At 42.6% G+C, this 283,051-nt stretch overlaps 1 protein-coding gene across 5 annotated transcripts; it reads right to left on the bottom strand.

The window, feature by feature from the left end:
- Positions 1 to 47,243: 47,243 nt before the first annotated feature.
- On the bottom strand, positions 47,244 to 272,671 carry STOX2 (storkhead box 2). Of its 5 annotated transcripts, none has more exons than XM_074951241.1 (5): positions 272,526 to 272,671; positions 271,790 to 272,198; positions 86,596 to 86,748; positions 64,340 to 66,605; positions 47,244 to 53,331 (listed from the first exon to the last, which is right to left on the bottom strand). In XM_074951241.1, exons 2-5 carry the CDS (start codon positions 272,166 to 272,168, stop codon positions 53,136 to 53,138), a joined length of 2,994 nt encoding a protein of 997 aa, XP_074807342.1. In that variant the 5' UTR covers positions 272,169 to 272,198; positions 272,526 to 272,671; the 3' UTR covers positions 47,244 to 53,135. The 5 variants fall into 5 exon arrangements, with proteins under 5 accessions (XP_074807342.1, XP_074807340.1, XP_074807343.1 ...); XM_074951240.1 differs by lacking the exons at positions 47,244 to 53,331; positions 271,790 to 272,198; positions 272,526 to 272,671 and adding exons at positions 61,520 to 62,247; positions 129,361 to 129,524; positions 155,580 to 155,704; XM_074951239.1 differs by lacking the exons at positions 271,790 to 272,198; positions 272,526 to 272,671 and adding an exon at positions 155,580 to 156,900.
- Positions 272,672 to 283,051: the final 10,380 nt, after the last annotated feature.

Raw genomic sequence — 283,051 nt, 5'->3', positions numbered from 1 at the left:
CAAGGAGAAAACTCATTTCCATATGCCAAAATTCTACCAGGTTTCTGTCTATCATAGAAATGTAAGGGTGGAAGGGACCCCAAGAGGTCAGCTAGGCCATCCCTCCCATGCTGAGGCACTCAAAATCTGAAATGATTTTAATGGCAATTAGCTCTGATGACGTGTCACTGTCAGAAGTCTAGAATCTTATTCTGCACCCAGCAGTGGGGCATCTGAATACCTGTATGACTAACAGGAAGGCCTGGTCCTTCTAACTCCATGGAATGGCATTTGTACTGCTCAATCACATGCACTCAACAAAGAAGGCGAAAGAGAAAGATAGAAACACAATAAATTCAAAGTGCACAAGTGAAGAAATGAGGTGTAACCATGCCGCAGAGGGCCTTAGCCATAACTCAAAATATGCCAGTGACAAGTATAATAAAACAGTTTGGAACACAACTGGCCTCTTCTCTGTGCCTTTCCAGATGAAGTAGCGAAACATAACACCACATGCTCTCGGTGGTCCAATACATCAGCTGAACTCTTGAGAGTTTTCAGCATCTATTGCTTTTCTATCAGCAGCATCAGGGAAGAGCATGGTTTTAAGTGATTCCAGTTCAAGCAATGGAGCGTGCAATACACGTGGCTCTTTTCCCTTCAGAAGGTGATTTCTGCAGCAGGGAGACATGTTTATACTGGTGGACTTTCAAAAGACTTTTTATCCTTTAAACAGTGCTATAGTAGTGAGAGGAGGAGGAGCTCACAGGAGATATCCAGGTTTGACATTCAAAGCCATTTCTCACAGAAGGATGACAGGATGAGGACCAAAAATTATACTGAATGAATATTTCATCACAGGGACCTCAAACCCAGTCCTAAATTGTATTGGTAAAGTTAGATAGGGATAGACTCTTGCGGTTTCTTATCTACACTGGAGCTGAAAGGTGTAATTTCCAGTTTGGAAATGCTCGATATAGCATGCCAAAAATAGTCGTGGCTACATGGGAAGTGGGATGGGCTAGCTGAGTGCATACTTAGGGTCTCAGATAGGATTGAATTCAGAACAGATAGCCCATCCTCCTGCCCCTGTAGTCGCAGTATGCGACTAGTTTTAGCACTCTAGGTTGATCAGAGCCAGCAGGGTGTGACAACCCCAGAGGGAAATTACACCTTCAGCTAGAGTGCAGACATACCCTGGATGGTAATCCATCTCGGAGGTTAAAGTCCCAAGATTAAGGTAAACCAGAACAAAAACAGGGAGGCAGAAATAGCAAATCCCAACTAAGAACCTGATTATGCCAATTTTACATTGAAACTATATCCCTAGATTGAGGTTCTAGTCAACATAAAATGGTAGAATCTGGCCCTCAACCAATAGCTATTTTATTTATTTCAGAAGATTAATTTTGCTTAGTTGTTAAAACATTTTGCTGCTATACTGCTTGATGTTAAATATGGGGTATCTACATGCATTTTAAAATGTTAGTAATAAGAGATTTACACATCTTTACATAATTTTATTTTTTAAATGTTTTCACTGTAAAAAAAACCCACCATATCTAGAAAAGAGACATTTAGGGTTTGGTCCTGCAAGGACCCCAAGAACCCTTAACTCCTCGCAATGCTGATGGGAGTAGAGGGCACTCAGCTTTACCTCAAAGGAGGGGCTCAGCACATTCTCAGTATGAACTCCTGTGGAAAGATTAGGGTCCTTCCTGGATAAAATAAACCTCTAAAAATTAATGAGCATACAAACCCAGAGTAAAGCACATTTTGGGTTGGTTTGGTACAGTTAATTTAAGGATAAATGATTACAGCATGAAAAAAATCAAATTAAACTTGACAAAAGACTTCTGTAATAGCGGTAAAGATTTATGTAATGTCTTTTTAAAGGTCAAGTGAACCATCAAATCAATTGGGGGGAAAAAAAAGAAAATCAGCCTTTGTTATCAGGCTGTTGAGTATAAAAGGCAATTTAGGGCTTTCTAAGCATTTGCAGTGGCTGTGAAACAAGCATCTATTGTTCAAAGTTCCCCGTTGCTCTTTAATGGACCAGGCTCAATGAATTCATTGGAGCACATTTTTTTAAAAGTGAGAGAATTATCAGTATAAAAGATAACCAAATGACTAAATTACACAGTTTTGTTTGAAAACCAACAGGATATATAAAACACACACTAATCCCTTGACATTCTGGAGTCTTAAATCCTATAATAAAAAGGTTTCAGTATTCTCTTACAGAGAAAAAAAGAGCTCAAAGGCAGCACAGGGCCAGATTCTGATTTCAATTACACTGGTGTAAATCAGGAATAACTGTTCAATTGAGTTATTCCACATTTAGATCAGTAAATGAGATAAACATTGACCCACTACTGCATGTGGGGAACAGTTAGAAAAGTAAGTGTCCATATTCAAAAATTCTGAATGTTTGCAAATATTGCAAAGTACATTTTCAAAATGTATGAGAATCTCATGGGGTTTAATGAAAACATCCTATGATAAAGCACTTCAAAATGTGTTCAATCTGTGAAAGGGAAATTCTGTAATAGATTAACATCAAGTTGGTCATCTCCAAGAGAACTGAGAATCGGCTATGTTTTAGAAGTGCATCTTGCATTTTTGGTATTTTTGTACCACTATATTGATTCATGCTCTGGTTCAAAAATCAGAGCATTTTGCCTGTAGCGTCCTTATCTGTGTAACAAATAACTGAGGTGAATGTATTTTTAAAACCATGGTTCTAAGTGATGCTTTCCAACAATGATTGATCGTGAATGGGTGAATAATTATAAGAACACTGCATGATTTCTGTTAAAAATGGTATACATTTTTGTAAATAATGTAAGATTTAAAAAAAAATCCTAGAACACCTTGTCTTTCCTGGTTGATTGTTATATCAAAGTGTAGTCACGTTGGTCCACTTCTCACTTACAAAAATAGAGATACTGCAGTGTAAACAGTGTTTGAAGCTTATACTGACTAATCACCAGTGGGATGAATGATAACATTGTTTAAAAATGGTAAAGTCCTCAAAATATGCGTGTAAATTAGATATTAAATAAATTGCACAAGATAATGTGGCTTGCATGTTGGATAATTTTTCCAGGGGTATTATAATAAAGTTAACCTTTTGAATCTGTTTGGTTTTTTTCCCTTCTAACTGCATGTATAAACATAGCAATATTAAACAACAGCACTGTCCATTGGTATCTCTACATCAACTAGGGACATATCTGTAAACATTTCTAATTCAATTTGTAAATTCCCTGTGGGGCAGGAATGTCTTTTTGTTTTGTATCTGTACAGCACCTAGCACAATGAGGTGCAACAGATTTTGCTACTCACCACTGGTATGCCTCCTTGTGGCTCATCTGGGGATTAGCTCGCCACTGGTTGGATCCCCCTTCCTGTGGTCATTCAACCCGTCATCTCAATCTCACCTTCCAGAACTCTGAGTAATCTTCTTTGTGACTTGGCCCTCTGGCCAATCACTATAGTCCTCCCCTTTTAGAGTCTCTCAAAGTCTCTCTGGACAAGGTACACCTCTGCTGTTCCAGGAAGTCCTCCATTGTCTGTCCAGGGCTGTGCCACTTCCCCAGTGGCTGGTAGGAGAACCCGGGCCCAGCCTCTACTCCGGGGTTCCAGCCCAAGGACCCTATGTGCCGCAACTATGGGCTACTTACTCCCAGACCTGTTTGCTACTTCTCTGGGCTCTGTTCTACTCCCTCCTTCTATCCTCTGGGTTTACCAACTATCCAAGCTTCCTCCACTTCCCAGAGCTACTTCCCCCTATGGCTTCTCGCCAGACCCGGTAATCTCCAACACACCTCCCTCCTGTAAGGGAGTGATTGCAGACGACTTCCCCCTGCAATCCCCTTCTGGTCTCAGCTTCTTAGCCTTATAGAAACCCTGCCTGTTCCTGTCCAGGTTAGCATCATCCTTAATTAAGAGTTATTGATCCCTGGCTCCCTTCCAGATGCAGCCTCTCTCGTTAATTGGCCCATCTAGACTACCTTAACACCTTCAGGGCTAGTGTGAGGTAAACACCCATCATATGGGGCCCTGGTCCTTGACTGGGGCACCTAGCTCCTACAGTGAGACAAATAATAAATAATAATAATAATGGATGTAGTGCTGACTATCATGAGTAGTCCCACTAACTACCTTGCAAACAATTCTGCTGCAGGCTGAAAGTTGACATGGAGTAATTCTGTCAGCCCAGATGAAAGCATCTGTAGTAGAGACCAGAATTCATTACCACTCTTATGCGGCCCATATAAAGTAAGATGTTAGGGTTCATTTACCAGTGGACGGGTGCACACATCACATACACCATCATAACTGGCACTGTATTTATTAGCACCCTTTAGAAAAGGCAGAATGACCCTTTCAACCGTAGAAATGGTCAGAGCAGAGCAAAATTGAGGCCTAATGGAGAAAGTAGGGCAGTTTGCACTGTTGCCTCTGATCTGTAGATAAATACAGAGCTGCCACCTCTAGGGATACTAGCCTGGTGCCTCTCATGAGCAGTAAATTCACACAAAGATTGTTAAAATAAATAAAGTGATTTTTAAACCCCACAGAAACAGAAGGAAATGAAATGCTACCGCTCTCACTCCAGTCAGAGCTCCTCTACCTGTCCAAGAACTGCAGCACAGAATGCTCCTAGCACCACGTGCTCTTTCCAGGGTGACAGGAGTAACTGGGGAAAGAGGGTGCGGTCCTCTTTTCACACATTGCTTTTCAAGGCACTGAAGCAGTGAACATAGAAACTAAAAGTCAGCAAATTAATGACTGAGATGCAGGGTTATACTGTGCCTGTAAACAGAAAAGGAGTACTTGTGGCACCTTAGAGACTAACAACTTTATTTGAACATAAGCTTTCATGAGCTACAGCTCACTTCATCGGATGTATTCAGTGGAAAATACAGCGGGGAGATTTATCTACATAGAGAACATGAAACAATGGGTGTTACCATACACACTGTAACGAGAGTGATCAGGTAAGGTGAGTTATTACCAGCAGGAGAGCGGGGGGGGGGGGGGGCGGGGAAACCTTTTGTAGTGATAATCAAGGTGGGCCATTTCCAGCAGTTGACAAGAACCTCTGAGGAACAGTGGTGGGCAGGAATAAACATGAGGAAATAGTTTTACTTTGTGTAATGACCCATCCACTCCCAGTCTTTATTCAAGCCTAAGTTAATTGTATCCAGTTTGCAAATTAATTCCAATTCAGCAGTCTCTCGTTGGAGTCTGTTTCTGAAGTTTTTTTTTTTGAAGAATTGCCACTTTTAGATCTGTAATCAAGTGACCAAAGAGATTGAAGTGTTCTCCGACTGGTTTTTGAACGTTATAATTCTTGACATCTGATTTGTGTCCATTTATTCTTTTACGTAGGGACTGTCCGGTTTGGCCAATGTACATGGCAGAGGGGCATTGCTGGCACATGATGGCAGATATCACATTGGTAGATGTGCAGGTGAATGAGTAGAAACCACTGCCAAGCTTGGGGGAGGCAGAGAGGTACTGTACCAAAGACAACAACAGGTGGCATTCTGTCAGTAGAGAAACTATGTGCTCCAGCTACCTCCAGAGCTGCTGGGGAGTACGCCCAGAAGTAGCAATTACTGCAACACAGAGTCTCCCTCAGCGCAGTGCTGGACCCAGATAAGCAGGCAGTAAGGAAGTGGGAAAGGACCAAGGTGCAGCACCAACCACGCACACTTTTGGGTGGCAGTCAAGGATCATGAGTCATTAATCATTACTGAGAACAGTAGTGTGATATAAATGTTATACAGAGCTTAGTCATTAAACACATCAGTCACCTGTGCCCCTAAGCTCTACAATCTCCCACTTTGTCTTTGGTCCTTTCCCACGTTTTGGTCTGACATCAGCCAGAGCACCACCATTACCTTATGGTACAAGCTCTGCTGGTCTGAGCCTTAGGCTGCAAACTCCCACTTCAGACCTCAACACTCATTTTGCCTGTCTTCAGAGGTCAAAGCCTCCTCTCAGGTGGCTCTCAGCAATCACCACAAACAGCCAATAACACCATTCTAGCTTAAATAAACCAAAGTTTACTTTCATGGAAAAGAGAGACAGGATCAATGGAAATAAATCACAACATTTCATACCAAAGTTAAAGGCTACCACAAACCTCACTAGGCAGGCAGAAAAGGCTCCCCTGAGTTACAAGTAAAGATTAAGGAGGAAAAGTCATGACCCTGCCTTTCCTTCTAGTTAACGTTCCTCTGGTCTCAACTTCCCGTTCACATGCCTCTCCCCAGTCCTGTTCCCCCGAGAGCCCCTTTTCTATCAATCTATTCTGCCTCTGGCCTGCATGGATGTTGATTCCAAACTCCCACACATGCAGGTGACTCATCCATCAAACCTGCTTGGCCAGTGGGATTGATTTACTAACTTTCCTACCTCCCACTGTGGCCAATAAGCCCTTCTCTTCTCCAGCTCCCTTCACTATTTATCACTGGATGATTTTTCCAATCATACTTTCAGGCTATTCTGTAGTTCACTTTGGGAACACCAGCACACATTGCTAACAGCCCCTTGTCTGGCCAGACTGGCTATTTAGTCTGATACATCACCTAGTACCAGGAAGCTGCACATACACTATATACAAAAGTTTGAAACAGCATAGCATAGACATAAAAACAGATAATAATGACATAAAAATTGTTTATCCCTCTTAAATAGGATGGTTGGTGGATAGCATTTCAGATGGCTGCAACTTCATTTATCAGATTTAGTTTTTGATTGGTAGTTTCAAGTATTCATCTACCACTTGTGAGCAGTGCGTTACCACTTACTCTTGAAGAGTAATTTAAAAAATACAGCTCAAAGTCCATTGATCTGTTCTAGGCAAGTGGGGGCAGGAGAGAGCCTGGATTGGAGAGGTTAGGGACAGAAAGGCCTGTGTTGGGTAGGAGCCAGCTGGGGCAGGCCAGAAAGATGCAAGTTGTTCCTCCTCCAAACCAGACCCCATGGATTTTCCAAATGGAAAGGTAATACACTCCAGGCAGCGTTCTCTTTTACATGCAGTCTCTACACACTGTGGAACTCCTTTAAATGAAGGCACCAAGAGCAGCATGACCAGGAGCCATAGTACCATAGAACTGGGATGAGGATCTTGGAGAAGTAGACGTGGAAGCACAAGGCAGGCACAGAAGCATAGTGCCTTTATCAAGATCTAGGAGGGTAGGGCACAGATACTCAGCTTATTCCATTGGGAAACAAGCCCCACTCACCTGACAGAATAACTGAGGAAAACTGGGAGAACCACCCTGTGAAGCTTTCCTCCTCCTCAACCTTCTCCTGAAGGTTTCATCATGGGTGTTAGTGATCTACTCTTGGTTATTAAAGCAAAGTCTCAAATTCACTACAAACCATAGACTGGAATAGCCAGGAGCTTCAGTCATTCAAGATAACTGTATACACTATACCTACCTCCCCCAAATCTGGCTTTGGCTAGTGCAATTAGACCCTTACTTTCATGAACACTAAATGTACAAGCAATTTTTAAAAATCTATAGATTCCCCCAGTGGTTTAAACACAGAGCTGAGGGCAAGAACTGTGATTTCAACGCTCAGCATTGTTTACACTATTGGAGTGACACAGTAACTATTGAATGATATAGATAACATAACATCATGTGACTATTATTCAAGCCATCTGAATTGCATGTTGCAATCCAAGTATTTCATATATAGACATATCCAGACATTTTTTTGTCCAGTTCATTATCATCTAGAATGCTCTAAGCAAAGAATAACAATACTTTGCACTTACCTAACACCTTCCATCTCAGGTTCTCAAAGCGCTTTACAAAACCCAGTTAAGCTTTACAATAGCCCTTTCAGATTTGGCACAATTGGGCTGACTGATTCACTTGTTGATTGAAAAATAGATAGAGATAGACAGGTGACAAAGGGGGCGGGAGGGACGAATAACACAGTGATGTTCTCCTTACTTTTCATCCAGAATCCCAAAGTAGCTGTGTGTTTCTGATATCAATTTCACTTTTTATAGTTTTAAGATTTTTTATATTTAAATGGTTACATCAAAGTTTCCTGTTTAACACTCCACTAATATGAACTGGCCAATTCACATCGCTCAGAGCTACTGTTTCTGTCTCTGTTCCTCTCTTCAACCTTTATCATATAGTACAGCATTGAGGTTTTTACTGCAAACATAAGGAAATGTGTTATGCTAGAAATGTATATTTAAAAAACAGATGGTCACACTTTGCCGAAATTGATAAAACCAATAGAGAAGTGCTGGTCCAGCATATGAGTTCAGATAAGTCCTTCAGTGTAGATTTTCTTTTATTTCACCAAATCTCCATCTCTATATTCATAACCCTCCATTTTTAAACAAAACATTTATATTTTATAAAAGATAAAACACATGGTTTAGTTTGAGAACTAGCAGAGGATCTATTGACTTTCTTTTCTGTTAATGGAATTTCTCTTGTTTTTCTGAGATGCAATTAACTGAACATCCAGGGACCAAAGCGTAGGAAACCAGCATAGAAAAGAAGGGACTACATTAAATGAAAAATAAAGAAGACTGTGCCTACCATCCGGTCCACAAATGAGACTCCTAAATCAATCGCCAGAAATATTTAGAGTGAATGTTCTACAATACTGTCCATTGTGTGATATCCCTTCTAACCTGGTAACATGTCACAAACTCCTCCCACTGGAGATTCAGGACCATGTCCCTAATCCACATAAATCAGGCTGATGGTGAGAAGCCCCATCTACACTAGGATATTGATGAGTGGCTGACTGTGGAATCAAGTCTCAGTCATATTTTCTGGAAGCATGTTGAAGATGATGTGATGGGTTCAGTCACAGAGACCCCCTTGGGACTGTCACATGATGTGCTGAGATTACCTCTGAGCCCATTTTCTCTGCCAGTTTGGGCCTCCAGAACCCTGCCTTGTTGAGCCAGACATGCAAGCCTGCTGCAACACAGACCCAGGGGCTGAACCATGCCCCAAAGCTGCAGACTTAACTGAAAACAGCTTAAGAAGTTCTCCTGTCTCCAGGACCCAGACTTCCAGCTCCCAATGGGATCCAAACCCCAAATAAATCTGTTTTACTCAGAATAAAGCTTATACAGGGTAAAAACTCATAAATTGTCTGCCCTCTATAACACTGATAGAGAGATATGCACAGCTGTTTGCTCCCCCAGGTATTAATCACTTACTCTGGGTTAATTAATAAACAGAAGTGATTTTATTAAGTATAAAAAGTAGGATTTAAGTGGTTTCAAGTAATAATGGCTTCCACTTAACATGTTTACCTTAGTAATACAAGTTTATATCTTATTCTCCTGTCTCCAGACATAGAAATAATACATGCAAACAAATGGGATGAACACACACAGTAGATCATAAGCTTTTGTAATGATACCTTACAAGAGACCTTTTGCATAAAGCATATTCCAGTTACATTATTTTTACACTCATAAGCATATTTCCATAAACATATGGAGTGCAACATCACAGATGGTTTTATCCCATCTACGCTAGCAAACAAAGTTTTCAGCGTTGGTTCAGTTGCCAAATGTTGCCAACAATAGATTAATTTCCTGCCTGGTCTGAACTCCTTATCTTGTCTTGGAATGGGACAAGCATTTGACATCATGGACTGACCACAGCACAAAGTAGAATATTTCCTAGTATGCTCAACTAAAGGGAACAGAAATAGCCACCTACACGGTAGCAGATTCATCCCAGCCTGTGATCTGTGGACAACAATGATGGAGCACCTTTTAGTGGTCATGGAGAGCTGGCTGGTCATATAGGGCTAACTCTCCACCATGTTTCTCACTGCTAAATTACATTAAAGAGTTAAAAATACATACTTTCCTAATATTACTTTTCCCTGTAAACAACTGCTGTAGTGGCAACAGAGGTGTGACATGACTACAAATGAGAAGGGTGGTGAATGAATATGGGTCCACAGTGTGAAAAAGTGTGAAAAACCATGTTTTATGACAACATTCCTTTAATAGCTGCACTGAAAGACTACTCCACTGAAACAGAATTACATGAAAAAAAATACATTTAAAGAATGTTATTAAGATGGCAAAGTCAAGCACTCAAAAGATGGGAAGTTCCATAATAAAAGTTCTCTGTGCAACCTTAATTCTTCCCCATTGTAGCTATGGGTTATGACATAGCAATTAATTACATGATTCCACAAATATTTTTCCTGTGGAAAAAAGGCAAGCTCTTTTAATCTCTTTACTCATCTATTGGTCAGTCAATCCATCTCACTATTCTTCCTCCTGAGTATTTTTGTTTATCTTTTTCGATCTCTTCCCAATTTGTCAATAACTATATTTTAATTGGGCAGCGGGGGGGGGGGGGGAGTGGGCTGGAAATGAACACAACATTCCAGACATGGTCACAAAAGAGCCATAAAGAGAAGAACTGTTGTGCTCTGAAATGTGCCCACCTATGCAGGCCAAAATTGCATTAGACTTTTGCTAATTTGCAAACTCTTGACTAATTCACTGCACACTGCCACACTGAGGTCTCTTTCAGCATTATAGCCTCCCAAATTTATCCTCCCTATCAGTTAGCTGGGGTTTGCATTATTTTGACTCAGATGTATTTTACACCCTGTGACGGGATGTGTATATCCTGCACTGGATGAGAGAGGGTTAACCCCACACTTTGGGCAGCAGAAGTCCCACCCTCTCAGACCGTGCTGGGCATGCTCCAACTACTGTCTCAGTATAAAAGGGAGCAGCCTGGCTCATTCTGGGCTGACCACTGGAGGGGAAACACCTTGGGTGGAGGCTCCAGCTGAAGAGCCATCACAGCCTTTGCCTGTCGGAACTGGAGACCCTGAGAGCCAGACTGGAGGGTTGCAGCTGACAGAGCTGCAGGGAAACATCCACGTTAAGGAGCCTGGAAACCCTGATGCTCGATAGACTACAGCATCTGGAAGCATGGTAGGAAGTGATCCAGGGAGGGTGCACGAGTGGTACCTCCCACCCAAATGAGGTCAGCATGTTTCGGTGGGAGTCCCCGCTGACCCAGAGACGGACTGCTCTGCCACTGCCAGGGCCCTGGCTCAAGGCCCGGTGGAGTCAGATGGACCTGGGCCTCCTGACCCAGGCTGTCATCCCCCTGGTGGTGGCCCCTTCCTTCTCCCTAGGTAATGGTCATTGGGCCACACTGCTCTGCATCTAGGGACTGTGATATTTACTCTGGCCATTAGGCTGATGTACCCTGTACCAGAGGGCTGTTAGACGGACCCTAGCCATTAGGCCATGTTGTATTGACTCTAGCCGCTAGACTACTAGCTACTAAGTCAGGCTGCCCTGAGAGCAAGGCCATCTGTAATTGACTATAGCCACTAGGCTGTGCTGCCCTGAATACAAGGGCCGCTGGAATTGACTCTGGCCATTAGGCTGAGCTGCCCTGACCCCAAGGGCCACTATACTGTCTCCAGCCTCTGGGCCACGCAGCTTCTGTCCTAAAGACTGTCAGGAAGACTGTGATGGCGGTGGTATCACAACCCTTCCCCACCCCAAAAGGGGGATAGGGTGTGTATATCCCACAACACACCTCTTCCCTATTACACAGTGATGTCATGAGGCTTAGCTAATATATGTGTAGTACTTTGTAATTCTGAGACGATAGCCACTACAGAAATGTGAAATATTAATATATTCTCATACAGAGGCAGTTAAACCAAAACTGGCAAATGTATTAGATATGTCATGGTTTCCTACTGTCCACATAATTCCATCAGAGACTTAGCACAGGCCATAAACAGAACATTTCAAACTCTTGGTAGTAATGTCTAGAATGCTGGTTAGTCATGCCTTGAGTATAGCGGTGAATGCCCCAAAGGCATACAAATACAACAGCTTTTAATAATATTTTTATGGATTTCCTGACAGGACAGGATATTTTGTTGGTAATTACTAGCATACAGATAAAGTCCCCTGCTTAAAGCCTCATAAAACAGAGAAGCAAATCAAAACCAGTACACAAAGAATTATTTTTTTCCATTAGTTCTGAATTCTTCTGTTGGATCAAAAAAAAAAAAAAGTAATCTGAACAAACAGTGCTGCAAGGGTGTAAAGAATCTGGAAGTAGGAACCTCTCAGTACCTTTGTGGCATCACTTTCCTTTTTGTATATTAATAGCTAGGAATATCAAGCAGCTACAAAGAGTACAACTTCGTAAATTACAGAGCCACAGCTGAGAAAACACAGTAGGAAAGGTATTTACCAACTGTAAATCAATCACCAGTAAATCTTCAAGAAAACTGAATGGTCTGTTTTAAAGACAAAATATAATCAACCACTGAAGTTCTAGCAGTATGTTATATTAAACCAGTGTCTTCTATGAGACGAAGAAAATGAAGTAAACGATATAAAATAATACAATGAATAAACATTGGCATGTCAAATAAAAGTGTAGTCGGCCTGGCAGAAATAGTAGAGCTTCCTTTCTGCCTAATGGGTTTGTGAAGCTTTCATAGGTTTTTATTTGAAATACAAGCCGTGACTTTGTCTTACTCCTCTCTCCCCCATTAAGTGGTCCATTTCCACTTGGAATTTATGTAAAAAGTCTAAATATAAAAAAGTCTTCCATGTTTTCGTGAATTCTATAGATCTAACATATCTCCTTGTCTGTTCTTTCTCTCTCTTTTTTGAGCTCATATTGTGCTAGTGAAGGATGTCAGCTTGACAGCCCTGGAAATTGAAGTCCTCGAATGACAGCTGCAGAAGCACTGACACTGTAAGCTTCCCCACATTGCTCTGACAGTGTGTCTCAAACCAGGGCTGGAGGGAGTGAGAGGGTAGCTCTGTTTCCATTTTCATCCCACCATTGCCCTCTGGCTGAGTGTGACAAAGCCAAATAGTGGCAATTTTGTCACGTGCTATTGGTGATGGGGTCACCTGACCTCCGCAAACTAGACTGAGACCACCAGCTTATTTCTCATACTCCGCTGAACTGCCATCAGCTGGTAACAGCTACTGCTGCCCAAGAGTAGATTTGAACTGGTGATCTAGTAGCAAAAGGTGTTGTAACGCTTTACCAACCCCATTCCCTCACCCCTTATATTATTTCTTTTTTGTGCTGAGCAGGGTTTTGGTTTGATTTTAATTTTCACCTTATAAGATGAAGAATAATGAGGAAGCTCATATGCAGATTTAAAAAAAAAATATTGTGGAGGGGTCACACTGTATTGGCAGAGGACAAAGACAAAGGGGAGAGACTTCTGTATTTAATGATACATCGCTACATCCCCGTTATTACCTGACTCAGAGCTCCCTCTTCTGGCTTCACATAGGGTTGCCCTTCTACTTCAATATAAACCCAGCAGCACATTAAGAGATTGCTAGGAAATAGAAAAGAAACATTTAGCACCTTTGCTGAAGATTAAAGGGAACAGAAATCATGGCAGAGTGCAACAGTCTGACACCTACCCAAGTAGACAAAGCTGGAGGTATTTATAAATTGCCTTCCAAAATGTGCTGGTGATTTGTAGGAGAATGGGGAGAAAGAGATAAAAAAGAAAAGTTGGCTGGTGTCTGTTATAGTGCACGAAACTGAAAGTATGAAATGATCCAAGAAAGCACACTCTGTAACATACTGTACTATCATTCAGAGCATTAATGCAGCGGTAATGACAAAGTGGGCTGAGGCGGGGGAAGGTGCTTTGATGTACACTCTACAAATTTTGGAATACATTTCTGAATATTCTAGGAAGATAGACCCACACCATAAAATTCTGATATAGATCCAGACTTGAAACCCTTCAGAGCTCAAGGGTGTTCACTGTGATGTCCAAAGGCTGTTCCCCACACGTTCCTAACCAGGAAATTGGAACCACCAGAGATTACCTCCATTTTAGATTTTGCCCAGACCAGGAACGGCATAAAACATTAGGATTTTTGGGGTGTGATCTAAAACCCACTGAAGTCCATGGAAAGACTATTCAGTTTCAATATAGAATCATAGAAGATTAGGGTTGGAAGAGACCTCAAGAGGTCATCAAGTCCAACCCCCTGCTCAAAGCAGGACCAACACCAACTAAATCATCCCAGCAGGGCTTTGTCAAGCCGGGCCTTAAAAACCTCTAAGGAAGGAGATTCCACCACCTCTGTAGGTAACCCATTCCAGTGCTTCACCACCCTCCTAGCAAAATAGTTTTTCCTAATATTCCAACTAGACCTCCTCCACTGCAACTTGAGACCATTGCTCCTTGTTCTGTCATCTGCCATCACTTGCAACCCTCCTTCAGGTAGTTGAAGGCTGCTATTAAATCCCCCCACACTCTTCTCTTCTGCGGACTAAATAAGCCCAGTTCCCTCAGCCTCTCCTCTCATAAGTCATGTGTCCTAACCCCCTAATCATTTTTGTTGGCCTCCACTGGACTCTCTCCAGTTTTTCCACATCCTTTCTGTAGTGGGGGGCCCAAAACTGGATGCAGTACTCCAGATGTGGCCTCACCAGTGCCGAATAGAATCACTTCCCTCGTTCTACTGATAATGCTCCTACTAATGCAGCTCAATATGCCATTAGCCTTCTTGGCAACAAGAGTACACTGTTGACTCATATCCAGCTTCTCGTCCACTGTAATCCCCAGGTCCTTTTCTGCAGAACTGCTGCTTAGCCAGTCGGTCCCCAGCCTGGAGCAGTGCATGGGATTCTTCTGTCCTAAGTGCAGGACTTTGCACTTGTCCTTGTTGAACTTCATCAGATTTCTTTTATCCCAATCCTCCAATTTGTATCAGTCACTCTGGACCCTATCCCTAACTTCCAGCATATCTACATCTCCCAACAGTTTAGCATCAGCCGCGAACTTGCTGAGGGTGCAATCCATCCCATCATCCAGATCATTAAATAAATATGTTGAACAATACCAGCCCAGGACAGACCCCTGGGGCAGTCCACTTGATACCAGCTGCCAACTAGATATCGAGCTGTCGATCATTATCCATTGAGACCGATGATCTAGCCTGCTTTCTATCCATCTTATAATTCATTCATCCAATCCATACTTTTTTAACTTGCTGGCAAGAATACTGTGGGAGACCGTATCAAAAGCTCTGCTAAAATCAAGGTATATCATGTCCACCACTTTTCCCATATCCACAGAGCGAGTTATCTCATCATAGAAGGCAATCAGGTTGGTCATGATTTGCCCTTGGTGAGTCCATGTTGACTAATCCTGATCACCTTCCTCTCCTCCAAGTGCTTCCAAATGGATTCCTTGAGGACCTGCTCCATGATTTCTCTACGGACTGACTTGTTTTAAGGAGCTGGTAACAAAGGACACAACTTTCAGATCCAGGATTTTGTTTTAGAGAACTTGTTTTAGAGAAAGCACAAGAGAGTGAAATTTCAATCTGATCTGAATCACTTTCAGATCCACCCCCTCCGCTCCCAAAACTCAGGGTGTTTTGGTTCAGGTTTATCTCTAATAATTTAGAACCTTCAAAAATACAAAAGATTGGAACATCCAGTACATGATGATAACGAGACTAGACATTAGGAATACACTTTGAGGTATAGTTGAAAAGATGCTCCTGGTTGTCTAGGAAGCAGTTCCATAACTGTGTATCACCCCCTCCCATCTAATTACAAGTGAGGGAGAAGAGATGATTTACTGAATCTCAATTAGAACGGAAGCAGCATACATAATGAATCATAAAATCCAAATGCTACTGAAATCAGAGAGGAAAATGACAATTTTTCAAGAGATGATTTTTGTTGCTTTTATGTTCACCACAATTTATTTAGTTAGTTCAAAGTGTAAAGCAACTGTTCAGTGTGTCATATGGACTTTTCCTTCCCAATAGGGAAGTCCTCTCAGATGCTCACATAACCCCATGGGTCACATATTTTCCCAATTTATTCGGCCCTTGTTGTGGCAAAGCTCTTTCTGGGGGAGGGTCAGAGGTTCCAGCTGTAGATGTAATTTAATTGTTTTTAAAGGGCTGTGGGATGTATAGAGGGTCCAGGCAATATAGATGGAGAGTGAGAGCAGGAGACATCAGAAGTCAAAGAAGAGAACAATAAAAAAAGAAATAAAAAAAAGGATCAAAGGAAATATCCCACTCCTCAGTGTGCCTTCTTTCCTCTTCTCTGAGCTGAGGAAACTATCAGCAGTGAACAATTTATCATATTTAGTGCTTATTAAATTTGTAAAGTGTAAAAAGATCGCTAATTTGACAAATGCATTTGCTGTTGTTCACATTAATTCCATTAATATTTCAGGTGCAAACATACCGCAGCCCATGTCTCACTTGCAAACTGTTCACTGCAAGTATTCCTCCGCTTGTTGAAATCATGATTTGCGATTGGTGTTATTTTTTCACAGATTGGCTATAAGAGAAATAGTTCGCAAAATACTTTGGAATAAAAGTTGCTATACGTTCTGTGAAAATGGTAATGACTTACACAGTCACAATCTGCTTATACTGAGCAAGGAACTTTATTTGAGTAAATATTATGATGTTCTGTAGCTTCATCTGTCAACAGCAGCTGATAACCTTCCCCCTTGCGAAAATTTACACAGAACCAGAGGTGAAAGTAAGCTGTACACAGCTGACCCTACTGGCAGGGCTGCTGATGGGGGGGGGGGGAGGGAGAGGGGGGAGCAGGGGAGGCAGGCGGGGAAATGACAGCTGCCCCAGGCCCGGCGATTTAAAAGGGTCAGGGGCTCCTGGCAGCGGCTGGAGCCCCTGGCCCTTTAAATCACTGCTGGAACCCCGGGGCTCCCGGCCACCGATGCTACCCTGGACTCCGGTGACAATTTAAAGGGCCCGGAGCTCCCAGCCTCCGCTCCCGCTACCATACCAGTGACCAAAGCCCCAGGCCCTTTAAATCACTGCCGGAGCCCCGGGCGGTGCGGGCCGGGCAGCGCTGGGGGGGGGCCTGGCCCCAACCCCGCCCCTTCCAAGGCCTCAGAGCTGCCCCCCCTTGCCCAGGACCTGGGCCACCCTGCGTACTCTTAAGTCCCTTAAGTTACTTTCATTCCTGCACAGAACAATATTAAAGTGTTCACTGAATGAGCAGCGGCTTCCAGCTCCCCTCCCCTGCCATGGGCAGGGTTCATATTGATGTAGCGAATAAAAACCAACTCTCCTGCCAGTGATTTAAAGGCAGGAAGTGGGTGTGACAGAACGTGATGGTATGAGCAGTTAGTCCCTGTTCTGCTCCCTCGGGGTGAGAATGGGGGCGGGAAAGGAGAAGATACCTCCTCCCTCCAGCCCCTCATCCTTCAGTTTTATCAGAAAGAAAGCATATGGGCTGGGGAGAAAAAGTGGGAGTGTTTGGATGGGGAGGCGAGTGGATTTGGGTAGAAGAAGTGAAGACACTTCCGTGGCAGAACTGAAGGAGGTAAGGAAGGAATCGGAGATTTCCTTTCTTCTCCTTTGCCGCTTCACAGTACAATCAATTCTGCACCCCACAATTGATTCTGCTTCTCCACCCCCACAGGCACACCCCTACCTTCCTGCAGGTTCCTGAGCTGAGGCTGCAATCTCTTCCCCAGCTGCCTCCGGCTACTGTGCCTCCTCACTACTCTCTTAGGCCTGGGCCGGGGGCGTGCGGGAGGAGATAGTAAAAGAAGAGCTTCCTCCCAACCTCAAGCCTGCTGGAGCCTCCCTCCCACCAGGCCTGAGGGGACCATGGGCAGGAGGAGCCAGTGAAGGAGCTGTGGAGGACATTGGGAGTACCTGCTCCCATGCTGGCTCTGAACTCTAAGGGCTCCATTCACACTGGGGCAAGACTAAGGAGGGGGAGAGCTTGGCTTTCTACACTTCGCTGTCCTTCACGTATGCAGTAGCTCTGATTGGCTGCCCATCCCCAGGAGGAAGGGAAATGGAAGAGTCGGACAATCAGAATGGGAAATGCAAACAGTTTGACAGTAGTTTTCCCTGTGGACCTCTAAGAGGATCTGAAAGAGAATAGTATATGGAGAAACCCCTTAGAGATGGTAGGTCTGAAAGTGGTAGTCTCTCTCTGCTCCACTGCCTAGCCTCTAGGTAAACTTTTCTAAAGGCTCCTAAGTCACTTAGGAGCTTTTTGAAAAAAATTCCTTTATTTAGAGCTTTCCCCAAGCTCCCTCCTATCTGGCTGGCTGCTACAGCTCTGAAGAGATCATGCACACATCCTCACATGACATAGATTTAAAATGTTACCCAGGGAAGCTCATGGGCTTGTACTGGACTGGCTTTAAAAATAGACACAATTCCGTTAAGCTCAGGCAAGTGAAGGCTTTGCAGGGTAGGCAGCACTTTACTTACCCCATTTTGAGTCAGATCATAGAAGCATAGAAGATGAAGGTTGGAAGAGACCTCAGGAGGCCATCTAGTCCAACCCCTTGCTCAAAGCAGGAGCAACACCAACTAAATCATCCCAGCCAGGGCTTTGTCTTAAAAACCTCTAAGGATGGACATTCCACCACCTTCCTAGGTAACCCATTCCAGTGCTTCACCACCCTCCTAGTGAAATAGTGTTTCCTAATATCGAACCTAGAGCTCCCCCACAGCAACTTGAGACTATTACTCCTTGTTCTGTCATCTGCCACCACTGAGAACAGCTGAACTCCATCCTCTTTGGAACCCCCCTTCAGGTAGCTGAAGCCTGCTATCAAATCCCCCCTCGCTCTTCTCTTCTGCAGACTAAACAAGCCCAATTCCCTCAGCCTCTCTTTGTAAGTCATGTGCCCCAGCCCCCTAATAATTTTTGTTGGCCTCCGCTGGACTCTCTCCAATTTGTCCACATCCTTTCTGTAGTGGGAGGCCCAAAACTGGATGCAGTACTCCAGATGTGGCCTCACCAGTGTCGAATAGAGGGGAATAATCACTTCTCTCAATCTGCTGGCAATGCTCCTACTAATGCAGCTCAATATGCCGTTAGCCTTCTTGGCAACAAGGGCACACTGTTGACTCATATCCAGCTTCTCATTCACTGTAATCCGCAGGTCCTTTTCTGCAGAACTGCTGCTTAGCCAGTCGGTCCCATGCACTGCTCCAGTGCATGGGATTCTTCCATCCTAAGTGCAGGACTCTGCACTTGTCCTTGTTGAACCTCATCAGATTTCTTTTATCCCAATCCTCCAATTCGTATAGGTCACTCTGGACCCTATCCCTACCCTCCAGCATGTCTACCTCTTCCCCGCCGTTTAGCATCAGCCGCGAACTTGCTGAGGGTGCAATCCATCCCATCATCCAGATCATTAATGAATATGTTGAAGAATACCAGCCCAGAACAGACCCCCAGGGCACTCTGCTTGATACCGTCTGCTAACTAGACGTCAAGCCGTTGATCACTACCCGTTGAGCCCGACAATCTAGCCAGCTTTCTATCCACCTTATAGTCCATTCATCCAATCTATACTTTTTAACTTGCAGGCAAGGATGCTGTGGGAGACCATATCGAAAGCTTTGCTAAAGTCAAGATATGTCACGTCCACTGCTTTCCCCATATCCACAGAGCCAGTTATCTCATCATAGAAGGCAATCACGTTGGTCAGCCGTGACTTGCCCTTGGTGAATCCATGTTGACTGTTCCTGATCACCTTCCTCTCCTCCAAATACTTCAAAATGGATTCCTTCAGAACCTGCTCCATGATTTTTCTAGGGACTGAGGTGAGGCTGACCGGTTTGTAGTTCCCCAGGTTCTCCTTCCCTTTTTTATGTACTGTGTACATAAAAAAATGTACTTTTTAATATACCGTTGTGCTGCTGTTAGCTGGCTCTGATCATACATTTGTGTGTCAGTTTTGCCTACTAGCTTTTAAATGTCACCAGCGTCCACTGGGATTAGGTGGGTGTATCCCACATGACCAATTTTCTGAGATTGCAGGAGTGGGCACTGATGGCTCTTGAGAGGCCTTCTGTTGCTCTTAAGAAAATAATATATTGTTCAGCACATACATACGTATATCACTTTGTGAATATTAATTTGTCCTCACAATGAGCTTGTGAGGTAAATGTTTCTTTCCATTGTACAGATAACAGGGGGAAGAGAGGCTCAGTGGCTTAGCCAAGACCACATACTTAGGCCACAGAGCCAGAGCAAGACTTAAAACTCAGCAGTCTCTGGTTCCCAGTTTAGCGCTCAGAGCAAGCTCTCTCCCCACCTCCAGTTCACTGCATGGGCTTTTTGCGGTTATGTCATCTGCTAGATTTAAGTGCACTAATGCTAATGGAAGTCATCTACAAGAAATCAGCAAGAACAAATGTCTCAGAATATTCTATTCTAGAATAACCATTCCAAAGAAGAACTGAAACCAAATTGAATGCATCCGATGAAGTGGGCTGTAGCTCACGAAAGCTTATGCTCAAATATATTTGTTAGTCTCTAAGGTGCCATAAGTACTCCTTTTCTTTTTGTGAAACCAAACTAGTTTGTTTTGTATATTAATGGCAAACAGCATTACTGCCCATACACACACATGCGTGCACACACACGAAAAGAGAATGGATAGCAAACTGAAGCTTGATGAGATGTAGGATAGACTGTTTTCAAATTTATATCTGGAAGCAGGCTGAGATCATGCAATGTGCCAATTTGCAACCACACAGAACATATTATAAATCCCTTCAGACACTTCTTCCAGGAAGTCTATTAGCCTTAGTGTCCCCTTAAATAAGTGTTACAGAGATAGGGGATAGATAATATTAATTCTGTACAAAGCCACGCAAAAACTGTGGAATGCTACTCACTCACTATAGATAGATGCAAACTTCACTGCTCACTCACTCCATTTTCTGTTGCCTTGCATCCAATTCCCTACCCTTTATCCGAATGCTGTCTCTTTGAATTATAATTTGTGGGGGGCAGGAACCTTGTCTTCTTATTAACTGTAGGATGCCCAGACACACTGTGATATTATGGACAACTCAATAATAAGTAAAAATAAATAAATAATCCCTCAAAATCTGAATGTACAACTATGTGGCAACTGACTCCTGACCACAGTGACACCATGGGTGCTGTATGGTTGGAGCCGGTGTTCCAAGGGAAGCACCCAATTGGCAGTTTTATCACTTTTTGTTTAAATACATCTTCCAGAATCAAAGTAGTCCATTTTGTTCCAGCTCATGTGAACACAGGGAGCTCTGAACATCCAATGAAGATAAACCTAAGCTTGTTCCTGGCTGCAAGTTTATTTGATGTGTGAATTTACAGTGCCTTCCAGGACACTGAATACCCCTGGTGAAATGCTGACCCCCTGAAAGACAATGGTGAAACTTCCATGGGGCCAGGATTTCACCCCAGATTTTCATTGACATTGTGCCAGGTATGTACCAGGTACACTATCCCTTTTGCTGAGAAGAGCACATATCAGACCATCAATTGTTTTCATTAAGTTTTGTTAATTAAGGGCAGATCAGGGGTGCATGGGGACACTCAGCACCTCAGAGGACTGGGCCCTACAGATGTGGTAAATCATTCTGCAGAAGTGCGAATATTGAACACTGGGAGTGGGTTGCTGACTCAGCAGATAAAGGTTGCTTACCTTTACCTTGTTGCTGATTTCAATTTCTTATTTTGTTTAAATGCTTCACGCATTGGGCAATAATGACATTTCTCATAATCGCCTCCCTTTTGCCTCTCAATAATAATTCCATAATTTTTATTTTGAATTTCTGTAATTTAACCACACTTCTGTACTTTTCAATTATCACAGTATTTTATGCTGCAATGGGAGCACATCTAGTTTCATAGACTTTCCCTGAGCATGTGGGGAAAATCTTAATGGTAGAGGATGAGGATGTCTGAGGGAAGGTAAGTCAGTCACAACCCTAGTTTGGATGGATTGGCTATGTCTTCCTCTATGTTTGTGTATTATGTTACACACTGAGGTGCAATCCTGATTGGGCTCCTGGATGCATACGCAGTAGAAATAATAAACAATAATAGTTGGGGATGTATCTTTCTGGATGCTGATCTAATAATAAAAAATCTACACAGCACCAAGATCTTCAAACAGAATTACATAGAAATAAATGAAAAGAAAACCATAGAAAGCGCTAAGTTCACCCTAAAATGTTATGGTTGATGGGCCAGATTCTCTACTGCTGTAAATCAGCAGTGCATTGATTCACACCAGCTCAGGATCTAAGCCAGTATTTCTTTCTACAACAGTAACTGCTTCAGACTATATGAAAACAATTTGGCCTGTCATAAGATAGCAATAATTACTACTTTGGCATCCAACACTGCAAAAGTGCCCAGCACATTGAAGATGTCAGACTCTCTTCTGGTGCTCTCACATTTGCATTAGAAGTACATTAGTACGCCAAGACTGTTACAGGTACGTAACTGAGATCACCTAGATGCAAGTCCAGACAAAAGCAAACTTATTGTTCAAAGCTGGCTGAGGAAAAGTGCCATTTTATACACTTCCCCATCGAATTGTGAAAGTGCCACAGACACAAAAACTAACTGTTTCCACAATTAAAACAGAACACAAGGAAGTTCAGGAGAAGTTTGCTTTGTATTCCAACTACTCTCCATGCCCCTCTCTTTCCTTTCCTCACTTCATTCGTTACTCCCTAACCTCCTTAACTCTGTCCCCTTCACACCTGTGTATTGTCAGTATGGAGCATTATGGGACAGCTCCTGAAAGCCAGTAACTTTTGGTACAAGCATCACAGTGTCTACATGGACACTGCGTCAAACTAATTACATCGACTGTGACTTTTTACCACTTGGGAAGGTGGTGTTACTAAATCAGTGTAGAGCAAAACACACATTGGTGGGAGCCAAATTTAAGTGAAGACACTTCCACAGGTAGGTCGACGCACAGCAGCTTACGTCAACCTGTGTAGTGTAGACCAGGCCTTAGACTGTAAGCTCTTCAGTGTAGAGACCATCTTTTATTCTATGTTTAACTAACACAATGGGATGGAGGGTTGGGGCCCCTAGGGTACTGCAACAGAAATGCACCATTCATAATAAGTAACTGTACAAAATACCTTGAGAGGCCAACCACCGCCCACCCAAAAAAACAACCCCCGCCCAGTCTTCATGAAACACTGATGACACTGTTTTAAGAGAAAAATTATTTGTATGTTATAGGAAATGAACGTAAATATATTAGCAGAGTTCTGTTAAAGGACAAAGAATTATTTTCTCTGTAAACAAGATAAAATTCAGGGATCAATTATGCTTTATGTCTGATTTTCATGCAGTCTCCTTTTGTAGATGAAATGCCAGAATGCAAACTGGATAAACAAATACCAGTCTTATTAAAGAGGACATATTTAGTACCCATTATCTGGAGAATACTGGAGGAAGGGAGGTTGAGAAAGAAGAACAAGAATCTATTCTAAGTGATAACTGCTGAGCACAAATTGAAAAGGGCCAGAGATTAATCACACTTTAAGAAATAAAATACAGTCAATCATAGAGGCTGAATTTTAAATGCCAATTGCTCTTGTTTGGACAGTGACAGTAAGGCCTATTATACTGATAGATGTGGCTCATGACTAAGTTTTTTGGGGGGATCCTAATAATAAACCACTTGGTAAGTGTTCATACATGATAGCTAGAGAAACTTAAACAATAATAAGGAGGAGGAAGATGGAAGACAAAGCCATAGGAAAGGAAATGAATTAACCAGACCCTGTCTTTTTTGAGAGATTGGAGGAACAACATACTGGATAAAGGGCTCAGCCTGCAAAGGGCTGAACTGCCTCAACTCCCACTGTAGGAACTGACAGAGCTCAACAACCCCAAGAGTTGCTGTGCATGTTGCATTGTAGAGGCCAAAATGAAGATTGAATTGAAAACAACTCCCTTTTACAGTTTCTTTTTCACAGTACTCAGGTCTTTCTGGATGCACCATCAGAGAGGTTGAGTAGCGTTTCTTTGCAGAAGCTGAAATGGGGATGAAATCAATGGCACTATTAGACACCCCACTTCCAAAAATAACTCCTGTTCAAAAAGGCTACGGGTCGGTATAAATGCCGAGCTCCCTAGGATGAGCTCTGAGGATCAGTTCAAAATCAAAGAACAATTTCCCATGAAGTTTCACATGACAGTTTTTGCTGTTTCTGGTGATCTCACAGTCTTCAAATTTCTCTAGTCTACAACGTTCAAGGAAATGGTGATTTGTCCATTGAAAGTATGTGCAAAAGTTCAAATTTCAAATTCTGAAGGGTTTTTATAATTATTTATTTAGGAACTTTTAACAGGTATACAAACCACTGGCTTATAAACATCAATCATTAGAACACTGAACTTATCATTCTGGTTAGAGAAACATCAAGTGTAACAATCATTAAATCTCCCCTTTCACCACCATTTATCCCCATTCAACCAACCTATATTTTTTTGTAACCTGACTGGTATGAGGCAACATTGAAACAGTATCTTGAAGATATTTTCTTTTATTGTGCTACATACCAAAGTTGCTGGTCCTCTTTTATAGATCACAGACGATTCAGCTTGGGTAACTTGTCTAACCAGATCCTTCTCTCACCATGTCATTTTTTGTTAGGAAAGTTCTCTGCAAAAATTGATATCAATTAGTTATAATGTTTTTGTTTGTTTCCTTATTGACCAGGATCCATTGCTTCTATTGAAGTTAGCTTTCATTATAGAACTTTCCTAGATAGTTGAGAAACATGGCAACTAACTTAAAGATACAGCTGCCACGGGGCTTGTCTTCGCTACTGGGGTAAATCAACCTAAGTTACGGTACTCCAGCTGTGTGAATAATGTAGCTGGAGTCGACGTAGCTTCGGTCGATGTACCCTGGTGTCTTCACTGCACTGCGTTGATGAGAGATGCTCTCTGGTCAACTTACCTTACTCTTCTCAGTGAGATGGAGTATCGGGGTTGACCGGGAGAGCTCTCTGCTATCGATTTAGTGAGCCTTCACTAGACCCAATAAATGGACATCTGCTGCATCAATTTCAGTCTCATTGATCTCCCTGGTAGTGAAGATAAGCCCTTAAAGATACAGCTGCCATGGGACAGTGTCCCAGTTAAAGTTATTTAGAAATCAAAAGTAAGTTAGAAAAGTTTTCTGGTGAGCAGCTGGCCAGCTGTATATATTCCATGGCACTCCCAACCAAACTATAAGTTTTAAAGCCACCTGTCTCTTAGAATGAACCTTCTCCTCCTCCCCATAGAAGGGATAGAAAAGGTTCACTTTTATGGGACAGTTTCATCAACTTTTAGGCAACGTGTAAGCTTGAATTTCATGCAAATTAGACAAATTCATGTACCACACTTTCCAATTTAAGTTGCACAAACTACATGGAGCGAATTAAGTGCCCAGTTGATGAAAATAGATTGTTTTATTCCTATTTCAGTAGCGCCTATGGGCTCTAGCCATGATCAAAGCCATACAAACATGTAGTAAGAGATGGTCCCTGCTCTGAAGAGTTTAGCGTCTAGGGCCCTGAAACAGGATGATCTGGCCCTTTTAGAAGGTTGTATCAGGTGTAACCTGCCTCCCCAGGGAAGGCAGTAAGTCCAGGGATCACATGATGGGAACATATGATTCAAAACCAGGCCTGTTTGCAGACCTAGAGTGCAAGCCTGCAGGAAGCAGGAGCCAGCTAGGAGGCTGGAATGTTGGGACTGAGCCTGCTGGAGGAAAACCTCAGCAAGGGCAGGATGAAGAACCCAAGGGTGTGAGCCAGCTAGGATGGCTGGAAGATGGTTGTTTTGAACTTTACACTCCCAAAAGCAAAGACTAACTGAGACTACATTCAGAGGGGGAAGTGAGATTAACTAGGGAAGAAGGCATGGGCGACACAAGCCTCCAGCCCTGCCCCTTCCGCCTGAGGCCCCATCCCTTCTGCAGCCCCTGCCGGAGGCCAGAGCCCCCTCTTCCCGCAACCAGCTAGCTTCCCCAGCCCTGGGCCACCAGGAGAGAGGGGATCATGGCCGTAGCTCCCCCCCAGACTCAGATTACCAAGAGCGTGGGCAGCATGGCCACAGCCCTCCCAGGCCCGGAGCAAAGGGAGAGCAGGTGGCATGGCCCCAGCCTCCCCCGCCCTGGGAAGGCAGGTGGCGTGGCGGCAAGAGCCAAGGTTACTCCACAGGAAGACTGGAGCCACGCCGAGTGGGAAGCAGGGGGCAGGTAGGCTGGGGGGTGGGTAGGCGGGGTCACGCCTGGCTGTTTGTGGAGGTACAGCCTCCCCCAGCCTATGATTCTCGCCACCCATGGAAGAAGGGGAAACAGGCAGTGATAGGGCCTGCTGCTGGACCAGGTAAAAGTCTTCAGTGCGGGGAAAGGGGTCAGATCCTAGGACATTCTGCTGTCACACAGGGGTGGTCCACGAAGGGACATGGGCATTGCAAAATTGAGCCTGATGGTGCCTAACTTTTAAGGATCTAGAAAACCATAGGAACAACACTGCAATCCACAAAACTGAGTTAGATACCTTGACTCCCTATACAATGACTAGGGAGAGAGAGAGGAGCCCTAGAATGTGATCCTAATAGCCAGCATACTAGGCAAGGAGCTGCCTAAGCTAGTCAATTGGCGATGCCAACCAGAGGAGTGTGTGCTAAGCCATACCCCTCTTATAGAGTCAGGCACCTAAGTCTGGGCTGCAGGGAGGGGCCTATCTTTGCTTACCGATCCACAAATGGGAACCAGCCAGCCACTTGGAGTCAGGTGGCTAAGGCATTCTTTGCATGGATGAGTTAGACGCCTGCCTCACTTTACGCTGTGTTTTGGCCAAAGGAGGAGGAGCAGCTGCTGCCACTGCCCACATTATAAGTGGCACCCGAGTGGGTAGAGCACTTCCCTGGAATGTGGGAGACTGAGGTTCAGTTCTGCCATCAAGCAGAGTGGGGAGTTAAGATTTGAAGAGGGCGTGACACTCTCTCAGGACGTCCAAGACTGAGAGTCACATTGTTATGCCCTGCATGTCAGCAAGTGGGAATCTTTCTTGTGATAGCTGGGTGTTAGCACCAGCCAGCCCTTGGGCCACACAAGCACTCTCCTCTGGGCTCTGCCAGCCTGTACTTTGCCTTGCAGGTAAACACTTGGTTTATGCCAGTCCCCAAACTGCTCAGAAGCGTCTCCCTGTAGTGTCCAGCCCATCACTGGTCACTCACAGTAGTTACTAAGTTTGCTTCTCCCCAGGAAATAGTATACACACACCAACATGTCTGATTCAACTGAGTATCAGCGCCAGTGTAACGATGCAGCACTGGACCCTATTTACAGTGAAAACAAATATAAGTTTAACAACAAAGTTAAAGACTTAAGAGATAGTGAGCAAGGCACTGTAAGAACAGGTTACAAATTAAACAGAACTATAACACGGTTCTACGAGACTAAGAATTACCTTTAACAGGCTATCCTTGTCTAAAGCAATTTCTCACCCTAAGCCCTCTCTTGCAGCTTTTCAACCGAGTTTGGTTCAGATCTAATTTTCATGGATAAAACTACTGCCTAGTTACCCCTGCACGTGCAGAATAAACGAAGGGTCTTTGTGCCTTTCCTCCGATATTTTGCAGTCCAGTGTTTTTGTCCCTGGAGTCAGGATGACTCCCTGTGGTTTCCTGCCTGGGGTTCTGACTCCAAGGTGTCTTCCCATACTCCTGTTTGTTTCACATCCCCCTGTCGACCTGCTACTTTCACAGTTACATGGGGCTTACTTCGTGTTGGATTTACAATGCTTAATTTATGTCTGAACCAAGGCAGGCAATTCCACATCCCTCTATCTGGCAAAATCAGCCTGCCTGGGACACAGATTCTAAAACACATTTTCAATACATGCATACAACTTCTTAAATCTCACCCACACATACATCTTGCAGTGATTATGAGGATCACTATGGTAAGACACCTCACATAATTCTTTTTGGCTAAATAGTCTGAAAACAGCATGTTAGATGCAGTGAGTTTGTCAGGCCTGACAGGGCTTGCTGTTACAGAACAGTGAACCATTTGCCAGTTGGCATTGAGGGATTCTTAGGGCCACACAGAGAGTCTCTCATCTCTCAGCAGTGTTTGACCAACTGTGATGTGGGGCTCCCTCAGTCTCTCCTGCGGAAGCTGCTCCACTGTGGATAACAAATGAAAGAGTGACTGGAGCAGGGACCCTGGGTCTCCCACTTCCAGTTGGGTGTTCTAAGCCCCGCACCAGTCATTCTACCGATCCCTCTGGCCCAATGACTGTTCTACTGTGATTAAATATGTAGCAGCTCACTCCTGATAGGTGGCAAGCGCTTATTCAAACCCTTTCTCCTCCTCTGACAGAGAGGGGGCAATTGAACCTGGTCTCCCCTAGATCATGTGCGTGCGCTAACCATTAGGATTCAAGTTAGAAGATGGGCAGAGGCAGTACCTCTTCTGCCTGCTTGATTTTGAATGGGACTCAATCCAGTAGGGTTGCTCAGAGGCTGCCTACCAGATCAGGCCCCACATATGATTTAGGTGCCCCAAACACCTGTGTTGCCCCAGTTCATGAATTGCTCTGGGGCTTAGGTGGCAGATACACATCCAGATGCCTAGAGGCAGGCAGCAGTCTCTCCTGAGGCACCCAGAGGACTTTTATCCTGAAAACATAGGCACCAGGTTCATCAGTTTTGTGGCTCATGGTGGAATCAAAACTGGGATTTAGGTGCCTAAACTCAAGGTTTAGGTATCTAAGTCTGAGGTTTAGGTGCCTAAGTACCTTTGTGGATCTGGGCCTCCTACATTCTGTCTCCCTCCCTTTACTTGCCTCGTATCATATACATTTAATTGTTTCCTAAGCTATAAAATAGCTAAATAATCACCAAATGCTAACAATGGCAATAAATCTGTAGCTATGATAACATGTAATACTCTTCACTCCTCTTAGCTGAAGCTTGTAAATTTCTCCATATCTTAGGACTGTATCACCTGGTGTCTCCCAGTCCTCCTTCCATCCCATCATCTGGTTATCCCAACACACTCCACATTATTTCCAGCTCCTTTAGGTCTCCCTTCCATATCAAGCTTCCCCAACAGACTCCACTGGTCTCATGAATTCCTCTCCATAATTTGAGTCTAAGAACAAAACATATCTGGACACTGAAAGCCTTTTAGAGAGCTCAGCTATCACAAGGGCTTGGGGCCTGCTCCTGCAAATCCTTATTATGTCATGCTAGTAGTTCTTACACAAGTCGTACCACTGAAGTCAAGGGAACTATTCATACGCGAACAGCTTGTAGGATTTGTTTGCATTAGTATTAACTATTTGAAATCCAATTTCTCCCCTATTTTGCCTTATTTTTTTCAATAAGGCCCTTCAGGCCTTCCAAGCCAGGACTTCACTGGCAAAAGCACTGTGTGTGAGAATTCACCAGTTAATGTTTGTAGAGCTTTTGAAAATACAAACTGCGATGTAGTTTCTAAATATTGATACAGTATTCTTCCGGAATCCACTCCTCTTTCTTTGGGGGGGTGGGTGTGAGGAAAGATAGTACAATTCTTTACTCATGAAAGTAGCCTTCTTTTGCAGGAACAGTCCCACTGCCATCAGTGAATGACGGTTGCAGTACTGGACTCGTGCCAAGCACCTTTTCTATTTTAGATCCCATGTACATTTATCAGAGGAAACATCTCTTTCTCTCTCTCTCTATATATAGAGAGAGTATAGGAGTAACACTTCTGATACTAGAGCATTTCTAACTGCCCTGTCCTTGCCCTCCATGTATTGCAGATGAGGTCATAAAAGGTCAGTTTGGAGCTGATTGTAAATATCTGAAGAGGAAAGTGTTTCTGTAAATCTTGTATACCAGCTTGGAAGTTTTCTGTATTCCAGTCTCACCAGGAAACTCATGTGATCCCGAGTTCCCTGTGAAAACCAAAATCTTCCCCAATTGCTGCTGGCTTCTACGACTGATGGTAATGACTGCCACTTAAATGTGAAGCAAAGGTTTCATATATCAACTCAGTAAATAAACTCAACCTCAAAACCTGCTGTACCCTTAAGGAGAAAAGGGGGAGGGGGGGAAGAGCTTGCTTTCTTATCATTTGTCTCCCTGATGTAATCTATTATGTCTGGGGATTGCTGCCATGTGCAGACATCTGGAATTCATCACGTATCTTCTGCTGCAGAAGAGAAGCTTTCTGGATACTAAACTAACATGGGGGCACCCTGCAGATTTTAAAAGGGAACAAATAGCATGTTTTTACATGTACTGTAGGAGTTTAGCAAGTTTTCATTCCTGGATGAAATGAGTGTCCTCAGGGCTTCCAGAAGCTTGATGAATATAAACCCCATGTGTTTGCAGGGAAAAAGAGGTTAGAGGGAACAATTTTCACTTGCAGAAGGGAAGAATGCTGAGAGCTCCAAATTTTTCATTGCTTTTGCAAGCTGGGACTAGTTCCAGGCTACAACGTTCAGAATGACAAAACGTTCCAGATCAAGGTTAACCAAAGACAGAGAGGACCGTCATTCCTTCAAAGTAAAGCATGGCTGGCGATTTTTATTTCTCTTTTTTATAAATGTTATCCCCACAGTCCGACTAATAATCAGCCTGACATTTTGAACTAACAAACTGAAGAGCTCCACTTCATCTTGGGTTTACCCTGCTGCTCAGTTGGTACCTGTAGCTATCAGTCTGATCTCAGAAGGCATGCTTCTCATCTTCAACTTCCCAGGAAACAAATATTTCATACTTAGGAAGACAAACGTGCATTAAAATATATGCAAAGATATATTTATGTCTAGTATGTTTGGGGCTTATTTTGTCAATTTTAACGTTGCAAGCTTTTAAATAAAGTTCTATCTCCAAGTTACAGCTGTTCATCAGAGATCAATTACCAAAAAGAATCTGGTTTTATTGTTGGTTTGACCCACGTGGGGTAGCTGAACGGTTAACGTGTCCCTGCTAAATCAGGACATTCCTTATGTCTAAAATTCAGCAATGGTCTAAGCAGTTTTACCTGATACCCTTTTATTACCATTTCTGGTTCAATGAAAGTACATTTCACTACAGGAGAACACTTTAAAAAACAGAGGAGGAATACTTTTGAAACTATTTATCATTCTACAAGGCTTTAGTTTTCTGTTGGCTCTTACTTCTACCACAGAAAGTAGAGCCTCTCTCCTTTTTATAAAGGCATTTTTGAACAATTTGTGATTTGGTGCAGCTGCTATCTGCTGCATATCACTTGACGTATGAGAACATTTTTTTCCTATATACCAGGTTATTGGTAATAGTAAAACAATTGCAGAAGAAAGAGATGGCAAATATATTAAGCTACATTATGTCTGAGGGTTCTCAGGTTTCTTCATTAAAAATGAATAATAAATCTGAGTCCCCCAGAGCCTAGTTTAAAGGGACACTCAAGCAGTTGAAAGACACTAGTTATTTAAAAAAAAAAAAAAAAAGAGAAGGAAAGTGAATGCTGTGTGTGTTGGGGGAAGGATCTTACAAAACATAGTGGATGTAACTCACTCTGGTGCACAGCCCTCAAGGCTCACTTCCCCAGTTAAGTTCTGCCTTACAGCTGTGTGAGGAGAGCGGCCAATAGGACAACTTTGGGACAAATCTGTGAATATAGGCTGGTGTGGAACACATGGGAAAGAGAACAGAACCCAGTTACACCGGTGGCCCCACCAACAGGTGACAAGAAAGAGGTAATGTCTGTGGGACATGGGCTGAAGGTGGGCTACAGCACAGGACACCAGTTTCAAGTGATGTATGCCTTCCCCCAGACTTCACTTGGAAAAAGCCCAATTACTTTGCCTTTGTGAGAGTGAAGTGAATTTAATTTAGTACAAACATTATTATTAGCATTATGTTAGCACCCAAAGACTGAGGTCAGGACTGGGGCTTGACTGGGCTAGATGTTATACAAGCATAAGCACGCGTGCACACACAGTTTCTCCCCGGAGACTACAGTGTAACGACAAGTAACATATGGAGGGGTGGGAGAGGGATATATTCAAAATGTGTTCCATTTGTATTTTAGGCTGCAGAAGTGGAGCTGTCTATAGTTTTCAATTGCTTATAACTTTGCAAACAAACTATTTGGGCTGAAATTTTCCATGCCAGTTGTCTGCTTGAGGATGAAAAATTTTTTGGCCAAGTTTCAGCTGAAATGGTTCAGCTCTTTCTTAAAATATTAGGGAAAAATACACGGTGTTGCCAATTTAAAAAAAAAAAATCTTTCAACTGTTTTGATGAGAAGCTCCAGCACTTCCATAAGTTGGAGTAGGGACTTGAAATTTGGAGGGGTGGGGGAGTCAGGGAACGGGGAGTAGGGAGGGTGTCCTCAGGGTTTTTTGCCATTCCTGTGAAAATCTAGTCAAGGTAAGAGCACCTGAAAATCTGCACATGCTCAGTAGGGGCTTGTTAGAATTTGGCATTTGAATTCTTAGAAGATTCTGTCTTACATTAAGCATGCTCCAGCCTGAGGTTGCAGGTGCTGAACAGGACTTTCTTGTAATTGCTGCTCCGGTACTGGGCACAGAAAAGGTCAGGGGAAACTGTCTCTTCCAAATGCTCTGAAGCCCAGGCACTGTGAAGGAGGAAGCAGCTCCCTGAATGGAATGCAGAAGGGTGAGGAACAGGGGCGGGGGAAGTGATGCAGGACAGAGGCTTGGGAGAGAAAGTAGTTAGGAATCTGAAGTTAAGAACAGAAGGGGTCAGAAGGCAGAGAGGAGTAAGAGTAAGAACAAGAGAGAGGGGAGAGATAGGCAGGGCCTGGGGGTAGGGGAATTTAAGAGCAGGGAACAGCGGGGAGGGAGCTGGAGACAGAAGCAGGAGCAGAGGAAGGGGACAGGATGCAGGAGCTAGGCAGGGTGGGGACAAGCAGGAGCTGGGGAGGGTGTATCAGAGCAGAAGGAGACATGAAACTGCTAGGGGATGGGGCAGAACCTTATTTTTAGCCTTTGGACAAACCAGATTCATAATCACTAGAGAATACTCCCCCCACCACCCCACTCCCAGAAGCTGGCATTAAACCCACTAGTCCTGAGTCTCAACATACTTTTGCTTTCTGGCAAGCAGCTTTGAAACCCACTGGCAAAGATTGTTTCTCCATCCCTCGCTAGTGCCTGATCCACATAGGAGCAGAAGAGAGTTATCTTCTAACAGTTACTTCACTAACTCAAGTGGAACAGGACTTGCTATGTAGCTGAAGATCCCAACCATGCTGATGACCCATATCAAGAGTCTATATGGTTCCACATGTTGGAAATATTCTTTTTTCAATTTAATTAAATATCCTTTTTTTCAGCCAGGGCCAGCACATTTTTTAATTAGCAGATTACATTGAAAAAACTAGATTAAAAGATCATCATTAAGGATGCAAAGTCAAGCTCTCAAAATGTTAGGGAATGACAGGATTAAAATTGCCCATGCAACCTTAAGTCAGTGACATGATTACAAATCTTTTTTTCCACAGGACCCCTGTCTCGTTCAAGATGGATTTGCTCAGGAGATGCATCAGGGCTGTGTGGTAAAGGAGGCTGTTGTCTGTAGTGCTTCTGCCTTATTTGTTGCAGAAGCTGAAAGGTGTGCAGTGAATGAGGCAGATGATTGTTGGAAGGGAAAGGAGGATCTCATGGTTAAGGTAACTTAATGCCATTCTGGAGAAGTGGATTCTATCCCTGCCTCTGCCACAGAGTTCATGTATGATACTGGGCGTGTCACTTAAACTAACCTTTTTACAGGTGGTCACTAACTGTGTGATCCTCATTTTCTGGATGCCTGATTTGAGATCCTCTGGTCTGATTTGCAGAAGTGCTGAGCACACATAATGGCAACTGAAGCCAAAAGAAGCTATTCTTTAAACATATGAAGTGCTATATATTACTAAGTACTTTGAAAAATTGGGACCTGGGTATCTCAAATTAGGCAGCCAAAATTAGTGGATACTTTTGTCCCTACTCTCTTTGTGCCTCCATTCTCCATCTGTAAAATGGAAGCCTTACAGGATGTTGTGAAAACAAATTGATGTTTGTGAAGTACTCGTACAATATAGTGATGGGCACCATAGAAAAGCTTATGAGGAAATTAATAATTCTATCTTCAGAGCAGAATTTGAGTAGTGTGCAGTAAATAAAGTATCAGAACACAAAATAAACAATAAGCTGAAAACAAAATATTGAACAGCTGCTCATTAAGTGAGCACTGTCTATTGTTTGTGTGGAATGACGTAGGGGTCCTGTGGAAAAAACAGTGTGATCATGTAATTAGAGAGACAAGCTGGGTGAGGTAATATCTTTTATTGGACCAACTTTCTCAAACCTGAAGAGCAGCTCTGTGTAAGCTCAAAAGTTTGTCTCTCTCGCCAACAGTGAAGTCGGCTCAATAAAAGATATTACCTCACGTAGCTTATCTCCCTAATATCCTGGGACAGACAACTACAACTGCATGCCTGTACTGTAATCAAAGACAATTTCATAATGCAAATCCACACAGGGGTTACTTAGGCAACCTTAATTCTGGCTTTTCCAAACTTTTGGGGTCTTGACTTTGCAATTTCAATCATGTTTTTTTAAACATAATGTGTGTGTGTGTGTGTGTGTGTGTAAAATACACGAGAGACATTGTTGCAACCTACAGCCTAGCAATTAATGATCCCAGGTATTCAGGGAGCTGCTTCAGATACAAGATCCTTCTATTCATTGGTAGCTCTGCAGGTTCAGATACACTGGATCATATTTCCCAATAAGCTGGCTAATAGGACCCAGAAGGCACAGAAGGAGCAGGATGCTTAAAAACTAGATTTATGAGTCTCATAAGCTGAGGCGCTGTCTGTGTAGGAGGGAGCCTGAACATAAGTGAGGCTGGGCATCCAGTTCCTTCCAAGAGCAATTCAGCAGGTACCTGGCAGGCACAAAAGGGCACCAGCACACTCATCAAATGTAATCAAGTTTCAGGGATAGCACTCATTTTGTCCCAAGGTTCCCTACATACCACACTAATTTAATGTCCCCTCACATTTATTTAAGAAAATGAAGAAAAAGAATCATGAAACTGAGTTTATAGAGAGTGATTGACACTTAAGGAATGAACCCCACAGCATTTTAAGTTTCTTGCATGACTAATTTGCATGCCCCTTGTTGGATTTTGTCCCACATTTGGGCCTTAGCAGGCTGACTGGCATTGACACCAGGGAGGATGTTAGGGGCCCTGAGAAGTCTTTATGGTGCTGCAACATTGGAGACCCACAGACACAGCAGCTAAAAGTGAAAGTGGTAGCAGGCTATTGAGATGTAGAGACCTCTGCTGTGAAGAGAGACAGAGGCAGAAAAAGGCACAAAAGAAAATTGAGGGAAACCTGACACTGAGGAGAAAGCTAGGGAAGGAAGTAATTAGCCTCGCCCCACCATTGACAGCTGTACAGAAGTTCCTGATAATGAACCCTGAGCCAAGGTAGGAATCTTAGAGAAACCTGCCTCTAAGAAATGGGGCTGGTGAGAGAAGAACCCCACACAGTGACAGGATATGAAAAGAAGCTCCTGTTGAACAAAAAGGCCTGCACTTGCTGCTTTGCAGTGTTTTCCCCAGGAATTGAAATAAGAGGGGGTAGGGGGTGTTCAAAAATACAGAGGTGGGGTGAGGACCGATGAGGGGTGAGACCATTAGGGCAAAGATGGGCTGTATGGCACCATAGTAAAAACTGAAAAATGTTTCACAACCATTTTATTAGATTTAAATCATCACACAAATTTAAGTTGGCTACACAAGCCTATTATGAAGCACTATATCTACATTCTTCTTGGTTTCTTGTAATTTTGCACAACTCCATGAACTTCTCCAATGCAGTGCATTCATTTTTGGTGACTTCTCATGTGTCCAATACTTCCAGCCCTTCATGATATGCTCATGATCACGCAGAAGGTGAGTTCTTTCAGAACACAAAATTCTATTCAATGAGGAAAAAGAACGCTCAACTGTAGCTGTTGTGACTGGGGCCTGAAAGAGATGAATTCCTACTTCTTTCATCCCAGGAAACATAGCACAAAAATTGGGTCGAACCACAAGTGATGATAAAGAAGTTGAAGTCAAATCTTCATTTGTTCATCATATGATATTCCACTCTGTGTTCAAATTCTCTATTCTGTCCTGATCACATGGCAGCCCCATTGGTGGTAGTGCCTCACTCCACTCAGCTATCGGTGTTTTATAAGACAGGCATCTGTAAAACTTCCATAGAGGTTGACAGAATCTGGAAGTTGGTGTTGTAGAGATGTAAGAATCAAGTCTGTGTACATTACTTTTTCAGCTGGCTTAACAAAACCTTTTTGTCCTCTTCATTTAAGGAGTCAATATAAGTGCCCTAATTAGTCAACTTCTGAACTGAAGTCTTTGCGTTTTCCAGTATGTTTTCAATGGATATCTCTCTGATTGATCTAAGTGTAGCTTCCATTGCTAGACAGAGATCTACTACTGTTGTAGCAGATGCCCGGATGGCATTGTTTAATGACCCAAGTGGTTTCAACAGTAGACTTACAAGAGAGAATGGTGATTGTCTTCTCTGAACTTAGTAGCAAAAGTAGTCCACCAGCCTCACTACTTAGATCCATCCCATCTCAGTAGATACTTTCCAAGGCCCATAATAATGGTTGCAGTAATTTTAAGACAATAGCCAAGGATCACTTATGAGAAAGCCAGTGGGTTTTCCCAGGTTGGACTAATTTGAACTTCAGTCCCAGTGTATCTTCTTTTGTTTTCCAAGATGTTCTGTCCTTTTGGACTCTTATTGAAAAAAGAGTATAATGAAGACATTAAATTTACGGCTTTTTAAATGGCCTCTGAAGATTCTGCAGCTCGTACTAGCGCTAGTTGGAATAGATGGCATCTGCAGTGTGTATAGGAGAAATTAGTTACACTTTTCTCTGAGTAAAGCTTGTACTCCACTATGTCTTCCAGAGAAGTTTGCAGCTTCATCAGATGCACAAGCAGCCATCTATTTGGGGTTCAGTTTACAAGCATTTGACTCTTCTAAGATGCGGGTTGTCAGAGATGCAGTTGATGTGTCTTCTATAACCTGAACATCTAGAAATTCATCTACTGGCCTACCACTGACATCGATAATGTACACAGCGACTTAATACTTGACACCCATTTGTATCAGTTCATTCGTCAGCCATGTATGCACATTTTTCTGAATGTGGTGAGAGAGTTCTTCACTTTTTCACCTGCTGAGACTTTCACTGTTGCACGGCATGCTTCTAACCAGTCAGTTGAGTTTCTTACAGAAAAATAGCGAGCATTTGTTGGTCTTGCTCGGAACTAGTGCTCAACTTCAGGATTAACAAATGACAGTGCAATTCATATTGGCCTCCAGTGTAGTGTGTGTTGCTTAAAGAGAAAGTACGATGTGATAGCCATGTTTGTTGAATAAACTGTGTCTCCAGCATTTTTAACAGCCTCATTAAGTACTTCTAAAATTGGTTTTGACAATGACTGGCTAATAAGGCTTTCTGCATGTCCATGAAGTCCAGAGGATTGGTGTTTTGCAGCTGTTTTGCATAGTTTGTCAACATTGGCTTTGCTGATTGGTCTGGCAAACCAAGCTCCTCCACTTTTATTATATAAATCTACGGTATACTCACATCTCGAATACTGTGTGTAATTCTGGTCACCCCATCTCAAAAAAAGATATATTGGAGTTGGAAAAGGTACAGAGAAGGGCAACTAAAATGATTAGGGGTATGGAACATCTTCCCTTTGCGGAGAGATTAAAAAGACAGACTTTTCAGCTTGGAAAGAGAGGACTAAGAGGGGATATGATACAGGTCTATAAAATCTTGACTGGTATGGAGAAAGTGAATAAGCTCCTTCACATAACACAAGAACTAGGGGTCACCCAGTGAAATTAATAGGCAGCAGGTTTAAAAACAAACAAAAGAAAGTACTTCACACAACAACACAGCCAACCTGTGGAACTTTTTGCCAGGGGGTGTTGTGAAGGCCAAAACTATAACAGGGTTCAAAAAAGAACGAGATAAGTTCATGGAGGATATGTCCATCAATGGCTATTAGCCATGATGGGCAGGGATGCAACACTGTACTCTGAGAGCCTCTGCTTGTCAGAAGCTGGGGGTGGACAACAGGGGATGGATCACTTTATAATTGCCCTGTTCTGTTAATTCCCTTTGAAGCACCTGGCACTGGCCACTGTCAGAAGACAGGGTACTGGGCTAGATGGACCATTGGTCTGACCCAATATGGCTGTTCTTATGTAAAAATAAATGATAATATAATAAAAAAGTTTAGTACAGAAACTCCCCAAGATAACAACCTCGAGATAGCAAAAATGTGAGATAATGACCTTGGCAAATAATGCGTTTAAAAAATAATCTTGGCCTACTAGGAAATGTATATTTATATAAGTTTCTGTATCACAAATCTAGCATTCTGGAGCAAAGTCACTAAAACATAGTCCAACAAACAAATGGTCCTTTAACGTGTCCCTCCCTTCTCCCTCCACCGCACCCCACTCAGTTGTTGTCCTTGGTCAGTGAAGACCCAGAGTTCAGAGGTGCTTTCGCCTGAGTTCACCTCCCACCCTGGGGAGTGCGGGGGAGAAGTCACCTTGCTTGTTCCTCCAGCTGCTTGCCACTCGCTCCGGCCGCTCACTCTGGCTGCTGCTGTTTGTTGTGCCACCGTTCATTCCACCACTCCATTGCTGATGGCCCTGAGCCATCACCTTCTGCTGTCACCTGCCACTGTGACCTCTGTGGGTCGGCTTCTTGAGGTTCCACTCAGGTCTCAGTGATTTCAGCTCGCAGTGGGGGAACCTCACAGCGAGTGCAGGCCGGGCTCTCTCTTCCACAGAAATGCTGTCCTGCAGCAGGTCTAAGCACTTAGACCTGATTATTAGCGATTTCAGCTCTAGTGGTCACTTAACAAAACAAAAGACTCTCTATGGAGCCTAATAAGCTCTATCTTTAAATAGGAGAGAGGGGGCAAGTCAAATAGTGCCTGTGACTCTTAGGCACAGCCCACACCACCAAGCAAAACCCCTGTCCATCCCCCGCCCCCACACTCCTCTCCACTGGGATCTGCCATCCAAACCCCTTGCTTAGCGAGTGCAGTTCAGTTGAGGGTGACCAGTGCTTAATTTGTAATGAAAGAGGTATCGGGACTCAAGCAAGTTTTTTACTTTCATAACTGACGTGGCAAATCCAGATGTCCCGGGGCTATGAACTGCCAAGCCCTGGCAAAAATTTAGCATTGAGGGTGACCCCCTCATTCAGGCAGGCTAAGTACAGTTCCGCTGCCCTTTACTCACACATTAAGGATAGCAACATTGCATGACCCCCCGCATTCAATACTAAAATGATTTGTAAAAACCCAACACCAGCCAAAATTGATCACTTGCACAGCACAGCTCTGTCTGTGGATACCGAGGCAGAGCAGGTATGTTCATGTAAATACAGTCTGGTCCTGAAGCCTTTCCTCCCACCCCCGGCTCATCACAAGGTGTCAGGGGAGAGCTCATTCAGGCCTTGCTTACAAATCATAATTTGAAATTGTAAGGTTGGCCAACATTGCCAAAACGAATGCACCAACATTGCCAGAAAAAACAAGAGCAGTGTGATGACGCTTGTCTTTGTTCATACTTTTCAAACCTATTATACTTTTTCAAGTACAAGTATTTTATCATAGACTATATATGCTTTTAAAGTGTGTATTAATATTTCAATTTCAATTCAAATTTCCAACCAGTGACTAAATTGGCAACACTGCGTAACTACTAGTTGACCACTGGGGGGTATTGGGGAAATTCAGGCAGGGTTTACACCCCCACTGGGTATGTGTGTAGGGAAATCCCTGTTGGTGAGTGAGAGTAACAGAAACAGGGTCCAGCACATGTTTGCAAGAGATAAGGGGAAGACAAGTGTCTGAGCACAGCACTGTAGCCCCTGAAGAACTGAAATCAAATAACATATCCAGCCCCACAGGTGAAAGCTGGCTACAGCCCCAGGTCCAACACGTACATTTTAATCATAGTCCCAACAAAGCCCAGACCAGGGAGTTACGGTCATGGTTATTGGGATAGCACCACAGGCAGATGAGATTGAGCATTGTGTATTTCACTGGGAGCCTGCTGAGGGAGCGAAGAGTATACTCACAGGCCTCTGTGCCAAACGAAGAAAATGCCTATTTTTAAATGTGACGTGGTTTCCTGGTTCAGTTTTGTATTGCTGCCTGTCTGATCGTACAGCATAAATCAAAGGAGGTTGTAAAGGGGTTGTTAAAGAACTGAGCAGGAGAGGTAAAACAATGACATAAGCCAGCCTTTCAAATACACAACTTCAAAGGAGTTAAGATAACAAGGATTGGGGCAAAGAAGTTACCTATCTGGCTCCACCCAGGCTACCATGGGGTACTCTTTCCCAAGACTAAGCCTGGGATCAAAGGGAATTCTAACACCTTAAAGACCCTAGGAAAGAGAGGGGGTTTGGGTGAGCTGGGAGAGGCTACCCGCTACGTCAGTGAAAAAGCTGACAGGCTAGGGAGACTCACTTAGCAACAGAGGGAGCATGCTGCAAAGCAGTGCAGGCTGTTTTTACCAACTCAGAAATGGGGAATAAGATAGACCTGCCTGAGAGATGGCTACAGAGATTAAGTTTAGATAAGGCAACGTGTTTGTAGAACTCGTTTGATACCTCAGCCCTACGTGCTTGGCCAAAGAGGATGGTCTTGCGATAAGTCCTGATGGTGGTCAGACTATGGCTTAGGCTAGGCTCCTCTGGAAGTTAGTTCCACCAATGAACACCCTCAATTCAAGAATGCTTTATCTTTGGATCTAATGCACTTCACCCTGGGCTTTGTAAACTGCTATGTCCCCAAGGAGCACACTTGCCTGGACGGATTACAGATGGAAATGTGATCACTGATGTAGCTGTGTCTTGATCAAGACCAAGGCTATGACCGGGAACCGGTAGACAGCGCACAGGAGTGATGTGCTCATGGAGAAACAACTCATTCAGGAGATGGGTGTGTTGCACAAGTTGGAGCCTCTGCATTGCTTCCACACTCTCCTGCAAAAAAAACCTTTTACACTTCACATAGAGGGCACAGGAGTCATTCTACAACAAATTGCTTGTTACAATCATCACCTCTGAAATCCACCAGGCTATGGTAGATGGGGCTCAACATATCACAGAAATATAGATAGGATTAAACTGGAGAACAGAATGGGATCTGTCTACAGAAGACTAGATTAATACGTCATACCTGCTTAACATTAGAAAATGATATTTATCAAGTATTTTTCAGATTTATCAGATTGTGTTTTTATGCAGCATCTTATTTCTTCTAGCCCATCCCTCTGCCAGGACAAGATTGTTGGCTTCAGTCTTTGTTAACTTTTAAAATGAAAAATTATGAATCTGCTTTAATCTTTTGCTTTTGGTGAATATAAATGTTAAAAACTCAAACATGATATTCTCTTTTGTTTCTAAATAAACTTGTGTTGTGTTGCTGTGCACTGTTAAACAATTACCTTGTTTCACTCACCTGGTATCTTCACCCCAATGTTGGGCAAAGTGATGCATTTATGTATATAGTAGGGTTGTCAAGCGATTAAAAAAATCAATCACGCTTAATCACGCTGTTAAATAACAATAGAATACCATTTATTTTAAATATTTTTGGATGTTTACTACATTTTCAAATATATTAAATTTCAATTACAACACAGAATACAAAGTGTACAATGCTCACTTTTAATTACAAATATTAGCACCGTAAAAAAAAATGTATTTTTCAATTCACCTCATACAAGTACTCTTTGTCATGAAAGTGGAACTTAGAAATGTAGAATTATGTACAAAAAAAACTCATTTAAAAATAAAACAATGTAAAATTTTAGAACCTACAAGTCCACTCAGTCTCACTTCTTGGTCAGCTAGTCACTCAGACAAACAAGGTTGGTTACAATGTGCAGGAGATAATGCTGCCTGATTTTTGTTTACAATGTCACCTGAAAGTGAGAACAGGCGTTCGCATGGCACTGTTATAGTTGGCGTTGCAAGATATTTAGGTGCCAGATGCACTTAAGATTCATGTCATTTCATGCTTCAACCACCATTCCAGAGGACATGCTTCCATGCTGATGATGGGTTCTTCTTGAGAACGATTCAAAGCAGTGTGGACTGACATGTTCATTTTCTTCATCTGAGTCAGATGCCACCAGCAGAAGGTTTTTGGTGGTTTGGGTTCTGTAATTTCTGCATCAGAGTGTTGCTCTTTTAAGACTTCTAAAAGCATGCGCCACACCTCGACCCTCTCAGATTTTGGACGGCACTTCAGATTCTTAAACCTTGGGTTGAGTGCTGTAGCTACTTTTAGAAATCTCACATCGGTACCTTCTGTGCATTTTGTCAAATCTGCTGTGAAAGTGTTCTTAAAACAACCACATGAGCTGGGTCATCATCCAAGATTGCTATAACATGAAATATATGGCAGAATGGGGTAAAACAGAGCAGGAGACGTACAATTCTCCCCCCAAGGAGTACACTCACAGATTTAATTGATGGGTTTTTTTTGTTTTTTTTTAAAAAACGAGCATCATCAGCATGGAAGCATGTCCTCTAGAATGGTGGCCAAAGCATGAAGCATCATACGAATGTTTAGCATATTTGGCATGTAAATACCTTGCAACGCCGGCTACAAAAGTTCCATGCAAACACCTGTTCTCACTTTTAGGTGACGTAAATAAGAAGCAGGCAGCAGTATCTCCCATCAATGTAAACAAACTTGTTTGTCTTAGCGATTGGCAGAATAAGGACTGAGTGGACTTGTAGGCTCTAATGTTTTACACTGTTTTGTTTTTGAGTGCAGTTATGTAACCAAAAAAATCTGCATTTGTAAGTTACACTTTTACGATAAAGAGATTGCACTTCAGTACTTTTATGAGGTGAATTGAAAAATGCTATTTCTTTTGTTTATCATTTTTACAGTGCATATGTTTGTAACAAAAAATAATATAAAGTGAGCACTGTGCACTTTGTATTCTGTGTTGTAATTGAAATCAATATTGAAAATGTAGAAAATCATCAAGAAATATTTAATAAATTTCAATTGGTATTCTAATGTTATAAGTGTGATTAATCGTGATTACTTTTTTCAATCACGATTAATTTTTTTGAGTTAATCGCATGAGTTAACTGCGATTAATTGACATCCCTAATATATAGCCAAACTCTACTCTCAATTACATCTGTGCAGCTCCCTGGAAGACAAGTTGTGTGGTTGTAAATGAAAGCAGGATTTGTCCAATAGACAAGAGACACTACACGTTAGAGTAAGATTGCCATCATTAGCATCACGAGGTCATAATTTTTCTTTGGATAAAAACATGAGGCCGAAGGTAGCTGGAAATAAATGTGACTCTTTCTGGAATTCTTAAAAAAATGCTTTGGAAACTAAAGTAAGTATTGCACTTAGGCATACTTTATCACTGCGATAACCAAGGAAAGTTGTAATTTTCAAATATCAGCAAACAAAAATATAGAATTGAAAGGATATATAGGCAAGAAACGGTCTCTTCAGAACCATATTCAAGTCCCAAAAGAAAATGTATCACTTGAAATAAAGGGGAATCTCACAGTGACCTAAAAAAATTAAGAAACTGGTCATCCCTGGTGATTCCTACTCAGACCAAGCCAGAAAAAACAATATGACCTCCCCCAGGGCATTCTTTCTTTCTGATCTTAATTCTTCAATTAGATCTAACTTTGCTTGTGGTCCTCAGCACGGTACCAATGAGTTTTTCTGACAATCCTAAACAATTAAGGGCCTATATTTAAGAAAAACAAGTGCTTAGGCGAAGTTCCCTGAAATTACTGAGGAGAATGAACTGCCAGGCTTGTATGTAGGTCCAGCAGACTCCATGGAGGAAAGGGTGGTCCCATTGTCAGAAGGAGCAGTTCTGACTACTCTACAGCATAAAGCCAAGAGCACAGTTTTTCTTTTATTTCACCAGAGATTTGGAAGCTATGTAGAAAGGAGTGTGTACAAACCCAAGCTTATTCACCTTGGCATGAAGGTCCTGACCACCAAAGCTCCTGGATCATTGAGATTGCTGTAAGACTTTCTGTACCTTGATGCTATCAGTTGTACCAAGCAAGTAGATCTGAATTGTGAGCTCCCCATATCATAGTTCAGAAAATTTGGTAAGAGACCAGCATCCAGGTAGCAATTTTTGAAATACAACTGGACTTAAACTAAACGACAAAACCCACTTACCTTCCTGCCAGGTGGCTTGCCCTATTGCACAGAGGAAGGCGATGTGGTATAAATATCCCAAAGCTCTTCAGAGACTGGAATTTTAGTCATCGTTACTCAGCTATAAATATACACCGAGAAAAGTTTGGCAGAAGAACGTATTGCAGGAATAAAGGGTAGTGAGGGAAATGAGGGGGAGGATATAAATGACAGTGCTGATGAAAGGCTGGGGGTATTTAGACACCTTCACATTTTTTAAATCTCAAATCCTGAGCGGCATTTCACAAGACGCCTAATAGCAGGAGCTCCTTTCCTGAAGCTATGGTTCAGTTCACCTCAACTGAGCTATTTCAAATTAGCAGGAGGCGTGAAAAAGAGAAAGGGATTGAAGAAAGAGGAAGTTTGTACAAAAAGGATGAGATTTTGAGAGAGGGCAAAGGAGGAAAAAAATCAATTTAAAGGGGGAAGTAGGGAACATCTAGAGTCAAGGAAAAGTAATAAAAGAAAATACTAATGAGGAAAATAAGATGCTAAAGGGAAGCAGAATCAGAAGATAATTTGGAAGAGTGAGGAAAAATGGAAGAGATACATTATAGAAAAATCAGTTTGTAGGAAAACTCAGAAACTGAAAACGGTAAAGAGACTCAGATACAGGGGGACACGTGGAGAGAAGGAAGGGCACACTGTACATTTAAAAAAAGTTACTGGGTTGAAACCACTGTGGCCAGATAAATTGATTCTGAACCAGGTTAACTGAAACCATGTTTAGACAGAGACCAAGTCTCTTGATGAGATGCCAGCCAGAGTCTGCTCTCTTTAGCTGCTGTCCACATTCAAGCTCCTAGGCAGAAGTAATCTCCTGATATGGAGAGCTAGGGAGACACTCCATGCTATTTCTCTATGCTAAGGGCCATCCCAGGTAGGAAATCTATGCTTAAGAATCCAGGGCTCCAATTAAAGAGCAAGAGAACATAGTTGCTCAGCCCACCCATGGCCATAGGCTTGGAGCTATTGTTAAAGTGACATTGGGCTATCTGTGCATAGCCACATGGATGGGCAGTAACCAGGGATCAGTGGCCAGAACCCTCTTTATCCCCACAACACTCCACTTGCCTCACCCTCTGCCCCCTTGCTCCAAACAGGCAGGGGCAGCCAAGCAAGGAACAGCCAAAGCTAGGCACCCAGCTTCAGGCTAACCAGAGCAGCCCCCATCAAATTGCAGGAAGTTGTCAGATGGCCCTTCCAGTCCAGGCCAAGCAGCAGCCAGCAAGACAACTGAACCACATCCCTCCACCCACTCCAGCAGGAGCAGCAGCCAGCGGCAGAGCCTCAAGCGGCCACCGAGTTCTCACAACGCCACTCCAGGGAGATGGCAGAGCATAGCAATCCCTTTGCTTCTAAAGCTCATTCCATGCTGCATCCTTGTCAGGTTTACAGTTCTGCTAATCGGGGCACTGGCCACCATATCTGTAAGGTAAAGCATATTCACATATGCAAATTAAAACATGAAGATATTTGCATGAAGTCTCCAGATTTCTGAACCTTCAGCCTGAACAGGTATGAAGCAAGTTCAAACATGGGTTTCCAAATATAGTTCTAGGATGTGTGTATAAAGGGCCTGGGAACACAATCTAGGTTTCCTCCTAGACAATGGCAGGTGAAATCACAGACTAAGAGGTGAAAAGCTATCCCGTGAAGTCCTCCAACACTACAAAAATCAAACCAAACCAAAGAAAAACCAGGAGAGAGGTACTTCAGAAAAAACAAAACAAAACAAAACAAAACCCCAACAACCCCACAACACACCTGGGCCAAATTACTGCTGCGTAACAGTAATGGGACTACCAGAACTAGACTGTAGGACTGATGATTGGTGGAGCGATTACTGAGGTTGCTTTGCCTACAGGCCATCAGAACATGGCTCGATGTAGGGCATATCTACATACCCTTTTTTGGAGAAAGGATCAGCATTAGATGAGGGTTAATTAAAATGTGTCAGCCAACCCCTGCTGAAATATGACCGCTTTTCCTAGTCTAAAAATATTCTTAGGGATGAGATTATGAAAAGCAATAGGGAACAGATGGATGGGTGAAAGGGTGCAGTTTTTCTGGCACTATAGAAAAGAGTATTTGTAGTATTTATAGTTGTATGCATCACAGAGAATTGACAAGTCAAGGAACTGGGTGCCAGAACCCATTTCAAATAGAAACTCTTACTTGATATCCAAAACATTAATACGTATTGCTTTATACCTGACCTAGGGGCATATATGAACATTACATCAGGCAAATGGTGGTTGTTTTGGTAGTCAAGACAAGATTCCAGAGCCAACCCAAAACATTTGGGGTCAAAATCTCTCCATAACCCTTCCTCCTGCCTTTCCTGGGAGGGCAGGAAAATGGCATATGTAAATCTTGTTTATGATTTGTCAAGTCTGTTTCCATCCACAATGTCATCTGCACTTCACCAAAACAATCACCTTGCTAGTGGTTCTTCCTCTCCACTGTCTGTGTACCATGACCTTCTCTGGCCCACACAGATGGCGAAGGGGAAAAAAAGGAAAACTGAAATTTGTCTCCAGTTGACTTTACAATGCTTTAAAGGATTTTGCATTTCATAGAAGTCTGATCCACCTTAACTATATTCTTGTAAATTCAATTATAAATATGTTCACTCTAGTTGCATTAGCCTGTATGTCCAATTCAAATTGGGAGTTTTAAATCCTATACTTATGTTTAGTTTTCACCCTTGCTTCTCTATTACTAGAAATGATCATAGGGATTTCATTCAGTATCCATGAAAATATCAAGCTACAATTACCTTTGTTTTTTGAGATGGCAAATTTGTTATGCACATTTTACTAAATGAGGGCGAGAAACACGGGATGAAACTTAAGAATACATGTGCCCTCCACATCCCTTGAAGGTGCAAAAAAACCCACTGAAAACATATAACCAAATGTTATTTAATATCTTAAAAAGTAACACAATCCAAAATGGATATTTCACACAACACTACGTAAACAACATGTACACAATATTACCATATGGAGGGACTTTCAAATATATAGACTTACAAAAATCCCTGTCCTTTTCTCCTTTAAATTATTACACTAAGCATGACAAGTAATCATCATTTACAGTATGGTACACTGACACAATAAAAACCATGTTACAAATGTGCTGTTATAAATCAGTAACATTAGGGAAGACATTTTATGAACTGTAATTATTTCATATGAAATACTATACAATATAAACAGAACATCCATCTTGGATGACCTTTACAGCAACCAGAGACCAAGTAATTTTTAAAATTTATTTTCAGTGCAAACACATTTATACAAGGCAGTCTTGGCTGCAAAACTCCCTTCTAACATACAGTAAGTCCCACTTGCATTTATTAACTCATTTAAACCTAAAGCGACGGTCACATTCAGTCACTCACAGAAAGTTACCTGCAGAATTATGATCCCTTTAAACGTAAGTCTCCTCTGTGTATAAAAGTAACATCTGTGCCAATTACTCTAAGAGCCCTGTTCAGACCTTTCATACTTTCACATGGGCATCCTTTGGGTGGCTCTTATCCACTGTACAGCTTGATGAGTGCATTATACTGAACAGAGATTTGCCCTTCCATTGTGCAAAACAGATGGTTGTGCATTAGCATCCAGGCCGGGGGGGGGGAGGGAGAGGGGGCAGGAGGTTTGCTGACTGTGCATTTCACTACAGATTTCATATATAGTCATGGGAGAAACACCTGTTTATTCAACCAAAGTCCTATTTTCAAATCCAAGTGTGAGTGGCCTTCTGCCTCTTCTACATATTTAACCCAGGGAAGGGAAACAAAAACCCTCAGCTCAGAACAAAGCTTCAATGGAGTTAAGGATGGAGTTTGAGCTCAGTTACCTCAGTGTAAATCAGTAAAGTTATTCCAGATATACGCCTGTGTAACTGAAGTAAAAAATTTGAAATGCTGCTACCAAAAAAAAAAAGTAATAATCCCATTCTCCTTTCACACCAGTGGCACTTCAATAATTCCAGCTGGGCATGTTGTATATAAACAGGAAATCCTGATGCCTTAATAAACTACAGACTACATTTAAGTATATATGTTTAAAGGAATTAAGTAAAAAATTGCAGCATTTCTCTTTAATACTGTACTGTCTTCTTCAGAGGAGCAGAGAGGATTGTCAACTATGGTGGGCCACTAGATTAAAAGAAGATTCTTACTCAGTATAGCAATTTGAAGTATCACCTTGGGGAAAGCCCTGTAAAATGTATTTGAAAAACAAGTTTTTGTTAAAATTGACTTTTCTGAAACCACTACTGGCAGCAGCCCTATTGCTGAAATGTGAACATTTTTGGCACTTCCAATATCAAAGTCCAGTGCAGGACTATAAAGTAGTTTCTCTCCTACTTTAATAACTGTAACACCTCCGAAGAATATCTTTATAGTATAAACATTAAGCACTTTGGTTAAATATTAAAACATTAAACCTACTGTCATGACTCAAATGAAATAAAGAAACTGTTTGATAATCACATTGTTGACTCTGTGTGATCTTGGACATGTCACTTAACCTTTCTATGTTTCAATATGTCAGTGAGTAAAATAGGGATAACAAAATTTGCCTACCTCACAAGCTTGTGAGGCTTAATTAATGGTTTGCAAACAGCTTTGAGATCCTCAGGTAAAAGGCATGAAATATAAGTGCAAAATATTATTATAGTTTATTATGGGCTCCAAATACTGTTTATGATCCGACTTTTCCGAAAAATAAACTACCACCACCAGCAATAAGGTCGAGGTTTTCATCAAAAACGTTGTTTTCAAATAGATTTTACTGTTTGAACGGGGGTGAGGATTGCTTTCTACCATGTGAGTGTTTACATTGCTCTGCTGAGTCAAATGGATACTATTCTCATTTTTTAAAAAAAATTAAAATATGTACACAGGAAAATTGGCTCATCTAGCAATATTAATTTACATCCAAGTATTGGGATTCTGTATGCTTGAATAAATTCAGGGTTTGTACATAAATTAGAGCTGCTAAGGTGAAGCTTACACTTATTTTCCTTGGTTTTTGAAATTTTCTAGTTTTAAAAAAGGCAACTTGTAATTGGCTATTACTCTACAGCTAACCCCCTTTTTATTGGAAGTCTGCCCAGGTTCTTTGCAGGATGGGCACCTCTGTATACACCTTACTTAGGGACCCTGATACTAATCTCAATAAAATCAATTAAAGTTTCATCACTAATTTCAATGGAAGCAAGCATCTGAGATACATGGGATTAGAAAATGAAGTGTGCATTCTTTAAATGAGAGCTGGATAGCACACAGGTCCTGCCATTTAAGAGAAGTTCTGATTTGATATGTTGGCATAACTGAAGGCAGAATAGGGCCAAAGCGTTTGAAGGTTGGCAAAAAAAATACCTGGTGTGTCTTCTGTAAAACTCCAAACTGCCAATCATATTTCATATACTGTAGGTGTTAATAATCTGCTAAATTACAACTATCATTTTCAGAAGGGTAGCCGTGTTAGTCTGTATCAGCAAAACAATGAGGAGTCCTTTGTGACACCTTAGAGACTAAGGCCTGGTCTACACTGGGGATGGAGGGGGAATCGATTTAAGTTACGCAACTTCAGCTACACGAACAACATAGCTGAAGTAGACGTACTTAGGTCTACTTACCGCGGTGTCTTCACTGTGGTAAGTCGATGGCTGACGCTCCCCCATCGACTCCGCCTGCACCTCTCACTCCGGTTGAGTACCGGAATCAACGGGGGAGCACTTGGCAGTTGATTTATCGCAACTAGACTAGATGCGATAAATCGACCCCTGCTGGATCGATAGCTGCCCATTGATCCAGCGGGTAATGTAGACAAGCCCTAAGACTCTAAGGTGCCATAAGAACTCCTCGTTGTTTTAACTATCGTTTTGACTTTCTACCAATTAAAAAATTTAGCAATAATGGCAAGACAACGGAAGGTGATTAGGCTTCCGTTCACTATTAACAAAATTATGTGGCCTCATCAAAATCTCAAATTATTAAACTGAAAGCCAAATTTAATACAGTAAAAGGAAATCATGGCAATGAAAACATAATGACTTTGTATGCAAGCACTGACACACAAGAGAACACCATGACCTAATGATACCGAATTTTTTTAACCTTGCTTTTTACAAAACACTTTTTTTATGTTGCTGCATTTCATCAAATTCATGGAGGTAGTTATATATGTAAAAAAAATTACCATAAAAGTAACATGTTGTATTATAATAATACATATAAAAAGTGTGCAAAATGCCAACAGATTTGTGTTGACCCTTTAAAGTTGACACAACACAGAGATTCAACCTAATCTAATTCTGTAAACCTTTAAATTGTAAGAAGAATGATAGATAAGCAACCATGTAATACAAGGCTATGATTTCATTGAAGGAGTAAGGTGACACAAAGCACTCAAGCTCCACTCCCATTGTTTTGTTACCAGAACCTCACAACGGAATTTCTTTATATTTCCCCTGTTGATTTTTTTAAAAAAAATTCAAGGTAAGAATGTTTCTATTTGAAACTTCTGCTTACATTCCATATTCTGAGAGTCACATTAATACCAGTAGTATGCCATGTTTTAACATTAATATGACATTTTATTTTGTCTGCTGGTCTATGAGAACTTTCAGAAATCAGAAACTATACAGTTTTTAAGTAGATACTATGATATTTTTCTGGAAAGATGTCTTCTGTATAGTCAACTACCTGTATAAATTTTAGTAAGTTTATAACAAAGAAAATGTTTTCCCCAAAAAGGTAAAGTTTGTCTTTTCTGTTCACATTTTAATACTGCAATTTATACTTTCAGATAATCAGCTATAAGTTAAGATATTGTTCAAACATTTTTATTTACTGAATTGATACATACTACTAACATCAGAGCATATCTCAGAAACAAAAATCACAGTCAGCCACTGTATCATATATAACGACGCCTCACAAAAAAGACTCAAGTCTGCATGTAATAAGCAATCCTGAAGTTACATATTTAAGCAATAAGATGGGACAGGCAAAGTATTATTGGGTCATGATAGCATGGCTTGGAAGGCATGATAAGGCAGGAGGCTAAGGGCCAAGTGACTTTAACCAACCAAGAAGCACAATGATTTCCCTTATATGCACTGAAAGGTCTTATTGCTCTTATGAAATGGAATGTAGGCATAAAAATAAGGAAAACAGTTAGATGTGTGCATTATAGACATAGGTTCTGTATGATATACCTGACAGAATCAGAAACCAATTGTGTCCAGAGTTATAAAGCCATTTCATAAATATGTAAGCTATATCCAACTGTGTAATATACAGCTATATCTTTACTAAAGAATTCTGATGACAATACAGAACATGAGTGAAGCTCAAATGGTTTATACAAGTTATACATGTCACCAGAAACTGAAGAAAATGTTGGTTTTTAATATGTGCTGTTGGGTGTAATATCTTGGGTATCAATAAAAGGCAATGTAAGTATTTACATTGCTGAACATCCTTCTTAATGTTTTCGTTTTTCTTCCAGTTCTGATAAAATAGCAAATGTGGGCACTTTTGGAGACAGTTTGCTGCAGTAAATGTTTGCATGTGTGACAGAGCCGAACTTGGCCCTTTATACCTAAAAATTACTTGTGGAGTTTGCCTATCTGTAAGAGTTACTCTGGAGTAATCAATTTAGCATAAATTACTTTGGAATAACAATTTAAGGGAGTACAAATAAGATACACCACGCCTGCAGAATTAGGATTTCTCGATCAACCATATGAACACATTTAATTTCAAATCATATATAATTTTAAAAGCTATTCATGTCCATAAAATGCTGAATTGTAAATAACGCCCATTGACTAAAAGGCCTGAAGTTTATAATTCTCTAAATTTCTCCTTTGATAACCACTACAATGCACGCTATTTTCAACAGCCTAATTTAGGCACTCTACTTAAAAGCTATATAAAATAGAATTATGTCCTTCCATTAGAAAGAAATCAGCTCTTCAGGCCATGCTTGTCATTTGTATCACAAAGAACTTCTCTTTTGTTCAAATAAATTTGTTATTCTGATTTTTATATTAACAGCACGTTGGAATATCAGACGTGCCACACCAATGAGATCACCTTCCTTAAACATTTGATTTATACTAAAAAAAAACCTGTTACGCCTTTTCTGTCACTATTTGCTTTGCCTCAACCATAGTTAGACTTCCCCTTCTTTCACCTGGATTCAAAGGCCTTCAACTCTGTTTGCAATTATGGAAGGTTAACATAGTAAGTTTTAGACAAGCATCTCATATACTTTTGAAACAAAAAAATAAAATACAGCAATTCTCCCTTACCCACCCCACATACTTAAAACATGCCCTCTTTTGACTTGCTTTTATAGATTCCTGCAAAATCGTGTCATGAAAACTCACAGTGAAAATGACTGATGTATATAAATAATTCACAGATAGAGCTGAGGTCTTTACTAGTCGTGTTTGGCTTTGTTTTCCCTCAAGGTGACCTAGCTGTTTATTTTTAGTGATGGCTCAATTTTTGAAATAAAATGATCAACTCTGTCCGAGTTTAACCACTCACAGGGGGGCATCACGCATCTGTGGCATTTTTAAATGGAGTTGGCAACTGCATGGACATTGAAAATGCAGATTACACTTACAGTGTCTAGACTTTCATATATGTGCTCAGTTACAATTAAGTGAAGCAAAGGTGTACATATTATTCCTACTGCTATTCTGTTGCTACAGAGCTGCAGATGTGGAAAGCAATACCTTGAAATACAAGATTTCTTTGTTGTCCCTACATAGCAGCACAGTTTAAGTAAACACCAAAACTGTGGATGAGATGCTCGTTTTTTCCAAAGATGTAAACATCAGTCCCAGTGTCGTAAACTTTGCTGTATAGGATGAGACAGAAGAGCCGAGGCAGAAGGACTATCAAACACTAGTAACAGAAGCTTGTAGGCAGTTGGCAGGTTTCTGCAGTTTTTCAGCTTCACTTGTTGGAGGGTCTGCAATTGCTCGGAAGTTGAACATTGGACCTGCGCCACCATGTGCAGGACTCAGGGCTGGGTTCTGACGTCTGTTACTTTCAACAATACTTGAAGTGTTGGAAGCCAAGCTCTCGCGAGTACTATAAAGCAAAATAAATGAAATAAACAAAACAAAACAAAACACCGCCACCCCCCATATATCTACCAAAGAGGAAAACTGACTGGGGTGTTTTAAAATGAGCTTCCACTGTTTGCATGCAGTGTCACATCAATGAAGCATATCAGTTTGATTATTCACATGTTGCTCCAAAAGGGATTGCAAATGTACTCACTGGTTAACAGGTTATTGCACAGGTATAGTACTAAACAGACCTGAAGTTGTTCCACAAAGTTTGTACATCTGAGCCAATATCAAACATCTGGATTTTTCATTCAGGCAAAACTTCCATGTGAAATAGATCACCTTTCTTTCCAGGCTGGTGCACTGAATCACAGAATAGTTTCACTAAATCAGCCATGTGGCTGAACTGAGCTATGAGAATTCTCCTTTGGCCAGTATTTTTATGCCTCCCCATTATTGTATATGTTTGCACACAGAACATTTCTGGTAGTTCTGACCAAACTGAAGACACTACTTTCCGTTAAAGCTGTAATACTTCCAATTATGACACATTTCTTGGAATTTTTTCTAGTTGCTGGCATCAAAGCCTTGAGATTCTGAGTGCCCTCCACTATAAGGACTATCACGATGCAGGATTGGGTCCTTAAACAGCATTAGTGTTGTAATTTCACTTTATCTAATATAGAAAGTTCTTTTAATGCAAGTAAATTGCTCATCTGTGGGAGAGGCTCTGTGCTCAGCCCTTCTGAAAATTAGGCCATTTAATGAGGTATCTAAATAAGGACAGAGAAGCCTAAACTTGAGCCACCAATTTTTGAAAATAGTGGCCATTGTATTTAAAGTGAGTTCTACTCCTTTTATATTATACCTCTTCTTTTATGTTCTACCCATAAGGACCTTTGGATGAAGACAGACGTTATTTTTAATGAATCATTTGCTACTGCTATTTATTCTCCACCTATAGCCATAATCCTTTGTTGTTAACAATTATTTCTGTGGAGATGAGTACAAAACCATGCACAGAGGAATGAATTCAGGTGTGGAATAAACAGAAACAGAACAACTAAGAATCACTGATGCCTTGTGGAAAACTTGTTATAATAGGTACAGTTCTGCTCACCACTGGCCCTCTTCTGCCTTGAGTATTACCCATTTGCTTCAATGGACAATGTACATACCACTCAAGGAGCGTATGACAGGCAGAAACATACCCCCCCCTTCATTTTCTGACTTCTCTTCCTAAACTTTTAGCTGGGGATGGACAGATGACTGAAAAACAGCCTTTGTTTTTACAATTCATGAGTTCCTGCTGTTTATTTCTCACATGAAGTCATATTCAATTTGTAACCATCATTTCCAGATTTTCAATCATTTTCAATTTTGATGTCACAAACCGAGCATGACAACATGTATATCCTGAGATTGCCGTCATCCTGCAATGTGAGCTGTGTTTGCAGATTGATGGCAGGGTTAGGTATGACTCCAGGGGAGGGAAAAGCAGCAGGACTGCATGACCTCTTAAAAAAAAAAAAAAAAAGGTACCTGGAGCCAACTTCAGTAGCCGCATCAGCAAAATGTAACGGGAGTCTGACAGAAATTTTTCCAATATAGATGTGTTCAAGAATTCTACAGATAAAATACCTTCGGTGCCTTTTGACTTTAGAAGGAATTCTTTCATTATCAAGATCCTGTTAAAGTGTGTTTTCTTCCAATTTGGCATCCTTTTAAAATATAATTTTCCTTTTATAGTGCTGAAATGGTAATTTTGGTTACTCAGGTGTACTAAACACTCCTGCTTCCTAGAAAGGAACTCTAAAACAAATTTTTTTATTGTAAAGTGGGAAGGGAATAATGGTATTTTAATTACAATTAAAGGGCCACATTTACTCTTAACTCCATTTACTTTAATGGAGTTACACTGGGTATGAAATTGACCAGAAGTACCCATTTTAGTCATCTCACAATAAAACTCACTCCTTGGGTACATGAAAGCCCTTGAAATATTCAGAGTACATCCTGACTTTAAAAATAGCTTCCTGACCGTTGTATGTTACTCTTGGCTCATTTTAATGGCTCTTGCCAAAAAGAGATGTTAAGAAGTGGGTAATAAAGGCAGACAAAGAGAGGGATTATACAAGAAACCTAATTTTAAAAACTGCCATTTCTATTTCCCATTTGACTTTATATAAAGCTAGTACAGCAGTACAATACACTAAACTTATCTGTTCCATTATCAAGCTAAAAGAAAAGGAGTACTTGTGGCACCTTAGAGACTAACAAATTTATTTGAGCATAAGCTTTTGTGAGCTACAGCTCACTTCATCCAATCCACTTCATTGTTAGTCTCTAAGGTGCCACAAGTACTCCTTTTCCTTTTGTGGATACAGACTAACACGACTGCTACTCTGAAACCTGTCATATCAAGCTAGTTAAACTTTACGATGGACAGAAATAGAGGTTTCAGCTTCAGTGCAAAGAATGAAGGCAGACAGAATATCTCCTTGAACTAACTGAACTGCAAATCTGAGGTAGACAATCACATGCGTGAATCCTGTAAGCTAGCCAAACAGTAGTATAAGAACTGGCTCATATGCAACCAACCCAGAGAAAACAAAAAGCTCTGTATGCCAAATAAGATCAAATTGTTTGGGTGGGAGGTGCAGAGTGCTATATGGGCAACAGTAAGAATAAGCAGAAGTGGACTTCCATTTAAAAAATAAAAGGTTAATTTGTAAGAATACAATACAAGTGGACATACTGCTGTTATAGTGGAAAGATGCTAAGCATCTGCATAACACATGTGATCAATAAAATGGATCAATTCCTAAACCTTCCAAAGTTATATGACCTTGGTTAGCTGCAACAGGTAAAAGAAATGGACACTTACTGTAAACTATGGTTATTTGAGATGTGATGCAGACATGTATTCCACTTAGGTGTGTGTACCTCAGCGTGTCAGAGCTGGAGAATTTTGCCTAACAGGACACACAGAGGGTGGCGCTTGCACCTCATGGCGTAGCTCCTCCCCCTTCAGTTCCTTAGCACCAGACACCCAGAGACCAGACTCTGGTGCAGAGGGGAAGGAGGGTGTGGGCCGTGGAAAACACTTTGGCATCACATCTCAAAGAACCACAGTTTTTCGAAGAAACCACATATCAAATAACCACAGTAGTTTCGTCTTCTTCAAATAGATGCAGCTGTGTATTCCACTTAGGTGACTCACAATCAGTACCCACCCCAGGAGGAGGGGCTCAGAGTCTGCCTATACAAGAATTGCAGGACCACCCTACCAAAACTTGCATCCGCTCTGGAAGATGTGATAATGGCATAATCGTTAGGAAATGTATGTGTGGACAACCATGTAGCAGCCCTGCAAATGTCCAATATTGAGACATCTTTGAGGAAAGCTATAGATATTGCTTGCACTCTTGTAGAATGAGATCGCGCTGCTGAGGAGGTGTCGCCGAAGTTATCTCATATGCAGTCTTGATACAGGATGTTATCCATTTAGAGAGAGTTTGTGAAGAGGAACTACAGGCCAGTCAGCCTCACCTCAGTCCCTGAAAAATCATGCAGCAGGTCCTCAAGGAATCAATTCTGAAGCACTTGGAGGAGAGAAAAGTGATCAGGAACAGTCAGCATGGATTCACCAAGGGCAAGTCATGCCTGACTAACTTAATTGCCTTCTATGACAAGATAACTGGCTCTGTGGATGAGGAGAAAGCAGTAGATGTGTTATTCCTTGACTTTAGCAAAGCTTTTCATACGGTCTCCCACAGTATCCTTGCCAGCAAGTTAAAGAAGTATGGGCTGGATGAATGGAATATAAGGTGGATAGAAAGCTGGCTAGATCGTCGGGCCCAACGGGTAGTGATCAATGGCTCCATGTCTAGTTGGCAGCTAGTATCAAGCGGAGAGCTCCAAGGGTCAGTCCTGGGGCCAGTTTTGTTCAATATCTTCATTAATGATCTGGAGGATTGCATGGACTGCACCCTCAGCAAGTTGGCAGATGACACTAAACTGGGAGGAGTGGTAGATACACTGGAGGGTAGGGCTAGGATACAGTGGGACCTAGACAAATTAGAGGATTGGGCCAAAAGAAATCTGATGAGGTTCAACAAGGACAAGTGCAGAGTCCTGCACTTAGGATGCAACAATCCCATGCACTGCTACAGACTAGGGACCGAATGGCTAGGCAGCAGTTCTGCAGAAAAGGACCTAGGGGTTACAGTGGACGAAAAGCTGGATATGAGTCAACAGTGTGCCCTTGTTGCCAAGAAGGCTAACAGCATTTTGGGCCGTATAAGCAGGGGCATTGCCAGCAGATTGAGGGACACGATCATTCGACATTGGTGAGGCCTCATCTGGAGTACCGTGTCCAGTTTTGGGCCCCACACTACAAGAAGGATGTAGAAAAATTGGAAAGCGTCCAGCGGAGGGCAACAAAAATGATTAGGGGGCTGGAGCACATGACTTATGAGGAGAGGCTGAGGGAACTGGGATTGTTTAGTCTGCAGAAGAGAAGAATGAGGGGGGATTTGATAGCTGCTTTCAACTACCCGAAGGGGTTCCAAAGAGGATGGATCTAGACTGTTCGTGGTACCAGATGACAGAACAAGGAGTAATGGTCTCAAGTTGAACTGCGGGAGGTTTAGGTTGGATGTTAGGAAAAACTTTTTCACTAGGAGGGTGGTGAAGCACTAGAATGGGTTACCTAGGGAGGTGGTGGAATCTCCTTCCTTAGAGGTTTTCAAGGTCAGGCTTGACAAAGCCCTTTCTGGGATGATTTAGTTGGTGATTGGTCCTGCTTTGAGCAGGGGGTTGGACTAGATGGCCTCCTGAGGTCCCTTCGAACCCTGATATTCTATGATAAGAGACTGCTTGACCCTGAAAACTATCTGCATATGACACAAATTAGGTGAAGCATAAAACAGTTTAGTCCTGTCCAGACAGCTGGCTAGATGTACTTGATATCTAATGAATGGAGACTCTGCTTCTCCGGAAATGAATGTGGCTTAGGAAAGAACACAGGTAAATATACTGCATGGTTCAAATGAAACTGAGAAACTACTTTAGACAAAAATTTTGGGCGCGGTAGTAAAGTCACTTTGTCCTTAGAGAACTGTATATAAGGGGGCTCTGCCATCAGAGCCAACATCTCACAGACTCTCCTTGTGGATGTTATTGCTACTCGGAACCAGTGGCTCCGGAACAGGGGAAGGGGGGGCAGAGGGGGGACTCAGCAGGGCCATAGGCCTCCCACTTTTTGAAAGTGGACAGATCTGGCCCGTCCACTTTCCACCAGGGTGCCCTTCCCCCCAAGGCCCCACCTCCTGGCCAGCATGGAGCCTGGCCAGAGAGCCCAGGGGCCCATGATGTGGGGGAACTGAGAGCAGCCCCATCCTGTGTCATTGTCCCCCCCGACCACGGCTCTCCGCCCGGCCCAAGGCAGGTGGACATGGAGCGTTCACGATTCTGCACCAGCTTACCACAGCTGCTCGCGCAGCTCTCCCCGAACCGGCTCCTGCCGTCGTGGGGGGACGGAGGGGGGAAGGAGGGGACCTTGGAGGCCACCCGGCCATGGTAAGAGCCGCACGGGCAGATGTGGGGAGCCGCAGACCCTCCATCTGCCCTGGATGGGGACATGGTTGGGGGTCTACTCTCAACAGGCCCCCGACACCATGGACAGATGGAGGGTCTGCTGCAGCTGCCCGTGTGGCTCTCATCATGGATGGGTTGTGGCTCCGAGGCCCTGCACCTGAGGCCCTGTGGCTCCGAGGCCCTGCACCCTGGCCAGAGCCACACAGGCAGCTGTGGGGAGCCTGGATCCCTGCACCTCCCCTTGATGGAAGAGGCAGGGATGCAGGCAGGGGGCTGCTTTTGCCCCCCTCCCCCGGGTAAGGGTGGGGCCTTGGGAGGGCAGGGGCCTCTGCGCTCCCCCCCCCCCCCCCGCCTTTTGCTAGGAACACAGTTTCATGACACAAAAGTGGAAAGGGACAAGATGTGAGGGGTTCAAGTGGAGGTCCCACTAAAGCCACTAGGACTGTATTAAGGTCCCACAGAGGAACCAGCTCTCAGACTGGAGGATGGAGGCAAAGAAGCCATTTTAAGAATCTTGCTACCACGGCACTGGAGAAGATTGATCTTCTCTGAAGGGGGCAGGGATGAAATGCCGATATCTCTGCCAAATCCACTTCCAATGAAGTGAGCATAAGTCCAACGACTGAAGGTGCAGCAAGTTCACCAAGATGTCCTGGATAGAGGCCAGCATTGGTTTTATTCTGCAGGCCCATGACCACATCAAAAACCGTTTTCATTTCATCGCATAGGCTATTCTGGTAGAGGGCTTTCCACTGTTGAGTAGGATCTGTTCTACAGCCACCAAACACTGCTATTCCTCCTCATTTAGCCACAAAGCAACCAGTCCGTGAGATGCAGGGAACTGAGCATGGGATCCAATGCGTGACCATGATTCTAAGAGAGTTGGTCAGGATGGAGAGGAAGGGGTATGGGAGGCTGAACTGACAGCGTGAGAAGGTTGGAAAACCAGCAGTGTCTCAGATGGGCTGCGACAGTGAGAATGAGCTTGGCTCAATCCACTTTCAGATTGAGGCTGACCTGTGGGATGATCTGGGGAAAAGCATACAGGACAGCCAACTGCTAGCTGAGAAGGAAAGTGTCAGACAGGGAGCCCAGATTGAAACTCCCTCGAGAGCAGAACAGGTGACATTTCCTGTTGTCTCTTGTAGCAAATAGGGAGATCGTCAGAATGCCCCAAGTTGCAAAGGTGACCTGGAGGATGTCTGTCTTCAGAGACCACTTGTGACACAGGGAAAAATTCCTGCAGAGATGGTTTGCGAGATGATTTTGGACTCCAGGCGCGTAGTCAGCTATCTGAGTAAAGCTTTCCTCAACGCAGAACTGCCACAACCTGATTGCCTCTTGTCAAAGCATCCTGAAGTGTGTTCCTCTTTGCTTAGTCACATAATACATTGTGGTGGTATTGTCGGTAAATATGTGAACCACTGAGCACCTGATATGGTCCAGAAAAGTGTGACATGCATCATAGATGGCTCGAAGCTCCAGCATGTTGATATACAATGCGGACTCCTGCTCTGACCATAGACCTCAAACTTTCAGCAACCCTAGATGTACTCCCAAACCCATCAGGGAGGCATCGGAGACCACAGACCTGGTTGGCAAAGGCTGGATGAAGGGAATGCCCTGGCAAACGTTCTCTGGAGACGTCCACCACTGCAAGGAGTCCAGGACCAGGTGAAGACGACAGACCAATCTGTCCAGTGGGTGAAGAGTAGCAAGCCATTCATTTTGAAACAACACGGGAGGATAGCTGACAAGAGTGATCATTTGGAACCTCATGTATCTGATATATTGATTGAGACTGCAAAGGTCGAGATTGAATCTTACCCTGTAAGTGTATTGAAGCCATTGTGCTCCAGAAGACCTTAGCAGGCCCAAGTAGCTCATTGTTAATGGGGAAGGCAACTCTCCGAGGGGCAGATGACTGTGGGATATCCACTAACTTGTGGGTGTTCTCCTGCAGGAACTCCACATGGATATCTAGGGAAGTGGCTACGTGCCACAAAAGGTCCTGGTACACCTTGAAATCCTCTAGTACCGAAGGGGAGAAAGGGACAGGCACTGTGGAATTGTCCAGGGACAAAGATGGAGTGGTTAACTGGGCCAGAGCTGGATCCTGCTCCAGAACTGACGGGCCTGGGTGGAATGACTCTGGAGGCCTCCACAAGGGGAAGGCTCACTGGTACCTGGGCCTGTGGAGAATGGACAGTCCCCATCACAGACCTTGTCGGCGAGATGAGGGGTGGGACCTATGTGACCGAGGAGTATCCCACGGATTCCATGGAAACCCACGGGTATGGATAGGGCACTGGTGACAGTAGGCACTGGGCCAGAGGCACCCGTCCCAACTGCAAAACAAATGCCAATCTTGGTACCCAGAGAGCTCCATGAATAGCCACCGATGTGGGTCGGATGGTGGGACAGTCAGAGGATGAAGATCCTGACTCAGATTCCAAAAAGTCCCAGACTTCAGGGGATAAAGGAGGAACCAGCCCTGAGGGTGTGAGCAACCGGTCCAACTCACCCATAGCCTAGAATGACGAGGAAGCTGGCGCCGACGGTTGAAACAGTACAAGTTGTTTCTGGGGATGGAGGCGGTGTCGACCCTGAAGTCGGCTGCAATACCAAAGTAACTGACGGTGCTGAAATGGAGGGCAGTGAGTGCCAGTCACAATTCACAGGGCTGGAGAGGTCCATTGCGCAGAGTCTGGTACTGATCCCAATTCTTCTGACCATGAAAGGGAAACCTCAGAGTATAGTGCCAACAGACTCCCAGGTTCAGTGGGCCGCTCAGCCTACGGGGCTATAAAAGATGCAGCATTAGCTAAGTCCTGGACCAAGGGTGAGCTCAGGACAGAAAGGCAGAAGAGGTCCTGATACGCTCCTAGCATGGGAAGAGTCTGTGCTGGCATCACCCTCATTGGTGTCGGACTCAGTGGATGCCCCAGGGCCCCAGAGTCAATGGTATGGGTCGCTGACCTCCTTGCATGGTACTGGGAAGTGGCTGATGGCCTTGCTCCATCCCACACATCGGCATTCACCCTGTGCCAATACACACTCCTTCTGGAAGAGGGAGATGAGTCCCACTGGGACCTGGAGCAGGCTCGGTCAGTCTTATGATATCGTTTCCTCAGCACACTTGATGGGAAAACAACTCCTCCATCTCTTCAGAGAGGCGCCAGTTTCAGGATGTGACGTGGCAGCACTCTCAGAACCAGAGGGTAACTTCTGATCTGACGAGGGCCTCGGTGCCAAAGCAGGCCTCCTGGCCTGCTTGAGCAGGCGTTGCTTCAGACGAAGATCCCTTGCCACGTTAGTCCGTTTGGTGAACGATCTGCAAATAGAACACCGTTCCCTGATGTGACTTTGCCTAGGCACAGCAAGCACTGCATGTGGGGATCGTCGTTTGGGATCGCTCCCCCACACAGTGGACAATGTTTAAATCCCGGTGAGGGCATCACCAGGGAAATACTTAAACTACTGCTAACTAACACTAAGTACTAAGGGTACTAATTAACTATACACTACTAGAAATGTCAGTAAAAATAAAAGGTTTGTGATAGGAAAACTACACAGAACTCTGCCTACAGCAACAGGTGGTAAGACAGAACCAAGTGGGGAACAGGGCAGTGCTGACTCATATAGCAAGGGGAGAAGCTATGGCCACAAGGGGTGAGCGCTGCCGCCTACAGGTTCTACTTGGGAAAATACTCTGGCTCCAGAGTGCAGGACCGCACACATCCAAGTGGAATACATGGCTGCATCTACTTGCAGAAGAACCTTAATTACTCTTTCTTCCTTTAAAATTATATTTTTAAATTTACTGCTAGAAATAATTATCCCCATTAATGTGTCTTTTAAAAAAATAAATTACCCCAGTGATTCGGTGGATAGTGCAGCATGTAGCTAATTGGAGGCAAAGCAGTAGCTCTAAAAAATCCTTGAACCAAGGAGGGATAAAAGTGCCACAGAAGAGTTACCCTCAGCCATGGAGCAGCAGGGGAGATGTGAAACAAAACTGCATTTCATTCCCACAGTAAGGCAGCTTTCCCTGACAGGCCTGCGCTGTGAAACACTTGCTGCTGTTTAGTAAGAGGAGGGACAAAGATATGATGAGGGATCAAGAGGCAGCACAGCACAAAGGGCTAGGGAGAAGCCTAAAAGTCAACCTACATGACTCTCATTCTGAGCCACTGGGCCAAACTCTGCTCTCAATTACACCATCATCATTCTGGTTTAACTACCAAAAACAAGGGAGTTTTCTTTAGACTGACACCGTTTTAACTGAGAGGAGAATCTGGCCATGAGTGCAGAGATCAGGACTCCTTTGCATACGTTCTGAGGCCCCGCATGACCAACATTTAATTTTTTAATTTTTTTTTTGTAAATTAACAATTTTGAGAAACTAAATCAATTTTAAAACAGAAACAAATATAATTTCCTTTTACCTAACAAGATTCAGATCTTATCTGTTGTAAAATTGAAGGTGATAAATAACTTAGGTCTACAATAGGATACTGCAAAAGAACTACCACCTGTACACTGTTACTTTGTCTTAAGACTCATTGGTCTGGATTAATTGGTTGGTTTCTAGGATAAACAGTGAGACTCAAGACCCAGTCTACCAGGGCCATGGCTTCCTCTGGGATCAGAGAGGAGAAGCCTCAGTGAAGGATTATTAAACTGGAGATGACACTGTAAAATCTTCAGGGTGGGCATATATCAGCAACTGTCTCTTCCCATATGTTTCTAAAACTTCTAACACCATATAGAATCCTTACACTCTTTTCCTAGACGTTACAGGCTAGACACCTCTGTTGATGCACTGTTTGGACATCTTCAAGGACCAAACATCCTTAATACCTTCAGGGCTGTGGTACCTTCCTGAACCTCTCTCCACTCTTCTTCTAGGTAGAAGAGACTGCTCTTCAAATCCTACCAGTTTGGACTGGTGACAGACACGGCTTCAGAAAGAGGATTTAAAAAATACCAGAGAAAAGTATAAGTGGTATCTCTATGTCCCCTAATCAGCTATCTGTAATGTCTTAGCCAAAGACACTGTCATTACACTGTATCCGTTCTTCCAGTTTATCTTGCTGATGATATTTTTGAGCCCCCCACCCCACCCAATTCTAAATACAACATAAATTAATCTGAAAAAGTGATACAGGAAAGTTTGGGGTGGAGGGACAATGAACCTTTGGCAAAAAGGCAGTGGTAAGATTTGTTGCTGTTGCCTATGTGAGGGAAAGAAACCAAGCCATCGGTCCGGATAGAGGCTTTCTGAGGCTGCCTAAAAATTTTGTCTAAAAGAATGTCTGAAACAGTTTAACACAGTCCCACAATTGTTCACCCATATAAAACACAGTAATAACTGAAAACAGAGCATTCTAGAGTGGTCTTTATAATTAATTTTACAGTCCTACCGTGGAGAATTGAACCCGCTGTCTACAGTAATGCTGCTGCTGTCCATGCTGTCCAGTCGAGCTGAATGGGTGGCTCTCTGGCTGCTGCTGTTTTCAGTTTCCTTGGGGGTGAGAAGAGTGAGATTCTTCTCAAACTTTCTTTGCAGATCCCTTTCTTTTTCCCGCTCCAGCAGCCACTGCATAGTGCCCACATCATCCCTGTTTTTTTCTTCCTCAGCATTTTTATTTGTTCCTTCCTCTGAGTCATCATCATCAGAAACATTGTAATAATCAAAGGTGGCTTCCTGGTTCCCAGCTGGCTCTTGCTGTCTCTGTGAAACGGGTAAAACTTGTGTAACTGAGGTTACTATAGCTTGTTCAAGTTTCTCACATCTGCCTGGCAGTGTGTCAGAGGGTGTCTTTTGATGGGGTTTTAGTAGAGGCGTACTGGACTTGTGATAGTTATTCACAGACAGTGTATTGTGTAGAGGTTTAAAAAGTGTATCTTTGCTAAATATTTCTTTCCTTTTGTCCAGGCTGCTTGATTCAGTGTTATGGTGTTGAACCAGTCGCCCATTTGCGATCACCTCAGGGGTCTGGCCAGCAACAACTGGACCACTACTTGGCCCTTTAGGGGACTCCTCTTTGTGTACCCCAGGTTCTCTGGCTATGTGTTGGGAATGTCTTTCTGAGGGAGAAAGCTTTTTTATTCCTTCTGTTAAAGTCACCGTGTCATGGTCCTCTTTATTTTTCCCCAGTGGTGATGGAGCAGTAAGTACAGTCTCACTCGAAGTGTTGCACTGAAAATAATCATCAATTGCTGATTTTGTTGTGCAGGAGTTGAGCTCACTATAAGATGGTAAATTCTCTGTAGGCTTGATTTGTTCCAATAAGCCACAGGAATTGGGGGTTTCTACATTGCCACTAACTATTTCGGGTACACACACATCTTTATAGTTTGCAGATGAAATCAGAGCCCTTTGATGACTGAGTGACTGTGAAGGCCTTAAGGTACTGTCATCAGTATATGCTTGGCTAGTTGTTGGGTCATCGGGGCTACACCCTTCAGCTACGTCTTCAGGTGTACCTAAAGTAGCAGAACCCAGAGGTCCTTTAGAGTTGTCCATCGACCTAGACCTTTCCTTGGCTTTGTTCGACCTCTCGTTCCTTGACCTTCTATCTTGTGTATGGCTGTGGCTTCGATGGACCTTGGAATGGGAGCTTCCCCTTGAAGGTTCAGGAAAAGGCATCTCAGTTCTTCTTTTGGCCAATTCACCAGATACATCCCATTCTGGTGTCATGGGAAAGTGAGACTCAATCACGCTAGGATTGCTGTGCATGATAAAATTATCTCCTTTGTGTTCTATTATGAAACAGCCTTCCCGTGGGGACCTAGTAAGGGGATCATAGAACTCATACTCTCTTTCACCTGGTATATCCAAATGGGAACCATCTGAAGGGTCTCCTTTGGACACCCGGGTCTTGCTGTGTGACCGAGATTTTCCATGAGGCTTTCTGTGATTCCTACTCTTTTTGCTTCGCCCACTATGGTGAGCTGAAGATCCAGCTTTGCTTCTTTGAGCTTTTTCTTCTTCAAGTTTCTTCATTAGTGCAGTATGCCTCATTACATTTTCCACAGTCAAGTCTGGGTTAATGCGTCTAATAATCTCCATTTCTACCTCCCTGGGTATAGTGGTAGGGGTGTCTTCATCCCTCAAGGGCCATTCCTCAGGAGGAAACTGGGCAGAGAAATTGGCCAGCTGTTTTGCCTTGTCCTTTTTAAAGCTTAGCCGAAACAATTTTAGTCCAAACTTTTTAGACTGCTTTTCTACATCTTTAGGCTTTGAGAGTGTCTCTGCTTTATAAGAAAAATTTACAGTACTTTTACTTTTTTCAGTGGGTGGTACCTGACACAGAGAAGGAGGGCAATATGAGTCTTTACAGTCTTTTGTGGATTTCCTCTGTAGGGTGGACGCATGCATGCTGTGCATGTCTTCTCTGCAACAATGGCAAGAGTCGCAGTGGTTTTTGGGTAAAGTTCGGTCCCTGACGCAGCCTGAGGTGGAGGGAGTTATAGTTCCTTGCTGTGGAGAGGTACACTGAGACCTGTCAGGTATCCTCTCATCCAAATGGTACCATTTACTGTTAGTTCTTATGAGGGATGGGGTTATAAAATAAGTCTGTGGGGTCACGATGAAATAGCCATCTGGAGTTGGATATATTTTCCTCTCTCGTACAAGCATGTTCAAGGTATGCCGAAGAATTTCAGGACTGGGAGTTGGAACGCCTAAAACAACAGTAAATACATATGAGCTACTGTATAATCATGAAAAGTTCTTCGGCTCCCCTCCCACCATCCCATACAGAGTTTTGCCAACACAAAAGTTATAGCATGTTGAGCAAACAATTCAAACTGAGCACATTGATAAGTGGAAATACAGACTAGAGAATGCCTATCTCCTACACTTCAGTCACATGAATTATTAACGAAATAAAAAGAGGACATTAATAGAGTGTAAAAAATAACACTTTAGTTACTTCCATTGTGTAGGTGACTGTAAACTACAAAATGGAAAGAATACAAAGAAAAGAGAATCAAGGGAAAAGATTTCATTTTTATTATTCTAGTCAAATATTTACATCCCAATTTATCAATATGTATGTATTAATTGTGATTTACAGCAATGTATAGATAGGTGCCCATAACATTTTTTTCAGATAAAAATGCAACAGAAACAAAGCACACAGGAGAACCATACCTCCAACACAATTCAACAGGCAGCACTTTCCCACCAAACCATTCCCACATAAACAACTGCCCCCATCAGGCTCTAACCTCTTCAGCCTCTCCAAGAAAAAGACTATTTGAATTACATAGATCTATTTTATTCAAAACAAATGTGTTGACTATGCTGGATGATGTTATTTGTCTTCTAAAAACTTTCCCACAAGAGTTGCCTGGCCTTTAAGTGGGGTCTGATGGACCACATGCTTGAATGCAGCTATCAAATACAGGCAGATACCTTATTATTGACTACATAAAATCCACACAGGTCATTTTGTGGACTGGGCCTTCGGGCCTGATTCTGTACCTATTGAAGTCAACGTAAAAATTTCCATTGACTTCAGTGGTACAGGATCAAGTCCTTAATACTTCAAAGTATTACACCAAATAAGGCACTGACTGATGTGTAGTATAAGCAAATGGCTCGGCTGCTCTCTTCTGTGTCTTCTATTGTATGTTACCAACTCCACACACACATTTCAGAGGTCAGAGTTTGCAGTTACACTTTGCTACTTGAGTTTGAGTACAGCAGGAGGACAACATGGGACCAGCACAGTGAACAATATGCTGTCCAAGAGCTAGCATGCTGTTGTGGCAATTACAAACTGACTTCAAACACTGGCTCTTGGTGTTACCACATAACTGTGAGGGGAAGGGATAACAAAAATGTCCACATTTTGGAGCTTCACGTGCTAAAATGAAGAAAAGTATTTCTGATTCCTAAATGACCAAATTAATCTATAAGGCTAGAGTTTAGGAGGAGGATCAAAAATAAATACAGACGCTCCCCAGGTTATGCAAGACCCGACTTAACACAAATTCGCACTTACGGAATAAGTTCCGTAAGCTAGAAATAGTTTTTTAGTTGGGCTTTTTTTTTTTTTTTTTTTTGCATAACGTTTGGGTATACGTTTCCAACTTATGCAAAATTCAAGTTATACGAGGCTTTCCGGAACGGAACTATTGCGTAAATCAGGGAGCATCTGTAAATGAAATAAATGGCATTGAACCGGCCCCTATTATTCACCACTGCTTTCTTTCAAGACAAAATGGATGCAGCAAACTCTAAAACACACCCCATACATGAAATACAATAGTTGAAACAGATGTTTATACAACCACCAAAGAAGAAGAGAAAAAAATGTTCATGCTCAATATTGAAGGAAACCTGTGTGATGCGCGAATCAGTCTGCTTTTGCTTAATGAATTGGAGACTGCTCAAGAATAGTTCATTGGTGCAAGTTAATCAACTCATTTAGTGCTAACAGAATGAGACCAGATCCTGCAGTAAAAGTTCTGGTTTCACCAGCTTACTCTTCAGGGAGAGTTATAAAAGGGAGTCTTTTTTCCATTGCTGAACAGATTACAGGACAACAAGCACCAAGGTTTAGGACAGTCCTGAAGTTCTTGTTGCATGTACACCTTAGGGAGGGGACAGTTTTCCATCCATTTGTTCCCAGGACTCCAAATAATCTCATCCCTGGTCTCATACATGGGGAGAACAGAACCCTCCTCCTCTCTAACCTTGAAAAGCTTTATTTTATTTTTTTTTAAAGGGTTTTGAAACATTGGCTTCTGCTAACTCACTGCAGAAAAGACCAGTTGGATTAAGTTCCTAACTAGAATTTATCTGGGAAATATGAGGTAGGGGGAAGGGGAAAGGCCCAGTTGAAGTCCATTCCCCTTCTTCTTTGATGAATTCAGTGGGACCCTCACCCATGTCCTGATATGCCCATAACCTCACAGAAGGAGCCATACTGGGGAGATCTCTTGTGTATGACTCTAGAGGAAATCTGCCTGTATCCGCCTTGCTGTGGCTCATGTGGGGGTGGATTCTTCTCTATTTCCTCTGCCGGCATCTTCTAAAAGGCCTTTTTAGTAGGCTGTCTAAGAAAGTGTTAATGCAAGTAGGTTCCAAGCCTTCATTATATGTGTGACTGATTGCTGGTAGTAGGCTTTAACCTTCCAAAGGCCAAAAATCTCCCCCACTCTCCATGTTGGGAAGGTGAACCCAGATGCTGCTCTCTCAACTGGGAGAAGGGTTCATGCATCGGAGACACAGATAGCTCTTGCTGCGGAGAGCATTATGACTATGCTGCAGTCTGGGCAGTATCTCCCTCTCCTTTACTTCCTCAGACAGCAGCCACCATGCTGACCGAAGATGTGGGTGTCTGTCTGGAGACAGAACTTGGACTGCGGAAAATGAGGAGGGATGCTAAGAAGTAAGTGCCAACATTTCTTTATTCCTCATTAGTTTTGTCTGTGTTAAAAGGACGTGTGGAGCAGTCACCACTCCAGAATTGGGAGTCCAGAGCAGAACAGAACCTTCTGGCATTCAACTACTCAAAGTTATTTTAAAAAAAAATTAATATGGAAAGAGATGCAGTGCTTCTTTTTCAAGATTTGACGGCTTAGAAACAAAAAGCAACAAAAAACTCTAGTTCCACCTGCACCATAACAAACATTTTTCTTGTGGCCTTTTCAGTCAACTTTAGCAAAAGGCAATTTTAAAATTTCTTTGTGAACTAAGTTATTATCCCCTTCTTTCTTTACAGTCAAAAGCTTTCTTACATAATACACATGTTCTTAATAGGCGCTTCTAGAGTGCATTTTACAGAAAAGAGGAGTAGAAATTAAAGTGTTTTTCTCTCTTTCATACGTGAAGAACATTTCAACAAGAAAGCTAAGCTATTGCTGTCCAAATTTTATTAGAGTGGATTCTAATGTATGCCCGTGTTTCACTATTTTCGCAATTATAGTTGTATGTGTTTCCACACACACAGCCCTCAAGCCCTCCTGAAGTTTTGACATAAGCCAACAATAGCCAAGATAGAGAGAACTCATGCTAACGAGAGAGAACTCATTATCCCTAACTCACCCCATTAGTGGGTACTGTATTGCAGTATGTATACTGTGACGGGGCAAGGCCACAAAAAGGCTATAAAAAAGCAGTGGGAAATACATAAATTAGCTCCAGGCTAAACAAATCCCTGGTACCAGGATAAGGTAAATGGCAGATGCTCCAGGTCAATTAAGACACCTGGGGCCAATTAAGAACTTTCCAGAAGGCAGGGAGAATGCTAGGTTGATTGAGACACCTGAAGCCAATCAGGGGCTGGCTGAAACTAGTTAAAAGCCTCCCAGTTAGTCAGGTGGGTGTGCATGTCAGGAGCTGTGGGAGGAAGTTGCGCTGTTAGAGAGGCTGAGTAGTACACACCACATCAGGCACAAGGAAGGAGGCCCTGAGGTAAGGGTGAAGTGGAGCTTGAGGAAGTGAGGGCTGCTGGGGGGAAGTAGCCCAGGGAATTGTACATGTTATGTTTCTAAAAGGTCAGCTACCATCGCTGATACTATTAGGGTCCCTGGGCTGGAGCCCGGAGTAGAAGGTGGGCTCGGGCTCCTCCCTTCTCTCCCTCCCCCCCCCCCCCCGATTAATCACTGAGACTGGGAGACAACAGAGACTGTGCAAGGGAAGATAGCTTCTCCTCACCTCCCTCGCTGGCTTATGATGAAAATGGCTCAGTAGACTGTGACCCTTGTCTCTAGAGAGAGAAGGGTTACGTGGAGGGTCACAGTGAGCCTCTGAAGCTAGTGAAATCCACCAGGAAATGCGGGACCCATGGAGACAAGGACAGAGCTTTGTCACAATAGTAACTACTCTCTTATCTGGCTTTGGATGATATTTGTATTTAGAGGTGTTTTTACTCGGTCAATTACCAGGAATATTTGTCAGGAAAGGTTTATAATGGAGCTGTTAAGAAGTTGAATAGGAACAATATGGACACAAAAGTGAGAGCAGCAGCAAAAAAGAAGTGGGAGGAAAGGAGTACTCAGGGCTTGTCTACACGACCGCTTAAGACACTCAGGATTGTGAAAAAACCACCCCCCTGACTAATATAAGTTAGACTGACTTAAAGCGGTGTCTACATCACTCTATGTCGGGGGGAGATGCTCTTCTGCAGACACAGCTTCCACTTCTTGTTGAAGTGGTATATTTATGCTGATAGGAGAGAGCTCTCTCGTCGGCATAGCGCGTCTTCACCAGAGGTGCTACATTGGCACAGCTGCATCGATGCATCTGCGCTGACGTACAGCACATTGTGAAGCACTTGTGAAGACAAGCCTTTAAGGTTCCAATCTTCCTCCCCCACCCTGAATTATGGGTCACATACATTTCATGAAATAATCATCAAGGTAAGGCAAGAGAACTCAGATTTCCCTCCTCTCTCCCTTTCCAGTGGGAGTACCCTCGCTACAGGAGATCATCCTGGAAGTAGTAGCAGAGACACACACAACCCTGAATGGGCAGGGCATGCCAGCAGTAGCAACAAATGGGAATGTCTAAAAAAAATAAATAAATAAGCAACTGTGTACTGGCGGGTGGACAACAAGAGCTTAGCACACACACTGAGAGCTCAGAGCCTTGTGTTATCTCCCTGGGCCAACACAAAATAATAATATGCAACTCCCATTTTCTGGACCTCAAGCATCTACAATTAAAGAACTCGAAAACCATACCCTCAGCTTAAGCAGGCTCTTAGCATAGGGCAGAAGTGCCAAGAATGAATACAGTGCACACAGAGCCCGATATGTATTATCTGTTTATGTTTGGTTCATACTATTCAAGTGCCTGCTTTGCTAATGCTGTCCCTCCGTCCTCTACCCTTAGCTTTGTTGCCGGTGGCAGTGAACCAGAAAGCCAGACTCTCAGCTTTTCTTTGTGTCTGTGTACAAGATGCACTGCACAATTTAGTGTTACTCCCGCTGAAGTGAGAGGGTAGCGGTGCAGAAGTCCCATTTCATGCTCCCCTTCTCATTGTAGGTTTATTTACACCAGGAAGCACTTTACACCAAGTTAACAAGAAGCAGCCATGAGATCATCATTACTACTGTATTGTTTAATTTAATATACAAATGTAAATGATAGAAGGAGAAAATGCAACAAACAAAACTGGCTGTCAAAAGGTAATTTTTTTCCTTTTAAGTTAACACTTTTCTGGTCCTTCTTTCTCATCATTTTCCCTACCTATCCATTTCCTTTCCACACTCTTTTTACTTCCCTCCAGGTCGGCCATGTTCTTTCCCCCAAACCAGTTGCAATACGTTTCTGTTAGCATTTGGTTTCATATCTGAAGTGGGGAGAATGGCTGAGATTCTCCCAGTGTATTATAAACAATATCAACAAAAATATCTCACCCTAACTGAGTGGTTAAAGAGAGCCCTCCATGTACACTTGGACTTTTCATACTGTCTAGCCCTACTGCTAGCACCAGATGAAGTGCTGGTGGACATAGTATTTGACAACAGTAGATAAAAAAAGTGTTTCTGGTCTACACTAATACTTCCAAAGTTCCTAGCAGTGACGGAGTTGAATAGGGCTAGAGAAATAGTGCAAGAAGCTCTGGGGTAGACAAGGCCATCAGGTGGAAATAGGATCCATCTATTTAGGTTACCATAATGTGCTCATCACGGTCGTATTTGAGTACCTTCCAGAGTTAAAAAGATAAATAAAGTGATAAAAACCTGTAAAGTTGGGATGAGAAGGCCTCAGTCCTGCTCCCACTGAATCACTGGCAAAGCTCCCATTGACTTTAATGGGAACAAGAAAGGGCCTGAAGGAGGAAGATAAGTCAAAGCTCTAAAAATCCTCATTTTTTCACGTTCCCCTCCATGAACCATTTGATAGCGCTATTCACTTTGCCTTTTGTAAGTTTTGAAGCTTCTGCTGAAGGGAAGAAGCAGCCAAGTTGGTCTTTTTGCTTCTGCAAACAGCTTGGTTATTCTGAGTGGAGAAGTCCAAGTAGATGGATTTGCATATTCACTGTATGATGATTGAAAAATAATGGTACAGTGATTATACAAATATCTCTGTTCTGATTCTAATAATAGTTGTCCACCAAGCAGAGTACAGATATTTGCACATTAGTTTGAGATTAGCTACAGACTGATGATGCAAATCGGATACCCAGAACCAATCAAGGTGCAGAGCTGTTGGTATTGGAAAAAGGTTACTGTTATGCTTTCATATCTGTATAGCATCCTGCCATTCTGACTGGTGAAAACAGTTCCATTTCAGTAAAACATATAACAATTGCCAAAATTCATTTTTTAAAGTCAACCCCTTTCTGACTTAGATCTATATCCTCACGCCATTTCAGTAATGGGATTTCCAGTTTCTTTGGGTAGTTACATGTATAAATGGATGGGACACCAAAGCACTTTACAAAAATTAATGAACTGAGCCTCATAACTCAAATAACGAAGAGGACAAAATTACTGATTCAGAGCAATAAGGACTGCTTGGTAAGCTGGGCGCAAATGAACAGTATATGTGTTTCAACACAGCTGACTGTTAAGTCATACATCTAGTAGATTCTATACTCCTGAGGGAATTCTGCACACAATATTTTAAAATTCTGCATATTTTATTTGTCAAAATAACGCAATATAATCATGCTGGCTTCAATTATTTTGGTAATTTATTTAAACTACAATACAATGGATGGAGAATTGGAGTGGGGAGCACTGGAGGAAATCCCCAAACCCACTCTGTCTAATACTAATGGAGCTAGTATTGACCCTTTACTTCTAGTTATTAGTCAACAAATATATGTAGCCATATGCTCAGTGTTACATCATAGGTAACTGAACAGCAAGTGAGGGCTGGGGACTCAAACTCACAATTTATATTGGCTGCTGACCATCTCTAGAAAGGTCAGTAGCAAACAGTTCATGGAGCACATTTTGATGGGAAAAAATTTTCAGTCCAAAAATTTAAAACCAGTTCTAATCCCTAAAGCACCATAAGCATTTATGGCCACACTGTCCTTTACAATAAGGCTCTGTTAGCCATTCTGGCAATGTAAAGGGGCCTTAAAATTTTTACAACTCTTTTATATTCCTGGGGGAATTCACTAAGAACAATGGGAACAATTCACTAACCAGGCAGGCTGCTACTTTCTGCTCTGCCTGAGGGGACAGAGCCTTCCCCACACCTACCTTCTCAGAAACACCCCAAAGCCCTACTCCTCCATACCAAGTGGGCTGCAATAGTGAGCGAGAGGGACAGTGTCTCTCTCTCACTCACACAACTGCCTAGCCTCACCCCTTAATGGTGATATGCATCTCTACCGGCTGCTCTGGGTGCCCACATCGACCTGCCTGCACTGCCAGGGAGGAGCGCATGACTGCTCTTGCAGCTTCCCTTTGCTTCCCCATCAGAAGTCATTTTTCTTCATGGAAGAAAAGAAATCTGTGGGGGCCATGAATTCTGCACATGTGCAGTGACACAGAATTCCCCTAGGAGTATAAAATCTAGCAACACACAAAGTAGGCTATACTTACAGAATAGGGGACTCTATCCTAGGAAGCAGTGCCTCTGAAAAAGATTTGGGGGTCTTGCTGGATAATCAGCTGAACATGAACTCCCAGGCAACGCTGTGGCCAACAGGCTAATGTGATCCTTGGATGTATAAAAAAGGGAATCTCAAGTAGGAATAGAGAGGTTAATTTACCTCTGTGCCTGGTGCGATCGCTGCTGAAATACTGTGTCCAGTCCTGGTTTGAGAAGGATGTTGATAAATTGGAGAGGGTTCAGAGAAGAGTCATGAGAATTGTTAAAGGAGTAGAAAACATGCCTTTACAGTGAAAGATTCAAGGAGTTCAATCTACTTATCTTAGCAAAGAGAAGGTTAAGGGGTGACTTGATCACAGTCTAAGTACCTACATGGGGAACACATATATGAAAACAGGCTCTTCAGTCTAGCAGACAAAAATAGAACAAAATCCAATATCTAGAAGTTGAAGCGAGACAAATTCAGCCTGGAACTGGGTGTAATCTTTTTTTAACAGTGATGGTACTAACCATTGGAAGAATTTACCAAGGGTCATGGTGGATTCGCCAACACTGACAATTTCTAAATAAAGACTGGATGTAGTGTTTAAAAAAGATTTGCTCTTGTTCAAATTGAATTATTTTGGGGAAAGTTCTATGGCCTGTTATAGAGGAGGTCGGACTAGATCAGTGGTTCCCAAACTTGTTCCGCCGCTTGTGCAGGGAAAGCCCCCGGCGGGCCGGCCGGTTTGTTTACCTGCCGCGTCTGCAGGTTCGGCCAATCATGGCTCCCCCTGGCCGCAGTTCACTGCTCCAGGCCAATGGGAGCTGCTGGAAGTGGAGGCCAGTACGTCTCTTGGTCCATGCCGCTTCCAGAGGCTCCCATTGGCCTAGAGCAGCGAACCGATTTTAAGGGCTCTTAAAACTGGTTTCTGTACTCCTCCCCAAAGCATGGCAGCGGATGTTCCCGGTGTTTGCTGGCATTCAAGCAACATCCGTTCTTTATCTCTCTGTATTATCCTCAGGAGAGTGATATCATTCATGGTCACCTGGTTGAAATAGGGGAATTTTATTAAGGGGACATTCAGAGGTGGCCGTTCCTGCTGGGCTGTTTGCCTGTGGCTGAACAGAAATCATCCCCACTGTTAGCCACGCGGTGGGGGGAGGGGTGAAGCGATCATCCCAGAGAATTGGCTGTGTGTCTGTGTGGAGGGGAGGTGGTTAGTTGGGTTTGTGCTGCACGTTAACCTGAAAAGTTATGTTCAGTCCCTCCTTTTAAATGGCCAACCCATTTTAAAGGGCCAACCCAATGGGTGCTTGGTATGTGAAATGAGGGCGCTGCTGTTTGAAATCATTCCCACGTGTTAGGAAGGTTAAAGAATCCAAAAGACTGTGGCTTACCATGTCTGCCTGCAAGCCGAATTCTGTTGCCCGCCGGCCCTGCGTGTGTGATCTCTCACACCATACCGGCAGGCCCTCGATATAAGAGGCAAAATGCGACCTTGTAAAGAAAGCACACGTACTATGTCATGTTAACAGCTTGGTTCACCGTGAAAGAGTCTACCCATTGTTCTCTAAAATGTCTCTTTTTAAAGACTAATCTCCCCTTTTCCCCTCCCGCAGCTGCAAACATTTCATCGCTCCACCTATCATCTCCGTCCCAGAGGCTATCAAAGATTAGAAGCAGAAAAAAAGCACTCATGATTAAATGTTCTCTGAACTCATGCAGTCCTCCCACGCTGAAAGAGCCCAGCACAATGCGTGGAGGGAGACAATGTCAGAGTCCAGGAAAGCACAAAATGAATGCAAGGAGAGGAGGGATGAGTGAGAGGAGAGGTGGCGTCAGCGTGATGAGAGGAGGCAGAATGCAATGCTGAGGCTACTGGAGGATCAAAGTGATATGTTCTGGCGTACGGTGGAGCTGCAGGAAAGGCAGCAGGAGCACAGACCACCGCTGCAGTCCCTGTGTAACCAACAGTCCTCCTCCCCAAGTTCTATAGCCTCCTCACCCAGACACCCAAGAATGCGGTGGGGGGGGCCTCCGGGCACCCAACCACTCCACCCCAGAGGACTGCCCAGTCAACAGAAAGCTGGCATTCAATAAGTTTTAGAGTGCAGTGTGGCCTTGCCCTTCCCTCCTTCTCCCCTCCCTCACTCCACCCGGTGTTTCCCTCCTGCCCCACCCCTCACTGGCTACCTTGGCAGTTCTCCCCGCATTTGTGTGACGAATTAATAAAGAATGCATGAATTTGAAACAATGACTTTATTGCCTCTGCAAGTGGTGATCAAAGGGGGGAGGGGAGGGCGGTTGGCTTACAGGGAAGTAGAGTGAACCAAGGGGGCAGGTTTTCATCAAGAAACAAACAGAACTTTCACACTGTAGCCTGGCCACTAACATGAAACTGGTTTTCAAAGCTTCCCTGATGCGCAGCGCGCCCTGCTGTGCTCTTCTAACCGCCCTGGTGTCTGGCCGCGCGTAATCAGCGGCCAGGCAACTTGCCTCAACCTCCCACCCCATCATAAACGTCTCCCCCTTACTCTCTCAGATATTGTGGAGCACACAGCAAGCAGTAATAACGATGGGAATATTGGTTTCGCTGAGGTCTAACCGAGTCTGTAAACTGTGCCAGCGTGCTTTTAAACATCCAAATGCACATTCTACTACCATTCTGCACTTGCTCAGCCTATAGTTGAACAGCTCCTTACTACTGTCCAGGGTGCCTGTGTATGGCTTCATGAGCCATGGCAATAAGGGGTAGGCTGGATCCCCAAGGATAACTATAGGCATTTCAACATCCCCAACAGTTATTTTCCAGTCTGGAAAGTAAGTCCCTTGCTGCAGCTGTTCCCACAGAACACAGTTCCTAAAGATGCGAGCGTCACGTACCTTTCCCGGCCATCCCACCTTGATGTTGGTGAAATGTCTCTTGTGATCCACCAGTGCTTGCAGCACCATTGAAAAGTACCCCTTTCAGTTTATGTACTCCCTGCCTTGGTGGTCTGGTCCCAAGATAGGGATATGCATTCCGTCTATCGCCCCACCACAGTTAGGGAGTCCCATTGCAGAAAAGCCATCCACTATCACCTGCACATTTCCCAGAGTGACTACCCTTGATAGCAGCAGCTCAGTGATCGCGTTGGCTACTTGCATCACAGCAGCCCCCACAGTAGATTTGCCCACTCCAAATTGATTCCTGACTGACTGGTAGCTGTCTGGCGTTGCAAGCTTCCACAGGACAATCACCACTCACTTGTGAACTGTGAGGGCTGCTCTCATCTTGGTATTCTAGCACTTCAGGGCAGGGGAAAGCAAGTCACAATGTTCCAAGAATGTGGCCCTAGCCATACAAAAGTTTTGCAGCCATTGGGAATCTTCCCAGACCCGCAACACTATGCGGTCCCACCAGTCCGTGCTTGTTTCGCGCCCCCAGAATCGGCGTTCCTTGGCATGAGCCTGCCCCATTGCCACCAGGATGGCCTAACTGCCAGGGCCCGTACTTTGAGAGAAGTCTGTGTCCATGTCCTCATCACTCTCCTCACCGCGCTGCTGTCACCTACTCGCCTGCTTTTGCAGGTTCTGGTTCTGCATATACTGCTGGATAATGCGTGTGGTGTTTAGAGCGGTCACAACTGCCACGGTGATCTGAGCGGGCTCCATGCTTGCCGTGGTATGATGTGAGCAGGAGAGCAGAGTGGCAACGGAAGCGGCAGGTGGATGACAATGCTGACAGCAACATGGCGCCCACACAGAAAAAGGTGCGAAACGATTGTCGGCTGTTGCTTTCACGGAGGGAGGGAGAAGCAAGGGGTAGGCTGGCAGCAGACAGTGCTGCTGGCTGGGAGAGCAGCCTGAGGCAGAATGGCCCCCTCAAGGATTGAACTCACAACCCTGGGTTTAGCAGGCCAATGCTCTTACCACTGAGTTATCCCTCTGCCAATATTCCAGGAAGGACTGAATCTCCTTAGACAAAACTTAAAGAAGAGAATGACCTGAGTCACTCCCATTTATGTCCAGGCACCCCTGACAGACCTTACCAAGGTCTGCCAGGAGCACCCACGTCCGCCCAGGCACCCCTGACAGACCTCACCAAGATCTGCCAGGAGCACCCATGTCTACCCAGGTGCCCTAACCGACCTCACCAAGGCCGGCCAAGAGCACCCAGGAGACGATGAGGACGGCTACTAGTCATACTGCACTATCTGCTGCCACCAGCCAATGAGCTGCTGCTGTGTAGCAATGCAGTCCCACGTCTGCCAGCACCCAAGAGATGTACAGTGACGGTGAGCTGAGCGGGCCCCATGCTTGCTGTGGTATGGCATCTGTACGGGTAACCCAGGAAAAAAGGAGCGAAACGATTTTCTGCCATTGCTTTCATGGAAGGGGGGGAGGAGGGGGCTGACTACATGTACCCAGAACCACCCGCGACAATGTTTTTTGCCCCATCAGGCATTCGGATCTCAACCCAGAATTCCAATTGGCGGTGGAGACTGCGGGAACTGTGGGATAGCTACCCACAGTGCAATGCTCTGGAAGTCGATGTTAGCTTCGGTACTGTGGACACACTCCTCCGACTTAATGGTCTTAATGGTTTTAAGTGGGGACACACACAATCGACTGTATAAAATCGCTTTCTAAAAAATCGACTTCTATAAATTCAACCTAATTTTGTAGTGTAGATATACCCTGGGTCTCAAAGCTCGGGCCTGAACATCTACACTGCAATTTTATAGCCCTGCAGCCTGAGACCCACAAGTCCGAGTTAGCAGACCCAGGCCAACCACAGCTACACCGCAGATCTTTTATTGCAGTGTTAGCCATACCTTGTATGTTTGGGACCTGGAAGAAGCGTGAAGGCAAGAGAGCAGCAAGAGGTGTTTGCTGGCTAGCGTCCCCCCCAATCAGAGAGCTAGAGCCAGAGGGCTCAAGGAAGGAGGAACGGCAGAGGGATTTCCTGCTGGATCTAGGCCAAAGAAACCAAGCTAAGGTCCAGAGAGCAGCAGAGGAACTGACCTGCAGAGGCTGGACTCTCCAAGGCTGCAGAGCTGGACCCAGAAGAACCATGAGAGGGCCGGGGGAGTGACGGATGCCCCAGCAGAGAGGTGGTGGGTGTGTGGGGGGTCCTGCTGGGAAGAGCAGGGTTACACTCCAGCTCGGGGGGCTGGCATCGCTGTCCTGGTACAAGGATAGGAGAAGGCTGTGCTGAGCAGGGGCATGGTGAGGGATGCCAAGGCTATGTTGTATATACTCTTTGGACTATAATGGGGAAAATATGGACTATGATTATGGGACTATTATTATGATAAATGTATACAGAACATTTGCAATAACTGAACCCCACCAGGGCTATATTTATACTTGAGAAGACTCTGGAGACTAATTCTGGGGATTCTGAAGGAGAGAAACTGGGGCAGGTGTGCCTGTCATGACGTGGCCTGCCACAGAAGGGTGCTCCTGTTGGGGCTGCCCGGTGACACCCTGACAATGTCCTGTTTATATGTAAACTCCCCCACGATCTCCAGAGGCTGGTCATATTTCTTTCTTGTTCCACTCCCCCACTAAATAGAAGCACCAGTAAAAATATATATATATAAATATATATATTAGAGAATCTGGCATTTAAAATACTGCATGACAGCAGCGGTGTTATTTAAGATTATGTAGTGCTTTAATAATTCAAAAGCAGAAACTGTCTGGACATTGAATCATCAGACATGTACATTTGCTGCATCTCATGAGAGTCTACTGTGCCTTCCACAGAGTTTCCAGACAGAAGATTATGTCTTGTTTGTTGCTCACAAAGAACAGTGACCTAAGGTGAACTCGGTTAATGTAAAATACATCATTTCACTACTGCATATACAGTGGGCATTCGATGTAAAAATGAAGGTACAGGAATTATGTTTCAGAGTAGCAGCCATGTTAGTCTGTAGCCGCAAAAAGAAAAGGAGGACTTGTGGCACCTTAGAGACTAACACATTTATTTGAGCATAAGCTTTGGTGCATGTGATGAATGCATCTGATGAAGTGAGCTGTAGCTCACGAAAGCTTATGCTCAAATAAATGTGTTAGTCTCTAAAGTGCCAGGAATTACGTATTTTTGAGGTGGACTTTACCTCAGTGCAGCAGCCATCCGAATATCACTTTTTTACTTCTCAAGTGACTATTAACACAGGGGCATATATTCTGTTACAGAAATTTTCAACACTGTAAGCTGATTTGGTTAACAACATTACAAAAAAATCTGTAAAAATTATTAAAAACAGCAAAGTCATAATATACCCATAAACTTTACCTATAAGCTTTGTTAAAGCCAGCTTCCTATTCACTAGAGGGTAGGTGCCAAATGCAGGAAAAAGAGGTTAAATTCTTAGCTGTTATCCTGGATTTAATAGATTTACATTTAGCATATGAGATTTTAAATCTGGTCAATAAACATAATGCAGGATTTCATAAACATCTTCTTGCACGATTCTAAGTTAGAATATTACAATATTCACAGCAGTAGCGCTCTCTCTTTAAAAAGAAAAAGACTGACAAAACACAATACACATAAATAAGATGTGTATTATTACTACAAACTTTTTTTTCCCAATACTAGTGTATACATTTATGAAAAATACATTTTAAATAGTGTTTAACTGGTGTTAAATCTTCTAAAATGATTTTCTCTTGAGCTGGCACTATGGCTTAACAAGGGATAAAAGAAACACTCTGATTGGCTCATGAAATACTAGTTTAAGATGTAGAGTGGTTGCTATGTGATGTTATAAATAATTAGCATACCTTATTTCAGATCTAGCTGTGCCCCAGATTTATGTTTGCACATTGGCTCAGCAAACTACAGGGCTAGTACGCAACTGTAAGATCCTGCACTGAGGAAAGAGGTTTATTTTTCCTCAGTCTGAGAATGGCAACTGTGGTTACGACGTTTACTCATGCCATAAAACCCAGAGAAGTACCTGTCTTTACAGCACAAGTGATCTTGTGACAAGTGGCTGCTGTGAAGACACTATGCCAACTGGAAGGGTTCTCCCCTTGGCTTAGGTCAGTGGCTCTCAACCTTTCCACATTACTGTACCCCTTCCAGGAGTCTGATTTGTCTTGCGTACCCCCAAGTTTCATCTCACTTAAAAACTACTTGCTTACAAAATCAGACATAAAAATACAAAAGTGTCACAGCCACACTATTACTGAAATATTGCTTACTTTCTCATTTTTACCATATAATTATGAAATAAATCGACTGGAATATAAATACTGTATTTATATTTCAGTGTATAGCATATAGAACAGTATAAACAAGTAATTGTCTGTATAAAATTTTAGTTTGTACTGACTTTCCTAGTGCTTTTTATGTAGCCTGTTATAAAACTAGGCAAATATCTAGATGAGTTGACGTACCCTCAGGGTACACGTACCCCTGGTTGAGAACCACTGGTGTAGAACCACTCTGAGGAGAAGTAGCTAGGCCTACAGAGGAATTCTGTCGACCTAACGCTGTCTACACTGGGAGTTGGTTGGCTTAGCTATGTCGCTCGGGGGGTAGATTTTTCACACCCATGAGCGATGTAGCTGGGTTGACCTAACTTGTTAGTGTAGGCCCTAGACATGCAAATGTTCCTACATGATAAGAGAAACACAAATTATTTGACAGTATTGAGTTTAGAATTATCTACTGAGTAATGCTCTCCTCTCTCTCAGTTCTTCACAATCCAACTGAGGAAGATAAACTATTAATATGTAAAAGGTTATGAGATACTTTAAAACACCTATTGAGAAAATACTGATACTCAAAAGCTGGGACTCATTAATTTTTATAAGGGGTAGGGAGATAAATGGAAAGATCAGCCAGCACCAAGAGTGGTCCCCTTCACTGGATGATGCGTCTCTCCCTAAGAGAGCTAATACAGTGATAGTCAATATTTTAATTATGTTATGGACTGGAATGGAAAGGAGTTCCTTTTTAACAGCAAAGAAGTAGAACAGTGATGGGGAAAAAACTAGTTTAAGACAATAAAGGCTGGAAGATTTTGTTTTTTTGGTGGGGTGGGAAGGATGGGAAATGCAAGATACTCCTTTTCTTAATCTCAGACTTCAGAAAGACACATGCTCCATGCTGGAAAAAAAGGGAGAGGCAGCAAGAGACTGTGACAACTTGCCTGGGGATACTTGCAAGCACAGACTACAAAATATTCCAGCCTGTTTAATTATTTGTGTGTGTGTTTTTGTCTGATAGGACCAGCGGAAATACCAAACCAACCAATACCCACATGCATAAGAAACTCAAGGGATGTATCTAATAATTTTGAATTTCAAGTACCTAATCAGGTTTTTGATAATGCTATGGATTACAAGATTCCTCCCAATGCTTCACTCTTTGGAACTTTCCCTGTACGTACTAATGTAGTGTTACCGAAGTAAGCCTGACTTGGAGAAAATAACTGAGACAAACTATACTAGAACTAGAAGTGTGAACTTTGATTGCCCTCTCCACCTTATGCCCCACATAACGGATCATTAACTTTTCAGTATGCAGAGATCACTGGAGAAATTTTATAAATAAAACCACAGGCTGAGACAGAAAACTAGTGTTTACAAAATATACTTACCATACTTTCTCCAAACGTATCAAAGGGCAGAACTGAGCTTCCTTAAAAAACCCCAAACACTGTAATTATTTGAATGGCAGACAAAAATCTTTATTTTAGACATAGTTCCAAATCCAGATTTTTTTTTTCTTTTCAAAATCTCAAGACTTACTATCAGTCATAGGGAAAGTCCTACCCACTATAAGGCTGTATGACTCCACATGCTCTGTTATCCTACAGTCTAAAAAAACCCCCAAACCCCAAGAACAAAAACATATAGACATACATATCTAACTATAATAGGACTTCCCAGGAGGAGGAAGATATATATTTTTTTAAATATAGAAATTTCAGTAATTAATCTTTACACCAGCAATGGGAGGTAGGTTAGTAATATCAACTTGTTTAAAGATGGGGAAACTGAGGCACATGGTGGCTAAACAACTTGCCCAAGGTCACCGAGCAAGCGAGCAGTAGAGCTGGGATTAGAACTCAGGAGTTCCTGATGGCCACCACGGCCCCATTCCTTTTATATTACACTGCCTAGAGAAGCCTACATAGGGTGCCTTTTGCATCATTCACCAACCCCAGATATAGGCTGTTGGTATGGAGACGACATGCCCCATAGCATTATTTTTAATATTTTTCCTTTTTTAAGTGTTACTGTGTCTGGGCTATTTCCATGTCACCATTTTATACAGAATTATTAGCATATGTGGACATGAAAGCCTCCTGAATTTAAAAGAAGAAAAATGCATTTTTATGAAATGCATCAACAAGACTGGTTATGACAAAATGGCCAAATCTACAGCAGCCAAAGACTTGTGGGAGAGGAGTCAGTTCCAAGAGCGGGCCTCTCGGCTTTAGAAGGCAGGACCAGCACCAGAAGTCTGAAGGTCCAAGAAAAAACAAAAGCTACTGACCTCCTTTAGATTTAAACATAAGCCCCCTGAGGCAGACACTAATATTCTTTATTATTTGTACCATGGCACAATAGTTTTGGCAGCCTGTCCAAAGTGGCTGGGTGGGCAACTAATTAAGTAGATGGGAATCCTGTTCTTGGAGATGGAATGTTTTTGCACATGTACATGTGGACTCTATCAGAAATGATTGCATGAGGAATGGACAGTTCCTTTTGGTCTGTGATTAAGTACATAAAACTCTAAATGACCTAGTAAAAGCCAACATGGAATCTACCATGTGGAGTAAGTGCACTTAGTTCCTGACCCACACTTTCTATCCCTGCATGCCCCCTTTCCAATTTTAGGGATTAAAAAGGCACAGTGCAATCCAGTGCCACATGTACTTTGCTGATTAGCTTGTTTGTGCACCTTTAAGTGCTATGTAAGCAGGCTATTCAGGGTACATGCAGCGAGTAGCTGTACCTATCTCACTAAATACAACACTGGTCCCTAAGTGCTTTAAACTATGATCCTGCAGAAGTTTCAGATATTTCACGAGAAATATTGGACAAGCATATTCTGAAGTCAATTAAAAAACAGAAAAGGAAAACAATAGGCCAGAATATTATACTGATTTGTAAATGTTCAATACAACCTCTGTAAATTTCTTCAAATCCTTCATTGAGTTAGGAATCAACCCTATAAGGTTTAAATCATGCGAGCAACCCTCTTGAAGTGAACATGATTGTCAGTGAGAGCAAGAATAACTCATGGGTATAAGAGTTACAGAATCAGGTCTTAGGGTTTCTGTAAATTTTGCTTCCAATCTCAGGATTAATTGGAGCTGAATCTATTTCCCTATGTTAAGTATCCTCACACCTTCTTGTCAACAGTCTAAATGGGCCATCTTGATTATCACTACAAAAGTTTTTTTCTCCTGCTGATAGCTCATCTTAATTAGCCTCTTACAGTTTGTATGGCAACTTCCACCTTCTCTGTATGTATATACACCTCTACCCCAATATAACGCGACCTGATAAAACGCGGCTTCGCATACAACACGGTAAAGCTCTGACACACTGCTCTGAGCAGCGTGTTAAGGGTGCTGTGCCGTGCCGGGGCCGAGGGGTTGGATAAGGGGCAGAGGGTCTCGGGGGCGGTCAGGGCTCCCCTACCCCCCCAGGGTCTGGGAGGCAGGAGCTGTGGGGAGGGGGCACTTTTGAGGGCCCCGCAGTCCCAGAGTGGCCCGGGGGATTAGCGGGGTGCTGGGAGCAGCCCGCTGCGCTTCCCTCACCCCGGCCCCAGCCATGTCACTCAGGGGAGGGGGCTTGGGATCCCCCTTGCACTCACCGGCAGTGGTGGAAGCGGAGCAGCCCAGCCCCAGCCTGCTCTTCCAGCTCCCGTGCTCCGCTTCCCGCCGCAGGTGAGTGCGGGACCTTTCCCCAACCCCAACCCCCGCCCCCTTCCCCCCCCAGCCCCAGCCTGCGACACAGCTGGGGCCAGGGAAAGGAAAGCGGAGCGGGCTGGGGCCATGTCGCTCCGCTTCCTGCCACAGGTGAGTGCGGGGGGCGTCCTTTCCCCAACCTCCCCGCACTCACCGGCAGTGGGAAGCGGAGCACCACAGCTGGGAGGTGATGGAGGGGAGTGGGCTGGGGCTGTGTTGCTCCACGTGTATGTATCTTCTTACTATATGTTCCATTCTATGCATCCGATGATGAAGTGGGCTGTAGCCCAAGAAAGCTTATGGTCTACTAAATTTGTTATTCTCTAAGGTGCCACAAGTACTTCTGTTCTTTTTGCAAATGCAGACTAACACGGCTGCTACTCTGAAAACCATCTACAACAGAGACTCTCGACAAGATTTGGGGCTTGTCGTGGATAACTAGCTGAACATGAGCTCTCAAGGTGATGGTGTGGCCAAAAAAAGCAACCTTGGGATGCATAAATGGGAATCTTGAGTAGGAGTAGAGAGGCTATTTTACCTCTGTATTTGGCATTGGTACGCCCACTACTGGAATACTGTGTCCAGTTCAGTTGTCCACAATTCAAGAAGGATGTTGATAAACTGGAGAGGGTTCAAAGAAGAGCCACGAGAATGATTAAAGGATTAGAAAACGTGCCTTATAATGACACACACAGAGTTTGATCTATTTAGAATGACAGAAGGTTAGGGGCTGACTTGATCACAGTCTAAGTACCTACATGAATATATGAAATATGGAATATATGAAAATAGGCTCAAGTCTAGCAGACAACAATATAACAAAATCGAACGTCTGGAAGTTGAAGGTAGACAAATTCAGACTGAAAATAGGGTATAATTTTTTTTTACAAGTGTGAGTGTTAACCACTGGAAGAATTTACCAACGGTCACAGTGGAGTTTCCATCCTGACAATTTTTAAATAAAGATTGGATGTTTTTCTAAAAGATATGTTCTAGGAATCATTTTGGGGAAGTTCTATGGCTTGTATTTTGCAAGAGGTCAGATTAGATAATCACAATGATCCCTTCTGGCTTTTGAATCCATGAATAAGCAAAGCAGGTTATCTACCAAGCTTCCTTTTCTAAAGTAACAAAAATTGTAACCAACCTTTTAGGAGGAATTCTTTGACTGTTACTTAAAAAATCCAGGTTCACATGATTAGTGATACATTAGTGCATGGTTACCTGGGAAGCAGGTTGTTAGGTGTTCCATTAGAGCTTCTTGTGTGACTTGTTTTCGCGCAGAGTTCATTGCCGAGATGGCCAAGCAAAGGATTTCCCCAAGTGGAATAAACTGTGACTGACTGATGGGAGACATATTGATTGGTGATACATCACCTGTAGAAAGACAGTAGACACTCAACGAAGGGTTTCATTTAAACGTTGCTCACTGATCAAGTATACAGAGATGTGTCCACTGCAATGTGCACAATTTTGTATAGTTTATATTGCTCTTGCGATAAAACCTTCAAAACTAGATCAACAACTTATTAGAGAAGTCAAAGACACAATACATTTTTGACATTGAAGGTGTATTAAAATGTTCAGGAAATATTTTTGAAGAACAATCCAAAACTTGAACCCACAAAAATTCATGCACACCCATTGCAGCTGCAGAACCCCAAAGCTGCATGTGCAAAGTGACAACTGTACACACAAGCATGAACTTGTGAATGCAATGGGTTCATACACATTTTTGCAGGCACAGGCACTGCTCTCTCTTTTCAAATCCTGGTTGTATGGGTCATCTAGAGTTTGTACTAGAGAGAATTTCGAATTTTTTAAAAATTGCAACAAAAATTAGAAAAAGAAAATTCTGCAAGTGATAATGAGCCATATTTTTAGCTTGCTGGCCAGCTATATTATACCCTCTGCTCAGTGGCACAAAAACATCAAATACCTAAAGAGTTAAAGAGCTCCTTCCTTGGTCTGCAGATGTAATGACTTTGCATGACTATAGTTTAAAAAGAGGAATTTTGAAGTTTTGTTGAAGAAATATGAACAAGTACAGACAGTTGTGTTATCTGCTTTAGGTGAACTTTATTTTAACTTGCCAGGTTACTTATCCAATTAATTTTTCCCATGAAGTTTTTTAAATATATTTTATTAGCCAATACTTTAAGAGCACTGAACAACTTTTAAACTTAAAAGGTTACAGGATGAGAAACAATTTGATAAGTATATAGTACATACAAATTTAAAGTCTGCTCTTTATCTCCTGTTTCAGTGGTAATAGTTCCCAGATGGTCCCAAAAGTACGGCAGTGCTTCCTACGTAACCAGTGAGAAAGCAGAAGGATTTGAGGTTTCCTTAACCATAACAGAATACTAAATAGTTACAACAGGCTGAAGAGTTGGTGTTAGGATTCTGATCAGCTTTGGACTACAGTTCAGGTCACAGACTGATCAATCACTGGGTTGCAGGTTTAGATTAAATGGCTTTGAAATTTCATGAGCTGTTCTCATGAGATTTCAGTGAATTTGAACAACTAGAATGCAGTTTTGGATCAGGTCAGAAACCACATATATGCAAGTGGGTTCAAATCTATGAATTCAGATCCAACCCACTCCTGAAATTGAAAGGGATTAGATGTTCTGCATGTAGCCCCATTAATTTTAATTGTCTTGTTTTTTACTAAGCAGGTACAGTGTGCTCACACAGGGCTCACAAATGGAAAATCAAATGCATCTCATCTTCAACAATACTCAGAATTGTTGCACTGAGTATTTTGTAAAAAAGTTTTCATAATTGCTTTAGGTTAACCCTATGTGTAATAATTGTTTTTCAAATACGCCAGTTGCATATTCTGTTGCACAGTAGGGACACATGAACAGAGATGCATTAAGGATTTAAAAAAACACACATACAAATATGGAAGTGGATTTAAAATAAGTTTATTTATGCTGTATCTCTCTGGAACACTATTGCCTACCACCTAAATAGGTCTTCATTCTGCAACTGGATATATGTTGGCAGACCTTAGAACCTATAGAGAGCCCCATTACCTTCAGTTGGACTCCTTGTGAGTGCAAAGATCTGCCCCATGCATGTTTGACTTCAGCACTGGGGCCTTGAATTAGAAGCTCATTGGGACATTTTTGTTTTACCTGTCTGCAAAGTCACTGGGACATTACTATACAAAGTAATAACCAACAACAATCTGGAAGATGGTGGACATCTGATTAGGAAGAATAGTCGACAGACTTACAAATGACAGGAGGCAAAAGCAGCTAGGCACAGCATTCCTAATTTTTTAAGAGGGGAAAAAACCTGAAGAGTTAATTATACTATTGTTAAGACAAACAAATATTTTATCTGTCAACAGGTAAAATTATGTATATAAACATATGAAGATAAAATCTTTCTTATATTTATGTCTCATTGATTTTAAAGTCAGTGTTCAAATGTATCTAGATAATACTTAGTCCTGCCATGAGTGCAGGGGACTGGACTAGATGGCCTCTCAAGGTCCCTTCCAGTCCTATGATTCTACCTACAAAAATGAAATTGTATTGGAGAGAAGACGACATTGACCTAATAATTGGTCTCATACCTGAAAAGCATCAGAATTGGTATGTACACACACTCCAAAGGATTACAACTGGAACACGAGATCTTCCTTTTTAAATAGGCCACTTAACCTGAGGAATCATTAGGATTTAATAAATGATCCTTTACAATTTTTAATTAGTCTTCTGAAGGAAGAGATTGGATTCAGAATGTTGTGAATTGTACGTTTCAGTTGGCTGCATACTAGTCATCAAGTAGTAAAGTTATTTTAATTTTAGAAACACTTGGTGCTTCCTTTTTATGTAGAAATATCTGTGTACGCTGTGCATGAGAAACGGTTTTGTAAAGTATGCAAAGTGCAGACAAGGCCCTGTAAGCTCCCATTTTCAAACGGGAAGTCTGCAAATATTGTTCTAAAATTGTGAGCTTAATTTGCACAATTAGTTACCACTAAAGCATCTGGAAATTGGGCTTTTTATGTAAGCAAATCAGATAAAATTTTCAACAGGAATCCATACACATTTTAAATTCAAAAGGTATGGCTGACATATATTAGTTTCGTAAAAGGCTATCATAATTCACTCCTTGCTAATCCCTTTGAGAGTTGGTTAACTTTGACAAGGCAACCCTCATTCATCTTCACTGCTGTCAGAATTAATTCTATAGTTAAACCTACAGATGCCAATAAACTATCTACTGGAGATAATTTGCGATTCTTCAAACAGAGGAACAGAACATCTGTAAAACTTACAATAGACCTAGTAATAGAGAGCCACAGAGACCTGCACTTATGGAGGTACTAATTTGCCAAGTTTTATCTTAAACACCCTTGGGCTCTGGGAAGTTCCAAGTACTCTGTGGTTGAAGTTAAGTGAACAAATTCTTTGATGCACAGCAACAGAAAGTATCTTGTGTTTACAATTTAATTTAATATATTATCACCAATTATATGTGTAAATACCATTTAGCCTTTTGAATACAAGATTTACAACAAATCTTTTTAGGAAAGATCTGTTTTTAAAAAAAAATCAAGTATTCTTTTCCTAAAACTTTTTTTTTTTGGTAGACCTCAACACTTTATAAAGGATTCAGCATATGGCTCCCATTAACTCAGACTGATGCTTATTTCAAGCAGCTTTCCTTTGAAATCAACTTACTAGACTTGACTTTCAAATGTTTATGTTCAAAATTAAAAGGAAAACAGTGAAGCCCAGAGAGCGGCATTCATCAGCTGACTGTATGTTTTGTTAAAATACCATCAGCAGCTAGAAGTACATGGTTTCAATTCCATTTCAGCTTCAATTTCAATTCCATTTCAGTGGAAAGAAACAGTCAAACTTTATTAAAAAAAGAATGATAATAAAATCAAGTTTCCCGGTATTTTCTTATGTACTTCATAAGCATTTTGAAAATGTCTAAGCACCTAGCAAGTAATTAATGGGATCTGGTCTCTCGTTGATGACAATGGGATTTACATAGATAATTACCCTTTTTAATGGGCGCTATTATTTAAAAATTAAGAGTCCAGTTATAAGTAAAATAAACATGCTCTTAAATAGCATTTTTCTTCCATGGATCTCGAAGCACTTTACAGAGATGAATAAACATTATTATTCCTATTTTACAGATGAGACCCCACGGCACAAAGAGGTTAAGTGATTGCCCCAGGTTACACACAATCAGTAACAGAGTTGGAAATAAGAACCCATGCTTCAGTGTCCTATTCACCAGCTCTGCTATACACCATTTAATTCAGTATACCTGCTCCCTGTATGTCTGAATCTCATCTGTTTATTTTACTGACAAAAAATATTTTTTAGTAGAGATCACACTAATGACAAAATGTTATGAAAGACAAACCTAGACTGCATTCTGCTCTATGCATTAGCAACAAAACTGTCAGCTAAGTTCTGACAATAGAATCTTTATTACTGATTAAGTGGTTAGAAAGAACAAAGTTTGACTTCCCGCTCTCTGTCTCAGTTTGCAGGGACAGCAGTTAGAAAAATCATCTTTGATTTATAAATGGAGCCAATTCAATGCATCCATTGAGAGAGAAAAAATATGAAAATACTACAATGTTTTTACAGAGTCACTTTTCAGAGTACAACCACACTTTATTAGAATTTATACACTTATTTCCTCACATATGGGGAAGAAACCCCCTAAGAGCACTTCCGCAGTGCAGTGAAATGTAAGAAGCCCAAATGTAACCAATTCCTCCCCTTCTCCCTGTCACTCAGAGCTCTTTAACCTTTTGTGGTACAGCAGTTTTCTCCAGATAAACTTTAAACATACGATTTTATTAAAAAGGAAATTTCAAGTTATGACATTACAGCCATTTCATGATATCTAACTACCACAGGGAGGGTTTGCATTAGAAATGCTTTAGATAGACTTCCATGCCAACAGACTGATATCTTCAGCACACGATTGTGACTTCACTATGGGATCAAGCAAAAGGAGAAACTTGTTTGTGATAGTGGAAAAAGCTCTTCTTCGTACAAAAGATAGCTAACAGCAGCAGCTGGGGACAGAGAAAATTACAGACAGAAGAACAAACTCCTCATATAAATATTCTCTTTTCGAGCTTACCTAAAATCCCCTTTTGAAGGGACACATTTGCAAAATTACTTTTTGTGAGCCTAACTGGTAAACACTGGTGGATAAACTGAACAAGTTATGCATTTGACAGGGGTTGCATCCTCATTCCTAAATTTCAAGGTGAGTTCAATCATATTATTTCCAGAACAGCCCACATCATAGGCTAGCAAACAAACACTTAAAAACACCAATTCAAAACAACAATGTACAAGTGCATATCAAATTGCCACTTGAGGCTATATGGCACCTTTTAACCAGATTAACCAATCATGAGAACTGGAAGAACATGCAGCTTCTGATAGCATTAAAAATGCTAGAAACATGAGATCTATGATATATTAAAATATAATGAACATATGAGTCAACAGTGTAACACTGTTGCAAAAAAAGCAAACATCATTCTGGGATGTATTAGCAGGAGTATTGTAAGCAAGACACGAGAAGTAATTCTTCCACGCTACTCCGTGCAGAGTAGAGCTCAACTGGAGTATTGTGTCTAGTTCTCAGTGCCACATTTCAGGAAAGACGTGGACAAATTGGAGAAAGTCCAGAGAAGAGCAACAAAAATGATAAAAGGTCTAGAAAACATGACCCCATGAGGGAAGATTGAAAAAATTGGGTTTGTTTAGTCTGGAGAAGAGAAGATAGAGAGGGGACATGATAACAGTTTTCAAGTACATAAAAGGTTGTTACAAGGAGGAGGGAGAAAAATTGTTCTTCTTTACCTCTGAGGATAGGACAAGAAGCAATGGGTTTAAATTGCAGCAAGGGCAGTGTAGGTTGGACATTAGGAAAAACTTCCTGTCAGAGTGGCTAAGCACTGGAATAAATTGCCTAGGGAGGTAATGGAATCTCCATCATTGGGAATTTTTAAGAGCAGGTTGGACAAACACTTATCAGGGATGGTCTAGATCAGGGGTTGGCAACCTTTCAGAACTGGTGTGCCGAATCTTCATTTATTCACTCTAATTTAAGGTTTCACGTGCCAGTAATACATTTTTAGAAGGTCTCTTTCTATAAGTCTATAATATATAACTAACCTATTTTTGTATGTAAAGCAAGTAAGTTTTTTAAAATGTTTAACAAGATTCATTTAAAATTAAATTAAAATGCAGAGCCACCGCCCCCCGTGGCCAGGACCCGGGCAGTGTGAGTGCCACTGAAAATCAGCTTGCGTGCCGCCTTTGGCACGCATGCCATAGGTTGCCTACCCCGATCTAGAGAATACTTAGTCCTGCCATGAGTGCAGGGGACTGGACTAGATGACCTCTCAAGGTCCCTTCCAGTCCTATGATTCTATATTTTACTGACCACGACTGAAATTTAAAAAAAATATGTAGTCTGCCAAGTCCCAACTAAACATACTTATTTATTTTTAATCACTTTTTCAGACTTACTTTATTGATATACACATAACATCAAAATGTAGTATCAAGAGAAGACTGCAACTGGATACAAGAAAATTTTTTTAGAAAACAAACAAGCAATTTACCCTGGTTTAAGAGAAGGCTAAGCCTTATTTATGTACGTTTTAAAAGAGCGCCCCAATAGTTGGTAAGAATTCCACTGACTACAAAATAAAAAGATATCCCTACGCCTCTAATCAGTTTCACAGACAATGATGGTATAAGCCTCTATATGCTAGCAGAATGGGATCCTGGTCCATGACTGGGACTCTTAGGGTCTATGATAATAAAATAATAATCATTATTATTATAACAGAATCTTGCATGCATCTTACCAGCTAGCCACTGAAAAAGTATGCACACCAAAACATACCTTCTTCTTATACACACATGCCACTGTTTCATAATGCAACCCATATTGCAAGAATTCAACTATACGATATGACCATTCAAACTATTTTTGGCCTTGGGAACTACACAGAAATCCCAGTGCTGACCTTTCAGTCTGACAAATATTTGCTTCATGTGTTAACATTCTTAGGGTAGCTTTTGAATGCTGCTAGTGATTAACTCTGATCCAAGCATGTAAAATGACCTATTCCATCCTTTGGACCTGGTTAAAAATGACCCTACAGATGTAACATACCAAATGTCAGTAACTTTGTTAATATGTGCTGAAGTGCCCACAGTTGTCAGACTGGCTCACACACGCGCACACACACTCAACACATTATGATAGAAATATTTCAATGTATTTTGCTTCATTCATTTACCATAGCCAGCTGACTCCTGACTCCCCAGTCTGTGCAATGCTATGATCACAAAGCGTCTATGAAAATCTATGGGACTGTCTCAGAGAACATCAGGAAATTCCTTTTTTATAAAATATATATAGTGAGCTTTTAAAAAAGCTACCCAAACGATTTTTTCAATTTCTTTCGCTGAATTACTATTTTATACTTTCAGCACACAATATGTTAAAAAGGGGATTTACCTGAACCCCTATGCTCCATTACAGTTCTATAGTAGCTGTGATGTCACAACATTGCCAGGGCATTACATCATAGTGGAATCTGCCTGGCTGCAGCAGAGATCAATGCCACAAGACCTGAATAAAAATAAAGCATGCTTTTAAATAATATGTTGAATGCTCATCTCTTACCAAAGCTACTGGGGGCCTCCAGACCATAAATGCTAATGCATTAACTGTGCGGGTCATCTTTAAGGAATTCTATAATACTTGAATCTTCCCATAATTTTGTACGAGAGAGAGAGAGAGAGAGATAAACATAGCTAAGAATTGGGGGGGGGGGGAATCTCTAAAGAGCTCTGCAAATATACCTCCTACTCGGTGTTATGAAAACACATCTTCAAAAACATCTCTTTCACCCTATATTAATGGAACAGTTGGAATCACACCCTACCACCACCCCCTGTTTTGAAGGCACTCACAGTCTTAGTAAAGCAACTCTCCACTGCAATGCCTCAGGATTCTGCAGTGTCACTCCTCTTCTGCCTGGTTCTCTGCAAAGTGAAGTCATAGGAATGGATCAGCCAACCTGCCTTTGCACTACCCTGCCCAGAATCCTTTGTGAACTGAAATGAGTCATCGTTCTGAGAAAAGCTACAGTTCGATGTTCCAAGGTTTCTCCGTATGTCTGTGCATGCTTCTTTGTCTTTGCAATGGAACGTCGCTGCTTTTGTAACAGTGTACCGCTGCACTGTACAAGAGTAACAAACCAGTCTCCTTACCAAGTGGGCAAAAAAGCCACTTACGTGCATTAGCAGAGACGTGTTAAAGCTTTAACTCCTAGACAAGCTACAAAATTTACATCTAGCAGCATATACTCCTGATTTAATGCAGACACATACATACACACAGCATTTATTTCTAAAATCACTTGCAATTTAGCTCACACACTTACCCGTGTTTATTATAATCACAAAAAAGATTTGCCTTCCTTTTCCATGTCTGAAGAAAGCTGCAGACCTATGTGTAATACAGATGGTTCTATTGTACACTGGATCAAAGTTGTGCAGCTGTGAACTGTTCGTCAAAAATACATATTGGGGAACAAGTCCTTTCAAGCTTATGTCTTGTCATCCCATTCACCAGCTAGGTTCACAATAAAGCGAGCCCTGAAATCATGCCAACGAGCCAGCAGAAATCAAACTGCTCCAAGTGCCGAGAGCCAGCGGAGCTGCTGCTGCTTCTGCTGACAAAGAAGGTAACGTTCAGAATGAGGTCACTGTGTCAACATCTCACTCTCAATGTGAGGCTTCTGTTTGCTTGGTAAGTGCAGGCTAACTTAGGCTTTTTGGGGTGGAGAAGGGTACATTTATTAGCCTTGAAGAAATGTTTAAATTGTTTTAATTTGGGGGAAATTTTATATCCAACTGTGACTTGTCAAAGAGACAGAAACAATGCACAGGAAAAAAGGAAAAACAAAACAAAGGCATTTTGATATGGGTTTTTCTTTAAAGGCATATTTTATTCTGCATAGAATAGAGTGCCCTCACTTTAAAAGTACTTAGACTCACAGGTCCATAAAATCCTGTAACACTACTCCTTGATCGTCATCAGACCCCATCTACACTGTAGTAATAACTATGCAAGGTAACAGTACAAGACCAAGGTTAAGGTCTTATCAAGGCTTTATCTCAACTAGGAAAACAGGTGTTTGGATATCATTTGAGTTAGCCACGTAAAGGTAGCTTATCCCACTGTAGATTCAGTTGAACACCTTTAAAATAATACCAGCTGATCGCAGCTCCCACTGGTCGCAGTTCGCTGCTCCAAGCCAATGGGAGCTGCTGGAAGCGGCGGCCAGTACATCCCTCAGCCCGCGCCGCTTCCAGCAGCTCCCATTGGCCTGGAGCAGCGAACCGCGGCCAGTGGGAGCCATGATTGGCCAAACCGGCGGATGCAGCAGGTCAACAAACCGGCCGGCCCACCAGGGGCTTTCCCTGCACAAGCGGCAGAACAAGTTTGGGAACCACTGTGCTAGAGGAAAGCCTAGGGCCTACCCTGACCAACTAACAATTTTAAAGGTGGTAAACTGAATCTGCAGTAGATGCCTACTGGTTTTCCCAATGGAATTAGCTACCTAGAGGTAAATAATTTGATTAAACAACCAACCAAACCAAACATTCTTTTCCTAGTCTTGACAAGGCTCTATACTGCAGATTGTTGTAACCACACTACCAGGTCATGTAACAACAGTGGTGTAAACTGGGTGTCTTGACACAACTGTAATTATAATGAAGTAGGAGCGTCAGAAGGTATTTGAAGCTCTAAGAACTATATTTTTGCCATACTTACACCCAGCCATTTTATACCAAAAAAAAAAAAAAACTCCTATCCTGTGGTACCTAGCCAGGAAAACATCCACTGATTTTTAAGAGCCTTTTGCCTACTCAAGGGCTGCAGAATCAGGCTCAAAGTTTCTAAAAGACAGATTAATCCAACATGGCAAATTGAATTAAACTGTCCCCCAGAATCTTTGTGAAGAAATCTCTGCAGTTAATCCATCAAATCCACATCTATTTTCTGATAAATTTTCTTTATATTTCTAAAAAAAAAAAAAGCTTACTGTGGGCACTTTTACAATGGAATTACAGCAGGACATACTGTAACAAAAACCACCAGAGCTTTTTCCTCTAGTTTTTTTTTTTAAACTCACAAATTACTATTTCAATAGTTGAAAGGGACTGAAGATGAAGAACAAGACAGGACTGCCACCATTATTATTATTACAGCACGAGCTAAGAAAAGGAAAAGTCCACACAAAATAATATCTACTGAAGTCCAAATTAGTGAAGTGGTTCAATTATCATGCTCCTCTGTCTCTGACATACACATAGGACAAAGTGATAAGCATTCGATAATAGCAGCAACAGCTGACAGTATGTATTAAATTGCCATTGTATGGCCATCTGCTATATCAGACGATGACATCATGACCGCTCGTTTTTTCTATTATGGCTGTATAGTCTGATCTGTACGGAGCAAAGGTTGTGAACAGATGTCACGTAGGAATGTGTAGGCTCCCACTGAAGATTTGTCATGACACTTGGCCCTTTTTTCAATCAATCAGTTTTTCTTGTCTATCATTCTCAAAGAGTTTACACCTTTTATTGATAGTTGCTCTCCATTCAGGTCTATCCGTGGTAATGTCTTCAAAGTTTTCATGAGTTCAGATTCTGTTTAAGGGTGTCTTTGCAACATTTACGTTGACCAACCTTCCTGCACATTCTGAATTTCAGCTCACCATAGAGGACTTTTTTGGGGAGTGTATCATCATCCATTCAGGTAACGTGACCTGTCCATCTAAGCTGAGCTTTGATGATCATTGCCTCAATGCTGGTTGGTGTTGTTTTTTCAAGGATGTTAATGTTTGACAAATTGTCTTGCCCGAGGAACTTTAGAATAGAGCGAAGACAGCACACGTGAAATTCTTCAAACTGCTTGATGTGTCTGCAGTAAATTGTTTACATTTCACATCTGCATAAAAAGGGATGCTATCACTGCTGCACTGTATATCATCCATTTTGTTGACTGTCTGATGATATGCTTGTTGAGTATCTTATGGCAAAGTCTTCCAAAAGCCTGGCTTGCCTCTTGTATTCTGTTTGATATTTCCTGATCTCACATGAAACAGTACTGCCACTGTAAAGCAACTGACATTCTTTATTTTTGTAACATCAGTGCTGATATTTGGCTCAGTGGTGGTGATTGATGGGACTGTCTGGAAAAAGACTTCAGGTTTTTTTCCAGGCTGGTGGTGAGTTCAAACAGTTTAGTTGCCTCTGGGACCACGTGAAGAATATATTTTAGGTCACTTTCACTATGACTAGATGGAGCACAATCAGCCCCAAAAAGACCTTCACACACAAGTTCCTCACGGATTTTTGTCTTTGCAGTAAGCTTTCAGAAACTAAAGAGACTTCCATCAGTTCAGTCCCTTACATATGCGCCCTTTTGAAGGTTGTCAATTGCATAATACAGAACGGCTGCAAAGAAGAGTCTAAAGAAGATTGATTCCAGCACACAGCCTTGTTTCACCCCATTGTACATGGGGAATGGGTTAGAGAGGCCACCATCTGAGAGTACTTGACCAGTCCTGTCTTCATGGATTTGGCGTATGATGTTAACAAATCTATTTTGAGTTGTCTCCTCCCTGATGGTAGTCACCTACCCACATAAGATGGAGCCTAAAGAAAAGAGTCCTTTGCTGATCTTTACCTTAACTTGTACAACACATCCTCCCAGGCCAGGGCTCTGAGATTTTATGGCCTTTATCACTGCCCTTCTATCACTACAGGAAACTCAGAGAAGAAAAGGAATATATTGGACTGTGCAAAGAGGAGAAAAATTAAAAGTTAAAAAACATCAGTGAAATATAATGGGAAGGTTACCATTATGGATGAGACAATTCAAAATAGATTTGTATCACTTCTACTGCATTCCTAAATTTTGAATGCTTAACTCAGTTATCACACAGCATTGGAGTGAGGCACTGGAGAAATTGCAGCTCTTTTCTTATAACTTCTTTTTGGTCCCAGAGATTCCCAAATCGACTTCGTCACCTCATCCCCAGAGGGACGCTACCTGCTACATCATAACCCCTACATGCCCCCTCTTCCTCCCAGCATAAACCCCAGTCTCTCCCACCCACAGCCTCCTTATCTCTAGTTTGTTCCTGGACCCTGAGTTTCATTACTAGCTGCTAAGCTCTCCCACTGAAGGCAACTATCAGAAGCTGATATTAATATCTGATACGCTCTGATAGCTACTATTTCATATCCAATAAGTCTGGAAAAACATCCCTACTTATCACATATCTAAAATGTACCACACAAACAAAGGAAAAATAATCACCAATCCTACCTAACCCAAGGCAAAAAAAAACAACCGATGCCTCGCGCACAAACGGTAACAACCTGGAACCATGTGAAGAAATGCTAAAGCACTAAGTTGTTAGTCTTAAATAGCAGAGTCTGACAGAGAAAGGGAACATGTCTAGAAATGATTATTATCTCTCCTATCTTTCCTTGACCTCTAAGGGTATGTGTTCACAGCAAAGAAAAACCTGCGGCTGGCCTAGGATTGCCAACCCTCCAGCATTATTCTGGAGTCTCCAGGAATTAAAGATTAACTTTTAATTAAAGATGGTCATGTGATGAAACCTCCAGGAATACGTCCAACCAAAACTGGCAACCTTAGGCTGGCCTGTGCCAGCTGACTTGGGGTCGTGCCAACTGACTCAGGCTCACAGGGCTCAGGCTGCGGGGCTGTTTCATTGCAGGGTAGACTTCCGAGTTTGGGCTGGAGCCCAGGCTCTAGGACTGGGCAGGATGGGAGGGTCCCAGAGCTCAGGCTCCAGTCCAAGACCAGAAGTCTATGCAGCAATGAAACAGCCTTGGCCGCAGCCCAAGCCCGAATTGGCTGGCATAGGCCAGTTGTGGGTTTTTCTTTGTTGTGTAGACATACCCTAATAGCTACTTCTCCAAACTCTAGATCATTGACAAGAACTAAGGAAGAGCTATTACAAAATACCCAAGGAATCCTCTAACAGTGTCCTCAACTTTGAGGGCAGAGAAAAGCGGTGATCTGCATTGCTCAACAATGACCTCTACGGAGTGCTAAGCAACAGTACTGTTGATCTCCAAAAAGGACTCTGTCCATTTCTTTCAGTTGACAAAAAATGCAAGGGAAGAGGGTTATAGGAATCATCTGAAGTCCGGAGAGGGTGAAGTGGGAGAGAAAGCAACACCAACAGAAAACAACCACTAATCTATACTATGCCAGGCTGATTTGGAACAGAAGTTTTATAAAGTACAACAAAAATATCCTTTTGTGAAAAATGTTGGAAACAAAATTAAACAAAACCATTGCAACAAAATGTATTGGCTGGCTTAGCCACACACTGTTCAGTGTCTAAGGTATTTCCACTTTGGTTTAGCCAGAACAGATTTTCAGTGCAGCTGGGGATGTTGCAACTAACAGAAAAGCAAGCCTGCTAGTGATTAAAATTCCTAAAGGTGAGGGATGCCCTGAATTATCAGGGAGAGGGCCCAAATGAAAAACCATTGCACTTCCATTTCTAATGACAGTGATAAGTATGGGAGAATTTTCAGCCAAAAGATGGGGCTGCAGTAGCTATAGCTTTAAAAACAAATAATGATGACTGATGAATAACTTCAATTCAAAAGGAGAGTCTGCTACACACAGTGAAAAGGATCCCCTTAATGTGCGTCCCATGGCACCACAGCAGCCTTTAACAGCCTAGTCTTTCCTACACATGAGAGAACTGATGAAAAAGCCAGGCATGGAATCAACTAAAATAGAGCCAAAGTGGTTTTAAAAAAGGTTAGACACTCCGAAGTTTTAACAGTCAAGAGTTTATTAGGTCTTTTTTCCCCTCTGGGTGGAAGGAATAATTTTCATTTTGTCTGGAACTGATGCAAGAAGGAAGAGAGGGGAGCACTATAACACTTAGGGAAGCAATTCTGATAAATTATACTAAGTATTAGCTAATCTAGCATATTCTGCATCTATGGTCTACTGTTAGAGGAGGCAAGTCCACTGCTCATGTTGTCTTGTGACACACTAAAATCCCTCCATTTAAGATGCCCAGAGGCTTGAATCAATGACTGGACTGTGAACACAAGAAATGCTGTACTAGAACAGGTAGGTAGCCCACCTACCCCGGCAAGCCTTCTCTGATGGTGGCCAAGCTGTTACAGAGGAAAATGCAAAAAAAGCCAAAATGCACCTGGCCAACTGTGCAATAATGCACCATCGGAGGAAATGCTTTCCTGACCCCAACTGGGGATAAGTTAATTCCCTGAAGATCCTCAAGGATAGGGAGCCCTTGTAATTTTTATCCCAAGTAATTACACAAACATATCAACATTAAAAAAATTAAACTACTTTCCTTGATAATACCTTGATCCAGGGAGCCCACACAAGTTAACTATACATTACATTAAATTAAATGTATTTCCTTTTACCTGTTTTACATATTTTGGTTTTTAATTTTATTGAAATTATTATTATAAATTATAAATTAATATAAACTATAAATTAATATAAAAATTATAATTATTTAAATAATTAAAATCATTTATTATCATCAACTAAAACCTTTGACTGGTTTTCTATCATCATTATTTTATATAACATCATCCCTACTCACTCTTCTCCCTTTCAAACCTAATAGTTCCAGGAATCTGAAAAATTTTGTGTACGGGAAGCACTGAAACGGAAGGTGAGGCTGTGACTCTCCATGTCTGGAGAATAATACAGAAAGTGTCAGGCTGTGTATCTACCCCACTATACAGCATAACAGCCACTTACTTTTTTGCTACCACTGAGTGTGGAACTGACATCTTCATCATTTTGACCATGGTTACCTAGACAATTTTCCTAATTCAGAACCCAATCAATATGAACAAGCTGTTTAAATTCTTTTCAATGTACTTTATATGGCGCTGGCCTACACTGAAATTGTGTCGCCCGGTTGCTTAGCTTTGTTAGATCTTCCTCAAATTTTTAAGGGTCCAGACTAACTTAAATAATTGTGGATTGGCAGCAAGCGTTGTCACTTTACTATATGCTCCGTCTTTCAGATGTTTAATATATTTATTGACAGAACAATCTCAGTACTGATTCCCTCTGTGAACTACATCATCAACTCCTTCCAATGCTGAGCACTGTCCCTTTATTTCTATTTTTTGCTTTCTGTACTTCAACTAGATTTGACAGGACTTTCTCTCTCAGTCTTTCATTGAATAATACTATGCCTACAAAGCACTAGCCTGGAAGGTTATGTCTACACTGTACACTAAATCTTGGCTCTGACACAGGTTTACGCCCAAGTCCCTCTTTCATCCACACATAAATCACTCTGATTCGGTGATCACTCAGTACTTGGGTCCTAGGGCCATGCTAGTGGGACAGGTAAGAGAGACAGTCCCGCTGAGACTCGGGTCCAAAACCTGTCATCTTGCAGTGCAACACAGCTCAAGCTGCAGACCTGAGTCAGAAGGCCTGATTAGTGCATTATGGACGCCTTAGCACACCCAGGTGTACAATGCAGTCTGGACACTCAACACTGAGTCCACAAGCATAGGTCCTGTTGATGCAGGTTTACTGATGCTGATGTAGGTCCTGCTGATGCAGTGTAGACATACCCGAAAAAGTGTCCTCGTGCTCCTGGAGTGCCATTGTGCCTAGCTCCTGTGCAGGAGAAGATGAGTGTGTGGAGGGAAAATTTCTTGTGCTCTTAACCACCTGCTTAGGCTTAGTCACAATCTAGCCCATAGCTTCTTGGGAAGAAAAATACATATATATCTTCTAATAGTCACTATTTTTTTCCTAACTTTCAAAGTGGGTGCTAGCCTTCTGAAAGTCCTGGAACTGGGTCTAGCTAGCCCTGACACTGGGGTGCAAATAGCCTGGTGAAATTTCCTTGTGTCATCTAGCCCCTTACCAGTGCAGTAGCCAGTAATAATCTGGCATGTAGAATTAAACTGGAGTTGCTTTAAAAGAATTTATTTGTAATCCAGAACATACAAATGAAATAAAAGAAAGAAAATGGGGGGGGGGAGAGGGGGAGAGAGAGAGAGATATGGTATGACTAAATGGTAAAGTAGAAGGGCTAATTCGGGCCAAATGAATTCCTTTTAAAAATGGGAAATCCAGAATAAGTCATGCTAATAGAATGGAAGATAGACAGGTAAGAACAACAGTTAAGAAGGCTAAAAGGGAATTTGAAGAATAACCAAATAAAACAACAACATTTTAGTACCTCAGAAGTAGGAAAGCTGTGAAAGGCTGGGAGTCCACTAGATCACTGGGTTTCGGTGAAGCAGAAGGAAGGCAGGTTAGAGTAGCTGAGTGGAGTAAAGGAAAGAGCAGGAACCGAGCTACTTTGTGGGGGCAGGAAGCTCATCTACATGCACTGCCTGTACACGTAGTGGGTGCTTTTGTTTTGTTTTCTTTTTGCCCTTATGCACTAGTCTGACCTTCACCCTCCAAATAGCTTATGGCAGCATCACTGCCATATAAAAGATTCAATAAAAGCCTCAGTTAAAAGCCTGACAGAACAAATGTGCCTTGTACTGCACCCTGAAGCTCAAACGCTAGTGCTAACGAACCGCCAGAGGGAGCATTTTCTATAGGCAAGTCATTCCATGAAAATGCCCAGCTGCTGCTCCTAGCGAGTATTCATTCTTCACTGACTTTCAACAAGTTCTTATATGCTTTGGAGGGGTGTGAGGTAAGGGTGTTTCAAAAGAAAATATCCAAACTGCTCCCCCCAGTGACTTATTCCCAAGCTTTCACAATGCAAGATCAAAACTAGTTCAAGGAGAACTTTCTAGGACAATTAAAGCAACAAACAGCATGCATATTAATAATCACTTATTCAATGCCATTACATTTAGACAGCATGCAAAGGGTTCATCAGTTTGTATAAACATCCAGACAGCAAAGGAACAAACACTCAAGAGGTCTATTGTAAGAAAGACATCACCAAGACTGCCTTTAAAAGTCCACTGATTCATTTGTATTAAAAACTCTTCCACAGAATGAAAGCCATCTGAAAGGGTTGGAGAAACATGGTAAGACGGAAATTGATCTCAGGACTTGTCCACATGAAGACATTTACTGGCATAGTTATATCAGGATAACTCTCTGTGTGGGCACATTTTCTGGATTAAGTGTACCTTTTTTCCAGTTTAGTTCATATCACTTTGGAAGCAGTATAAGCTAAACTGAAAAAATATACTCTTTATTATTCTGGAATAAGTTTCCACACAGGAAGTTATAACAATATAACTACAGTAGTATAATATGTTGGTAAATTTCCCAATGTAGACAAGCCCTCAGAGCGTACATAAAATGGGGAATCTAATGAGACTGAGAATCCAAAACCATAGTTACATGCAACAATATAAATGATACTAAATGTATTAGTGGTGAGAAAATATTTTCACATTGGTATGTTATACCTTCTACTGACGCAACAGAAAGGAAGGAACAAAAAAGTATATGTAACTATTATTTTCCTGTAATTATACTTTCTCCTGGTACATGGCAACTTATCTCTGGAGTACTCAAACTTTCTCTTTTAAAGTTCAAATTAAGTTCCATTTCTCAAAATATTTTCACTAAGGCCAAAAGCAAGATATTAAAAAACAGGAGCCTTAAGTTCGGAACCTGTGTCCATAGGCAAATGTATACATGAGCCTGATTTTCAAAACAACCGATAACAGGCAGCTCCCATTAATTCTAACGAGAGCTACCGGAGGCTCAGCACTTCTGAAAATCAGGTCACTTATTTGGTAGCCTAACTTTAGACACGCAATTCTGAAAATCTTGCCTAAAATGTTCAAGTCTTGAAAGTCAACAGGACTTGTGCTCCTAAGTCACTTAGGCACATCTGAAAAAATTCTACCATGAATGCTTAAAGGGAGGCACCTATGTTCATATTTAGATTTCTAAACATGGATTGGTCCCTAACTTTAGGCATGCAAGTTTGAACATTTGACATAAGTTTCCATCACATTGAAGGGTAGTGGGAGGGGGGAAGGGAGGGTGTTTGACCCTCTAATGTGCTGAGTATCTCTGCAAAGAACCAATGGGAGCTAAGGTTATCAGCTTCTCAAGAGCTCAGGGCTTCAGTTCACACACAGGTGCATTTTAGAAGCTATTAGCCTCTTTCTGAGAAACAACTGCACTCTCAGTCAAGTCAGTGAGAACTGCGGGTGCTTACATCTCTCGGGATCAGATCCACTAAGCAGCATAACCACACCAAAAATGACCTTAAGAGGTCTTTTCACAATTATTTTATTACTGGTGTTAAGCCAAGTATCTCAGTAAAGCAATATCCTCAGGAAAATTAGCTGTAAATCTTTAAAATAACTATTTTAATAATAGACAACTGCACAAACATATAGACTAACTGTTTAAGAATCCATGGTGCTACTTTCTTGTGGGGGCAATGGGAAAGCTTGAGGATCTGAGAATTCTAGTCACAGAGACGATAAAAGGTGCCTATGCATTACCGTCCAAAACAGAAAATGAAGTACTAGTTTCTGGCTATGACACCTGTAACTGAGCACTGAAAATTCACTGGGCTTGTTCTTAACAAGTTAACACAAGGCTTAGAAGTTTCACTGCGTATGTGCTATCGCTACTTTTCATTTAGGCCTCATTACTGAAGGACAAGTGCATGAGAATTTCCCCCGAGATTGTCAACCACTACTAATTGATCAACAGAGTCTTGATTTCAATTTGGCAGGGACTGAACAACATGCATACAATTATTTTACAATGTACATTTCCTAAAATACAAAAAAATCTTCAGAAACCCAGTCAGTTCCCCTAAACCTCAGAGGCTAATATGTTCATAGTAGAACTCTCACTTTTTGGAAACTATATAAGCTGTCAGTCAGCCTTAGCAGCACATTTTGGCTAAGCAACGCCATCCACCAATTTACTAGTTTCATGTGAGGCTATTGGGGATTAAAGCAAAAAACATTAGCATACCTGTCACTGTCGCCTCATGACAATGATCTACCAAAAACATAAGACACTTACATCAATTATAGGAATTGATCCACCCTGAAGCAGTACTTTAGCTTACTGTTGTGACATGTACACAATCAGGCTAGTTGAAACACGTGGTCATTATTTTGGAACTATGTTAGAGGAAAATGTGTCATACTGCTGAAAACTTTTAACTGTAATACATTCCTTAATCTTTCATGCCATATTTTCTAACTATTTGTGATGTGGGATTTAAGAATAATGTCTCCCTCTCTTTTGTTAATAAATAATTTTCTTTATCATTCATTGGATACAGAGGGCTTTAAGCTGGACCAAGTTTGTACTGTACAGAAAGACTGCCCACTCGGGGCATATTTCTGAAGGGTATACTTTATGATCATATTGAATTTGTGTTTGCACAGTCACTGCAAATCTGGAATTTCTGTACCAAGATGCCTGATTTGCACATGCAAATGGACATATTTATGAAAAAAGATGCCTTTAAGAATGCACCTCATGCAGAAATACATATGGAACAACAATTTAAGTTATCATGAAGTAAGTATTTTAATGTCCATGTGCAGTAAAAAATGTAACATTTTAATGAGGTACAAAGGAGTTTTACTCAAGAAGAAGAGGGAGAGAAGGACTGGAAGATGTGATGGATAGGAAGCTGGAGGGAAAAAGGAGAGGAGATGGGAGAGAGATTCCACATCAGAAAAAATCAGTATTTTTAGGCAGATTGATTCTATTATTTGATGTATCTCTTTGCCAAGCATGAGTATGCCTTGCATATATTTCCCAGACATCACATTTGAACTGGCTCTTCTTGGTAGTGTGATCTTTTCTACCCAAGTGAAGGATCAAACTTGCAGTGTGTAATAACTACTCCCTTCGCGCTCTCTCGCATCTATTAGCTATATAAAATGGCATCAACACCCTCATCCACTAAGTAAGCCTTCTTGCCACATAGGAGGAGACTCAAATGGCTCTCTACTGTTCCTTAGGAAGAGTCTGCTGATGGCTGTGTGGCCTATAGCAGATCAGAAATACACAATTCTCCTCCATACAGAGAGCAGCTTGTCTCCCTCAGCCCATTGCTCCAACCTACAGTGAAGTCACAATACTAGCTCTGTGATATCACTCTATTTTCCATAGCAACAGATTCTGAGGTCACAAATAAAGGATTATGACTTTACTGAAGGATTAAGGAAAATGAGAAGCTGGCCTGTGAGGGAGATGGGTCTTATTCAAAATAACGGGAGCTAAGGGAATGCTGAAAATAAATGGCTTAGTAAACTGTCTCTGCTTGAAATGTCCCCCTTTTTCAAGGGCGCTCTAGATATAAAGTGCTGCTTTCTTCTAAGGCTTCCTAGGGTCCCACTGAATTGGCAGCTGTCTCCAGAGCTACAACAGGAGAAACTGATTCTGGAGCAACTGGCAGAATTTTTGCCCCCTCTTCTATTTAGTTTCATAAAGTGTTTCACAGGTGTCAGTCATACTTGCTCTCTTAGATTCCTTTGCTGGCCAGTTTGTGCACAGGCTTCAATGGCAGTTCAGAGTAGGCGCCTAATCTGAGGAAGTGGCCCAAGATTAAAAAAGGAATGGGAAATCTGCAGGAACTCTGCCTCAACACACCTTTATGTCAGGGAGCGGCTTTGTGAGGGGAATTCCAGGTTAGGAGACAGTAATCCCTAAAAAGTACAAATCACAATATTATAAATAATGAGATAGATATTCCACATGGACAAAGGCGATTACATTTCCTGTGGAAACCTGAAGGCTTCCCTGAAATTGCACAGAGTACAGAGGCAGTGAATTCTTGAGCTTTTAAAAGCACCTAGACTACAACTGAGCTTTTGATTCCGAGACTTGGTGAAAAGAAAATGGAGGACAAGGAGACTAGAAAGACTGGTTTATGAGCAGTGACCTACATTGTGATGCATTCTTAGTGGAGTTTTATGGTGTGAAAATGTCTTGCAACTTCCCCAGGATTGGGAGAAAAAGTCTCTCTGTAGCTTATTCCTCCTCAAAGGAGTGATTTTTCACCATTACAAGTGCACACGCTAGTGCCAATTTCCATTCCACAACTGCGAGAGGTTGTGGGACTCTGTAGTGTCTAATCAAGACTTCAATAGGAATTCCGAGTATGAAGGGTTAGTAGACTTGGCACACTAGGTAGTAATGGTTGATCACCAAACCTCTTCTCTTTACTTCATTATTTTTGGCAAATTTATTTCATGGTTCTAAATATGTTCTGCACTTTTGCAACATGTAAAAGGAACATATTTTGTGCTTCGATCGCTGGCTGTGCATCCAAAGATCCAGAGCACTTCTAACAAGAAGTTCCTGAACTGCATCAGACTTGCTTATTTCACCATTGAGACCTAAAACGCTCTACGCCTGCAGACATGCAGACAAAGGGTTAAATTTAGCCCTGCTGTAAAGTGGCAAAGCTCTGTTGTTTTCAGCTGTGGGTATGTTTTCACAGCAAAAGCTGTGCACCAACTACCTTGAATCCAACTAGCACAGGTAACAAAAGCAGTGAAATAGCATATGGCACAGACTCTTGCTATACACTCAGCTTATTAACCTGCTCTGGAGCCAATGCGGCACTATCTTTACTGGTGTTCAGAGTAGCAGCCGTGTTAGTCTGTATCCGCAAAAAGAAGAGGAGGACTTGTGGCACCTTAGAGACTAACCAATTTATTTCAGCATAAGCTTTCCTGAGCTACAGCTTGTTGTTACCCAGGCTAGCGAGACCTAGCTGGCCCATTTGTAGACATACCCTGAGTTGTGGCTGCTTACTCCAGAGCTGAATTTGGCCCAGATCATCTACATTAAACCAGCTTTTTACCAAAGAGACTAATACATTTGTTCAACTAATGGACAACAATTAGGAAACCTAGGGTGCCAGCCTGCACACAAAAGCAACAGGGCTATTTAAACTTCCCAGTAGCAAAGAATACAAAAATTGGCCTGCTCAGTCATGTGTTTGATGCCAGTGCAGCCTCAGAACCTTCATCCTCCTATAGGGTGCTGTGCACCTCTTCAAATCAGCCAACATGCAAGACTTAAATGAGTAAATTGTGTGAATGCAACTCCAAATTCTCCGCCCCTCCCCCATAACAACCACTCAGAGGCCAGCCCTTTATTGTGGGTTAAAAAAGGATTCAGCACCTTAACTTCACTCTCAGTATTGCAAGGTTATGCTAAAAGCAACTCATACAACATCGTATCAGTCATTCTGCCTGCAGATACAAGTTAAAATGCTCACCTCCAATTCCTACCTCCTACCATATAAATAGAGTCTGTATAAAGCCAGTTATTGTTACAAAACTGCTTATATAGGATACAGTGGGTAATTAGTTCAAAAGGGAATGAAAACACTCTACACTACAACCTTTCAGAGATCCAGTTCATAATCCCAAAAGATTCAGAAGCATTACCTCACTGCAGCCTTGAGACAAATTGAGCAATCACTCTGGGTCTTACCCAGCATACCCTAGTCTACACAAAGACAAGAGAGGCGTGACCAATCGCATTGTGGCTAGCAGGCAGGGTTTGAAAGCTCCCTCCCTGCATTGCCCATTGACATGCTAGCTGGCAGCCTACTGAACTTGTTGTCATGGCAACACATCCCCGCTGCTCTCGGCGGAGGCTTGTTACATTCCCTTTTTTTCTTTTCACCACTTGCTCTAGCTAATTAAAAATTTAGACCTGTGTTTTGCATGTTGGATGCAAACAGCAAAAACACGGTCTCCTTGTCTCGGCAGAGCAGAGCTGAAGACGCGCTGCAAAAAAAAAAAAAAAAAAAAAAAAGCTGGGTCCTATGAAGTCTCATTACAACCAATCAACAGACACAGCTGGGTAGACGTGGCCAGATGGAACTTGTCGCTAAAGCTCGTCTGCTAACAAAACAAAAGCATGCATGTAGCAACAGAGACTCCTCCCCGTGTGTAACATACAAACCTACTCATGCAACATGCTATGATATTTATATTCTTTCAGGTCAACCTGTTATTTAAATATTCTTCTCTGATACACTACTGCACTACTGATTTAAAGACACTTCACCCATAATTCCATAACGTAGAACACAATAAAGATGTCAACATTTCTGGGCCAAAACAAAAGCTACCTAATCCCACATCCCTAATACAAAAGTTGAACACAACACATTAGATCTTTGCAATTCACAGCTCCATTGTTAGCGACAATGGGCCAGATCCATCCAGGGTGTAATTTATAAGAAAGTAATTTTCTTTGCTAGCATTAGGGTGGGTTTCTTCATCAGCACTCTACATTCACTGAAACGTGCCATTCTCCCTGCTTGTGGCAAAGGGTTATGCAGATTCTTGACACTTCAAAATGTAATAAAGACATGGAACTCTTCTCCCTGTCTGAGATGGAACATGCTCTGGATATCCAGCTGATGCCAAATAGTTTCAATCATAAATCTAAGTGATTGCAGAAATAAAATCCATCCCCTCTACCCTTTACTTAAACATAAAATATTGTAATTAAAAATACATCTGATTTTTTATTCAAATGACTTCTGAATTATTTGACCTATATTAAAAACATTAAATAAAAAAAGTCACCAAATACTCTTCCTAGTTGCAGTTAAGGTGGGGTCAGTGTTTGCATTAACACTGCCTGATTTTCCCTCTTGTATACACTAATGTTTAAATAGGCAAACAGAAAAATAAATACAAATATTTTTACATAAGAAAGGTTGAAACACAAACCTTTGAAAACCAGGTAGATCAAAAAGTTACGACTAAACTTTATCTTCAACTGACATGACTATTCTTAACACAAGTGGTAAAAATAGTGATAAGTATGCCCACTGTCATCCACTGAAAAGCATGATGGTCTGACAGGACAAACTAGCATGTCAGGACCATCAAAATTCTGGCTGCCAGGTTGGAGTCACTTTCCTGCTCAAGCATGCTTTTACATGAAGCTGAAAACAGCTCTGAAAGCGGACATGAGAATTATCCCACTTGTAAATCCAAAATGTCCACACTGCAAGAGTTGAGGGTTTGGAATTTCACAGCCAACACGATGCAGGTATTGGTAGGTGTCATGGGGCTCTGCACTCTGCTAGGCTGGATCTACACTTAAAATGCTGTAGCAGCACAGCTGCACTACTGTTGCACTTCAGTGTAGACACTCACTACAGTGACAGGTGTGGTTCTCCATCACTGTAGTTAATCCACCTGCCCAAGAGGCAGCAGTTAGGTCAATGGAAGAATGCTTCCATTTACTTAGTACTGTCTACACTGGTTAGTATAGATACTTCTCTCAGGGGGTGTGGATTTTTCACATCTCTGAGAGATGTAACTATGCAGATGTAAATTTTCAGAACAGACCAGCCCTTAGACAGTATCACACTGACTTCATACTCCTCCAGTACCCAGACACAACAAGGGAAATAAAGAATGGATTAGCAATCAATTCATGACAAATTCAGCCTGAACTTGAATACCCTTTCACTTCATGGCTTCACTTACCCTTGGCATGATTAAATGGAAGCTGTGTAAACTTTTTAGGGCCATAATTTGATGCATTAAGTTTGTTGGGAAAGTTTTGAGAATCTATCTTAAAAAAAAAGAAAGATAAATATCTTCCACTTGAGTGAGGAGAAATCAAGATAATGCAACACCACAATGGGGTTTTTATTTGGTTGATTTTTAAAGGCATTCTTTTAATTTCAGAACCATTAAAAACAGTGGTTCTGAAGAAAAAGATGATTGATTGCCAAAGAGAAGCAAAATCAATGGAGGAAGGCCTCCAAAAACATAACATGAAGAGGGCAAGATCCTTGCACCTGCTCCAGCCTCCTTATTCCAAGTAAAAGGTCCTGAGTGGCATAAAGGGGCCCTAAAAGAGGAGGTTATTTACCTGTAACTCGAGGTTCTTCAAGATGTGTGGTCCCTATTTGGATTCCAAACATGGGTGCGCATGCGCACCAGGCACTGGAACAGTTCTGTAGCAGTGTCTGTTGACCTGCATGCGCATCACCCTCGTTTACAGGCCGCTATGCAGTCAAGGAGGGAAAGGCATCAGCAGACAGAGGTGTGCAGGGTGCGGCGTAAGGCAGTAATGATAGAAGAAGGAGTGGCAAATCAGTCTGGCGGGAGGAAAACTCGGGCCGTGATGGAATCCAGGTGCGCACCAATAAAGGTGATCCGGTGGGTAGGGACAAGGAACAACTTTTTCTCATTAATACAAATCCCGAGAGCAGAGAGGATACCATGAAGGGTGCGGATTACTGAGAAGAGGTACCCGCGGGATGGCCCGAGGAGCCAATCGCCCAGGTTGGGCAATACCAAGTGACCAAGATGTCACAGTTGGGGCGCAACAACTGCGAAGATTTTCGTGAAAACTCAGGGAGTGGTTGTGATACTGAAGGGCAGGACACAGAACTGATAATGGGAGTGTCCAACCATAAAACGGAGGAACTTACGTTGAGCTCAGTGAATGTCTATGTGGAAATAGGCATCTTTCATGGCGAGAGCCACAAACCAGATTCCCTGAAAAAGGGAAGGGACAATCAAGGGAAGTGTCACCATCCGGAACGTGAATTGCTTTATAAACCTGTTGAGCACTCAGGAGTCCAGAAGAGGGCAGGGGCCCCCACTGTTCTTCAGAATGAGGAAGTACGGGGAATAGAAGCCACGACCCCTCTAATGGAGGGGAACCGGTTCTATGGTGCCATTTCAGAGAAGGGAGTCTGCTTTCTGTTGGAGGAGATCATGATGGAAGGGACGTGAAACGAGGGGGGAACAAGAGGAATCTGATGGAGTACCCCTAATGGACAATGTCTAGCACCCAACAGTCTGTGATGATCTTGCCCCAATTGCTGGTGAATGGGGCAAGATGGCCTCCCGAAGATGACATGGGGCACCATGGAGGGGAGAGGAGAAGGTTTACGGGTCTCTAGTTGGGAGTCAAAACTGTTGTTTAGACTGGCAGTGGGGGAGGGTTGAAGCAGTGGGGGAAGTAATGGAAGAGTAGCGTTGCTGCTGGGAATGTTGGCGATGTCTGGGTGGCTTCTGCTGGCATTGAAAGTAGGGCAGACGGGGTGCAGGGACGGGGACAGAAGGACAGTCTTTGTTGCTGACAGCTCAGAGCGTAAATGCCAAGCGATCTGAAAGTGGTGCAAGAGTACTTGTGAGAATGAAGGGATTCATCGGTCCTGTCACTGAAGGGTGCCAAAGGAGAGGTCCTCAAGAGTGATCTGGACCTCTTTAGGAAATCATGATGATTGCAGCTGGGAGACCCGGCAGAACATGACGCCGGTTGCCAAGGAGTAGGAAGCAGTATTAGTGGCATCTACAGCTGCCTGAAGGCTCACCTTGGCCATGAACTGGCCCTCATCTACCAGGACCTGAAATTATTGCTGCTTCTCCAGTGGCAGAAATTCTTTAAACTCCGCAAACTGGAAGTAAGTATGAAAATTGCATTTCGCCATAAGTGCCTTGTAGTTGGCAACACGAAACTGGACTCCTGTGAACCTTCCTGCCCAAGAAAGAGGTCCATTTTCTTCACTGCCCATCTAGAGGAGTGGACTGAAGATGATATCTCTGTGTGGACCACCAGCAAGTGAGGGGATGGGGAGCAAACAGTAAGTCTGCTGCCTTTGACAGGATGAAGTATTGTCTCCCTGCCCATTTGGGGGTAGGAACACAGGAGGCTGGCATGTGCCAGACCATCTGCACTGGCTGCAGGATGGCCTCATGGATGGGAAGGACAGTGCAAGAGAGCCCTTGTGGTTGGAGGATGTCCAGAAGCTGGTGGTGTGGCTTCTGGTCATCTAAAGCAGTTTGTGGTATTGCCTCTGGTCATCAGGAGGAGAGAGAGAGGGTGGAATGAGCGCCTCATCCTGCAAGAAGGAGGCGGCACCGGTGGGGACCAGCAGAACTGGCTGTACTATTTCATCATCTCCTTCTTCAGAAACCAAGGAGGGTGCGGATCGAACTGGGGATGGCCTGTAGGATGTCACCGACGGTATGCCATGGTCCTGGTATGGGTCCCATGTGGGCCAGTAGGGCCAAGCATAGGGGTCTCCGGGCAGCAGTGGACCCCATGGGTACTGATAGCATGGGTCATAGGCAGGGTCGTAAGCTGGGGGATGATGTGGTCTGCGCCTGGGATCCAGACTGCAAGCGTGGGCAGGAGAGGAGGAGTCCGGTTCCAAGAAATCCTCAGACTCTGAGAATGGATGCGGGAACAGCAGAGCTGACGAGGCCTGTGGTCCGTGGGGGGTGGAAGGCAGAGCCTCTCTGGGAGGAAGAGTAAAGGTTTATCCACTGGAGAAGGCAGAATCTAAGTGCCAGGGGGACCCAAATGTAGCAGTGAACCTGGGTGTGGCAGCAGCAGCTTTGCAGTGGGCAGCAGCGGTTCCAGGCCTACAGAGGACCGCTTGTGGCAGATCGCAAGGGCTCTGTGGTGTGGATGGCGCCAGCAGCTGACTGAAGTCAGCTGTGGATGTTTTACTGCAGTGCAGACATACCCACTGAAGACAAGGCTGGGATGGATGTGCTTGGACAGTGTGGCGATTCTTTAAAATGTGTATCAATGCATCGTGTCCATGGTACTTGCATTCACTCCAGAAGGACTGCGTGATTTCCAGAGTAACACTGTTTTGGACTGTTTACATTTTTATGAGGTCCCTGAATGCTGGCAATCAACTCTGCCTCTCTAATGTAATTGAATCACACCACTCTCCCAGCCAGGTGCAAAGAATGATGCTTTATTGAGTGCCGTCAGGTTGCATTGCTTGGCACTTTACAAGACTACAAAGAAGATAGTCCCTGCCCCAAGCAGCGTACAGTCTAGTTCAGACACAGCCAAAGGATTTCAGATACAATCTGCAATGGGGTGTCAGTGTGATAGCACTTCTTTCTTGTCAACTACAATTTTACTCACATCAGTTTTTTTAAAATTGCTTTTAAAAAGACTCCGAATGTTGGCTTTGGGTACAACAATCTAATATTTTCCATTATTAAACATTCATGCTTTTTTCCCCCCTGAGATGCATATGGAGGAACCTGGCAAACAACAAGAACACAAAATGATTGACAACAGCTTACAGTTAAACTAACAACTGCTCAACCAAATTGATAAGTCCTTGAAGAAGAGCCACAATGGTTAGTTTAAAGATAATGAGCCTACAGAAGAGTTGGGCAAACTACGGCCCATAGGCCCCTCTTGGCCGGCCCCATAGCTCCTGGCCCAGGAGACTAGCTCCCGGCCCTTCCTCCGCCGTTCCCCCTCCCCCGCAGCCTCAGCTCACTGCGCAGCTGGCGCCATGCTCTGGGCTGGGGGGCTGCAAGCTCCTGGGGCAGCGCAGCTGCAGAGCCCAGCCTGACCTGGTGCTCTGTGCTAGCCGCGCCGCCAGCCACCGGTGCTCCAGGCAGCGCGGTAACAGGGCCGGGGAGTTGGATAGAGGGCAGAGGGGGTGGTCAGGGGCCGGGGGTGTGGACAGTGGTTGGGGCAGTCAGAGGGCAGGAAACAGGGGGGTTGAATGGGGACAGGGGTCCTGGGAGGGCAATCAGGAAGGAGAGGAGGAGTTGGACGGGGTAATGGGGGGCAGGAGTCCCGGGGGGGCTGTCAGGGGGCAAGAAGCAGGGGGGGTCAGATAGGGGTCGGGCCATGCCTGGCTGTTTGGGGAGCTACAGCCTCCCCCAATCAGCCCTCCATACAATTTCGGAAACCCAATGTGGCCCTCAGGCCAAAAAGTTTGCGCGCCCCTGGCCTCCAGTCTGAAAATATGGTTTCTACTTGGCGTCACTTATTGTATTTAAAGAGATTATAAGGAGGGAATTGTTGCACTCATATTTATGCAATATCTGAACACAAGGCGTTTCTTTTTGTCTTTTGACTTTATGGACTAGTGCTTTTAAGGTACTCGTAGCTGGAAACCTGAGACAATCTAACTACTTCTACATAAAGGTCTCGCGCAAAACAACAGTTACTGAAATTTTGGTTCATCTCTGGAGGGCCACACATTTTTTGTTTGTTTCATATTTTCTTCTTTCCCCTGTAAAAAGACAATTACTTTGACATTGGCAACAGTTCAGTCAAGTACTTCATTTATTCTCTCCTCCTACTGGATCCAGGTCCAGAGATCACACGAGATGGCTCTGATTATCAAGCAACGTATCAAGCTGTGGCAAGTAATACAAATGAAGCTTTGCTCCTCCCTGCAATGAACAGCAGTAAAGCCCTCAGAAGAGTTTGCCTGGCAAAGGGGACAATCAAATGGTGTATTTCTATTAAGACACCCTTTCTCTGAGCACAGAGAGTGTGGCTACAGAAAAGCTGTGCACCCAAAAATCCCTAGCTCCCAGAAGGGAACTTTGGGGCAACCGGTGCAAATTAAAGTAATCTTCAGTCTGATCTAATTTGCACCAGGAGAACAGCGTGACACCAAGATCAGGGAGTGGAAAGGTGTCAAAACTACAATCTAGAACTCAGCATACCCTAGTCCAGAGGTGGGCAAACTTTTTGGCCCAAGGGTCACATCTGGGTGGGGAAATTGTATGCAGGGCCATGAACATAGTGCTGGGGCAGGGGTGCAGCAGGGAGTGCAGGGTGTGGTGCGGTGTGCAAGAAGGGGTTCAGGGCAAGGGGTTGGGGTGCAGGAGGAGAGCTCAGGGCAGGGAGATGGGGTGCAGAGGGGTGTGACAGGGGTTCAGTGCAGGGGGTGCGGGGTGCAGGAGGGGGCTCAGGGCAGGGGGTTGGGGTGCAGGAGTGGTTTGCGATGTGGGCTCCGGCCTGGCACCACTTACCTTGAGTGGCTCTGGGGTGGCAGTGGCGCACAATGGGGCTAAGGCAGGCTCCCTGCATGCTCTGGCCCCATGCCACTCCTGGAAGTGGCCGGCATGTCCGGCAGTGGCTCCTGGGGGTGGGGTAAGACAGGTGGCTCCGCTGCACGCTGCCCTCGCCTATGGGTACCACCCCTGAAGCTCCCACTGGCTGCGGTTCCCCGTTCCCGGCCAATGGGGGGCTGTGGGGAGTGGTGCCTGCAGGCCAGGGCAGCACATCGAGCCCTCTGCCCCCCCACCCCGCAGGGGCCGCAGTGCCATCCGCTTCTAGGAGCGGTGCGGGGCCAGGGCAGGCAGGGACCCTGCCTTAGCCCCACTGCACCATGGGACTGGCAAGCCTGCAGGCTTGGATTGAAAGCCCTGACGGGCCGGATCCAGCAGTTTGCCCTCCCCTGCCCTAGTCACACACTTGTTCATTTGGACCATTCATACTTATTCTCAAGAAATTTTGAAATTATAATACTCATCCTATGTAAAATTTTACAGATTAGCCCATACCAAAAAAAAAAAAAAAAAAAAAAGAAAAGAAAAAAAAGAAAAAAAAAAAGTTAAATGATGTGCCATATCCTCCATTTATAATAGGGAGCAGGGATTAAATAGACACTATGTATCTATCAAGATGTTATTATTGTTCTCACAACATGGTACCTAAGAGTCTATAAGCAAATACATACTCATGTGGAGAGAAACACACTAGAAATTATATATTCTATATCTACACCTGAATTTTGTCTACACTAAGGAATTTACCCATTGTCAAGAACACGTCGGGTGCCTATAATGGATGCTGCTGAACCAAGGCTGAAAACTGTTTAACCGCAAGTGTAGACAGGACCAAACCATTTAGCTTCACTTCAGAAAGCATGGCTGTGCCCTGCTCAGGAGACAGTTCAAACCATTCAGCACCAGTTCAGTCACATACATAGCTGATATCCATTGTCAGCAATGGGTAGATTTCTGAGCGCTGACAAGGTTCCAGACACCAAACCGCTCCAGCCTGCCCAACTTTTTGAAACAGAGCCATTTCTAACAATGATTATCAGCAAAAGGCTTTCCCTCAACTAATATTGAAAGTATGTAAAGCACTAGTGTAGACAAGACAAAAGCAATTTTCTATACCATTTCAGAGGGTGTTTAGCATGGTCTATACTCGAAACATTTTGCAAAAATTCCCCTTCATTGCTAACACAGTTTTAGTGCCATTAGTGTTAGCAGCATTGGGAATCCTAATATAGACACGCCACCAGCTGTCACTGACATTTTAAGTCCAGTGTCATCTAATATAGCTGTTCACAGCAAGTTTAATCAACATAATGCTCAATACCCTGAGAGCTCACCTATGCTACAGGTGGGATTTTCAAAGGGCCTAAACGAGTTTAGTTCCTAAATTCCATTGACTTTCAAACTTAACCCCCTTTGAAAAGACCCAGCTGAAATCTTGATCTTGAAATCCTCTGCAAAACAGAATTTCTCATCTCAGCCCTATTCCATACAATCCACTGATTTTTATGAGACATATGTTTCAATACATATCTTAAGAAGATAATCTAACATCACACTATTTCTTGTGTGAGAAGGACGGTCTTACCATTTTAATTCTAAACTTCCATTCTATGTACATAAGATTTGTGGTTTCCCAGTTGTTGCTGTATTTCATATCCTCATCATTTGAAGGTTCCTGTCCCATCAACTTTCTTTGTGAACTGAATATTCTATTCATTTGTATAGGTTTAAAAACAATAATGCAAGTAATAGAATAGCAAGCCTATGATAATGTCAGATCAACCTAAATAGCTTTCTATTGTTTCTCTCCTCATTAATTTCCGAATTCCTAGCTTTATAAGCTTCATTTATTTCTCTACCGATAGCAGAAGTTATTCTAAATATGTTTGACAAATATATTTCTACCATAGCTGCAGCTACAGATCTTTAATAAAAACAGTGGAAATATCTAACAAATATTCTTTTAATTTTTGTAAAGCCATTTACCCTGCATGCGCATTTGTGTGGAAAATGTTTAAATTGCTCCATTAGAAAAACCCTACAGTCCTAAGGGAGCTTTTAGAGTTATATACAAAACAGTTTCAGAGATAGAGGGCATTAAGCATTTCATGCATGCAAGGGAAAAAAAAAAAAAGCTTGAAGAAATGTTCCAAAAAGAAAGCAGGAATATTTTAAGTCTGAGACAAAGATCTCATACAACAGTCACAATGAAAACAAACTGAGAAGAAATTAAAGGAAACACTAGATAAACTATAGAACAGATTATTTCCAAAGCCTTAGTCAATATCTAATATACACGATTGTCATAGGAATTTTTTTTCTAATCTAAAACAAGATTAACCTTAAAAAAGTAACAAACCACACAACTCTTGCAGTTCTCCATTGAACAGGTTTGTCCAACCTTCAGAAAAGTTGATATCATCATTAAACTGGGCATTTCACAAAAGTTGTCCAACACTTGATTTGAAAATACTCTTTCTACAGGCCAGCAAAATATGAAAAGTGTGAAGCTAGTAAAAGTAAATCCATAACAAGCTGAACATTTCTGTCATGAAAGAGAATGGGTTGCCCATTAAAAGTCATTGAGGTAGTCACTCAGGGCAAAACTCTCGGTAGAAAAGAGTGAATGCTGTTCAGATAACCACCATGAATGTCATTAGGGCACTGCGACACAACACTGGGCCTTCAGGTGTAAGTACGTGTCCCAGTGCTCCTGGTATGGCCCTCGGGCCCTTTAAAACTGGGTGCTGTAGTTGTTGGTCACATGCCTGCTCACAGTCGTGTGTATAGGAATTTCCTGCCTCTTAGGCAGGGATGCAGACAGTAGAGATGCAAGGTTACACAGACCAGGGGAACAGGTGAGGTGGGGGGTCTCCACATCTGCCACCTGAAAGGGATGCAATTTCAAGGAGCAGGAGCCAGCTGGGAAAGAAGCCTCAACTGGGGAGAACTGTGAAGTTGTGGAAAAAGGGCTGTGAGAATGGTGAAGCCCAGGAGACAAAGGCTAAGACAAGACTTTTGGGGTCTTGAGGCTGTGGAAGACTGTAGAGCGAACAGGGTTTTCCTGGTTCCAAACGCAGTGGCTGGGGATTGGAAGAGGGCTCTGTGTTAAACACAGTGAGTGAGCAGAAAGAGTCTCTAGGGTCCCTGGAGAGAAGCAAAGGCAAAAAGATAGCTGGTTCTTGGGACAAGGGCTGGCATGCCTTACATGGGATTTCTGCTGAAGAGGGCTGACTGTACACTGTTTGTTCTTGCTGCTGTTCATGGAATCAGGAAGGGCATAAATTTCTGCAAAGAAACAAGTTACACTAAGAAAACATCATAACTGTTTCACTCATTTCTAATCCAAATGAAAAACACCCTGCAAAGACCTGAATTTTGGCTACCCTAGCAATAGATTAATAGATTCCAAAGCCAGAAGGGACGACTGTGATCATCTAGTCTGAACTCCGGTATAAAACAGGCCATAGAATTTCCCCCAAAAATAATTCCTAGAGCATATATTTTAGAAAAACATCCAAACTTGATTTTAAAATGGTCAGTGATGAAACATCCACCAAAACCCTTGGTAAATTGTTCTAATGGTTAATTACTCTCACCATTAAAATTTTACATATTATTTCCAGTCTGAATTTGTCCAGCTTCAACTTCCAACCATTGGATTGTGTTATTCCTTCCTCTACTGCACTGAAGATTCCATTATTAAATATTTGTTCCCCATATAGGTACTTATAGACTGTAATCAAGCCACCCCATAATCTTAATCCATAATCTTCTCTTTGTTAAATTAAATAGATTGAGTCTATCATTTACAAGGCATGTTTTCTAATCCTTTAACTATTCTCACAGTTCTTCTCTGAACCTCTCCAATGCATAAACATCCTTCTTGAATTGTGGACACCAGAACTGGACACAGTATTCCAGGAGAGGCCACACCTCTGCCAAATACACAGATAACCACCTCTCTGTTCCTATTCGAGAGTTCCCGGTTTATGCATCTCAGGATCGCTTTAGCTATTTTGGACGTAGCATCACACTAGGACACACTTGAATCATTTAGCTGGGGATTGGTCCTGCTTTGAGCAGGGGGTTGGACTAGATGACCTCCTGAAGTCCCTTCCAACCCTGATAATTTATGATTCTATGACAGAGGTGAGCAAACTTTTTGGCCCGAGGGCCATATCTGGGTGGGGAAATTGTATGCAGGGCCATGAATGTATGGCTGGGGCAGGGGGTTGGGGTGCAGGAGGGAGTGCGGGATGTGGGAGGGGCTCAGGGTAAGGGGCTGGTGCAGAGGAGGGGTGCGGAGTGTACGAGGGGGCTCAGGGAAGGGGGTTGGTGTGCAGAGTGTGGGAGGGGGCTCAGGGCAGTGGTGCAGCAGGCGGCTCAGGGGAGGGGGTTCGGGTGCAGGAGGGGTGTGACAGGGGATTCAGGGCAGGGAGCTGGGGTGTGGGATGCAGGAGGGGTTCGAGCTCTGGCCCAGCACCGCTTACCAGGAGCGGCTCCGGAGTGGCAGCGGCACGCAGCAGGGTCAGGGCAGACTCCCTGCCTGCCTCCCCTGGCCCCGCGCTGCTCCGGAAAGCGGCCAGCTCCACATCCCTGAGCCCCGGAGGGGGAAAGGGTGGGCAGAGGGCTCCATGCACTGCTCTTGCCTGTGGGTACCTCCCCCGAAGCTCCCATTGGCAGCGGTTCAAAGACATTAACTTAGTTTGACAGAATCTATTTGCCATTAATCCATCTTGATTTGTATTAATTACACTGCCCTCCTTTAATTCTTTTATTAATCAAGCCCTGTATCAGCCACTCCATTATTTTTCCCAGGATCGATGTGAGGCTGATAAGCTTATAATTACCCGGGTTGTCCTATTTACCCTTTTTAGAAAATTTGGCACAACATTAGCTTTCTTCCAGTCTTCTAGAACTTACATAATGCACCTAGACTTATTGAAAAATCAAGCAATTTCCTCATCCAGCTCTTTTAAAACCCTTGGCTGCAAAGTTATCTGGACCTGCTGATTTAAAAATGTCTATTTTTAGTAGCAACTTCCAAATATATAAGTGGAAAAGTCAAGATAATTCTACCATTTTCATCTAGCAATGGCCCAACACCATTGTCAGGATTCTTTATGTTCCTAACTTATTTTTAAAGACTCCTCCTTATTGTCCTGACCTCTACTGGCCATAGATTTCTCCCTGTGTCCCTTGGCTTCCCTTATCAATTATCCTAACTTCTGAGTTATATTCATTACTATCAACTTTCCCTTTTTTCTTTTTAAATTTTTTTTTTCAGCTGACTTAATTTCCCCTCTAAACCAGGTTGATTTCTTAAACAAGCACAGCCTTCCTTCCTCAGTTGTGGGATTGTGAATTTTGGGGCATGTAGTAAAGTGTTCTTAAATTGTCCCAATTATTATTCACACATTCTTCTCATTAAATTCTTCCTCCCAGCTGACTTGGCTCAGAATTGTTTTTAGCTTTGTGAAATGGGCCCTATTAAAGCATCAAGTATATATGGTATTAGGGTGGACTTTATTCCTCTTGCACATTATATATGCAATCAAGTCACGATCACTTGTACCTAAATTACCATTAACTTTTAGTTGTGTGATCAGTTCCTCTTTATCTGCGAGGACAAGGAAGGTCTAATTTAGAATTCCCCTGTGCTGGCTGTAACACTTGTTGAGTTAGGTAATTGTGATCTATAATGTTTAGAATGCTACTTTAAAGATTTGGCATGCCAATTGGAACTGAAAAAATCTATATGGACGTTCAACCCAATTGGATCTTTATGAACTCAAAAAAATGATGTTTTTGGTGTAAATGCATGCATAAAAAGAGTATCTGTTTTAAATAAGCACCAGGAAAGGCAGGAGCTGCTTGGCTGACAAATTCTTGATTTGCAGACATCATATTTGGTGTAAATTTTGGTGCACCTCTCTCACATTTCATCCATCTTTGTCATTTATGACAAAGTTCTTCTGGTCAAGGACTTGGATTACCTTGCACATCTGCCCCCGACATGGCACATTCAGATGCTACTAATGTATAAGAAAAAGAAATTCCGCAGGGCGCTTCCCGCCTCCCATGAGGTGGTGAGTGTACTCCACTCCTGCTGATTTCCCTAGGTGTTAATGGTGAATGACAATTCATAAGGTGTAGTCAACATACTGAAGGATCAGGTCCAAAGGCTGCCTTTGTGCATGTATCTAGTAACAATACAGGTCAAGACTCATGAGGCAACTACACTAAAAACTGCTTGGGTGGCGAACCACAGGGCCTTTTGGCCTGAAGCCTCAATCTATGTGGGATCTAATTAAACCTCACATCATATAATGTGTTGCTGCTTCTCCAGTTACCACAGAACTACAGCAACCCATGAGGCTTCTATGGAGTTAAAAAGACTATACGACGAGACCTTTCCAAATAGCATAGAGTGCCACAAGCAACTGTCCTCAGGAATGCTCTCTCTAGTCTTTGGATCAAATGTTGTGCTCATTTACTTGTACAATTCCACTAAATTTCATAAGACTGCATGGGTACAAGTCAGCACTGAATGTGGCCCTGAGGTTTGCCAAAATAAACGGCCAACTGTTTAGATACACTGACTTCCTCCATTTGCTGATGTTACTAGCCTGGTTCTCTGACAAGAGGCAAAATGTTGACCAAAAACAACAACGTGACTCACACCAGATATAAAAAAACAGTTAAATATGTTTGAACAATGCATCTAAAACCCACATCCCATTTGCTTTCCTATTCAACTAAACTTCGCAAACAAGTTCAAAATGTAAGTAGGTGAAACTTACAAAGGCGGCAAGAGCTTGCCAGTTCTCAGGAGATAATGAATCAAAAAGTTATCATCTTTGCTTTCAAGAGGATTCTGGATTGTTGCTTCAGTGAGTCTGCTTTCAGTCTCACTCTGTCGCAATCCTGGCACATACTGCCACAGAACACACACGGAGATCAGAAAGACTTCACTTAAGATTCAGAAAAGGAGATGAAAAGTAAGGATGATTAGCAGTGTTTTCTATCAAGAAGAAATGGGGGAGGGGGAACAGGCATGAGAAGAGGCCAAGAATACAACACAGGGAAAAAAGAGAATAGATGATATAATGAGAAAGGGAAAATATTGTTCCAAAATGAGATGGGAAGATGGAGAAGAGAGCTCTAAAGGGTTATGGAAAAAAAAGGAAGGCAAAGTGGCAGCTTTTGAAATTCTAAGAGAAAAGCACTTAAGAATATTAAGGAAATAGAAAAGGTAAAAACAGGAAAAAAATTAAGCTACAGGAAGAAAAGGGAAAAGAAGAATTAAAGAAGGAAGTAAGGGATTCATGCATGGTTTTCTTTTAAAAAATACTTAACAGCTGCACAATTGACCCCTATGCTTTTCTTTGTGGTTGAAGGTACAGGCCCTGCAGTAGGAGGAAGTGGAAATGTCTCTCCCACAGGAAGTTGGAACAGCTGGGAAACAGGGGGAACCTAACAAACAAACAAAATAACTGTCCATTTACTTACATGCATCTTCACATTTAGGAAAGTGAAATAATTGTTTTACATCTGCACTTGAATGCAGCCCTGGAACAGTGGCAGGACTGCACTCACCAGAAGCTCCTGTTGGACTTCTCCCAGTGCAGCCTTCCAGGGCTTGCCAGCGTGCAGCAGGACCTGAGCCATGGTCTCACCTGCCTACACCCATCTTACCTGTGGGTATGGAACACTAATACCTGAACTAGCCAGTTCCCATTGTGCTCAGGTGGTGCAAATAGCCAAATTATAGCTGCTCCCTGCCTGGGACCACCTGGAGGAAGGGGGAGAAAGAGAATCTTCTTGTACTTGCAGTGTAACTCCCTGTGCAGAAATACTCCGTGTGCACGCACGCAGGACTTCCTCCCAGCTAGTGCAATCTATGATTGTTCAGCCATTATTTGTCCATATTCTTCTAGGACAGACTCCTGTTTAGCGTGGGTACTGGGTAGATTAATACTAAGCCATTAGAGAGGGGAAAGCTGACCTAATGCTAAAAACATGCAGAGTTTTCTCGCAACGAACAGGACAATACATTCCAGATTTTTTTTTTTTTTTAAACCGTTTCTCCATTTCTCTCTTAGTCAGGACAAAGATTTAATACTGAGACATAAGAATCTTTCCTTGCACATTTTTTCTTTTAATATTTCTTTTTCTCGGAGAACAAAATGGTTTGAATTGTATCTGAGTCTGTGGATATGTCTACACTGCAATTGGAGGTGTGACTGCAGCATATCTGATCTGGCTTTTATCCAACTAGTATGTGAGCATCAAGCGTAGAGAAGCCATTGCAGCACAGACTTGAGCAAGGGCTAGCAGCCCAGCTAGGGTCCCAGGCGGGTTTGTACAGCCCAGGCTGCTATTGTTTCACAGCTATCAATACCCTCACTAGTTAGCTTAAAGCTAGCGCAGGTATGTCTACAGTGCTGCAATGACAGCTCTGACAACAGTGCAGACATAAGGGGGGAGGGCGAGGAATTTTAGTTAACGGCCCAGAGAAGTGTCTCACAAGAAAGGGTTTGTAATGGTAATGGCCCTTTTGCAAACAAGGGAGAGAAGTTTCAAGTCTCAATCCGCCATTCCTGTGCACTCAAAAATTCCAAGTGAAGGTCTCTCATTTAAATGTTATTCAATGTTCTGGGTCTTCCTTCTTCTTTGCTGTATTATTCCACTAACAAAACATATAAGTATTACATATGGAAAACTGACAGGGAGGCCCCAACATCAATACCTACATGCCAACCATAGGAACAAGACTAAAAACAAGTGATTGGTGCACAAACACAGGACTCTTTGTGCCTACCACCGGATTGCAAGTCCAGTTACTCCAGAGTCAGAATAAGGAAATTTTCTTAAAGAAATCAAGGAAAATTTAAAAAATGAGGGGATAAATTAAAAAAAAAAAATACTCCAACTTCACTGAACAGAGAAATCAAATTGCTGTCTACTATAGTGACTAACATGGACCAAAATGTTAATGGAATGGAAGGGTACCTAGGAAACACCAGAGAGATGACAAAGGAAGTAATTTTGTTAAAAGAAACCAGTAAAATAGTCTTCACTGTCCTAAATGGACTAAACCAGGGGTTCTCAAACTGGGGATCGGGACCCTTAGGGGGTCACGAGGTTATTACATGGACATCGCAAGCTGTCAGCCTCCACCCCAAACCCCGCTTTGCCTCCAACATTTATAATGGTGTTAAATATACAAACAAGTGTTTTTAATTTATGGGGGGGTCACACTCAGAGGCTTGCTGTGTGAAAGGGGTCACTAGTACAAAAGTTTGAGAACCACTGGACTAGACACGTTCTAGGCTTCCCCCACTTGGAGCACTAGGACTCATGTATCTCCTCCCCCACCCTCAGCACAACTCTCTGAGCCATGTGGGCTTGGGGAAGAAAGAAATTCCAGGGAGGAGCCAGCCCCAGAGAAACTCTAGCTATCAGAAGCAATAGCAAGGTACCTCCGCAAGGACCATCAGACACTGATAATGTCATAAAACTGCTCTCTACAGTTTTCTCTCAGGACTGTTTGCTCCAACCTTCACCTACGCCGGTCTTATAGCCTCTCCACCTAAACCTCACTCCACCTGCCATTCATGCTCCCCTCCTTATTCTCCCTTCTCCTATTGTCCCTTCCTTTGCCTTTCCAATTAGATAATCCCCTCCTAATAAAACCCACCCAAGGCATTTTTAAAAAGAAATGTCAACCCTCACCCTGTTCGCTCTGCTTGTATGTTGGATCCCTTTCCCCTACCCTTTGTCTATTGAGACTGCAAGCTCTTCAGAGCAGGGATTGTCTATTATTTTGTGTGCCGAGCACAATGGCATGCTGATCTTGGTTGGACACCTAGGCACTACCGAAATACAATCGATCAATCTCTGCTCCACACCAGGCCTGCTAAGCTCAAGTGGAACCCTTCAGCTTATGGAGCCAAGGTTTAAACTCCTGTTCATGGCCAATGAAGGGTCCACGTCTTTGGAACTCACTCCACCAGAGGTCAGGCTGAGTTCACATCTCACCATCTCTAGATAAAATTGCAAGACTGGAGATCTTTGTTTGCAGAGGAGCCGTGGCCGGTGCCAGGTACCCAGAGTGGAGGCTGCTTTGGCCCCTCAAGCAGCGACCAGCTCCAGGATGGGTGAAGGGGCAGCATGGGCCTGAGTTACAGCCTGGGTGGACAGATTCCTGCTGGGAGGAGCAGGGGCCTGTTTGCCTGGTTTGTCCTCTGCCCCAGGTCCATGAACTTCTGCCCCAGGGCCAGAGAGAGGACTGCCCGGGACAGCAGGGAGAAGGGACAGGCGAGTGTCACAGACTCTGCCAAGAAGAGCAGCCTCTGCTGCAGGGTCGGTGTGACTCAGTCAGGGAGAGGCAAGGCTCAGGAAGCTGGAGCCAGGTGCTAGAGCCCAGCTCCACTTCAGAGCTTGGAGTCCAGGCTGAGCCCCAAGAGTGAGTGGATAGCTGCAGCTGGGGCTGGGTGTATCTGGCCGGGTTCAGAGCAGGGGCTCTGGTGTGAGAGGAATAGCTGGAGCTGGGATAATGAGGCTGTTTGTGTTGGGAAGGGGCGCGCAACTGGAACTTTGGAGTGTGTGGGGGGATTCAGAGCTGGGGTTTTGGATGGACATTTGGTTTGGGAGATCCATGTTCAGATCCGGCATCTTGGGTATATTTGGTGTTGGAGCTGGGGAAGTTGAAGGAATGTCTGAAGTTGGTTGTTTGGGATGTGAGTAGGGCTAAGATATGTTTGAATCTGGGGGGCTGGATCTGGGCTGCACCTGTCGCTTCTCCCTGGAGTCCTGTGTTTTCTCTGGACGATCCGGTCCCCCTTTCACCATGTAGCTATATTTGGCACTAGTGCAATCGCTACTGGAATACTGTTCTGGTGCCCACAATTCAGGAAGGATGTTGATACATTGGAGAGAGTTCAGAGAAGAGCCATTAGAACAATTAAAGGATTAAAAATATGCCTTATAGTGAAAGACTCAAGAAGATCATTTAGATTAACAAAGAGAAAGTTTAGGGGTGACATGATTACAGTCTATAAGTGCCCACATGGGGAACAAACATTTAATAATGGGCTCTTCAATCTGGCACAGAAAGGTATAACATGATCCAATGGCTGGACGTTGAAGCTAGACAAATTCAGACTGGAAATAAGACATAAATACTTAACGGTGAGAGTAATTAAATATTGGAGGAGCTTACACCAAGGGTTGCAGTGGATTCTCCATCACTCACTATTTTAAAAACAAGATTGGATGTTTTTCTAAAAGATCTGCTCTACGGATTATTTTGGGGAAATTCTAAGGCCTATGTTATTTGGGAGGTCAGACTAGATGACCACAATGGTTCCTCCTGGCCTTGGAATTTATGAATATATTACTTGAAAAGAAATAATTCATGAAAATAATAAATAAGAGGGATTTTTTTAAATGACAGAATGATAGTTACTAAAGAAATGAGCTGCTTCAGGCCTGTGTCAGCTTGTGTGGGTGCCTGCTGGACCAGAGGACCCAGACCCAATATGTTTCATAGTAAAGTTGCCAACAGAAATACGGCGACTAAATATAGTACCAATACAGTAGTTGCAGTATATTTACGGGAACACCAGAAGGTTTTTTCTATAGGGTGCAATAAGAAGATAGAGATAACCTAGCTTCAAAGAACACAACATACTTATTTTCCTGATTTTGAGCACCCTCACAGAGGTTCAAAACAAAGAAAGGTTTTACCAACCAAAATGTGTAAATCTTATTTACATACCCACCCGAAGTTCAAATTGTTTAGAAAACTAGCTCCTATGTTTTCTGGGACACTGCCTCAGCCAAACACCTACTAAAAAAAAGTGTGAGAAAAAAATGAAGTGGCTGACTCAGTCTTTGAAGAATTCAATACTAGCACTGGGAAAAATAGTGTGAAAGCAATTGCGGGCATTCATGCAAATAAAAATGCAAATTTTCTTTTATAATATTCACATCACACTTTATTAGATTTCTAAGAAAATGAGTGACTAGATTTTGGTCACAAAAATGTTTGCAGAAAGAGAAAATGTAGTGAATGCTTATGCAAATATTCATAGTTGAAGGGCTCACAGGGCCATCATGAAAGGTTTCGTGCATTTGGGAGTAGGGTTGCCAAACCCCCCCGGTTTTGCAGGAAGTCTCCCGGAATCATGCCATATCTTCCAGAGGCTACTGAAGCCAAACCGAGAGATTTTAGGTGCTGAATGGCAAACAGCGCAGTGGGGCTAAGGCAGGCTCCCTGCCTGCCCTGGCTCTGCACCACTCTCAAAAGCGGCTGGCATGTCCCTGAGGCCTCCGGGGGGGGGGGGGGGGGACATTTATGGCACACAGGCAGCCAAACATATCACAAAACGCAAAATAAGAGTTATGAATATTCAAAGCAAGTCATGGAGAAAATTAATGAGCAATTACAGGCTGAAATATGTCTGCAGAAGACATTCATATTTATTTACATTCATATTCATAAAAAGGTGCCTATCCAGGATCCTCTCACATAAAACTGTGAAATCCATGTGAAACCTAACAAGCTAATCTACATCTAGCAGCCTCGCCATACCACAAAGCTCAAAAGAAAGACACCTAACCAACCAAAATGCTAAAATACATGAAATGATTTAGAATAAACAATTCATAAAAGTCACAAGTCTGAGAGTGGTTAATGTACTAACACAAAAAAAGAATTACATTCGTTGAATAAGTGTTGACTGGAGATAGCTCCAGTCAATGTTGACTTTTTCTGTGCGGGACAGAAGGACATCACAGAGATTTTTGATCTGTGCCATTTCTGACAATGGCAAACAATATCTTGCCTGAAGATCATGCTAATTACGTAGCTCCAAGTAGTTTACAGCTTTGAGTGTGATAAAGCTATATGGTGCTAAGCGATGGCATATGTGACAATAATGCTAACATGACAGCTTAGCAATACATTTCACTGTGAGATACATTATAATCAGTATAATCATTATACAGTAGTTACCTTAGTTATGCAATGAAGCGAATTGCCTTGGCTTTTTTATATGAAGGTTACAAGTCCAACATGGTATCTACATTCTTGCCCTTTTTGCTTTAATGTCTAAAGAGTTTCCCATAGGAGCAGTGACATCTGGCATCTTGGGAGATGCTCCTTTTTCTTCTCCCTGCCTGCAAATGGAGAATGGTTAATATTTATACTGGGTGAGATTCTGTGCTGAGCTTTGAAGAGGCGGCACAAAACTCACAACCCGGGAGGAGGTGGGCGAAGGTGGGCTTTATGCCCTTCAGCCACCTTTGCACCCTCCCAACCGCAGGCTGCTCTGCGGCTCCCAACACAATTTAGTTACCCAGCAGCCTTCCCAGGCTGCCTTATGGGCCGCAGCAGTTCTTGGAATCTCGGCAGTGCAGCATACTGAAGACTCACTTCTACACACCCCTTCTGTCCTTGGTACTGTGGCTTATGAATCATTCTTGGAAGGCAGCTTTAGGGCTCTTCTTCATGGTTTCTGCACTGAAGAAATCCTCCCCCAGGCAGATCTGGGGCTTTTAAAGCCCCTTGACACCACTCTGATCCCTTTGCTCAGTGTCAAGGGGCAGAGTGAGGATGAGGACCTCCCCCCTGTATTTAAAGGATAAGTAGGCATGTCTTAAGTATTAGTGGTCTTAACGGCCACACTTTGATATTTTCTATCAATGTAGTTATTTGACTGGAGATTGCTTTAAAGTGTTGACTGTCTGGATTGGTGATCTGTCCAAAAAAGGAAGTAGTATGGACTTCAAGGACAATTTATAAAATAAGAATGGAAACAGCCAAAGGTCCAGAACTTTGGCTGCATTATTAAATGCTCCTATAATAAATAAATTAAGCAACATATTCACTAAAATGGACTATGGCCTTCAGGCCTTGGGGAGGTAAGAACACCCTTGTGTTACATGTAAAAGTTGTTCAGGTGCTACATTTAATTCCCCCACAACCCCATCCCACATTTTTTAATATGCAATCCTTCCTTTAGATGGGGAAATGACCCTATGTAAAGTCTTAGAGGTCCAAATAGGTTTCCAGTCACAGTTTGCATTTATGTAGCAGCCATTTGCAGCAGTGACAGTGTAAGGGATGGTAATACCCAGAGCAAAATATGTGGTGGACTGATTGGTAAAAGCGCAACTGTTTCCCTCCCAACACATCTCTGCAAAGTAAGCAAGAAGGCAGTAAGGCCATGTGCAGTCTCTCTTGTGATTTGAAAACCATCTATTAAAACTTGCTGCAAAGTTGATAGGGAAACACATGTAAGACAGATACCAAAATGAGATAGACATCACATCCCTCCTATAGACACATCCCATTCTGCCAGGGAGTGAACAGACAAGACAATTTTGCTCCTGTCTGGTACGTCAGCCGCCCTTGTTCCATCTCATAGCTGGTGATTAATTACTCTTCAGTAAAGCAACTCATCCAAGACCAGTCTTAGAAACAGAAAAACACTGAAGAAATCTTATACCTCACTGGGAAGTTCTTTGCCCTACCTGTGAAACTGAAAGTAATGCAACAAACAAATCAAGTGGAAACGTAAGGCAACATTTCTGATTACTGAAAGTTTGTGCAGGTATCTAAGGACTTGCAGCAGAGGCAAGAAAAAAACAATTATGCTGGTTATATGAACTATTTAAACAGCACTGAGTACACTTTTTGCACCATGAAAATAATACAATAAAAGTAATTCTGATGGAAATGAAACTTCTTTTGAAATCAAATACACAAACAAACCTGTTTTATGAGCAACATGGTATTCTGTGACACAGTGTTTTGCTATCCACACTTAGTCCTGGCTTTATTTCAATATAATATGAACTGGCCCCTCTACTGTTCTGTTACAGCAGAACCTCAGATCTACGAACCCCTCAGGAATGTAGGTTATTCATAATTCTGAAATGTTTGCAACTCTGAACAAAACATTATGGTTGTCCTCTCAAAAGTTTACAACTGAACATTGACTTAATACAGCTTTGAAACTTTACTATGCAGAAGAAAAATGCTGCTTTTAATCATCGTAATTTAAATGAAACAAGCAAAGAAACATTTTCTTATTCTTGTCAAATTTTTTTTTTAAACTTTCCCTTTATTTTTTTAGTAGTATACATTTCACACAGTACTGTTCTGTAGAGAGTGTGTGTGTGTGTGTGTGTGTGTGTCCCCTGCTGCCTGATTGCACGCTTCCGGTTCCAAATGAGGTGAGTCGTTGACCGGTCAGCGTTCATAACTCTGAGGTTCTACTGCAGTTTGTTAAGTTGACAGAGTCTGTAATTCATTGAATTGCTGCCATCTCTATGTTGTTTTCTTACGTCACACTATTTGTTACAGCTTTGAATAAAAACTAGCCTTGCTGTAATTCTAATTTAGAAGACTAAATTATCCAGATAACGCCATATATGAATGCAATCACCAAACATCCCTCAGAAAGCTAAATTAAATGTACTGTCGTAATAAAATAACGAGAAGCATTCTTTCAGGCATATGCAAAGTCTGGTAATAGTTATGATGTATGGAAAAATTTAGTACTATTTAGTAACAGTTATGGATAAGTTCAGAACTATTTCACCTCTAGATGTAAAAAATAGGATTTGGGAGCTGTTTTTCAAAAAAGCAAAATTTCCTTCTGCTTCCCTTATTCTTGATAATCAAGATATTTCTTTTCTTTGTATATTTTATTAATTGGACATAGAACAGCATACAAATAGGAGTAACAGTATTAAAGAATAAAACAACATCATCATAAGAGCCATTATTAAAATACTGAATGGTTCAGAGGGGCTGCTAATGAGATATTTCTAGATCACTTATTCAAAATCTGGCCAAAGTCAGTAGTGACTAAAAACTGGGTGGGCTCTATGAAGTAAGCTGGCAATTCACACCAATAAGGGGCTTTGCTGACCCCTTACTCATGGCAATACATAATTTGCATGATAGCCTTAATATGCATCAAGATTAATGCAAAAATAAAATAAAACGGAGCATGTGTGTGTACACAACATAAAAAACAACTTCACAAGTCACAATATGTCCCAAAACTAAAGGATTGGTTTGTGTTCACATTTTGACTCCAATATTTGTTAGTAAGCCTGTGAACATAAGCACATGATAGTTTGTGCAAGCTAACTGAGATCAGTGAAGACAGAGCCTGGCATCCAAGTCTGGGAAATTCCGATTGTAAACATATGTTAGTTTTCAATCTAGATCATCAGCCTAAACTTAGAGACATTTCATACAACAAATCAAGTACTGATTTAGGTCATGATCCTGCGAACACTTACATACATGCTTAACTTTACTCATGTGAGGAGTACTATTAACTTCAATGAGTTACTCACAGGAGTCAAATGAAGCACAAGTGTGTGTTGGATCAGGGCTTAAGTGTGGTCAGCTTTGTTTCTTTTTTGAAGAATATACTTAAAATTAAAATATAACAATAAGAAATCTGTTTGGCCATTCACTGTCTTTTCCAATAGATTTTTTAGAGAGGGTTAGGAGGTACCAGATGAGTATACAACACATAGCGTATTGCAAAGTGGAGGATGTGAAGGACTAGCTAGGAGGGGCATGGATGTGTATGGAAAATGTGGAAGATGTATAATTTAAGATGGGTTGGCCTTTAATACCACATGGCAGCATATCATTTTCATGAAGGGAGCTGAACTTTCAAAAATATGGAAAATGCTGCAGCAGACCTGGATTTTACATACTTGACAGAACCCCTTTAACCAGCTGTGTCTGAAAATCAGGAAGATCTGAGTTATGAGTGACTATATGCTTATCCTCTGTCCTAAATCTGTGGCCAATTGACCCTTTTTGCACATTTAGGCCAAGAATAAGTGACCTGATTTTAAAAAGTGTTGCGTTTCCAGCTGTTCCCATTGTATTTAGAAGCCTAAATATGGATTTAGAAGCCTGACTTTATAATCCTATTTTTGAAAATCTTTGAATAGTTTTTTTGCTACAGTAGATAGTGATTTTCTGTTCACTGTATGCTACATATTTTAGTTCAAATATTAAAAGTCTGACCACTCTCCCTAAAAAAACTGAGGAGACTCAGAACTAAAGCAAAACTATGAGCTCTGTTTCTCAAAGTTGGACCTACATTTTGCAGCATAAATGGCACACAACATAAATAAAAAAATCCAGATGAACAAACAGAACATCCAACAAACTTGTATCCTGGCATGGAAGATCAGTTACCAGAAAAAGTTTCAGCCTTAACTGTGAATTGCTTTTTTTCCAGTTGACAATCTGAACAACATTTTTTTTTTTTAAACTCCCTCAGCTCCGTGACTGCCCACTGGAAAAAGTTCCCAGGATCCCTGCCTCCGACTGCCCTGCCAAACTACCTGCCCCTTGCACTCTCTAATTCCAATATCGAGCAGAAGTTAGGAGCTTTGTTATGTATCCTGCTAGTGCATTTGGGGGGCGGGGGGAGAAGAGACTAGGAAATTCTCAGACACACAAAAAGAAAAGAAAAGGAAAAGAAGAACTTTGGTAGGCTGGGGTGTGAAACCTAAGAAACAGAGCTGAGTTTAAACTTAAAAGAAACCAAACACTGGAAAGCATCGTCATTAAAAACTGTATTAAGAGAAGCTGAACATCCATTAAAAATACTTCCCTAATAATACTTTTCCATGTAAACAATTTCTGCAGTTGCCACAGGATGCTGTATGACTATAAACAGGAGAAGAGGTGCCTGCACAATTGTGAAGAGGAGGGGAGGCACCAATGTGACACTCTGACTATTAATATGCAGTCGATACAATGAAAAAATTTAAGAATCTCTGCTCTACTAAGCCATACAGAGGTTGCGCCAACCATGACCTTCTTTATAGCTACATGGAGTCTACAGAAAAAACAAACACCCATACTTTACCGTTGTGTCATGTATTTTGCTTTTCACAAAACAAAAACAATACCAAGAACTCATATGGGCACAGCTGCGTCCAAATAACTGTGGTCATTAATGATAGACAACCATGCCAGGCCTCACTAAATACGTACTGCTACTCTGGTTTCAGGAGGGTTCTACAACTTAGAAAACAGTGAGCAGGAGAGGATTCATAAATTAACGGCCCTACTCCCATATGCTAGATTTATGAAATCCAGATGATGCATTAGCCCAGTCCCAACCACCTTGCCATGGCAGAGCAGAAGACATCACTGAAGATCTGGGCTTTGTGATAAAGGAGGAGCATACCCTCCCTATGCACTTGGTGCCAGAGCCCAGTCACTCTCCTCAGGGCAACAGAACTGCACCAGGACTGCTGCTGTTGGGGTGCTTTGTGGCTCCAGAGGAGGGGGAAGAATTTGCTCTCATAAATAAAATGTACATAAATAATATATGATGTGACTGTATGGTGTAAACCTCCCCCACTCCACCCCTCCCCCCCAAATTCAATATGTGGATGTCCAGATGTTGGAGAGAAAAATATACGTAAACTACAAACGTCAACACTTTGGAAACTAAATCCAACAGGCTTTGGCCTTTTGAAGACACAACACACAAAAATAGATAGTCAAAAAGTAAAAGTAATCAGAACAAAAAAAAATCCCTTTAATTCTAGGAGCTGACTCTGCAGAACCTCTTGCACAGAAAAGCCACACGCTTAATATATTTCACTCCAACTCTAACTTCCTATAATGCAAAGCAATTTAAATGTTTAAGCCTCTTAACTTTAGCTGAAGATATGCGCATGTGATAAAACAGGTATAATTGTTCACGGTAATATCTTAGTGAAATCATTTAATGTAAACATTTGCTAACACTGCACTTTAAATACTCCATTTCAGAGTTGTGTAATTTCTACTGAAAGTTCCAACATTTAGACATTTGCTTTCTTTGTGGTACATTCCTTGAATATTTAAACACTCAGGATTATCACTGGTGCTGAATTAAACAAGTCATCCTAACACCTAAAGTATTGACTAGGCAGTTGACTTCTCCATGGAGATCACTTCCAAGGGGTTGTTATGGGTTATACAAGTTATCCCCTTTCACCACTGAAGAAGTGGGGAAAAAAATCTTAAAGAAATGTTCTCTCACAGTTTTTCTGTTGGGATTAATACAACAAATTTTTTATTTGTAATTCTGAAGCTTTGCTTACTATAGTAGAGTAGTTTTACCACAATCTAATTGTTTAATAAGTTAAATACCCTAAAGTTAAGTCTTTTAGAAACCTACTTGTGACTTTTTCTTAACTTTAATAACTTTATGGGAATAATTATTAGGGAACAAATCCTGCTCAGAACAAACTCCAGCAGAACACTGGATTTAGCCCTTCATTGCCTCCAAAACTATACAGTTACTCTCATTTTACTCATACATTAATTTCTGGTTCAACCTGCCACCGCAAAAAAAAATATCCCTATTGAAATGAACAGGGAGTTTTGTGTACAAAACCAATGGCAGGATATGGCTCATTCATAAGAGGGAAGGGTTATCACTTTATGGTACCATCTACTTATTTAAGGCCAGATTCTGATTAAGTAGTACCCTACCCTGAGGGCAGTACCATTCATTTTAGTGGTACTACTCCTGCAGTATGGTACTGCTCAATGTGAGTAATGATATCAGAATCTGGCCCTTAAAATTAAGATTAAAAATGAGGAATGATTCTACACATATTCCGCATTAAAAGTCTGCTGATTTCAATGTTTGCAGTTGATCTTTGATCTTTCGTGACCTTTTGACCATGATCAAGTGAACTGTGAATTTGCTCTTTGGTACTTTTTCTGGGAGGAAATATCCTGCATATGCAAAGGTGTGGACTCAATGGGCCTGATTCTCCTTTCACACTTGTGTAAACTGGGAGTTACTTCATTGTAATTAATGGCATTAAATTGGTACGCGAGTACATGGAGAATCAGACCCACTGATCCAATAGGTCTTTTTCAACTTTAACCTCTAATCATAGTGCCGTGATAGAAAAGCCAATATATGGAAAGAAAACATTAAAATATTCACCCATGTATTGCCACTTGTAAGGTCAGCTGCTGAATTTATGACTCACTTCACTATCTAAGATTACAGAAACTTTTTAAAAAAATCAGTAAAACATATGTAAGTAAGTTTATGGGTATTTGATATATTCTTAATAAGAACCAGAGAAGCAAACATTAAACTTCCAATATGTATCAGAATGACGCAGGGTATAGAATCAGAATACATCTACGTTGGAGTTATTCTGTGTATTTAATTAAGTACACACTATGAAGACCGAGTTTTAACAGTAGACAGACCAGTAACAGGAACATACAGAAGTCAGCCTCCTGTGATTAATCTAAATTTTATCATGGTGGTTAACAGCATTTCTACAGGTCAAAGAAATAGTGGCTGGTTTTCAGATTTTTTGGGTTTGAATTCTTGTGTTTTCCAGTTAAGCTTATTTTTATATAAAGCGCCTTAATTTGCTGTAATTTTTTTTGTACTTTGTTTTACACCCTGCATATGTCATGCTACTTTCACTATTTTTCCGAACATTTATGTTTTTCTTTTGCTAAGAAAATATTGCCACAACACTGACTGTAATTACTGACATCAATGTCTAAATTAAACACCTGGGCATGTGCACAATCCATACATCAACAGAATATATTCATGTCAATACATAAAGATTTCATTTCCAAAAGCAGTATTTGATACACAGATGCTCAGATACTATGGTGATGGGCACATTATAAAAAACTAGTCAACATAAAGGTGCAAGTTAAAGAGAGGCAGCCTGCACTTTTAACCTTAAAAAGGATAAAATTATAATTATATGAGTATATATAATCTTTACCTCTGTTGTGCACCTGCATTCAATAACACTATTTACTTCACAACACTGTTGTATATTTTATATTTCTGCAACATCATTTATAGTCGGACAGGGAAAGTCTGTTTCCATTTGACGTATGGTTGTGCAACACTAGCAAAATTCAGTCTCCTCCTCCGTTGCCGTCAAACCAAAAATGGCAAGATCAGTTCATGTATCCCATGCAGAGTTTGAGTTTTTAGGTTCATGTTTACCAAGGAGCAGTGCCGGAAAATTCTGGCCTATGGCAATTGAGGTGAATAATTACATCTCTCTAGGGACCCAATCCTGTTAAGTGCTCAGCACCGTCAGCGTGATGAAAATGGTTCCTTTGGGGGAAGAGAGAGACTCCAATCCTGCAGTCTTTCCGCAGGAAATTTCCTAAAATATCAAAGGAAGTTTTGCATGAGGACTGATGAAGAACTGGAGGAGGTGGAACCTAGTAGCATCAGGACACCAAACCCGATGCCCAGTATGAATCAGGAGTTGACATTATACTTAACTAGGAAATATAAGTTTATTCCAAGCCTTCCCTCCAAGATGAGGCCCAGGATTCAGAAGGATTTTTTTTTGGGGGGGGGGGGGAGGGGAAGAGGAGGAGAAAGGTCGGGGGAAGGAAATTGGCTGGAGAAGGGGTAGGTGGGAAACGAAACTGGCGATTGAAATAATAAAAATGAAAATAAAACATTCCTTTGGGAACGTCACAACCTGCTGTGCAAATAGAGAATGCGTGATGATCTTCATGCTATTAATATGTATAATTAGAAGATTCTGGAACGTTATGTGAAGCATTTGGGGGGAGGGCTGATAGCAGGCTATGAGTTTAAAGGGTGTAAAGCCTCTGATCTTCTTCAGCTCTGCGTATTTTCCACATTTGTGATAAATGATCTCCAAAAGAGGCGTGGGCGGCACCCAAAACAAGCAGATTCAACAAAGAGTAACACAGAGTTGCCACTCTGATTTTCACAGGATTGTGACATATTATGTAAGGCTAGCCCTTCCACTCCCTCCTAACGCACACAAGTGCCACAATTTATTTCTGGTAAGAGGAAAAGTCCCTCCTTTAAAGCTATCATCATCATCACCATCACCACCACCACCATGACAGAATTCCCTATCTTGGGGTCTTGTGCTTCCACAAAGAACTCTCCTAGCTCTCAAAAGTATGGCCCTCCAAAGGATTAGTAGGTATGTCCCTCCCCACTCCCATCCATTTAACCTGCCAGAAATTCAGTCCTACTTTGAACTTTCCAGTCAATCCTCCTGTGCTTCAAAACATATAATGTCATGTAATGATAAACTGTCACAACATTAACTTTCAGGGGGAATAAAAACCAATTTTTATTTTAAATTAAATATATTTAATAATACATTAAATAAACCTATTTAAAATTAAATATGAAATGATGCTATGTTAAGGTCAAAACTTACTATATTCTATGAAAATCATTTAAATTAAAAATTTATATACTAAAGCAGTACACGTTTGCTGCCAAGTTTTAAAGAAAGTCAATCCCCTGAAGTGGTGGAAGTTACTGGCTAAGCACCTGGACCCAGAGTTTATTGGAAGCGCTCAACCAGCTTTGGATAGAAGCAGACTCTTCTGTAGATGCAGAGAGAATATTTTCTTCGTTTCAATTTATTCAACTAGTTCAGTTTAATGGCTAGTTCATTCAAAGTTGAGAAACCGCCTGGGAGCTGAAAAGGCAGGCAGCTTGTTTCCCTCTTTCAATCTATTAATAAAAATAGTGTGAGAGGATGAGATCCACTAGTTCTCAAATCTTGAAGGACACAGTGACCAGAAACAATTAGTTGAATTCACTAACTTCAGATAATACTTCTTTTGTTTAATAAATCAGTTTGTTTTAAACAAAAAACAACATTTTGATAAGAAAACAAAAGTTTAGTTTATGTATCCAGCATATTTAAGGTATTTCTATTTAAGTAATAAAAAACATTTTAAGACGATAATTTATGCATTTATAATTGACTTCCAATTTCCATCCAAATGCAGCTGGACACAACTGAGTAAAAAAAAATGAATCATCCAGTATTAAGAAATGCATCATTCACCTTTCTTTTAACAGAAGTGCAAAAATTAAGAATCTGAATAAATGTATGTTAAACTATATAAATGCTTAAATAAATGCATACATATATAATGTATCCCTCTTGGCTAGCAAAAAGAATTACCAAATTATACCAGCAAATGAGAACTAACCTTTCTTCAGAAAAATAACTAAAAATCACAAATGCAATACAAGATTAAAATCAATGATTTAAAAAATAAGGTTTTCTGCTTGCCTGATTTAAATTATTTGGATCACCTGTTAATTTCAATCCTCAAGACTAAATAGCAACCCTATTACCACCATCCCTTACATTAATATAATACCCAGGTTTAATGCTTCTGATCTTAAATGGGCAGATTTGAAACCAGTATATTGAGTATAAATTATAACTGAATTTAGGTGGAACATGTTCTTGAGATTCCTCAGGTACGTTGCCAATAGGGAGCAGTCTGTCAATATTCAGTTGTATACAACTTTGGTTTAATACCAAGCCAAATGTAAAAACCAGCAGCCAAGGTCACTGTGTGAATTTGTGGCACTCCTTGAAAGGCATGGCCCCTCCACTCCATGAACCAATGAATGAATTAGGATGATCCATAAAAGTGAAGTGGTTTTTTTCTTGACTTCTTAACTAATTAATCTTCATTTGAATATTAAATCTTACTTTAAAAATTATCCCAATATAATTGAATATAAGTTACTAAACTGAAGCATTTTTCATTTTACTCTAGTACATTTCTTGAACGTAAAAATGAAAACTGTTTAGGTAAAATGGTATAATTCTTAATGACTGGATATATTGTATTGTTGGGCTATAAGTTACTCTGACTGTATTAATCAACATTAGAATACAATTGCTACCCCATCTGTATATTAGATTGAAGCAGTATATTATTTCCCAAACTTTGTAAAGTGTTTAGAAATCCTCAGGTGAAAGGAACTGTGGCCTTGATGCAGATATGCCAAGTTGGCTAAATCACTGAGGCTGAAGTCTACAGGTGTGTTAGGGAGGCAAAATTTCCTGGGGCCAGGATGCAAGGCTACAACGCTGCTCCCACACCATCAGTAATTCTGCCCAGGACTCTTCCCTGACTCACTCAAAACCCTCCACGCCAGCCTTGTGCCGGCCCTCTCCACTAATGGTGAATGTCCCTGCCTCAGTTTCTCTATCTGTCCGCTGAATGACCCTCCTGATGAAGCGGCAAAGAGTCCTGTGGCACCTGATAGACCCACAGGACTCTTTGCTGCTTTTACAGATCCAGACTAACACGGCTACCCCTCTGATACTTGCCTCCTGATGAAGTGGGTTTTAGCCCACAAAAGCTTATGCCCAAATAAATTTGTTAGTGTCTAAGGTGCCACACGTACTTCTCCAAAAGCAAGCCTTCTGAATTTGAGTGGAAAGCTACTCAGGTGCTCTGTTCCAAGCTGCATTAACACCCCTCATTAGCTTTTATTACCATCAGGAAGGACACAAGGTGCATGTGTAGAAGAGAAGGCTAAGGTATACAGGTGGGGCAACAGCAGGGATGCAGTATGCTTCCTAGGCCTTGTCTACATTGCCACTTTACAGCACTGCAACTTTCCCTCTCAGGGGTGTGAAAAAACACGCCCCTGAGTGCTGCATGTTTCAGCGCTGTAAAGTGGCAGTGTAGACCGTGCTCCCAGCGCTGGCAGCTAGTCCCCACATGGGTGTGGTTTTTTGTAAAGCTGCAGCACTTTAATGTTGGTAGTGAAGACATACTCTTAGTTACAAGTCAGCCATAATTTTACTTGCTTGCTTTTCTTATCAAAGAGGAAGAAATTAGTCCTAAGGGCCCTCACACATTATTACTGAAAATGAAACCAAACACATCCAGATTTTGCAATGTATGTGATTGAATACATTTTCTTAAAATATATTTTTAAAATGATAAATAGGCCAATACGGCAGATTATAGAGCTGATGAACAGCTACTGCATATGGTTTTAAAATGAGCATTATTTACGTAGCTGTTTCAGTCTCTTGTGTAAACAGATATTTAAGGACATGTTTAAAAAAATAATTTCCAAAAGAAGCCTGAATTTTATATTAGGAGCTATCGGATCACATTTATTAGACTAATTTAATTCATTAGATTGAAGCTAAATTTGAAATAAATAAAGGGGAAAAAATTCCAAAGAAAATATGTCGCTAGACATTTAGTAGAGCCGGTTGGAAAACAGAGAAAAACTATTCATGTAAACATTTGCTTTTCTTTTTTGTCAAACTTTTCCAACCAGACTTACTTTTTATGATAAGTTCCTCTATAGGAACCAACTCCAGTCCTATTTGTTCCAAGAGAGAGACCCCTACATTTGTTGAGAACTCCACTGACTCCATGGGACCCCACATCGGCACGAGGGTCCCTCTGCAATGATCAGGGTCTAACTCTTAGGCCCTTCTTAGAATTTGTCACCATTTCCATTGTGATAAATATAATACATAAAATATTTATTTATAATGGAAATAAATATATATTACAGGCAGGCCTCGTAGCACTACCTATTATTAAGGCTACCTGACACTTGCCATTGTAAGATCCTGTTTTCAGTTGCTTATAACTTTTCCAAACTTAAACCACTCGTGGTGAAATTTTCATGTTCAGCGTTCGTTACTTTTTTTTAATTTCATTTCAGCCAAAATAGTTCATATGTTTTTGAGAACAAAGTTAGGGTAAAATATGTTGCTTTGGGCCTATTAAAAATTTTTGGTGATGTTCTCTTTGAAAAGTTCTAACTTCTATCCCATGCAGGGACTTAAAACTTGGCAGGGGGTGACGGCCTTTGGTCAGGGAAGGGACTTTTGCACTCCCAACTCCAAGGCTCAAGTTGATCTGCAGTGTTCCAAGGCCTATAGCGTCATACAAGCTACTGCACAGGAGCCACTGAGCACAGACCTTCTTGCTGATCCACTCCCCATCAGTACAGAAGGTGGGTTGATGCCAAATCAATGGGAAGGGGCCTTTCTGCTTAAGCCCCAGCATATTAAGGGTTACGATGAGGCAGGGAACCTAATTCTATCTCATACTTAGTTCTTGGTTTGAACCTTTGTGTTAATAAAATCAAAACTGAGAATCGGACCTTGGGCTGAGCTGTAACTGAGATCTTTATTGTACCTTTACTAATTGGTGTATCTACCCACGACCTTCCAAAGGGAAGTGCAGAAGCATTGGATTTGAACCTGGCGTTGCAGGTATTTCAGACTTGATATTTAGGCCACTAAACTATTCTCTGCAGCTTTAATTCCCCCCCCACTGCTATGCAGCTCTCACTCCTAAAAACTCTGATCAGAGGGAAATCTTTTAAAAATACTTCAGTTTCACCCCAGACCAAAATATTATTTATACACAGGCTTATGGATGGTAGAGCAAGGTCAACACAATATCGAAGAATACAAATTCGCAGCTGATAATCAGGGGAACAGAATTTAGTATCTATAGGCTTGGAAGGATTCAATATTTATCTGTAAATGTTGATAAACACTGATTTCCCTGCACACACACAAACCAACAAAAATATTTCCATTGATGATAATCAAAATTTACAGACAGGCAAAATAAGAAAAATGCTGCTTGAGAACTGATTTAAGGATATTTACTTTGTCAACATCACATGTCAAAATACACAATTTGTGTATTTAACAGTTAAGCTTTAACTTTTTGAATCTCAACATCTACTGCCATTAGATAATTATTGTCTGACACCCTCGATTGTCTGACCCCGCAACTGTGAAACTTTAAATAATGCTTAATAATAAGTCAAAAACTATAAAAAATAAAAATCAAATTCTGCCAAGCCTTACTATAACAACGAGATTGATATTTCACTCTAAAATGCCGTATAATTTTTTGACAGGCAAAATGAGCATCACAACAAAGTTATGTACATCACTTTTATAAGACAAAGTGAAGCAATCCAATTTATGGTATTTGGAATGTTCTCTCATATGGTCAGAAGTTCATTTTTCTGAAACTAGGTCACAGGCCATCAGCAGGAAAATTGTAGGGAAATGGGGGTGGGGAAGGAATGAAAACAACGTTAAGAAGCCATGCAAATTAGTTTAGATAATATAGACTTCCAAGAAATGGATTGTGATGAACTCAGATCTTTCGTATAGATCTTTGCCTTTGCCAGGCCAACATTAAATCAATACTTTTAAATTGTCTATTAAAGTCTTTACTGCCTGAAATTTTAGAGACCAAACTTTTCCACAAAGGTTAATTTATTTTTAACTGATCCTGCTTGGGAAGGAAATGAAAACAGAAAACACAAAATGAAAATGTTTAGCCATCACCAAAAGTTTCCCCTTAGTGGCTCTTGCAATGGGTGGGATTTACCCAGTACCCCAAAGTGTAGTAGATGCTTCACAACCAAACTAGCATGTCTCTGCCCTGAGGAACATACCATCCTGCAGGATAGATCAAGAAGAGAGTCTCAAATTGTTTCACCTTGAGCATCTCAATCAAACCAGCTTTCAGAGTAGCAGCCGTGTTAGTCTGTATCCGCAAAAAAGAAAAGAGTACTTTTGGCACCTTAGAGACTAACAAATTTATTTGAGCATAAGCTTTCGTGAGCTACAGCTCACTTCATCGGGTGCATGCAGAGGAAAACACAGTAGGGAAATTTTATATACACAGAGAACATGAAACAATGGGTGTTACCATGCACACTGTAACGAGAGTGATCAGGTAAGGCGAGTATTACCAGCAGGAGAGAAAAAAAAACCTTTTGTGGTGATAATCAAGGTGGGCCATTTCCAGGAGTTTACAAGAACATGTGAGGAACAGTAGCGGGGAAAAATAAAGCCCATTGCCAACTGTGCCCACATATCTATTCAGGGGACACCATCATAGGGCCTAATCACATCAGTCACACTATCAGAGGCTCGTTCACCTGCACATTATCAATGTGATATATTCCACCATATGCCAGCCACGCCCCTCTGCCATGTACATTGGCCAAACCGGACAGTCTACGTAAAAGAATAAATGGACAAAAATCAGACGCCAAGAATTATAACATTCAAAAACCAGTCAATCTCTCAGGTCACTTGATTACAGACCTAGAAGTGGCAATATTACAACAAAAAAACTTCAAAAAACAGACTCCAAAGAGAGACTGCTGAATTGGAATTAATTTGCAAACTGGACACCATTAAATTAGGCTTGAATAAAGACTGGGAGTGGATGTGTCATTACACAAAGTAAAACTATTTCCCCATGTTTATTCCCACCTACTGATCCTCACACGTTCTTGTCAACTGCTGGAAATGGCTCACCTTGATCATTACTACAAAAGGTTTTTTTCCTCTCCTGCTGGTAATCGCTCACCTTACCTGATCACTCTCGTTACAGTGTGTATGGTAACACCCATTGTTTCATGTTCTCCATGTATATAAAATCCCCCTACTATATTTTCCACTGCATGCATCCGATGAAGTAAGCTGTAGCTCACGAAAGTTTATGCTCAAATAAATTTGTTAATCTCTAAGGTGCCACAAGTACTCCTTTTCTTCTTTCAATCAAAACAGTAGCTGCCCTTGTGAGGCTTGAACATGGTAAGTGATGGGAGGAAGGATGTCAGCTTCAAAAGAACTTTGCTCCATTGATACAGTCATACTGGTGCCCTCTTGACTTAATATTCAAGGTCATTAACAGTGGATTAGAGCTAATTAGGAATAAAGCACTTTTATTCCTGGATAAGACTGTCCACATGGAGTAAATCAGGAATAGTTAATCCGCTATAAATGCACATGCTACTTTATTCCAAATTAATTTTCACATACAGCCCTAAAACATCCCCCCAAACCCACAATCTCAGCAGGTCACAAACAAAAATTAAGTAAAATAACATGAAGTATACAAAACACGAGATAAAAACATAATTTTTCCGTCTCTGCTCTCCAAACCTTATTTCTATTCTGCAGAATCCTGCTTTTTGCTATTCCATTGGGGGGGGGGGAAATAGAATAAATATGAACAATTCTCACATACAGGGCCTGATCCTGATCCATTTTGGTTCATAAGGCCTGATTTTACTGGGAAATGCAGGTGCTAAGTATCCCCCAGAATTTGTCCCCTTGACTGCTATAAAGAAAAAAGAACTCCATATAAATAAGAAATTATAGCTGGTTTTCTATTCAAATACATTCTCTTTTATTTTCAACTTTCAAATCCTATATCATCCAGCTAATACAACACAGTTTTACAAAAGGTAGATCATGCCAAACCAACCTGATCTCCTCCTTTGAGAAAGTAACAGATTTTTTAGACAAAGGAAACACAGTGGATCTAATTTACCTAGATTTCAGTAAGGTGTTTGATACCGTGCCACTTGGGGAATTATTAGTTAAATTGGAAAAGATGGGGATCAATATGAAAATTGAAAGGTGGATAAGGAATTGGTTAAAGGGGAGACTACAACGGGTCCTACTGAAAGGTAAACTGTCAGGCTGGAGGGAGGTTACCAGTGGAGTTCCTCAAGGATCAGTTTTGGGACCAATCTTAATCTTTTTATTACTGACCTCGGCACAAAAAGTGGGAGTAGGCTAATAAAGTTTGCGGATGATACAAAACTGGAAGGTATTGCCAATTTAGAGAGAGACCGGGATATCACACAGGAGGAACTGGAAGACCTTGTAAACTGGAGTAATAGTAACAGGATGAAATTTAATAGTGAGAAGTGTAAGGTTATGCATTTAGGGATTAATAAGAATTTTAGTTATAAGCTGAGGACGCAGCAGTTAGAAGTAACGGAGGAGGACGACGACCTTGGAGTATTGGTTAATCATAGGATGACTATGAGCTGCCAATGTGATATGGCTGTGAAAAAAAGCTAATGCGGTCTTGGGATGTATCAGGAGAGGTATTTCCAGTAGGGATAAGGAGGTTTTAGTACCGTTATACAGGAGTTTAGTACCGTTATACAAGGCACTGGTGAGACCTCACCTGGAATACGGTGTGCAGTTCTGGTCTCCCATGTTTAAGAGGGATGAATTCAAACTGGAACAGGTACAGAGAAGGGCTACTAGGATGATCCGAGGAATGGAAAACTTGTCTTATGAAAGGAGACTCAAGGAGCTTGGCTTGTTTAGCCTAACTAAAAGAAGGTTGAGGGGAGATATGATTGCTCTCTATAAATATATCAGAGGGATAAATACCAGAGAGGGAGAGGAATTATTTAAGCTCAGTACCAATGTGGACACAAGAACAAATGGATATAAACTGGCCACCAGGAAGTTTAGACTTGAAATTAGACGAAGGTTTCTAACCACCAGAGGAGTGAAGTTTTGGAATAGCCTTCCAAGGGAAGCAGTGGGGGCAAAAGATCTATCTGGCTTTAAAATTAAACTCAATAAGTTTATGGAGGAGATGGTATCATGGGATAACATGATTTTGGTAATTAATTGATCTTTAACAATTCATAGTAAATAGGCCTAATGGCCTGTGATGGGATGTTAGATGTGGTGGGATCTGAGTTACCCAGGAATTTTCTGTAGTATCTGGCTGATGAATCTTGCCCATATGCTCAGGGTTTAGCTGATCGCCATATTTGGGGTCGGGAAGGAATTTTCCTCCAGGGCAGATTGGAAGAGGCCCTGGAGGTTTTTCACCTTCCTCTGAAGCATGGGGCACGGGTCACTTGCTGGAAGATTCTCTGCTCCTTGAAGTCTTTAAACCACGATTTGAGGACTTCAATAGCTCAGACATAGGTGAGGTTTTTCACAAAAGTGGGTGGGTGAGATTCTGTGGCCTGCGTTGTGCAGGAGGTTAGACTAGATGATCATAATGGTCCCTTCTGACCTTAGTATCTATGAATCTATGAATCAAGACCTATTTGTTTGGTACTCCTGGAAAATCATAACTGCAGACTGAAATTTAAAATAAGTTATGAATTTGCAACGATTCCCAGGAGATAATGTTTCCTGCTGAATTAATAGGAGCCCCTCCCCACTCTTTTCAAATTACCGGAATCACATCATCTACAATTTGATGAAAAATAGAGCAATTTTTGGTTTGTGAAGAGTTGGTTGACATGGTAGAAGTGATAACAGTCTTTAATAACAGTCATTCCACATCATTTACTGCTGGTACTGTATTATGAACAAGTTGGAGTCTTTTTCAGCTAGCATGAAGGAGGGATGGAAATTTCTAATGTGTGCCACAGAATCCAGAAGTTGATTTGAAGGATTCTATTTGCAGAACCTCGATTTCTCTCTGCACGCTAAGGAACATATTCTGGCTGCTCATCATTATTTATATTACAATATCACCAGCTGAGATCAGGACCCCTTTGTGGGAGGCACTGCATAAGCACATAATAAGAGCTCTTGCACCAAAGAACATATTTTAAACGGACAAACAGAAGGGGGTGGGAAGAGAAACAGACACAAATAGGTAATTTTTTTTTTGCCCCAGGTAACAAAGCCAGCCAGTGGAACAGATGGGAATAGAACCCCATCTTCTGACTTCCAATCACATGCCCTATCCACTGGGACCATAGTGCCTCTCACATGAAGCCCTCAGAGTCAGGGGAAGAGGGTAGGCACACTGAGCCCTTCTTTTCCCACTCTCCCAACGTCCCTGTGCAGGGGCAGCAAAATCCTAGTCCTTATGCACAAAGTATGAGGACAGATAGCTCAATGGGGAGGGATAGCTCAGTGGTTTGAGCATTGGCCTGCTAAACCCAGGGTTGTGAGTTCAATCCTTGAGGAGGCCATTTAGGGATCTGGGACAAAAATTGGGGATTGGTCCTGCTTTGAGCAGGGGGGTGGACTAGATGACCTCCTGAAGTTCCTTCCAAGCCTGATATTCTACGATTCTATGAGGTGTGGCAAAGTGTTAGTATTCCTAACTGACTAGACATCCCAAAGTGGGTATGGTAGAGAATTGGCCAAGGCCTCATCGCTACCAACTGGTGGCTACTGATAGCCCCTGAGAAGGGCACACACTAGATCTTTTTAAAGCGTAGTTGTAGTTGTCGTCTCGGAGCATTCTCCCTCAGAGCCCAGGACTGTCTTTGGCCTCAGCCAATAGAATGCCACCAAAAACTTCTGCAAGAGTATGTTTAGAGGTACACAGTGTTGCTGTAGCTTTAAAAAGCCACCACATAACCCTGTTTCATCTCTTTGTATAAAAACCGCCCACTATTACAGGAGTTCAGGGTGAGATTGTGGAGATTTAGTTTTCAGTGTCAAATGTGCAATTTTTTAGGAAATTAAACCCACCAAGTTACTTCATGTAATATTGTTCATCTCAATTATTTCTTATAACAAAAGGGCATCCTTCATTTCTATATGCAAATTTATCCACCCAAACCAGATGTTATCCAACTCTGATTATTTTTAAATGATTGTAATTAGTAACACAAAATGATCAGCCCGCATCCCCTCTTGGTTTATGTATAATGTTCTTTAGGCGAGAAGTTAATCCCATATTATTTTAAATTCCAGGCACACTTCATTTTTCTGGTGTGCCTTCACTTTAGGCCTTTGTCCCACATAAGCCCTAAACTTGACCACAGTTTCTCAACATGCTTTTACCATTGCTTGGCCTCTTCCAGCTAGCCAAACCACATTAGATAAGAGTTCAGAGGAAGTTAGGTTTTTGAACTATATTTAAAAACATTACGAATCCGATCAAAAATGGCTTCCTTCAAACATGGACTGGGCCACAGATTTTGGTATTAGGAGATCATGATACCGTTATCATCAGTAGAGGTAAATTGCAAATTTTTACGACCTGAGGAAACCTGAAACACACCTGTGCCAGTCTACAGAAACCCCCCTGGAACACTTAAAAAAAAAAATACACGTTTGGATTTGGAAGAACGCCACAATACCCTTAGCAAAGTTCCAGCTTTTTTTTTTTTTTTTTTTAAACCTGGTGCCCCAGTATTACAACTGTACACAGAATTTTACAGGAGAAGGTAGTTTAATCCTCCCTCTGATCCCCTGTGCTTTCTAAATGAGTGCATACATGAATTAATTCTCATTGTGGTGACAATTAATCAGGGCATTGGGCTGGACCAAGACGAAGGGTGAGTCCTCAAGCCTCAGCTTCCTCCATCTCCCCTCACCATGCAACGCATTTTGCAAAGATGTGTTTTATATTCAGTTCCAGACTGGCAAGATATTCCACCTTTTCCAGGTTTATCAAATCAACTTCAGAGATTTAGTGGGTATTAAAGAGAGAAAAATCTTTACAAGAAGGCAGAGAGTGTAGCTTTTACCTGTGATTTATTTGTTTACCTGTAATAATTTATGAATACTTTGTGTTCTATATTCTTGGGGCAAGGGAAGGTCTGTATCTTGATTGGGTTATTGTGATATTTGCTATATGCATATATTGAGTCAATTTAATAGCAGAACTGAGAGGAAATGCACCTTGGAGTGGCTTAGAAACAGATATACACTTGTCAGCAACACTTCAAAGACAATGCAAGAGCCATTCATTTGGATGCCCTGGCTTTGGGCCCACCCCCACCGGCTCCGACCCCCTGCAGCGCTCATTAAGGATGTTTTGGGGCCCGTGAGCTGGGAGAATGAGAACTTTGGCGGGTTTTAAAGAAAGGCAATTAAGGATAGGGGCAGAGGGAGTTAAGGACAACAGACTAAGAGCTAGACCCCCAGAGGTTATGGGTCTGAGTTAGACAGATCTGTCTAGGACTCTAAGATAGATAGGCATGCATGTAGACCATTTGTTGTTTTAAAATCTATTAATCAACAGTAAAAACAAAGCATAATTTAAAACAACACTCTGGTTTAAGGCGGTTGTTTTGGTCACTGTATTCACAAACGGTCACAAGCTTCTGAAGGGAAGAGCCACGGATATCCAAATCCAGTCAGACCTGTTGAGCAGGCATGCTTGACACACAGGGTACTATAGTCTAGGACCTGGTCTAAGAGTGGGAGAATTCACCCTTCCAGAGGGGAAGGCATGAAGCCTGAGACCTGAGGGAGTGCACTCAGAGAGACCAGAGAAGGGGTAGGAGATACACGATTAGGGTGACCAAATAGCAAGTGTGAAAAATCGGGATGGGGGTGGGGAGTAATAGGTGCCCATATAAGACAAAGCCCCAATTATCAGGACTGTCCCTATAAAAACAGGACATCTGTTCACTCTATACACGATATAACAGTGACATAGTGTATCAGTGTTGTAGGATGGTGACAGTGGAGAATTTCCAATAAGTGAGCACAGCAGTAAAAACAAGCATTGTAGAAGGAAAAATCTAGAGAAAAAATGTCTTGTCTTCTTTTCAGGAAGAAACTAGGAAAAGAGATAAGAAAAATGAGCTATGAGCAGCTCAAGAAAGATTAGCTAGCAGAGTTATACAAAGAAAGGAATCTTCTAAAGAACTGAAAAAGCCAGTGCTGGTGACTTTGCTGCTTGAAGCTGACCGGAGGCAGAATGGGTACCAGACCAGTACAGAGTAGGGTCCCAGTTCTCTTGCAGAGCAGGTGGGTTCTCCAGAGGACAGAATGGATGGGTAGGGCCAGGGGTGCTGGAACCATTTTTATAGTGAGGGTGCTGAGAGCCATTGAACCGCACTGTAAACCCTGTATATAATGGAAACCATTTCAAGCCAGGGGGTACAACAGCACCCTCAGTTCCCCTAATTCCAGCACCTATGGGTAGGGCCAGGAGCTTTGACAACAACTTTCAGAGGGAAATGAGGAAGAGGGTGTCAAGAGTATAGGCAGTGAACAAAGGAGCAATCTGGCCCCATCCAGACTGGGTTCACCGATTCAGCAGCAGAGGAGGAAAAACTAGTTTGAGAGAGAAAAGCTGCATTGGAGGCCAAGTACCTTGCTGTTCGGAAGCCAGAGAGACCAGAGATGAGGTCAGAGGTGCAGCTGGCCCTGCAACTGTAACATTAACAGGTTCAAGATTTTTACTGGTCCATTAATGGGCTCAACCTAGATCATTTCAGAATCCGCAGAGATTGGTATAATGCATCACTATAAAGCAGCAGAGTTGGAAAGTGTCTTAGTTTCGAGCTGAGACAAAGTAGGTGATGTAATGCTGTTTATTTCACTAACAATTACAATACAGCAACTTTCATGCCAGTATATGTATCTTCAAATAATCAACTGAAGGGAGACACCGAAGCGAGCCCCCAAGCTTTCTCTGCTGTTGCAGTCCCTCAGCTACAGTAACTTGTGTATTCTTTTGACCATCAAGCCTCTACGGACATCTCCCATTTATTATTAATTTGAAAGGGTCAAGCTTAAGAAAAGATCTAGGATTCTCCGATTCTCTCAAATAACTCCCAGGCTCCCTCTGTTAAACAAAGCTGAAGAACCAGTACTATACTTTGTGTCAAAATTTAAAACCCCAAAAGACAGAGCAGCAAGCTTTTTCCTTCAGAAGCGAAATTTGTTAGCACTGGGCAAAAAACTGTTTGAATTTTTTGTCCAATTTTTTTTGGGGGGGAGGAGGGGGGGCTAATAAACTTTTTGTAAAGGTAGTAGCTCATAATGGAACACCGACTGACTTACACCAGAGCTAAATTTCACCCACTATGCCGTTATTGTTAACTTCTGAGCTCAGAACTAACTGCAAACTTCTCAGAAAGTAACCTTTCTGTAGTTCCAGAAGGTACTCATTTAAAGTCCTTCAGACATGCTCTCATGCTGTTTACATTAGACTGTTTCTTTATGATGAAATGGGATAGGTTTTTTCCAACCTCAGATTAGTAAATTACCTGGAACCCCAACAAGCTTTAATTAAAACAGCACAAAGAGAGTTGGAATGGTATTCATTTATAACAATATAAAAGCCAATCTCATCCAATTTTGGTAGCCTAATATAACAGCTGTGTAGACCACAGCACATGGATCATCTCTCCTGATTAAACAAAAACCCAACAAACTTTCTTTGAAAAAAAAAATGCTTCTGACACTTGATGAAGTATATATATTACCCTGTGTGGTTTTTCAGAGTTCCCCTTCCTGAGTCTACGTAACTTTCAGTCTGCTTGGGGTTTTACAGGACTTTATTTTCCCTTTGATTAAGTAATAATCAATAAAAAATATAAAAAGTCAAATTTCTCTTTTTGGTGATGTGTGCAAAATGTATTGCACCCAGATGTTCAAAATCTCTCTTATATGCAAGGGCAAACAGCTTTATTGTTATAGTTTTCTTTTCAGTAACAGAAAAGCTTTTTTCCTTAGTCAGTCTTCCACTGGCAAATTAATATTCAACATAAACAATGAACACACTGCATGGCCTTTGAACCCAGTGGTTGCTAGGAAGCCTGAAGAAACTCTGGATTACAGCAGATTAGATAGCCAGCATCAAGAGATTATTCACCAGTAAAAATGTGAGATTTTTCTAGATTTATATAATTTTAAATTCATTCTTCATTGATCTGCCAATCTCTTTGTGGGCTTCCCCACATAAATTTCATCCATATTTGCAATAACTGCCACAGCTTATGGGCAGTTTGCCCTGAAGGTATTGAAAATGCTAATACTAAACATCAATGCTTCTTACTATAAATCAAATTTCAAAACTGGTTTTTATTCATTATTAATGAAAAGACTGTTTAAAAATGGTACACCGTCACTTCTCTCGTAAGGAGCCTGCACTTCTGCTTTAATAATAAACTAGATTCCATTTAGAGACTGCATTTTTCAAAAGCTTTACTTGTAATACACAGTTCTTCATAGCACCACCTAGTATTTTTGTACTGTTTAAAGGAATAATGTGTACATACCTGATTTTCCACAAACAATTCTGAGTTATATTTACAGTGTTTATTTGTTTAAGGTTTTTAGTGCCATAGTAAGGAGTCATTTGCTTGTTTGCCTATCCCTATCTTATATCCCTGAACTAAAGCAATCAAGCCAAAAAACAAGCTTTCCCTCTCCTCTCCCCACTCCCAAACAATGCAGCATTTAATTTGAAAGGACCACAACAATACTAATGGTGATTAGGTTAAATGACTGGACAAACAGAATGCAGAAGTCTGAAAAGCCTATGTGTTTCAGGCACTTTCTCCTGTACAACATTTTGGGTGACAAAGAACGTATTTGTAGTCAGAATCACAACTTTTATGCAAGAAGACTTCCTATGGATTTCCTGTGAGGAAGAGATTACTTTAAATAACTAGATGTGCTTAGATATAGTACGCATTCCTCCCAAATCTACTATTTGGAAGGGCATTGGACAGGGCTCTTTTTTTAAAAAAAAAGAAACAAAAAAACAAGCCACGCACAAAGAGGCCACAATTACATTTACAGCTAAAATTCTACCTACTAATTTAAAAAAAAATATCTTTCTGGTTTTCATTTCCATTTTGTTATGCCTGTAATAACTTTACTAGATTACTCATACTAGATGTGACACCTGCTTTTCTTCCTCCATTGCTGTGCTATAACATTAGAAATCAGTCACCTGTACATTCATAGCTGTAACATCCCTTTTTGGGATCATTTTATAACACATTTATAAATGAATGTTACCCTTCCACGCCCTATCTCACACACAGAGACATCTACTCTAAAATACAGATAGCTACACATTTGATCCTAAGGTGGACTCAAATTTGATCATACAGACCCTGTCAGGATAATGCTTTTGTGAATTCAGACTGTTTCCAGGAAGAATGTATCTGAGTTGCACTCCTGTGTTAAAAAAATTATTAAATAAATAAATAAACCCACCAACTGTCAGAAACACTACTGAAAGATTCTTCTGCTTCAGAACTGGTTTCCATACTAAAAGAAAAGCTTAAAAGTATTGTCTGAGACAAAACTGACAAGGTGCATCTCAAACTAAGAATATCAGAAAAGTCATAAAGAATAACTGTTTAGATTTTAGAAGTACATGCTGGAGTCAGATCTGGCTTACAGATTCTTTTCTAAATCTGCTGCACCATCACCACTCAAAAAATATACCAACCATTGTAGCTTTCTTCAGCTGCTTAAGCATAAGTTATACTTGTCATTTTCCTTAAATATGATCCGTCCCATGAAAGAGAAAATCAAAAAGACTATTGCCAAAACAGCACAATATCCCTATCTAGGCAGATTTGCAATATAATGCACATTATTTCCTTTAGGTTTTGGGGTTAATGACAGAAAAGTCATGAGACATTTTTAAAACATGAGAAACCACTCCTGGCTAAAAGAGACATGTTTATTAGGAAGAACGATAATAAAGTAAGAATGTAACTGAAAACCACAAGCTTTGGTTCAACCTTTCCAACATAGATGGGATTGGAACTGTTTTCAACTATGCATGGTAAAATACCTTCATTTTCTCTCTCCCTCCTCTTTTTTCCCTTTTAAAGGAATCTGCCTACTCAACCTAAATTAAGCCTTAGAGGAAAAATGTGCCTTCATGATAAATTGGTATTTGACATCATAGTAATGAAATGTTCTGTCTGATCACAATAATCAAGCAGTAGAACAACAAAGAAGATTTCCAGGATTCTCCCCCCCTCCACAGCATTCTCTCAAGTATTCTTCCTGTGTTTATCGAATTTCTGAATTACATGGCTGATAAGATTCATTTAGAAATACTGAGGCTTTTTTGATTACATAAAACACTAATTTGAAGAGTAAACCCTTCCTTATTTTTGCCTCTCTCCGTTTTTACATTTTTGTGCTTCTTTTCTGCCATTCACAAACATTTTGATGCAGGGTCTATTATTTCCATACAACCTCAGTTTAAAACAATGAACCGATGAATAAACACATGTATACATGCGCATGCACACACACACTCTTTATACACAAATACAGCATTTATATTCATTTTCACTATGGATACACTTCTCTGTATGGAAATATGCTTCTGAAACCTGACGAGCTTGGAATAGGGCAAGAGCATTCAGAATTACAGGTGGCACTTCTTTCGAAAATGCAATATAGATATGCCCCCATTGAGATAACTGAACTTAACCGGTTGGAAAGGGAATGTTTGGTTTGATAGTAAATATTCAGCACATACTTATTCATAAGCACAAGAGCAAAGGGGCCGCTCTGATCACAACACCCAGGTCATTTTTATTTATCCTGAGCTGAAAATATAGATATGAAAAATACTTCCTTTCATTTATTTTATTTTTTACTAATATATTTTAAACACCATATTGAGAGGGCCCTGCTGTGAATCTTGCTGAGGTACAAAATGGTGGATGTCTGATTTTTTTTTTTTTTTTTGCATTATTCACAACTTATGCTATCAGTCACCGTATACCCTTTTACCTATCAACACAGTATTGGTGAGCCAAATAAACACCCAACACTGAGCCTTGCAATAAGCACAAAAATGCTGTTACAAACCTGATGTCATGTAGCCCCGTGATGCCTGGGCAATAAAAGCTGGTGGGAAGTGTTTGTGCAGTCGGTAGTCCTTTTCACTGCGGGACCTCATGCGATCTGAGGCCCGGTCAGAGAAATCTGAACTAGGCCAGGCTCGCCGTAAGGTTGTACTCCGTGTCTTCTTCATTTTGAGGCTACCTGCAGTCTAATCCTCCAGCAGCAGTAGCATGAGTCAGGCCTCACGGCGTGCTTGCGATGCTTCGTTTCATTAGTCTACCACAGCCACAGCTTGGGTAGAATCTGCAAACATTTTGCCACTACCTCTCCTATGAAGCAAACTGCAGGTCTGTTCCTTTCTTTTCCCCCCCTCGAATGATCCAATTTTTACACACGTCCCACAATGCATTACACTTCATTTGCAATCAGTCCAGCTTATAGCTTCCAGATTCATGTGGAGGAAAGGCACATTATGTGGCTTCTCAGGCAAGGGGGGTGAGGGGGTAGGGGACTGCAGCGTGAAAAGCTCTGGGATCCCAAACAATAGCTCGATTCAGCATAGGAGTGCTTAGTCAAGTGTGAGCCAGAACACAAAAAGACCCAAACAAATTAGGAAAGCCCCACTGCCTTTGGTTTCGACCCAAAACACAGAGCGCCCAGGAACTGTAGGAAGCAGGGTCAAATATCCAACGGCACAGGATTAGAATGATGCTTTGATAACAGTGAAAGTCATTTTTCTTCACCTATCAGAATCCAAGCCAAGAATCCATGGAAGCAGCCTAAACCATTGCTGCAGTAATCATTCGATCAATCTTCCTGTTAGCAGCACCCACAGCATATCCATACACACTGGATGTGCATGTGTCTCATTCACACATCTATTACATATGACCTACAAGAAGTAGCAACTGTATTCTTGCAGAATCCAGGAAACACAGATGGTCATAATGGTTGATGCTTCTGTCTTTTGCCCTCCTTCAGCAGTTTGCCAGTTGTTTCTTTTGTGCGTGTCGTTATTTGTTTTAAGGGATAGAGGTATATTCCTCTCTAATGCACTAGCTCCTGCAGGCTTGGGAGGCGAGGCTGCAAATTAATCCAAACATTTGCTTTCAGTGAGTCAACCGTGTATAGTCTGCTCAAGTTGCCACAGCTCCTCCGCTGAACAGTTCTCCGCCTTGAAAACAGTGAATAGCTATTGAAGGGCAGGAAACAAGGCAGCCACCCAGTCTCATGCTAATCAAGAAGCTGTCTTAAGTTAGACGCACTGATCCTGTCAGGCTTCACATTTTAATGTGAAACACCCTTGGGCTCACTCAAACCTTGGCTTGTGCCCCAGCCTATAATCAGCTTGCATATATTTACATACAAAACTGCGTGTTTTTAGGATAGTCCAGCCCCCCTGAGATGGAAGGAAAGAAAATCTTTTGTTTGGAAAGGATATTTGCTACAGAACTTCTTCCTCTGCACAAACCCAATAGATTTCAAGTCAAAATGAGGATAGCAGGAATTGGTTCATCTGACAGCTGCAAACACATTCCATCGCAGAGGAATCAAGCTGGCTTGAAACTATAATGGAAACAGCTACTTCGCTCTCTCTTCTCTAGTTGTTAACCATTACCAACTGGCTAAACGGCAGGAAGGCCTGCAACCTCTTTAAAAATCAAGGCTCAATACAGCTGTTTCTAGTCCCACAGCCAATCATTATAGGACAACAGTGCATGCAGTGGGGGTGGGGAGCAGAAAGACAAAAACAGATACATTTCAGCTTGTAGCCAGTCTGGAAACACCCAAGCTGCTGCTACATGAGAGTTAAAACCCATTTGAGTGAGAGTTGCGATCTTCTGAACTGTGCACTTTTTAGCTATTATTCTCAGTATTAGGAGTTTAACTAAAAACTTCACTCTGATTACAAAAGATTTTAAGGGTATTATAAAATTTAATAATACTTAGCATTTCCATAGTGCTTCACTTCTTCAAAGTCCTCACACACAATTATGACCCTTCCAAGATTTCAAGGCTAGCAGGGACTACTGTGATCATCTAGTTTCAGCGTAGCAGCCATGTTAATCTGTATTCGCAAAAAGAAAAGGAGTACTAGTGGCACCTTAGAGACTGACCAATTTATTTGAGCATAAGCTTTCGTGAGCTACAGCTCACTTCATCGGATGGATTGATCTAGTTTAGGATCATTGATCTAGTCTAGGATCATCTAGTTTGACCTCCTGTATAACACAGACCATAGAACTTCCCCAAAATAATTCCCAGAGCATGTCTTTTAAGACAAAATATCTAATCTTGATTTAAAGCCTGGCAGTGATGCAGAATCCACCACAACCCTTGGTAAATTGTTCCGGTGGTTAATTACCTTCATTGTTAAAAAAATATGTCTCATTTCTAGTCTGAATTTGTCTAGTTTCAACTTTCAGCCATTGGATCATGTTATAACTCTCTGCTAGACTGAAGGCCCATTTTCAAATATATGTTTATCCACTGTTGGATTGCTCCACATCTATTTTAAAATGAACTTTTATAAACCACCAATTCAAGTAAACTGAATTGAAGTGGTTTCTTTTTTGCATGGAACCAAAAGGGTTAACCCCTCACCACCACTCAAACACACCCCAAGACACCCCGGCCACACCTACAGACTAATCAATCTTTCAAGGTTTTTTTCTTTGCTGTGCTTGCACGTCATGAGGAAGCTGCTTCCCAGTCCTGATGAAGAACTACACTGTGACACAGATGGATTCCAAATGATCCACCTCTCCCCTCCGCACCCCCAGTGCTGTTTCCTGTAATTTAACAAAATGATATACATTAACAATTAAAACCACATATCAAAGAAGCAGGAAATGCTCAATAGTTTCCTATTCTATAGATTACATAATATTCATCCTAACACAGAAATTCCAGTTATCTGAATTTCAGATGCCTTGTTGAAGAAATATTTAGGCTCAGGTTTTCACTGAAGTATGAATTTATAGACTTCTAAAAATATATTAAACACAGAATTTCTCCTTAGTGAGGCTTTTACAACAGACATATTTGTAATGGGAAATGTGAAGAATCCATGCTGTCATATGAAGTTTACTATAATGCAGCGTTTTAAAACATTTCCTAAATTAAAACTCAACTAAATTTATTAGTTCAGCTTTAATATACTTCTTTAATATAAGTTACTCTTTCCTGCTAAAGCTTATCTCACATTTTCAAAGGATAGATAATTATAGTTCTGTAACTTTGACAGCAACTCCAACTGTTTTAATAGTATTAAAACTCTGAGGGCTGGAAGAATAAGCTGAGCACTGGGAGTCAGTAAATATGCAGTTAAAATCTCACAGCTGACTTGTGTTGCTTTTGGCAAGTCACTGCCTCAGTTTTCCTACCTGGGGAATGCAAATAAGAATTATTTGTGGTTTATATGCTCCTCTCCTCTTGACACCAGTAGGAATTACATGACTAAAACTCCACATATAGCTTTGAAAATGAAATATTGAGGGATTCTTTCCCATATACCCTTATTGCCCAACAAATATGTGTAAAAATTTAAAGGACGACATTCAGGTCATTTTTCTGTACTGCTACAAAGATGCATGTTTCCTTTGACACTTCTCCTTCATGAACTGAAGGCAACATGAAAATGAAGATCAGCAAATATATGACCGAGAGCTCCATTTAAAAAAAAACAATTAGATAAGATTTTGAGTACACAATTACTGAACAGTCTGGGTTTCATCCCCTATAACTATATGATGCTTTTGCTGGCCAGAGTTTTCAACCTAAAAGCAGAAGCCATAATAATTAGAGCTCTCCTCAGAACTCCTAAGTTTTCTGTAGACTAGGAAAAGTGACTGAGTTAAGGTCGGGATTAGTTAACACAAACTAGCTAAGTGTGACCTAAAAACTCAGCCACTTTTCCTAGTGCAGATATAGGTCAAGTCATAGCCAAAATCCTAGGCTGTAACTCTACCAGCTAAAAATTGAGCTAAAGATATTCCCTGAATCTACATTAGGAAAAATAGGTTTAAGTTTAGGTCAAAGTTAGCCAGTTCACATTACCTATCCCTGACTATAAACTCAACCTTTTTCCTAGCCTAGACAAAGCCTTAGATGGCAGTCTGTTTTATTATGGCTTTATAATAATGTGCTTCTGCACAGGAGAATGGAGCTGCTATTCTACTGCTCCTAAAAATAAAAGGATGGCTGGACAGATGAAAAATAAAATTAAAAAAAAAAAGACATTAGGAAAAAGAGGAAGTCGTGAGTCAAGGGTCTAAATGGAATAAGTGATAAGAGGGTGGGGGGGGGGACAAGGTCAAGAAATAACACTAAGGGGTTGTCTTCACTACCAAGATACGTCGACCTAAGTTACAGTACTCCTCCAGCTATTCACGTAGCTGGAGTCAACATAGCTTAGGTTGACTTATCTTCATTGCACTCCATCGACAGGAGACACTCTCTGGTTGACTTCCCATACTCTTCTTGGAGAGGTGGAGTACTGTGGTCCACTGCAGAGCGCTCTGCCGTCGATTTAGCGGGTCTTCACTAGACCCGATAAATTGATTACTGCTGCATCGATTGCAGTGAAGACAGTGAAGACAAGCCCAAAGTGAAGAGGGGAAATAACAGACTGACAAACAAGTAGGGCCACGCAAGCAGTGATCCTGACATTGGCTTCCCACATAATTATTCCCTACTGAAAATTACTGAGTTGAATTTTAGAGTCTACCCCGCAACAGATCAATTTTTACAAGAGTGGGGATTTAAGGAACAGCTCTATTAAACACAAAGGTGTGTGTGCTCATGCCACTGATATGCAGAATATTTAACTCTAATTCTTTACTAATAGCCTGAGAAACACATGGACAACAATTAATTTCATTTTACTACTACTTTTTTTTTTTTTTTTTTTTTTTTTTTTACTTTAAACACTGCACATATCTTACATGGTAACCTGAACATTTAATTTCCTGATAAGTTCTAGGTACAGCAGATGCAGGATGTTTTCATGGTAATATGTAATGTATATGGTTAATATAAGATCACATCTTTTCTTCTGAATGAGTACATGTGTTTTTCATGGTTAGTGCTTTGGGACAGAGTATGACATGGGCTGCATTTTTGCCCTGGTATAATTTAGTGCAAATTAATATATTTGTCCTAGAAAAAAGTCAAAAGTCAGATTTCAGTTAAAATAAATAAATAAACCATCACAAACTTCTCTCCCCTCCCCTCCCCATGTTTTAGATGTCGGTCTGAAGCATGTTTTAGAGGCCATCTCTCACTTGCAGCACCCTTAGAGTGGCCATCTATGCCTCTCTCCTCCTTGTATTCAATATCTCAGTCTCTTTCTAGGCCCAGACTGGAAAGCGTTTTCTGACATATCTGAAAGATTTCCTCCTTTTGAAGGGAGAAATCTAGAGCAAGTTTCCTCCTGCTATTGTATCTATTTGAAGCCAAAGGGTGTTAACTAGAGTGAATCAAATGTGTAACTTGAATATCAAGTTTAAGTTTTGGCTGTTTTGTTTGGGGGGAGGAGGGGAAAAGAGCTTCAACCAAACTTGTCATGATCCAATTCAGCTAAGAATGAAGGAGCGGGGGAATGCCCCGTGCATATAGGCATTAATAAGGGATTTTGCTATTTGCTCTAGGAGGTATAGAGGAGAAAGGGTCTAGCTCATGACTACAGGCCCTTTCGCTACTTTAAAAACAAAATACAAAGAAGAAGAAGACAATGCCTTGACCAGGTTCAAGTGAAGTTGTTGTTCTTGATGGTTATTGTTATTGGTGGAGGCCCTTAAAATGACTCAGCTGGTCGGCTATCCCACACACATCATTAAAGAGAGAGGCAGAATCGGGGGTGCACTGGCCACAAAGGTCCTGAAGTGTTTTGAGATGAATCAGAAGAAACCTACAGCCTTAACATCCATTTCCCCCACTTAATTTGTGTAATTACCAGAAGCAGACTGCCTAGAAATGACCACTTCAAAGATGCTGGCTTGGCATTATACATTTAAAGAGAATGACTTAGAATACCCTTGATATATCCTAAAGCAATTTTTCTATTATTAAGTAAAAAGTGTGCTGAACACCCCAAACTCCTGGTGAGTTTACTGAAAGTTCAGGAAGCTCAGTAACTTGCAATAATTGCATAAAAGTTTCAGATGCTTTCATGAGTTATCTGTTTTGGTCCTCCTTCACATTTAAACAAAATGAGCAAACAAGTATTACTAAGCATTTCTATTGCATTTTGATCATCAGAGTCCTTTATAAACATTAAATAACTAATCCTCCTTGACGGAATTAATTATTACTATCCCTGTTTTCCAGATAGGGAAACTGAGACAGAATGAAAAGTGACTTGCCAAAAATCATACAGCAAGTCAGTGTCAAAGCTGTGGTTAAAAATGAAGAGTCCCTGACTTCCAGTTTACAGACCACACCTTTCCCTGATTTATGAAACATGTGATTGCTCCCATATGACATGCTGCGTCCAGTGTTAGCAAGATGCGGATTTTGAAGTAACATTATGATCCTCTTTTAAATTAAAAAAGTAACAAACCAATTTGCAAATAGAAAACGGACAGACCTTTAAAATAGCAGGGCTGGTGGGTGCTGCCATTTTAACTTTCGAGGCCTAAGGGTCAACGGCTCAGATTCTAAATGAAATGAGAGTTTAAACTGACAAGACTCCATCTTGACAGTAAAATCAAAATGGGGGAAATAATCAAGACACACATGAACAAAGCTGAAAAAAAGCTAATGAGGTCTTGGGATGCATCAGGAGAGGTATTTCCAGTAGGGATAAGGAGGTTTTAGTACCATTATACAAGGCACTGGTGAGACCTCACCTGGAATACTGTGTGCAGTTCTGGTCTCCCATGTTTAAGAGGGATGAATTCAAACTGGAACAGGTACAGAGAAGGGCTACTAGGATGATCCGAGGAATGGAAAACTTGTCTTATGAAAGGAGACTCAAGGAGCTTGGCTTGTTTAGCCTAACTAAAAGAAGGTTGAGGGGAGATATGATTGCTCTCTATAAATATATCAGAGGGATAAATACCAGAGAGGGAGAGGAATTATTTAAGCTCAGTACCAATGTGGACACAAGAACAAATGGATATAAACTGGCCACCAGGAAATTTAGACTAGAAATTAGACAAAGGTTTCTAACCACCAGAGGAGTGAAGTTTTGGAATAGCCTTCCAAGGGAAGCAGTGGGGGCAAAAGATCTATCTGGCTTTAAGATTAAACTCGGTAAGTTTATGGAGGAGATGGTATGATAGGATAACATGGTTTTGGTAATTAAATATTCATGGTAAATAGGCCCAATGGCCTGTGATGGGATGTTAGATGGGGTGGGATCTGAGTTACCCAGGAAAAAATTTTCTGTAGTATCTGGCTGATGAATCTTGCCCATATGCTCAGGGTTTAGCTGATCGCCATATTTGGGGTCGGGAAGGAATTTTCCTCCAGGGCAGATTGGAAGAGGCCCTGGAGGTTTTTTGCCTTCCTCTGTAGCATGGGGCACGGGTCACTTGCTGGAGGATTCTGTGCTCCTTGAAGTCTTTAAACTACGATCTGAGGACTTCAATAGCACAGATATAGGTGTGAGGTTTTTTGCAGGAGTGGTGGGTGAAATTCTGTGGCCTGCGTTGTGCAGGAGGTCAGACTAGATGATCATAATGGTCCCTTCTGACCTAAATATCTATGAATCTATGAACAACAGCTTTACCCCTCATTTTAGGGAAAAAAATGAACCTCAGCCCTAAAATCAAAGTTTCTATATTTGTGTGCTCAAGGATTCATTTCTACATTACTACCCTGCCTTGCTCCTTGCATATAGTGAATCATATGTCTCATAAAGAGGAAATTAAAGCAGCTTTGCTTTATTACCATTGGCTAAGTTTGATAGTTGACAAGCTTCCAACATAATCACAGGAATCAGTTTTGGTGTGGTGCTTAATTCCCTGCAAAAAAATGCTGAAACTTCAGTCTCTATACTGTTAGCATGTAATGAGAATCCTTTCAAAGCCTGTTGAAATAAGCAAGGAAGAATATGAGAGTTTGTGTTTGTATTGCAGAGGCAGTCTCTACCAAACAGGCAATAGAGGTAGGGTGACCATGTGTCCTGGAAAACTACAAATAGCTCCAATTTTCAGGGGCAGTCCTGGCCTCCTAGTTGTATTTATAAAACTAGGAATTTTCTAAGTATTTCAAGCTGTGATGTGGCCTAAGTTTGTCCTAAAGTTACTGTGCAGCTGGAAAAAACTGTTACTCATCTTTCGTAACTGTTGTTCTTCAAGATGCGTTGCTCATGTCCATTTGATTGTAGGTGTATGTGCTTGCCACAGGCACCGGTGCCGGAAGTTTTTCCTCAGGGGTCTCTGTAGGGGACCGGCTCTGGCGTGGCGCACATATGCGCGAGTATAAGGGGTGCTGCCGGTCCCCTCCCTCCCTCAGTTCCTTCTTGACAGAACTACGACAAAGGGGAAGAAGGGTGGGTCATGGACTGGACGTGAGCAACACATCTCGAAGAACAGTTACAAAAGGTGAGCAACCAATTTTTCTTCTTCGAGTGTTTGCTCATATTCATTCCATTGTAGGTGATTCCCAAGCAGTACCTCTGGAGGCAGGTAGGAGTTAATGGACGTGTCAATTGCAACACAGCACTGCCAAATCCAGCGTCATCCCTGGCTTGCTGGGTGATGGTGTAATCCATTTTGAAGGTGTGCATCACAGGTCTGCAGATGTCCTGGATGGGGACATAAGCCAGGAAAATGGCAGACAATGCCTGAGCTCTTGTGGATTGAGCCGTTACTATTGGTGGGGGCATCACCCATGCCAATTTGTAGCAGGTACGGATGCAGTTGATAGTCCAGGACAAAATCCTCTGGGACGCCCTTCATTCTGTCAGCCACTGCAACGAAGAGTTGAGTCGATCTGCAGAGAAGCTTAGTGTGCTCTAGGTAGAAAGCCAGGGCACGCCTAATGTGTAGGGTGTGCAGGAGCCTGTCCTTGTTAGACGCATGTGGCTTTGGACAGAACACCGGGAGGAAGATGTCTTGGTTGACATGGAAATGCGACACCACCTTTCGCAGGAAAGCAGGATGGGGACGCATTTGGACTTTATCCTCGTAGAACACCATGTGCGGTGGCTCTGACGTAAGAGCTTTAATCTCGGAGACTCACCTTGCTGATGTAATAGCTACAAGGAATGTGACCTTCCGCAACAGGTGGGAGAGAGAGCAAGAGGCTAGAGGCTTGAAAGGAGGACTGGTAAACCTGAAAAGGACTAGACTGCGATCCCATTGGGGGAACCAGATCACGGACTGGAGGAAACAGCCTCTTGAGGAACCTGATCGTCATCTTATGTGAGAATACTGATCTACCCCGGATATGCATCTGGAATGCTGATACGGCTGCCAAGTGCACTTTAGTAGATGAAAAGACAAGGCCCTGTTGCTTTAAATGCGGAAGGTAGTCCAGGATGGGTTGTAAAGAGGCACTGGCAGGGGAGATATTCCACTCTGAAGCCCAACAGGAAAAGCATTTCCACTTCACGAGGTAGATAGCCTTCCACTAGAGCTTTCTTCTTTCCAGAAGAACCTGCTGGACCTCCGTGGAGCAGGCTTGCTCCTCAGGGCTCAGCCACACAGCATCCACACCAGCAGGTCTGGATGGCCTGGGGAGTCCATGGGGCTGCCACTGCCACATCCATGAGTGTGCCGAACCAGTGCTGGCGAGGCCAGGCCAGGCCGGGGCAAACATGATGACTTGTGCCTTGTCCTTCTTGATCTTGAAAAGGACCCTGTTGATCAGTGAGCTTGGCTGAAAGGCATGCATGAGACCCCTCCGACCACGACAGAAGGAATGCATCCAATAGCGAGCCGCAGTCAAGGCCTTGTCATGAGCAAAATTGGTGGCATATTCTGTTCTGTTTGTTGGCGAACAGGTCCACTTGGGGAGCTCCCCACTTTTGGAAGAGCATCCGGGCAACCTCCAAGTGGAGGGACCTCATGGTGAGAGAAGAAGGACCTGCTGAGGCAATCCGCCAGCGTGTTCCAGACTCTGAGGAGTGGGAGGCTTCTAGGTGGATAGCATGCTGGATTCAGAAGTCCCACAGGCAAAGGGCTTCCTGACACAGGACTGATGCCCGGGCTCCCCCTTGTCTGTTGACGTAGAACATGGAGGCTGTGCTCTCTGTCAGTAACTGCACCACTCGACCAGATAGATAGGGAAGGAATACCTCACATGCCAGGCAGATGGCCCTGAGCTCTCTGTTTATGTGAAGTGACAGCTCCTCCCGCGACCACAGTCTTGAGGGCTTCAAGGTGCGCTCCCCAGCTGAGGTCAGATGCATCCAACACCAGGGATTCTGTGGGCCATGGAGCCACAAACGAAACCCCTTCCATCACTGGATTTGGATTGCACCACCATTGGAGGGAGAGGAGTACTTGGGCGGAATTGTGAGGAGCGTGTCCAGGGGGTGTCTGAGGAATAGACCAACAGCAGCCACATTTGAAGGCACCTCAGCTATAGCTTGTGTGTTGGACTATGTAGGTGCACGCAGCCATGTGCCTTAGGAGTCCGAGACCGACCTGAGTTGCGGTGAGCAGGTGTGTGGTGACTTGGGCACTCAGATCCAACATTGCCCTGAACCTGGCTTGTGGTAACAATGCTCTGGTTAGGTAGAGTCGAAGACTGCTCCAACGAAGTCTGTCCTCTGAACAGGGACCAATGTTGATTTTTGTTCACTTATCAACAGGCCTAGGGCATGACAAGTGGCTTGCAACACCTCGATACTGCGCTGCACCTGCCCTTTTGAGCAGTCCTTAATGAGCCAGTCATCCAGATAGGGATAGGTCTGGACCCTCCGACAGTAAGCTGCGACTACCGCCATGCACTTTGTAAACACTCTTGGCGCTGTCGCTAGGCTGGATGGGAGCACTGTGAACTGGTAACGTGTCTGACCGACCAAAAACCACAGAAATCTCCTGTGGCCGGGAAATATAGAGATGAGAAAGTAAGCCTCTTTCAGGTCAAGGGTAGTATATCAGTCTCCGGGGATCCAGGGAGCGGATGATGGAGGCCAGGGAGACCATGTGGAACTTCAACTTCTTGAGATATTTGTTGCGGTCTCGTAGGTTTAAGATGGGGTGTAGGCCCCCTTTGGCATTCAGAATAAGAAAGTACCGGGAGTAAAATCCTTTCCCTACTTGTTCTGTTGGAACTTCCTCCACAGACCCCAGCAGCAAGAAGGCTTGTATCTCCTGGGCAAGCAATTGCTTGTGAGAAGGGTCCCTGAAGAGGGAAAGGGAACAGGAGTGAAAGGGGGGATAGAAAGAAATTGGAGGGTATACTCTGCTGCCACCGTATTGAGAACCCAGTGGTCTGTAGTTATGGCGGTCCAAGCAGGGAGGAAAGGTAACAAACGGTGGGAAAATAAAGGGTAAGACAGATCCTGGTTGCAGGTTGGGAAGTCGCCCTCGAGCATCCCCTCAGAATGATTGCCTGTTCTTGGGAGGGGCACGGCTCAAGCCCAAATGAGCCCCTGCTACAGGCAGCTGGCCTTGGCGACTCCTATATCTCCTGCTCTTTCTGTGGCACGGTTCCGCTCTGGTCTAGCCCGTGAACCTCTGCGTTTGCTGAGATTTAAATCTCTTCCTAGCATTGGCCAGGGTGTACAGACCCAGTGAGCGAAGAGTGGCCCTTGAGTCTTTTAGGCCATGTAATCTGCTGTCTGTTTATTCAGCAAATAAATAGGACCGAGCTGTCGAATGGGAGGTCCTGGAAGGACTGTTGGACTTCTGCCAACAGACCAGACAACTGAAGTCATGACGCCCTTCTTGTGGCCATCACGGAAGCCATCACCCTGGCTGAGGATGCTGCCACATCTGAAGTGGCCTGGAGGGGGCTCTCGTGATTGCCCTACCATCATCTAGTATGGCACTGAACTCCTGTTTAGCGTCCTGCGGGAGCAAGTCAGCAAACTTGGCCATGGACTGTCATACGTTAAAATGATACCTGCCAAACAAGGTCTGGTGGTTTGCGATGTGAAGCTGTAGGCTGGCTGTAGAATAAATTTTCCTGCCATACAGAAGAAGTTGCTTTGCATCTTAATTTTTCGGGGTCAAGCTGGGTTGCCCCTTCCTCTCGTGCTTGTTGGCAGCCGCGACCACTAGTGACCCGAGGGAGAGGTGCGTGTATAAGTACTCAAACCCCTTTCCAGAAACATAGTACTTGCGTTTTGCCCTCTTAGAAATGGGGCAGGGATGACGGGGTCTGCCACAGGGCTTTTACAATTTTGACTACCCCATCATGCATGGGTAGACCCACCTTTGCCGTGGCCACTGCCGCCAAGTCATCAAATAGGGAGTACACGGGTTCGGACATCTCCTCCTGCCTCCAATCCCAGGTTGGCCGCCACTCATTTAAGCAGCTCCTGGTGGGCTCTGACATCATCCTGAGGTACAATCTGCGACGGGCCTGTTACTGCCTCATCAGGCGATGATGAGTGGGAGGCCAGCCCAGGATGAGGGATGGGTTCCATGTCCCCTGCCTGGGAAACCACATCCACCAGAGGAAGTGGCTCTTGGGCCCCTTGGATGGATGGGACATCTGAGCCCGGGATCGAGACACCAAGGTCAGTCTTTCTGACGCCCCTGAGACTGCGTGTTGGGCCTGAGGTCTCCCAGCCTGGGGAATTGCCCATAGGTTCTACATTTGCCAGAGCCCAGGTCCCTGACCCTGTGGCTACATTCTTGCAGGTTGGCTCTGGGAAGAACCTGCTGGCTGTGCAGGTGGCGATTGGTCCCTGGGGGCCATCGACTCCTTGCTCTCAGAGCCCCAGGAGGAATGGTATTCCTCTGGTGACCATGGTGTCGCCACAATAGGGTAGACTTCCCCACTATGTCTGATGATCTTATGCCTGCCAATCGGGGAGCGGTATCGGGAGCCTGCTGAGTCGTGCCATGTATCTGGCGACTGGTGGCGCTGCTCAAAGGCCCAGTAATAATCCGGAGAATGATGCCACCCATTTCGGGAATGGGGTGCAGGCTCCGATGACCGGGAGCATGGGGATTGTCTAGGACACTCCAGTGACCATCGTCTGGGCTTCGGCAACCAGCGATGGTCCGGTGACTGGTATCAGCCTTCCAATGACCGGCGTCGGGGCTCTGGGGATCAGTGTTGCTCTGAGCAGCAGTTCTGGGACTCAGGAGAGCACCGAGGAAGCTCTGGTGAGCAGCACCTGGAAACTGGGGAGCGGCACCTTTTCGGTGACCGCTGCCGGAGTTCCGGGAACCTCTGTGGCCCCGATACCGTGGATCTGGTGACCAATGTATGGATCCCAGAGATCAGTGCCTGGAGCTCGGTGATTGGTGCCGGGAACCTGCTGAGTGGCCACAAGTCTGTGATTTGAGACGCGGCTCTGGAGAACATTGGCACAGTCCTGGTGAGGGGGCCAGAGTATGGGGCTGCGAGCGTTCTGCAGGGGTGCCACTGAGGGCTTTCCCCTAAAAACAGATGGGCGGGAGGGGCTGTTAGGCCGCTCTTCCCAAGGAGTAGGCAGCAGCGGGAGGGAGATGTCGTCTTTTGCTGCTTGAAAGACTTCTGGGGTTGACGGTACCATGTACTTCTACCACTCCCTGGGGTAGGAGACAGGTCACAGGGCAGACTAGGCCCAATAGGTGAGGCTGCTGCTTGGCTGCGCTCCGGTGATGGTGAGATGGTTCAACTAGGTCTAGGTTCCTCTTCTCCCTTATCCTTACGGGACCCCAGGTAGCACCCTCTCCCGGCGTGCTTTTTGCGCCTTTTGGCTGATACTGGTGACAAGGATCAGCATCAAGAAGCAGCCAGTGCTGGGGGCACGCTTTTTAGTTGATGCCGAAGTACTTGGCACCAAGTCCGAATGTGCCAGCTCCGAGGCCAGTGCAAGAGCAAACTCCATGAGAAGCAGGTGGAGCCAAATGTCTCTCTTTCTGGTCCGGGGCTTGAATCCCTTGCAAATATGGCACTTTTCATGAATGTGGGCCTCACCCAGACTTCAAACAACTAAGATGTGGCTCGCTGACTGGCATGGGCTTCTTAAAGCAATCCCAAGGCTCGAAGTTCCTTGGGGAGCCTGGGCTAAGTCCCTCAGGACTATAAATAACTAAGTATACTAACACTATTAGGAACTGTTAACTTTCTCTGACTGCAACTATTTGCACAAGGAAAGTTTGTAGAACCACTGAAAGAGAAACCCCTTGATAGAACAAGGGGAGCACTCCTTATACCGGCGCATATGCATGCCACTTCAGAAGGCGCCAAAACGGTCTCCTACGGACACCACTGAGGAAAATCTTCCAGCACGGGTGCACGTGGCAAGCACACACGCCTACAATGGAATGGACATGACCAAGCACTCGAACACCACCACCGGAGCTAACCAGGAATCTATTGCTGGGACTACCTTTCTTTTATATCTTGGTGGAAATGGAAAAGGTGTCAGACCCACACAATACAGAGGTACCAGGCAGCACGAGTACTGTGGAATGCTCCTTGGGCTGCGGTGCAATGTGTCCTCTTTAAGCCACTTCTCCCTGGAAGTCCCCAGAAGAGAACAGGCTGTGGGAGGGGTGTGTGAAGCAAACACACCATTATGGACAGGACAGAGAGAAGCAAGGGTGTGGATCAGACAAAGGAGAATACAGGGTGGAAGTAGAAGACTGAAGGATGGGAAGATACGACGACAAGAGGGTCGAGCAGAGGACAAAATGAGAAAACATGAGAGAAATTAGTACAGGCAGCTAAAAGCAGAAAAAAGCAGGAAGGAGAAGGGTATAGTTTAGCAACAGAAGAAAAAATAAAATAAGATAGGACTAAGAGAGAAACTAGAAGAAGAAAAATACCACAGATATCCACGATGCCACAGTCTACTCACTCTCCAGTTGTACAGTCTGCCAGTGAAAACAGGTAAACAAGACCTGAATTTCTACTATAAACAAACATACAAAAAAATTTGTAAAAGAAAAAAGCTTTTCAGACTTTCACACACACAAAACAGGAGTTATGGATGTGCCACTACTATCAGATACAGCGAAAAAGGGCACTAACCCAGGTAACCTTTAAAGAAACGTTTGTGTAATCCCTTATTGCATAGGAAAGTCTGCTAACAGGTTACAACTGTCCTTTGATTTTAGGAAGTAACAGGGTTTCTCCTTCCATAGTTAGCATTCAGGTGCACTAACAAAAGTAAACCAGAAAACGTACACTGTAGCATGTCTCCTTTTCAGATCACTAAGACTTTCAGGTCACTAGTGTTATTAATTTGTCATCTTTCATAAGCACTCATCATTCATACCATAGGCGAGGGGTGTGGGGGGAAGGAAGAGAAGCCATGCTATTTGGCTGCCCAGGCTTGTAACCCATATTACAAAATAAGGCAGTTTCTGCTGATGGATTTAACAGCTACAAAGGAGTTTTAATAGCTGTATTCATTCAAAAGATTCTTTCTTCTTGGGCAAACTGTTTGAGAAGCTCTACCAGAGAAAGAGAGAGAAATAATCCAGAAGTTGAACATGTGAGAGAAAAAACTTTCAAAAGAGAAGAGGGGAAAATATTTCAAGCTTATCACAAGGCAACCCTGCAGCCTAACTCCAAAATGATATCAAGTTATATTATGCTATGGTAATAATCCTGGTTTAATTACACCACCTCTTAAGCTAGTTTCAGATCATATTTCTCTCACTGTTATGGTTTGGGAACATGTGATGACAGGAATGCAGTGCTGCTGCACAAATGCTGTATTTCACCGATTAATTTTTCTATGTGTTGGCTTATACAGTCCAGTATTTATTTTAGCTAGCACCGCTTTTAGATAAATCCTGCCTTCCCTCTACCCCTTCTAAGGGAAGAAAGACTCTCCTGTATGTGTTTCCACTCCAGCCTTTTTGATTGCATTCATGGCTTCCCCTGTACAGAAGACAATTGATAAGGGAGTGTTAATCTGGGTAGCCCAGGCTACTCAAAAACACAGCTTGGCACCAAAGGGAATACATTTTACAAGTTATAGTATTCTCTTGATATAAGTTGTTAGCTCCCATTATCATTGAGTTGTGAAGCGTGTGACTCAAGAGGGAAAGGAGGTGGGATTATGCCTCTAAATACAAGCTGGGCAAGAAAAAACCTGAATACTGTACAGATTTTTAAACAGCCAAGCCACGCCAAGTTATTAAACCTCTCATATACAATAAAAATCAAAATCCTGGAAAGCTGGAGTTATAACAGTTCAGTTCATTCGTTGGCTGCTTGCACAAAAGAAATAGTAGTAAAGAACGTGCCAAAAATGTCGACCACAACTTACTTGTTTTCCACTGGTGTCAAATATCTTCAGTACACGGATATTTAAGTAACAAATTGATATCCAGGAGCCAGCTGTACTATTATAAATTAGACATAACCTAACTATCTGGTATGGGATGTTAAAAAAATGATAAAAAAATAAATATCTAATCAATCTTTACTAATAGTAAAACCCATGACATATCTGTTTTTCAAAGACTATTATACATATACCTCTTTGCCTTTTTTCCCCATTCCCCCATAAAGCAATTAATTGACACTCAGAGTTTGTTCTTTCATGCCCTTTAAAAACAAATACATTCCAAAAGAAAAGGAAGCATGTAGCTATACCCATAACACGTGGACAATTTCTGTATTTTTCAGCAGTTACCATTCACTGGCACATTTATTTTTAAATTCCACACAACTATACATAGGAGGAAAGTATTCTCCTTCCACACGCAGAAACCTGAACAAAACACCAGAGGCAGATTTGCAAATGAACCAAAAAATATGTCTGATGGACAGTTTAGAACTTAAAAATACCAAGGGAACTAAATCTTGACAGCTTCTAGAACTCCATGGAGCATTTGTTGAACTACAAAGCACTAAATTCACCTTAAAAATCCTTGCTTATACATATATACACAATACATTATGTATATAGCATGTATAAAAGAAAGGGGACTTTAAAATCTTTAAGAGGATGGGGAAGCCTACAAGTTTGAAAAAAGTCTAAACACCTTCAAGCATGAATACACCCATGTGTACTTGAGGCTCTTCACAAAGTTTGTTTGTTTCACACAGGTAAACACCTCTGTGTAACACAAAATACTTGATTTCCACCATAATGTTCAGAAGGAAGGGAGCAGAGTACACCCCAGGCATAAAGAGTCTCAAAAACACCTTCTGTTCATCATATCATGGTGGGTCAGTTAATCCTTGAATATTTTGCCAAGGGTTCAGACAAAACCTAATTCCTGCTAGCATCTCATGCCATTCTTATGTTGGAGAATAATGATGGGCTGTTGAAGAATAGCAAAGCCAAGATCTTTCTATCAGATCAATTAATCTCTCACTACTCAGCAGAAGGGGCTATGGAAGAAACTTTTCCAATATTGATTAAAGTTGTGGCTTTGCCTCACTTAAGCAACCCTAAAATATGCTCAGTAAAGCACCCTAGTGGAGCTTCATCCTTCCAGTGACTCTGCTATCACACAGAGGAGAGAAAATGATGAAGCTGTACCAAGTAAAGGGGGAAATAAAGAGAAAGCTACATGCTGATCCCAGCATTTTTGCTACACACTAATCCCAGCACTTTTATTATGGTGGCAGTGTATAGATTCAGAATACTGCCTCTACACACCAAACACCTGGGGTGAACCAGGAAATGGCCAGAGGCCCAATTGTAAGAACTATGTTTCCCTGCTACAGTGGAGATGTTAGAAGTTAAAGCAGACTCTTGAAGCCTTAAACGCACATATCGAGGACGACAGTGGACCACAGAAACGAACACTCACTACTGTTAATCACCATCCCAGAGATTGTGCAGTTGGGTCTATCCCCACATAAACATGGGCCTTGCTTGAGAACAGTACAAAAGACAGGACCCATGAGCAGGGACAGCAAGCAGACCACTTACCATGGGCCTGATCCAAAGCCGATAGAAATCTTTCCATTGATTTCTATCTTTGGATCTGGTGCCAGGGTTTCACATTTACTACGCTCCCACACTGGCAGACTGTCACTATATAGCTGTTGTAAGTGGGGCACTGTGATTTCTCTATTACTTTTTGATGCCCCAGTGGCACTGATGAGGGGAAAGAGGAAGGACCTGTGTATCACTGGAATGCTTACCTTGTGTGTTCTCCATTACCGTGGTTTGTTGCCATCCTCAACTGTGTTCCAGTTCGCTTTTGTAACACACACAGATTACTCACCCACACACCCGGAGATGATTCCACTGTCATGTTTATAGGCCGGCAGGAGATGATGGGCACGACTTGTGCTTGCATATCTGAACACGTTTTTCTGAGTACTTCTCAGTGTCTATGTTTCGCATTCAAGAAGAGGATAAGGGAGGGGCATTTACCAAGAGCACGATGGGGTATATTCCAAACCTATATCTCCACCTCACAACATTTTTAAGCTCCCCATTTAAAAAAAAATTATGCAAAAGAAAAGAAAATGTTTTAAATTTTACATAATAACGCAAACTGTTAAAGCAAGTCCGCCAGCCCCGGGGAACTCTGCAATACACAATATTCAGTTTCTTTTCTTTTTCTTTTTTGAAATGCCAAGAAAAAGTGCTATCCCCTAGCTTGTCTGAAGCCTGCTATGGGATCGTTAACCCCTTCCTGGAGTTGCACAGAAGGAGCCTAGATATAATGCCTCATCTGAAGCATTACACTCCTTACAGAAAGCACTGAAGTGTCACACTGGGTATGAGAACAAACCCTGGTGTCAATTTTTCAGGTTACAAATCTTCCAACCAAACTCAAGAGCGAGAACAACAGAAACTTGACAACACTACGAAGTATGAGTCAGTTATTACATGGGAATATCATTGCAATAGCCCTGAAGAAACAGTGACAAAGTATAAAATTAAAAGGCATTCTTGTGCTGTAAAATAAAATCCTCAATGCTTCCGGGTAAAACATTACTTACTTAATCAATTATAGAACAAAGCATGTGAATAGGAACAGCAAAGGATCGTGTTTCTTCTAGAGTAAATGCTTTTCACATTACCATACATTTGTGTGAAGCCCAGGAAACAACTTGTACTTAATAGTTCAAGAAATCTAAAAAGATCCTTTAAATAAACAAAACCTAAATTAGGTGATTTTAGAAGAAAGTTCATAGCCCACATTTCTTAACAAACATTTTCACTCAGAAGAATTAACATAAGAACATAAGAATGGCCATACTGGGTCAGACCAAAGGTCCATCCAGCCCAGTATCCTGTCTACCGACAGTGGCCAATGCCAGGTGCCCCAGAGGGTGTGAACCTAACAGGTAATGATCAAGTGATCTCTCTCCTGCCACCCATCTCCACCCTCTAACAAACAGACTAGGGACACCATTCCTTACCCATCCTGACTAATAGCCATTAATAGACTTAACCTCCATGAATTTATCCAGTTCTCTTTTAAACAGTATTACACAGATACTGAGGAACTGATGCTTTCTCTCGAGTCCTCATTAAAAATTGATCACTTTTGAACAGAAATCAATACCTTTATAAGTCAATTGAGGTAAATGCCATTAGACATGCTGATCATCCTATAAACTCTTGAAGGAATGTCAAACCCAGCTACACAAACTTAAAATGCTCTTTTTCTCCTGTTATTCTAAGATTCATCACACACTCATCCTAAACCTGTCTTGGGTTCTGTGAAAGAGTAAAGGAAACTCCACCTGCATGCACTCATCTTTTTTCCTGATCACTTTCTTGATGCCGCTACCACCTTCCTCTCCCTCCCGCCACACCTATAAGCCAGGTCAGGAGATTGGCCCCTAAAACCCACGGAGCCAAAGTCCTTCTATTTTTAAGAACAGTCCCAAGCACCGTGTGGAATGCAGTACAAAAAACACAGACAGACCTCGTGTTCAGAAATGAAACAAAGGTAGAGTCATCAGGGAGACGTTTAAGCATCTTTGCTTCAACTGCCTGTGGAGTAAGGAGCTGTGAGCACAAGCACCTGTATTTTTAGTGTCCTGATCCCCTAATCATTTCAGCAGTACTTAAACTCCACAGATTTCCACTCACTGAAACCAAAAACAATAGAGGGGAAAAAAGTATTTCCAAAGGCTGATGCTATTACTGAACTGCCAATGAAAAAACTTCTGCTAATGCCCCTTAAATATATCCCCCGGTGTTCCTAATCTGAACACAAAAGGTTGGGATTAAAAATGCTGAGATTAAAACTGCCTGCAGTTTTCAGCTTCTGTGCCCATTGATGACAATAGTTTAAATCCTTGGCTATTGCTTCTTGAAGGCACCGCCTACACACAGTCCTCCAAAGTTCTTTGAAATGTTAAATACTAAGCTGGAAGAAGTCATAAAGGAAATAGTCTTTATAAAAGAAACAGATACAACGTACAGCTTTTGAAAATTCATTCCTCAGTTGCTTTGCTTTCAGCAACCAGCATGTTCTCAATTTGTTATTGCCTACAGTTCTAACTTCTTTTGAAAGGAAGCTGAGGAACGGAATAGCTGAATTAGAGCTGGAAACAGCTGCCAAAATATGCACATTTTACTTCTTCGAGCTCACCAGTCTCCAATAAAAAAAAGATATCCTGTCTCTTGGCTGGAAAGACTAATTCCTTATCTACTCAACTGTCCTACTCTGACTATCCAAATCCCAACCATTTAAAAAAAAAAGAGGGTTCTATTGTATTCTGGATTCCAGAAACAGAATGTCTGCACCAATGCAGACCTATATTATTGCTCTCCATTTCGCTGCAAACCCAGATGGTGAATTATCTTTCCACAAACAACTTCTTGATAAATAAAAATAGAAATCTAGAATTATAGGACACTAGTTTATCACCTCCCTTCTTCCCATAAATTATTAATCCCTTCGTTTAGCATACTTGTTGTTGATTAATACGAGTAATGATATACAAAAAAAAGTAGGAGGACAGCCAATCAATCACCAATAAGGGCCTGGAGAAATCACCACTGCGACATATCAGCTTTTTCCCAAAAATATAGCGTCAGCTGAAACTGCTAAAGCCACTGCCTGTCTCCTTAGCAGTCAGGCAAAAAAAAAAATAATAATAATATAGATAGCTTGCAGTGCTAGTGGAGAAGTGACATGGGGCCAAGCTGGATGTGATGAGCCAGGCTACACAATCTAAAACCCTGCAAAGAACGCTTCATCAAGAACAATTCCTCCAAAACAAACCGTATTCCATCTATTTAGGTTCTTCTAACAGCTCCCATCACAGTAAGAGTATCTGAGCAGATTCCAGGAGTTAATAACCAAAATCACAGTTGACTGGTGGCTATATTACCTCCTGCATTTCCGTCACCTGCAACACAATGGGATTTGGGGGAGGGGGTTTCTCCTCCTGCCTCCCCCATTTCATATCTTTCCCTTCTTTCTTGTTGCCTTCACCTATTTTTCTTCCTCTCTTCTTTGCAGTTTTAAGCAAAATCTGGGGAAACTACGTTGAAAAATTAAGTTTTATACTCATTCTGATACCTGAGAGACTTGTAGTCACTCTTATCCTCTCCTGTAATGACTTCCAAAGCCATGGCCCTATTACCAAGAAAGCCCCATTTCATGTTATCAGGGACTTCAGGTTTCAGGTTGACAGTTGCGTAGTTCATGAGGAATGCAACCACCACGGGAGGTCACTGTCCCACAGACACACACACTCTTGGGGGTATTGTTGGCCAAGTCCGTGAAGGGCTTTGAAGATTCATAAAGATCTTGAATTTGATCAGTTCTAGAGGGAGCCAGTGCAACAAACAAAGCACCAGAATACGTGCTGGATGGTACAGCTAGAAACATGAATTTTGCTTTGTTTTATCCATCTTTCAAAACACTGCTCAGCCAACCCAGGAATGAATAGATATAATTTAACCCTTCTCATTTCTGAAAGAACACAATCAAATTTTTTTTAATAATATGAATAATCTAAAGGGAGTTTACATATTGAGAGAAATTCTAGCAGTCAAACTAGTAGATCCATATCAGAAAACCTGTTGACAGAACAACAGGTTAAATACACCTCAGACATTCTGGGTCTCCCAAAACACAGAGGCCATACCATAAGCCCTTCATTACAGGAGCTGCAGAGAGGACATCAGGAAATAAGACTGCACGTTTGTACACTGATACAGCAATGGAAACAATCCGGATACCCCATCATGCTACAAAAGCAGAACTGTGTACCTTTACCATGACAAGCTGGTTGCCTCTTATACTGACCCTCACTATTATCCAGGAAATTATTCATACTCTGGGTATTTATAATAAATGCATTTGGGTATCCACAATTGAGCCTGCTATCTAACAGGCCAGAATTTCACCCATGAAGCAAAGGGTTAAGATTCCCTTTAAATTCAAAATACTAATACACATATATTCAACTTGCCACCTCGGGAATTTGCATATTAAATACACACACAAAAATAAAGCAGGGAGAAAAATGATGTTTGGGGGACAACAAAACAGATGGCCAATTAGTTATCACTCTTGGTCTGATAATTTACGTGGGCTAAATTTGTTAATTTACTCTATTTGCAAAAAGGACCATGCTTTATCTTAGCAACAGCCATATAACATGGTCCTTAGGATACCTTAGTTACACAGTGAATATTGCTATCCCCAAAATTAATCATCCATATACATACCCACAAACCATTGAATGCCTACCTATGATGAATGGAAAACATGCTACTCCAAGTACACCACTTATTTTTCCCTCTCTTCTCCAGGCGTGCTTTTTATTATAAAAAGTTTCTTAAAATTCTGTTTAAAAGATTGGAATTTTATGTCCACATGTGCCAGGATACTAATCTTTGATCTCATTACCAGTCTTTCTACAATAGTTCTAAAACAAGAAGTGGCTTCCTTGGTTAACTCTAGTCATCTTGCTGAACTCTTCCTACATTTAACCTAGCTACTACATGGTGAAACCGACTCATCAGATTTTCACTAGTAGCATTTACAATCTGTGTCACTGGCAGTAAGATTCATAATGAGAATCATGTTTAAAAACACAGATTGTCTCATGGACATTCTCCCCCTCATGTAGGGTGACCAGATGTCCCGATTTTATAAGGACAGCCTGGATTTTTGGGTCTCTCTCTTATACAGGCTCCTATTACCCGCCACCCGCTGTCCCGATTTTTCACATTTGCTGTCTGGTCACCCTACCTTCACGTACTACTACATGGATCACCTCCTTTCCCATTTCAAGTTGGGTGTGGCACATTCTCCCATTTCTGAGCACACCAATCGTATTTACTGTGGTAGTGCCTAAGGTCCAACCAAGTCCTTTTCTGGACAATTTAATATTTTTTTCCAGAAGAAAAGGTTGTTCACAAACACTGCAGTATTTCTGTACTAAAACTGAAGTGACTGGAAGATTTAAAGTAATTAGTATAATTTTACTTACTGGCAAGAGCAGTTCCCTTTGTTTGACCCTTTGACCGCACTCCTGTTCCTGTTATTTTATTAGTTGTCCCCCAAAATTACTTGGCTTTCAGGTTTTCTGGATCCAGAAAGTAGATCAAGACATTTCTAATGGTTCAATAATTTTTTCAAATTAGCAGGATTTAAATGTAAGTCAGGAAGTGCTTATCAGAGGCATTACAAACAGAAGCATGCTCTTAAGAGAGGCCAGCAAGGGAAGACAGAATCCACTTGCTACAGACAGACCTCAATATTGTAAGAGACGAGTCCTCAATCTTCAGAGTAGAGCTAGTGCTGGGGGAAAGCCATTTTGGATAAGTTATTGAACTACAGCACTCCCAACACTAAACCCATTTGAATCAACTTCTCTTCGCGTCTCTCAGGACCTATATATCCCCACTCCTGGGGATAGTTCTCACTACTTTAAGTAGTCCCATTGACTTCTGTTGGACTGCTTATAACTGGAGTACTACATCTAGAAATAGATGTTTGTAGGTTCATGCCCTAAGGAAGTTAAGTAATTAGGATGGGAGGGAGAGAGGCCTCCATGAAGGAAGATCTCCAGTTTGACCCAATAGCATCTGTTGCTAGTGCCACCATTTCTGTACGTCTGCTGCAGAACTTTTCAGTTCTTGTTTGTCAACATAAAGAAGTCTACCCCCATCTCTCCACCCACTTACTGGTGTAGGAAGTGTTATACAGAGAGACTCATGAACACCATCTGTTTGCCTGTAGAGTTTGATTTTTTTCCTGGCAGATAAGCAATTAAAACACAGAGTGCACAGACAGAAATATACAATTCTCTACGTAGTGAAAGAACATCGAAGTCAAATGTACCTACTTTCTCCCACAATGTAGTATTTCGTTTCCTAGCTTAATTTACCTGCATTATTTCTTTCAAAAAGGAAATTTTTACAGGTGCATGAAGTTTAAAAACATGACTTTTGTCCCAATAAAAATTAATGGATGCATGGACATTATTGATAGGTGTCATTTCCAGACTCAAAGTGGAGACCTATAGTAGGGAACAGCTTTTTAAATGTCATCTTTATTCCTTTCACATACAAAAAGGAATATAACACATTTCATATATCAATTCACACAATAGCACCATGTCTGTTTCAATAAAAGTTCAATCCACCAAGAAAAATATCCCTCCTTTCTTCATGAAAAATGTGAAATACGAGATTTTACAGCTGGGGAAACTGAAGCAAAGAATAACCCTGTTTTTCTAAACTGTCCAGTGATTTTGGATATCTCCATTTTTCTGGAATCCAATCTGAGATACCTGCTGATCAGGTCCTAGAGGTACTGGACACCCACAACTCCAGCTGAAGTCCATGAGAGCTAACTGTGCTTAGCACCTCTGAAAAATTAGGTACAAGTGAACTCAAATAAAGAATCCAGAAATGGATACACCCACAATTACTGTACATTTTTGAAAATGTTGGTATAAGAGTCTTGCTTAAGGTCACACAGGAAATAGGATGGATAAAAAACAATTTTTTAAAATAATTTTAAAACATCAGATTTTTGTTTATCTAAATCAAAAACTTATTTAAATTTACTTTATTTTATTTAAATTAGAAGTTTTTCCTTTTAAAAAATAAACATGTTAAAAATGATATCTGAATTTAATACAAAATGTATATCATCTTAAAACATGTAAATAAAAAATAAATATGCTGAATCCATGAACGTCTTCAAAAACTGAGTCTAAGGCTGATTTTCTATATAAAGAAAGAATCGGGGTGTGGGGGTGTGGGAGCGAATCTAACTTTTGATTAATGTAGATATAAATATGGCACAGTAGGTCAAATACTTAGGGCCCTATCCAATTCGCAGGTCATTCTGTCAATTTCCATAGGATTTGAAAATTAGTCAGTTTCATGTTTTCAGACATTTACATCTCAAATCTCATAGTGTTGTAACCATGAGGGTCCTGACCCAAAAGAGGGTGGTGGGGAGAATTGCAAAGCTGTTGTATATCACCCTCACTTCTGCGCTCCACCTCCAGCAACCTCCTGTGCCTGCAGGAAGCACCATGGCTGCTGCCCAGCCCCGGTGCTGCCCGCAGCCAGGGGAGACACCTGGAGGTGGGTCTGATCTCCCCTCTGAGAGCAGCTGTGCAGGGAAAGAGTAATTCCTGACCCTTCCTATCCCAGAGTGGCCCAGAGCCCAGGCTCCAGTCTGACATTCAGATTCCAGATGTCTACACTGCGCTTTTATAGCCCCACAGACAGAGCCCCACGCCCACAAGCCTGAGTCAGCTGACACAAGCCAACCACAGGTGTTTTACTGCCATGTAGACATACCATCGTTTCCATGTACCGAGCTGTACATAAGCCATCTGTTTTTCTTCAGAGGCTACCTGTAGTGGTGGCCAAATATCAGGAAAAAAAATCATTGCATTTTGGTCATCAAATATTGCCGTTATTCACTGAATAACTTCTTTAATAAACATTCAACCAGCGATAGAGCAAGCTGAACACTGAAGAACCCTCAAAAAGAAAAGGAGTACTTGTGGCACCTTAGAGACTAACAAATTTATTTGAGCATAAGCTTTCGTGAGCTACAGCTCACTTCATCGGATGCATTCAGTCTGAAGAACCCTGTTAGTCAAATAAATTTTTAAATGAAGTTGGAAAAATTGTATGAATTATTCAATGGATAGCTCTCAGTATTTAAGACATATGTATACATGGTTCTGATATCCATGTGATAAATTCAGGTTTGTCACATGACTGACCACGTCACTTGTATGATGTCACAGATACCAAGTCCTTATAGCATTCCCATCACTATAGCGCCTAAACACTTACTATGAGTCATAACAACAATGCCAGGCAACAGTACCGGTGAAGTGAAAAAAATTAATATAGTAATATTTTTTAAAAAAAAACACAACCTTGATGGTTTACACAACCACGTATTTTCTCAGTCTCAAGACGTGATGGCTGGAGAGAAGCTGGCTACCAAAGCAAAACGGTAAACAATATTTCAGATGAAAATTGAAATGGGAAAAAGTATTTTGAAAGGCAATTTTATAACTAATGAAGAAAAAAGGAAATCTGTTTTAACTTTTTATACCACATAGTGCCCTCTACTGTATAAACAGGCAATAAACAAGAATGATGCTTAACAGAGGCATTGTTTTATATCAAACAGGAGAATGTTGTGTGTATATCAGGCATTTTCCTCTTAATTATTAGCATTTTTAGAAATCAGAATAAGTTCTGCAAACATATGCAGTATTGGCTTAAAACAGACTTTTGTTACCCTCCCTCTTCTAATCCAATACTCTGTCTGGAGGCAATTGTCAATTTACCACTCACATCTAAAACAGTGGACCCTTAATGCTGAAAGCAAGTTTGAGATACCAAGCAGATCAGACTTAACTATTGGAGACTATTCCATGCAGTTGCAATAAAATGTAATCACAAGACAGCCATTATGGCCAAAAGGAATTGAATTAATTAATCCACACATTGCCCGCATAAGGGGACTGTTGCCCCCTTACTAACATTCAGTGGGGGTGTTTAGTTGCTCCCAGTACTAAAAAGGGGGAAGGGTCGATGGGGAATCAGGACCCTGAGACTGCCAATCCCTAGGAGCAATGGGGAGAGGCCAGTGCTCCAGGTCAGTCTGAATGACAGGGCGGGCAGGCTAATCAGGGAGTCAGGGAGTTCCCGTCCTCTGTGTGAGCTGGAATTGCCCGAGTCAGACAGAGTGGGGCCGAGCTAAGGAGAAAGCAGGGGCCCAAGCTGAGCTGTGCCAGGTCCAGAGAGAGCAGACCCTGTCCTGGGAGCAGAGCTGCAGCCCCAAAGCCAGAGGCACAGCCCAGAGAGAGCACACTTGCCCTGGGAGCAGAGCTGCAGCAACCAGAGCCAGAGGGGCCAGAAAAGCAGCCCACGAAGCAGGTCAGTGCTGGGAGCAGAGTCACAGAAGCAGCCTGCAGAGCAGACCTGTCCTGGGAGCAGAGCTGCAGCAACCAGAGCCAGAGGGGCCAAAGAAGCAGCCCAGGGAGCTGGAGGCAGAGCAGCAGCAGCAGCACTGAGACAGAGTGGTGGAGCTGGGGCTGGAGCTGTCTGGAGCTGGGTGCGGTGAGCAGCTGGGGAGAGCGAGGGGGACCCTGGGCAGCAGGCCCAGCACAGGGAGATGCCTCAGCCAAGGGGCTCTGCAGGCCAGGCTTGGATCGTAACCCCAACAGGGCGGGGGCGACACTGGGAAGAAGGGTCCTGCCACTTAGAGCCTGAGAGCGTGTGGCCACCACCAGAGCAAGTGTCCAACCCACAGCATCCCTGCAGCACAGCCAGGGCCTGAGAAGAAGGCCTGGGACTTACAAGGAACAGATTGTGAACTGCCCTGACATTCCAGAGACACTGTTTGTGATGTTCCCTGCCACAGAGCAGGTTGATGGGTTTCCTTTAACCTTTCCCATTTTTCCTTATTCTTTTTAAAATTAATTGTTGATTGGGGTTACAAGGACTCTGCCAGACAGGAGAGTGGAAGGGGAGCCTTCAAGGGCAGGGAGGCCACTGGGTAAAGGAAGTGGGAGCGAGGACTCAGATCCTTTCAATAGCCCACCTCACTGGGGTAGTGCAGAAGCCAGGAAAGTTCCCCACAATAGCGGGACTATTCCCCTGCTTACACCTGCAACATTCAACCAATAAACCCAGATATTAAGACACAAGTAATACTGGAGATGCATATTTGCCTGTTCTCAACTAAAAAGAACATAATATGTCTATATTAGGGAGTCAACTATTTAGGATTTTTACTTGCAAATATATGTGCACTAGCAGTCTATAAAAACACTCATGCTCACAACTTAAAAGAGCTAAATGGAGACTAAAGGAACAATGAACCTGAAAGAATTTACTGATTGTCTGCTACCATTGCTCAGGTAGATGAAGTTCCTACAGTGATGGAAAAACCCTTCCGTAACCGTAGTCTATGTCTGCCCTATTGAGTCCCTGAAAAATATCTACAGCACCACAGCTATGCCACTACAGCACCCATAGTGTGACCCATCTTTCTCCCATGCAGTAGAACAAGCACTTCCTCCATTCACCCAGGATTTGCACCCATATGCTAAGTTGGGAAGAGAGTTTTGGATTTGCCTCTAAGGCCTTGTCTATACTGAAGAATGTGTGTTTTAAAAAACAGTGTTAACTAGCCACATTTGAATCATCATTTGGGGACCACTGTTGATCAGAGAGAGCAGTGAGACAAAAGCTGCTGGCAGTCTGCATGCCCCTTGGGGCCATGAGTTGCAATTGCAAGTGACTTCTGTAGCTCAGCTGAATGCAGAACATCTGAGCTGGTCTGCAGGAACACTTGGCAGGCCTGCCAACTGTGTGAATTTAAAGCAGGACTAAGTGTTGTGTATTTCACATGACACCCACACATTTGGTAGCCTGCTTTAAATCCACGTTAGCTGGCTGGGGTTGACCCTATAGGGGTTTTAGAGATGCTGAACTAAATTGTAACACTAGGTGCTAAGTGGTGTTTCAACTACAGGTAGCTAACATGATTAACACCAATTGGAGAAAAGATGCATTACATATTGTCTCAATTTAGACAAGGCCTAATATAAAGGACGAATAATATAACCCAATAAACTCAATCAACACTCAAATACAGAGTTATTTTTGGTGCCGATTACTATGTTAGAAAGTAATGGCACCACAGGATGGATTTGGTGGGTGGTTGGGGGGAGCCGCTCCAGCTCTCTTTATTCTCAGCAGGGAGGTGGGAAGTTTCAGTCCCTGCCTGGGGTTACCACATAGGACAGGAACGCTGGGGCCATGTACTGGGTTCGGGGGAGTTACAGTTGCTTTGGCAGCTAACAGGCATTCTCAGTGCTGATGTCTTGATTACTGCATGAGCCAGGCTTAGAACAGTCAATATTATTTTGACAGAATGACAACATTTTCCTCAGGAACATAAGCCTCAGGAAGGAAATGGCAATTTGAAAACAGTTTATCACTAAACCCTCAATAGAATTTCATGAGACAAAGACAAGACATTTGTCTAACCCAAGGGCCTCCCCCTCCTTGAATTTCAGAGTCCTGCTCCAAACAATTCAGGTGTTAAGAACTTCTCAGAAAAAGAATCTTTTATAGTGGGAAGAATTTGCTGAACTAAATAAATGGGTTAATAGCTGGTTATCATTAGAATGGTTATCATTAGAATGTAAGAGAAAATTATTTGATTTTCGTAATAAAGATCAGCCTGGAACAATTAATATGTTAATAGCACTAACATAACCTTTTATACTATTAATTGCCAGACACAAGTTTCTAATGGGAAAAGTTTAGCAGCTCAGGACTAGTGAAAGTAAGTTCTCACATTTACACCTGATGAAATTCATTTGGGAATTAGGGCTGTCAAGCAATTAAAAGAATTAATCGCCCTGTTAAACAATAGAATACCATTTATTTAAATTTTTTGGATGTTTTCCACATTTTCAAATACGTTGATTTCAATTTCAACACAGAATACAAAGTGAACAGTGTTCACTTTATATTTATTTTTATCACAAATATTTGCACTGTAAAAATACATGAAATAGTATTTTTCAATTCACCTAATACAAGTACTGTAGTGCAATCTCTATCATGAAAGGTCAATTTACAAATGCAGAATTATGCACCAAAAAAACTGCATTCAAAAATAAAACAATGTCAAACTTTAGAGCCTGCAAGTCCACTCAGTCCTACTTCTTGTTCAGCCAAGCGCTCAACAAGTTTGTTTACATGTGCTGGAGACAATACTGCCCACTTCTTGTTTACAATGTCATCTGAAAGCGAGAACAGGCATTCGCATGGCACTATTGTCACTGGCATTGCAAGATATTTACGTGTCAGATGCACTAAAGATTCGTATGTCCCTTCATGCTTCAACCACCATTCCAGAGGACACATGTCCATGCTGAAGATGGGTTCTGCTCAATAACGATCCAAGGCAGTGCAGGTTCATTTTCATCATCTGAGCCAGAGGCCACCAACGGAAGGTTGATTTTCTTTTTTAGTGGTTTGGGTTCTGTAGTTTCTGCATCGGCGTGTTGCTCTTTTAAGACTTCTGAAAGCATGCGCCACACCTCGTCCCTCTCAGATTTTGGAAGGCACTTCAGATTCTTAAACCTTGGGTCGAGCGCTGTAGCTATCTTTAGAAATCTCACATTAATACCTTCTTTGCATTTTGTCAAACCTGCAGTGAAAGTGTTCTTGAAATGAACAACATGCTGGGTCATCATCCGAGACTGCTATAACATGAAATATATGGCAGAATGCGGATAAAACACTGAGAAGGAGACACACAATTCTCCCTCAAGGAGTTCAGTCACAAATTTTATTAACGCATTATTTTTTTTAACACGCATCATCAGCATAGAAGCATGACCTCCGGAATCGTGGCCAAAGCATGAAGGGGCATACGAATGTTTAGCATACTTGGCATGTAAATACCTTGCAATGCCAGCTACAAAAATGCCATGCAAACGCCTGTTCTCACATTCAGATGACATTGCAAATAAGAAGCGGGCAGCATTATTTCCCGTAAATTTAAGCAAACTTGCTTGTCTTCGCGACTGGCTGAACAAGAAGTAGGACTGAGTGGACTTGTAGGCTCTAAAGTTTTATATTGTTTTGTTTTTGAGTGTAGTTATTTAACCAAAAAAAAAAATCTATATTTGTAAGTTGCACTTTCACGATAAAGAGATTGCACTACAGTACTTGTATGAGGTGAACTGAAAAATACTATTTCTTTTATCATTTTTACAGTGCAAATATTTGTAATAAAAATATAAAGCGAGCACTGTACACTTTTTATTCTGTGTTGTAATTTAAATCAATATATTTGCAATTAATTGATAGCCCTATTGAAAATACAATAGTTTCAAAACACATCTGAGGAAAAAAATTGCTCTTTGTTCTAAAGATTTGATGAGTTTTCCTAATCTTTTTACAGGGGGACTGCTAAGGCATTGTATCCTTCCAAGTCTCATGGAATTTATGTCCCTGATGGGTAAAAAGGAAAGATTGTTCTACTTTTGCAAATTTGTTGAGTTACTCTGAGAAACATCCTTGTCTTCCTTTGCCAAGCTTCTTGCTTCTCACACTCTGCTGCCTAAGTACCATATAGCATTCACAATATCTTTACAAGTTTGGATACATTTTTAAAATGTTTCATTTAACCTACATCAGAATTTTTAAACATTTAAAAAATGTGTGTGAATGCAAGCACTATGTTGGGCTCTCTACCCTTCAATAAAAATTGCCTCCATGTCTAATGTTGACCTGTGAGAGTTCCTTGTCTCCCTCCCTTTTCTTCCACAAACCCACACATTTAAGACGGATGTAGATGGTTTTGCCTGCTGATGCATTAAGGGTGTACATGTGCAAGAACAGAGGAAAAATCAGAGTACTTGAGAGGCAGAGATCTTTAATCGGTTTTCACTAAATTTTTCACCTGGGCTAGTGGAAGCTGAATGGGCTTGGGGAGACTCTGACCCGATAGCGAAGGGGTTGGCATGTTTGAGTGTGGAGGGGAATGGAGTGAAATGGTGAATGAGAATATGGATGAATTGAAAGTGAGTGTGTGAGGAGGAAAATATTATGGCAGGTGGTACGGTAAGAATTAGAGTGCCAGGAAGAATTTGGAATTGGAGAATACTATACACAGAGATAAATATTCTTTTCCACTCTGCCCTTTATAGTAAAGTGTTCCAATCTTGCATTCTGCCAGGGAGGGGGTGTTAGAAGGAGGCAGGGTGCCACTTCTTCCTAGTTCCCCACCAGCTTTCCCTAGACTCCACCAAAATGCTTCTCTGTGATACCTGCACTCCACAAGTGTCTCAGATTTTGCACTTTGAAAATATGATCAACCTGCAGAGGAGACTGGGTCCACGTGTCGGTGTTTGTGTCCCTTGCTACCTGCAGCACCACCCACTACTGGTACCCCTCCTGGACAGGATCCCTCTCTGGTACAGCCCATGTTACTTTCATCAGTACTGCAGCTGCCACAACCACGGAAGTCCTGAGCTTGCCACAGCTGTTGTAATGGCCTAAGAAATTCCCCAAAAGCCTGAGGTAAGTCAAATAAAATAAACACTTTCTGATCTAACACCGCATTAAAAATTTCCAAACACCCCTCTCCTGCCAAAAAGAAAAAAGAAAAAGACTACAACTCTAGCCAAGAATTTTGCCACAGGAGTTTGCATCAGAACATACCTATGACTGTAACAATAAAGCTTTATAATTATAGGCTGACTGCAAGCACATAATAGATGAATCATTGTGGATGAAATAATAATAATAAAAAAAAAATCTTAAAAGTAAAACTAGACCTGGATCAAGACCAGAATCTCAAATCAGACCTCATTTGAATTTTGAGAAAGAGGATTAAGACTTAAATCTATGGATTCAAACCCAACCAGAACCCCAGCTTGCTTTTGTGGGCTGGATCCAAAACTGGAAGGGGCTTAATTTTCCAATTGAAATGTAGCTGAAACCTCACAAACTCATCAGTATTCGCACAGGACATGTGGTCCAAGATAACTGAAATCTTGTGAAAACAGCTGATCTTACATAATTAATGGAACTCAAGGTATTTATGGCATTTTTGTCCAAAATACTGTAGGATCTGCTTGTGGGATCTGAGTACCACTGAACCCCAAACTATAATCAGGGGTAGGCTTTAAACATGGCCTAACCTTAGTCTGGATTAAAATAATACCCCTGCAGTCCAACTCCAAGTTAAATTTAACTGTTTGCTGCAACCACAACAGCTAGATGCATTGTCCAAATCCCAGGATTATCTTAAGATGAAGTCTTCAATGATTGTTTCTGACAAAACAGTATGGGGAAAAATATCAGCCCACCTCTAGCTACTTATGTCTCCACAAACATCACCAACAAAAAACTATACCAGTAACCTTTTCCAGTAAGGTATGTTTTTTCCTCCCAAACCCACAAAGCATTTTTATTCCTGTGCTCAGGCTGGCACAAAACACATCCTTAACTTTTGTTTTAACATTTCATTACCTACCACCTCCACAATCTGGGCAATAGAATAGCCCACAAAGCGCCCCAACGTACTATGACCGCCTTCTTTGTTCACATATCCTCTCACAAATTTGACATTCCACTTCTCAGTGGATTGTTTCTGCCTTTTTTTTTTTTTTTAAATTCGTAAGTAGTAATTTGTCTGAAAGGTACTTAAAGGGAACATGCCACACCCCCATTCTTACTGCTCTCTCCAGCAACATGAAACATACTAGCCACTAGCCAGTGCTTTGCATTGCATATACAGGTATAATTGCTGCTTGACGTTTGGGACTCAGCTTTCAGGGACTCATGACTGGCTTATGAGTCTGTAGTGCACCGCATTGCTGTGCGCTGCACAATTCAGGGAATAGTTGTGCCTTGGTGTTCCTGGCTGAGTTGATATCACTGTGGCTTATACTGCAGCTGTGATTCAGGCGCTTTTTATTGGCAAAAGTATAAAACACAGCGTCGCTGCCTTTACAGCTTCTAACTCGGCAATATTTCATGAATTGTTTTGGTGATTTCAGGTTACAAATCTTATCCCAGAAACAGATAATTGACTTATGAGGTCTAAAAATCTAGGAGGAGAAACAGCAAATGAAAGGTTTTAGAAACCTTTCACACACCACTTCTTGGTAACAGAAGTATGTTATGGATCTTCTCGCACTCTCTCTACCCACGTAGTGTCTATTCTGCAGATATATATGAGGACTTCAGTTTCTCGTTCTGCCATGCTGAACACGTGTAGAATTATTCAGAAAACTTTAACATAATTGCATGCTTATAAACATGTTTTCTGAAATTTCCTAAACTCTTTAGTTCTACTTGGGAACCACTTGCAGACGCCTCATCTGGAAGGGACATGCGCTCCCCACCCCCAAACTGCAGTACAGAGGGGCACCATGAGAGTCTGTGACTGGGAAGGTCTTGGGGCACATATTGCAGCTTTTGAAGCCTCCTTGGCATAATCTCTGCAACCACTGGAGGGTCAGGGCAGAAGCGAGTACAACCATGGCTTCTCGTCCCAGAAAAGGGTTCCAAAATATGGAACCAGACCCCTATTAAACTAACTGTGCTAAGAACTAAAATAACTAAGCGACTACAACAACTTTTAAAAAATTATTTACAGGGAGACGTCATACAGCATGAACACTGAAGCTCTGTCCTGGACCACAAGCAGAAAGAAGGAACTAAAATGGTGGCGGTCCAGTAGCCCCCTTTACTCCATTGGTGTGGAGCACAAGGAGGGCAGGGACGCATGCGCAGACCACATGGACACTGCTAAAGACAATTCTCTGGTCTTTGTTGCATGGAACATATGCACAACCAAAAGTGAACTACATGTGGGGACAGTCACTTGAATAACTGGCTAATTTCTGCAATCTGCCATCAACTCTATTTTCAAGAAAACGCGCACTATTCCCAATGCCACAGTAGTTGTGTAGGATGCTTGCATTTCTCAAACAGATGGTAGATATGTACTATTTTAACCAAAACCCTTCAAGAACATTGGTCCATATAATGACAGTACTTGACAACCAAACTACAGAGGCATCAAGAATACAACTACCATATCATCAATTCGCATCGCCCTTTTAAAAAATGTATTAATAAATTATAACAGATGGCCCTAGCAATCAGGCTGGATGACCTCATTTATTGCCAAAAGGTTTTTTTTTTAAAAAAAAAATTAAACTAGTCAAAAACCTATTTCCAAAAGTATAATATACTTTGTAAAAGTGGAAAATAAGCTGTTCTTATGTGTTTCAAGCCAAACTCTGTTCCAAGTCAATCAGAGTGAAGCTGGTACAGAGCAATTAATTCACTCTGTTGTACTCTCATGCATCAGGAAAAACAGGATCACAACTAGAATACATCTTTTTTTGTGTGTGGTATGATATACAAATAAAGATCCTGAAAAAGAACTCTGTCACGAGAGCAGTGTCTCCTAATTAACAAATACATTATTTTTCTTGTCATTTACATAGCAGCGAGAAAGCACTGGCTTGTTCTATTTTATTGACATCTCTTAAATAGTAGTTGCTAACAACAGTATCAAATATAGATTACATCTTGCAAGAGCAGAAATAACTCCGATCTGAAGTTCTGTCTGCTGAAAGGTTTGCTTTTGTCAGGAAACATTTCCTGTTTTTTCAAATGTAAACATCAGCTCCCTTTCTGCACCTGACCAACTACAGCCTCAGCACACTCTCTCTCTCTCTCTCTCTCATATATGCAGGATATGTTCTATAGTTCCATACTTACATTCTGTATGTCCATAAATTCTGATTTGTGCAGCTGAGCAACAAGAGGTATAGACTTCAAGGGTCAATTGGCACACCTTAAATAGCCCTGGTGATCACTGACAATCTTCAATGACAAAGATTCCCTTACATTCAGAGTTAATCTGAATGGAACAGAACTGCTGCCAGAACAATCAAAAGTATGAAGTTTCAGGATTCTCAAAAGCCATCCCAAATATTTAAAAGAAGCTGTCTGTATTTTTAGTCTGTACTTTTCCCTCTTTCAGATGTATTGCCTATGTGCAAAGATATCAGATTCTCTTTACATTTCACATACATTTAGAAGTATACTCTTCCAGAACTTTAAAAAAAGAAATGTACATGCTAGTTCACCTCCAAATGCTTAACCGCACAATCATTACTCATCTTTTGATCGCTCTGATTGGGGTATTTTCCCACACATTGCTGTTGTGGTGAATGACTTGTCTGGGCAAGTAAGACAATGCTTTGGGCAAGAGATTAAAGACATGCGCAGAATCCTGTAAGCTCCTACTAGGCTGGGTCCTGACTGGCGTGGCATGGCTTTCAAACGACAGTTTAACACTACAAGCAATCTGAACTGCATAGCTTCCAAAAAGCCTCATTTTTTGGAACTCAAGCACAATTATAATTTGTATTCTGTCCCCCTGATAAGGGTTGAAATGGTTTCCCCTCCCCTCCAGGAGGGTCAGAATGACTTCTGATCTCCCATAACAAGAGATGCTGGAGATCAGCCCCATAATTAATTGCAGTGTTATACAGAATGGTCACCAATTCACATAGGCTGATTTAAGTGTATTGTACCATAGGTTAGCAAGTGAAGAAGAGAGGAAATCTCATTCTTGGCAGCCAGGATTTAGATTCCATTTAAAAGCAGAAGAGCTACATATGTACCTGAAACAGTCCAAAATACTGAAGAGCTCTGAAAGACCTTTCCAAAATTCAGGACATGGACAAATGTTTATGCATGCAAATACCAACATGCACTAATTACAGCTCAGAACGCAGAGGATAGGTCAGGATAATTCAGCCCTGATTTGTCACATCCCACCAGACCCAGAGGGACCCACATTAGGCACTGGGCCAAACAGTCTTCCCTCTCCTACCCACCCCTTCTCATGGTGAACAGCTGCAGCTGATAGGAATCTTCAAACTCCTGAAATCATTCACTTAACCCCGAAATTGGACTTTGGATATACTTATTCCTCTCATTTGCATTACCACTACTGGTTGGTGGGTCACCTTCAACTTGACCCTCTTGCCACTGCAGCCCAGCCTCCTTCTCCCTACTTATTATGCTTCCTTCTTCCTCTCTACCACCTTCTCCCAATTTCCCCTCACTATGCACACCTCGCAATTATTCCAACATCCCCCTGTAACATTACACCCCATATTTCTTCATAAAATATGCCTTTGATATGAATATGGCATAACTAAGATATGTTTTATGCAAGATGGGTCATGTGAGATACCATTAGAGAGGTTAAGATGTACTGAATGTGATTATCGAATTTGTATGAATGTATCATTTCTGTATCTAAAGTTAGGAATATTGACTATGTAACAATTACAACTGTGTGTACACTTGGGAAACACCCACCAGACAGCAGGCCATCAGCCTTGATGGGCCATTAGGAAGGAACAATAAGACTTGGAAGATACTAATCTCTTTCCTTTCCGAGAAGCTTCCTGGGACTATGCTTTGACACTACTACCTTTTGTAGTTAATAAACTAGTTTTGATTATTCTAAAAACCCAGTTTGTTCAACAACCTCAAGTGACCCCTCACAAACAAATAAAAAAAATCTTACAACTATGTTTTTGTAATTCAAATAAAATTCCACACAAAAAGACACCAGAGCAGTAGAAGAATGCAAAAATCAAGATCTCAAAAGTTTTTAAATGCCAGAATTAAGGTTTCCCATGCAACCCTAATGGAAAGGGTCTCTAAAAGGAGGGAATAATACTTTCTTGCCTCCTAAGTAAAAGACGAGAAGACCAGGGCTACAATGTCTGTGAAGTGCACAGAATTATTAATGTCAGTGCATGGGAGAGGAGAGACAAGAACTCAGTCTCCTGGCTTCCAGCCTAATCCACCTTCCTTACAACCAAAGGGTCTCTTGATGGAGGAGAGCAGACAGGTAGGCAGGTCAGCAAGGATCAAGAGCATGCACAGTGAGGCAGGAACATTCAGAAAACGAATGGACAAATGTTGAAAAAGTCCTAGTCAGCATGTGCAAGTGGCAATTTTAGTAACGTACACTTACATTTTTTCTTTTTACATGCAGAGCACAGGTCCCTGCAGCCTCAAACATTCACTGACCTCCAGCAATTTCTAACTCCAACTCAATGCAATACCCCAACATACACTCTGTGAATTATGCCACATCCATCATCAAAAAGCACTGGAGCAGGGAGGCTGCTTATAAGGTAAAGAGACAAATGGTACCCATTTTTACTACTGTAACTCCTGAGCTTGGTGTGGACAGAAAGGAGCATAGGCACAAGGGTTCCATTAATAGTTCAAGCACAGCTTGAGAACTCCAGCTTTTTAAATCCCTCTGTGATCTCTAGCACATTGCCCATTCTAACCACATACCCCAGAAACACAGAATGTATTTTCCAGTTCACCTGCCTCTCAGCAGCATTCCTTTAGGGTTAACCACAACCAGCTAGCACATTTTTATACTTGTCTGTCTTTGTCTACACCAATGGTTTTCAACCTGTGGTTCAGACCCTGGGGGACCCACAGACTATGTCTAAGGGGTCCACAAAAGGGTGGTGTTACCACAGAACAGTAGTTTTCAACCTGGGGTCTGCAGACTATGTCTAAGATTTCCAAAAGGGTCCGCACCTCCATCTGAAAATTTTTAGGGGTCTGCAAAGGAAAAAAGGTTGAAAAATCACTGGTCTACACTAAATGCTATTTAATGATTTAATGCGTTAAACAAAATGTTTTCGTTTCTCCCATTCTAGACAAAGCCACTGTACAACTTACAACTTCAAATTAGTGCCCAAACTAACCAGTGACTTATCCAGGGCAGCCAGCTCTCACAAGACACTTCTGTCTCTCTTGACCATTTTGCAGAGAGCTTTCTATGTAGTGCCAGACCATGAGGATCTCAGGGTTAACTCCGCACCAAGGTATGGAAAAAAAGCATTCTTCCTCTTCATGAAATTATGCAACCAGGGCTGTTGGTCCAAACAGTCTGCGGCTGTGGTCTGAACTCAGACGCACAAGTGCTCTATCTGCTGGCTCACCCATAAGCACAAGACACTGCCACCAACTCAGGAGGTGCTAGGTGCATGACAAATGCATCACTGATTCTGCAAACAAGCCCAATCCACACTCTAGGTGGCCACAAATATTAACAAAATCTCCTATATCGTCCCACTGGCGCCACCTCAGATGCCTCATGACTACTTAAGTACCAGCAGGAATGTTTCCTGAGGAGCAAGGAGGCAGAACAGAGCATTCACCTGGCCCGTTCTGATAAACAGGACTAGGAACTGGCACCATCTCCAGGTAATTTAGAACTGTTCCCTGGAGAGTTACGGGATTTTGAAGTCTTCTCCTGTAAATCCCCTCTGCTCCCCAAGGCCTTTTGAAATCTCCCAGAAGCTGCTGCATCTGGGAACTGTCAGGAATTTTTGAGAAAGGTACCCAGAGGGCAGTGTGACTACAATGGCATAATACAGCACATCATGGCCATAGAGCAAATTTAAACAGCACGACTAGTGCACACACGCCCCGCGCTGTTGGTAGCTAGCCAGTGCGATCCCACTGCTCCTGTTTTTAGTGGCTCATTTCTCTAGGGCAGTCACGGTCTCAGTGTTTTCAGAGTCAGTTCAGCAGAAAAAGGAGAGGAAGGGAAAAGGAGATAGTGCAATTGTTAATATTCAGTACCACTTTACTAAAATAGACACACACAGATTTAGGGTGTGTCTATATAGCAAAGAAAAGCCTGCAACTGCCCCATGCCAGCCGACTTTGGCTCACCGAGCTCTGGCTGCGGGGCTGTTTCATTGCTATGTAGACTTCTGGGCTTGGGCTGGAGCCCAGAAGTCTACACTGCAATGAAATAGCCCCGCAGCCCGAGTTGCCCCGTGTTTTTCTTTGCTGTGTACGCATACCCTTAGAGGCCAAGAAATTCAGATACAAAATGGGGTCTCATCTGGGAACAATGATTTTCTGGTGTTTTGTCAGTTGCTTCACAGTCTTTACATTTCAGCATTAAAAAGAAATAGTACAAAATCTATCAAGATTTTGACTTTTAGAATAACTGTGCAAATTTGTGACAGGAGTTGGAGTGAATTTTACAAGTGGCAGTAATGAAACAATGCTGCAAGGTAACATTCTGACACCTCCATTAACAGGATCTGGGCTTGAAATTATAATTATCTAGGTACAAAAAAAAAGTAGTTAATTCTGAAATTTTCTTTAAAAAAGTATGTCTTTGTAATAAAAAAAAGCCTGTGTCTCTTTGCACTAGAGATGAGAAGAGTAGGTCTTCAGTGCAGCGTAAACCTGGGTGATCAGCACCTGCTCTAAGCACTGGCGTTAGCCTGCTAGGCTATGAGCAGCTATGCTATAAATGCCAGAGTAGAGTTCTTCACTGGTGCCACTTCTTCCTCTGTAAATTTCTAGGACTTGTGGGCACACAGCCCATGGCTCCTTGTACTGCAGGAAGCTGAGCCACTCTGTGATTCCTTCCCAGTGCACTGTGGGAGAACCTGTCCTTCGGGGCATGTAGGGGGAATTGTGGGAAGGTACTAAAGGAGGAGCACCACTTGAGTGATTTAGCCTGCAACCTTACTATAAAGTGTGACAGTTACAAGCAGAACCCAGGCTACAATTCATACCCCTGGATGGACCAGCATCACTATACTCAGGGGAGAAGAAGTTGTGTGTATGGACAGGAGGGGAATGAGAGGCAACACCCAGGTAGGAGCCTAGGCTAACTCTGCAGTGAAGATATACGCAAAGTCTTGGATCCAAACTTCCCCAAACTTTGGAAGAATTCAGATCTTTGGAATATATGATCTTTGTACTTTGGGCTCAGATCTACTTGACACAAAGGCTATGTCTACATTACATCTTATGTCGCTCAGAATAAACCACCCTCCTCAGCAGCATAAGTTACAACGACATAAGTGCTGGTGTGCACAGCGCTATGTCGGCGGGAGAGCTTCTGCCAGGTGTGGAGCTGGTTTTATTCTGCCGTTGGGGAAGCTTTCTCCCGTCAGCATAGAGCATCTTCACCAGACACGCAGCAGCAGCAGCACAGCTGTGCCACCGCAGTGCTGTACATGCAACGGTGTTAGGCCACATCTTCATCAAACCGTGGAGAGAGGGTATTACTTTTCCCTAAGGTGTAGATTTGACTCCCGTTAAAAAAATAAAACTGCCAATCTGGATCTGACGGTGCATCTCCACTCATTCTTGCTTAGAGCAAGATTATTTGATCGTCTTCCAGTGCCAAGCCCAGCACCCCCTATGAAAGACAGTTTGGTGCCTTTAAGCCCCAGAAAAATACTTCTGGGGGGGGGGGGGGTGGGACAGGGTAAATCATGAAAACCGCCACCAGAGACAGAAGGATATTCCAGATTGCCGGACGTCTACTCAACAACAAAAGCAGAATGACCAAGAGTCAATAAATAAAATAGCCTTCCCCCTTTGTGTTGAGTAAGGTCTTTGGGACAGGGACTGAGAGGCATTTTCAGCACTAAACAGATTATTTGCATTTACCTAGTAAGCATGCAGAACTATAGTGTTCAACACAAAAAATACAGAAAATTAAAAATCAAACCAGTCAAGTGTTCCACACAGAGACACAAACAGAGTTTTGTTTTGTTTTTTTTAATTCCAACTAATGCAGGTGGACAGAATGGAATGCCTTCCATAAATTTTTCCAGTAGAAGAGGTTCTTACAGTAAAAAAAAAAACCATTAATTTTTTAGATAATAAAATACATGATTTTCTATCAATTTTACAAACACTGAAAATGTTTCCCATACCACAACCTTTCAGGCCAGAAGAGCTAAGCCAATGACAAGACTGGAAGTTGAGAGACCAGGAGACTCCAGGCAAAAGCAGCAGTGGATAAAGGAAAACTGGATCAAAGAAAATGAAAGGAAAACCTACTCATTTTTCCTAACAATTCCCTCTCTACAGAGTTTTTTCCCTTCCTTCTGGTCTATGGGAGGGACAGTTAATACAAAGCCAGCAGTCTGGTTTACGTCATAGCAAAGACTGATCATTCTGGTTCCTACCAAAGCTTGTCACTACCAATCAGTAGAAACAAGAATGAGAAAGCACAGTGGTACAGCTCTGATAATAAACCTAATATATTTACTGTAACAATCCTAACAATTTTCAGAGTAGCAGCCATGTTAGTCTGTATACGCAAAAAGAAAAGGAGTACTTGTGGCACCTTAGAGACGGAGAAATTTATTTGAGCATAAGCTTTCGTGAAGTGAGCTGTAGCTCACGAAAGCTTATGCTCAAATAAATTTGTTAGTCTCTAAGGTGCCACAAGTACTCCTTTTCTTTTTAATCCTAACAATGGCACTCACTTTTATTTCATCAGAAAATTTTCATTTCTTGTTATTTTCTTTGATAAAGCCTGACTACCAGAAAATTCAGGTGAATTTTTTTCCCTTCTGCTACCCTATATCCATCAATACCTATTGGAAGCAACTACCCACAAGAAATACTGAAGGAACAGATGATTTGATAAAGCAGATTAGAAGCAATAAAGCTTCTCCATCCATTAATATGATTTGTTATTTTTCAACTACAATTCGCACCGTTCCTCTTTAAAACAAGGATGCCATTATGTCTGACTTCTCATGTGTGTTTGGAGAGACGACCATTGAGCTGCTTGCATGTTTCTGCCACAAAACCTCAGCACATCCCCCTTCCTCCTGCCATAATGAAGTTATGGCCAAGAGGATTAATGCCAATGTTTCCACATGGAAACTTGTTTCTCCCGTGTGTTTAATAAGAAATTCCTCTCTGCTCTTTTCAGAATGACACAGAAATAAAAGTACTGCTCTAAGAACAGCCTCCCACCATCTTCTACACTGATTTCTTCTATGGCTGCGACCATATCGCTGCAGGATGTGGAAGGGCTTCTCACACATTCTATTGCTTGACTCCGTATTTGGATAGAGGTCACAGTGTAAACCTGGACCTTAAGGTGTTTAATGACCTTGAAGCCACAAATATTTCCTCTGTATCATCATCAATACTTATTCCTTGAAATGAAGTGGTTGTCCCCTCTCACAGTATTTGACTCTGATCGGGGCAGTCTCTTATAAGTCATCGGACTATCAGTGGAGGATGTGGAAGGCTGCTAAACCTTAATCCCCTACTACACCCAAAGATTATTTTTGTCTATCTGTAGAAAACAGAAAGCACAAAGGAAGTGTATTCTCTTTACTGAAAGTAAACCATGCTTCTTAGTCTGCATGTTTGGCTACTGCCCTTACAAAAAGAGGCTTGCCTTCAGTAATTTTGGCAATGCTTGGCATTTGATTTACTTGCCTGACACAGGCATGTCCACAACTGTCTCCTACATTCCACAACCCTCAGAGGAAGGAATAACTGGAGATGGACACTACTGCCATACGGATTTCATGCAGAACAGACTGAAATTAGTTCTGTGTCTTGATTTCTCCTTCAGGCTCCTCACACCAGACTAGCAGTGATGTCCAGATTGACACGGATACTTGCACAGCAGCTGCTAAAGCGTCTCAGTTCCTTCTTAAAGATTTTTTTTTTATCTCCATCAATCCAATCTATTGAGGGGGAATTGGGAAGGAATCTCCTTCAGAAGGAATTACCGTGTCTTTGGCTAAAGAAGAAATGGCTACCTCACCTTTGGAGGACTGTTTGAAACACATCATATCCTCATGAACTCTAACGTTACCTAGCTTGCCGATTAAGTCTCCTCCTTTTGTTAGGCTGTTCCCACGCAGATTTTCAACAGATCAGTGAATACGGATAACGGTTTCTTTCTTCCTACTTTCAGGAAAATACTTCCCTGTTTGTTTCTTGTTGTCTTCCTGCTCTGGTTTTAACTCCAAACTTTAATGAACTATTTAACCACAGGATAAAACAAATACTCTGGGAATAACTTGTGCCAGGGCTATGCCACAGACTGCTCAGTACTGAAATTTTCTCATTCACCTCCTTCAGTAAAATTCTTCTGGGTATAAAGAAAACCCCACCTAGACACACAATATTCGTTTTCAGACTTTCCCTTGAAGAGTGAGATGAAGAAAGTATACCTGTGACAGGGTGGCTCATTGCTTAATGGCTGGAGGGCCTGGAACCAGCCAACCCTGATTACTAAAGGAGGTGAACTCTTGTAGGAGAAAAGCTGTTTTCCTATAAAGAGCACCAAGTGGGCATATTTAGTTGGGGGATGCTCAGGAAACAGAAGCCTGAGACGCTACAGCTGGCTTGAAGCAGCAGCAAGGCTCTTGCAGAGACATTGAACTGTGCCCAGCTCTGAAAAAGAGGGAACTCCCTCAGGGAGGAGACACTGAACTAATGTTGGGGCCTGGGGGCCCTGTGCACATCTGAGAACTGAATAAAGTGGAACCCAGGTGGGGAATGTTTTAGGCTCCTTTAGTCGGGATTGAGTTTGGTTAAGGACCCCGATGAAGAAAGGAAAAAGAGGCAGGGGGTCATAGAGCAACCTCTGGCCACAAGGGGGTGCTCAGGTGGCAGCTGAACCCAATACAATACACACAACTATTTTTTTCTGACTTTCTCACAGATTTTGATGCATTCATTCTCTTAATGCTCTCGAGGATAAAAATCACTGGGAGTCAGGAGATCTAGGTTCCAGTTCCTGTGCCGCCTCTGACTTGCTACATGACTTTGTACAAGTTGCCCCTTCCCTAGGCCTCAGTTTCTCCTGAGGGAAATTTATACTTACTTGCACCTACCTCATGAAGCTATTTTAAAGCTTAATTCATTTGTTTCTCAAATGCCTAGAGAGCTCCAGTTGAAGGTGCCACAGACATGCAAAGTATCTTTATTATTGCTTTAGCTCTGTTAACATGAACCTGGCTTAACTCTTTACTCCCACCTGCTGGTCAATAACTTCTTGTTTATCAATTTGAGTTACTAGAGACTGCACACCTCATCCTGTGATTAATCCCAATTTTCTCCCCATGGCCATCAATGCCGGAACTATGTGAACACTGCAGGATTCAGTTGCGAGGGGTTTGTGAACTGGCCCTGGAAGACTGCAAATCAGAAAGGCTGGGGATGAGAAGCACAGGGAAGGCTGCCTAGCTATTGAATTGAAGGAGAGGAGGGAACAGTTTCATTTGCTTTGTGGTAGGTACTATGGTGGGAAGTGAATTAGCAGAGGAAGGTGCTGCATGGAGAGAAGGATAAGACAAGGGTAAAGGCAGGGGGAGTGAACCGGTCAGTGAAAAGGGTTGACCCTGGAAGGGGTTAGGAGAAGAGATAGACTGCCAACTAAGAGATGAGATTCCCAGCTCCCTTTGAAAAAATAGAGAAATGGAAATCTTCTGCTATAAGGAGAAGCTAGGAAGGGTCATCATAGAAAATAGGCAATTAAGGGGGGATACGATAGAATGGTGCGGAGAAAGTATTATTTACCCCATCCCATAACACAAAAACTAGGGGTTACCGAATGAAATTAATAGGCAGCAGGTTTAAAGAAAAACATAAGGAAGTACTTCTTCACACAACGCACAGTCAACTTGTGGACCTCATTGCCAGGGGATGTTGTGAAGGCCAAAAGTATAACTGGGTTCAAATAAGAATTAGATAAGTTCATGGAATATAGCTAATAGCCATTGATGGACCTAAGATGATCAGGGACACAACCCCATGCTCTAAACCTCTGACTGGGACTGTAGGACAGGGGACGGATCACTCGATAATTGCCCTGTTCTGTTTATTCCCTCTGAAGCATCTGGCATCAGCCCCTGACAGAGGACAGGATACTGGGTTAGATGGACCATTGGTCTGTATAGCCATTCTTATATTCTTATATAGGGTATGTGAAAAGACCCAGGAAGGAGACAGGGAGTCTGGATTGGGGTCAAATGGGAAAAGGACACTCCAGAGCACATGTGGATAAAAGTCCTGGGCAATACTTGAAGACAGGGTCGGGTGGACAAGCTAGTTGGAAAGGAGTTGAAGGTATGCCAACCCTCTCAGGCAGAAGAACATTAAGGTTAAGTTATTGGTGGGGCGCAAATAGTGTAGAAGGATTTAGACAAGGGATGGGAGAAGGAAGGACAGAGCAAAGGAGAAGAAAGAGGATGGAAGGACAGAGAAGGACAACAGGGGATTACAGATAAAATAAGGGGAGATTAAGTGAGACAGAAATTGGGAAAGACAGACAATACAGAGCAAAAAAACAAAGACTTGGGAAGGAAGAAATAAAAGAAGTGGAAATGGCAGTGTCTAAGCTGGGCTTTATCATTGGATCCAAAGGAAAAATCCATGACCATATTACTCCTTCCCCCTCAGCTGTTGTGTATTTAGAATGTACGTCAATGGATTCAGCAGTTTAAAACTAGCACTGTTCCTGCCCCACTACGTTCCCCCTCACTCCCATTCTCTCCAGAAACTGTGGTTTGGTCCACCACCCCACTTAAACTGCTCTGGAAGACTCTGGCGGGGAATGTAATGCTAAATAAACTACTTCCCTCTCATATTTCAGTTCTCACAAGTTACCACTTGACCTCAGGCAGACCTTGAAGGCTAACTGCAAAGGAGATCAATGTGTAAACTTGAAAACTAAAATGAATAGAAGTCAGGGGGAGAAGAGGAGGAAACAAAGTATTCCAAAGGAGCCCAGGGTAAAAACAAAACCCTCACAATTAGCCAATGAATATTTCACAGAGTTTAAGAAATGATACTGTGATGTTTCACTCCATATTCTTTATGAAAATATGCTTATGATATGAATACGACATAACTGAGATGTACTTCAAGCAAGATGGGTCTCGTAAGGTATCATTGGAAAGGTTATAATTTACTGAATGTGATTATCCAATTTGTATTTTTGTATCTGAAGTTAGGAATATTGACTATGTATCTGTATTTCAACTATGCTACTTTGGGTGACGCCCACTTCTAAGACTTCAGGTACTACAGGACGATGGACTGAAAAGGCTTGACCTTCCTGCAGACGCTCCACACTGCCACCGACTCATGGACGCTGTAATACTACAGAGTCAGGTGGTCTTGTCACCGGATACTAAACGTTACTTGTGACGTCCTGTAACTTTCCACTGGAAGGGAAGGGGGGTCAAGTTTGGGAAACACAGGATTCCTGCCTTATGTAAATCTTATTTAAGGGTGGGGAGGAAGGCAAATGGGGGTCCTCCTCTCTGTGGCCAGTCTGCCCAAGAAGAAAGACTGCTAAAGCCACCCGAAGGGAAGGCAAGGGGGGGAAGTCCAGACTCAGAGAGGAGTCCAGTCTGAAAGGAAATATAACTGGAACTCTGCACCACAGAAACGTTGCAACCTGCCTAAAATAACATTTAGGGTAAGAAATTACATTTTGTAACCTGTTGGTTAAGTATATTGAGCTTAGCTTGCATATTTTGCTTTATTTGGTCAGTAATCTGCTTTGTTCGGTCTGTTATCTTTTATATTCAATTAAAATGCACCTTCTGTAGTTAATAAACTGGGTTATATTATAAACAAGCAATGAGTTTATGTAATTTCTAGTGGGGGGGGGGCAAGAAGTTGTGCATATTTCCCTCCACACTGAGGGAGGGGATGAATTTCATAAAACCTTTGGGTTTGCCCCCCTTAAAGAGAATGCGCACCAGAACGGATCTCTGTCTCTCTGTGCAGCTGGGTGTGGCCCTGCCTGTGTGCTTGGCTGGAAGAGGCTTGTGAGCCTAACCCAGCAACGCCAGGTAAAGGGAACCCAGGCTGGCAGACTAGGCTGACTCAGTGGCACCCCAGCACATCAAGTGACACCCCAAAGGGCCCAAACCTGTCACAATGTTGGATCATATTAAAGAAGTTCTGTATTAAAATCACAAATGAGTTTGATTCCCCATAGTTTAAATTCCAGGGTATTACTAATTAAGAGGTCTCTTGGTTTTTGGTACTGTTTCTCTCCCTCTATGCGTGAAACTTGCAAGCTGCTAATTGTGTTAGTACATTCTAAGACAGAGTCTGTTCTCAAAGCAATTCACAGAGACTCAAAGCAATACTCTAACAACAGAAACAGCACCCAGAGACTCCCCGCCCTTTTGTTGTATTAACAATTGTGATTAAAATAGAGATAGAGGATGTATGTGGATGGATGCTTGGTGTGGATAATAACTGAATGATCAGGGAGGTGCCAGCCTAAGAATCCAGTGTCCATCGGCTGAAGAAGGCGTCAAGTGGAAATAACCAGAGGACCCCCGGAGGGCAGACTGGAATCCACCCAACAGCCTCAAGAATGGGAGAACCAAAGAACAAGATAACTTCTTGGAGCCGTCAGGAATGTGCTATCTGCTGATTGATTCAGCAACAGCATGATGAAGCAATTCCCATAGACTGGCATAGGAAGAAATTCCTATAAAAATAGACTCTAAAAAGTGAGAACTTTGGGGTCTGATTCTGCAAAGCAACTTCCAGGAGCATCAGATGAGCATCTGACAAGGCCCTGCTCCCTCCTCATGTCCAGGCCACCTGGCCAGTGGCTTGGCATGAGCAACTCTAAGGCTGGTAACTATGATAACAACCTTGCAGAACCTGTGTGTGTGTGTGTGTGTGTGTGTGTGTGTGTGTGTGTGTGTGTGTGTGTGTGTGTGTGTGTGTGTGTGTGTGTGTGTGTGTGTGTGTGAATAAATATGAGATTGAATGGAATGTTATAGCTGTAACTAACTGCTTACTATGATTCTTTCTGTATTCACAATAAATGTGGTATTTTGCCTTTTTCCCTTTAATAAGATCCTGCTGGTTTTTAATTTATTGGTATATCAACAATACTTAAATAATGTTTGCATATGAAAATTCTTCTTAGGAGGGCAAGCTAATATCTCAAATATTTCTTAATCTTTTAAAGTTGTATTTCACTGCAGGGGGCTGTTCATTGTATTTTTATTTTCATTGTTTTCCTCACTTCAAACTTTCTGCATTAGATTTTACCCATTCAGATCATATCCTTTTCCTATTTTTTTAAATATATGAAGACAGCATGCAGTTGGGACAGAGAAAACCAAACCTAAACAACATAAAAGACACAAGACAGGCAGACAGTAAAGTTTTATAGACATGCATTACATTAAGGGTGGATTATGTATTATTGCAACATACTAGCATACAGTGTGCCAGAACCCTCTTTCTAACCCAGTATTTTTACAGGCTTGAAAAATCATCCATAAAAATTCACTTTGAGGCTGAAACTTGGGAGCCAAGGTTTCAGCTAGCAAATACATTCCTGGTTTCATCACATTTAGATTGTAAGAGTAATGTATGTGTATTGAAATAGCTGTCTTTGCCCTCCTTTAAACTCAAAACCACCATACTTTAAAACTGAATTTTGAAGATCTATTTAAAAAGGGGAGGGGAAAATAACAGTACTTAGATATTAGGGTATATATTCAAACATTGGCTGCACATCATGTTACCTTAAAAATACTTACTTCACATACTTGCATGTGAACAGGTTCTTGTAGTGACACAAAACACTTTTCCCAAAAACTCAGTAAAGATTCTTAACACAGAAAAGTAAATTTATGAGGTTTGGCTCAATCTACATTTTAAAGCTCGGCATTGTGCTTCTTAATACTGGCAAAGTTTGAAAATGCAAAATATGTGTTTACAGAATAGACTTCAATGACTACAAAAGCCAGGTCAAGTGTGCTACTCACCTGTAAGGGCCTATGTTTTCCTTTCTAAAAGCAATGACACTGGAAATAAAAATTGCAATTTACTATCACATGCAAAAAGTTAAATCTGAATCCTGTTAAGATTGTTATCAATGTTAGAGTTCCTGGATGGCTGAACCCCAGTAGTTCCAGGAGCCCTGGTGGGTCTCATCATGGGGGGCATCCAATGAAATGCAATCCCTGTACTTTTGGCAGCTGTATTCCAACAATGGTGTCCGTACAAACCAACAGATGTAAAATGCAACTCAAAGAAAAAAGCAGGCACTACATTTTTATGTTTCTCTCTTTATATTGGCACTGTTAAGATCTCTGCATACTGCACCGTGTCTCCTGAACTATGTAGGGAGAAAAAAGAATGAAGATGAAGTTATCATTCATTCTGAATGGCTTTGTTTTGACAATTGAGGGAATTAATTATTGTTCCTCCAAATCGGACTATGAATCACTCATAACTAAGCTGTTTAAGTCACTTAGCCCTTTTGTAAAACAGGGTGATCTCAAACATACATCCTGCTGTCTGGACTCAACCCATACAATGCATTTATGTGGCGTGCATATCATTTTCAGATTCTCCAGAATCTTACTTGTCCTTTTAAAGAAAAAAACAAGGTTGTGAAGAAAATCTTCCAGACGTGATGCAAGTGTAAACCAGCACATTGTGTCTGCCTGAGTATGCAGACAGCCTGATGCAATAGCTGAGATATGTGAACTGTCCTGCTCCCCAATTATCTCACTGAAGTGAGAACTTAAAACCCAGTGATACACTTCATGTCCACAAGAATTACTACACTGCTGGTGGTTCTAGAAGATTAAATGGGAAGTGAGTGGGAACGAAGCTCTTAGGAAGATGGGAATTGCTGAAGGAAAGGAAATACATAGGGAAGAACAGAGGGACTCAAACACAGACAAAGAGAGAGAAAAGCAGAGAAAGGGGGGATGGGGAAGGAAGTGAGGAGGCAGTAGTAGCTGTGGCCTAAGGAGGAACAGAACTTCTCATCGAGTGTTGATTGTGACAATAAGGGACTGAATACATTAAAATGCAGTTATTAATAAAAGGCTGTATTTCCTTGACCTCTGTGCAACCCTCCCACTGACGTCAGAGAGAGCTCCAGTGCGCACTGAAAGGAATACGAAGTTTTGAGTGGATATCCCAGTCAAAAGATCATAACTCAACATGGAATCTACTCATCTCCACCTAATGAGTTTAATCCCCTCTTCTAGGAGTTCCACCTCAGCCACATTTATCTAGTTTGCCTATAAGAATATCATGTTGAACTTCATCAGCCATCTTGTGAACGTCAAGATACTACGTGCACTGTATCTTCTTTTCCACTAAAGTGTGTTTCTGATCAAGGAAATAAAGTCAAGTGTTTATGAAAAATGTCTGAAAATGCCATTGTTTTGTCTGAACTACTCCATATTAACCTGCCAACCCTGCAAAATTCAGCTTGAGGTCTGAAAGTTAAGTTGGGTCCTTTCTGCATTGCTACCAGTACTAAAGATTACTCAGTGCACATTTTACCCTGTGTCACCACTGCTGCCCCACTGTTGGCAAGCTCTGCCCTCGCATTCCTCTCAAGCCCTTTCAAAGCAGATGCATCTGAACTACCTCATGTTCTACTTTGTGTTTTAAAATTTATTTTGCACTTTTCAGAGAGTTCACTTCAACGTCACATATCCAAGTCTCAAACACCTCAAGAAGTGAATAAACTCATTTATCTTTTTGAATATGCACATGTACATGTATTCAATGCTAACACTTTAGAGAAAATTCCTTCTCACAAATCTGAGCGGTTTTATCAAAAGAGGGGGTGCTGCTCATATTCCAGTACTAAAATCCCATCTTCCTACATACAGAATGGACAGTAGCATTTAATCGTTGCTGTGTCTTATTTGCGCGTATCGTCACCGCAGAGCATTAGATTGACTTTGAGCTATAATGAATTTAAAAGCCACCTGCAAACACGCAAAATATTCAGCAATTTACTAATTGCTGTAGCCACACTTGCTTTTCCTTTGGTTATACTGACCTCTAGTGGTCTAAGAAGTGCAGTGTGTTTATTTAAGCCAACACTACAACGCAATTGTAAAGATAAGCTGAATCTTTAGGAGTCCCAGTACCACTTGAGGATAGAGAGAATACCTTTGCCTCCAAACTAATATGCAGTTTTCATGTCTTTACATATCAATGCACTTCCAGTTGTACAACTCTCCTTCTATGCTCCTCTTTTGTATTTGTCCAAGTACAAGGTGAAGCCAATAAGAGCAGCGGCAATTAAAACACCCGAGAGCCAAGTCAAAACACCTGGGATACCGCAGCAAAGAACAAAGAATTTCTAACAGTGTGGGCATGTGAATAACTGAAATTACTTCTATGGCAGGATAGGCTAATACAGTTAGAAACAAGACAATAATATCTGGGATCTCTATTAATATCTATGGCTCTTATTTTGGGAATAGAAAAAGACATGTGAGGGCTGACATGTGCCTAGCCATCTTCCTTACAAAGATAACCTTGAAAATGTTAACCAATGCAAAGGATTTAAAGTATCACTGGTTTCCTTTAAAAACACAGACAGGGAGCTTATTCACCATCCTTTCCTCTCACCCTACATACTTAGCTTTCCGGACCTGGCCTTTGGAGTCTGTGAAGAACATGACCACAAAACCAGTAGATTTTGGGGAGGTCTGTGGATCCGTTCATGGATGCCACCCAGGTGGCTGCTGCTGCATCTAGGGCCAACACACACAAGCTTACTCGTACAGGCTGCCTGCATCTGAACCATCTCTCTTCTGCTAAAGCAGACAGCACAACTTCTGGCCACAGAGAGGAGTGATTCCCTAGCAAGAGAGAGAGTACAGTCTGGTGGAATATGCACCACACTGAGACAGGGACTCCTGTGTTCAAATCCCTGCTCTGACATGGACTCCCTCTCTTGGGTCCTAGTCAAATCACAATCTTCCTTCCTTAGTTTACCCATCTGTAATATCGGGATCAAATTATGTGCCTCACAGAAGCCCTCTGATGAAGTAGTTGTAAAGTGAGAAAATTCACCAGAATGCACACGCCCCCAACAGCTATGGCCCTCAAGACTTGCTATCCTGAAAAACGTTTGAACTAGTGGCAACTCTGCACAGACCCAGGTGACCAGGGTGCAGACTGTTACTCGTCTCTGTGACGGGATGCTGTTAGAGGTTACAAACAGAGCTCTTTGGAGGTCTCTTTGGAGGTCTGCATCCTGGTCACTTATATCACCTAGGGCACTGGGTGTCGTTAGAGTAGGAGGGAGTTAGGTATTCTGATTGGGTTTGGAAGGTTACAGGGGATCATTTACACCTATATGGAGCCTGTTGAGCTAATAAACTCACCAGCTGGAGAACCAGGGAAGAACAGCAAGCCATATAAAAGGCTGAGTCAGGGTGTAGGAAGGGGCTTCCATTCACCTGTTGCTATACTGTGTTGTACCAGGAGCATAAGGAAGAAACAATAATAATAATAATTAAAAAAAAACACTTGGTGAACATACCCCAGTACACTGCCTGTGCTATGTAATTTGCCAGGAGGGCTTACTTTCCAGGATTTCCAGGAGCTGAAGGAGATGGGACCTGTTCACAGTCTCCATTTCAATCTAGAACTGGAACACTGAAAGCAGGGATGCAACCTTAAATTGTATCACCTTCCATTTAACTCTGAGGATAAACCACCACTAATTACAAAACTTTACAGAAAACTTACTAAAGCAGGTTACTGAATGGATTACAATATTTGCTGGTATCCTATAGGAACTGCCATTAAACACTGAGACTTTGCTAACTAAAGTAAAATAAACCATTTTTCTGGAACATACAGCTATCTACTGCAACAAAAGAGTTAAATATGGCTTTGTATTTAGATGGGACGCAGATACTGGAGAAAAAAATGTCTCTGGATGAATGGGCACTCTTCAGTGCTGTATACAGCGTTGTTGTAGCTGTGTTGGTTCCAGGATATTAGAAAGAGAACGTTCGTGAGGTAATACCTTTTATTGGACCAGCTTCTGTTGGTGAGAGAGAGAGAGAGAGAGAGAGAACCTCTCAAGCTCACACATAGGCTGTCTCTCTCTCACACCAACAGAAGCTGGTCCAATAAAAGGTATTACCTCACCCATGCTGTCTCTCTAGATACTCTTCAAGGAAGCAGAGAGAAGCTAGTTATTGCTTTCACAAGTCAAGACTCAACACAAATACAAGTACTTAACTCCTTTAAAACTGAATGCCTTCAGCATGGATCATTCCAAACAATGGTGGCATGCTTCTTATCAAAATAGTCCACTGATACACATACTGAGGTTTCCAAAATTAACTAAATATTAGCAAACTCTTTACAGAATGAATGACTGGCCTCATATTAGACACTCATATATATATGTTGACATGTCTGAGACGGTGTTAGGTGCCTGCATAATCTATAGCAGATGAGAAAAAGCAATAGGATGATTGGATACCTGCCAATATATCAGAAGGAACCAATCACTTAAAAATTGGAGAAAACCTCTCTTCCCCCATGGTGCTGGACTGGGTGCAGCCACTGTGAACAGCAGAGGTCCTTAGCAAGTTGGTTTTCGCATCAGAGCACTAATATACCACTTTTAGAAAGTTTGGAACTTTAGTAGTATGGATGAGGCGCTTCCAACCTCAGCACAGTGGGCGACATTCACCACCACCACATTCACCACAAGGCCAGAAGAGACCACAAGATCATCTAGTCTGAACAGGCCGCCAACAACACCCACACACTAAACCCAACAACCGAAACTAGACTAAAGTATTACAGCCCGCAGGAAACTAGATTATTATGTGCCTGTCATGGAAACACTGGTCCAGTGGTCCCTCACGGCTCTGGAACAGTTTCTGGAAGGACCCCTGCAGAATGTTAACCCCTTCGGGTCACACTTTCTCATTGGGGTAAGCCCCAATCAAACCCTGGAGCCTTCAGCACCCCTGTTGTCTCCATGAGCTCCCCTCAGTGAGTCCACTTGAATTGGACACCTTGGGGAGGCTTGCACCTCTTTAGACTGGAGTGACTCTCAGGCAGCGTTGCAAAAGCAGAAGGGCTTATTAGAAGTCTGGAACACAGCGTAGAAAGTTCTTAGTAACAAGAATGGAAAGTTATAGCATAGTCCACCTGGGTCCGTTCTGAGCCCAGAGCTCTCTGTCTGTAACCCCCCTTGACTCTCAGTCTAGAAGACTGTCCTGCTTCCAGCGGCTTACATGCTAACCATGACCTGGCCTCTCATCCATCCTTCATTTTTTTCCCAGGCAAATCAGGTCACCTAGCTATCCAACTCAGTTCTTTGTCCTCCAGCTGGTCACAGCTGGCTGGCTTCTTGCAGAGGGTGGGCCCCAGGGTCATCAGTTGCCAGGTTACAAAATGTCAGGGCAATTGTCCCCTCTGCAAAGAATAAATCACCTTTTCCCACCACCTAGTTAAACATATAGCACATAAGGGAAACTGAGGCACACCGTATCATACAAAATATTAAGAAAATTTCCCACTTTGTCACATCACCACAGGCAGATAATTGGAAGGACCAAGGTGCACCAGTATCCAAGCCACCCCCAGAGAGCCAGGACAAGGCCTATACCCCACTTAAGCGCACAAGTAACAGGGAGAGGCTACTGCTGAACACAGTCCACTATGATCAGGATGTGGCAGAAGAATAGTGAAGAGATGGATGTTCTTGTTCTGCTCATTGGAATCAGCACATCCAAGTGGCACTGTACAGTATCAGTCCTGCTCTGCTAAAAGTAGCTGGTGGTAACAAGGGGTCTAATACCAGCCTCAACCAGGTCAATGAAAAGACTCATATTGATCAGGCACTATATTACTGGGTCCAAAGGAATGTGGCAAAGCCAATCTTTAATACCTTCGCTAAATACATACTTGCTTTTTCTGATCATGAAGAAACCTATTTTTAGTCTTTTTTCCCTTCTGTTTCTAGGAAGCATGACTTAGAGTTCTTTCTTTACTGAAAGACCAAATCTCAAACTAATTTGAGGGAATAAACAAACTTCTTTCTGGGCCATGATTAACAGAAGATAATATCATATTTGATCAAGAATAGATAGGCACCAAGATCTTCAATTATGCAATTTGATTGGGTAAGAGGTACAAAGTTAGACTCACACAAAGCTTTACATTTCTAAAAGAAATAAAAATATAATAAAAATGTCTCCAGCTACAATTTAGCAGTATTTTCTCAGTGTCACCAAAATGTTACAAATGAGACACACCAATGACAGTCAGCATGCCATAACATATTCAAACTTCTCCAATGTGCTATACTGGAATTAGTATGAAAAAAGAGTTGATTTTTGGCAGTGATTCCTACAACCTAAAAGTAACTGTAACTTGCTGTGCACTAATAAGGTTAACATCAAAAGCAGATTTAGTTCTGCACAAGAGAGACGATGTCAGGGATGAGGTGAAAGCTAAATGGTTAGCAACAATTTATCTGTATACAGCACTGACACAATGTAAAGCATCAGCAAGACACTATGAGTTAATCCGAACCAAAAACTTAATGTTTTAAAGTTGTCATGAAAGTCTCACCAGATTGTCTTCTATGTGATTTCTAACATTACATATCAGCCAGCAGAATCCACTTAAATGCACAAAATGGGTGTATGCTCATTAGTGGCTACACACTCCAGAGAACTGTAGTAGACACGTCATCACATACACACCTCTCTCTGCCTGGGAACTCTAGCGGAGAAGCCAGTTAAAAACATAAAACAGGGCTAATAAATGGCAAGCAAGTTATATGAATTTAATTCTAACAGCCATTCTTTTGGATGATGTTGCTAAGATTGGTGCATAAAAGCATCAGAGGAGTGGCTTTCACATTTATACAATTCATAATGCATCAGCACTTCCACTGCACTATATTTTTCCGGGGTTATATCAAGCCTTAGAAATTAAAAAAAAATACAGTTGCAATAAGCTGAAATTTGCCATTTCAAAAAATTAATATGAAGTCTTAAAACATATACACACTTTATAAAATGAACACCCAGCCCCAATAAAAATCTGCTTGGAAGTTCTTAAAAAGATTCCATTTTTTGAAAAGAAATGGAAGCTAACTGTTTCAAAGGCAGATTTCTGTAACCATGGGTAGGGATGGGGATAAAGTTAATTTTCTGTGTTAAAAAACTTTAAGCTTCAGATACTACAGTCAGTCAGTCATCCAAAACACTTTCAAAATGCTGCAAAAAATGTTTTAAATGATTAAGTTCAATTTGACTTAAGATTGCATTCCAATTCACACGAATGTGCCCTTTCTTGTAAAAATTAATATAATTACTGATTATTAGCCAGACTGAGTTTTCCAGGCTTTGTTCCTTTCTATCATAGTCTTACTACTTTAGTTACATAATATGTGTTCGTAGGTCATCAGACTATTCCTTCATGTCAACTCTCCATGTAAAGGACATTAATTACAAATATGTTCCTTTGTCTGCTATTCACTGCATTTTCAATATATCATTTGACTAGACAGAGAAAACTTGACTCTTCCAGCTTTATGACAATTCAAATATATTCTATTATTACAACGCACTACATCCTTTAAATTACCACAATTTCAATGGATGCTGGTGCCTAAAAGATAAACAGAAGTTTCAGCTGAGCAGGACAGAGAGTCAGAGATGGAATGCAGTAAATATTTTAAATTAGTTTTTAATAGTCAACTCTATTTCCATAGCTGGATATTTAAAGAAAAGCATGTACATACACTCTCTCTCGGCTAATAAGGACAGTTTTCATCCAAACATTCTTTGGGAGGGGTTGTTTTTCATTTGTTAAACAACTTTCATTGTGGCTTTGGCTTGGCTATCCAAATCTATGCTACTGTGACAGCTAGCAGATCTTCATTCTCTGACCTGGCTGAGAGCTTGTTTACACTTGAAACACTACAGCGGCACTGCTGCAGCTGCACCACTTTAGCGCTTCAGTGTAGACATTACCTCTGCCAACGAGGATTTCCCCGTCAGCATAGGTAATCCACGTCCTCAAGAGGTAGTAGCTAGGTTGACAGAAGAATTCTTACATCAACCTAACACTGTCTACACAGGGATTTATGTCAGCTTAACTATGTCACCCCACTGAGCGCCATAACTGGGATGATCTAGTTTTCACTGTAGACCAAACCTTGGTCACTCCATGGGCTACAACTGAAGGTAATGATGCAAGGAGTAGATGAGGGAGGAGAGGGCCTTTACCTGTTATCCAGTGACCCCTGCTTTCAGGCTTTACTTTAAGCATGCAGCATTTTTAGATGCAACTTACAATAAGTAATTAGGCCAATCTAGACTGAATATGAGTAGCAAGAAATGTTTCCTAAAGAAGAGATCGCCAAGGCTCAGATCCAGCAAAGCACTTCAGCACACACTTAATTTTAAAAACATGAGTAGTATAGTCTTCAAAAGGGACTACTCATATGTTTAAGGTTAAGAATGTATGTAAGCATTTTGCAGGATCAGGACCTAAGTCTATGACATCACCTCCCAAGGGAAACTGTTAAAGCCTCACTGCTAGATATTTTTAAAACCCACTGGACAGCTACACCATAAAAATTCTGTGCACATTCAGACTACATACAAAGGTAACAGGATTCATATCATAGTAGGGTCCAAAATGCACTAGTTGCTATCAAAAACAGATAAATCAGCAGCAATGCTTGTGAAGGCCTTACATTCAATTTGATGGCGCGCGTGTGTGTGTGTGTGTGTGTGTGTGTAACATAACTTTTGAACCCCACAGCTGATCAATTCCAGGGAATGTTCTAGGTATCATTGGCCAGAATCCTATTGATCTGGGGGGAGAAATGGGGGACAAATGGAGCCCCTGCCATCTGACTAGCAGACAGCTTCCACCACCTCTGCAATTGTCTACCGATCAAACAACTGATTGAAGGCACCCAATAATACCTTCCCGCATCATAATAGCCCTGCTCATCCTCCCAAGAGAGTTTAATATGTTGACACCCTGAATGATTTATAAACCAGACTAAGAGAAGAATAATGGTGGGGAGGAAATGGAGGGACATGGGAACACAAACACAGCCCCTAGTGTGAGGAGAATGACAGGCCCAGGGATGGAGAGTCAACAGAGCCGCTGGTAGCGGTAGGGGGAAGACAGAGTCCCTGGCATGGAGGGCATGGGGGTGCACAGACACATGCTGGTATGGGGGCAGAGAGAATGAGGGGAGTTGCAGGAAGTCCCTACAAAAGAGGGACAAACAAGAAGCGTGGGGGGAGGAGAGGAAGATGGAGGAATGCCCCTGGTGTGTGTAATAAGCTTGATCTGCACAAGCTATGAGGTGTGTAACCCCTCTCCCCCAGGAAATACTATTGCTAATGTACATACTGTGTGTGAATGCCCAGCATGTTATACAAGCACACACAAAAATGTAATACCACTTTTGTATATCTATACTTATGCACACACACAGAGGAAGGAAGGAAGAATCCTGCCCTGGCATAGGAATCATCAGCATGACCTAATAGGAATTTTCCATTCCTAACTTCCATGATCTTTGGTAGCTTCTCTACCACCATTTTTTATTACTTAAACATTTTTCTCCCCAAACAGAATGTGAATATATTGGTTCTCTCTCACACACAGAGCAATTTCCTCATTTGACCCTAGCTTATTTTACACATTAGTCAAGGGGAAAAAAAAATATCAGATTGCTCCATTATGTACTACGTACTTTGGATTTAATTTCCATCCTGTTTCCACACATTCATAACAGGAACATGTAAGAAAAAGTTTCCAACATTCTTTCATTCAAAGTTAAATGTTTGCAATTATGTGTGCACGTGCATGTGTGTGTATTAAAAATGCAGTAAAGCATGACTTTTTTTTTTAAACACACGAACATGTGCACGCACAAGCACACACACACTGGTTTATATCCCAGGCTAAAAAACTTCCATGACACTCAGTTTCAACTTCAAGCAAATTTTATCAGCTATATTTGTAACTCCTCTAAACAGGCTCTCAAAAATGGAAATGCATCCATGTTGCACATAGTTTGTTTTAGTGATTAATTTGCAATGTATCTTTTTCTTTTAGAAACAAACTATTGTGCCTTAGAAGTTTATAAAATGTTTAGGTTCCCAGAAAAACAAAAAACAGAGAGGGAGAGAGAGAGAGAGAGAGAGAGAGAGAGAGAAACTCCTCCCATGCTGAACTTCACTCACCTCTGAGTTAAATTACTAGCATTTAATGTTTTACAACCACCACTAATGTAGGCATGCATGTCACTTTTCAAAGAGAATCCAAATTTCACCTAATGCATGTGTGTGGGGGCCAGCGGAAAAAGAAAAGGGCACATTCTGGAGCTCCTGCACCCTTCAGTGCTTTCATCCAGTAAACTGTGCAAATGCAGAGGGGAGGCTTGTTGTGCTTTCTGAACCAAGCAATAGAGCTAGGCTAGGTTCCGGCCATCATTCTACCCAGTTCCCTCCCTCGTACATAGGCTTGGAGAATGTGCAAAGTTGGTAGTGGAAAGAGTGGATGCAACATTGTTTCCAGAAATATAACAAAGGCAGCCAAGTGAATACCCTTCCCGTTCCAGTTGCTCAGGGTCATTATGGCCTGCTCCTGTCTTCCACAGGCATTGTGTGTCCAGGTCCCTTCCAGCAAAATCCCACCATAGATCTTGTTCAAAGAGCCATAACTAAACCCAGAAGTTTGCAAGGAGTAGTTTAATGATTTACTCTGTCCACAGAAATGAAATCAATAAGGCAACGTTACCGGTTCAACAAATATTTGTTTCAACAACATTCAAAAGATATCCAGTGCCTACCTCTACAGTTATTTTGCCTTTAGGTTCATCTGTTAGGGCAGCTGTCTTTGAACTATAATCTGTAGCTGACATACAACATATGATGTAAAAAACAACAAGGAGTCTGGTGGCACCTTAAAAAGACTAACACTTATTTGGGCATAAGCTTTTGTGGGTAAAACACCACTTCTTCAGATGCATGGAGTGAAAATTACAGATGCAAGCATTATGACGACACATGAAGGGAAGGGAGTTACCTCACAAGTGGAGAACCAGTGCTGACAGGGCCAATTCGATCAGGGTGGATGTAGTCCACTCCCAATAATAAATGAGGAGGTGTCAATTCCAGGAGAGGCAAAGCTGCTTTTGTAATGAGCCAGCCACTCCCAGTCCCTATTCAAGCCCAAATTAATGGTGCTAAATTTGCAAATGAATTTTATTTCTGCTGTTGCTCTTTGAAGTCTATTTCTGAAGTTTTTTTGTTCAAGTATAGCTACTTTTAAATCTATTATAGAATGTCCAGGAAGATTGAAGTGTTCTCCTACTGGTTTTTTAATGTTATAATTCTTGATGTCTGATATGTGTCCATTTATTCTTTTACATAGGGACTGTCCGGTTTGGCCAATGTACATGGCAGAGGGGCATTGCTGGTACATGATGGCATATATATAATATTAGTAGATGTGCAGATGAATGAGCCTCTGATGGTGTGGCTGATGGGGTTGGGTCCTCTGATGGTGTCGCTAGAGTAGATATGGGGACAGAGTAGGTAACGAGGTTTGCTACAGGGACTGGTTCCTGGGTTAGTGCTTCTGTGGTGTGTAGTTGCTGGTGAGTATTTGCTTCAGGTTGGGGGGCTGTCTGTAAGCGAGGACTGGCCTGCCTCCCAAGGTCTGTGAGAGTGAGGGATCATTTTCCAGGACAGGTTGTAGATCATTGATAATGTGCTGGAGAAGTTTTAGCTGGGGGCTGTACGTGGTGTTCTGTTATTTTCCTTGTTGGGCCTGTACTGTAGATGATGATTTCTGGGTACCCGTCTTGCTCAGTTTCCTCACTTCCCCAGGTCGGTATTGTAGTTTTAAGAATGCTTGATAAAGATCTTGTAGGTGTTTGTCTCTGTCTGAGGGATTGGAGCAAATTCGGTTGTATCTTAGGGCTTGGCTGTAGACAATGGATCGTCTGATGTGTCCTGGATGAAAGCTGGAGGCATGTAGGTAAGTATAGCTGTCAGTAGGTTTCCGGTATAGGGTGGTGTTTATGTGACCATCACTTATTTGCACTGTAGTGTCCAGGAAGTGGATCTCTTGTGTGGACTGGTCCAGGCTGAGGTTGATGGTGGGATGGAAATTGTTGAAATCCAGGTGGAATTCTTCAAGGGCCTCCTTCCCGTGGATCCAGATGATGAAGATGTCATCAATGTAGCGCAAATAGAGGAGGGGCAACAGGGGCAAGAGCTGAGGAAGTGTTGTTCTAAGTCAGCCATAAAAATGTTGACATACTGTGGGGCCATGCGGGTACCCATAGCAGTGCCACTGACTTGAAGGTGTAAGTCGTCCCCAAATCTGAAATGGTTGTGGGTGAGGACAAAGTCACAAAGCTCAGCCACCAGGTGTGTCGTGGCCTCATCAGGGATACTGTTCTGGACAGCTTGTAGTCCATCCTCATATGGAATATTGATGTAAAGAGCTTCTACATCCATGGTGGCCAGGATGGTGTTTTCAGGAAGATCACCAAGGCATTGTAGTTTCCTCAGGAAGTCGGTGGTGTCTTGAAGACAGCTAGGAGTGCTGGTAGCATAGGGTCTGAGGAGAGAGTCCAAATAGCCAGATAATCCTGCTGTAAGAGTGCCAATGCCTGAGACGATGGGGTGCTCAGGGTTTCCAGGTTTATGGATCTTGGGTAGCAGATAGAATACCCCTGGTCGGGGCTCTGGTGGTATGTCCTTGTAGATTTGTTCCCATGCTGTAGCAGGGAGTTTCTTGAGCAGATGGTGGTGTAGTTTCTTTTGGTACTCCTCAGTGGGATCAGAGGATAGTGGCCTGTAGAATGTGTCAACACTGTAGAACCTGTCAACACTGGTTTTCCACTTGTGAGGTAACTCCATTCCTTTCATGCGTCATTATATAAATGCCTGCATCTGTAATTTTCACTCCATTCATCTGAAGAAGTGGTGTTTTACCCACAAAAGCTTATGCCCAAATAAATCTGTTAAGTCTTTAAGGTGCCACCAGGCTCCTTGTTGTTTTTGTGGATACAGACTAACACGGCTACCCCGATACTTAACATATGATGTAGTACGTTATCAAGTAGCACCAACCCTGAAGATAAACTGCCGTCAAGTACCAGGGCACATCTCTGGGGCCATATCATGGTCAAACTACTGAAGAATCATTTGGAAGTTAATTCTTTTAAAAATCAGCTAATTAAACTTATAAATTGATTCCATTCAACAAGAACCCCAGATATATTTTCCCAGTCCTCTACTCTCTTGCTCCTTAGTCAAACCCAGCTCAGGGCAGATACTGCTCTTCATTATACCCAGAGCAATTCCATTGGATTTACACCAATATAAATTTGGACTGAATATGGTACTAAATCACTATTCTGGAGTGCTAGGAAATGTTTTTCTTGACCTAATTTTTTTTGGTTTCCACAGAGGAGATATCATTGTCAAACAACAACATGCATTTCCTGTTGACTGTCAAGAATGTGGTAAAAGTTTTGTGGGTTTTTTTTGTTTGTTTTTTAGAGCTTCCATTTTGAGGCACCTCAAACTGCAATAATTGAACAAAAATCAGGTTGAAAGAATGACTATATTCATTGTCTGCCTCAGGCAAAGCAGCTGAGGTTAGCTAACACATTGTCACTAACTGTAACCTTCTTCCTAGCATGGTCATAAATTAACACCTTCATCCTTGGTTTATCTGGCCACAGTCAACACTAGACTTCCCCCTACAATGTGCTGGCTAACCTTGAGCACTTCTCTGTCTGTCTACATGGGGGTTGGGGGGCACAAGGGACTGATCCTGGAGCCCACTGGCTGCACCCAAGGTGCTGCATGCACACTCTCTCCACTGCACCTGGGAGCTTGGGAAGCTCTAGAACAGGTGCTCTGAAACTTCATTGCACCGTGACCCCCTTCTGATAACGAAAATTACTACATGACACCAGGAGGGGGGACTGAAGCCTGAGCCCCGCCGCCCCAAGCAGGGGGGGCCAAAGCTGAAGCCCCCCGCCGTCCTGGGCGGGGACCATAGCCAAAGCCCAAGGACTTCATCCTCGGGCAGGGGAACTGTATCCTGATCCCTGTAGCCCTTGGGCTTTGGCCCCAGGCAGTGGGGCTCAGGCTTCGGCCTTGGGCCCCAGCAAGTCTAATGCCAGTCTTGGCAACCCCATTAACAGGGTCGCGACCCTCTTTGAGGTCCTGACCCACAGTTTGAGAACCACTGCTCTAGGAGGAATTGTGCTTGCTTAGGCATAATCCCTCCTAGAGTGGCACAGCTCTGTGCCACACCCAACATAGCACAGAATTTGGTCCTTTGGTAGCTGACTTCATTGCATGCTCACTTGTACTGACAGAAATAAATCTCAGCTTTTCCCTTCAGTTTACAGATTTTTTTCTTATCCTTTATAAAAACCCCTTCAGAGTACTGAGAAAGTCAACGCTTGAATGCCTTTTTGTGTAACTATCTACTAATGAAACCAGTAGGACCAAATTCTGCTTTTAGCTTCCAGAGTACAAAATTGGGAGTAACTTCATCCAAGACAGAGTTATTTATTTTTACACTGATATAACAGACAGTAGAGTCTGGCCCATTGTCACTCATTAATACATCCATGCCTGTGACACTTCAGAACTGTATGTAGAATTGTATTTCAGACTTCTCCACTAAGAAACCGCTAAGATTAGATAGTCATTATTCACAATTTTTTTAAATGCTGTCAGAACTAGTTCTAAAAAAGTAGAACCTAGCCATAACTTAGTCGTTTGAACGCTAATTGAGACTTAAAATGCTGTTGGAGGTTCTCAAGTAGGGTTCTGTTGGTGAACATGCTGCAACTTTCAGCAATCTAAGAATCTGATACTGTGTTTTGATTTGTCTTTAATTCCTCCCAAAGAAGAAAATGAGAATTCTAGAACTTTGAAAAGTGTTCTAAACTAAATGCAGAGCCTCAGAAAGTGTTCTGACCACCTAGCCAGATTACTATGTTTCTTTTTCATTCCAAATAGAAGGTTGATCTCATCCCTGATGCTAGGTTAGACAAGGGATCTGTAGGCTCACTAAAACTGTTTAGGTACTTTTCAGGACTATCAGTTTTGCTTTGAGTATTATTACAGATTGTTACTATACTGAAATTACACATTATTGCTAAAATTATCTATACTGAAATATTTAACTGCCCAGACAAGATTTGTGAGATTGTATATAAAAAGGGGATCAGATTATCTAATTTCCTGTCATTTCACACTAAGCAATGCATGCTGAGTGAAAACATTTTTGTATCCATTTGTTCACCTCTCTGCCGAAACCCAGAACGTATTTTGCATGATCTGTTTCACTTTTTCTGGACATTTTTGCCACCTGTTTCCTGGTAGGGGATTAAATTTATCACAGAAAACAGGAGTGTTCAATGCTCACGGCAACATTAGTGACAAAATGAGTTCGTGCAAAATAGCAGAGCCAGTTCTATTAGTTCTATTCCAGAGTTTTATTTACTTTGTTACAAATGTATTTGTTTCTGAGGGTGGGAGAGGAAGAAGAGTTCTTTGGTTTGAGATCTCTCATTCCTCCTTCACGCCCTTTTTCAGGGCCTGAGACCATGGCCCCACTCTCTCTCAGCTAAGAAAGGCTGGATGCAATTGCCTCTGAAAGAAGCGGTTTTGAGCACTGTTAAGCAAGCTAAGTTTACAGAAGGTTCCCAACAAAAATGCACACACCTGAGAAACAGAAAATAAACTAAAACAGGGGCTGGCTTCAATGGCCCCTAGAAGAATACTCCCAGCACAGGGGCAGGTTAAGGATGATGTACATGGCCCTACACTTCCCCTCTTGCCTAGCACAGGGGCCTCTCAGGTATAGGAGGGGGAGTTGTGCTCTGACAATTCTAGGCTGCAGAACAGTTCATAGGCAGCCTGGGTAAGGCTACCATAAAGAGAGTAAACCCTCAGCAGCCCAGAATATAGGAAACCCAAAAGATAGTATAAAACTATCTTTACCCTCTATCCCCTTTTTGGGGCTCCATCTTCTCTGCTGCCCTCTCCGAAGCAGCACAGCATAGATGCAGGCCCAGAAGTCCAACTAAGAACTGTGAAAAGAACTCTTCAAAGACACTTTATTTTCTTTCTTCAAATTAAAGCACATCTTGCATGTGGTTACTGTCACAGTAGTTTGGTCAAATGTGAAAAGGTATTATGTCCATCTGACTTCAGGGAAGAAGTATTTCGTTTCTGCACATAATATATGAAGGCATATTTGCAACAGTATTGAAAACACGTGATATGCAAACATCTGCATTCCCAGGACCTGATAAATATATTGCACAAAAGTGGCAGATTTACTCAAAAAGGAGTTTTTATTTTCTGATGACAGTGCACTCGTTACTCACTCAATTTATGACATTCAAATTACAACTGATTATTTCACTCACGCAGTCAAATCATTTTGGTTTTACAATCAGCCTAAAGAAAACTGAGGTACTTTACCAACCTGTGCCAGGGGACAAATCTACCCAGTTATTAAGATCAATAATGCTCCTCTCAAGTCCATGGAGAAGTTTTGCCACTTGGGGAGTATACTGTCCCAGAATGCCACAATTGATGATGAGGTTACCCATCACATAGCCAAGATCATGTCTGCATTTGCAATGTTGTTACACCACCTCTGGCACGATTGGGGCATCAAAATAAAGCACTAAGCTAAATGTCTAGTCAGTCAGTCATGCTCGCAACGCTTCGATATAGTTGCAAGACATGGACAATATATGGCAGTCACATTAGAAAACTGGATCAGTTCTGTCTGTCTGCAGCATCAAATGGTGGGATAAGATTCCCAATATCGACATCGTTAATCATTGTTGGATGTCTGGCATTCAAAGAATGCTCATAAAAGCTCAGTTCCATTGGCTTTGGGCCTCTCATTCATATAACCAACTCAAAAATACACAATGTCATAATTAAGGTCAGCAAAAGCAAGGTACCTGTTCTCATGGTGGACAATACAAATGATATCATGACACACTGAAGTCAAACTTGAAAGCATGTGAGGGAGATCCGGCAAGTAGAACATAACAGCCCACGACAGACCAAGGTGGCAGCCAATATGTCATGTGGCAATTAACCACTTTGAAGCAAGGTGCATTAACGACCTTTATGTGAAAAACCTGAACAGTGCAAAGCAGGGACACAGCAGCCTGCAAGGGTCATGGACATTCTTGTCTGTCACACTTGTAACAGTGTTTGTAGTTTTTGCACGGTCTCCCACAGTATTCTTGTCAGCAAGTTAAGGAAGTATGGGCTGGATGAATGCACTATAAGGTGGGTAGAAAGCTGGCTAGATTGTCGGGCTGAAAGGGTAGTGATCAATGGCTCCATGTCTAGTTGGCAGCCGGTGTCAAGTGGAGTGCCCCAGGGGTCGGTCCTGGGGCCGGTTTTGTTCAATATCTTCATAAATGATCTGGAGGATGGTGTGGATTGCACTCTCAGCAAATTTGCGGATGATACTAAACTGGGAGGAGTGGTAGATACGCTGGAGGGGAGGGATAGGATACAGAAGGACCTAGACAAATTGGAGGATTGGGCCAAAAGAAATCTGATGAGGTTCAATAAGGATAAGTGCAGGGTCCTGCACTTAGGATGGAAGAATCCAATGCACCGCTACAGACTAGGGACCGAATGGCTAGGCAGCAGTTCTGCGGAAAAGGACCTAGGGGTGACAGTGGACGAGAAGCTGGATATGAGTCAACAGTGTGCCCTTGTTGCCAAGAAGGCCAATGGCATTTTGGGATGTATAAGTAGGGGCATAGCGAGCAGATCGAGGGACGTGATCGTTCCCCTCTATTCGACACTGGTGAGGCCTCATCTGGAGTACTGTGTCCAGTTTTGGGCCCCACACTACAAGAAGGATGTGGATAAATTGGAGAGAGTCCAGTGAAGGGCAACAAAAATGATTAGGGGTCTAGAGCACATGACTTATGAAGAGAGGCTGAGGGAGCTGGGATTGTTTAGTCTGCAGAAGAGAAGAATGAGGGGGGATTTGATAGCTGCTTTCAACTACCTGAAAGGGGGTTCCAAAGAGGATGGCTCTAGACTGTTCTCAATGGTAGCAGATGACAGAACGAGGAGTAATGGTCTCAAGTTGCAATGGGGGAGGTTTAGATTGGATATTAGGAAAAACTTTTTCACTCAGAGGGTGGTGAAACACTGGAATGCGTTACCTAGGGAGGTGGTAGAATCTCCTTCCTTAGAGGTTTTTAAGGTCAGGCTTGACAAAGCCCTGGCTGGGATGATTTAACTGGGAATTGGTCCTGCTTCGAGCAGGGGGTTGGACTAGATGACCTTCTGGGGTCCCTTCCAACCCTGATATTCTATGATTCTAACCTCACATATACCTATAGTGCTTGCTGAATCCTTGTACATCAACATGAGAATCCACCAAATTTTTCATATGTGATTATGAATTTAAGACATGTTTGAACAACTCTGAAATGTGAACAGATACTAAAAAGGCAAACTTATTTCCACCTACTTCATTCCCTTTTCCACACAACAAAGGAGACCCTAACTCAATAAGGATTATTCAGAATATTGCCAGTCTGTCACAATATACATAGAAATATTCAAGATGGCAGTGTAATATTAAAATGATGGGCCACAGTCAAAGAGAACATAAGGGGGAGGGGGCAGGTCAAGTAGTTACAGTAAAACCTCAGAGTTACGAACACCAGTGTTCCCAACTGAGCAGTCAACCACACGCCACCTTTGGAACTGGAAGCGTGCAGTCAGGCAGCAACAGAGACAAAAAAACAACAACAAAAATAGCAAACTACAGTTGGCCACTGTCAGAAGACAGGATACTGGGCTAGATAGACCTGTATGGCCGTTCTTCTGTACAGTATTGTGTTAAACTTAAACTAATAAAGGGGGGGGGGAGATTTGACAAGGTAAGGAGACTGTTTCTGTGCTTGCGTCATTTAAATTAAGATTCTTAAAAGCATTTTTCTTCTGCATAGTAAAGTTTCAAAACTGTATTAAGCCAACGTTCAGCTGTAAACTTTTGAAACAGCCATAACATTTTGTTCAGAGTTATGAATATTTCCATTCCTGAGGTGTTCATAACTCTGAGGTTCTACTCTATATGCCTAGAAGGTGTACAGTTGCAGCAAGAAAAGCCAGCAAAAGGGTGCAAGTTGATGCAAGGCAAAAGAAGTTAGATGTTAATGGGGGGTGGGGGGGGAGATTTTTTTTTATAGGGGGCTAGGAGAGCGGACTGCCTTTGTGTGCTTCCCCCCCAACCCAATCCCCTCACTATGTACCAAGTAGGGCCCTGATCCTGCAAAGATGTAACCTGAGGCACTCTGAATGGCCTCACTGATTTCAGGAAGCTGGAACTATTCACCAGGTAGGATCAGGGCTTAAATCCAACAACCAAGCAAACTGGCAAAAAGCTGCCTAACTGGGCACAAATATTAATTGAAAGCAATTGCCTGTTTTCAGTTTTTAAGGCAAAAGAAAACAAAATTTAATGTTCCTTTAAGAAGAGTCTCCAATATATTTTAAAGTAACAGCCGTGTTAGTCTGTATTCGTAAAAAGAAAAAAGAAAAGGAGTACTTGTGGCACCTTAGAGACTAACCAGTTTATTTGAGCATGAGCTTTCGTGAGCTACAGCTCACTTCATCGGATGCATAGCATATCGTGGAAACTGCAGAAGACATCATATACACACAGAGACCATGAAACAAAACTTCCTCCCACCCCACTGTCCTGCTGCTAACAGCTTATCTAAAGTGATCATCAAGTGATCATCAAGGAAGGCCATTTCCAGCACAAATCAAGGTTTTCTCACTCTTCCCCCCCACACACACACACAGACACACATACAAACTCACTCTCCTGCTGGTAATAGCCCATCCCTCTTTGAAACCTCTCTTTATAATGCGCATGATAATCAAGGTGGGTCATTTCCAGCACTAATCCAGGTTTTCTCACCCCCCCCCCACACACACACACCCTCCAAAAACCACACACACAAACTCACTCTCCTGCTGGCAATAGCTCATCTTACAATGTGCACAGCAATAATCCAAGTTTAACCAGAACGTCTTGGGGGGGGTTCTAGGTGGATTCTAGGTGGACTCCTCCTGAAGGTCGAAACAGCAGACTGGACTTCTACATAGAGTGCTTCTGCCGACGTGCACGGGCTGAAATTGTGGAAAAGCAGCATCACTTGCCCCATAACCTCAGCCGTGCAGAACACAATGCCATCCACAGCCTCAGAAACAACTCTGACATCATAATCAAAAAGGCTGACAAAGGAGGTGCTGTTGTCATCATGAATAGGTCGGAATATGAACAAGAGGCTGCTCGGCAGCTCTCCAACACCACTTTCTACAAGCCATTACCCTCTGATCCCACTGAGAGTTACCAAAAGCATCTACAGCATTTGCTCAAGAAACTTCCTGAAAAAGCGCAAGATCAAATCCGCACAGACACACCCCTGGAACCCCGACCTGGAATATTCTATCTACTACCCAAGATCCATAAACCTGGAAATCCTGGACGCCCCATCATCTCAGGCATTGGCACCCTGACAGCAGGATTGTCCGGCTATGTAGACTCACTCCTCAGGCCCTACGCTACCAGCACTCCCAGCTACCTTCGAGACACCACTGACTTCCTGAGGAAACTACAATCCATTGGTGATCTTCCTGATAACACCATCCTGGCCACTATGGATGTAGAAGCCCTCTACACCAACATTCCACACAAAGATGGACTACAAGCCATCAAGAACACTATCCCCGATAATGTCACGGCTAACCTGGTGGCTGAACTTTGTGACTTTGTCCTTACCCATAACTATTTTACATTTGGGGACAATGTATACCTTCAGATCAGCGGCACTGCTATGGGTACCCGCATGGCCCCACAGTATGCCAACATTTTTATGGCTGATTTAGAACAACGCTTCCTCAGCTCTCGTCCCCTAACGCCCCTACTTTACTTGCGCTATATTGATGACATCTTCATCATCTGGACCCATGGAAAAGAAGCCCTTGAGGAATTCCACCATGATTTCAACAATTTCCATCCCACCATCAACCTCAGCCTGGTCCAGTCCACACATGAGATCCACTTCCTGGACACTACAGTGCTAATAAACGATGGTCACATCAACACCACCCTATACCAGAAACCTACTGACCGCTATTCCTACCTACATGCCTCCAGCTTTCACCCTGACCACACCACACGATCCATCGTCTACAGCCAAGCTCTGCGATACAACCGCATTTGCTCCAACCCCTCAGACAGAGACAAACACCTACAAGATCTCTGTCAAGCATTCTTACAACTACAATACCCACCTGCGGAAGTGAAGAAACAGATTGATAGAGCCAGAAGAGTTCCCAGAAGTCACCTACTACAGGACAGGCCTAACAAAGAAAATAACAGAACGCCACTAGCCGTCACCTTCAGCCCCCAACTAAAACCCCTCCAACGCATTATTAAGGATCTACAACCTATCCTGAAGGATGATCCAACACTCTCACAAATCTTGGGAGAAAGGCCAGTCCTTGCCTACAGACAGCCCCCCAACCTGAAGCGAATACTCACCAACAACCACATACCACACAACAGAACCACTAACCCAGGAACCTATCCTTGCAACAAAGCCCGTTGCCAACTGTGCCCACATATCTATTCAGAGAACACCATCACAGGGCCTAACAACATCAGCCACACTATCAGAGGCTCGTTCACCTGCACATCCACCAATGTGATATATGCCATCATGTGCCAGCAATGCCCCTCTGCCATGTACATTGGTCAAACTGGAGAGTCTCTACGTAAAAGAATAAATGGACACAAATCAGATGTTAAGAATTATAACATTCATAAACCAGTCGGAGAACACTTCAATCTCTCTGGTCACGCAATCACAGACATGAGGGTCGCTATCTTACAGCAAAAAAACTTCAAATCCAGACTCCAGCGAGAAACTGCTGAATTGGAATTCATTTGCAAATTGGATACTATTAATTTGGGCTTGAATAGAGACTGGGAGTGGCTAAGTCATTATGCAAGGTAGCCTATCTCCCCTTGTTTTTTTCCTACAAACCCTCCCCCCCCCAAGACGTTCTGGTTAAACTTGGATTATTGCTGTGCACATTGTAAGATGAGCTATTGCCAGCAGGAGAGTGAGTTTGTGTGTGTGGTTTTTGGAGGGGGGGTGTGGGGGGGGGGGTGAGAAAACCTGGATTAGTGCTGGAAATGACCCACCTTGATTATCATGCGCATTATAAAGAGAGGTTTCAAAGAGGGATGGGCTATTACCAGCAGGAGAGTGAGTTTGTATGTGTGTCTGTGTGTGTGTGGGGGGGGGGGGGGAAGAGTGAGAAAACCTTGATTTGTGCTGGAAATGGCCTTCCTTGATGATCACTTTAGATAAGCTGTTAGCAGCAGGACAGTGGGGTGGGAGGAAGTTTTGTTTCATGGTCTCTGTGTGTATATAATGTCTTCTGCAGTTTCCACGATATGCTATGCATCCGATGAAGTGAGCTGTAGCTCACGAAAGCTCATGCTCAAATAAACTGGTTAGTCTCTAAGGTGCCACAAGTACTCCTTTTCTTTTTTCTTTTTACGAATATATTTTAAGACCCCAATCCTGCAAACACTTATATACATCAATAACTTTATACACATGGGCATAAAGTTACTTGCATCCATGTTTGAAGGATCCAGGGCTAAATCAGTTAGCCACTTAATGTAATAGGGCAATTATTAGTTATCTTAACAATCAAATACTGTATGTAGCTACAGAATTTTTAGTTTTTCCTCCTGATTTCTCATATCTAACTTTTATTACAGGCATTGGAGCTCAAAGTTATTTTCTTCAAAATCTTGTTTCAGACACTGAGTTTAGAAAAACTCTGTAGATGTTGGAGCTTTGCCAGAAGTCTGAGGTAACTCTAGCCATCACCTCACTCCAAAGATCTACCAACAATTAACACAGCAGAAGCTCAAGCAACATTCACTTCTAATTTGTTCACTATAAAGGCAGATTTGAACCTCCTCCCACACCCCTACCCCTGCCCCTGCCCAAGTTCTACTTATGTGAAGATCTGTCATATGGTTCACCACAAAAATGAAAAAGGCTTTAGGAGGCATTTTATAGATGCAGTGCAGCCAAAAAAAAAAAAGAAGTCATGCTCAAAACAAAAAAGCACTGTAAAGCCAGTGTGGATGAACATGAAATTGTGTAAAGGAAGGCATAAGAACGCTGAGGCGAGAAAACAGGGGAGACAGAGACTGACAGACAAAATAGAGAGGGAAGTTGTAGAGAATGAGAGGGAGGAAAAAATGGAAAGAGGTAGAGGGAAAAAGCTGAGTATTCAAGATTTCCAAGATTAGAAAAAACAAAAACACAAAAACACCAAGGCAAAAAAAAAAAAAAAAAAAAAAAGAGACACTAACGTTGCACTCTATATGATTTTATAAAAATAGGCTAATGAGTGTGAATATAATGTAACTGGAATATGCTTCGTGCAAAAGGTCTCTTGTAAGGTACCATTACAAAGCTTATAATCTACTGAGTATGGTCATCCTATTTGTATAAATGTATCATTCTTGTATCTGAAACTAGAAATATGAAATATAACTCTGAGGTCCAATTGTAGTTATGCAAAGTGTGGGCCATTAATGGTGGTTTGAACTCTTGATGGCTCCCATTAACCAGGACAATTGACTGTAGATGGCTCTGTTTCACTTGTGAGACTTCCTGTATACCTGTGTGCTGGCATGTGGGTAATGAAGTCTTACAGTGATATGTGATCATGTCACCTGAACTGGAATCCATCTTTAACCTGGTGCTTTTCCATTAAGAAGCGGGGTGGGAACCCAGAGGGACAAAGGATTCCCGCCTTATGCAAAAGATATATAAGTGGGAACAGAAAAAAGGAGGCGGCCATCATGAGAAATCCCCTAGCTACCACCTGAGCTGGAACAAAGGCTGAACCAGGGGAAAGGATTGTGCCCAGACTAGGAAGGCATCAGGTCTGTGAAAGAAACTTATTGAAACATCCCTGAGGGTGAGATTTTATCTGTTTTCAGTTTTATTACTGTACTAGACTTAGACTTGCGTGTTCTATTTTATTTTGCTTGGTAATTCACTTTGGTCTGTTATTACCTGGAACCACTTAAATCCTACTTTCTGTATTTAATAAAATCACTTTTTACTTATTAATTAACCCAGAGTACATATTAATACCTGGGGGGGCAAACAGCTGTGGATACCTCTCTATCAGTGTTATAAAGGGCAAACAATTTATGAGTTTACCCTCTATAAGCTTTATACAGGGTAAAACGGATTTATTTGGGGTTTGGACCCCATTGGGAGTTGGGCATCTGAGTGTCAAAGACAGGAACACTTCTTAAGTTGCTTTCAGTTAATCTGCAGCTTTGGGGTACATGGTTCAGACCCTGGGTCTGTGTTGCAGCAGACAGGTGTCTCTGGCTCAGCAAGACAGGGTGCTGGAGTCCCAAGCTGGCAGGGAAAGCAAGGGCAGAAGTAGTCTTGGCACATCAGTTGGCAGCCCCAAGGGGGTTTCCGTGATCCAACCCGCCACTCACACAAAAGATCAAACAGTCAGCACTTTATATATCAGTTATATTCACAATATTTTTGTTTATTGTAATGTTGAACTATTATTCAAAATGCCTGCAGTCTCATGAAGAAAAACATATAATGGTCCAAATAAACACAAGAAGAGAAGTAATTTAAAAACAGAAGAGAAAGAATAGCAATAAGAAAAACCCAAGGAAAAGATAGATGCCCAATACCCACATTCTACCCAACATTTAAACTACACTCATGTGTTGTGTTTACAAATGATTCCTAGGAAGTCGCCTCAAATTTTATTAAGTTCCCATTAATGTGGTGCATTAACTTATGGAAACAAGCTATTTCACCCATTCGCTCAGGTCTTGATGCTGCACTATTAAATACACCAGGAGTATTGCCATTGATTGCAATGAGCACAGGATCAAACCCTGAAACCAGTATTTGGAAGTAGATTTCACATCTAGGACAGCAATAATAGTTTTACACAGAAAATAGCTAATTCTACCAGTTTCTGCAATTTTGAAATATTAATACAGCTGTCAATTATCTAGCAAACTAAATACTTTTTACATTACACCCCTACAATCATAAAGAGACTGCATTTTATGGAGGTTTCACTTGAGGTTTCTTGACTCAATAGGCCTCTGAAGTTTTCACCAACCTCTTATTCTTAGTTTTAGATCCACTTTGAAGTGACTAGTTATAAATGTAAATTTTAACAATGTTTTAATTGTGGGCGAGCCCAGTGACTTGGCAGCATTTCTATGGCCTATAACATAAGCAGCACAGATTTTGCAACCTCCAGGGATGTTCCCATCTCACAGACAGGCAGATTTTAAATAAGTAAAAAGGCCCAGTTGAGGAAGTGATAAAGCCCAATAATTAAACAACAACACTTAGCTCTTACATGGTGCTTTTCATCTGTAGATTTCAAAGCGCTTTATAAGAGAGGAAAAGTATCATTATCTCCTTTTTAAGATGGGGAAACTGAGGCACCGAGATTAAATGACTTCCCAAAGTTCACATAGCAGGTCGGGGCAAAGCTAAGAAAGGAACCTGCTAGCACAAGTATGTACTTCAACAGTAAAGCGAATGAAGTTATTATCTGCATTCCATCAACTGCTGTACCATATGGTTACACATGCGCACAAGTCCAAACCAAGCATCTAAACCAATTCTCTGATTGCTAATAAAACAAAAACAAAACAAAATTCACAGCTTCACATTAACTAGTATTATCCTTTAAGCCTTTCCTCTATTGGTGCTGAAGTTACACTACCAAAAACTAGGTTTAAACATATGGACAAGCTCTACCAGATAAGACCTTTAATCCTGCATCCCCCTTCCCTAGTATATAGTGGAATTTTGTAAAATTATTTACTACATGGTTCAGCTGTGTCCTGTCTGTCTAGAGAAACCACAGATCTTGCTAACAAGACCTGTATTTAAACATGGCTTTTGCTAATACAGATTCATCTCTGATTACACATGTACTGAAATCCAGCAAACAGGTAGAATCATTAAAATAAAATTAACTTTCAACAATAACAACAGAAAATCATAGAGCTGAAAAGAGAGCTGTTTAGATGCCAAGATGTTCTATTGTTCCTTGGAATCCGAACTGAAAGAAATACCAAGCTTCATCTAAAATCCTGCAGGCACCAGCAATTTGATTTGTTAAGAAGTGAAAGTTGAATAAAAGATATTGATGTTTACGTAACACAGACACTGATTTCCTAAAGCCTTCCACAGGAAAAATATTTATTGTGTGTTTGAATATCACATATCTTAAAAAATGTAAATATCCCTCTTTTCTTAATGCATACCCTGCTTTGCTGTCTCACTCTTTGAAGCCCTATGCACTTTTCATCTATGTTTTGGACATGTCCATAGCTTCATCTCTTCCATTCATGCCACTGGTCCTCTGAATGACTGCAGTGCTTGCTGAAAAGAAATAGCATGCTCATATCACAGCCATCCTCCTATGCACCTGGTCTACTGTCCTGGAGATCCAATATTTGCTATTTCGTCCATGATGGTTACAAAATTGTGTCATCTTTCAATTTAATTTTTTTTAAATGACTCAGACATTTGACAGAAGAGAATGTTCGATTGTTTGCAGTCAAAACTTGAAGCCTTCATCTGGATGCTCTAGGCTGACAACACCACGATGCAGAAACCTCTTATACCGGCTAAAATCTTCCTTCTTGAGCTCCCACCTCAAATCCAGAATTGATATGATCTGGATAGCAAGCTCTCTCCCTACCAACATGCTTTAAAAGAAAAACATCACTACCACTGGTCCAATTACACTGAGATCAAATACAACCATGTTCGAGCTAGAAGTGTATGTAAGAATGTTACTTTATGCCTCACATCCACTGAGGCTTTTCCCCTCTTGGCTAGTATAGGTTCGATCTTACTGACTTGGGAAGCACAAGTGGACAAACCAGTTCAGACAGAACCAGCCCAAACCTTCACCATGCCCGAACAGAACCCAAGTCAAATTTAACATTGTGGAAGCTTCCAAAGCACAGGGATTTCCTTCAACACTCATAAAGGAAAGTGAGCAGTCACTCTGTGTTTTTCCCCCATGCATTCCCTTTCCTGAAGGCTTTGCCAAACTAGGTCTGAAATACATTGCATCAGATAAAAATGAAAAACAATGGCCATTATTCTAATTTAAACCAGGACCTCTTTCCACCATTCTGTAACTGTAAAGGGGCTAAGTTTAAATAAGACTCCAGCCCTATATTTCCAAATTCTGTTTTGCAGTGACCACTGAAACCATTTTTTGGCCTGCCCCATTCTCACCTCAAGTGTTTCATAAACCCTGAAATCCTCACTCCCTTCGGCTGCTCCCCTTCTCTGTAGTACAGGCATACTTTAGAAGGTGGCTTGCTCTACCTCTCCCATCCTTTCTGGTGGAAGGTGGTTTTCTTCATTCAGATACTCCAGGGAATGACAGCAGCAACTGGGTGGTGGGGGAGTCTTCTCCTGGTATCTCCAATTCCAACAAAGTTAAATCTATTGATATTTTTGGTCTGGCACCTGATTTTTAGATTCCCTTGGGAAGTACACATATTGCAAGCCAAAGATTTCAAGAGACTCAAAATCACTGAAGAGACCATAAAATTGCAGGTATCCACAGGGCAGTACAATGCAGTAGATAAAATATACATGCGACTGTCACCCTTCTGTGGCTGCCCCATGGAAGGCAGCATACAGGGTGTTACCCTGGTAACTATTCGTGCAGTACTGAAGACCAGCATTGGGTAGCAGCCCAAATCCTGTTACTGGTCTTGAATATAAATATTATTATTTATAGGATGGTCTGAAGTCAACGGAGCCACAGTGACACTGTCAATATTTGATGTAAGTTCATGCATGGTAAATGGATATAAGGATTATGTTTTTCTAGCAATGTCTAGTTTGCTGCTATGACCTTGATACATAAACACAGGTGTTCCTGTGATTTTGTTTCCAAATTGCAATTTTTTTTCCTGTGTATGGTGCTGTAAGAATTTAAAATGCACTGGCAGGGAATGTAACTGAGCCATAGGAGGTGGTAATAAATATTTTACAAGGTCCAGCAGGGTGCTAGGCACCTTACAACACAACACTGCCCTTAATCTCAACAGCTCTCTTTCCAAGTTAGACAATGACAGAACTAAGAACAATGAAACAGGGTTGGCACGTGGAAAGACAGACAGAGGTTCCTACTATAAAGATTACATTGATATTCAGAGAAAGCATGTAGATGAAGGTATTTGAATGTGTAGATGGTAATGACCTTGTGTGCCAGGTCAAGAAGACTGTTCCATGCATTGGGGGGGGGGGACGGGACCGAGAAGATTGTGGGAGAGGTAGACAGAAGGAGCAATGAGACTAGTATCATTACATGAGCAGAGGGGGTGGCAACACTGAGACAAAGCTGGATAAGCTGCTGGGAGTGGAGTTATGCAGGACCCTGAACGGGAGGACAGGCAGTTTATATTTGAGGAGGTGGAGAGGGAGAGCCAAGAGAGAGTGACAGGCCATGTCTACACTCGCACTTGTGTCGGCAAAACTTTTGTTGCTCAGGGGTGTGGAAAACAGAGGGGATGGCCAGGGGAGCCAGAAGCCTGAGGGTGGGTGCCCTTGCTGGACTATATATACACAGATGCAGTTGCCCTGAACTGTGACAGTCAGATCCCCAGGCAAGGAAGATGATCATACAAACCACAGCTGCTAAGAACTAGTAGAGGACTCTGTATGCCTCAGATAAACCAGTGGGGAGGAAGAAGTTGCAGTAGTGAAGAAAGGGGATGATTAGAGCCTGTACAAAAGTTTGAGCTGTAAAGATGGAGCAGGTCGGATACTTAGAAGCTTTGTGGAGGATGCAGCAGCAGGTTTCAATGGATATGTGGGGTGAAGGAGAGATAGAAAGTGAAGAGGAACCCCAGACATGCCTGAGTGACAGAAAGGATAGTTTTGTCAACAATGAGAGTGACATGGGCAAGTCAAGAGGGTTTTAAAGGGAAACAGAGGATTTCACTTTTGGTTATGTGAGGTTTAAGTTGTCAGTGAGCCATCTAGGAAGAAGTGTCGCAAGACAGGCTGCAATGCAGGACAACATGGAGGGAAACAAGTCAGGAGTGAAGAGGTAGACTTGTGAGCAGTCAGTATCGAAACAGCTGAAACCATGTTAGCAGCAATGTGGTGTAGAGAAAGAAGAGGGACCAGTGATGAAAGCGCCAAATGGAACCTTCATGGATGGCAAGAAAGGAGAATAGCAAGAACATGCCAAAGCAGCTGCTGAAGGAACAACTAAAGAGGCAGAAGGAGAACCAGGAGGAGGTGGTGGGGGGAGAGTTCAGTGTTAAAAGCAGGGGAGGCCAAGGAGAAGGACAAAGAAGTACAGGTCCTGAGATATGCCCAAAAAAAGGTCATTAAAAAAAATTAAAAACTGGTGAGAGTGGGTTGAGTGAAGTGGAAAGGTCAGCAGCTAGACTGGAGATCAAGAAGAGTTTTGCTCACATTTAGAGGGATGAGTGTAAAAAGAAAGAAGTGTTGTTGAAAACAGAACCCTGAAGTCATGTAGCAGGTAGGTGAAGGAAGAAGCAAGTTTTAGTATAGCTACTTTGCTTTAAGATACGAATATATTTGCCTTCATGTCGGATTAACATCACGAGAGCCTAAAACATTTCAACAAAACAAAACCTCACACTTCTGCAGTTCATCATTAAAACTTCATTCACCTTCTCTTCCCTCTCAAGAGAAAAGGCTTCTGGCCACATCCCTTTTATATGCCATATTATGATTTTCTCCCTCAATGTCACATAATACTGAGGCATGAAACAATCTAGTGACCAGTTTCAAAAAAAGGTTCTGTGTTTACTTCCACATACTTTGTAGTAGGTGGTTGAACATAAACAATAATGTTCATTATTTCCTGGAATTATTACCAGATTTCACACCCTTTCCTCTCAGTTATGAGAAACTGAGCCCTTTCCCTTCCTCAACAAACAACTTTTCTGCACTCATAGCTGGTTTCCTTCCTTGCTGGAGATCTATACAGAGCAGATGCTCTTTAGGTTTCTGGTTTTGTCTTGAAAATTCCAATTCCTCCTTACAGTGCTCAAGGTAAGATTTTTACCTTTATTTGTGATATAACTTAGTCCAAATCCTTTAATTTGTTTAAGGAAAATAATTCACAGGAAGATTATGGAGTTTTTATACAGACACTATAAATGCACCTCTACAGCATGCCACTGTGTTCAATAGCTGGATCACCACTGAACACAATAGCAAGACCCAGAAAAGCTAGCTGGCCAAATTATGCAAACAACTGATTAAAGCAACTACCAAAATATCAGACACAGAGGCCCAATACACTTCCTGCCTCACATGACTATTTCCCTTTACTCATTACGCTAGACACAATACCCTCTCCAGAGCTTGCTTGGCAGCTAATAGACACTTGGTATTTGTTAAAATAATTAGTAAAACTCTCCTCTTCTAAAATGTGATCCTAATTTACATCTTTACAGACATGTGACCTCATTCAGAGTCAAAGGTTGGTTCTTTTCACTAAGTCTTTACTAAATTTTGGCAGAATGCCACAATTTCCCCATCACAAGTAATAGTATTGTACCTTTGTGGATACTGAAGGCCAAACTCTCACACTCTCTCAGTAAAGGAGGTTTTATTTTAATCACTGACTTCTTGATAAATATTTTAGCATCCTGAAGTTATCATCCTTTTGAGGATACAACAAGTGATTTTTGGAGGATGAGAATTTTATCCATGGGAATCTGGTTTCCATTATTTTACATCCACTAACCAGAACAGACAGGCTTTTCCACCCTTTTCTTAATACTACTATACATTTCTATGATGTCCTCAATCCATAGATCTTCCAGTAATTTAAAAACAAGGAACCACAGAGTGCCATTGATTTTTAATTAGAGCTCGCTATTAAATCCCATGTGGAGCTCTGTTTAAGAACACCAAAAGGTAGGATACAGGCCAAGGAATTAAGTATTATCTCCATTTTACAGATGGGGGCAGACTGTGGCACAGAGAGTAAGTGACCATGAGCACATCAAAAAGTCAGTGGCAGAGCCAGAAGGAATATCCCAGTCTCCTGAATTCTAGTCCTTGGTTACAACAAGACCATTTTTCCTCCTTAATAAATCCACCAAGTCACTAAAGGTACATCTACATGACCAAAGAAAAAAGAAAAAAAAATCACAGCACAGAGTCTCAGAGCCCAGGTCAATAGGGTTGCCAGGTATCCGGTTTTTGACCCGAACGTACAGTTAAAAAGGGACCCTGGCGGCTCCAGCCAGCACTGCTGACCAGGCCGCTAAAAGTCTGGTCAGCACCGCAGTGAGACTAAGGCAGGCTCCCTGCCTGCCCTGGCTCCCCGCGGCTTCTAGAAGCAGCTGGCATGTCCTTTTGGCTTGGGGGGCAGCCATGGGGGCTCTGCATGCTGCCCCACCCAGAGCACCATCTCTGGCTCTGCAGCTCCCGTTGGCGGCACCTGCAGACAGGGGTGGCAGGTTGGTATAATTTTTGGTGGTGCCCAGAATGAGTCCAAGTCCCATGGATCCCACACACACACACACACACACACACACACACACACACACACATCTGCCTAAGGCTCTGGGAGGGAGTTTGGTGTGCAGGCTCTGGGAGGGAGTTTGGGTGCTGGGTGCAGGCTCTGGGGTGGGATGGGGTTTCGGTGTGCAGGAAGGGGTTTCGGGCTCTGGGAGGGAGTTTGGGTGCAGGCTCTGGGGTGCAGGAGACGGTGAGGGGTGCAGTGCTTACTTCGGGCGGCTCCCAAAAGTGACTCGCACATCCCTCTGGCAGCGGCTCCTAGGCGGGGGGGGCCGGGGAGTCTCCGCACACCACTGCACACAGGCACCGTCCCCGCAGCTCCCATTGGCCACAGTTCCTGGCCAATGGGAGCTGCAGAGTCAGTGCTCGGGGCAGAGTCAGTGCTCAGAGACCCAGAGCCGCAGAGACATGCCGCCCACCTCGGGGAGTGGCGCGGAGCAAGAACAGGCAGGAAGCTGCCTTAGCCCTGCTGTGCTGCCAGTGGTGGCAGTGGCAGCCAGGGCCCCTGAGCCCTTTTAAATCACCCGGGGGTGGCAGGTGGTGCTGGGAGATGCTCTGGGGGAGGCACGCGGAGGTGACAGGCGGGGCTGAGGGAGAGCCTGAACCCCTAGGAGCCGGACATGCTAGCAGCTTCCAGGAGTGGCCTGAGGTAAGCACCACCCAGCCAGAGCCCAGAGCCCACACCCCAAACCCCCTCCCTCACCCCAACCCCCTGCCCCAGCCCAGAGCCCCCTCCTGCACCCCATACCCGTTATTTCTTGTCCCACCCTAGACCCTGCATCCCCAGCCAAAGCCCTCACCCCCTCTGCACCTCAACCCCCTGCCCCAGCCTGGTGAAAGTGAGGGGGGGGGAGAGAAAGCAATGGAGGGAAGGAGATGGAGGAGAAGAAGCGCGCAGGGGCAGGGCATGGGTGTTTGGTTTTGTGCAATTAGAAAGTCGGCTGACTCTGGCTCACAGTTCATGCTACGCAGCTAAAAATAGCAGCGTAGACATTCCCATTCAGGCTGGAGCCTAGGCTCTGAAACCCAGAGAGGGTGGTGGTCTCAGAGCCCAGGCTCAAGCCTAAGTGGGAACATCTACACTACTACTTTTAGCCCCATGGCATGAACCCAAGTCAGCTGAGCCAGGCTCTGAGACTCACTGCTGTGGGATGTTTATTGCAGCTTAGACATACCTTCAGACAACTAAGAACCTAAAATTTAGTACCAGAATTGGAACCAACATTTATGATAATCCCAAGGGAGGACAAGGATTTGAGAATATTTTATAACTCCCACTGATAACTGCCTTTGGTGGTCTCTTTAGGGGATGGAATCTTAGTATATTTCAGAGAACAAAGGGGTTATCCTTCTGTAACGTTTTAGATTTGCATCAGCTTTTCTTAAACTTAGAAATTTATTATACGGGGTATTGTCTCTCTGTTATTGATTTATATGGCTGGGCCAATTGGATCATGCAGAGGAATAAGAGCTGACATTAGGATTATTTTCTGTAATTTCTAATTTTCTTAAGGATGAAAGCCTAAAATAGAAACAATCCCCTGGCATGCAGTTATTGTGTACATCCTTTTTATTTTACTTTAATAGAATATAACCTTGCTCTTGTAGGCATCTGTAAAATAAATGCAGATATTTTTAAAATACAGGAATATCCAAAGTCTCTCTATTGCATACTGTCCTGCCTACATTAACAATGAGCATGTTAAAAATCTTGAAGCAGGGACCTGCATTTAGAAGTATTCAGAGTAGTCTGAATAAGCCACAGAGACTGATATCAAGAATGAGAACAAGGAGAGTGGCTGCAAGAATGACACTAAGTGATGTCACTAACACTGCAGCTAGCAAAGGGTATGGCCCAAAAGATTCAGAGGGTTGGTTAAGAAGCCAACCATTAGATACTTATCAAAAACCTTTCCTCTACTCCTCAAACCTGCACACACCTACCCAGGGGCAGAGGCCTCTAACCTCATTCACCCACCACACTTTTAACACTCTCTCTCTGGCACACCCACACACGCAGCAGATCTAAAATTTCCACTGGACCTCAGATCAGCTTCTCCTTTCCTATCTTGCACACCCCCAAGATTTCTTTGTCAGAGGATGTTGTGAAGGCCAAGACTATAACAGGGTTCAGAAAAGAATTAGATAAGTTCATGGAGGGTAGGTCCATCAATGGCTATTAGCCAGGATGGGTAGGGATGGTGTCCCTAGTCTCTGTTTGCCAGAAGCTGGGACTGGGCGGCAGGGGACGGATCACCTGATGATTACCTGTTCTGTTCATTCTCTCTGGGGCACCTGGCATTGGCCACTGTCAGAAGACAGGATCCTGGGCTAAATGGACCTTTGGTCTGACCCAGTATGGCTGTTCTTGTGTTCACAGATGTTCCAGTCAGGAAGTCCTCAGGGTGTGGTGAAAGGAGATGAGATAGTCCAAGGGACAACAGGGATAAGATGAACTGATATTTGACTCAAAGATAAGCGCAGGCCACAAACCTTATGAGAGAGAGTTAGAGGGTCTGTCTGTTGCACAGCCCAGAACTAGGTTATGAGGAAGTTTGGAAAGCTTATGGTAATGCTGTAAGTTTCAAGTTCAGATCAGAGGTTCCACCAAGATTTGGTTTTTTTCAGAAGCAAGCAGCTCAGTCATCTGTAGAGAGTACCTTGGATAAATTTCAGTTTCTTGGTAATTTTAGAGTATTAAGCAATCAATTTAAATAAAAACCATTCTGACTTAGAGAAATAACTCAATAAAAAGTTCCCCATATTACAATAAACTAGTTAAGTCAAAAGCTCAAGCTTCCTAATACGAAATTATTTGCAAAGAAAATCTTGCAAGAAACAAGCAGCGTCATACCACTGCATTATATACTAGAATAAAAAGCCCTCTCACCAAATATTCCCCTTTGTGATGTTCTCTGAATTAGCTAGGCAAGATTGGGATGTTATTATTTACTACACTGAGCCAAATACACTGTTCTAAGATTGGCAAAATATTGCAAGATTGTTTGACCTGAGTGACCATTTTGATTGGCTGATTTTAATATTTACTTTAAATAACTGATGTTACTGCAGATCACCCAACTCCAGCAAAAAACTGTCACCACTTGATGCCAAGTTATTTTCCAGCACAATTTCCTATTCCACACTGAATTTTGAAATAGCAACAGAAACACAAGATGCAAGACGTTAATAAGAGTCAACTACACTCTTGACTACACTCTTGCATTCTACAGCAATTCAGTGGGCAGCTTCACTCTTGCAAACCAGACTAATTGCAGGGTTTATTGGTAGTCTTTAATTTTGTTCCTTTGTTCCATTTATATTACACAAACTGATGAAAAGAAGTTTCATCTCAATTTTTAATAGTGAAGTACAGTGATAGAGACTCAAATGCTGCTCTGGGTGCTTACACTTTAAGCCCTTGATTCAGCAAACATTTACATAAGCATGTAACTTTACTCATGAATAGTCATATTAAAGTCAGTGGAACTACTTATTTGAACAAAGTTGTAGCTGCAGAGATGTTTGCAAAGTCTGGGGCCCATGGGTTCAAGCCTGTTAGATGTTGAACCAAGGGTACTCTAAGTAAGGAGCTTGCAATCTAAAGCCAGTTTTTAAAATGATCATCATTGGCGGTCCTTTGATTCGAGGATAATCTCTATCACAGATTTACATATGAGTCCTGAGATGAATCAGGAGTCCAATCCTGGAACCACAGATCCGCCCACAGTAGGTACAGACATTTCCTGATGGGCCAGCGGCCTGCTGGGAAAAAGTTCTCTCTCTTTTCAGCTTTGAGGGCAAGGTGCTTCTCCTCGAAGCAGGCCACTGCCTGATAAAGGATGTGGTGCCATCAGTAGTGCAAGCAGGCCAGTACACTCCAGTACACCGTACCTGTAAGCTATTTATGGTGTACCAGAAAGACACAGCAGCAGCCCCGCTGGAGGAAGGCTAGGGGGCGGGGCTGGGGGTTCTGCTCTTTTCCCCACTGCCCAACCCAGCAGGGAAAGGAGCAGAATGACCAGCCCTGTCCCCTGTCCTTCCACGGAGCTGTGTCTCCGTCTGTGTACTACAGCAGCAGCCCCAGCAGAGGAGAGGGCTGGGGGGTGGGGCTGGGAGTTCTGCTCCTTTCCCTTCTAGGAGGGGCAGCAACGGGGAAAGGAGCAGAACACTGGCAGTTCCTCCGGCGGCTGTACCGCCCCCAGCCTTGCCCCTCCAGTTCTGTCCCCTGGCGGGGCTGCTGCTGTGGTACACAGAGGGAGGATGGAGACACAGCTCTGTGGAAGGGCAGGGGGCGGAGCTGGGGGTTCTGCTCCTTTCCCCGCTGCGGTTCCCAGGAGAGCCCTGTCCCGAAGTCTCCTGCACAGCAGGAGGAGGACAGAGCTTCCTCCCCCCACCCCCACCCCCCAACATGGGATGGATGCGGGGAGGGGATGGGGAGAGCTTGGGGGCCACAGGCTGGGGCGGTGAGGACTCACATGGAGGGTCACATGGGTGGGAGGGTCATGTGCCCCCCTTAGCTGGTGGCCTCCCCCCTGCCCCCAGTATCAGTAAGAAATGGCTTTTACTTGCACCACTGGGGTGGGTTGGTGGCTTGCTACTCCAAGCTTGTGATGTCCACATCAGTTTTCTTGAGATACATTTTCAGTGGGTCTTTGCAGCATTTCCTCTGACCACCATGGGCTCTCTGACCATGAGTGAGCTGAGAGTAGAGGGCCGTTTTGAGAGGCAATTGTAATAAATAACTCATTTTGTAATGTGCCTCCAGTTACCACAAATCATTGGCTTCCTACAAGATCTTGCAATTTTATAGCTATGGGGAGGTCTCATTGTTTTTCTTTCAGTGATGGATACAACTTCACAGACTCATTTTTCTGGTCCTCATGAAATAAATGAGGAGTCTGTAAAAGGAGAGCAAAGGCAGTACAATAGCTGGCATACCAGTGCTGTGACCCCATGAAACTTGACAATGGTGAATTCAAACTGCAGCCCCTCAGAGGCAAGGAGGGGGAAAAGCCAATACATCAAGCCAGCTGGATTTCAGTTAGAGAGACTGCTGTACTACCAACTATTTCTGCCCTCCCTACTTAAGGAAGTCAAACTGCTGATTGGCACACTTTAATCACTTGTGACCTGGAAAAACTCGTGACATGACCCACCACAGGGAAGACATAATTGTATCAAATCTAAGGTTTCCGTGAGTCTCTTAGCTATGTGGTGCAAGTAAGAATATATCTCAGAGTCTTCCTGTAAATTCTTGAGGAATTCTCTAGATGTAAAAACTGTTTTCAAATTAGTCATCAGAAGGAGAGCATGTGTAACATGTGGTGAATACAGAAGGAAATTATTTGTATGACAGATCTACACACAAACCCCTCCCATGCGCACACACACACACCCATTATTAGATATCTTGGAAATTAACAACACAAAAACAATTTTAAATATTACAGGTGAAGCACAAGCTGGAAAACACTAGAAAGCTGAAAATTAAGGAGGAGGCAACTGCTTAGATGTTAATTTGTGCCAGTTTCTGTTCTAGCCCCTCCTCTTCCACATGCTCATGTTTTAGAACATTTACTACCTTTTAGGCTGAAATTTGTGGGTACTTGGCCTAAGCCTAGAGAAATCGGAGCAAAAATCCATTTAGCCACTTGGTAGTGATGAGAGTAAAAATACATAAACTCCCCATAGACAGACAACTGTTGATCCTACATTTAAGAAGTTTTAGACTTAACTGTCTGGGCTTGCAAATACTAATGTTATGTATCTATATGGATATTTTAGGAGGCATCTGTTGCATAAATTATACCATCAAGAAAAATGCAAAGATTTTGTAAATCTTTGTAAACATACTGTACGCCAGTTCCTCGCTTGCCATACATTAAGCTTCACCATGTAGAACACACTGAATTTTTGCATGATGTTCTTATAAAGCTTTTCTACCTGATTATACTTAAGATTCTAAGGCCTCAGTAGAAGGTTGTTTTGTTTTTATTCTACCACTTCTTTTAAAACACAGCTGACACAAAGAGCAGGAGTCAAGGCTAACAGTAGCCCAAAAGGCGAGACAGGGCAGTCATGCAGCAAAAAAACTGATGGTGTACATTGAGAAGAACAGAGTCTGGAAAAGGTGGACTTGGGAATATGCTCTGCTTTGCCATCATGCTGCAGTTCTTCAAAGGAACAGGAGAAACTCCACAAGATGGAAGAGCCACCCGGTGACAGAGTGCAGGGTGCAAACAGGTGAGCCTGCACTGTGACCACTCAGACATTAATTAGTTCTCCTGGAGAAAGCTGATGGGGGTAATTGGTCAATCAGACTGCCTGGCTGAGCCAATTACCCCATCAGCCCAGAGCTGATAGGGGCACAGGAAGGACAAGAAAGGGAAAGAGGGAGGAACAGGGCTAGCTGAGCCTAGCCACACAAATGCTCAGAGTAGGGAGACCTCTGCTCCCCTCAGGTCCTTGTGAGAGGGCCAAAAGCTAGGAAGCTAGGTTAACATTGTAAATGGACTGTTGCACAGGGCTTGTTGTGAAAAGGGTGGAGGAGACTTAAAATAAAAGGACACGGTGAAGGGACAACCATGGAAGTCTGTGCAGTTTCTGCAGGGAGAAAGCAGGAGTGGAGCAATGCCCTGTGAGACACCTCAGGTCTGATGGTGGTCAAGGTTCTGTTGGGGGGGGGGGGGCAAATGTTATCCTAAAGACTCCATGAACCTGACATGCCAAAAATGTTATGTCATTCCTAGAAAATGTGCAATTTTCATAATTACGACCCTTCCTCTTTCAGAAGTTTTTCAGTAGCAACGTAAGTAGCAATGTTGACATTTAAGTTGTCATCACTGGGCTTCAGAGTTAACACTCCCTGAAATAGGGTGTGCTAAGTAGGTCACACCTTCCACTATTATTGTCTACAAACTCAAGCCCACATCTTTGTACCAGTTTTCACACAGACCAGATTTTAAAAATTTTCACAACCATAATGCCTAGGTATTTAATTTTTCTGGATGTCAAGAGGAATGTCACCTAGGAAAAGTATCTAATGGTTTGGCTGTCACAAGCTGGCCCTCTCCACACACACTGGTGGGATGGGGGTGTAATCTCACACTTTTTTGTAAGCCTGTCCTGCACTCTAATGCTCTTATGCTCAAATAAATTGGTTAGTCTCTAAGGTGCCACAAGTACTCCTTTTCTTTTTGCGAATACAGACTAACACGGCTGCTACTGTGAAACCTGTCAGAAGAAAGATGTCACAGAAGACAACACCAGAGTAAAAGGAAATCAAAGACCCTGACAGGGCCTGTCTACATTACAAGTACAACAAAACAAGGCTGAGCCAGGACCACATGCTTGCTTTGTAGAAAAACTACAATGTGTCAACAAGCTTGAGAGTCCACACCTAGTGCAATGCCTAGCCATTTTTGTATCTGTGCATTTTGGAAAACCATCCCACGTTGCCTCAGAATGGGACAGTGTCCAGAAAACATGCACTTAGAACACCGTGTCGGGTGGTGCACACTGTGTTGTCCTACTGCAGAGAGAAATACAAGGAAAGAGGACCAGCCAGTCTGTACATGGGCAGTCAGGCACAGTTAAGAAGTCCTGTTTACACAGCAAAACAAGTATTGAATGAGGAAAACAATTGCAAGTATGAAGCTGTTGACTGCCCCAGCTACTAAACAAGTATTATCATAGTTAGAGCTTGCTGTACAATTAACAGGTTACAAATTGGGTAAAAGCTGTAATACAGGAAGGGCATGGGAGAAAAGAACAAAGATCAATTCTGAAAGAGATAGAGAAGAGGAGAAACTGAATAAAATACAAAAGAGGGCATGAAAAAAATAACCTTCTTTCCTACCACCTGCTTACCTGGCAAAGAGCAGCAACAGACTGCTTTCCACTAATATCTTACTAGGATATAAAAATACCATTTGAAAATGGACAGTCTCCTCTCTTGCACTCAAACAGGTGACACAAAGAAGTGGGGAGAGAAAATGGAAGTCAGGGACAACTAGCAAAAACTGTGGGCAGACATTTTAGTAATATTCCTTGAGAACAACGAAAGGTGGGAACCATATAGGTAGGAAGACTAATGACAACAACAGACAGGCAGCAGGGCTGCAGGTTGAAAGAAGATACCCACAGTCTATGTAGGACAAGCACCTTCTCTCACATTTCATCAGACTGCAGTTTGGCCCTGCCACAGAGCCACCACTGGAGTGAAGATGAGCTGTTATATGTATGCACAGGCTTTTAAAGATAAAATTGAAGAAAGGTTAATTATGGATCAAGGCAAAACCTATACTTATTAAATTCACAGCAAAAAGGTATTTAAGAGGCAGGAGGTTAAAAGCCCCATGAAGAGTCCCTGCAGTATCAGGGCTTGGAAAGACAACTTATTTTCTGAAAGTACCACTTCTCAGGTGATCCAAGAAAAAGTTAACAGCCTATTGATGACAGAAATCTGAATCACCTGGAAGATAGCACCTTAGGTTTCAGAAAAAACAAACTCTCCCTTTTGCTCTCAGTTTTCCAGGACAGGAGTAGATCTAATTCCTGCATGCGTTAGTAAGGCTTAGCAGTGCATATAGAACAGAAATAGATCATTAGGAATGCATAGGAATGGATAGGATACCGTAAGTGAAAGGTCAACTTGAGGTCCAGTTCTCATTCCCTTCCTTCAGCTGCCCAATTAGGAAAAGACTGAAATGCATGAGAAATTACGTACACAGTACTAGACTCAGGCCTTGTCTATACTGGCAAGTTTCTGCACAGTAAAGCAGCTTTCTGTGTTGTAACTCCCAAGGTGTACACACTCCCAAGCCACTTAGCGCACAGAAACTGCACAGTTGCAGCACTGTCAAAAAACCACCCAACGAGAGGCGTAAAGTTTCTGCCTCTGGGGGTACAGCGCCACAGTGCCAATGTAGACACCCAGGTCGATTACAGTGCTGCCATTGGCCTCTGGGAGGCGTCCCACAATGTCTGTTCTCGCATCTCTGGTTATCAGTTTGAACTCTACTGCCCTGCCCTGAGATGACCAACCATCATCCCCACCCCTTAAATTCCTTGGGAATTGTGAAAGTCCTCTTCCTGTTTGCTCAGTGACACGTGCAGTAGTCTCAGTGCATCTTTCCAGGTGACAATGCCAGCTCTACGCACCAGGCGATCTCCCGCTTGGAGTAATGCCAAGCTGCTGGACCTCATCAGCATTTGGGGAGAGGAGGCTGTCCAGTCCCAGCTGTGCTCCAGCCATAGGAATTATGATACCTATGGACAGATTTCACGATGTATAACAGAAAGGGGCCATGATCAGGACACACTGCAGTGCAGGGTCAAAGTGAAGGAGCTGCAGAACATCTACCACAGGCGTGGGAGGCAAACTGCTGCTCTGGTGCTGCACCCTTGAGGCGCCGGTTCTACAAAGAGCTGGACGTGATACTCGGTGGCGACCCCACCTCCACACTGTGAAGGCCACTGTGGATACTTCGGTGGCTCATGTGCCCATCGAGAGTGGACCGAGCCAGGAGGAGAAAAATCTTGGACGAGGATGTGGAGGGGGAGGGGGACCCAGAGGCAAAGGACGACTGAGATCAGAGATGCGTGCAGCCAGGAGCTCTTCTCTACCCCAGAGGCTAGCCAGTCACAGCTGTCAGATCTTGGCAAGGCGCACAGGAGACGATGCCCCTGATAAGTGGCTCTGATTTTGGGAATCACCGAAGCGAGTTGTTGTGGGTAGGAGGGTTGCAGAAAGCAGGCTTGTGTCTGTATGACGCATGTAACACCACATGCCTAGTCTGATCGGTGGAACAGGGTGCTGATTGACTCCCTCACTTCCTGGGAATCTGCCTCAGATCTCCAGGAAACTCTCAGGGAGATACTGGGCAATCCGCTGCTGCAGGTTCTTTGGCAGAGCTGCTTCGTTTCTTGCCACATTAAGGGTAACTTTCCCATGACACTCTGCTGTTAATTGGGGAGGGGGGGGGACAGGACCATTGCTGCACATAGGCAAGCTGCATAAGGGCCAGGGCGGAAGCCACAGTCTTGGAGAAGACCCTCCCTTGATTCCGTGCTCACCTTCAGCAGCAAGATATCTTCCATAATGAACACAGCCTGTGAAAAATGTGCGGACAGGAATGATTATAACCACCCCTCCCCCCCCGCCCAGTGCCACAAGCCCAGCGTACAGTACAGTCCTGGAACACTGATTTCCTTTGCGGTTACTCACCATTTTGGGGGGGTCTTGTGGCTCATGTGTGCTTGCCTGGGGTCAGCCAGTTAGTGACAGGTACAGTAACTCCTCACTTAAAGTCATCCCGGTTAACATTGTTGTTACGTTGCTGATCAATTAGGGAACATGCTGGTTTAAAGTTGTGCAATGCTCCCTTATAACTCGTTTGGCAGCCGCCTGCTTTGTCCACCACTTGCAGGAAGAGCAGCCCGTTGGAGCTAGCTGGTGGGGGCTTGGAACCAGGGTGGACCAGCAGCCCCCCTATCAGCTCCCCACTCCCATAAATTCCCTGTGCAGCAGCTGCCCAGCAGGCTACCAACTGCCAGCGGTTCAGCTGTCCCTCCCCCCACTGCCATGTGCTGCTCCTGCCCTCTGCCTTGGAGCTGCTCCTGGGAGCCTCCTGCTTGCTGTGCAGGGGGAGGGTGGGGGAAGAAGGGGGGCTAATGTCAGGGTGTCCCCCTCCCTCCTGCTCCTGCACCCCACTTACCCACCTTCCATAGAGCAGGGGGGGGACACTCGACAGGGCTCAGGACGGAGCTTCCTGACAGCAGCAGCTTGCTGATTAAATTAAAAAGGCTGTGTACTTAAGAGTGGGGTCAGCGTACTTAAAGAAGCAATGCGCATCTCTCTCCCTCACACACAGGATGTGTCTCTGTCTGCCATGCTGTCTCCCCTCCCTCCATTTGAGCTGCCTTGTAGAGTGTGAGGCAACATTAATAATGAGGTAACCCTTGAGGGCTCAGCCGAATGCTAGTTCATCATTTAGCAGTAAGGCATTCCCTGGGAAATATCCCACCCTCTGACTTCACCACCTCAACCAAGCTTCACAATCATCATCGCTGGTTCCAGTATTAAATTGTTTGTTTAAACTTATACACTCTCTCTCTCTCTCTCTCTCTCTGTGTGTAACTATAGTCTTTTGTCTGATGAAAAAAATTTCCCTGGAATCTAACCTCACCCCATTTCCATTAATTCTTATGGGGAAATTGAATTCGTTTAAAATTATTTAGCTTACAGTTGCATTTTTCAGGAGCATAACTACAACGTTAAGCGAGGAATTACTGTATGTGAATAGTGCAGGGGTGGGCAAATTTTTGGCCAGAGGGCCACATCTGGGTGGGGAAATTGCATGCAGGGCCATGAATGTAGGGCTGGGGCAGGGGTGCGGGAGGGAGAGCGGGGTCTCGGGGGGGTGCGGTGTGCAGGAAGAGGCTCAGGGCAGGGGGCTGGGGTGCAGGTAGGGTTTGGGGTGTGGGCTCTGTCCCGGTGCCACTTACCTTGAGCGGCTCCAGGGCGTGCAACAGGGCTAAGGCAGGCTCCCTGCCTGTCCTGGCCCCATGCTACTCCCAGAAGCGGCTGGCACATCCCTGCGACCCCTGGGCTGAGGGGGCAGAGAGGACTCTGCACGCTGCCCTCGCCTGCAGGTACGTCCCCCGAACCTCCCACGGGCCGCGGTTCACCGTTCCGGCCAATGGGAGCTGCAGGGGGTGGTGCCTGCAGGCGAGGGCAGCACGCGAAGCCCTCTGTCCTCCGCACCCCTCCAGGGGCCTCAGGGACGTGGTGCTGGCTGCTTACAGGAGCAGCACGAGGCCCACAGCACCACGGGGTGGCAATCCCACGGGCTGGATCCAAAGCCCTGATTAGATGCAGATCCAGCCCACGGTCCGTAGTTTGCCCACCCCTGGAATAGTGGTGGCGTTTTGAATCAGTGGTCTCTGTGTTTCAAACAATAGTGCTTCTGTAAAATGTTGCATTTTGGCTTCACAGATAGGACCTTGGGAGCCCAACCTCCGCCTTTGTTATCGCTGGCTGAATGGCTGCGCAGAATGAGAAAGCATCCACAAAGAACTAAAGAGGATTTTCTGCGTGAGGTCAGGATACACTCTGCAGCCGAAAAACAAGAATTGAAGGAGTGGCGAGACAGCAAGAAGAGGGACCGAAAGAAGAACGCGGCGCGCCAGAACAAAGCCATGGAGAAGCTTTTAAACATTATGGAGGGCCAAGCAGATATGATCCAGGCACTACTAGCACTGCAAACCGAGCAGCTCTGCACCCGCTCTCCCCTGCAGCCACTGTCTCAAAACTCTTTCCCACGCATCCCCCCCCGAAGACACCACCAACACACTTATCAACCTCCTGGCTCCAGTCTGTACCCGCTGCGTTCCAAGCCTGCCCTGTCTAGCCCTGCGGACTCCCAGTACCCTCAACACCCATTCCTCTGCAGTTTAGCCCTGCTGAAGTACAGTACCCGCTGCACTGTACTCCAAAGGAGAAGGTTGGATATGATAACTGGACCTACACAAATCTTTAACCATCCTGGGACCCCACCTCCTCCTAGCAGCCTCCCTTCCCTCAACCCCCTCAGTGCTGATGTGGGTTTTTTTTTCCATTTCTCCCCTCCTCTGGTGGTTGTTTTTTAATAAAAGAATTGTGTTGGTTTGAAAGCCATTGTTATTCCGTTAATTGAAAGCAAACGGAGCCCTGCAAAGCAACAGTCAATTTTCTTACACTGTCACAGTGCATCATCTGCACCAACCACAGTCACCTCCTAACATTACAAGCACTGCATTCCCGAGAATAGCAACAAATATTCGTGGCTTTCAGCTTTAAATTGCAGCCTCAAGGCATCCCTGATTCGTACGGCCCCACACTATGCCCCTCTAATGGTCTCTGGCTGTTCAAATTCAGCCTCCAGGCACTGAGCCTGAACAGTCCAGCCCCGAGTGAGGCTTTCACCCTTCCCTTCACAAATATTATGGAGCATATAGCACATGGTGATAAGCATATGAATATTGTCATTGGCCAGTTCCAGCCTCCCATATAGGCAGTGCCAGCGGGCCTTTAAATGGCCAAAAGCACACTCAACAGTCATTCTGCACTTGCTCAGCCTGTTGTTGAACTGCTCCTTGCTGCTGTCAAGGTGTCCCGTGTGTGGCTTCATAAGCCACATCATTAAAGGGTAGGCAGGGTCTCCCAGGATCACAGTGGGCATTTCGACTTCCCCTATGGTGATCTTCTGGTCCAAGAAGAAAGTCCCTGCTTGCAGCTTCCTGAACAGGCCAGTGTTCCGAAAGATGTGTGCGTCATGCACCTTTCTGGACCAGCCTGCGTAAATGTCCGCGAAACGCCCACAGTGATCCACAAGAGCCTGGAGAAACACTGAGAAATACCCCTTCCGATTAATGTACTCGGTGGCTAGGTGGTCTGGTGCCTGAATTGGAATATGCATGCCATCTATCGCCCCTCTGCAGTTAGGGAAGCCCATTTGTGCAAAGCCATCCACACTGTCACGCACATTGCCCAGAGCCACTGTCTTTCGGAGCAGGATGCGATTAATGGCCCTGCACACTTCTGTCAACATGAGTCCAACGGTCGACTTTCCCACTCTGAACTGGTTAGCAACCAATCGGTAGCAGTCTGGAGTAGCCAGCTTCCACAGTTCAATCGCCACGCGCTTCTCCAACAACAAGGCAGCTCTCATTCTCGTGTCCTTGTGCCGCAGGGCTGGGGCGAGTTCATCACACAGTCCCATGAATGGTTTCAGAGTAGCAACCGTGTTAGTCTGTATTCGCAAAAAGAAAAGTAGGACTTGTGGCACCTTAGAGACTAACCAATTTATTTGAGCATACGCTTTCGGGAGCTACAGCTCACTTTCTTCATCCAAAAGTTCTGCAGCCACTGCTCGTCATCCCAGACGTGCAGGATGATGTGATCCCACCACTCACTGCTTGTTTCCCGAGCCCAAAAGCGGCGTTCTACTGTAGTCAACACCTCCGTGAATGCCACGAGCAATCTCGTGTCGTAGCTGCTAGACATGGCGAGATCAATGTCGCACTCCTCTTGCCTTTGTAGTTTAAGGAATAACTCCACTGCCACTCGTGACGTGTTAGTCCAAGCGAGCAGCATATTGGTCAACAGTGCAGGATGCATTCCTGCGGACTGAAAAGGCAGAGCACGCAGTACACAAACCATTGAAAGATGGCACCAAATGCGGATGGAACACAAAGATTGCTGGGATGTGAAGCAATGCATCACAGGGCATTGGGACAGGACCCAGGATGACCCGCAACCCCTTCGGCCTGCCCATAACTCTTAGCGACAGAAGAGGAAGAGATGCTCTGTGGGATAGCTGCCCATAGTGCACCACTCCAAATGCTGCCAAGTGCCGCAAGTGTGAACACACTATTGCGCAGGCAGCTGACAGTGTGAACACACAACAGCGGTTTTCCTTCAGCGCTCTCTGAGCGGTGCTGTAAACTGCCAGTGCTGTAACTCTGCCAGTGAGACATACAATTAGTACATGATATGACTGAGGGTATCGTGCAGTTTAGCAAGAGGAACACGATACATTATCAGTCTGCAAAGCACTACTGCAATTATTGCCAGTGTTTATGTGACATAGGGCCAGCTAAATAATTCAAATTGAAGCAGTACAACCCAACTCTCAAGCCTCCTGACACAAATCGATCCTGTGGCACTTTTTAAAGATATACTACCCATTACACTAATGTATAACCACAGCAAAGAGAAAAATAAAGACAGCAACTTGCAAGGTATTGGGTGAATAGTCAAACTGATGCATACTTGAAAATGCACATTTGCAAACTAAAAGTATTTCTAGAGTCAAATAGAATTATGCATTTAATGCATATTCAACAGGAAAGCTAATCCCGAGTGCAACACGAAATGACTACTTTAGCCTGAGTTGTGAGAAAACAGAAAACTCAAACCTACTGGGGATCTGGGCAAAGGTTTAATAAAATAGTCTTGTGGGGGGTAAGTTTTTTGTTTGTTTTCATTTTTTGAACAGCTGTCATTCTGAAGTAATTTTTTAAAAACTTTTATATAAACTTCATTAAAATTATTTGTACTGGGGTAGCACAATATGACCTCAACTGTGGATCAAGACCTCATTGTGCTAGGAGCTGTACAAATACATAACAAGAGATGGTAACCTCAAAGAGCTTACAATACAAATAACAGACCAGAGACAACAGGTGTATATTAGAGAAACAAGATGGGTGAGGTAATAGGTTTATTGGACCAATAGAAAAATCTCTGTAAGCTTAAAACCTTGTCTCTTTCACCAACAGAAGTTGGTCCAATAAAACATATTACCTCACCCAACTTGTCTCTCTAATATCTGGAATCAACACTATTGTAACAACACTGCAAAGAACAAGTGGATATGACAGAGAGGGTGAGCATGACTAACTAACAATGAGGCAGGCAATACAGGTCAGCCTGATAGACAGTGGTCACAGCAAACCAGCTGCTTAACATATAATCCTAGAGACATTAGTGTAACTTCATTTAGTGAAAACTAACTATTCTAAAAAGCTTTACAAATTCTTATTATGGCTATTAGAAAACAATAAGGTTATAGAATTGCCTAGAAACCAAGAGAGGAAGGGAGATGTTATCACTGGTAATTAGAGAGAGGAATGTGGCTAGTGGGTGAAATCAACTATCATAAAAAGTTGACTAGACTGGTGTGAATTGTTAGGAGACTTGTTTTGCTACAATCTAGAAACTTCTGGAAGGTAAGCACAGCCTGCAATACCAGTTCTACATAGAATTGGCTAGCTCACCTTATATTTCAGTCTTTGAGGTGTTGAATTCATTGTGTGGTTGTTTCTCATGCTAACGGGAGCAAATGTGAAATATGCTAACGGGAGCAAATGTGAAATATGCTGATCAATACTGGAAACGGGTGTATAGGCTGGTTGTCAGAACCACCAGATAAAGAAGGTGAACACCACTCAGCATCAGGATTTCAATTCCTTTCATTGGATCTCTCTTTTATTGATTCATAAACGAAGGCAAGCCCCTCAGAACAGTGGGTCTCAATCGCCAGAGATCTTTCCATGGGAAAGGACACTTCCCCCTCACTAGTCACTGCCAGAGCCATTTTCCCTTCACTTTATCTGTCCACCTAATTACTCAGGGGTCTGCGTTAACCCCACAGGCACTGGAGCTTGCAAAGCTCCCTTCTACCTTGTCACAAGGTGATTAATGCATAGTGATTAGCCAGCATTAGTGTACGAGTTTCTCCCTCTGACCTGACGTGCCTCATGTTAAAGGAAGAGGTAGGAAACAAGGTACTGAATGGACTAAAATAATTAAAAACAGTGAATAAGTATTCTAACATAAACATTACCAAAAGCAGCAAGATGGAAAGGGTTCATGCTCCTCTCAGAGAGTGCAAGTAGAAACTGATTTGCAGTTCTTTAAGGTCAAATATTCCCTTGAATGAAACTATCTATTAGAGTAGGTGTGACGTTCCCCTCTGGTGTTATCTGGACCCGTGATCTGCTAGGCCACTCCAATCCTTGGCTCTCCCCTTTGATCAGTGTTTCAGTCGCGTGGTGATGGTGGTGGTGGTGGGGTCTGTAGATGTAAGTGGGAGAGAGAGAGCATGGCAAAATGTCTCTCCCTTTTATCATGTCCTTTCTTTCCTCTTGGCTTTGCCCCTCCCCCTCCCCCGAGTCAGGTGAGCATTACCTCATCGCAGTTCCAAACCGACCAAAGGAAGGGGGGGTGACTCCCTCAAGAGTCTAGCAGATTCTTTTGTTGCTGCGTAAGCCAGTGTCCATTGCTCCTGTGAGGTTGGGCTGGGTTTGTCCCATCCATGCCCTGACGAGAGGTGAACTGCCTGCCTCTCTGTTCTTGGAGAGTTTTTGCATGGGCTTGCTTTAAAGCCATGAGGATACATTTTCAGTCTCAGAACTATAAACATGAAATTATAAACCTATAACATTACTGTAACAATTACTATAACATCACTATAACAACAACTGTGCTCAGTGCGTCATGAGCCTTCCGAAGACACCCAACATGACAAACTTTGTATTGGATACCACACAATCATTTTACAAAGATGAACATGGGGGTATAGGGTGTACCCCAAGGTCCAGAGCATCACAGCGGGACACTGATGAAACCGCTGATTCTGAAAGCAAAGTATTTTCTTCTTCCATGCTATCCTTGAAATGTAATCACAGAGCACATCTTTGCAGGCTTTCTAGCAGTTTTTCAACCTTAGCTTCATTCAGGAGCAGTATCTGTTCATCGTTCACACCCAAAAAATTACAAAGATCAATTGGTAATTACACCATAGAAACAGAAAGTCCAGGACTGGACTTGACAAGAAAGTTCCACCTTGTTTGGCTAAAAACCTTCACCCTTTCAATATAGCACAAAATGAGTGATCAAAAGAAATAACGGAGGCACCTTGCTATGGATATGTACCTCCCTACAGTTTTCAAATTTGCAGATCCACTCCAAGTGAAGGAACATATGAAAAGTTAAAAGAGCAGCTAAAAAACCTACAATGTTACTAATGTAAGATGGTTGGCTGAAGATGAAAAATGACCCAGTCATGGCGCCAAATATCCACACAGGGAAAGGGTCTGGGATAACTGCAACTGAGGTGGTTAACTTTTTTTCCATTGTACTTTTCCACATATTCTTAATGTCCTCTTCAGCACCCTGGACACAATATTCTGCTGTTTATTTTTCAGAAGTGAAATGAACAGCAATAACCACATCAGGAAAGAAAATATTAGAACACTGGCCCTGATCTAGCAGTGGTCCTACCAGGACACAGTTACAGGGCTAACTGCACCTCTTAACCTTCTCCAGTCTCTCCGAATGTACACTCTCAGGTGCCAGGCCTTGGGTCTTCACCTCTTCGAGCAGAACCCTATGATTCTCCCACACTCCAGGCCATGGGCTACAGTAACCTATGAATCTATGCTGCTTGCCTAGCAGGTCCAATTGAGTTTGATATCTGCAGTTCTTCCCTTCGGGAGCTTGTGCCCAATAGTGAATACAGTGGTCAGACAGCCTTCTGAAATCAAAGTACTGTTTAATTTTAACAGTAGGAACAAATAATAATGTAAGAGATAAAGGTTTTTTTAAACCAGTCTATATACAGAGTATCTTACCTGGAGACTTACCATCCCTTGGCAGATGCCTTAGGTAGGCCTCCCTTTACTGTCTCTCCCAAACAGCTGCTCTCTCCCTAGAAAGGGAATCACTTATCCTCCCCACCCCTCCCAGGATCCTTTGTCTCAGGATCCCAGGCTCGTTTGGTTCTTCTGTGTTTACAAACCGGGACAAGCATGTCCAATGAGTTTGGTGGGGGGATGGAGGTAAGATATCAAGTGAATGGCTCCTGCATTGTCTCTTAAGTGTTGGCAGGTGGATGGCTATCTGAAGCCATTGTACCCTTTCCTGTCTAAGTGCAGACATCCTCTTCTTGAATTAACCCCCTCCTTTCATACAGTAAACAGACAAACAGAACATATGGTATTCATAAATTTAAGCAGGGGAATACTCCCACAGTCAAGGCATGTTGAAGTTATACATGGGCTTAACTATGTGATGATTCAGGGATGTTGTGCCCAAGATGCTGAAAATGCCACCCAAGTTCAGGGAATGCATTAGGAGGTCTCCACGATTTGCTCAAATAATGAAAATTAAAGTGAAAGAGACAAGAACTCCAATTGCAAGTCACCTTATTCTGACTTACAGATATTTAGCACACTAAACTCCATCAAGAAAACTAACACCCCATAGTCCTACACCATGTTTTCTTTCTTTCGAACCACCTTCGACCACATACCTGGTTGACTGAAAGAGGAAAATTGACGTCCCAGCTTCCCAGTGACATTCTGAGGAATTCTCAGAAAGATGAATGCAAATGTAGCAACACAACTACCATCAGTACTGTAATCAACCAGAAACAAGACGGACAATTTTGTGTTTTAAATAGGTTTGGCAGCTTTCAGACTTGCTGCTGCATTACATCAAAACAACACATGTGAAGCACTTGTTCACCTCACAACTAACCTGGCCAGTCTCCTATTCTTTCTCCCTCCCCAACATTCTCCTCAAAATATTCAAACTCATAGTGAAGAAATTTTAGACATTAAAGATGAGATTCCATGATTTTAAAATTGTCACTGTCACCTTTTAAAAGTAATTTCTGTCTGAAAGTGTTTTGCCCAATATTGTTACAAGAACTGAAATATTTTTTTCCCTATTTTTTCCAAATTTGTTTACTTTGTGTTTTTGTCAGCACTTTTTGCTGGGTCATTTCCACTGTGTCTCCTGCAGTAGAGAGTCAGTTTCCCTTGCCATTTGTGAGAGTCTTTTCACATGACACTGGGAAGATTATATAATAAAAAGGAAATTTGTCAAACCATGAAGTTGGCAGGGAGATCAGGAGCAGTGAAGCTAATTTTAAACTCAATTTTGGAAACTAAATCATTTAAGACTCTTTTCTGAGATTTTATCAGCATACTAGCATCCTTAAAAAAGCAATTAACAACTAAAGTGTCAGTGATACTCAATATATTTTGGATGCTGCCTTCCATTTGCTATACGTATTTAATATAGACCTTAAAATCCTCATCTGCAGCTGGCTAACTCAGCCTTGTAACCATGTAGCTAATTAGCATTACTACAGAGTTCAGACAAGTAGGAGACCTAATCACAATCTTAACACAGCCATAAGATCAATGTGCCAAACAAACGAGGAGTCACAAATAGGCCATTTTATAGTAAGGACATGCCTCCCCTCCTATGCCATCTTTCTGCTTTTCATTTTGGCTCAATGTCTTCCAAGCATTGTAAAAACCTAACAGGCGATATCATAAGGGGTTGACCAAACACAAATTGGTCTTTTTAAAGAAAACACAGATTTTGAAGACTATTTGTATGGAAATTTTGTGTATATTAGGATAAAATGAGTATAAAAAAATGTATCATTCTAACTGTAGATGTTAAAGAGTGGACAGGAAGGCAGACAATAAGAGCCAAAATAAATTTTTCATATTTAAAGTGTTCCAAGGAGTTGTACTTTGAATAGAAATTCAGAAAAAACTCTTTTAAAGATGAAATGCCCATTTTATAGTCCCAATAAGGTACTTCAAACTGTGCTGTTTAAACACACACATTGAATGTATTGGAAGCACTAAGCATCTAATGCTTCACTACGTATTTAAAGTTTGCAATAGTGTTAAACCACAGTCATAAGAATCTTATTGCTTACTCATTTCATTCCCTAATTTATGTTTTATTATATTGTTTGGTTTAACATTACAGTACATATAACTTTAAGTATACAACACTCGCACCTTGCAATCTACCCTAAGTGAAGGGATACTGCACAGTTGCACTGCCCCAGAAGCAGAATAGGGACCAAATTGTTACTCAGCCACAATTTGCTCCCCGGTTCCCTCTTGCTCCAGGAAGGAGAAGTAATCTGCACCAGCACTTATCTTGGAGCAGTTTACTCCCCGCTCTTCACCAGCCTAGTTGGGCTGGCATGCACAATTGGGGGGTGACGGGGTGGAAAAGGAGAGGGAATGACAAGGAGTTGAGCTAAAATCTTCTGGCTACCTGCTCTCCTCTCTTTTGTTGTGACAATGATATGGTAGCCTGCATAGGGTCCTTACTCCCCTGAACAAGTGCATAGGCCAGTTCGTGATTGAGCCCTAAGGTGTTAAGTGCAGTAAGAAATGCATTTAAAAAGTCTGCATTAATGAAATCACAGAAACTAAGGTTATATACAGAAATAAGAATAGAGTATGGATATTTCAGTGTCTTGAAGCATATCTCAATTATATAAACTTTTTAAGGAAAAGCAGAAGTGATTTGGATACAGTAAGTGTTCTCTTTGTTAATCAGTTGCTAGCAGAACACAAGGTTAAGCTAAAAGGATACAGTGTTTGACTTGTGTGTTTGGAATTTTGCTGTGTTTTGTGATAAGAAGCAAATGAAAGTAATTTCTCTGTAGGTTGTGCTTTGGTAACAAATAATTGCATTGTACTGCTTAAAGGGGGTACAGTATCTTTGTAACAGCTTTTATACTAAAACCTTGACATACCAGTTATCCTTCTTGAAATACATCCAAAGACAACTCTAAAGTTCAATTAACAAAGATTTAGTGTACTGTGTACACTCGTGCACAGAATGTTCATAATCCAAATTCATACATGGGCTCATGAGAAGCCTGGAGGCAGAACTAGAATCCTGATTCTTAAAAAAGGGGGAGAAGGAGAGAGGAAGATTGTCCAGAATCTTTCCATTTTTTTTATCCTTTTAAGAATGCAGCATTTGGGTCAGAATCATTTATTGTTGCAGTACACATAAATATAATGAACGATCTGGCCAAGCATCATCAGGACATTATTTATTTTCTTTTCCTTTCTATATATATAAGATGTGCCAACCAACCACTTGCAGGTGCATTAACAAAACAAATATATATGCCACCAGCCTAGATCTCACATTAAACTCCATGTCATAGGCTAACGGATAGAGTGCACTGCGTAGAGGACAATGTGCTTACATAAGAGGTGAAGAAAAAAAAGTGTAACATATTCAAATACATTCATAAACCTGGCCCATCCAGGGAGCAGGTTCAACATGGAAACTGGATAATGTGGCAATACTGTAGCAACCAATATCCATACTGGGGAAAGGGGAAATGGTTTAAAAAAGATAAATAAAGATTAGATAGAGCTTTGCATTTTATTTTATCTTATCTACTTGCAAAGCAGCATTTAGGCATAATTGTTGTTTACGTTGTCACTCAGTCCACATGTGTTTAGAGCCATAGTTCCCCGTAAATTCACCACCATCTATTGCTAGCATTTTCCTTTCAGTAAGCAGTGGTTTTTAGCTGACTCCAAATAAGAGCCCCATCCTTCATCACTCAAAGCTCTAATTGAAGTCAGTGGAAAATGTGGGTGTGTAAGGAATGCAGGGCTGAGCTCAAAGTGTCTTCACTGGGAAGACAGCTGCAATTTCTGAGTTGCATCTTCTGTGTTTCTGTTTCTAAATTGCTATCTTCAGTGCACAAAAGAATGTGGTTAAAGCTTCGGAGTTCCCTTCATCTAAAGCAGACTAATTCTTCTGGCCAGTATAAGATAGGAGAGGTTTATAGTCTGTGTGAATAACTTGAGATGATAACATTGTAGCTCCTCGGAAAGGATCACTATTAAAATAAACAAAGGTGCTTATACTTCTATATGATTTGCGTTACCAAGAAAAAGACTTACTCAAGAGCCCCCAGCTCAATTCCTAGTGGAACAGTGCTTTCATGAACTCCTGTTCCTACAGAGAGCCCCTCTAGTAGAATACCAATCAACAAAAGAAAATGAATGGAAGTTCAATAGATCTATAAAGAAACAGTATAAGCTTTACTTCTTTCTATAACTTAATTGCGTTGAATGGATTGGGTACTGAAGTAAATAATTACAAGCTTTAGCTATAGACCAAAAGCAGGAAATATAGCACACCTTAGAGGAATATATATATACACACACAAGATAACACCCCAGTATTTCTGTTCTGCACAGAGAGATACCATACTTACACATGATTATACTGAGTGAAAACTCACTCTGCTGCCTAGAAATATGTTTATGTTTAGGCTTGGCAGAATTTGATTTTTATTTTTAATTTCAACAATATCAATTTTTTATTTTTAATAATTGTCTTCATTTTTTTAAACTATTTTTTAGTTTTACAGTTGCTGGAAATTAAAGTGGGGGGGGGGAGTGGGGTTATAGTTAGGGTAGCTGACAGTAGGGCTACAGGGGCTCCTAGGACTGACTGCAGGGCTGTGTGGTGCTCCTAGCATGGCCAAGGGATCTGAGTCACCAGGGGCAAGGTTCAGGGGAGGCTGCAGTCCTGGCCTGGGGAACCAGAGATTCCCAGCCAGTATTGCAAGGAAGAGGATGAGCACCCAGCCACAGGGTGCTGCTGAACAGCTCCTGCCCTGCGACGGTTCCCATGCTCCCGACGGCTCCCAGGCTCCCGACTGGTGAATGAGCGAGCAGGACTGTGACAGAGGAGCTGCTTGGGGCTCCCTGCAAGGTCCTGCAGCCAGTGACACTTGCTCCAGGCTCAAAGCATGGGGAAGGTTGTGGTCCTGGTGGGGCAGATCAGAGATCCCTGGCCAAGGCCACAAAGACAACTGCAGGGGAGGCCATCCCACTGCTGAATGGCTCCTTCCCCCACAGCCAATGGCTCATCATTCTCCTCCCACTCCTGGCTGGAGATCTACGCCCTGTCCCACGAGGACCACAGCCTTTCCTCACACCTTGTGCAGGGATCGGGCGCCACCAGCCCTGCAGCAGCCCATAGAATCATAGAATATCAGGGTTGGAAGGGACCTCAGGAGGTCATCTAGTCCAACCTCCTGCTTGAAGCAGGACCAAGCCACAATTTTTGCCCCAGATCCCTAAATGGCCCCCTCAAGGATTGAATTCACAACCCTGGGTTTAGCAGGCCAATGCTCAAACCACTGAGCTATCCCTCCCCCCAGTGAGCCCTCCGCAGCCCTGCATTCACAGGAGTGGGGGAGCAGGTCTATGACAACAGGGCTGCAGAGGGCTTCTCTCCCACTGACTGTTACTGATCTATTTTTCCCCATCAATTTCAGTGTGTCAATTGAAGTCAACATTTACACATCTCTCAAGTTAAACAACCCTCCCAAGCCTGTTTATGTTCTATGCAGAGTTACAGAATTAACAACTGTAGTTTCATAAAAGCAACATACTTAATTATAGGGGGAAGTACTATCTTGAAAACAAGTTTTAAGAAAACCAACTGTTCAGTGCAATCACTCTGCAGTGCCTACAATAGTCCAAGAGAACAAGAGTCAATTTATATGTTAATTATTTTGAAGTAACAATGAGTTAGAGTTCTTAGTACTTCCCTCACTCCAAAAGTGCCCATCTACTGTGTGCACAGATACACAGAAAAGACCACAGGTCCCATCCCCGTCTTCGTCCCCCCAGTTCTTGTGACCTCTTATGTCAACAGGAAGTGTCAGGAGCTGGTAGGCATCCAGAAAACAGCAGCGATCACAGGAGACAGACACACACATACCCTTCCACAATGGTCATATAAGAATCCCTGAGAGAGAGAGATACAGTGCTAGCTGCCCATTAACCTTATAAATCCTTTATTCATGTTGCACACCGAATACAATGCACCAGTGTATTTGGCTTTGCTTCTGGATCAGGAGATGCTTTGAGTGAGAGAAGAAAAATGATGATGTATTTTTTATCCATGCTTTTTATTTTCCCAGTGAAGTATTGAAAACTATGATTAACTAAACACACCGTATACAGTTGCTTAATGTAAGGAAAATGCACAAACCCAATTTGTGTTACTCAGCTCAAAGAGAATTCCGCTGCCAGGTGATCAAAATATTAGCTTATGAAACTATTTCTGACAAGCGATACATGGCAAATGTCTACCAATCTTCCTTCCTCTCCCTCCCCCCCTCTTACCTATGAATCTTTCTTCCTCCCCCACTCTCAGAAACTACAAGATACATTAAATACATGATCCTGCACTTCTTAGTAGAAGTACTGCCTGAGTGAGGAGAATCTTACTTCCGACAAACTCGTAAGCATCTCCATCATACTGTCAGTTTAAAAGTTCACCCTATCTTATTAGTCTTGTTATATTCTTCTTTTAAAATCTTAATACTTCATGGAAATAAAAATTTGGGGATCACTACTCAGCTCCGGGGGGAAGGGGGAAAATGTTGCCAAAGTCTCCTTAGTTCCCATAGCAATACCAACAAGAGGCATACAAAAGGTGCATAGGAGTGTGTGGTAACCTCCTCAGAGGTTTTATTACTATGAAACCCAACACACCCACATTGAAAAGAAGTTTTCACGGTTTAAAGGAGATAATTAAGAAAAAGAAAAATACATGTTTTATGACTGGCTATAAATCAATAACATTTAATGTCCAGTAGCCTACACATCCTACAGTCAACCACCAATGACTAGAAAATCACTGTGAAAGAATTTCTAAAGCTAAATTAGTGGGGTGTTAATTTTTCGCTGGGAAGGAGGAAAGCAGAGAATGGAAGCACTTTGCTTCAACTCAAAAAGCTGTAATAGTAACAACCTCTCCACTGTTATGCATGGTAGCATACAAACAATGGACAATGCTCCACAGAGCTGACTGTGCTAACTGGTGCTATTTAGTTTAATTATTGCACAGCCATTCTTGAAAATTCAGTTTCAAATATCAGCTTTTAAGTGGGGAGACTACTTTTGGGAAGGACCAAAAGAGTGAGTGTAAAGGTTGGTAACGTCTTTTTAATCCACTGTTAATATAGTGCTTTGAAAGGCTTTCATACATTTTATGGAAAGGCCATGCCTCTTTATAACATGTCGAACATCTAGGACCCAAAGATCAAGCATGAGCAATAAAGGAGGAAGTTACAAATGGGCAACGCAAGAGGAGATGAAGACATGAAAAGATGTCTGCTGAGGTGGAAACACCCACAAACCACGTTGGTGAGGTAGCAACAGGCTGATTTGTGTTGGCACAGGGGACACAAAAGGAGGAGAGATCAGCGTTAAGGATGACAAAGATTAAATAGTGGAGGCAAAGGAAAGGGTGTCAAATAGGGAGTGTTTTTCTATCATTAATTGTATAACACTCATTAAAGACGTAAAGTTACAGGACATTGCAAAGTTACAAGAAAGCTTACCATCAGTAAGCTTACAACCACACATGATTAATTCCATGCCTGGCAGCTATTAGTTCACATAAAGTAACCGTTTTCCCCATCAGTACCCTTAGTATGCCAGACTCAGCTTGCTCCAAGTCTTCAAATGTTTTCCAAAGCTCTCTCTCCATCCAAGGCAGAAATTTAGACACACCCTATAATTTCCTAACTCCTGAATATCAGCTTCAAAATGGAAGCATTACAAGCTGTTACAATACAACCAGTTAGCGTATGAAAGCCACAACAGAAGCACTGAACACTCCTAAGAGACACAACATTGCAAGTACAGTATTAAGTATATTGTCACCCTATTTGTACTACACTAGAATAGGGCAAGAGCCTACATTACTGCACAAACTAGAATACTTGGACATTACAATCTCACATGTACCTTAAACCCATTTACTTTCTGGTTCACATGCACCAGCACAGCACTGACAATATCACTGTCACCCCCAGCTCTTGAACTGGAAACTGTGTTTTCAGAAATACGTGAAAACTACTTGTTTTTAAATCTGGGTGAGTTAAAGGAATTATTTGGACATTATGCAGATATCTCCTCTTGTTCTGTGCAATTTGTTAATTTCTCACTCCCTTTTCATAGAATCATAGACTTTAAGGTCAGAAGGGACCATTATGATCGTCTAGTAGTCTGATCTCCTGCACAACACAGGCCACAAAATCTCACCCACCCACTCCTTTAACAAACCCCTAACCTATGCCTGAGCTACTGAAGTCCTTAAATCGTGGTTTAGTGTCTAAACAACAGTTTGATGAACCACTGTCTCCAATCTCACCCTCAATATCTTATTCCACAATCCAGTCCTGGACCTCAGACCACCACCACAGATCTAAGCAACTTCACCTAAACCCTAAAAACAAGGGTGCATCTATAATGACTGCACAATGTTAGCACTTACATTATACAAGAGAAGGGAAGACGGATGACCTGTCTGGACCTCTCCAGCCTCACACACACCTGTGCATGCCATTCATGTGAGCTTAGAGGAGAAAGAAAGGAGACACCTCCTGCACATGGCAGTGGAGGAAGTGAAGGAGGGAACAGGGAGACACTGATTGTTCCAGGACAGAAAGCATATACCTCCAAAACTTCCCCACCCACAGCCCTCTCTCACACACGCACACCAATCTTGGTGCAGGGCAGAAAGTTATAACCCTCCTCCTCAAGTGTCCAAACAAGCAAAAATAAGTAAAAAAATACCACTACCATTAGCAGGAATTGAATCCACTGTGTTTCACAGGATTACATGGCTATCCTGCCATGGCAGAGACAGAAGTAACTGACAGCACCAAGGTCAACCACAGCAACAGTGTTCAATGCAATTACTGCATTGTGGTAGCCACACCAGTAGCTGAGCAGCCTACTGTTCTTTGGTCTCTGTACAATCATCACTTCCAAAACAATAAAACAGCTCCAGCCTCAGACCCAAAAGCCACTGAAGTTCTAGCTAGAGTTTTCCATTCAGCTCCCAAATATCCACTCACCAATTATAGACTATATGATAAAATAAATTTTAAAATTATAAAATACAGCTCTCATCCGATGAAGTGAGCTGTAGCTCACGAAAGCTTATGCTCTAATAAATGCGTTAGTCTCTGAGGTGCCACAAGTCCTCCTTTTCTTTTTGAGGATACAGACGAACACGGCTGCTACTCTGAAACTTATGATTGGTTATGCTTATTCTGTCATTGTTTTAGAGTATGTAAAAATACACACACAAAAAATTAAATATTTTCAGTTTCAAATCTACCCCTCAGCACTTTGACTTGTAAAAAGGGAGAACAAAGCATCAGAGTTCTTTTAAATAAATCGCAATCATTCACACTTTAGGCACCTAATTATGCTGAAAATGCAATTACACATTTAAAAGATGATCATGCCCCAGAACTAGCCCAGTTGATTTGCTTCTTCTTTAGCAATATAACTTCTTTGCTCTCAAACTTCTACCTGCATTTCAGTACATGCAAGTGTGGCTATGTACAAATGGTCTGAAATTGTCACACACGTGCACTTGGTGGCAGTTTAGTCTTTTCCATCTTATTAACTGCAACTAAAGATATATTTTATATACAGGCACTCTCATACATTCCAATTGTAGCTTCATAGTTTATATCAAATGCTGAGTTATGTTCTGTCAGAGGGAGAGGGGTTAAATCACATGCAAACTCTAGGTTCTGGTATTTTATAAATGCAAAAGAACATCAGCTAAAACCACAAAATGAATGTTTTTCACACTTCAGCAAGGCTACTTATTAACAAACTTTTGAACTAGAGTTATAACTCCGTTTTAATGGGAAGGATACAATTACCTGTGTACATTCCATTTCTCATTCTATGTAACCATAGCATCAGATTAGTAACGTTAGAGTCATAGGACACCATCCAACAACCCTTGGCGCTAAGGAAGCTGAAGTTCCACAGCCGCCCCAAAATAAAACAGAAGCTACCACCATTACCCCTCCCCTACACAAGCCCCATTAATCCCTAGACTTGGTCTGCCCAAGCCTCCCACCAAAGTGCCCCACTTCTCTGACCCTACTGGCACCACAAAACTACCTTAGCAGCTGGTCTAACCCCAGCAGACAACTCCAAAGGGTGGGTGAAGACAAGGAACAGGTTTCAGGCCCATTTTATTTTTAAATTAAAAACAGCCATTTTGAGTTGGGGGTGGGAGATTCCATATACACACCCATTTGCCGGCTACTGGCATTTAGGGCAACTCTTGTCCCAATTCCCCACCCATCATTTCCCCTCTCCCCTACCCCCCTTTGAAGAGGGTGAAGGAGGGCTCCATTTCCACCAGCAAGAGAGGACTTCCTATACTACCCCTCACATCCCTATTGGTTATGTCTAAACAGCAGCTGGGAGGAGGCTTCCCACCATGGGTGGACAGACATGCTAGCTCTGCCCAAACTAGCACCTAAAAATAGCAGCATGGCTGCCATGGCACAGGAAGCAACTCAGGCTAGCCACCTAAGGACAGTCCCACCGGGGTACTATTTCCCAGTGCTAGCTTGAGCAGAACTCACAGGTATGTACCCACGCTGTTAAGCACCCTCCCAGCTATTGGGTAGACATACCCTTTGTTGGCTTGGGTCAGAGGGAATTTCTGCCAAATATGGAAAAAAAGCCCGTCAATTGACTTTTAAGATATAAGGCTTGCCATGGGTTTAGTCCTAGGTCCTCCCTTCCAGGCTACGGCTGTATCTTGGCCAAAGCTGCCTGCATAACATCTTTAAGAGATTACCTTTCCTATCCATCCCCACAGCTAAAATTCTCATCCAGGCTCTCATCTTGATCAGTGAATTTTCAGGCCTTAACAAATGCAGTCTTGCCCTACTCATACCCACTCAGAATGGTGCTGCCAAGATCATTTCCTAGCTCATTGCTTTGACCATGTCACCTCTGTCATTCATACCCCTTCTGGCTCCCTCTTCTCTATCACACCAAATATAAGATATTTGTCTTCACTTTAAAGGCCCCTCACAGTCAAACCCCATCTTGCCTATCATCTCTCATTTGCTACTGAGTTGTCAACAGTTGCCTACAATCAGTCCATGATGCCAGCCTCCACTGCCCACTTGTTAAGTTTTCAAACAAGCATCTTCATGCTATGATTGGGAGGAGCACCCCATAAAATCTGCAAAACTAACACACCCTCCTTAAAACTCTCCTGCGCGATGATGCCTACAAAAAGCTTGACAACGAACAGCTAGTTGGTGCACTGAGACAACTGCCTATCATGTGACCAGTATTGTTTCCTTACCAGTATTCCTCCCCATCTGACCAAATTAATCTGTTGCCTCTAGTCTTATACTTAGGCCTGGTCTACATTACGGGGTTAGGTCGAATTTAGCCGCGTTAGGTTGATTTAAAAATGACTGCATCCACACAGCCAACCCCGTTCCATTGACCTAAAGGGCTCTTAAAATCGACTTCTGTACTCCTCCCCGACGAGGGGCATAGCACTAAAAATCGACCTTGCTGGGTCGAATTTGGGGTAGTGCGGACGCAAATCGATGGTATTGGCCTCCAGAAGCTATCCCAGAGTGCTCCATTGTGACCGCTCTGGACAGCACTTTGAACTCCGATGCACTAGCCAGGTACACAGGAAAAGCCCCGGGAACTTTTGAATTTCATTTCCTGTTTGGTCAGCGTGGCAAACTCAGCAGCACAGGTGACCATGCAGTCCTCCCAGAATCGTAGAGCATAGAATGTTTCTGCGCTCCCCCATCATCTCCGTCCCTGAGGTTATTGCAGATTAGAAGGCCAAAACAAAAAAAAAACAAAACCCGCACTCATGACGACATGTTTTCTGAGCTCATGCAGTCCTCCCGCACTGACAGGGCACAGCTGAACGCATGGAGGCATTTAGTGGCAGAGTCCAGGAAAGCATTAAGTGAGCACGAAGAGCTGAGGCAGGACGCAATGCTGAGGCTAATGGAGGAGCCAACGGACATGATGAAGCATTTTTTGGGGAGCAAACGGACATGATGAAGAGTCTGCTGGAGCTGCAGGAAAGCCAACAAGAGCACAGACCCCTGCTGCATCCACTGTATAACCACCTACCCTCCTCCCCATGTTACATAGCCTCCTCACCCAGATTCCCAAGAACTTGGAGGGGCAGGCTCCGGGCACCCAGCCACTCCACTCCAGAGGATGGCCCAAGCAACAGAAGGCTGTCATTCAAACAGTTTGATTCTCAGTGTGGCTACAATAAAGCAATGTGACCTTGTCCTTCCCTCCTCCTCCACCACACCTAGGCTACCTTGTCCATTATCTTTTTTTTATTTTAAATTAATAAAGAAAGAATGCATGGTTTCAAAACAATAGTTACTTTATTTCGAAGGGGGGAGGGTGGTTGGCTTACAGGGAACTAAAATCAACGAAGGGGGCGGGTTTGCATCAAGGAGAAACACACATCTGTCACACCGAAGCCTGACCAGCCATGAAACTGGTTTTCAAAACCTCTCTGATGTGCAGTGCACCTTGCTGTGCTCTTCTAATCACCCTGGTGTCTGGCTGCTCAAAATCAGACGCCAGGCAATTTGCCTCAACCTCCCACCCCACCATAAACATCTCCCCCTTACTCTCACAGATATTATGGAGCACACAGCAAGCAGCAATAACAACGGGAATGTTGGTTGCGCTGAGGTCTAACCTAGTCAGCAAACAGTGCCAGTGAGCTTTTAAACATCCAACGGCATATTCTACCACAATTCTGCACTTGCTCAGACTATAGATGAACTGCTCCTTACTACTGTCCAGTCTTCATAAGCCATGGGAGCAAGGGGTAGGCTGGGGTAGATGCGACCGTGCGGTGCTGCCGGCTGGGAGAGCAGCCTGAGGCAGAAGCCTCCAGCTGGCATGATATTCCAGACAGGACTGAATCTCCATGAGACGAAACGTAAAGAAGAGAATGACCTGGAGTCTCTGGCTCCCATTTGATGCTCTAAGAGGAGAATAGCCATGTCTGTCCAGGCGCCCCTGATCAACCTCACCGAGGTCTGCCAGGAGCACCCAGGAGACGTACGACAGCTATCAGTCCTACTGCACCACCTGCCATGAAGGCAAGGAGCTGCTGCTGTGTAGCAATGCAGTACCCCATCTACCAGCAGCGCCCAGGAGATGTACGGTGATGGTGAGCTGAGCTGGCTCCATGCTTGCCATGGTATGGCGTCTGCATGGGTAACCCAGGAAAAAAGGCGCAAAACAATTGTCTGCCGTTGCTTTCACAGAGGGAGGGATGAAGGGAGGGAGGGGGGCCTGATGACATGTACCCAAAACCACCCGCACTGGGAGTTTAACCCAGAATTCCAATGGGCAGCGGAGACTGCATGAACTGTGGGATAGCTACCCACAATGCACCGCTCTGTAAATCGATGCTACCCACGGTAGGGAGGACGCACTCCGGCGACTTAATGCGCTTAGTGTGGACATACACAATCGACTATATAAAATCGACTTCTATAAAATTGACCTAATTTCATAGTGTAGACATACCCTTAGATTGTAGGCTCTTTGGGGCAGGACCCATCTTTCATTCTGTGTTGTAGAGTGACTAGCCCAGAGGGGTCCAAGTCTATGACTAGGGCTACTGAGTGTTACAGTAATACAAAGTAATACACAATTATTACACATCAATTATACACTCTAAAAAAGGGGGGCTGGGGACAAGACACATTAAATACCAAAACACTATATTAAATCAGAATTGAGGTTGAGATTTTAAGTAACAAAAAATAAGACATTTAAACTTTGTTCCCCCAGTACCTTTACTCAAGCAATTCGCGCCAGAAAGGAAATGTCTTATTTAAAAAGATACACAATTTTTAACCTGAGAGCATCCTCATAACTCTGTAAGCTGTTTGGGGAGACCATTTGTATAAAGTACAAGAGGTAAAGAATTGATAAACAAAGAAAAAGTAGCTTGTTTCACAGTCAACCATATTAACCATGGAAAGTGATAACATTTGCACCTGTAAATAAAACCCTGAAACTAGGTCTTCCCTTTGTAAGTGAAATTGTGAGAGCTACAGTTTGTAAATTACCCTAGGTGGTAGTTACCCATCAGAATTTCAGATCCTGAGTCGTCCTTCATTGCCCCAACACACAGTGGAGAGCCACAGCTTAACTCCTTGTACTTTAGCAAGTTAGAACAAATACTGAAAACAAAATGCTCTCTTTTTAAACTCAGAAGGATACACTAATTCCTAGACTACAGGCAGAAATACTGCATGAATACGTCTCTCTCTCTTGGGGAAAGACACCATTATTTAGAACTTCACTCATCAAAATATGATACACATCAATTATAGTTTCAAAGGCCATTTATTGAATTGCAAAAGAAATTCACTCCTAGTCCAATCCTTTGTTTCTTTACCATAAAAATGCCTATCCTGGCACATACAAACTCAAGCCACCCAGAACACCCAAATTACAATGTGTTGGGGTGTTTTTTTTGCACTACAGATTATAAAACTATGGAATATTTCTGTTGTAATTAATTGACTACTACTCTAACAGGTTAGTTAAAGGTCAAACCTTAATTCAAGTGCCACTACTCACATTTAATAACGTTTTATAGGAGCATCTGGAAATTTGTCAGTTTTCAGAAGTTCCCCATCAACATGTTCATCTTTTTGTTGTGAAGCTGCAATATAAGTCAGAGCCTGGAAGTCAATTATTTTGTGTCAAGGTCCAAATTTCTTGGTCAAAATATAGCCAAGGTCCAAACTCCAGAGAAAATAAAAATAAGTAAATAAAAAGATTTCAGGTTCCATTCAAAAGCATCTGGAAGTCCAGATTTGGCCTGTGCTTTATCTATCGACTACCCGTGATATAAATGAACCAGAAGGATGAGTGGAAAAAACAGAATCAGACTAAGTGTAACTAATGTTTCAAATAGCAATAGGCATTTTTTAAAATATGTCTGATTTACAGTTTTAATTTCACTCTCTAAAGAGAAAGATATTCAAGAAATGTGATCCTACTACAGTTACTGGATTAACTAGTAGCCCGTCTGGCCTACTTTTGAATGCAAATTATTTAAAATAAGTGGTATGCATCTTTATAAAGTAACAATTTTTTTTAAATCATTCATAAGTCCAGAATCGCATAGCTTACATGTTTGTTTATTTTTCTGTAGAGGCAAATGTTTTGAGAATTTGAACAGACTACTGAACACACGGTTTCCAAATAGTTAGTCCTTTAAAAATTTAACAAGTACTGAGATTATATAGATAAAATAGAATATCACAATGAAATGTCCATAGTTTCTACTGCTTACCAAACTCAAAACTTACTAAAATCCAAATCAAAACACAAATCTGGCACTTAACCACAATGTTTTTGTTCATAGTAAATATTGCTGGATATATATGTTGAAAGCAAAAGTATGAAAATTGTCTTTTCGGTGCACAGCACCACTAAATAAAGAATAGGCACAGAAATGTTAAGTTGTTCACTAGTGTGGCTTTGTACTAATGCACTTATCTGGTAGAAAGGTAATACCTTGAAATAGATCTCAGCATGCAAGATAAATTCCGTCGGGTACTGCAAATTTTACAATCTATTTATCATTGCTCAGGACAGGTTTGGCATTGTACAGAGATTTGTGCAATTTAAGGAATGGCAAAAGCATTAAAGTTTATCCATTATAGCAGAAGGAAGAGCCTAGCACAGGGAATCCTTCATTGAACCTGGATGGAGATAAGAGAACAATGATGTTGAGAGGGGCGGCTGAGACTAAATTATATCAAGGAACTTGTGTACTACTTGAACTTTTGACCCCAAGTGCTAAAAAGAAATATCATGAATTGCTGATTAAAACAACGGAATATAACTGATTTGCATAGTTATTAAAAACACAGTTGAAAAATGTATAAACTTGAGGGGAAACTAAGGAGAAAAAGAACGGGTCAACAACAAAGAGAACCGTGGGCTAGGTTAATATCAAGCTCACTCACAATTCAGGATCAGCACCATTCCAGCTCCCTTTCAGCCTTTCCTCGCACGTACTGAGTCTCACATTTCCCACACACAAATTTTGGCCTTATCTACACTGGGATTGTTGATCCAGAATTTCCTACCATTGCTACCCGTAGTGAGCGTCACTGGCAGGAGAAACAACGAGTGTACCTGGAGGAAAGAGTCACCAAAGACTGCCAGCTTTTCAAGAACCACGTCATGCAGACCTGCTCCGTGTAGGGCTTGACGACGCCGTGTTTAAAACACCAGTGGTGGCTGCTTGGAGACTTGGCTATTTTAGCGCACCGAGCGTATGGAGGGGGGAGCTTGCAGAGTCTGGGCACAAACTTCTCCCTCCTGGCAAGCGGGAGCCAAGGCACCAGGCACCTGCCCCGAGCGCGGGTGGGGGGCCGGTTAGGGGGCTGCCCCGACGCCGGCGAGCCCAGCAGCACTTACCCAGGCACTTGATGCGGAAGCCGGCGGGAGGCTTGAGGGAGCGGCGCGTCCAGCCCTCCCGCAGCACCTCCAGGTGCTCCTCCTTGCCCTGGATCAGCAGCACCTGCTCGTCCAGCCAGCCCAGGAAGAAGGTCTCGGCCACGGCCGCCGTCACGCGCGGGTTCCAGAAGTGCTGCATGTTCTCCTGCTTGAAGTCCGCGAAGATCTCGTAGCCGATGTGGTGGCGCCCGAGCCGGGGCGGCTCCTCGCCTGGCGGCGGCGGCGGTCGCCGGTCTCCGTCCTGCCGCCCCTCCTCCGCCTCCAGCGCGGCCCCGGGGCTCAGGACGATGGCCAGGGAGTGCGGGGCGATCTGCAGAAACTTCTCCGCCTTCCGAGGCATCGCTGCGGCGGCTACGGGGCGCCGCAGCCTCTGCACGAAAGAGACACCCCCGAGCCCCCATCAAGGCAGGGCGGAGCTGGGCGCAGCTTCCCCCCCACACACACGCACACCCACCGGGCGGGCTGCCCCTGGCGCTGCCCCTCTCCCCAGCACAGGCCTAGGCTGCCTCCTATTCCCCCCCCCCCCCCGCTGCACGCGTGCGCCCCACCCACCTGCCGCCCCGGGAGGTGCAAAGCGGTGCTAGGCGCCGGCGCCTCCTGCACAACCTGCCGCCCCCTCCCCACCTAGCCTCGTGCTCTGCAGCCAGCCAGCTCCCGGGGGCGGGTGGGGCTGCAGAGCCCTGCAGACGCACGTTACCTCCTGTTCCCGGCTCCTCTCCCAGCTCCGGGCATGCTCTACCCTGTCTCCAGACAGGGCATCTCGGGGCGCCGAGTTCCCTGCTCCGGTATCCCGGTGAGGGGCAGGTAGCGGGGTCCCGGCTGGGGGAGGAGCTGCAAAGCGGCTGGAGCTAACCCGGGGAAATGAACCCTCCCTAGGAGGAGACACCAAGGGGAGGGGGGTCGTGCCTGAACTAAACGGCGACCGCTCGGGCAGGGCTGCCCTGAGGTTTGCTAAGGGAGGAGGGATAAAAGTGCAGCCACCAGAGCCTGCCTCCCTGGGCGTCTCTATTCCTGGTCTCTGCTCCTCCTCCCTCCCCTTAGCTCTGCTTCTCCTCCTGTGCCCAAGGGCCCATGAAACTCTGCTCTCTCTTTCTTGGTATGACAAGCTGTACAAGTGTTCCCAAAGCTACAAAGGCGGTGTTAAAAACAAAACTCCTTACCTCAGGGGTGGGCAAACTTGGGGGGGGGGCCGCACATCCCGCCCTTGAGCTCCCGCCGGGGAGCAGGGTCCTAGGCTTGCCCCACTCCACGCGACTCCCGGCAGCAGCGGCATGTCCCGCTCCGGCTCCTACACTTGGGGGCAGCCAGGGAGCTCCACACACTGCCCGCGCCGCCCCCCTCAGCTCCCATTAGCCGGGAACCTCATTTCTGGCCTCACCCCCTCCCGCACCCCAACCACCAATTTCATGAGCATTAGTGGCCAGCCAAACAATTTCCATACCCAGATATGGTCCTTGGGCCAAAAAGTTTGCCCACCCCTGCCTTACCTCCCTTGGAAGTGGCACCTCAGATTATTACAAAGGAAAAACTTGTATTTGTTTTCATACCCAGCCAGCCGCAACCCCATGGCACTTTATGGACAGGTGAAAGACATTGCTCCTGGTCCAAAAAGTTTGCATAAAACTCTCATTGACTTTTTACCATTTATTCTATTTTTGTACTTTTGCATTTCTTTCAGCTTGGACAATAAAAACCCAGTGAGTTAGTTTCACTTAGGTTCTCATGCACTATTATATTTCGCATTTCTCTATCACCTTCCATTTGGGGATCTCAAATCACTTTAAAACATTAATGAATCAATCCTCACCATCCTCACAAGAGTGTTGTATTCCCCTTTTCAAAGATGGGGAAACTGAGGCACAGAAAAATTAAAGGCCTGATGTTCAGAGCGCTCAGCACCCTCAATCCCTACTAAATTCAATGCACAGCACCTCTGAAGATAAGGCTCTAACTGATTTGCCACAGGTTGCCCATTGGAGAGCTCAAATTTACTAACTTTGGGTATGTCTGCAGTGGCATAGGTATGGCACTGCAGCTGTGCCACTGTAGTGTCATAGTGTAGACATTTGCTACAGTGACAGAAAAGGGTTTCTTGTCAATGTAGTTCATCCACCTCTCCGAGAGGTGGTAGTGTTGGTTGGTGGAAAAATTCTTCTATCGACATAGCCACCTCTACACCAGGGGTTTGGTCAACCTAGCTGTGGGGCTCAGTGCATGAAGTTTTTCACAGCCCTGAGTGATGTAGTTGGTGGATCTAATTTTTTAGCGTAGACCAGGCCTTCTAATTGAGAGCTTTTATCACAAGGCCATCTTTCCTCCAAGTTCTTCATTACCCTAACACTGTAGTTGAAAACACTACAAGGGGAGGTTTGTTTTTTTAAAAAACTTTCATTTAAAAAAAGAATTATGAAAACATGAGTTTCCTATTGCTCTTCAGATCTGTAACAGCATATTGCCACCTTCCCAGATGAAAGAGGGAGAAGGTTGTGGCCAAATCCAAAGCCCACCAAATTCATCCTAATGCGTCTAAAATTAATTGTAAGCATCCTTTCTCTAATAGTTATATCAGGTCTACACTGGCCAAGTGTATTTAAACTACATTAGTATGAACTGGGTTGAAGCCTGTACAGCTATCATGTCTTCTATTTCACTTTCAGCAATCCTGAATTAATTTGTGTCCATAGGTTTTGGAGATGGCTCCATAAGAAACCAAATAAAATATTTGTTGTCATCTATTTAATTTCCATCAATTAAAGTGCAAACTTCTTTTCTATTTGCAGTAGCTCTTTCCCAATGGCTTAATATTTTATCTTATATCAGTGTTTCCAAGTTGAAGGGGCTCCCTCAGGGGTGCCAAACTATTTCAGGGGGGATAGGCAACAGAAGAGACGATCAATATGCTTACATAAACGGAAGGACCCAGATATATCCTTGCAAACGCGTTGCCACATCTGCAGGCAAATGCGCTAGATAGCTCCTTAAAAGTCACCCACTTCCCTTGTTCACCTAATAAGACTGCAAGCAAAATTTTCAAATGTGCAAAGTGACTTAGTAGCCTTTGTGAAAATATCTTTGAGGTTCTGGGCCTTAGGAGCTTAAATCCTATTGACTTTCAGTGAGACTTAGTCTCCAAAGTGCCTAACTCACTTTTGAAAACAGCACTTTAACTCCTAGGTCAGTTAGGTGCTTTTGAAATTTTTATCCTACATCTTGCCCCCATTGTGGCCCCAGTGTTGATGTCTGAGAGAGCAACTAACATAATACAAGGTGGGGGCCAGGTAACAATTTACCAGCCCACCCAAGATTCACATCTCTGCTCCCATGGCACTCAGGTTATCCTTGGGTGCAACAAATGGATGGCCCCTGCCCCAGCAGCCCATAGCCTTTTGGAGAACAGGGGAATGAAGTGTGTTGGTGGGGGGGGCGGGGGGGGACACTGGAGCTATTATCAAGTGATCTATCCCTTGTCACCCATTCTGAGCTTCCGGCAAACAGAGGCTAGGGACCCTTCAAAGCATGGTTTTGCATTCCTGCCCATCCTGGCTAATAGCCATTGAGGGACCTATCCTCCATGAACTTATCTAGATCTTTTTTGAACCCACTTATAGTCTTGGTATTCACAACATCCTCTGGCAAAGAGATCCACAGGTTGACTGTGCATTGTGTGAAGAAATACTTCCTTTTGTTTGTTTTAAACCTGTTGCCTATTAATTTCATTTGGGGACCTCTAGTTCTTGTTTTATAACTACCTCATTTACTTTTTCCACACCAGTCATGATTTTATACCTCTATCATATAGTCACTTAGTCATCTCTTTTCCAAGCTGAAAAGTCCCAGTCTTATTAATCTTTCCTCATATGGAAGCTGTTCCATACCCCTAATCATTTAACTTTTTCCAATTCCAGTACATCTTTTTTGAGATGGGGCAACCAAATCTGCATGCAGCATTCAAGGTGTGGGCCTACCATGGATTTATATAGAAGCAATATGATATTTTCTGTCTTATCTATCTCTTTTCTAATGATTCCCAACATTTTGTTAGCTTTGACTGCTGCTGCACATTGGGTGAATGTTTTCAGAGAAACATCCACAATGACTCCAAGATCTTTCTTGAGTGGTAACAGCTAATTTACACCCCATCATTTTATATGTATAGTTGGGATTATGTTTTCCAATGTGCATTAATCAACATTGAATTTCATCTGCCGTTTTGTTGCCCAGTCACCCAGTTTTGTGAGATCCCTTTGTAACAGTTTGCAGTCTGCTTTGGACTGAACTATCTTGAGTAGTTTTGTATCATCTGCAAATTTTGCCACCTCACTGTTTACCCCTTCTTCCAGATCATTTATGAATATGTTTAACAGTACTGATCCCAGTACAGAATGCTGGGGGACACCACTATTTACCTCTCTCCATTCTGAAAACTGACCATTTATTCCTAACCTTTGTTTCCTATCTTTTAACCAGTTACTAATCCACGAGAAGCCCTTTCCTGTTATCCCATGAAAGCTTACTGTCCTTCTAACTCTTCTCAGGAAGGGTTGATGTCCTGCTTGAACAGAAGGTCCTGTTCATTTGCTAGATCAAAAAGGCAGCCCTGAATCAGTTTAAACTCAGGCTATTTAGCCAAAAGTCCTTTCGTTGTCAATTGGTCTCTGGAGAATCCAATCTGAACTAGTTTATGCAAGTCCCTCCAGGTGGTGGCACTTCTCTGGAGGTGTTACAACCTGAGGAAGTTGGCTTTATCACCACTCACTTTTCTCAGTTAGCTGTGGTCACCCTCCCTGTGAAATTACAAACAGTCCCTGGACCACAATGATACAAATTTAATACAGTAAGATTTCCCACTGATATTGCAGAAAATTGCCAGACCTGTCACAGCAGGCGATAACACTGGGATGTTACACTCCATATTCTTGATGAAAATATGCTTATGATATGGATATGACATAACTGAGATATGTTTTATGCAAGATGTGTCATATGAAATATCATTGAAAAGGTTATGATTTACTGAATGTGATTATCCAATTTGTATGCATGTATCATTTCTGTATCTAAAGTTAAGAATATGGACTATTTAACAATTACAACTGGGTGTATATTTGGAAGACACCCACCAGACAACAGGCCATCAGATTTGCTGGGCCATTAGGAAGAAACAACAAGACTGTGAAGATACTAACCTGTCTACTTCCTGGGAGGCATCCTGAGAGGGAACTGTGACGCTGCTAGGTCAGGTGGTCTTGTCACCTGATACTAAACATTATCTTGGACTTCTTGTAACTTTCCACTAAAAGGAGGGGGGGGGGTCAAGTTTGGGAAACAAAAGATTCCCACCTTATGTAAATCTTATTTAAGGGTGGGGAGGAAGGCAAACAGGACACTCCTTCATTGCCTACCCAAGAAAAGGACTGCTGAAAGAACCTGAAGGGACAAAGGAACTCACCTGAAGGGAAAGGCAGGGGTGAGTCAAGACGGAGACAAGGGTCCAGTCTGTAAGAAGAAATAACTGGAACTCCGAGCTACATAAACTCTGCATCCTGCCTAATTCAGTATTTAGGGTGAGATATTACATTTTGTAACCTGTTTCTTTAGTGAATCAAGCTTAGTTTGCGTTTTTTGTTTTATTTGCTTAGTAATCTGCTTTGTTCTGTTTGCTATCTTTTTAACCCACTTAAAATCTGCCTTTTATAGTTAATACAATTTTTTTGTTTTCTATTAAACCCAGTTTATGTAATTTCTAACTTGGGGGGGGGAGGGGGAGGAGAGTAAGAAGTCGTGCATCTCTCTCTTCATATTGAGGAAGAGGGTGAAATTTTATGAGTTTGCACTGTGCAGATTTTTCTATACAGTGCAAAACAATATACCTTTGGGTCTGCACTCCCAGGCAGGTGGGCACCTGAGTGCTGGGGCAAGTCCCTTAAGCTGAGTCTTCCCAGAGCTGATCTCAGTATCTGTGTCTTTCTGCAGCTGGGTATGGCCCTGCCTCTGTGTGTGCTAGAGGAGGCTTAAGAACCTGGCTCAGCAAGACAGGGTAAAAGGGAGCCCAGGCTGGCAGAACAGGCAGGCTCAGCAGTATCCCCGTATATCAGGTGGCATCATAAAGGGGCAACCTGTCACAAACACCTGTTATTCCGTGTTGTACAGCACGATGAGTACTATGTTTATGGTAATAAATAGTATTAAGAATGGTGACACAAAAGTTAGATATTTTGCACAATCAGACCTTGTTTTTTATCCATACAACATATTTGAAAAAAAACAAACCCCACTTTCAGTCCCCTCTGTATCTGTTTATTGCTCACTAATGGGATAGAAAAGATATGATAGGTACTGATGATTACTAAGACCTGTTTAAACTGGTTTAATGCATTTATACACATACGTAAGAGAAAAATGTAACAGGGCAAATGAAAAGATAATTGTTTGTAATTGGTGTAAAGGGATAATCTGGTTGAGTGTAGTAACTCTGGCATGGGTTGAAGTATATCATCCTTTCAGGATCAGATCCAATTCACATTAAAGTCATCTCAAAGACTCACATTTACCTCACTGTGAATTGAATTAGACTCTTTGGCCCTGATTCAGAGCATATTGAAGTCACTTGAAAAATTCCAGTTGACTTCAAGAACTTTCGATCAGGGCCTTGGAATTTTAAATTAAATACATTGTTTATCATTTGGTCCCTTCTTTTTTTCCTCCTCTTATCACGGATTGATTCCCCCCTCCCTTGCTCATTTTGTTTTATTTTCACTTTATTATTCTCTTCTGCTAGTAAAAACAGTGTCTCCTTTCCTCACCTTCACCATTTAACTCACTTCAGTGGACCGCTGTCAAATACACAAGCTCTGTAGAAATTTAAGTGAAATTTCTAAATATCTCTGAAATATTTAGGAGGAGTGAAGGTTTTCTTTGCTACTGGAGTGAAACCGCTCAAGATTTAGACACGTCTCTTTGAAATGAGCCTGCAGCATATTGTATTTATTTCTTGTAGCTAAGAGCAGAAACCCAAACAAACCCAATAGAGCTTTATTCATATGCTGTTCCTGTTTGATCCAGAGCTTAGGTGTGTCAGGTCTGTCTGGGGACAAACAACTTACTTAGTTTTAAGAGTGAATGGGACACATTTATGAGTGCAGTTATCTGATGGGGTTGCTTGTGATGGTAAGGGGCAGGATTCAGCAGCCCTGGGGTTCACTTCCAGTTTATATTTTATGTTCTTAAAAGCTCATGCTTCAGGGCTTCAGCCAGCCACCTGCAGGGGAGGGAGGAGGTAGGGGACTGGTCTCCTTATTCTGAAGCTTCAGAGATGCCCAGATGGGACACTGGACAGGGCAGGACAGGGCTCTGAGGTCACACTGAGCATCCTCTCACTGAGATGCATGGCTGGCTGGTTCTTGCTCATATATTCAGGGTCTAACTGATCACCATATATGGGGTCAGGAAGGAATTTTCCAACAGGCCAGATTTGGCAGTTACCTTGTAGGTTTTTGCCTTCCTCTGCAGCATGGAGTGCAGTCACTTGCCAGGGTTATCTCATTTAATCAATTCCTGCCAACTGCAGGGGCTTTGGGCACTGGTGTACCTTGGTTCCTCCCATCTTTCACTGTTGCACACAATAGTCTAGTCTCCTGTGGGCTGTGATACTTTGGTCTCATTTTTGTTGTTGGGTTAAGTGTGCAAGTACTGGGTGGTGTTGCTGGGCTGTGATATCCCGGAGGTCAGACTAGATGATCCGGTGGGCTTTTTTTCCTGGGCTTAAATTCTGTCATATAAATGTATTTTTCCTTTTAATGGACTGGCTGGAAGGAATTATCCCACTAAAATCAAGCACTGCCTCATGCTTGCAAATAAGGACTGAAGAGTTTTTTTTTTTTTAAAAACTCATGCATCCTTTATTGGCCAAATATTCAGGTATATTTGTACATGGTGAGGCAGGTCAGCTGCATTAGTGACCAAAAAAGCCAATCAACAAGTAACTTAAGAGTTTATTCCTGAAGCTTTTTAAAAGTCTATTTCTTAGAAGATTTTTTAAAAAACCTTAAACAGTTGTACGCAAGCAGAAACAAAGCCAGAGTCCCCCATCCAGACAGGGTTACCATTACACTCATGTACCAATTGACAAAGGAGTTTGGCTTCCTCTTGTCTAGCAGGTAGCTAGTTTTATAGAGTTAAATGGAGTCTCTGAGGGCAGTGACAGCGATAAGGTAGCCAGAGATGGAACTGGTCAAGAGAAGGATTCTGGAGACATCTTTTTCTAGCTATTTTCAACATTAATCCAGCTTCAATTGGGAGACAGCTTTAAACAGGAGACATTCTGATGGGGTTCACTCACCACAGCAGTGCCCCCTGCTCGCTGTCATAGGGATTAGCTCCATCTATCAGCACACCCTCTCCAGGTGATGCCTCTCCCATCACTGTTTCCATCTACAGACCAGCCTCGGTCCAAAACTGCAGTATCCTCTTTGTGACTCAGCCCTCCAGAAACTGCTCTGTCCAAAGTGCTACCCTTCCTACAGCCCACTAGGAACACAGTGGGCACTCCTGAGGCTCCCTGCCCTAACTGAATAGCTCTGGCCCTACAGCTCCTTTTATGTGAACCCACCAGGTCCTGATTGGCTGCTCTGTGTAGCCTCTCTCTGATTGGCTGCCCCTGCACAGCCTCTGGAGGCTGCTTTTAACCCCTTCCTTGCTGGTGTGGGGTGAACACCCCATCACGAAAGTGTATAGCTGAGGGTTCTCCGTAATTTGTGCTACTGAAACAGCCATTTCAGAGTTAAACCTAGCAGCCAATACAACAACAACCAGAATTGCTGAATCTTGGAGAACTTTGGGACCTTAATCAGGTCCCACCACCCTTAGACAGATACCCTTGGCAAATCATTCTCATTTCAATTTAATAGAAGAAATAAGAATAAATATTGGGCAAAGTTTTCCTGTCCAACACCCCAACAACATATAGGGGCGCATTACAGGCTGGGACAGAATTCCCCTGATGCAGGAATACTGTAGGGTCACTGTAAATGGATTTATGCTGTCTCTTACCTTGCAGACCCCAATGCAGTGGACATGTTCAGAGAAGGTCCAGGAGGGGCATCCTGGTAGCACTCAGTGTTACAGAGATTCTGAGCTGTATGGTAGCACATAAGCAGCTGACACAAGGCTGCCATCAGTTAGAGGTTCCACTGGGACTGCTCTAATTTATGATGGAGGCCATTCCAGCCCCCACAGCTGACCAAAATCCAAGTGGTGCAAAGATTGTGTAAGGCTACCCTTCCCCGCACCTCTAATTCAGGGGTGATGCCTTCTAAGCTGCATTTCTCAGGAGAGATGACAGAGAATCTAACCCATTGTCTTCTTCATTTGATCTCAACTGGCAGGAGCAGACTTCTGGCCTGGGCAGGGGCCTTTCACATCCGCTGAGAACATTTTAATGCATGGACATACAAATTTAATGTTGGAGACATCAAGTGGCAGCACTGGCATGAACATGCTATAAGAAGTAGATCCATATTATGTAGTATACAGCCAATTAGTTGCTGTGCGTTGCCTCACTCTTGGAGGCTTCTATTTGGGTGCTGAATTTCTGTGTAGAATGTGTGTAAACACTTAAGATGTGGTTCTCTTCTCACTTACAATGGAATAAATCAGAAACAACATCACCAAAGTCCATGGAGTTCCATTGATGTAAAAACAGTGTAAATGACCGACAGAAACAGACCCATATACTCTTTATCTAAGAGGACTAAGGTCAGGAAGGAGAAATTCCAGTGCCTATTCTCTAAATCCATTTCTCAGATTTGTAGTGGGTTGCATGGCTAGATGTCACTGCATGTTTGCATAGTTTGGCTTTTCTCTTTTTTGCATATAGTGCAAACAGAGCATTGGTTTAAAGGGTACATCAACATTTACCAAACGCATAAAACAGTTCTTCAGATGCAGCTTGTTTTCTTTCCTCCCTTTGTTTTGGGGACATGTTTACCATTTGACAACCAGTAGATTATATTAGGAGCCAGGTATTGCTGGATTCAGTCCTAGAATCATAGAATATCAGGGTTGTAAGGGACCTCGGGAGGTCATTTAGTCCAACCCCCTGCTCAAAGCAGGACCGATCCCCAATTAAATCATCCCAGCCAGGGCTTTGTCAAGTCTGACCTTAAAAACTTCTAAGGAAGGAGCTTCCACCACCTCCCTAGGTAACGCATTCCAGTGTTTCACCACCCTCCTAGTGAAAAAGCTTTTCCTAATATCCAACCTAAATCTCCCCCACTGCAACTTGAGACCATTACTCCTTGTTCTGTCATCTGCTACCATGGAGAACAGTCTAGAGCCATCCTCTTTACAACCCCCTTTCAGGTAGTTGAAAGCAGCTATCAAATCACCCCTCATTCTTCTCTTCCGTAGACTAAACATCCCCAGTTCCCTCAGCCTCTCTTCATAAGTCATGTGTTCCAGCTCCCTAATCATTTCTGTTGCCCTCCACTGGACTCTTTCCAATTTTTCTACATCCTTCTTGAAGTGTGGGGCCCCAAACTGGACACAGTACTCCAGATGAGGCCTCACCAATGTCGAATAGAGGGGAACGATCACGTCCCTCGATCTGCTGGCAATGCCCCTACTTATACAGCCCAAAATGCCATTTGCCTTCTTGGCAACAAGGGCACACTGTTGACTCATATCCAGCTTCTCGTCCACCGTAAACCCTAGGTCCTTTTCTTCAGAACTGCTGCTGAGCCATTCGGTCCCTAGTCTGTAGCGGTGCATGGGATTCTTTGTCCTAAGTGCAGGACTCTATACTTGTCCTCGTTGAACCTCATCAGATTTCTTTTGGCCCAGTCCTCCAATTTGTCTAGGTCCCTTTGTATCCTATCCCTACCCTCTAGTGTATCTTCCTCTCCTCCCAGTTTAGTGTCATCTGCAAACTTGCTGAGGGTGCAATCCACACCATCCTCCAGATCATTTATGAAGATATTGAACAAAACCGGCCCCAGGACCGACCCTTGGGGCACTCCACTTGATACCGGCTGCCAACTAGGCATGGAGCCATTGATCACTACCCTTTCAGCCCGACAATCTAGCCAGCTTTCTATCCACCTTATAGTCCATTCATCCAGCCCATACTTCTTTAACTTGCTGGCAAGAATACTGTGGGAGACCGTGTCAAAAACTTTGCTAAAGTCAAGGAACAACATGTCCACTGCTTTCCCTTCATCCACAGAA

Source organism: Natator depressus, chromosome 4, assembly GCF_965152275.1.
Source record: "Natator depressus isolate rNatDep1 chromosome 4, rNatDep2.hap1, whole genome shotgun sequence".
NCBI classification, from domain to species: Eukaryota; Metazoa; Chordata; order Testudines; family Cheloniidae; genus Natator; species Natator depressus.
The sequence above is the reverse complement of the archived record's forward strand: the minus strand, read 5'-3'. Positions and strand labels throughout refer to the sequence as shown.

Bases quoted from the DNA above. Each gene is read 5' to 3' on its own strand.
- STOX2 (XM_074951241.1), bottom strand. From the start codon at position 272,168: ATGCCTCGGAAGGCGGAGAAGTTTCTGCAGATCGCCCCGCACTCCCTG. The intron at 66,606-86,595 runs GTAACCATGCAC...CTGTTGTTTTAG, and splicing joins CCTAACAACCTGCTTCCCAG to GCGTTCCAACTCCCAGTCCT. The intron at 53,332-64,339 runs GTAGGACTGTAA...TTTGCTTTATAG, and splicing joins AGCGGGTTCAATTCTCCACG to TACTCGCGAGAGCTTGGCTT.